At 46.3% G+C, this 288,358-nt stretch overlaps 6 protein-coding genes and 2 long non-coding RNA genes across 17 annotated transcripts; 3 read left to right on the plus strand and 5 right to left on the minus strand.

Annotated features, from left to right (window-relative positions):
- Window positions 1-35,391: 35,391 nt before the first annotated feature.
- Window positions 35,392-47,268, minus strand: LOC135383511 (uncharacterized). Of its 4 annotated transcripts, none has more exons than XM_064612937.1 (11): window positions 47,228-47,268; window positions 42,158-42,355; window positions 41,835-42,095; window positions 40,584-41,620; window positions 40,115-40,207; window positions 39,962-40,048; window positions 39,821-39,898; window positions 39,654-39,743; window positions 39,355-39,572; window positions 38,704-38,863; window positions 35,392-35,989 (listed from the first exon to the last, which is right to left on the minus strand). In XM_064612937.1, exons 4-11 carry the CDS (start codon window positions 40,684-40,686, stop codon window positions 35,838-35,840), a joined length of 981 nt encoding a protein of 326 aa, XP_064469007.1. In that variant the 5' UTR covers window positions 40,687-41,620; window positions 41,835-42,095; window positions 42,158-42,355; window positions 47,228-47,268; the 3' UTR covers window positions 35,392-35,837. The 4 variants fall into 4 exon arrangements, with proteins under 4 accessions (XP_064469007.1, XP_064469006.1, XP_064469009.1 ...); XM_064612936.1 differs by lacking the exon at window positions 47,228-47,268 and adding an exon at window positions 44,833-44,893; XM_064612939.1 differs by lacking the exon at window positions 47,228-47,268 and having other exon boundaries at window positions 40,584-40,676; window positions 41,448-41,620; window positions 42,158-44,509.
- A 39,919-nt stretch (window positions 47,269-87,187) lies between these two features.
- Window positions 87,188-88,655, plus strand: LOC135383512 (uncharacterized). The gene is made up of 6 exons (XR_010419916.1): window positions 87,188-87,299; window positions 87,473-87,563; window positions 87,701-87,784; window positions 87,984-88,013; window positions 88,089-88,168; window positions 88,230-88,655. It is a non-coding gene; the product is annotated as an uncharacterized LOC135383512 (long non-coding RNA).
- A 1,537-nt stretch (window positions 88,656-90,192) lies between these two features.
- On the minus strand, window positions 90,193-223,460 carry LOC135385445 (uncharacterized). Of its 6 annotated transcripts, none has more exons than XM_064614755.1 (15): window positions 223,360-223,460; window positions 222,836-222,997; window positions 222,217-222,377; window positions 195,074-195,166; window positions 170,956-171,085; window positions 157,793-157,846; window positions 157,537-157,676; window positions 156,343-156,414; window positions 154,559-154,689; window positions 141,075-141,124; window positions 118,965-119,076; window positions 118,463-118,600; window positions 99,356-99,494; window positions 99,179-99,280; window positions 90,193-90,355 (listed from the first exon to the last, which is right to left on the minus strand). In XM_064614755.1, the coding sequence occupies exons 2-15, from the start codon at window positions 222,924-222,926 to the stop codon at window positions 90,260-90,262; spliced, it is 1,509 nt and encodes a 502-aa protein (XP_064470825.1). In that variant the 5' UTR covers window positions 222,927-222,997; window positions 223,360-223,460; the 3' UTR covers window positions 90,193-90,259. The 6 variants fall into 6 exon arrangements, with proteins under 6 accessions (XP_064470825.1, XP_064470826.1, XP_064470828.1 ...); XM_064614756.1 differs by lacking the exon at window positions 223,360-223,460 and adding an exon at window positions 223,138-223,198; XM_064614757.1 differs by lacking the exon at window positions 90,193-90,355 and adding an exon at window positions 95,409-96,618.
- On the minus strand, window positions 208,127-210,566 carry LOC135383513 (uncharacterized). The gene is made up of 2 exons (XM_064612940.1): window positions 208,399-210,566; window positions 208,127-208,334 (listed from the first exon to the last, which is right to left on the minus strand). The coding sequence occupies exons 1-2, from the start codon at window positions 210,392-210,394 to the stop codon at window positions 208,315-208,317; spliced, it is 2,016 nt and encodes a 671-aa protein (XP_064469010.1). The 5' UTR covers window positions 210,395-210,566; the 3' UTR covers window positions 208,127-208,314.
- Window positions 210,675-211,992, minus strand: LOC135386420 (uncharacterized). The gene is made up of 3 exons (XM_064616333.1): window positions 211,971-211,992; window positions 210,899-211,911; window positions 210,675-210,689 (listed from the first exon to the last, which is right to left on the minus strand). Coding segments are annotated over exons 1-3 (1,029 nt in total). The 5' UTR covers window positions 211,972-211,992.
- An 11,348-nt stretch (window positions 223,461-234,808) lies between the features above and the next one.
- On the plus strand, window positions 234,809-235,525 carry LOC135384665 (uncharacterized). Its single transcript, XM_064613857.1, has one exon. The coding sequence runs from the start codon at window positions 234,809-234,811 to the stop codon at window positions 235,523-235,525; it is 717 nt and encodes a 238-aa protein (XP_064469927.1).
- A 9,263-nt stretch (window positions 235,526-244,788) lies between these two features.
- LOC135384666 (uncharacterized) lies at window positions 244,789-245,696 on the minus strand. The gene has a single exon (XM_064613858.1). The coding sequence runs from the start codon at window positions 245,694-245,696 to the stop codon at window positions 244,812-244,814; it is 885 nt and encodes a 294-aa protein (XP_064469928.1). The 3' UTR covers window positions 244,789-244,811.
- Window positions 245,697-247,343: 1,647 nt separating this feature from the next.
- LOC135383514 (uncharacterized) lies at window positions 247,344-248,761 on the plus strand. Of its 2 annotated transcripts, none has more exons than XR_010419917.1 (3): window positions 247,344-247,432; window positions 247,570-247,674; window positions 248,659-248,761. It is a non-coding gene; the product is annotated as an uncharacterized LOC135383514 (long non-coding RNA). The 2 variants fall into 2 exon arrangements; XR_010419918.1 differs by having other exon boundaries at window positions 247,347-247,432; window positions 247,556-247,674.
- Window positions 248,762-288,358: the final 39,597 nt, after the last annotated feature.

A 288,358-nucleotide genomic window follows, 5' to 3' on the forward strand; every position in this document is an offset into this window, starting at 1 on the left:
CCTGTGGTAGGTATAGGTCAGCCATATATCGTTATTGTGTGCGAGTGACTGATGCACGGGGAAAGAAGTAGCCTGCGGTAGCAATAGGTTACAGTTAAATCCTTGCTCCATTCGACCCACTGATTTAGCGAAAGGAGGTAGCCTGCGGTAGGTGTGTATGCCAGGCATATATGGTTATTGTGTGCGGGTGACTGATGCAGGCGGAAAGTAGTAGCCTGCGTTAGGTGTATAGGTCAGACATATATCGTTATTGTGTGCGGGTGACTGATGCAGGGGGAAAGAAGTAGCCTGCGGTAGCAATAAGCTACAGTTAAATCTTTGCTGCATTCGACCCACTAATTTAGCGGAAGGAAGTAGCCTGCGGTAGCAATAGGCTACAGTTAAATCATTGCTGCATTCGACCCACTAATTTAGCGGAAGGAAGTAGCCTGTGGTAGGTATAGGTCAGCCATATATCGTTATTGTGTGCGGGTGACTGATGCAGGGGGAAAGAAGTAGCCTGCGGTAGCAATAGGGTACAGTTAAATCTTTGCTGCATTCGACCCACTGATTTAGCGGAAGGAAGTAGCCTGTGGTAGGTATAGGTCAGCCATATATCGTTGTTGTGTGCGAGTGACTGATGCACGGGGAAAGAAGTAGCCTGCGGTAGCAATAGGCTGCAGTTAAATCCTTGCTGCATTCGACCCACTGATTTAGCGGAAGGAAGTAGCCTGTGGTAGGTATAGGTCAGCCATATATCGTTATTGTGTGCGAGTGACTCATGCACGGGGAAAGAAGTAGCCTGCGGTAGCAATAGGCTACAGTTAAATCCTTGCTGCATTCGACCCACTCATTTAGCGAAAGGAAGTAGCCTGCGGTAGGTATAGGTCAGACATATATTGTTATTGTGTGCGGGTGACTGATGCAGGCGGAAAGAAGTAGCCTTCGGTAGCAATAAGCTGCAGTTAAATCTTTGCTGTATTCGACCCACTGATTTAGCGAAAGGAGGTAGCCTGCGGTAGGTGTGTATGCCAGGCATATATGGTTATTGTGTGCGGGTGACTGATGCAGGCGGAAAGTAGTAGCCTGCGTTAGGTGTATAGGTCAGACATATATCGTTATTGTGTGCGGGTGACTGATGAAAGCGGAAAGAAGTAGCCTGCGGTAGCAATAAGCTACAGTTAAATCTTTGCTACATTCGACCCACTGATTTAGCGGAAGCAAGTAGCCTGCGGTAGGAATAGGTAAGGCTTATATCGTTATTGTGTGCGGGTGACTGATGCAGGTGGAAGGAAGTAGCCTGAGGTAGCAATAAGCTACACTTAAATCTTTGCTGCATTCGACCCACTAATTTAGCGGAAGGAAGTAGCCTGCGGTAGCAATAGGCTACAGTTAAATCATTGCTGCATTCGACCCACTAATTTAGCGGAAGGAAGTAGCCTGTGGTAGGTATAGGTCAGCCATATATCGTTATTGTGTGCGGGTGACTGATGCAGGGGGAAAGAAGTAGCCTGCGGTAGCAATAAGCTACAGTTAAATCTTTGCTGCATTCGACCCACTGATTTAGCGGAAGGAAGTAGCCTGTGGTAGGTATAGGTCAGCCATATATCGTTATTGTGTGCGAGTGACTGATGCACGGGGAAAGAAGTAGCCTGCGGTAGCAATAGGTTACAGTTAAATCCTTGCTCCATTCGACCCACTGATTTAGCGAAAGGAGGTAGCCTGCGGTAGGTGTGTATGCCAGGCATATATGGTTATTGTGTGCGGGTGACTGATGCAGGCGGAAAGTAGTAGCCTGCGTTAGGTGTATAGGTCAGACATATATCGTTATTGTGTGCGGGTGACTGATGCAGGGGGAAAGAAGTAGCCTGCGGTAGCAATAAGCTACAGTTAAATCTTTGCTGCATTCGACCCACTAATTTAGCGGAAGGAAGTAGCCTGCGGTAGCAATAGGCTACAGTTAAATCATTGCTGCATTCGACCCACTAATTTAGCGGAAGGAAGTAGCCTGTGGTAGGTATAGGTCAGCCATATATCGTTATTGTGTGCGGGTGACTGATGCAGGGGGAAAGAAGTAGCCTGCGGTAGCAATAGGGTACAGTTAAATCTTTGCTGCATTCGACCCACTGATTTAGCGGAAGGAAGTAGCCTGTGGTAGGTATAGGTCAGCCATATATCGTTGTTGTGTGCGAGTGACTGATGCACGGGGAAAGAAGTAGCCTGCGGTAGCAATAGGCTGCAGTTAAATCCTTGCTGCATTCGACCCACTGATTTAGCGGAAGGAAGTAGCCTGTGGTAGGTATAGGTCAGCCATATATCGTTATTGTGTGCGAGTGACTCATGCACGGGGAAAGAAGTAGCCTGCGGTAGCAATAGGCTACAGTTAAATCCTTGCTGCATTCGACCCACTCATTTAGCGAAAGGAAGTAGCCTGCGGTAGGTATAGGTCAGACATATATTGTTATTGTGTGCGGGTGACTGATGCAGGCGGAAAGAAGTAGCCTTCGGTAGCAATAAGCTGCAGTTAAATCTTTGCTGTATTCGACCCACTGATTTAGCGAAAGGAGGTAGCCTGCGGTAGGTGTGTATGCCAGGCATATATGGTTATTGTGTGCGGGTGACTGATGCAGGCGGAAAGTAGTAGCCTGCGTTAGGTGTATAGGTCAGACATATATCGTTATTGTGTGCGGGTGACTGATGAAAGCGGAAAGAAGTAGCCTGCGGTAGCAATAAGCTACAGTTAAATCTTTGCTACATTCGACCCACTGATTTAGCGGAAGCAAGTAGCCTGCGGTAGGAATAGGTAAGGCTTATATCGTTATTGTGTGCGGGTGACTGATGCAGGTGGAAGGAAGTAGCCTGAGGTAGCAATAAGCTACACTTAAATCTTTGCTGCATTCGACCCACTAATTTAGCGGAAGGAAGTAGCCTGCGGTAGCAATAGGCTACAGTTAAATCATTGCTGCATTCGACCCACTAATTTAGCGGAAGGAAGTAGCCTGTGGTAGGTATAGGTCAGCCATATATCGTTATTGTGTGCGGGTGACTGATGCAGGGGGAAAGAAGTAGCCTGCGGTAGCAATAAGCTACAGTTAAATCTTTGCTGCATTCGACCCACTGATTTAGCGGAAGGAAGTAGCCTGTGGTAGGTATAGGTCAGCCATATATCGTTATTGTGTGCGAGTGACTGATGCACGGGGAAAGAAGTAGCCTGCGGTAGCAATAGGTTACAGTTAAATCCTTGCTCCATTCGACCCACTGATTTAGCGAAAGGAGGTAGCCTGCGGTAGGTGTGTATGCCAGGCATATATGGTTATTGTGTGCGGGTGACTGATGCAGGCGGAAAGTAGTAGCCTGCGTTAGGTGTATAGGTCAGACATATATCGTTATTGTGTGCGGGTGACTGATGAAAGCGGAAAGAAGTAGCCTGCGGTAGCAATAAGCTACAGTTAAATCTTTGCTACATTCGACCCACTGATTTAGCGGAAGCAAGTAGCCTGCGGTAGGAATAGGTAAGGCTTATATCGTTATTGTGTGCGGGTGACTGATGCAGGTGGAAGGAAGTAGCCTGAGGTAGCAATAAGCTACAGTTAAATCTTTGCTGCATTCGACCCACTGATTTAGCGGAAGGAAGCAGCCTGCGGTAGCAATAGGCTACAGTTAAATCATTGCTGCATTCGACCCACTAATTTAGCGGAAGGAAGTAGCCTGTGGTAGGTATAGGTCAGCCATATATCGTTATTGTGTGCGGGTGACTGATGCAGGGGGAAAGAAGTAGCCTGCGGTAGCAATAAGCTACAGTTAAATCTTTGCTGCATTCGACCCACTGATTTAGCGGAAGGAAGTAGCCTGTGGTAGGTATAGGTCAGCCATATATCGTTATTGTGTGCGAGTGACTGATGCACGGGGAAAGAAGTAGCCTGCGGTAGCAATAGGTTACAGTTAAATCCTTGCTCCATTCGACCCACTGATTTAGCGAAAGGAGGTAGCCTGCGGTAGGTGTGTATGCCAGGCATATATGGTTATTGTGTGCGGGTGACTGATGCAGGCGGAAAGTAGTAGCCTGCGTTAGGTGTATAGGTCAGACATATATCGTTATTGTGTGCGGGTGACTGATGAAAGCGGAAAGAAGTAGCCTGCGGTAGCAATAAGCTACAGTTAAATCTTTGCTACATTCGACCCACTGATTTAGCGGAAGCAAGTAGCCTGCGGTAGGAATAGGTAAGGCTTATATCGTTATTGTGTGCGGGTGACTGATGCAGGTGGAAGGAAGTAGCCTGAGGTAGCAATAAGCTACAGTTAAATCTTTGCTGCATTCGACCCACTGATTTAGCGGAAGGAAGCAGCCTGCGGTAGGATTAGGTAAGGCTTATATCGTTATTGTGTGCGGGTGACTGATGTAGGTGGAAAGAAGTAGCCTGAGGTAGCAATAAGCTACAGTTAAATCTTTGCTACATTCGACCCACTGATTTAGCGAAAGGAAGTAGCCTGCGGTAGGTGTATAGGTCAGACATATATCGTTATTGTGTGCGGGTGACTGATGCAGGCGGAAAAAAGTAGCCTGCGGTAGCAATAAGCTACAGTTAAATCTTTGCTACATTCGACCCACTGATTTAGCGGAAGGAAGTAGCCTGCAGCAGCAATAGGCTACAGTTAAATCTTTGCTGCATTCGACCCACTGATTTAGCGGAAGGAAGTAGCCTGCGGTAGGTGTAGGTCAGACATATATCGTTATTGTGTGCGGGTGACTGATGCAGGGGGAAAGAAGTAGCCTGCGGTAGCAATAAGCTACAGTTAAATCTTTGCTGCATTCGACCCACTAATTTAGCGGAAGGAAGTAGCCTGCGGTAGCAATAGGCTACAGTTAAATCATTGCTGCATTCGACCCACTAATTTAGCGGAAGGAAGTAGCCTGTGGTAGGTATAGGTCAGCCATATATCGTTATTGTGTGCGGGTGACTGATGCAGGGGGAAAGAAGTAGCCTGCGGTAGCAATAAGCTACAGTTAAATCTTTGCTGCATTCGACCCACTGAGTTAGCGGAAGGAAGTAGCCTGTGGTAGGTATAGGTCAGCCATATATCGTTATTGTGTGCGAGTGACTGATGCACGGGGAAAGAAGTAGCCTGCGGTAGCAATAGGTTACAGTTAAATCCTTGCTCCATTCGACCCACTGATTTAGCGAAAGGAAGTAGCCTGCGGTAGGTATAGGTCAGACATACAGCGTGCCCCAGAAAACGTGTCATTGAATTATAATAAAAAAACTACACCACCTAGAGTCATGCGGTCAATGGCATTTGTTCTTACTGGGTTTTTGCCACCTCCTCGAGTGAATGTCGTGTAACGTAAATTTAATTATGTACATTTTTGCGAGCTTAAGTCGTAAATTTGCCTAGTAAAGGTTACTTTTTTACCCCACCAATCTGAAGAGCGTGTCTAATTTAGTCAAATTAATGATAATTGACTGGGATATCCAGAAGCTATCCCATCGGAAAAAATAGCCGAACATCATGCTCTACGGAGGTCGCACAGAATAGCGCACGATGAACTTTTCAGCGCAATCTTTGTCAGTCCGACGAAAGGAGGTTGGAAACCCAGCCCTCCGCGACATCGCAGAAAGAGATAAAACAGGCACGGCTTATCACGTCCGACTTTCGCTGGGATAATGCTTTCCCTCTCCCAATTTTAGGAAATGTTACTTTTTCTACTATCACTCTGTGGGCTGGCTTCGGAACCTCCTTTCGTCGCACTGCGAGCGATTGCGCTCAAAAAGTCATCGCGCGCTATGATCCGGTGCTCCGAAAAGCATGATATTCGGCTATTTTTTCCGATGGAATAGCTCGTGAGTATCACTGTGAATTATCACGAATCTGAGTGAATTCGGCACGCTCTTCATGTTGGTGGGGTAAAAAAGTGACCTTTACTTGGCAAATTTCCGAGTTCGGTTCGCAAGTATTTACATAATTAAACTTGGAGTACATGACATTCACATTAGGAGGTGGCAAACACCTAATAAGAACAAATGCTGTTGACCGCATGGTTCTAGGTGGCGTAGTTTTTTTATTATAATTCAATGACACGATTTCTGGAACACCCTGTTTATCGTTATTGTGTGCGAGTGACTGATGCAGGCGGAAAGAAATAGCCTGAGGTAGCAATAAGCTACAGTTAAATCTTTGCTACATTCGACCCACTGATCTAGCGAAAGGAAGTAGCCTGCGGTAGGTGTATAGGTCAGACATATATCGTTATTGTGTGCGGGTGACTGATCCAGGGGGAAAGAAGTTGCCTGCGGTAGCAATAAGCTACAGTTAAATCTTTGCTGTATTCGACCCACTGATTTAGCGGAAGGAAGTAGCCTGAGGTAGCAATAAGCAACAGTTAAATCTTTGCTGCATTCGACCCACTGATTTAGCGAAAGGAAGTAGCCTGCGGTAGCAATAGGCTACAGTTAAATCTTTGCTGTATTCGACCCACTGATTTAGCGGAAGGAAGTAGCCTGAGGTAGCAATAAGCAACAGTTAAATCTCTGCTGCATTCGACCCACTGATTTAGCGAAAGGAAGTAGCCTGCGGTAGCAATAGGCTACAGTTAATTCTTTGCTACATTCGACCCACTGATTTAGCGAAAGGAAGTAGCCTGCGGTAGGTGTATAGGCCAGACATATATCGTTATTGTGTGCTGGTGACTGATGCAGGCGGAAAAAAGTAGCCTGTGGTAGCAATAAGCTACAGTTAAATCTTTGCTACATTCGACCCACTGATTTAGCGGAAGGAAGTAGCCTGCGGCAGCAATAGGCTACAGTTAAATCCTTGCTGCATTCGGCCCACTAATTTAGCGGAAGGAAGTAGCCTGTGGTAGGTATAGGTCAGCCATATATCGTTATTGTGTGCGGGTGACTGATGCAGGGGGAAAGAAGTAGCCTGCGGTAGCAATAAGCTACAGTTAAATCTTTGCTGCATTCGACCCACTGATTTAGCGGAAGGAAGTAGCCTGCGGTAGGTGTAGGTCAGACATATATCGTTATTGTGTGCGGGTGACTGATGCAGGGGGAAAGAAGTAGCCTGCGGTAGCAATAGGCTACAGTTAAATCCTTGCTGCATTCGACCCACTAATTTAGCGGAACGAAGTAGCCTGCGGTAGCAATAAGCTACAGTTAAATCTTTGCTGCATTCGACCCACTGATTTAGCGGAAGGAAGTAGCCTGTGGCAGGTATAGGTCAGCCATATATCGTTATTGTGTGCGAGTGACTGATGCACGGGGAAAGAAGTAGCCTGCGGTAGCAATAGGCTACAGTTAAATCATTGCTGCATTCGACCCACTAATTCTATTGTGTGCGGGTGACTGATGCTGTGGGAAAGAAGTAGCCTGCGGTAGCAATAAGCTACAGTTAAATCTTTGCTGCATTCGACCCACTGATTTAGCGGAAGGAAGTAGCCTGCGGTAGCAATAGGCCACAGTTAAATCCTTGCTGCATTCGACCCACTAATTTAGCGGAAGGAAGTAGCCTGTGGTAAGTATAGGTCAGCCATATATCGTTATTGTGTACGGGTGACTCATGCAGGGGGAAAGAAGTAGCCTGCGGTAGCAATAAGCTACAGTTAAATCTTTGCTGCATTCGACCCACTAATTTAGCGGAAGGAAGTAGCCTGCGGTAGCAAAAGGCTACAGTTAAATCATTGCTGCATTCGACCCACTAATATAGCGGAAGGAAGTAGCCTGTGGTAGGTATAGGTCAGCCATATATCGTTATTGTGTGCGGGTGACTGATGCAGGGGGAAAGAAGTAGCCTGCGGTAGCAATAGGGAACAGTTAAATCTTTGCTGCATTCGACCCACTGATTTAGCGGAAGGAAGTAGCCTGTGGTAGGTATAGGTCAGCCATATATCGTTGTTGTGTGCGAGTGACTGATGCAGGGGGAAAGAAGTAGCCTGCGGTAGCAATAGGCTACAGTTAAATCCTTGCTGCATTCGACCCACTGATTTAGCGGAAGGAAGTAGCCTGTGGTAGGTATAGGTCAGCCATATATCGTTATTGTGTGCGAGTGACTGATGCACGGGGAAAGAAGTAGCCTGCGGTAGCAATAGGCTACAGTTAAATCCTTGGTGCATTCGACCCACTCATTTAGCGAAAGGAAGTAGCCTGTGGTAGGTATAGGTCAGCCATATATCGTTATTGTGTGCGAGTGACTGATGCACGGGGAAAGAAGTAGCCTGCGGTAGCAATAGGTTACAGTTAAATCTTTGCTACATTCGACCCACTGATTTAGCGGAAGCAAGTAGCCTGCGGTAGGAATAGGTAAGGCTTATATCGTTATTGTGTGCGGGTGACTGATGCAGGTGGAAGGAAGTAGCCTGAGGTAGCAATAAGCTACAGTTAAATCTTTGCTGCATTCGACCCACTAATTAGGGGAAGGAAGTAGCCTGCGGTAGCAATAGGCTACAGTTAAATCATTGCTGCATTCGACCCACTAATTTAGCGGAAGGAAGTAGCCTGTGGTAGGTATAGGTCAGCCATATATCGTTATTGTGTGCGGGTGACTGATGCAGGGGGAAAGAAGTAGCCTGCGGTAGCAATAAGCTACAGTTAAATCTTTGCTGCATTCGACCCACTGATTTAGCGGAAGCAAGTAGCCTGTGGTAGGTATAGGTCAGCCATATATCGTTATTGTGTGCGAGTGACTGATGCACGGGGAAAGAAGTAGCCTGCGGTAGCAATAGGTTACAGTTAAATCTTTGCTACATTCGACCCACTGATTTAGCGGAAGCAAGTAGCCTGCGGTAGGAATAGGTAAGGCTTATATCGTTATTGTGTGCGGGTGACTGATGCAGGTGGAAGGAAGTAGCCTGAGGTAGCAATAAGCTACAGTTAAATCTTTGCTGCATTCGACCCACTAATTAGGGGAAGGAAGTAGCCTGCGGTAGCAATAGGCTACAGTTAACTCATTGCTGCATTCGACCCACTAATTTAGCGGAAGGAAGTAGCCTGTGGTAGGTATAGGTCAGCCATATATCGTTATTGTGTGCGGGTGACTGATGCAGGGGGAAAGAAGTAGCCTGCGGTAGCAATAGGTTACAGTTAAATCCTTGCTCCATTCGACCCACTGATTTAGCGAAAGGAGGTAGCCTGCGGTAGGTGTGTATGCCAGGCATATATGGTTATTGTGTGCGGGTGACTGATGCAGGCGGAAAGTAGTAGCCTGCGTTAGGTGTATAGGTGAGACATATATCGTTATTGTGTGCGGGTGACTGATGAAAGCGGAAAGAAGTAGCCTGCGGTAGCAATAAGCTACAGTTAAATCTTTGCTACATTCGACCCACTGATTTAGCGGAAGCAAGTAGCCTGCGTAGGAATAGGTAAGGCTTATATCGTTATTGTGTGCGGGTGACTGATGCAGGTGGAAGGAAGTAGCCTGAGGTAGCAATAAGCTACAGTTAAATCTTTGCTGCATTCGACCCACTGATTTAGCGGAAGGAAGCAGCCTGCGTTAGGATTAGGTAAGGCTTATATCGTTATTGTGTGCGGGTGACTGATGTAGGTGGAAAGAAGTAGCCTGAGGTAGCAATAAGCTACAGTTAAATCTTTGCTACATTCGACCCACTGATTTAGCGAAAGGAAGTAGCCTGCGGTAGGTGTATAGGTCAGACATATATCGTTATTGTGTGCGGGTGACTGATGCAGGCGGAAAAAAGTAGCCTGCGGTAGCAATAAGCTACAGTTAAATCTTTGCTACATTCGACCCACTGATTTAGCGGAAGGAAGTAGCCTGCAGTAGCAATAGGCTACAGTTAAATCTTTGCTGCATTCGACCCACTGATTTAGCGGAAGGAAGTAGCCTGCGGTAGGTGTAGGTCAGACATATATCGTTATTGTGTGCGGGTGACTGATGCAGGGGGAAAGAAGTAGCCTGCGGTAGCAATAAGCTACAGTTAAATCTTTGCTGCATTCGTCCCACTAATTTAGCGGAAGGAAGTAGCCTGTGGTAGGTATAGGTCAGCCATATATCGTTATTGTGTGCGAGTGACTGATGCACGGGGAAAGAAGTAGCCTGCGGTAGCAATAGGCTACAGTTAAATCCTTGCTGCATTCGACCCACTCATTTAGCGAAAGGAAGTAGCCTGTGGTAGGTATAGGTCAGCCATATATCGTTATTGTGTGCGAGTGACTGATGCACGGGGAAAGAAGTAGCCTGCGGTAGCAATAGGTTACAGTTAAATCTTTGCTACATTCGACCCACTGATTTAGCGGAAGCAAGTAGCCTGCGGTAGGAATAGGTAAGGCTTATATCGTTATTGTGTGCGGGTGACTGATGCAGGTGGAAGGAAGTAGCCTGAGGTAGCAATAAGCTACAGTTAAATCTTTGCTGCATTCGACCCACTAATTAGGGGAAGGAAGTTGCCTGCGGTAGCAATAGGCTACAGTTAAATCATTGCTGCATTCGACCCACTAATTTAGCGGAAGGAAGTAGCCTGTGGTAGGTATAGGTCAGCCATATATCGTTATTGTGTGCGGGTGACTGATGCAGGGGGAAAGAAGTAGCCTGCGGTAGCAATAAGCTACAGTTAAATCTTTGCTGCATTCGACCCACTGATTTAGCGGAAGGAAGTAGCCTGTGGTAGGTATAGGTCAGCCATATATCGTTATTGTGTGCGAGTGACTGATGCACGGGGAAAGAAGTAGCCTGCGGTAGCAATAGGTTACAGTTAAATCCTTGCTCCATTCGACCCACTGATTTAGCGAAAGGAGGTAGCCTGCGGTAGGTGTGTATGCCAGGCATATATGGTTATTGTGTGCGGGTGACTGATGCAGGCGGAAAGTAGTAGCCTGCGTTAGGTGTATAGGTCAGACATATATCGTTATTGTGTGCGGGTGACTGATGAAAGCGGAAAGAAGTAGCCTGCGGTAGCAATAAGGTACAGTTAAATCTTTGCTACATTCGACCCACTGATTTAGCGGAAGCAAGTAGCCTGCGTAGGAATAGGTAAGGCTTATATCGTTATTGTGTGCGGGTGACTGATGCAGGTGGAAGGAAGTAGCCTGAGGTAGCAATAAGCTACAGTTAAATCTTTGCTGCATTCGACCCACTGATTTAGCGGAAGGAAGCAGCCTGCGGTAGGATTAGGTAAGGCTTATATCGTTATTGTGTGCGGGTGACTGATGTAGGTGGAAAGAAGTAGCCTGAGGTAGCAATAAGCTACAGTTAAATCTTTGCTGCATTCGACCCACTGATTTAGCGGAAGGAAGTAGCCTGCGGTAGGTGTAGGTCAGACATATATCGGTATTGTGTGCGGGTGACTGATGCAGGGGGAAAGAAGTAGCCTGCGGTAGCAATAAGCTATAGTTAAATCTTTGCTGCATTCGACCCACTAATTTAGCGGAAGGAAGTAGCCTGCGGTAGCAATAGGCTACAGTTAAATCATTGCTGCATTCGACCCACTGATTTAGCGGAAGGAAGTAGCCTGTGGTAGGTATAGGTCAGCCATATATCGTTATTGTGTGCGGGTGACTGATGCAGGGGGAAAGAAGTAGCCTGCGGTAGCAATAAGCTACAGTTAAATCTTTGCTGCATTCGACCCACTGATTTAGCGGAAGGAAGTAGCCTGTGGTAGGTATAGGTCAGCCATATATCGTTATTGTGTGCGAGTGACTGATGCACGGGGAAAGAAGTAGCCTGCGGTAGCAATAGGTTACAGTTAAATCCTTGCTCCATTCGACCCACTGATTTAGCGAAAGGAAGTAGCCTGCGGTAGGTATAGGTCAGACATACAGCGTGCCCCAGAAAACGTGTCATTGAATTATAATAAAAAAACTACACCACCTAGAGTCATGCGGTCAATGGCATTTGTTCTTACTGAGTTTTTGCCACCTCCTCGTGTGAATGTCGTGTAACGTAAATTTAATTATGTAAATTTTTGCGAGCTTAAGTCGTAAATTTGCCTAGTAAAGGTCACTTTTTTACCCCACCAATGTGAAGAGCGTGTCTAATTTAGTCAAATTAATGATAATTGACTGGGATATCCAGAAGCTATCCCATCGGAAAAAATAGCCGAACATCATGCTCTACGGAGGTCGCACAGAATAGCGCACGATGAACTTTTCAGCGCAATCTTTGTCAGTCCGACGAAAGGAGGTTGGAAACCCAGCCCTCCCCGACATCGCAGAAAGAGATAAAACAGGCACGGCTTATCACGTCCGACTTTCGCTGGGATAATGCTTTCCCTCTCCCAATTTTAGGAAATGTTACTTTTTCTACTATCACTCTGTGGGCTGGCTTCGGAACCTCCTTTCGTCGCACTGCGAGCGATTGCGCTCAAAAAGTCATCGCGCGCTATGATCCGGTGCTCCGAAAAGCATGATATTCGGCTATTTTTTCCGATGGAATAGCTCGTGAGTATCACTGTGAATTATCACGAATCTGAGTGAATTCGGCACGCTCTTCATGTTGGTGGGGTAAAAAAGTGACCTTTACTTGGCAAATTTCCGAGTTCGGTTCGCAAGTATTTACATAATTAAACTTGGAGTACATGACATTCACATTAGGAGGTGGCAAACACCTAATAAGAACAAATGCTGTTGACCGCATGGTTCTAGGTGGCGTAGTTTTTTTATTATAATTCAATGACACGATTTCTGGAACACCCTGTTTATCGTTATTGTGTGCGAGTGACTGATGCAGGCGGAAAGAAATAGCCTGAGGTAGCAATAAGCTACAGTTAAATCTTTGCTACATTCGACCCACTGATCTAGCGAAAGGAAGTAGCCTGCGGTAGGTGTATAGGTCAGACATATATCGTTATTGTGTGCGGGTGACTGATGCAGGGGGAAAGAAGTTGCCTGCGGTAGCAATAAGCTACAGTTAAATCTTTGCTGTATTCGACCCACTGATTTAGCGGAAGGAAGTAGCCTGAGGTAGCAATAAGCAACAGTTAAATCTTTGCTGCATTCGACCCACTGATTTAGCGAAAGGAAGTAGCCTGCGGTAGCAATAAGCTACAGTTAAATCTTTGCTGCATTCGACCCACTGATTTAGCGGAAGGAAGCAGCCTGCGGTAGGAATAGGTAAGGCTTATATCGTTATTGTGTGCGGGTGACTGATACAGGTGGAAAGAAGTAGCCTGAGGTAGCAATAAGCTACAGTTAATTCTTTCCTACATTCGACCCACTGATTTAGCGAAAGGAAGTAGCCTGCGGTAGGTGTATAGGCCAGACATATATCGTTATTGTGTGCTGGTGACTGATGCAGGCGGAAAAAAGTAGCCTGTGGTAGCAATAAGCTACAGTTAAATCTTTGCTACATTCGACCCACTGATTTAGCGGAAGGAAGTAGCCTGCGGCAGCAATAGGCTACAGTTAAATCCTTGCTGCATTCGGCCCACTAATTTAGCGGAAGGAAGTAGCCTGTGGTAGGTATAGGTCAGCCATATATCGTTATTGTGTGCGGGTGACTGATGCAGGGGGAAAGAAGTAGCCTGCGGTAGCAATAAGCTACACTTAAATCTTTGCTGCATTCGACCCACTGATTTAGCGGAAGGAAGTAGCCTGCGGTAGCAATAAGCTACAGTTAAATCTTTGCTGCATTCGACCCACTGATTTAGCGGAAGGAAGTAGCCTGTGGCAGGTATAGGTCAGCCATATATCGTTATTGTGTGCGAGTGACTGATGCACGGGGAAAGAAGTAGCCTGCGGTAGCAATAGGCTACAGTTAAATCATTGCTGCATTCGACCCACTAATTCTATTGTGTGCGGGTGACTGATGCTGGGGGAAAGAAGTAGCCTGCGGTAGCAATAAGCTACAGTTAAATCTTTGCTGCATTCGACCCACTGATTTAGCGGAAGGAAGTAGCCTGCGGTAGCAATAGGCCACAGTTAAATCCTTGCTGCATTCGACCCACTAATTTAGCGGAAGGAAGTAGCCTGTGGTAAGTATAGGTCAGCCATATATCGTTATTGTGTACGGGTGACTGATGCAGGGGGAAAGAAGTAGCCTGCGGTAGCAATAGGCTACAGTTAAATCCTTGCTGCATTCGACCCACTAATTTAGCGGAAGGAAGTAGCCTGTGGTAGGTATAGGTCAGCCATATATCGTTATTGTGTGCGGATGACTGATGCAGGCGGAAAGAAGTGGCCAACGGTAGCAATAAATTACAGTTAAATCTTTGCTACATTCGACCCAGTGATTTAGCGGACGGAAGTTGCCCGCGGTAGCAATAGGCTACAGTTAAATCCTTGCTGCATTCGACCCACTAATTTAGCGGAAGGAAGTAGCCTATGGTAGGTACAGGTCAGCCATATATCGTTATTGTGTGTGGGTGACTGATGCAGGGGGAAAAAGTAGCCTGCAGTAGCAATAAGCTACAGTTAAATCTTTGCTGCATTCGACCCACTGATTTAGCGGAAGGAAGTAGACTGCGGTAGCAATAGGCTACAGTTAAATCCTTGCTGCATTCGACCCACTAATTTAGCGGAAGCAAGTAGCCTATGGTAGGTACAGGTCAGCCATATATCGTTATTGTGTGTGGGTGACTGATGCAGGGGGAAAAAGTAGCCTGCAGTAGCAATAAGCTACAGTTAAATCTTTGCTGCATTCGACCCACTAATTTAGCGGAAGGAAGTAGCCTGTGGTAGGTATAGGTCAGACATATATCGTTATTGTGTGCGGGTGACTGATGCAGGGGGAAACAAGTAGCCTGCGGTAGCCATAAGCTACAGTTAAATCTTTGCTGCATTCGACCCACTGATTTAGCGGAAGGAAGTAGCCTGCGGTAGCAATAGGCTACAGTTAAATCCTTGCTGCATTCGACCCACTAATTTAGCGGAAGGAAGTAGCCTGTGGTAGGTATAGGTCAGCCATATATCGTTATTGTGTGCGGGTGACTGATGCAGGGGGAAAGAAGTAGCCTGCGGTAGCAATAAGCTACAGTTAAATCTTTGCTGCATTCGACCCACTGATTTAGCGGAAGGAAGTAGCCTGCGGTAGCAATAGGCTACAGTTAAATCCTTGCTGCATTCGACCCACTAATTTAGCGGAAGGAAGTAGCCTGCGGTAGGTGTAGGTCAGACATATATCGTTATTGTGTGCGGGTGACTGATGCAGGGCGAAAGAAGTAGCCTGCGGTAGCAATGAGCTACAGTTAAATCTTTGCTGCATTCGACCCACTAATTTCGCGGAAGGAAGTAGCCTGCGGTAGCAATAGGCTACAGTTAAATCATTGCTGCATTCGACCCACTAATTTAGCGGAAGGAAGTAGCCTGAGGTAGGTATAGGTCAGCCATATATCGTTATTGTGTGCGGGTGACTGATGTAGGGGGAAAGAAGTAGCCTGCGGTAGCAATAAGCTACAGTTAAATCTTTGCTGCATTCGACCCACTGATTTAGCGGAAGGAAGTAGCCTGTGGTAGGTATAGGTCAGCTATATATCGTTACTGTGTGCGAGTGACTGATGCACAGGGAAAGAAGTAGCCTGCGGTAGCAATAGGCTACAGTTAAATCCTTGCTGCATTCGACCCACTGATTTAGCGAAAGGAAGTAGCCTGCGGTAGGTATAGGTCAGACATATATTGTTATTGTGTGCGGGTGACTGATGCAGGCGGAAAGAAGTAGCCTGCGGTAGCAATAAGCTACAGTTAAATCTTTGCTGTATTCGACCCACTGATTTAGCGAAAGGAGGTAGCCTGCGGTAGGTGTGTATGTCAGGCATAGATCGTTATTGTGTGCGGGTGACTGATGCAGGCGGAAAGAAGTAGCCTGCGGTAGGTGTATAGGTCAGACATATATCGTTATTGTGTGCGGGTGACTGATGCATGCGGGAAGAAGTAGCCTGCGGTAGCAATAAGCTACAGTTAAATCTTTGCTACATTCGACCCACTGATTTAGCGGAAGCAAGTAGCCTGCGGTAGGAATAGGTAAGGCTTATATCGTTATTGTGTGCGGGTGACTGATGGAGGTGGAAGGAAGTAGCCTGAGGTAGCAATAAGCTACAGTTAAATCTTTGCTGCATTCGACCCACTGATTTAGCGAAAGGAAGTAGCCTGCGGTAGGTATAGGTCAGACATATATCGTTATTGTGTGCGAGTGACTGATGCAGGCGGAAAGAAGTAGCCTGCGGTAGCAATAAGCTACAGTTAAATCTTTGCTACATTCGACCCACTGATTTAGCGAAAGGAAGTAGCCTGCAGTAGGTGTAGGTCAGACATATATCGTTATTGTGTGCGGGTGACTGATGCAGGGGGAAAGAAGTAGCCTGCGGTAGCAATAAGCTACAGTTAAATCTTTGCTGCATTCGACCCACTGATTTAGCGGAAGGAAGCAGCCTGCGGTAGGATTAGGTAAGGCTTATATCGTTATTGTGTGCGGGTGACTGATGCAGGTGGAAAGAAGTAGCCTGAGGTAGCAATAAGCTACAGTTAAATCTTTGCTACATTCGACCCACTGATTTAGCGAAAGGAAGTAGCCTGCGGTAGGTGTATAGGTCAGACATATATCGTTATTGTGTGCGGGTGACTGATGCAGGGGGAAAGAAGTAGCCTGCGGTAGCAATAAGCTACAGTTAAATCTTTGCTCCATTCGACCCACTGATTTAGCGAAAGGAAGTAGCGTGCGGTAGGTATAGGTCAGACATATATCGTTATTGTGTGCGGGTGACTGATGCAGGCGGAAAAAAGTAGCCTGCGGTAGCAATAAGCTACAGTTAAATCTTTGCTACATTCGACCCACTGATTTAGCGGAAGGAAGTAGCCTGCGGTAGCAATAGGCAACAGTTAAATCTTTGCTGCATTCGACCCACTGATTTAGCGGAAGGAAGTAGCCTGCGGTAGGTGTAGGTCAGACATATATCGTTATTGTGTGCGGGTGACTGATGCAGGGGGAAAGAAGTAGCCTGCGGTAGCAATAAGCTACAGTTAAATCTTTGCTGCATTCGACCCTTTTTTTTTTCTTTTTTCAAGAAAAATGCACCGCGTTACAACTTCGAAATGCACAGAAAAGGTGGATATTTTCTCACATACGCGTTGACGCTATTCTATCGAAACGCACAAAGCTCGCGTAAAACAGATTGTCAGTTCTGGTATCATTTCGTATTGTGGTAATTTCGCGATCTTTCTGCTGTGAACATCGTCTACGCAAGGCACTATTAGGCAATTACTCACAGCTAATTAATTTGTCCCAAGGAAAAGATAAATGTGAACAAAGCATACTACTTTTCGAAACATTCAACAACTGTTCTTGATATACAACACTTATCGCCTTTTTTTTCTTGTTACATCCTCGTTCCCTCCCTCTCCTCGTTCCATCATATGTGGCTGAGACATACTGTACATCCACAAAACTTTTCGATTTTTCCCTCTCATATTAGAGTTTCAAGGAACAATGTTTCAAGTCAGGTCGCTAGGAAATATTGTGTACAATACTTCAATTCGATAAACTATGCTCCAGAAAATATCACAGTATAACTCTCCTCTGCACTTTTGGCAAGCAACCTTCGAGCAAGCAACCTTCGAGCGGGCTACATTCTAGTCGTTTGAGCATGCGTGAGAACATGACAAGACAGTTTCAAGGCTGCAAATGAACAATTTGAGTGTTATAAGCACTTTAGTATGCAGAGTAAAGTACATACGAATGACAATCTTGCCCCAGATTGAGGGCGCTGAAGTTCTTTTTTGGTTTTCCTTTACTACCCTTGTAGCTGAAGTTCTGTGCCCCATCATCTGACATCAGTTTACAGGATCAGTCTAGTGGTGTCGCTTTCGTCACTGCCGCCGCATCTCAGAAGAACGTGCTCCCGCAACATTAAGGAAAGCCATGAGCTACTCAACTGATCAAAACAGAACTTTACGCACAATATTATCCCAAATACATGTAGACAATGCACGTGGAGTATGCGTGCGATTGTGCAGAACCTACCAATTATAGCCATTGTGATGGTAAAGAGAGACATCGAATCGCAGAAGCTCTTGACGATATTAGAATAGCTCCCTGAACATGTTATTTTCTGCAGGTTCTTCCACTGGTGCCGTTGTTAACTAGGCCAATATGAGGTCAAGCCGCGCGGTGTGGCGCTCCTGAATAAGCTTCATGGTATGCACCATTCTGAGAACTTGAGCTGTAAAGGCTAAAGTAAATGATGTAAATTGCTTTGTGCCCTTTTGCTGGAAGCAAAGAAGCAAAGTGGAGGTATTTACTTCCGATGTGGGAAGATCTCATGAGACAGCCCTCGAGAAGCATAAGACCTAGAAGAAGAAACAACCTACAAAAGATGCAGTCTGCCACAAAATCAAGGAAAACGTTGAAAGCTACATACCTGTGACCGATGTACCAAGCATCTGCTCCGCTGGGCGATATTGTCATCTAAACAGGAGATGACATTTTTTACGTCAAAGCACATGATTGTTTCATGAGTACAGAGTGTTAGAAATGTGTTTACAGATTTGGAAATATGTGCAACATGAATGGAAGGAAAAAGAAGAAAAACTTAGATATAGGCACTCGTTAGGAGCACCAGCTACTTATGCACAATATCTGGGAGAAAGAAAGGAAAAGAAATTAATGACAGAGGAAATCGTATGCTTGGTACAGTACGCGTTCCTTTTTTTTTGTATTTTTTATGATTATGATATGCAATGCAGTTCTAACGTACAGGAAAATTGTCCTACCATGTGCAGGATATAGACTGCAGCAGTACGGGGGAGAGGCCGCTCATCTAGTTGATTTCTGCTTGGGATACGCACGGCTGAAACGGTTTGCTTTGCAGTTAGTTCACCATACAACAGTCAACACATCATAATATCGTTTGGGAGCATCTCTATTGCCATACCATACTGTGAAGTTGCGTCTGGTTGCCTTATTGACTGGGACTGAGACAGCTGGGCTGACTGCCTCACTGGCTGAAGTAGACGCTCATCCATTTCCTTCGTCTGCCACCGCATCGTTGTATACTAGACGGACTGTGTGGGACTCTGTGTGACAATGTCGAAAGCGACATGAAGCGCATAAAGTGTCAAGGTCATCCAGCGGTTCTGAAATTTAGGTTGGATTGGTTTGCCGACGATGCTGAAAGAATGTTCAAAAGCGTTTTGTGTGGCTGGAAATACATAATTCTGCGTACCCCGATGGGAAACTTAGGGCCCGGATGCCCAACTTCATTCACTGCATGATGAATGTCTTAATTTTACCAGAGTTAAGGTACAATACGTTCAACGTAAGGCCACGAAACAGTGGAATGAATCATACGGTCAGAATAAGGTTGCCACCTACGTGGAGGCGTACGGCACATCTTGGATTGGTCTGCGCTTTTTGATGCTGCAGCAGAGACAGCGTGACAGCATTTCTCCTATTTCCAACAAAGAGTGGTCATGTTCTGTAACAATGTCTCACTTGACATACAAGGAAAGAAAAATGTACTCACTCAACGCTTCCCAAATTGTAGTAATAAAGATAAATTTACCTTGAACGGTGCTCAAGTCCATGTATGTAAGTGGAGAACGTCCTTCAGAATTGTACTCTGACTGAACATCTGTACAAGCGTCCATGCACTTTAGTCATCGACACTTTGCGATCGGTAACGCCTGTTCCGTACAAGCGTTGCTCAAATGAGCTATATCTGTACCTTGCTGGTGTAACACATGTACTACTCCTTCTGTACCTTCATCGGAAGCGTCTTGATATCCCTGACAAGCGATATATCTGACATGCGAACCACTTGTTTGAGAATTGCGGGATAGAAACGCGCCGTGTTCCAAGAGCATTGGACCGCTCTTACTCGTATCATCATGCTCTGATTGAGGGTACTGGCTACCCCCGATGCCGTCCTTCCTTCCTTGCATTGTTAGTTTGGCCGCTGTACCATACGGAACGTCTTGCTTGCAGGCCCTCACTTACAGGCAATAGGCAACGTTACGAAATGCAGCCGCAGTTGCGTACCGCGCAAGCGCAGTTGGAGGCGGGGAGGGTTCGCGGCGTCTGCATTCTCGCAGGCAGCTCTCACAGGGATGAATATGGGACGATTTCCTATTGCTCGCTCCTGGAGATCCGGGGGACGACGCATGGATGAACTCATCCCGATGAGGCCGTGAGACGAAAACGGGATGATTTGGGAATCATATGTGTTTGCTGGGATCGAAGCGTGTTGCTCGCCAATTCGTAGCTTCATAAGCCTTCGACTGCGTTGCGTGGAAAGCCGTTGAATGGTCGGGGGCGTGTTCACAGCAGCTCGCAGATTCACAAGTTTGCTTTTACTCCGCCCATCACCATAGTAGCAATTAAGTGGGTGCTGTTGTACGACTCGCGGGGTGAGCACAAAAGCATGCAGTGCTGCCAACTTGGAGGATTACCCTCCAGATCTAGAGGTTTGGTGACGCCGTTTGGAGGGAGGAATTTTGATTTCAAGGCCGGAGTGAAATCTGGGGGCTTCGTTTTCTGTTTGAAAAAAAAAAAAAAAAAAAAAGACACAGGGCCCAGAAGTGTGTGTGGCTGGAACAATCTTACCACAGGAGAACTAGTGACGAAATAAATTACAAGATCATTTCAAAGCATCCCGACTTTTACAGCGTACAAAAAAAAAACAAAAAAAAAACGTGCAGCTTACAAGTGAGGGTACTCGCTCCACGTGCAGCCAACGGGGAGACGCAACTCAAAACGCCCCATTCGTTGATGGTAGTATATTACCAACCGCAACTTCATTGCCTTTCCATTATTAGTGAATATAACCCCCTCACCTGTTTCCCGCAAGTTTGTTGACTTCTGGGGGCACTGTGGAAACGCGAAAACCGGGAAATCCCCAATTCCCAAGTGGGGGTGGTGCCACAGTATCGCCAACAGTTTAGGAAGGACTGGTTGGCTGAAACTCGACGCCTTCAAGGACTGGCTCGAGGAGGTACCTCAGGACCCTTACAAAGCAAGATATAAGCTTCGCGTGCGTTCTGCCACAGTTAGTTAAATTCATGTTTATAAAGCGGCTTGTGAAGAAAATTCAATCGACCGACCGAAGTTTTTGGTTAAATTCAGGAGTTTTTTTTTTATTACTTTATCTGGAGGGACGGCGGCAATTGACTGGACAACACTGTGGCCAGACCCTGAGCCTATTGTCGTTGGCGGCATCGCCGATGACGACGCAGTGCGCAAATACCGAGCTCATAAGGGTGCCTGCAACTCCCATGTTGGGGAACCATGTAGCCGGTAGACACCAAAACATTTTCTATAATTTTTCTTCGTTCAGTGTTTTGCGACACGAAGGAACTGTGGCTAAGAGCGGTATACAGATGGAGAGACGACAGCAGGAAGGAGTAGGGCACAGGGTTTTTTTATGCGTCCTGGGCCGACTTCAGGGCGAACTGTCCCGACATCCGTCGGGAAAGTCTGCCAGAAAACCTAGGGAAAACCTCAGGCAGCACAGTCGGTGTGGGGATTCGAACCAGCCGCACCTCCCAGTCTTGGCTTGGAAAGGGATCATCTTAACCACAATGCCAAGTGAGCTGGTAACATTAGAATACATCGACAGCGTTGCACAAGGTTCTGACATGGGCCTATGATTGCAGCGCGGTTGCATGTCCTCCTCCTAGCAATATTCCACTGAGCACATGGTAGCCACCACTCCGCTTCGTAGAGCGGATTCTATCACGACCGGCTCAACTGGACACTCTCAGGGCACGACTGGACGTCAAGAGAGCCTATGATATCGAAACTATGAAGTTTTGCTGTAAAGAGCGTCAAGAAAGTAGGCGAGTTGGTGATAATTGATCTTCTTCTTCTGGTTCTTTCAAAGATTCTTGGAAGTGCGCAATGCTCACTGACGGCAGTTATCTTTTGCGTGCTGAGCCTTTGAACGAGGTTGATTCATAATACGAAATCAAAGCATATATTTTTGTTGGCTCGTAGTTGTGCGATAACCTTACGTAAGACGTCGAGTTGTGCCTGTTGGTACACTTTAAAAACATAGCTTCACCGCATAGCACGCTCTGCGCCAACCATTGCCACGAATGATAGAGTTATCGCTTCTGATTCGAGGAGAGAGTGGGGCGTACGCCTTTTTGTGGCAATTTGGATATATGGTAATTGCCACAAAAAGGCGTACGCCTCCGTCTCTCCTCGAATCAAAAGCGGTAACCCTATCATTCGCAGCAATCATTGGCGCATAACGTACTATGCGGTGAAGTTCTGTTTTTAGAGTGTAGGACGTCGCGAATTAAGAGCGTTAAAACCAAACACGAGGAAACGAACAAAACACATATGTAGCGCACTAACAACATTTTTTTATGCCACGCGAACGGCACGCTTAGAAGACCTGAGGAATTCCCTTTACGCGCCCGTTTCCCAGCGACCAGCCTTTCCATATACCCCTGTTTACTCACGGTATACATACAGCTGTCGCATCTAAAGATGCTGACTGGGGGCGCTTTGGAACCATCTACAACACTGTTTTTCTCTGTAAAAAAAGGGCCCATTTGAGTTCAGGTTGCTGGTCAAAATTTGTTCCTGTGCTACACAGCGTGCATCAGGGCTTCGGAGAGCAAATACCTTAAAAATCTATCGATGATTTTTTTAAATTTTCTTAAAGTGTTCAAGTAAATAAATAGCAAAACGCTAAGGAAACATTACCGTTGTAAGTTCATAATGTATATTTTCAAATTCGCATTTATTCTCTGGACTGGTGCCTATCTACAAACGTTGTTTAACGGAATGGCTGCGACGAAAGAGGAGCTGTCAACACATATTTTCCTGGAGCACACTCTTCGTGGTCTTTTAATCAACTGCAATTTCGGCCCCTTTAGCGGGAACCGCATACGACGTTTTCTCGACGCAGATACGCCGAGATTTGAGGTCGTGACGTCACTCCCGATGGAGAAACGTCGGGCCCACCCGCAAACGGCGTTTTCTCGGCGCAGCTTAGGAGCCGGCGCAAAGTTTGTACTCGAGGCCCCTGACGGCATTTCTCGTCATGAGTAAGAGATATTATAGGCTGGCATAACATACGCGACAGATATCACTTGAAAAACATGCAGTAGAACTTTGTATAAATACCATATCTGGTAACCAAAGGCAATAACCAAGGCGCGCCGACCATCAACGTGGAAATCTCTTGCTTGTACTTCCGCTTCCGTCCGCTGTTCTCCCGCGTCTCCCAGTATGGAGCAAAAGGCGAAAATTGCTGCTGCTGCTGCTGCTGCAAAAAAAAAAAAAAAAAGAACTACTTCTTCTCTAAAAGCGACAGCTGTTGCGGTAGAAGGATTGAAGAAGACCGTCGAGAACACTCTACTGGGTGCAGCGATATCTAGGTCAGAGGGAAACGACAATCGAACAATGGCTAGCAAGTGCGATGGTATGCGGTTTGTCGCTCCCATGTCCGCATTCATTTTCATTTCCAGCCAGTTGTGCCTGGTCCACTTAGGGTTGCCACCTTTCCTAGTCAAAAGTACCGGCTGAGGGAAAGGAGGAAAGACTCGTGGAAAAGGGAAAGTGGGTGAGGGGTGGACGAGCACACACACACACACATAGAGAGAGAGAGATAATACGAGGAAACACATGTTCCTGTGTGTGGCTGTATCACTGATGCTAGAAATAACAATGATAATAATAATAATAGCAATGAATAATAATAAGAATGACTAACTAAGAAAACGACTGGTGACTACGGAGCTGAGTCTGTGTTCCAGGTTTATTCAAGCCGTAGTGGAATGTTGAAGGGAAAATCTCGTAAAAGCCCTTATGAAAGGTCTTGAGCCATAAATACCGGCAAAAGGCTGCCGGTATCACCTTCCTACCGGAAACCGACAAAGCGCCCAAATAACCGGCCTTGCCGGTATAATACCGGCCTCGTGGCAACCCTAGGTCCACTTCATTCTGTCTTCCACTTGCGCGTACTTCGCGACCACACCGTCTATGCCCACACAGCTAAGCGGCTGTGGAGACGGTCGTTTCCGGCCAAGCATGCGATTGGTCAAGACCGACACGTCACGTCGCTTCCTGCGCTTGCAGCTCCGATCTGTTCACCTCAGATGTCGGCGTCCCCGCTCGACGGCTATTGTTCGTGGAGCTGAACGTAAAAATGCCGAGCGCTCGGCGTTCGTGCGTCGAGAAAACGTCGTATGCGGGTCGCCCTTTTCTCTCTCAAAATTGCTTGGTCCCTGGCCGAACTGAGCCCACCAACGCTCTGCCCTCAAATCTCTTTTGACCTTTTTGGACACCATATGACTCCGGTCCTTATTGTGGAGGGGCTCATTATTTCATTCCCCACATCACCACCAGCAATGGTGTAGAGCTTCGCCCCTGGCGATGAAACTCCCCATTCGTCCTCTAACAATAAAGTTGTAGTTGTTGTGTTCAACACGAATTCCCATCACTTACACCTACACTACGCTTTCTTTGTCTTGAAGTTGTTTTCCTTGCGCACAGCTACGACATGGCGTCTTACATGAGACGAACTTACTTTCTTTCTTTTAGTGTACCACGTTACAAGCTATAGGGAAATTAACTTTTGGGCAGATCAGGCCAGACGCATGTCTGGGAACGACAATCTGGTGCTCACATTAGTCGGCAATAAAATTGATATGGTAAGTAGGCTTTCCAATATTTCTACCTTGAGGTGCCGCTGTGTACAAGGTAACACTGACACATAAACTGGCACACACACAGATACTGACTTGCCTTAACTTGCCGTATAATGCTGTGCTACACGTTTAGATGGAGTTGTAGAGGCTATGAAAGAGACGAGTGACCTCTACGATGTATGACGGTTTAATGACAGGGAATGGCGATGCAGTCGAAAACGAAACCTCGCGCCGCGGGGGCAGGTGCGCAGGAGGTATTGATGGTGATGACTCCTGTGCTGATGACGCGGTGATCGCTACATGGCTCCCCCCCCCCCCCCCCGGAGAGGAGAATCGTTCAGCGCGACGCTTGCTGGACGAGGACTGGGGACCAGCGTACGTGGCGGAGGGATCTCGCCGCGCTAGGAGACTGGGGGGTTGAAACGGAGGGAGGTATTGATGGTGATGACTCGTGTGCTGAAGATGCGGTGATCGCTACAGACTGTAGAAGCTTATAGAAACTCTGCGAACACTGGTAAGAAAGCAAACCGGTAAGGGAATGTGAAGGGTGGTGCCTCAGCACGAGAGCCGTTATATTTCGAACAGCGACTGTTCTTCTTCTGGACACCGTTCTCATCATTGGCATGGTATTTAAAGGGTTAAGGATGAACAATAAATTTATTCCGTGATAACTGGGGAGCTTCATCGCCAGGCGCGATACTCTACCCCATTGCTGGTGGTGATGCGGGGATGAAATAATGAGCCCCTTCACAATATGGATCGAAGCCCTATGGTGTCCAGAAAGGTGAAGAGAGGCTTGAGGGCAGAGCGTTGGTGGGCTGAATGTGGCCAGGGACCAAGCAATTTTGTGGGAGAGAGGGGGCGAGTGTCTAGCTCGTTAAGGGATCGGGAGAGTACGGTTCTGGTTCAAGCTTCATGTTCAAGGTTCGTTCGTGTATAGGTTCATGGGAGTTGTGTGTCAACAACCCTGGGGAAGGAAGGTCCACTCAGTCTTTTACGACCGAAGTGGACGGGCCGCTTTGTTAGAGTGTGGAGGGGATTACGTGAATGAAGGCATATTTGGACCAGACCAGTTGCAAAATGCGAAGTTCCAATGAACTGTACGAACGACGGGACAAAACGGATGACAGGCACGCATGGGCGAACATTCCAAGAAATAAGGAGGTTAATGGTTACGTGGGGAAATACCCAAAGTACACTTTTTTATACATATATATTTGTAACACACAGTTATGGCATGCAATGAAGAAAGTAGTAGCCATGCAAAACATAATAGTGTAGATACGTGACACACACAATGTACGTGCCAATCTACTCCCTATTATTATTTATAACAGTGTTGATAGACTATGAAGAGGATAGAAAAAGGAGGAGGAAAAGTTCTGGTCGTATTTTATTTGTGAAATGTTTCTGGGGTGCCTTGTGATTTGTTAATGACGAACGGGTGAAGAGCGTTCAACTTGTATATGAGATAAGACTCCCTGTCACGTCTGTCGCGTGTGGATCTCAACCCGGTTTCTAGTATATGTAGTTTAATGTTGTCAAAATTGTGTCAAAATTGTTGTCAAAAACTCTGTTTGGCAAGCGCTTATAACTTCAATGCTTCAGATGCGTAATTGCTCGGTTATACATTGAGCAGTTTTTAAAGATTGCTGCGCTAAGCAAAAATTGCAGAGTCCCTCATCTAGCAACGCTGACACCGCTCGTTGCCCCATCTATTGAGACCACACGCAACTACTACTGCCTCACCTAAGCCAGTTCCCCTTTCGCGCATTGTCCCATGGAATTTCGTGATACAAAACTCTCCGTCCCGGTTCGTTCGTCCCCGAACACTGGAACATGGAAGGCGCATTAGAGAGAATCGGCTCTTAATACTGCGCATACAGCAGCGTCAGGAAAGCGGCGTTCACTTTCTGGCCATACATGTCACGCCACACAGAAACAATGGCGGGTGGCTGCCGGGAGCAGACGACACAAAAGAGAGAGGCACACAAAGGGAGCAGACCTTCCTGAAGGCTACAAGGCAACAATTTAATCCAAACTGCTCAAGAGTTGTCATAATTTTGCAAAAACAGTTTAAATGCCTCAGATATGTCATGTAGTGCTTCACTATCACGTGGGACCTGTCCGCCAATCCGCAGTGGCCTCCCGCTGCTGCTCTTAGCCCACGTCTATAGGCCTTGTGCGATAAATATCAACCTTAACAATTGAATGATGTTTAAAGTATGAAGAACTAGAGCACACATTTGTGTTTGTCGTCACAATGACGAATTCAACATGGTGGTTGCATTTCATTTTTGAACTTCCTTTAAAAATGCGTCACATTCTAAACCCCTAAAGGGCTGGGCACACTCTGGACAAATTTGAGTAGGAACCTCGACAACCAACTGTGCAAGATTTGCCCCAGGGATCAGCGGGTGATCTGTCGACAATGTGCAGTGCACTCTGCGCCTCTTTCGTGCAGCAGGGTCTAAATACGTTGGGCAGACTGAAAGATGCATTAATGTCAAACCCCGTGACCATGGTGAGTCGTTGAAAGGGAGCACCCCTTCTGGACATCGTCAGTTACACTGCAGGAGACACCGGCGTACCTCTGATTTTCTTCAAACTTCGGCGAAGGCTGCATTCCGCAGCAAGATTAGCAGGGAGACTTGTAATACCCTAGCAACACGGGAAACTTGATGCATTAAACGGAATGGCAGTAACTTCGCCTCCTAACCAACCATAACATCGAATGACATCGTTCTCTCCCCTAATTTGTTGAAAACAGGAGGCGTACGCCGTTTTACAATTATGTTCGGCATAATTCTCGCAAAAAAGGCCTGCACCTCCTGTTGTGAAGCAACCAGGTTAGAGAACGACATCATTCGAGGAGATGGTTGGTTAGGGGGCGAGGTAAATATTATTCCGTTTAATGCAATAAGTTTGCCGTGTGGCCAGAGTATACAGCCCCTCCAATTACTTGGCAGGGCGATATTTCAGAACTTTTTTACTTATTAATTGGGAACTTTCCGTTGCGTTAGCATGCATTTAATGTTTATAATCGAAGTCATTAATAGCCTGGACTATGTGGTTGCTTTTTTGGATTATCTTCTTGTCTTTAGCTCCTCTCCAGAGCAGCATGATCACCATCGACGGCTCTTCAGCTGTCTGCAGGAGTAGGGCCCTGTTGTAAATGCCAAGAAATGTATTTTTGTATTTTTGAAGGGCGCTACCTTGAATTCCTTGCTCAACACATATCAGCAAAAGGTATCCGGCGTCTGTGCCACAATGTAAAATCGATCACTGATTTTCTGGAGCCAGATATGATCCCTCAGCTTCGGTGGTTTCTTGGCCTTGCTAACTCTCACAGTGGGTTCATTGCAAACTGTGCACACGTCATTAAGCCTCTCACAGACTTACTGGACACTACAGCAAGACCGTCGCCAGTCGTTCAACGGTCAAAGTCTACAGGTGCCGCTTTGACAGCTATCAAACACGCTCTTGTGGACACCGTGATGCTCGTTCATCCGCAACCTGATTCACACAATCGCCTCATGATCGGTTCATCAAGTTCCGCCGTCGGCGCGATGCTCCAGCAGTGTGTCGACGGCGCCTGGTGTCGGTGGCACTCTTTTTGCAGCCCCTAAATGATCGACAACTATACAGATACAGCATTTCCGGCAGGGAACTCCTCGCGATATAGGCAGCGATCCGTCACTTCCGCTACTTCCTGGAAAGACGTACGTTTCACGTTTTAACAAACCACAAATGCCTTGGGTACGTCTCCTGGAATAACCGCAAGGACGACCTCCCATATGAAACCCGATATATCACGTACACATCGAGTTCACAACGAGCATCCGTCATGTCCTCATGTTATATAGAAAAAGAGCAGAAAAGCGGAAAGATAGGCAAAGGTTCACTGATCTCGACGGTAGCGAGAACAGGAACGCAGGATCAAGCTCGAATAACACAAGCACGAGCCCCCGCCCCCACGCTGATCTTAATCTTCCTCAATACTCCTCCACCCGCAGCATCGCCTATCAGACTTCTTGGGGATGCAAACCCGGTAGCTGTCTTCAGGGAACATGACCGTACACGTCCATCACGCCCCACATGAACTTGTTGTACCCAGGCCAATTTCCATAGCATTCTCGGCTGCCGCTCTTCTGCCAAAAGCACAAGTGCATGGGTGTTGCCGCACATGAAGTGGCTTGTGGGCTAAGGTTTCGACACGTGCTCGTTTCGACCACACTCACGTCGGCACCATTAGCCCACCGCCTACACACCAAGGTTTTAAAGAACCTGTCGCAGCCTTCCAGATCGATTCCGAAACTATGGTTCCATGTTACACCTCGTCATCATTCATTACTGACAATACAGCCGAAAACCCGACGCAAATTAGTGAAGCAGTTTCTGTGTCATTTGATTGATATCACAACCTTCTCAAATGTATTAGACAAGATGGAAATCCAACTCCTTTTTTTACATTGTTGACCCAGTTCATCTCCTAAAATGTATCTGCAACAACTGGCTGAACTAAAAGAACGCTGTAAGGTTTTTCTTCTTACCTACCTTCAATGGCATTGGCAAGGAAATCAAGGTTGACGGAGCATGATTTAGTGCACTGTATAATTACTACGCTTGTGAGAGAAACAGCCTAAAAAAAACATGCCCTTGGTCTGACATTCAAAGCCCTCAATCCAGCCAACGCCTCCAACGTTCCAGCAACAATCCAGCCAACGCCGCCAACGCCAACGTTGATCCAGCAAACATTGAGCAACAGAATGTGAAGCTGGCGTTTAAGATTTCCAGCCCTTTTGTAGCCGAAACACGTACGTTTGTTGTCAATGATTTTCTCTGCGGATCAGTAATTCGACAAGTTCTGCATGAGAAAAGAGAACAATCAGAAATTGCTCTCCTAGAATTATCAAAAAGAGACATTCAGCCTGATTGTCCAGTACATTCTGGAGGAAGAAGAAGACAACTCCGGACATATTCGGAAACTCTTGCTTCAACACGTTCGAGCAGGAAACATGCTGTTGCACGACTATGCGAAGCTGCGGAAGATCAGTTGCACAGGAAGAAGCAGCAAGCAATTTCTCAGAAACAAAAAAGATATAACTCTACAAGGTGAATAGTAATCGTGCTGTTAGATCAGAGCGTTCCACGGGTACCATTCATATAACGTAGTCAATGTTGCATCCCAAAACAGATGCACCTGTAATTGCACGCCTTAAAGTACAACTTTTGCATGTATTTCGAAGTATGTTGCGGACCGTTCTAGATCTGTTCTGGACGAAGTATTGAAAGGTACACGAGTCCAAATGAGTAGTAAAGCTGTTCAACTGACCATAGTTTGTGCTTTTGTATAGTCGTAAAAAAAGAAGCTGTAAGCGGCTCGGCTTGCAGCTCTGTACGCAATTATTCCGTAAGTCATGAGCACAAATGCTGCAGTAGAATCCCACCCTTCGAAAGCACACGTTGGTTCGTTGTTTCACATCGAAGGAACGGGTGAATTCGTCTTAGAAATAGCATCTCTGCCGAACACAACCACACGAAGCGGACGCATTGTTGTACTCCCGTCGGTGTGGCGGCGTCACGGAGCTACGGAGAGGCCTTCTCTATCTAGTTGGAGTTGGCAGGGGCTCCTCGCGCCTCGTGACGTCAAGTGGCAGAGCGTTTTTCATTGGCCACCGAGAATCATCTGCTAGCGAGTGCGACCGGTCGAGACGCGGGAAAAACCGGCGCTGCAAAAAAAAAAAAAAAAAAGAAGAAAAAAGAGAAGAAGAAGGCGCTCGTCTTAGTATTGGCGAGGCACACGACGTTGCAGACTGCCAGCCGAGGGAGCAGGTTTTCTGACCCGCGAAACTGAAAGTTCTCTTGCGCTCCAGGATTATGCGCTACACTCGTAGTTTTTGTGCGAATGTGTGTCTCAGGGCGTTTTATCCTAATTTCTAGTTCTCCGGACATATTTGTTCTCGAGTATTTCCGTGTTCATTTCGTGGCACATTTTTGTGTGTAAAAAGAAAATGTGCCGGGCACATTGTCGAAAATTATTGGGTGTAAATTAACTCTTTCGAAATTACAGTCGACCCCCGTTTATCCGGACGGTGCCGTTCCCGGCGAAATCGTCCGGATACCGGGGCATCCGGATAAATGAAGCGACCGAATAGGAACGTCCTACAGAGCAAGGTTTAATTGAAACATAGAAATCTCGTCAATGACAGCTGTTACATAGTAGCGTAGGCACTCGATTCCTGCAAACTTTTGCTAATTCCATAGAGTTGAGCCACGCTGTTGCGCTGCTCGATGAATGTCAGTGCGGTCGCAAAGTGTCGATGTCCGAGCCTTGTTTCTCACTGCGTGATCGGCACCGTCTTGCTGCACATCATCGGAGGCCACAGCAGCAATCACACCGTCATCAGTCATAGCTGCACACGTGTCATCGTCCAACGTCAACGTAATCAGAAACCGCAGCATCATCTACGGCAGTCGCAGTGAGCCTCTGCACCAGGGATCGCAGCTAATCTAGGGGAATGTCTTCATCGGCCAACGGGCCGTAAGCAGCAGGCCCTTGGGTCGGAGTTTTCCCTTCTAGAACCGGACAGTTGCTCGAGATATTTCCAAATGACTCGACTGGTCAACGTGACCCAACGCACACAAATAGAAAAGGGGGTCATCATGCATGGTTGTCTCCCTTACGGAGGAATGTAGGTCCCTGATGTGAGACGGGAATAACCCCAAAACAACGAAAAGGGTGACGAAGCGGGGTCAGCGTCTCCTCTTACTCACGGTAGTCCGGATAACTGAAGCTGGATTACAAGAATTTTCGACTTTCGTTCCCTGGAATTCTTGTCCGAGTCCGGAAGCTGAAGTCCGGATAAACGAGAACAAAATACATGAAGGAAAATCCGTTCCCGTCCTTTTTGTCCGGATACCGCGGGATCCGGATAAATGAAGTCCGGATAAACGGGGGTCGACTGTACTATGGTGTGACTGGACTGAAGGGTGTAACCTGAAACGCGGTTGCAAACATAGCGCTTCTTCAGTGGAGGAAGCTGAAACAGTGAACTGAACCAGGCTCACTAGGTTGGTTATGAGTTCCGTCCCATCTACACGCTGTCTTATGCTGATTGTCTCAGCTCCTTCAGCCTCAAGAAATGCCTTCATGTTCGCAGAGTTACCGGCTTGCACTGTATATGCCCTTATGCTCTGCTGCAGAAAGTGGATATTTCGTATTAGATAATCTTTAAAGTTCAAAAACGGGCAACATGAACAGCTCTGGTAATCGCTACTGATTTGAAGGGGCTTGTCACTGGTTCGGCAATATGTCCTTACAATATGTCGGCTCAAAGTCAATATACAAAAAAAATTTCGCTAGCGCTTCGCGGGATACGTTAAATCTCCACAGGATGCCAGATAGAAGATATGCTGTATACCCACGTCATTCAATTGTGTAATGTTGCGTTTCATTCCCAAGTGTGTTATGTTCGCAACAAATGTAAATATTATTGTTCAGCGAAGCAAAAATTATCATGCGCTTTCACTACGCATATACACCCAGGGTTGTTAAGTAACTGAGTACGTGTAACTAATAACCTGATGCATAAAACATAATTTTCCTTGCGAACAAACGGAACCAAATGGAATTACACAACTGAAATTTATCATAAACGTGCATGTACAGTAACTTTACATATTCTTGTACAACTACAACCCAGCCTCTTTGTTCGTACTGCTCACTGTCACATGGTATTACGCGTTTCGCAAACCATTGAAGAGCACATGGACGCACGAAAAAAAAAAGAAAGGAAAAGAAAACAAATTTAGAAATAAAAGGAGATAGGTTATGCGATACTAGTAGTTAAAATGAAATAAATGATGATGATAATGATGGAAGGTAATTGCATCATTTTCATTACATCCAGTGGGGATTAACTTATGAGGGTAGTTGAAATCGAGCAGGACTGCCCTCCATGTCGTCCTGAATGGCGATATAATTAAATAAATGGGCAGAGAAACTGCTTCGTCGGTGTCGATCTTCTTTCCCCGCTGTGTTTCATATTTTCCATTTCATTGAAAGTAACGGGAGAGAAGAAAGAGTCCGCCGTTGCCCCAATTTGTGGCGAAAATACGTTTTCCGCAAACAATATAAAATGTAGTGGGTCGCTAGTCCGCCACTGAAAAAAGTAGCGAATACGGTAGCCACGCTAGTAGTAGCGCTGCTAGGTACCACAGTGTTATTACGGCATGCACTGCAGTAAGTGTTAGTCCAGGGAGGTCCGCAGCCCGCAAAGAGGGTGGTGTTCGGGAGTTGGCGAAAAACCAACTGGTCGTTGTGCTCTCTCTGGCTGTTGCAAGCAGTGCTGTTGGAAGGCTGCCAAAACCTGCCAAACGGGCCAAAGGTCATAGAGATCCTTGTTCTCGTGAGATTTGAAGGCGAAGATCACAGCACCTTACTACGTCTCACAATAGTTCTTTTTTTTTTTTTTTGGTACTGAACTGCTCGAAGAAATAATATTGTGACGTAGCGACGGGTGTTCTTTTTGTTGGAAACTATAAACTTTCGATTATCACTTAGCTGAAGAAAACCAAAGCAAAGCAGCACACAAGTTCATGAATATGTGCGTATATACGAGTATGTATATCCCGTTTTTCTCACTTACCTTCAGATGCCATCCAGGAAAGTGGCTCCTGGAGACGGAAAAATGTTGGCAAATAAGCTTGGCATGGACTTCTACGAGGCATCATCTCGTGACAAGCTCTCTGTGGATCACGTCTTTTTCAGCATTGCGAGAAAGTGTACTATTGCAAACGTAACAGAGCTCGGTGGAGAAGAATTCTGTGGGCATAGGGACTAGTTCTCATGTTCTGTTAAAGTTAGCAGAAAGCTATTTTTGATTAGATATATGACCAAGGTCACATATGACCATAAGTGAATTAACATTCAGTAATTCAGGTGGCAACGCCGAATGTTTCTCTTGCGCGCTGCTGATGTTATTTTGCTTAACTGTAAGAGGGTTGTGCATGCTACGAACGTCTCTTCAGAGGTTTATTCATTGAAATAGGAACTAACAGCACATGTTAATGTAGATTGTCTTCTGTTTCCTTAACGCATTACGTTTGTTTGCTTTCTGACAGCGTGCAGGTGTCTTCCACGCAATGGAGACAGAGGCAGAACAAACCTTGACACTGTCCGCATCAAACACTGCAAAGGAAGGGCAGGTTCGCCGGCGTAAGAAGTGTTGCTGACAGTGATACACTCCAAAACGTTATCCTGCATTATCATCTCGCACAGCATCGGCATTGATGACGTACCTTCGCCAATCGTCCTGGTCGTTTCCGTGGTACAAGGAGCATCTCGATGAAGGCTACTGAGGGAACTTCACTCGGACTACTGAAAGCCCAGAGCAAGAGTGCTCACCCCCACCCTCTCCTGTACCAACATTGTATTTCCCCCTCACTTTCCTTCTTCTTCGGTGCACCCAGCTGCAATCCCAGAGAAGTCATGCTAACCGCACCTTCCCCCCCCCCCCCCCCATTATATCGCCACATGCTCCCCAGATAACACAAGTCTGTCCCGGGGATTAAAAAGGGACGTCCCTCTTGGGACAATGCGCACGTCCCTGGGACTGCATCAGTACGTTCCGTGCTAGTCCCCATGAGCTCCCAGTGAAACTCCCAAGTATCTTTCCAGGAAGTGCCACGAACGTCCCGTGCGACCATTGAGGGAGCAACTTGGGACTCTCTATGGATCTGCTCTACCTGGATTTATAGCTTGAAATTATTTTACTTATTTTACTAAATTATTCCACCGTTAAAAGTGGAGATCAAATTTGTCAGTTACATGCAGTTTAGAGACAGTGAATGTTCACATATATATTTATTAGAATTTATTTGCAATACTTAATGCCAGAAATGAGTACACGTGTATAACTTCTCATACAGAACGCTAAAAAAATTGCACTTTCCCTGCACTGGATGCACTAACATTTGTTGTCTAAAAATACACTGCCACCCTCCCTCCATCATTGACTAGCATGAATATATGATAAGAATAACTTGTATAAACAAATATTCTGGATACAAAGCTGTATCCAAGAAAAGAAAAAACTGAACAAGAGAGAATGTGAATGCAATTAGAACACAAATTATTTTCCACCGTTGTGCATTTTAAACAACACTATAGGTATAATGTGTGAGGAAAAAATAGATGCTGTATGGCATGCCTTGATGCCTAAAGGAGGTAGATGGTTAGTGAAGCTATGCATATGACGTGTACTACACACAAAACTTAGCGACCATACTGAAGAACTTTAAACACAACATGTGACACTTAAGGTGTTGCACACAATCAATAGCATGTTTTCAAGAGACACTTGCACGTGGTATCACAAAATGCACTAGGCAATAGATAAGCTAATAGCGTCCGCAGCTTTTGCTTCGACTGGTCACAAAGTGTCGCATATATAAAAGACACCACACTCACATATGTATGTATAGGATAGAGAGGCTGATATATCAGATGGCTACTCTGTTGCAAAAAAGCAAAACAAATGAGACATGGAAAACTGATCACAGGGAAGTAAAAAAAACTAGTTTATTTAGTGGCGAATTTAGCACGAAAACTACAACATGCTATGAGACATTTAAAGGCCGTTAACATTTTGGCAGTGGCACTGTCCTCGTCAGAATAGAACTGCTATAAATTTTCTAAATTTCGAACACTTTTGTCCTGACGAAGACAATGCCACTGTCGAAAAGTTAACCACTTTTAAATATCATAGCGTGTTGTAGTTTTCGTGCTAAATTCACCACTAAGTAAACAAATTTTTGTTGACTTCCTTCTGATCAGTTGTCCACGTCTCATTTGTTTTGCTTTTTTGCAACAGAGTAGCCATCTGATATATCAGCCTTTTTACCCACACACGCACACGTACATACATACATATATATATATATATATATAAACTACTAAAAACACTGGAAATAAATGCTGAATTCGAATTTTAACAGTAATCTGCATATATATATACTCCGCAAACGGGCAGCAATGTATGAAAAAACAAACAAAAAGAACTGACGTGTTGGTGTCATAGTATTTTGCACACAGTAATAAAACGTCAAGGGTAATGCACGACAGAAACACAACAGGAAGATTAATATGCAGTCTTAGCAGCACATGGTATCACAAAGTATCACAGATCATGTAGGGTCGAAAACAACATTTGAAACAGTTTTCGCCACAGTTAGAACTCGCAGTATCACAAGGGGCTTCAAATGATGCATGACGAAAAAAATGTTTTCAGTTTGCAAAAAAGTTCTTAGGTTATGGTATCACAAGCTATCTGCGTTTTCCGCAGCTTGTCTTGCCTGCTGCCTTCTGTGAGACTCTGGTGCATGACGCAGCCATGACTGTGTAGCCTTCTCGATTTCTTTAAGGGTTCCCTTGCTTGAAACCTTTGCTTGGTCTTCAGGTGCCAAGGAATCTAGAAAAAGAATTTCGAGAATATCTGTGCATGGTTTACATATAAGTGGAAAAACCAATAAAGCCAAAAGATATGTGCAAAACACTTGGGTGATTCCATCTCAGCTCAGGCAAGGTGGTCCGGACACCATCATCGATTTCCCTTGAAAAAATATATGTTGTACCGCAACACGCATACAAAAATATTCAACAATATTTTGGCTCTATGTGTTGTCGTCCGCTCGAAAAAAATTCCTAAAGAAATTGACTCGGCAACAGAGCTTCCTGACAGAACGACTTTGACATTTTATTCCTCGCCACCAGACGGTCCCAAACTATAGATTTTTTTGTACAATATGTCAGGTACAACGATTTTAGGCGTGCGCGGACAGCACCGGTGAATTCTACTTTGATCTTTAATTAAAAATTGCCAAAGTGGCAACAAGATTCACATTTTGCTCATATTTCTCCCTACGCTGTGCTCCTGCTATATACGCCATCGAGATATATGAGGTACCGCTCTGTAGGTCGAAGCGTGCTCTTTGAATTGATGTCAAATTTACATGTCTGTACCTTGGCCACTTTCGTCAAGGTGGTGTAGAGTACAGATATGTTTTCAAAAATGGGGTTTTTTGGACTCTCGTTCGACCATTCATGTTCATGCTTCGACATACACAGTGGTACTTCATATATCCCGATGGCATATATAGCAGGAGGACAGCGTAAAGACAAATATGAGCAAAATAAGAATTTTGTTGCAACTTTGGCAATTTTTAATTAAAGATAAAAATATAATTTACCGGTGCTGTTTGCGCATGCTGAAAGTCGATATACCTGACATACTGTGCAAACAAAAAATCTATAGTTTGGGAGCATCCGATAGCGAGGAATAAAATGTCAAAGTTGTTCCGTCAGAAAGCTCCGTCGCCGAGTCAATTTCTATGGAATTTTTTTTCGGGCGGACCACAGCATAAAGAGCCAAAATATTTGTTGCTCCTGTGTGTATGCGTGTTGCGGTACAACATACATTTTTTCAAGGGAAATCGGTGATGGTGTCCGGACCACCCTGCCTGAGTTGAGATGGAATCACCCACTTGATAACGCCAGTGCAGTCGAAGCTAGATTATGTTGCTTAGTTACTTCGGGCTTGCTATACACTGTATACAGTTATATTACTTTCTGACCTACATTTCCTCACAAGGCACCAATAATACATTAGAAGTAACTTTTCTGTAAAACTGACTACATGCCTGTTTTTCATGCCCTGGACAACAATCCACAGTCAACACTAGAACAAAGTAGCATTCAGGAGCAAAAATGTATTCGTTGCTACCGATATTCTTTGTATAAAGCAAAACCCACAGACAAGCTGAAGTAGAAGGCACTTAAGCAACATTAAGCTATGAACATGCTATTGATCACTTTGGCCCCATGAATATTGTTAGTTCTTTTTTTTAATTAGGTTAAAAGGAAAAGCAGCACAACATGAAGACATCATGTGTGGGGGACTGAGTGTCCATGCTCGCTTAAAGCCACTATTCGCAGTGTTTTTTGGCTGGATTTCTTCACACCTTCTATAGAAACAAAGCATGGACCAACCACGCTTCTTATTCCTGTGTTATAGCTGCAAATGGTATAATAGATATGACTGTAGTACGGAATGCACGGCCCTCCACATGAAGGAAACCAACCCAATTGATATCAAACTGATGTCAACCATGATTTAGCACACTTGTCTGTGTACCTCTTATATTTTTAATATGTGTATGGTACACTGTCTTACTTGTACCCTGATCCATGTTAGCCTAGATATCCGTTACATTGTTACAGTATGCAATGTGTTTCACCTGAAGTGATAAACAATTCTAACTGGCGATGTACTCGCCGGAGGAATTTGGGACTTTCGGCCATTACCCTCTAGAAAGTTTTGCCACCACTTGCGAAGGCTTTGGACAATTTTTAATTCAAGGAAACTTATTTTTTTCAAAGCAAACCTCACTTTTTTACAAGTCATCCACGGATTACTGCAGACCCAACAAAAACTATGCACAGTATCGCAACAGTAGTCTTTAAAAAATGTGAAAATTACGCTTTAGCCCCGCCTGCTAGATTTTCACAAAGAAATGCGCGCGACATGTGCGTCTAGAGGAGGAAGTGTCCCCGCCTCTTCTTTTACCTTTCTTTCCCACGCTTTGATCTTGATGCTGTTGACTACAGTCTTATCACTAAGAAAACTAAATAACAGTCTTACGACAAGGAAGGCAAAACAAATAAAGGCGGGGACACTTCCTCCTCTAGAGGCTCATGTCGCAAGCCTTTCTTTGTAAAAATTGAGCAGCCGGGGGTAAAGCGTAATTTTCACTCATTCTTACATTATTTCTGTTGCGATACTGTGCATAGTTTTTATTGGGTCTGTGGTTATCTCTGGAGGACTTCATATTTCTGTAAAAAACGTGAGGTTCGCTTGGCAATTTTCAATGTTCAATTGAAAATAATAAATTCCCGCAACTGAAAATTGTTGAAAGCTTTCCCGAGCGGTGATAAAAGTATTCTTGAAGAGTACGTCGCAAGTTAGAATTTTTATCACGCTAGGTGAAACACCCTGTATAGTAGTACAGTAGCAATGCAGCATAAGCTGCAACAATGTCTCTGACACAGTAGCCCTGGAGCTGAATGTTACATTCATGCTGTCCCACCTACTTCTTCAGGCATTATCTCTCACTGCTTGATACCTACAGCACAACACCCTCCAGGTTTGTAGGTCACTGAACTTCAGCTTTCCTTTTGTTCCATGAAGGCTGAACTCCTTACCGACGGCAGGGGACAGCAGTCGTGACAAAATTCTAAATGTACGCTCCCCCACAGTGGCACCACCGACAAACTTCATGAATAGTTTCTGGGATAGAGAAACAATGTATTAAAACAGATACTTGCATCAATGCTGCAGGCAACAAAGATATACATATAGGTTCTATGGTGAGAAGGGGCACTCTGTTCCTAGTCATAAAAAAAGGACATGACACAAGCATTTCAAACCTCGTAGAAGGTAAAGCATATTACGGCATCAGGTTTTCATCGAAATCATGTAAAATGTCCTGTGATCCTGAGAGACTAGAATATTGTGCTGTAGCCATTTACTTTTTAATTCAAGCAAAAAAGGAAAAACTACATTTGCATGGAAATTCTTGGTTCTCTATACTAGACTATAAATTGTCTTCTAAAGAAACTATAGATGTATAGAGTTTAAATTAGACTACGCTAATACAAGACACCTGGATTGGACGCCTGAGCAAACGCATAAGGCAATGTCTTAATTAACTTTCTAATTAGACAAGCTGGCTATCATTTGGCATGTAATGGCTCTGTTATGAAATGCATAGTGCTTACTAGCCGATTCCTCTTCTCAGAGCTTTCTTTCAGTTCCTCCTCAAAACGTAAGAACGCTTCCGTTGTTTTGAAAGGCTCGTCAATGATGTCAGGTTGCACCATTTCAGTGGTAGCAGTCCTGCTACTAAGCTTCTCAAGGACCATCAGCAGGTGCTCAGTGTGCGACTGCAACGTAAGCCTCATCGTGTGTAGGAGCTTTAATATTTCTTGATAGAATCCTGAAAGAAAATTGCGTAGTATAATTAGCGCCCTGATGTTCCCACTCCTAACGATAGAGCTCACAGTAGACACTCACATACCATAATGAGTTCCATCACTTCCATGGCTAGTTCTGCGAACAGGTGTTTGCTCTTGGACTGCACTGGAAGCGTCTTGTCGGCTAGCAAAACCTTAATGAATAATAGAACCAATAAGTAGAAATAAAATTATATATTACACCGCACTAGGTGCAAATGCTTTTACATACTCTGGTGTAGTAATTCATCGTTAGAAGGTGGGTGCCTTATTTCTGCAGGTGACAGCTGTGGCATATGTTGTGTTTCACCTGCATGTGGTGATGTGTCTGTAACAACGTACCGCTCTAACAGAACGGTGAATACAGCCTTACCATAATGATTACCTGACTGAGGAGTTTGAGCCAGCTGTCGTACTTGCACTAAGGGCTCTACCTGCTGGATTTCATGTGCTGCAAAACCTTTTGTAGTACATAAGAAGTAACATAGCGGTTACAACATTTCTTAGATAGCGACTTGTATCATACTCTGATGTGAAAAACTGCAAGCAGCGGAGGATGGGTGCAAAGTTCGTGATGCGGGCTGTTGCTGTGCTACTTCACATCTGCGATGTCGCCGCTCTGAAAAATTTGGTAAATTAATTCTTGCGAAAAAAAAAGCACAGTACACAAAATATAGAATTACGTGACAGTACATAAAATGGCATTGTGGGCGGTGGGTTAGGTGCCTTATCAAACCTACTATTTACTACAGGCAGAAGTGACAGCGCAATGACAAGTTGCTGCATAATTGAATGGCTAAAGAATCTGGGACAAGGAAGGACAAGAAGACCACATGATACAAATATTTTCCTTGTCTCAGGTCCTTTTTGTTCACCGATTTTTACGCCTCTACTTTGAAAAATGGGATATCTAAATGCGTGGCAATAGGGGCAGAGGGGAAGGTTGAAAACCACATGAAACGAATTTGCATGTCATGAGCAAAAACATAGCCTACCTTGCAAATCCTGGTACAGCCTTCCCTGACGTGGGACATACTGGTGGTTTGTTGTCACCTTTGTAGCACTTGGGCCCATCTGTGGATACATACCTACAAACATGGCATGTGAATTTTACTAGAAGATTATTTCATTTTAAAATGAAAGCACCCTCCATGCAAAAGACTATGTCAATTCAGAAGATCCACTATCACGGTACATATAATTGATTATGCATACAGAGTAGTATATCGACAATCAATTATATGCAATATATTATACCGGCCCTTGAAGTACAAAAGACAGGCAGTTCACACAAATGTCAGAAGCCTGGTCAGCAACAGCAGCTTGTAATAAAGCAGAGTAATTTAGTAATCTTCACGTGCCAGAGGAGTGCAATATCCACGAGTTGCACACAAGAGAAAGGCAGGAAATTCAGTCGTGCCCAAAATATGCACAAGAATTAAGTACTCCCAAATAGCTTATGAATTTAGGATTGTGCTGTGTTTTGAAACGTGTTTCGATAATGCTTCTAGCACTGCTGAAAGACAGCTGTTGCAGTGATTCAGCCCTATAGTTTCAACTATGAGAAGCATTTTAAATAACCTCTTGGCTTTATGCTAGAATTCCAGTACTGAGTTTCGCAAATGTAAACCTAAATTATTGTGACTTGCTTTGCTCCCATATTTGGAACTAGAAGGTAGCAGAAAATTCCTTGTCACTTTTTATCCTATTTTGACACGTGCAAATAAAAGGCCTTTTCCTGATGGAAGCATATTAAAAATTCCTGTAACTACAGTCTTGCCTAAGTGAACAAAGACCATTTTAGATTAATCGTACGCACACAAAAAAAATCTTACAACAAATGTGGGTTTTCTCTGCACCTTTTTGAAGTTTGTACTGGCCTGAACTACTACTGTATAATTTTCTGTATCGTGCATTTGAAGACTTGTACTCTGTGACGGAAATGCACCGTCATTGCCGTAGGTGCTGCCAGGGGTCGCAGTGTGTCCGCTGAAATTCCCACTTCCATGCGCAGGTCCTTTGGAGCTTGTAGCTGTTAAAACAATTGGACTACATCCTTTATGCGCGTACAAAACGACATTTCTACTGAGCTATGAGCAGAACAAAGTGTGCCCACTTTTAATAAAAGCATTAAGCGGTACTTTGCAAGTTAGGAGTGGAATATGTTATAATACTGAGGACACTATACTACAAGTTTTATGACGAATCTCATTATTGCGAACGCTATATGCATTTCCAAACTTTACCAAAGAATGCAGAGCGAGGTGGTGTTGGTGGTCTCTGTGGTGGCGTTGGAAGTGAACGTGGTGTTGGCGTACAGACTTCATCCCCAGAGCTGTTGCTCAGTTCATCTGGGTAAAATGCAGGCAATTCGTTGTCTTCTACCTCCTCTTCACTCTGTACTTTGCGCTTTTTCTTTCTTTTCCCTCTACCTAATTCGTTCTCGCTACACAGGTCTGACGTATCCTCTGCTTGTGCCAGCTTTCTTCTTGCGGCATCATATGTGTCTGAGAAATATAGGATGCAATCAACAAATACTAGACAACTGAATACACTTATGGTATCATACCAAAAGCAAAAACCCGAGTGCAGTCATACGTCAACCAGCTGCTCTGTGGCTTCAGGCCTTTCATAGTTATTTGCTGCAGACGTCTTGGGTCCTTCTCATTAGGCCAAGCACATTTGCCATTCTGCATCCAGGTAGCATGTACGATGGCAATAGAATTTCGTTCTTCTGGAAACTTTACGATCCAATATTTGGGTGAACCTATGTGACATACCGATATATCAGTTCATAATTGTGTGTGGTAACATGACGTAGTCCCACTGAAGGCGCACCTTTGATCGGATGCAGACCACTGGTAACTAATTGGTCCAACTCTAGGCACATTCACAGTCACTTGATCAAATGCACTCACAAACACACACACACACATCAACTTGGCTACATCATTGCACAGAATGAACAAGGGGGAAGATGGCATATTGGTTTCGGAATGGTAACCGGATACATTTCTGACGAACATCAGCTAATGGCCAGGAACACAGAGCAGAAAGCGAGCGAGATGTGTATATGCCGAACAGTGAAGAACGGCACGGATGAGTATAGAGATCACCAGTGTTCAAAAACTGCCTCCCAATAACAAGCACATCATTAGTGTTCGAAAGGCGCACAAAGTTCTCAATGCAGATGATTCTGCCATCGTGCAACAAACAGGTGTTATCTCGCTTGTGTGTACGCAGGGTGAACATGCTAGGTACAACAACTTTTTTGAATTGGTCACCACTACAGTTCAACGGCAGAGGACCTGACGTGTGGTTCACAGAACACAGTATTTCTGACTGACTGCTTTGACACTGTTTTGGTAGTTTCCGCCTTTCCATAGTCCGATTATATAGTTGCTCCAGCGGCCTGTCTGGTTTCCGTAGTATACATTTTAAGGTTTGCATGAAGTTTTCGAAAGGAAAGGCACTCCATGTGTCTAACGGGCCGTGTGCACGGGCATCATCAGTCAAATGTATTAAACCGTGGATATTATGGGATACCATGTGCTTACCATAGATCACAGCAAACACTTCAACAAAATGGAGAAGCAACTTCTCTGCATAATCTGCATATACCTGGGACAGTCTGTGGCTGCACAAAATGGTTATAGCTGCATGGAGAACCATAAAATTGGACAGCAGATTGCTTGGAACTCTGGACTGAAAAACAACTGGGCCTGTGTATAATATCAGCATTCTAAATTCTGTTGCCTTCCATCTGTCCATTTCTGTTAGAGTTCTCGGCTTTCTGGAAAAGTCTGAGCATACATGCTGCTGCAGTTTGAGTAAAGAAAGAGAGATTTGGTCTTTCGTGTTATTTCCTAAGCGATAGGCCCTGTTGCCTTTGAACCACAACGTCAGTAGCTTTCGCATAACACCCAAGCAGACCAAATGCATAAAATCGAGAGGGATTTGTCTAATCAAATCTATAGGAAGTTCCTTTAGAATTGTCTCATTCACGTGGTGATGTTCATTCGCACCACTACGAAACTGCTCATCCGTCATAACCTCAGCATTAAGCTCTGGAAAGCACATCCGGCCTTGCTGGTACACACCTTCAGTTGTACACTTTGAGCAACTGAAATAAGCATTGTGGCTTTTGATCCCAAGAATGTAGGCTTTTGCAGGAGCATCACACACCACAGCTGATAGTTTTAGTGCCACTGTTGTGCCATTTACTGAAACCCCACTTTCCAACAGCTCCTTAAGTTCCGATACAAATGGCTCAAGAAACGTGTTCGGGCACACGTTCTTTGATTTTCCGTAATACACTCCAATAGGAAAAGGAGAAGTTTGACCACAATTTGTAACAATACATAAAATGGGCCAAAACTGATCTGCTGTGCTCTTGGAAAGTGGCAGGCCATCAACGTTGACATTGATAGAAATCACATCAGGGACAGTTTGAAGTCCTTGCAGTTCATACTGAAGCCCTGTTGCCAAACCAAAGTGGCAGTATTTGCCATCCCCCATTACCTTAACGCCAGCAGCATATCGTGGTGTTTGGAGCAACGTTCTCGCACACGCAGGTAAAAAGGGCAAAGATTGTTGTTTCTTTAGAAGCTTGAGCAGTGCTGTGAGGTCGGTATGAGTTATCGTGGAATTTAATGCCCATGCTTTGAGTTCTTCAGCAAACGTATTGCTCCTCTCAGAACTTTGGGAAGACTCGTCAACGATGACAGGATTTTCTAGAAATGGAGCATCTCTTTCCGTTGGATATGAGGTGCCCCAGACATTTTGTTGAACCTGTTCTGCTTCCCCCTCATTCGATCCGAGATCATACGCTGCAGCGCCAAGAAAGTGTTGGGCCTCGTTAGCTGTCTGCACATGACACAGCGGCTGAACTATTTCACACTGAGAACTGCGAATTTGGGGGGCCGGCGATGGTTCAACCGAATTCCCCCTGTGAGAGTCTAAACATAGTGTTAAACTTTCATCGACACTTTGCCAGACACGTCTGTGAAGGGTAGATTTTGTCCAGTTTCTTGACATCAGCGCGGTGAAGGATGGCACTGCGAGTGCTGCAATTCACAACGAATACCACACCCCTACAACAGTCCAACACAAAAGAACGGCGCGCAGCACCGACAACAACCTCTAACGACAGAATTGATAGAGCTGCCTAAGCAGAACTATTAATGCTAGCGGTTCATATGTTACAAATATAAGCTATAGCTACTGAAATATGATGTATCTTACCTTCTTCTGCAATATCCATAGTGTACGACTTACATAACGAACGAACGAAGAACAAAGGAACCGTCTGTTTACCCGTAGTTTCCCGCCTAATGGAGACTTGTGTCATTCAGCGGTATTCTCGTACGCGTAAAAAATGTCAGCTCGACATTATCAGTTGCATATATTTTACTGTTATGCCAGTTACGATGAAATACAGTGCTTAATTGAAAAGTTACACTGCGTTTTGAATCGACTTCTGGAATTAATAGGCGTTGCTTCAAACGTCGCCGTTTCGTTCTCTCACCAGGGCGCGCCTTGTGAATATCTTTATGGTGTCGATTTCGATGCTAACGTCCTGTGCTGCTCCGACCCTGGATCCTTTTCGCGACTGTGAAACGTATCCTATACACTTCGTCCGAAGGCTATTACAGGGACTGACGTTTCGGGACAGGGGACATTGGAACTATATTGGGATGTCCCTGGGAAGTTTTGTGTTATCTGGGTCATGACGTATTGAGAAGGCATGCTGGATGCGTCATACAGCAGTGACCTTCTTATCAGTCAATAAATCATAGCAGCCTCAATTCAACCACCGGCCTGGTCAATTATGTTGAATATCTGTTGTAATGTCAACACAGGTTGACTACGTTAAGAAAGAGAGCATCAGAACTTGCTCCAAACCGATTCCCGAATGTTCTTCTCACTCCCTCACCTCTTCTTCTTCTACACCCTGACCTATAGTCATAGTTCGCTACATTCTCCTCAGATTACAGTCTATTCCTCCCTGCATGGTAAGGGATGACGTTTCCAATGGCAGCCCCTAAAGTGGTACCTCCCCAAGCAGCACGCCGATATTGGTCGAATATGGGACCAATATGGGGAGTGCAACCGGGCTCCATATTGAACCAATATGGACTGCCAATATTGGCAAGCCCATTTTGCCCATATTACGTCAATATTTCCGTGGTAACACCAACGGGGAGTCCGTGTAATAATAAAGCATTATCCGGTATAATATCCACCATTCATATTACTTCTCTCTTCTTTTTGCTTTTGCATTTCTACAGATCTTCATACTGATCGTTATCATCGTTATCATACTGACGTTGCAGAGCGTTACAAAAACAACACTGCATCGCCCTAAAAACGACGAACAGGTGCTACGCCCGTCTTGCTGAAAGACCCAGGTAGTCCCACGGAACTGCCAATGCCAGACATCTCACATGTATTGGCATTGGAGTGGAAGACCAGTCACACAGACTGGTTCCCTCTAGCGTTTCACACAGACTAGACTATGCATGTATTGGCATCGAAGCGGAAGTCCAGTCACATGAACTGGCTCCCGTATAACTGTTTCAACAAACTAGGACAAACTAGAACTAGTGCAATACCAACTCCTGATGATGAAAGATGAAAGTCACTGAAAAGGTTAGCCAGCTGTAGGACCCGAACCCACATCTTCTGGATTGCAGGTCCAGGGCTCTACCAAGTGAGCTAAACTAACACACCTTCTCAGTGACTTCCAGGGGGCGTCATCTGAAGGGACAAACCAACCACTCTCTCTCACTCATCCTCCTTTCACTCTTACATTTTTGCTCACTCATACACACATTCATACGACGGGATCGACGCAGGCGGCAACTGTTGAACATGAAAGAACTGATGTTCTGAGGCTGGAACAACATAGAAGGGACAAATACCTACAAAGCCTCAATTTGCCTAAGAAATTAAGGAAAAATTAATTAATTATTACTGAGAAGGGGTGTTAGCTTAGCTCAATTGGTAGAGCCCTCGACCGGCAATCCAGAAGATGTGGGTTCGAGTCCTACAGCTGGATAATCTTTTCAGTGACTTTCATCTTTCATCGTTAATTTCTTAGGCAAATTGAGGCTTTGTATGTATTTGTCCCTTCTATGTTGTTCCAGCCTCAGAACACCAGTTCTTTCATGTTCAACAGTTGCAGCCTGCGTGGATCCCGTCGTATGAATGTGTGTATGAGTGAGCAAAAATGAAAGAGTGAAAGGAGGATGAGTGAGAGAGAGTGGCTGGTTTGTCCCTTCAGATGACGCACCCTGGAAGTCACTGAGAAGGTGTGTTAGCTTAGCTCAATTGGTAGAGCCCTGGACCAGCAATCCAGAAGATGTGTTCGAGACCTACAGCTGGCTAACCCTTTCAGTGACTTTCATCTTCCATCGTTAATTTCTTAGGCAAATTGAGGCTTTGTATGTATTTGTCCCTTCTATGTTGTTCCAGCCTCAGACCACAGTTCTTTCACGACCAACTCCTGGCTGTGAAATCACATCACGTTAAGGATTGCTGTTCGTGCTTGTCGTAGCCATGCAACGGACCAAGTCTGCGGTGAGTTACGTACGGGATAACGGCACGAAGGAAAGTAATGCTTTAGTGGACAACGTACCTTCCATGCGTTTCTTCGAAGCACAGATGAAGATAGCCAGCGTCTTCCGAACTCCACTGCACCAAGAACTGCTCTCTCCCTGCGTAGGACTCTGCGAATACCCGCTCAAACGAGGCTTAGAACGTGTGAGGGTTCCCCGAGCGCGACTGCTGTGTACCGCTATATAGTGCGCTATCCACACTAGGTATGTTACCTCTACGGCTAAAAGAATAAACGGCCGTCTATCCTGGATGGCGTCCGTAAGAGTAGTAGGGAGTGACCACTGGGTGCCGGCAACACACAGGGGATTTGGACACCATTAAATTAGCAATTAATTAGCAATTAGGACCTCCCACAGTAATTGGGACCATCCAGTGAGTCACCACACTAATCGGGGAGCATCTAACTCGTGTCCAGACCACCCTGTGTGTTGCCGGCAACCAGTGGTCATAAAAATAAGATATAGATGAAAATACAGTGGAGAGAAGCAGTTGAATTGAAGATCAACGACACCATCTTGAAGAAAGCGGCCCGGAATGGCTGCTGACCATCCATGGGGCGATGATTACAGAGACAGGTGACTACCTAGTTGCAAAGCATCACACCAGGTGGCGCCACCGCCCTTCTTGTGACCACCGGTTCTGAACGTGGTGGGATGTAAGGTTTGATGGCATGGCATGCCCGGGCAGGTTAGAACAGCTCTGGACAAGCAATGAGAAAAACACTTGTAATCGAGACAGAGGAATGCAAACTGCTGTGAAAGCACGAGTAAAATATCCTAGCAAGGGACACCATCAATAGCTAACAACAAAAAGGACTAGGCACACAACAAATGAGCCCTCCATAACAATAGTCACAAGGAGTGCAGAACGATGCATCCGTTGCATTCAACAGCCAGGCACAGAACTGAAACATTGTTTTTTTCTCCTCAAAAGGTCATGCATCTGCACCCCTAGCGGTTACTTTTTGAATTAATCTCATGACAAAGTTATGAAGAATCATGCCAGCGCTAATCTCGTTCCCGAGGCCAAGGCAGCTTTCGCGAAAGGCAGGAAATGGCGGTGATACACAGATAGGAACAGCAACCAGCACCCGACATGCACGGGCACGTCACTGCTAATCGCAAACAAAGTGGGGACAAAGTTATCACGTCCGTTCCATCCAAGATGCAGGCAGAGAACTGAATCATAATGCTTTTTTCTCCTCTAAAAGCCATGTATCTGTGTCTCTTGCAGTTATTTTCTGAACTAATTTTAACTGGGAAATTATTAAGAATCACTCTAGCGCTACTCCCGTTCAGATCAACGGTGTGGCAGCACTAGCGTCATCGGCAAGACAAGAATAATCAACAAGAATCTTTCTTGTCCAAAAATGAGAGAGATACAGATGCATCAACAAAGCATGTATCATAGGACAGAACAGGTCAGGGCATGTCAGGATGTTGCTCAATGAGCTCTGTCACACGAGGTACATCTGCTTGGCAACAAAATCCACCAGAATTGTCGCACACCACGCACCAGTGACGAGCCACACATCCGTACCCCTTGAGAGGCAAACTGAATCCTACTGAGGCTGTGTAACAGCCACTAACAGCCAACACAACTGCTACGAATAGAATCAATGCGTGCGATCCACCAGTAACATGTCCGTACTGCAAGAGGCCAAGAGAGAAGTGAATCCTTGCGCCCACTGTGGGCCTTGCTCCTTGGTCGTGATGTCATCCCATTGTCTAAAAGCTAAACTGTTTTTTCCACTAATGCCCAACGCAACTGTTACGGCAAAGTCCACCTGAAACAGTAAAGCTGCGGCATGACGTCATCACTCCGTGTCCAAAACATGCAGCTGCATGGTGCAAGGGCGCGTATGGCTGCACTCTAACAGGAGACCTATTAGTTATTGAATCACTATCCCAAGATTACTTCCTTTACTCTACTATAATAACTGCATAAGAAACAGAACAACTATTGCAGAAAAGCGCAAAACACGATGCATGAAAGCTGATCGTAGCAATTAAGCATTTTTATCCCAAAGACTTACTAAATGACTAGATAGTTTTACGAAAATCAAGAAAGAACAAAATATCCTAACAAGAACCACCATCAATGACTACTAACGAGGAACTCAGTGAGGCAGGTCCGTTCCATCCGAGAGCCAGGCAGGCAACCTAATAATAATGTTTATTTCCTGCTTAATTAAAGCCACACATCAATCCCCCTCGCGATTACTTTCTTCACTAATTTAATCGCGAAATTATTAAGAACCATGACAGCTCTACTTCTGTCGAGATCAAGGGGTGTGGCAGCACTAATAGCAAGGGTCGTCATCGTCAAGACACTGCTTCAAGAAAAATCTTTCTTGCCAAAAAAGAAAAAATACTGAACTACATGCGTCAACAAAAGGAAAGCATGCATCATAAGACAGGACATATCTGGACACGTCACAGCATTGCTCGACGAGCACTGTCACAAGAGGAAAAGTCGCACGACTGCTAGCCAAAAAAGGAAAGCAAGCACAGAGAAACACTTGAACAAAGTGGACAACAGACTCTCCAACATCAAACTATTTCTAAACCCACACACACTCCACTTATTCAAAAACAGTCCTCATCGCAAATCCGTCCAGGAAGATGCACACCATCGATCACTGAGCAGCGAACCTCCCATTTTCTGAGGTTACACTTTTTCTCCACTAATGGTCAATGCAATGCTGCAGACACCTGAAACATAGTCACTGCATGACGTCATCACAACCTGTCTGAAGACGCATAGAGCTGCGCTAGAGAGTGGCAACGAGTGTATATGAACACTCCTATTATTTATTGAATCACGATATTATTTCCTTTGTCCTACTCTAAATGGTATTTACTCCTACATTAAAATTCAACAACAACAAAGAAAACAAACACAAAAACACAATGCATGAGGTCTGATCATAGCAATTAAGCATTTTTGCGCCAAAGACTTCTGATAAAGCACCCTTGCTACTTTCAATCATAAGAATCACAACAGCAATAAAGTCCTCACTCATTATGAAAACTGCTACCACTGCTCTCTAAAATAATAAGTGAGGCCCTGGCACACATAACATCATTACAACGCTTATGTAATGTGCGACGTGCAACCATTTTTATGCTCATATTCTCATTCTCTGAGGCTACACCTGCAACGACAACGAGTAAGAGAGCGTATGGACGTCTGGGGGGAAGTTCCATTTGCGAAGAACCGAGAACTAAACAGGATGTCTTTATATGAAGGTTCCAGGAATATGTTGTCTACATCACTATGTAAATTTCTTTATCCTACTCTTAATGATTTTCAATCTTGTGCTGCAGTTTAAAAAATTCTAACAAAAAGCACTTTATACTCTTAATAAGCTCAACCATAATTTTATGAGTCTTAAAATTCTACTCTCTATGGAAACTGCTCTATAATATAATTCACTATTACTTAGATTACAATCAATCAAGCGCTCCAAGTTCTTCTCGCTTCTCTTTCAGCCTACCACGTCCTGTCTTGCAATGAGGCAGAGTCACACCCAAAATAATGAATTAACCAAAGCCACTGAGGCTGACGTGCTTCATAGAAATTTCTATCCTGCGCTTGGATACCAGCATTTCTGCTGAAATACTCATACCTGCAAACAGCTTACTTCATCGACATATTGAGCAAAGTGAATACACAAGCAAACAAACAAAGACACTTCTCCTGATAGAATACTATTCAGCTGTACCAAGCGGCACGAATTTCTTCTGCGCAAAAGCAGTGAAAGAAGTAAAGAGCTGCGAGAAATTGCATGCACTTTTGCTCGATTAGCTATGACTTCAAAAACCGAAGCATACGCTAATAAACTAAGAAAAAGAACCCATTTCTGCTAAAAGAAAATTATTGAATAATGCAACACACACGACTGCATTGTCCCTGCGCAATACAGCACAGAACAAGGATACACAAATTCCCTTAAGCGAGCAGGGAGAATCATTTATATTCTGACATATATTGCATATTATGATATATGATATATGCTGAATTTTTACGGGTGAAAATTGCAATAGGAAAGGCACTGCTAACAAATCAAGACATGCGACAGTGCATACAAGACACGGCGGGGAAAAGACTCAAGACAAAGCGCTCAGGCCTAATCGCAGTGTCACCGCCCATCGCTACGAAACTCAACGGCTAAATCAAGATGACAACAACAAGATAGTAGTGGCTGGTAAAAATTGCAACAAGAAAGGCACTGCTAACTAAGTCAGATATGTGACATCGCATACAAAACACTCCTCATCGGGGAAAAGGCTTAAGCCTGCGACAGAACATCATGGAGTATTGTGGCGGCCCATGGAAGATGATGAAGACGTGCCTGTGCTCGCGCGCGCCACTGCGCCTGCCAGCCAGTTCTACCGGCACCGTCCTAGCGTGAGGCTGCGCACATCTGCCCGCTGGGACATTTCATCATCACCAGTGAGGACTCATATAGAGGAACACCATCTCCTCTACATTTGGTGACCCGAACAACGAACACCATGTTCGGCGTAATTCAGCCCGGTACCATCCCAAATTTCTGCAAGACCACATTCGAAGGCATCCCTGTAGGTCCGGTGCACCGAGCAACCCCTAGGCGACTACGTCAATTCACCGCGGCTCACTCAACGAACTTCATCGCAACGCCCGGCCGCTCAACACCATGGTTCTACCCAGCTCACGTTGCCATGGTCTCGCACCCTGCGTCACGTCGCCACACGCTTCGTGGTGGCACTCCTCGGGCTTCCACCAGCGGCACCTTCCCAAGCATCACGCTCCTGTAGCGGTCACGGTACGCCATTGTTGACGGCACCACCCGCATCTGCTACACCAGCGGTCCAAGAACCCTGCCCGCCCCACCATCCATACAAGACACTGGCAGCTCGTCCAGATGCAGTCAAAAGGCCCCGGGACCAACGTTCCACCGGGGACACGCACGGAGGCGACAGTGAGTTTTACTTCCTGTCTCCCCGTGCTGCACGATGGTCCTCCCTGCAGTCTCCTTGGCAACAACACTACGAGCTCAGTGCTCACGAACCGGTCACATTTCTGTCGCCCCTCTCTGAATTACTTCAACCTAACTGCCTTGAAACCGCCCCTGGAACCCACCCGGTCAGCGCTTACCCGCACCAACCATTCTGCTGCTACTGCGCTTGCTGAACAAGACGCCAAGCACAGTTGTCCCTATTCCAGGTGTCGCCACTCTTTCTCCTCTTCACGTATCGACGCGGACCTCAACAGCTACACCACTCCGCGTCTGAGGGGAGGAGTGATGTGGCGGCGCGTGGAAGACGATGAAGACGTGCCTGTGCTGGCGCGCGCCACTGTCAGCCAGTTCTACCGGCACTGTCCTAGCGTGAGGCCACGATCATCTGGACAATCCATCATCGCAGGTCAGGACTCATGTAGAGGGATATCACCTCCTCTGCAGCATAGACAAGTGCATTTTTCTATTTCACGTAAAATAAACACGGATTGCTATTTCCTGCTTTGGAAAACGACACACAAATTCTCTTAAGTCAGCAGAGAAAATAACTGCTCCTCGGTCCACTCTCTGAATTTCTACAAAGAAACCAACAGGGCAATGGACACATACGGGATGTTTCACGAAAATCCCCCGGCTGAATAATTCGTGAACAGGTGGCGCTATCGAAGAAGTTTCTTTTTAGTAAAGATCCTTGGGACATCGACCATGAACTGAGTAGTGAGTGGCTCATTTGCATACGCTCAGTAATTAGATAGACATCTTAACTTTTAACCTTTACTTCGCACGCTTATTTTACGCATTGGGACCTTCAGCGAAAAATATTGCAAGAAAAAAATCGGATTGCCACTTAGTGATTTTTTCAAGTAATTAACTGGTTTCGGTTTACAAATTTCTTGCACAGAGCAGTGCAGGAATGCGCTCTTTCGCTGAACTATCCTGCTCTAAAATTAGTGTTCATCCGCTCGCATTGGTGGCGGGCGGCGACGTAAGATAAGGAACAGTCGCAAGCGAGGGTTTGATATGGCTTCTCGTTCCCTACCAAACTTGTAAACAGGATTGCAATTGTGTCATTGGATGGGCCAGACAGTGCGCCTTTATCGACATAATTACAATCACTTGCCAATGGAGATAAAACTATTTCGTGCAAGACAAATGTGGGCTGCTGTTTACATGGGTAGCGTTGCCATTGGATGAGGCCTTGTGCACATTTTTTTCTTTTTATGAAAAAGTATGAAAATACATGGATTAGCCTTCATAGTGTGACTTACTCCTCCACTCAATCCTTTCGCAGAACCCAACAGTCCCAAAGAAGGAAGTTCTGGATAGACTAATGAACGAATGCATGACCATTCTACCCAAATAGGGAAGGTACATGTGATGTGAACATTTGAGTTACTGCTTTGTCTCGCTGTAACGAAGCTGTAGAGAAAGCGCAGAACCGTTAAAAGCTATGCACCCATGACAGTGTCGAAACGTTTCACTCATTCTTTCTTGGATTCGTACGCGCGACACCAGGAACGGTATGTGCGTTTTGGAGACGAGATAGTGTGTGTGTAACTCACCCTTTTTGTCAAAAAACTAAGGTTTGCGACGTATGACCCAGGTTTGAGCTGTGTAGGTGTAACGTGAGAAATAATCATGCAGAAGCAGGACGGAGAAGCTTTCAGATAAATATGGGCATCGTTTGCCGCGAAGTCGACCCAGTTCGCACTGTCTCCCATGAGCAGCATGCAGTCACGCTAGAGCGCATTCAGTTACCAAACGGTACAAAGCTACCAAAAGAACGCACTTAATTTAAGTGCTGCGTATCAATGTGTACCCTTTATCTTTTAAATATGGAAACAAGCATTAATCAAGTACCAAGCATGGCGTGCTAAGGAAGAAATGGAGATGCCTAGATCGTTTGTCACATTAGATTTTCAAAAGGGACAGACAGAAGTAAAATGAAAAACGTGGAATTATCTCGGGTAGTATATTTCGCTACATTTTATGCCCAGGATCTCCTTATTTCATAACATGTGATAGATGCAACATCTACTGATTCTTTGGGAACTCTAGTTTAAGAGCTAATTGTCACGTTCAACGAGACTCATGGACTGCTGAAAAAGTTTACATCTGCACCGCATGACGCTTTAAATATGGCAGCCTCAGGTATGTTTGTTAGCGTTAAGCTCAGCAATGGGCCCACCTGGTCTTGAATTTTCAATCGCGGGCTGAATGGTTATTTGTCGCTACGGGTTATCAAACCCGTGTCATGGGCGAGTGAACTGTGAGGAGGATAGTATCATGTCTCGACTTGTGGTTCGTCTTTTGGATGCTACTGGTGTGAGGACTGCCTTGCGATAAATAAGAGTCCCGGAGGCATTTGTACTGTTTCAGTGATGTTGATGGCATCCTATCGCAACGAGGAACGCGCAGAAATGGTGCTTGCCTTTGGGGAGCCACAAAAGAATTCCCACACGGCGGCAAGAATATACGCCGAGAAATTTCCGTCTAGGCGACATCCAGATCACCGAACCATAACATCGTTTTCTTGAACCTTGTTAACTTCGGGAAATTCGACAAGCCGTACAGCATAGCCCCATCTGCACGGACTGAGGACACCTCGTCTGCAGTCCTGGATCATGTGGACGCCAACCCCCACGCCAGTGTACGCTCCACAGCTGATGCAGTCAGTGTTACTCCGTCAACAACGTGGACCATATTGGATAAGGCCGGGCATCATCCCTACTGTCAACATCGCCATCAAGATCTGATAGAGACGGACTATGAGCAAAGAGAAACCTTCACCAATTTGGCAGTTGCCACTATGGAGGATGATCCAAGCTTCCTGTGGAAAACCATCTGGACTGACGAGGCGCGATTTTCTCGCGATGCGAACGTGAACACTCAGAACCAACATTACTGGTCTCCCATAAGCCCGCACTGGATCTTGTCCAATAAACACCAATGGCAATGGTCGTTTAATGTGTGGTGCAGAATACACGGAGACCAGATTCTTGGAAAATACTTCTTCGACGGCCACCTAAGTAGGCCCAGGTATGTGACTGAGGTGCTTGAAAACGTCATGCACGACTACCTCTATGCTATGCCTTTGTCAAATTGATGTAGTACGTGGTATCAGCACGACGGCGCCCCAGCCCACGCATGCCGCCGTTCCTGTTCCTGGCTGGACGCTATGTTTAGCGACAGGTGGATAGGACCCTCGGGGCCCATTTCATGGCCAGCTCGGTCCTCAGACCTGACACCTCTGGATTTTTTTTTTGGGCTACGTTAAGGACAAGGTTTACGAAAGCGACCCCGTGACATCTGAAAACTTGAAGCAGAAGATAGTGGAGTGTTGTGACCAGATAACACCAAAGCAGCTATGAAAGACGACAGAATCGGCGGCATAGCGACTCACCTGTGCCTTGCTGCAGAAGGGAAGCACTTTGAGCACATTTTATAGATTTTCAATAATACGCAATAAACCTGCTTTTCGTATTTCTCACTCGCAAGTTACCATTCAGAGAGCGCATACTAATGTGATTTTATAAAAATAAATTATTGCTACCTAGGTGTCCTTCTGGAGATAGCACACTGTAATGTAATGACTACGGATTGCACATTTCGCTACAAAATGCCATATCCAAGGGAAATGCTACCCACGTTAACAGCAGCCCACTTTTGTTCCGTGTGAAATAGTTTTATCTCCATTGGTAAGTGATTGTCATTATGACGATAAAGGCGCACTGTCTGGCCCATCCAATGACACGACCGCAATCCTGTTTACAAGTTTGGTAGGGAACGAGAAGCTATATCAGACCCTCGCTTGCGGCTGTTCCTTATCTTACGTCTCCCCACGCCACCAATGCGAGTGGATAAACACGAATTTGAGAGCAGGATAGTTCAGGGAAAGAGCGCATTCCTGCACTGCTCTGCACAAGAAATTTGTAAACCGAGACCAGTTAATTACTCGAAAAAAATCACTAAGTGGCAATGCGATTTTTTTCTTGCAATATTTTTCGCTGAAGGTCCCGATGCGTAAAACAGAGATTCTGTAAGCGTGCGAAGTAAAGGTTAAAAGTTAAGATGTTTATCTAATTAGTGAACGCATGCAAATGAGCTGCTCACTACTCAGTTCATGGCTGATGTCCAAAGGATCTTTACCAAAATGAAATTTCTTCGATAGTGCCACCTCTTCACGAATTATTCAGCCGGGGGATTTTCGTGAAACACCCTGTATATGCGACAGCGACAGAATAGAGATGCGGAGCAGGTGTAGTGGATATCATCTGTTGACGTCATATATCAGAAGAGAAAAACAGTGGCTGAGAAATGCAGCTGGAGAAGTGCTTTATAGGAATTTCTAGTCTCTGCTCAGATACCAGCGTTTCAGCTCAAATACCCATAACTGCAAAATTAAGCACTGCTTCCTTCATCAACATATCGAGCAAAGTGAATACTGACACACAACAACATCTAACAAAGAAACAAACCTACTTCTGCTGATAGAACACTATTCAGCTTTACCAAGCGGCACTGATTTCTTCTGTGTAAAAGCAGTGAAAGAAGAAAAGAGCAGTGAGATATCACACGCACTTTTGCTCGAATAGCTGTAAAATGGAAGCACACTCTGATAAACAACCATCAATTCAGACAAACACACCCACTTCTGCTATCATATAATTATTGCATAATGCGACACACACAATTACATTGTCCCTGCGTAAAGAAAGCGCAGAACAAAGGGACACAAATTATCTTAAGCGAGCAGGGAAAGTCACTTCTACTCGGACAGCATAATACGATAAACTCTGAATTTTTACCAAGAAAACTAAGCTTGAACACACCTACGAGCGTGACAGACACACACTAACGAACAACAAACAAACACTCCTATTCACTTCTACTTATAGAATTCGAGCTAGAGGAGTGAACCACTCGATAAAAACAAAGCACACCACTTGAGGAAAGCATATCAAGTGCAGCACAACAGGACCCAGTCAAGAGCTCATAAATAGTCCTTCAAGGACTATTTCCTCCAAGGACTTCACCAGGTTCGCGAGGCAATTCTATTAAAAATCTTCGTCCCATCCTACAGATTGCAATACAAACGCGATAACGCTTATATTTTAAATCAATATTTCACGCAATAGTCCATACGTTTATCACTAGTGTCACATGAAAGGGCAAACACAAAAGAACTTACTTGTCAAGTGGGGTCCCAGCTTCACAAACATGCATGCACACATTTTTTGTGCCCACAACGAGCACAAACCCAATGTCTACTCACAACCACATAAATCCACATTATTCCTCAGGTCAATAATTATCCAACTATCGTCAAAACGCGAAATATGTACTATATGCGAACGTGAAATAATAGGGCTTCGCTCCCGATGTAATACAAGATTGCCAGTCGACCGTCACAAGCCAAAAAAGAAACACAGCAATTCAGGAATGCATGTTGGCTATACATCCAAGAAAAAACGGCGCCGTGCTTTTGCACAGCAATTATAATACAGAAGGGGATTCATTTCTTTTTACTTTATTTGCTTGCACCCATATATTTTGCAAGAATACTACAGAGTGGAATGGGCAAATGAGAACATCATTCGCTACACACTGTAGCTCTCATCATTTTTAAACCAAACCAGGATGCATACATTCATAAGCATACAATCCTTCACTAAATAGGTGAGTCACGAATGACTCAAATAAACTAAAATAAAATAGTCATTCTAACATCATTGACTGCAAGCTTGAGTACCCAACAGAGCAGTTTGCATTGAGGCCCCTTTACACATCACCCCTAACATGAGTCACTAATGACTCAAATAAACTAAAATAAAATAGCCATTCCAACATTGACTGCAAGCTTCAGTACCCAACAGAGCAGTTCGCGTTGAGGCCCCTCTACACGCCTTGGGCTCACTTTACACACACGATACCTTTCTGAATATATCCTGCTTGCACTGGAATAAAAGATTTATCGCAAGGAGAATCACCTGCTGCGCATCGTATTTTTATAAGAGACGTGAAAACAGTATCACTCTCGGCGTGTTACACCACGTAGGGAATGATAACAACAATGGCTGGGTAATTTTTATTATTTATTTTGTCACTTACAAGAGTTCATTACTTTCTGCGAGTCAGCAAAACTTAAAAGTGTATGTTTGCTGATGTTAAACTGATAAAAGACTGCGCTCGAACGGCGTCCTCACGCGAGCCGCATGCAGGCCCATTCTCGCTGTTTGAACGCCAGGCGCGATCACGGAATGACGCGCGCGACCGCGATCCGTTACAGATTCCCCGTGCGAGCGCACTGATTTCTGCAAAGTTTCAATCTGCATAAGCTATAAACGGTGATTCCACATTAATGTAACAGTTAATCAGTTAAACTTCAGCACTGTACACAACGTTAAAGGTTAAGAAGGTGGCGACCAGCAATACCACTTTGTCCTCCATGCAGGATGCCCGACCATGAACCCTTCGGTCAAAACAGAGAATCATGCAGAGTCTTCCAGGTCACCTACAGTGTGGATGATGGTAGGATACATATGGGACTCTCCCAGCTTGTGCAAGTAAAGTACGTTAAGAGCGAAATTATGAAGAGTGCCAGGAAAACAATACCACATTATCAAATAATAATATAATTTCATAAGATATATCTCTTCTGTGGAAAATGCATAGCATAATTCAGGAGTTAAAACTGAGTTGCTTTTCCTGCCGTGAACGAAATAAGGGTAAATGAGGATGTTTCTCATCACCACTGCAGTGATGTGATTGACACAAGCCATTTTAGAGAACGTAGGAAAATCCCCTTTCGAGCAACAAAGCGGTGCTTTTGGGCAGATATGCTACATCATCATGTGCACTCTATATACTTTATTTTTAATATACTTTCAAAAGAGTGACGTACATGTGCTCATCGAAGCCGAATGCCAAAAAAACAGCGGATATCTCAGGACCGAAAACTTACGTCGCTAACGAAGGCAGACAGGACGCAGCCCAGCGCCGACGTCGCCGGATTTGTAAAAAAACATCTCTTCGAGACAGCTCTCACCCATCGAGACAAGTGTGCTGGCGAAACGTCACGGCTTCAACCTTACAACGGCACGACCACCTCTGGCAAAGATGGTCGCAGCTGTCGAAGACGGTATAAGACACCTGGATTCCAGCATTCAAGAACAAGTAAGACTGAAAGCGATTGGAATTATGTCAAAAATCCAAAAACAGCAATGTCACAACATAACCAGGGAAGAGCATAAAGCACTTCGAAGCCTCCAGGAAGACTCGAAGATTGTCATTCTGCCTGCTGACAAGGGAAACTCAACGGTCGTCCTAGACCGGCAGGACTACAATGGCAAAATCCGAGACCTCCTTGACAACAGTACATATGAAAATCTCAAAAAAGACCCGACATCGCAGATTCAGACTAAGCTTAATAAGATACTTGCTGATATATTCAAGAAATACCCAGATGCAAGAGCCCTCTACTTACGACTTATCTGCAGGAACGGTAACGCGCCTGGTTTCTATGGTCTCCCTAAGATCCACAAGCCCGGTATCCCACTTCGCCCCATTGTAGACTTCAGATCGTCCCCTCTTCGGGCGTTATCCTGCTACCTACACAAGGTTTTATCCCCGCTCACCGGAAACACCCCAACTCATGTACGAAACTCTGCCCACTTCGTGGAGCGCGTCTCACCACTCACCATCAGCGCTGACGAGTGCCTCGTTTCGTTTGACGTTGTGTCTCTCTTCACGAACGTGCCGGTCCCACTGGCAGTGGACGCTGCCAGGATGGCACTTGAGAGGGACAACGACCTGGCGACTAGAACCAACCTCAGTGTTCACGAAGTGTGTCGCCTCCTAGATTTCTGCCTCAGCGGAACGTACTTCTCATTCAACGGAGAGTACTACAAGCAGACTACGGGAACAGCAATGGGTGCGTCAATATCTGTAACCGCAGCGAACTTGGTGATGGAATCAATTGAAGAAAAGGCCCTGCAATCCTTTGATATTAAACCGAAAACATTCTTACGGTACGTAGACGATTGCTTCTGCATTTTGAAGAATTCCGATGTTGACGAGTTTTTGGCACGCCTAAACCGCATCGAGCCATCCATCCAGTTTACCGTGGAACCCGAGAGGGACAACGTTTTGCCTTTTCTCGATGTACTCGTAAAGAGAGAAGGAAGTGACCTAAAGTTCACCGTGTACAGGAAGCCCACTCATACGGGACGATATCTAAGGTTTGATTCCAATCACCCTACGTGTCACAAGGCTTCGGTGGTTTCGTCCCTTTTTTCGAGAGCTAAGAAGATTTGTTTGTCGGAGAAAGACAGGAAAAAAGAAGAAGCAGCAATCACTTCCGATTTAAAAAAGAACGGATACACAAGTAGCTTTGTTCAGAGAGTCGCCCGTCGTCAAGCTCGCGGTCTCCGAAACCGACCACGTCCAACTAACGACCAGACCTGTCAGACTAGACGAATCACCATGCCATATGTGAAGGGAATCAGCGAGTCTCTGACACGTATACTAGCGAAGGAAGGGATACGTGTGTCTCACAAACCCGTCTCAACAATCGGACACTATATACCGCGGCCGAAAGATCGCCCACCGAAAGAAAAAGCGCAAGGTGTAGTCTATAAAATTCCATGCAACAAATGCAGCGCATCATATATCGGCGAGACAAAGAACTTCCCCGAAAGGCTATGGCAACATAAGAATGATGTACGGAAGCCGGACATCGAACGAAGCGCTCTCGCTGAACACTGTCAAGTTCGAGACCATCCTATCGACTTTCAAAACGCCTGCATAATCGACCTTGAGGGTAATCAAATCAAAAGAATGTTTGTAGAGTCCTGGCATATACAATCCACACCTGGAAACCTTAACCGATCTGTTGGAGCGTTACCCAGCGTATACGTCAACGGCCTCCGTCACGTGACTGAAAAACAATCCGGCGCATCACGAAATTCGAACCACGGCAAGAACGCTGCTGCCAACGGCCACTACAGTCACCCCTGAGGAAGGAGCCGAACTGGCTCCGAAACGTCGGATATCCCCGTCCTGTAACTTGGTTGGAGATTTTCGTTACTATATCATAGTTCTCACCCAACCAGACACACTTGTGTCGAATATGTTCACTTTCAAGTGATTGTCATGTGCTGCAATCAGCTGAAGTAGGTTACCTGTAATGTCAAAATTTAGACCAGTGTTTCTTTAGACCATTTAGACAATTTAGACCACATTTCTCCACTTCAACAGAGTCAACAGGTTCCGTCCGAATGAGTGCGAGAAGGAAGGAAGGAGGCGCGGTGGAGTCATCGCTGGAGAAAGGCCATAAGGGAGTAATTAGTAGTAAGAACTGACCACATTTATCTGGAAACACACAGCTGGTTTAAACATGATTAAATTAGTAATTAGAGCTAATTGGACCCCCCACAGTAATCAGCACCCTCCAGGGAGTCACCTCACTAATTGGAGAGCATCAAACTCGTGTCCTGACCAGCTGTGTGTTTCCGTATACTCGTGGTCATAAAAAAGAAAAATAGATAGAAATAGAGTGGAGAGAAGCAATTTATTCGAAAATCAACGATGCTGCATCGAAGAAACCGCTCCGGACTGACCAGCGACCGCCATGTTGCTTGTTGACGGCCGGTAGTTGCAGAGATCGGCGACAGGTGGCCACCTAGTTGCCAGGCATCACACCAGATGGCGCCACCATCCTACCTCTATGCAAAAAAATAGAACAACAAAATACTAGCGGCAGGTAAAATTGCGTCACTGCTCAACAAGTCTAAGCATGCGCGAGCACGAGGAAAAGGCCTAACCACTACGGCAAACATGCGACAGCACGGAGAAAGCACTACACATCGGGGAACAGGCTTAAGGCGATCGATTAGGCCTAACCACAGCGTCACCGCACAATGCTACGAAATTCAACGGCTAACACAAGATGACAACCACAAAATGCTAGGCGCACAGCGCTAAACAGCTAAACATCTGGCAACACGGAGAAAAGTCTTAGGACGCTACGGATGTGGAAGTCACTGCTAAACAAGTCTAAACATGCGCAGACAAAACACAGAGAATAAGGCTTAACACGGTAAAAAACGCACAAACATCAGGAAAAACCGCCACGGCAAATCACTCACCTTACGCACCGTGGCGACTGAGCGTCCGACCTCGACGACAGCCAAGCCTCAAGTAACGCGGCGCGGGGACGGCGGAGCGACCGACCACACGTCCTCACTCCACGAGAGCCAGCACACAAGTGACAGGAGCGCATCTCTGCGGCCACTACGCATGCGCGCGCACACTCCTAGAGCCCTCTGCGCTGGCTGGCATTGAGCGGTCATCCTCGCGAGCGCTCCCCATTTCGGCTTTGCTCTCTTCTTCCACTGTACGTGCACACACCTACCGGCAACAGGTTGCTTCTCCGTTTCGGTTTCGCTCTCGTTTCTTTGTGCATGTTTATTTGAAGACGCTGTATAAAGGCAGCACACACTGCGCCCACGTCATCATTCTGACCGATACGGGAAAAACGTCATGTGTGGTTTATTTTCCTGCGTTTCTCGCCAATGAGGAAAGACAAAAAAATGAAGAACTTCGTGAATTTATTTGCGGCATCGTGGAGGAAGCCTTTCAAGTCCATCGCCTGGAATGGTTGCAAGCACATCAAAAAATGTGTCAGGACAAGATGAAGACACTCGACCACATCTTAGCAGTGGACAGACTGACGAAAAAGAAGTCCAACTTTAGCCTGGATAATCTGTGTTGGGAACACAGTTCGGATCTAGAGGACGACGTGTAAAGAAAAGAGCTGCATTTCTTTACAAGTCTCAGTTCTCTTGTTTCTCTTCACGCAACGTTTACACACGCAGCGTGTCTTCCCCTGAACCTTTTCGTTTCCGCCATCCTTTTTGCTGTATTTTATTTACCGTGGATTTACTGCCCCTCCATGTGCGGTAAATCCACGTTCGTTGCGAACGTGCTGAGGAACCTGAATGACATCCTGGGCAAGCTTCCATCATAAATATTCTATGTGCAGAAATATGCTTCGTCGAGCATGCAGGACAAATTTGGGGACTCTGTAAAATTTACCAAGGAGCTACAACGAGAGTGGGACACGTCGCGTGCTACGCTCATCGTCGTAGACGATCACATGAACGACGCAGATTCCTTGAAGTAGGTGACCGATCTTTTCATTCGGGGTTCTCACCACGCCAACGCGTTGATCTTCTTACTCGTTCGAAACATCTTTTTCAACAGTAGCCATTTTAGAACTATATCCTACGATGCCAGTTACGTTGTCCTGTGGCACACCGTACGCAGCATCCACCAGATGCAACATTTCGGCAGCAAACATGCGGGCGTATTTCGGGCATATAAACAAGCGATGTCGTCGCCCAACGCTTATTTACTCGTGGATCTTCACAACTATACGAACGAGCATCACAGGTTGCGTAGCAATATCTTTCCAGGAGAACGTCAATTTATCTACGCTCCGAAATGAATCTCCACCCTCACCTCACTATACTCAAAGTGCTCTCCACTCTACCCCCTCCGCGCCATCGCTCCTTCTTGAGACGTTCTTCCTCGTCCGAAATGAATCATCTGTCCGAAACTTGCCTCAATGTATTGCACAGAAAGGTGGCTCTGGCTCCTGACACGTTCACACGTTTGAAGAAGCACAAACGCTTCTTACGTCGGCTCTCGTAGAAAAAGATCCACAAGAATTTGCAATGTTTGAAGCACTATTTGTCTCAGCAGCGAGGGCACGGCGTCATTTCGTTGGTGGTTCCTCTCTTGCTTTCTGCCTTGTTGAACGTTTTCGCCAATGGCTAAGCGAATTGAAGTGACCGGCTCCATCGGAAACATTCTTTCCTCAAAGGAGAGTGACGACGTAAAAGTGAAACTCATACAGCAAGCACTGTATCACATACTCAAGCAGTACGGATTCGATCCCTACGACAATAAAAACAAGGCGTCCGACGCTACAAATGGGTTTGACTATTCGCTCGTCTCTCCAGAGGTGGACGAAGAGGCAGCGGAAAGGGTCGTCTCGGTTTTAAAGAAGTTTATTTCCTGGGATCACGAGGGTTCTGTCTCAGCGTCGGGCAAGCCCATCAGGCACTCCTCTGTTTACGAACTTGTCAATAATTGTTGCAACGTAAGATGGGAAAGAAACCTTCCTGGTTCCCCAAAGTCTCGAAACTATTGCGCCTGATTTCTATGGCCAAATCTCATGAGCCTCAACAGCAGCAGCAGCAAGTCTCAGTTGCGCAGACGACTTATGGAGGGATATGAGAAACCAGAGGCTGGTTTGGGGGGAGTGGACCACTATAGAAACGCGTCACTTGAGCAAGAAGAAGGCTCTCGCCATTATCAGAAAGCTGGACGCCTACATGCTTCACCATCCGGTGAGAAGAAAGTTTAATAAGAGACGCATCATCGCGCTCAAGATAAACGACGTGTGGGAAATAGATCTCGCCGACTTTTCAAAATACAAGAGGTTCAACGGTGGCTACCGCTACATTCTCGTGGCGATCGATTCCCTCTCCCGTTTTCTGCGCACCCTCCCGCTCAAGACGAAACACCCCACCGAAATGAAAAGGGCCACGATAAGACTTTTTCGGGGAGATAACGTGCCTACATGCATCTTTTGCGATAGAGGAGGGGAATTCTACAACAAGACCGTCAAGGAGTACCTGGCACGAAAGAAGGTCTCCATGTATTCCACCTTCTCTCCTGTAATCAAGGCATCACAGGTACAGATGAATGCGGTGCGGTTGTGAGTACGAATTTTCAAATCCTGCTTTCATCTCTGCTTTACAGGCAGAATGAGTCATAAGTGCGTTGCGTGACAGAATATTCCGTTATTTTATGTTACCGGAAAATAACACGTAGTTTCTGCGCTTCCCAAGATTGTGCGCGACTACAACAACACGAAACACAGGACGTTGGGCATCAGCCCATTCGAAGTCACGCCCGAAAACGAAATTGTGCAATAGAATAAATGGGAAGCTCGTCGTACCCTCTGTGAAAAAGAAGCTCAAAGTAGGGGATAAAGTGGGGGTTCTACTACACAGAAAAGGTTTCCAAAAGAGCTCGGAAGGGAGTTGGTCGCCTCAGATTTTCACCGTTTCCTGCATGAGAGACACCTCCCGTTGTGCACTTGGAAGATTATCGGGGCAAGGAAGTGGACAAATATTTCTACCCGGAGGGTACTCGTCGTAACCCGAGACGTCAGTCAGCCTTGGTTAGTAACGAAAGTGCTAAGAAAGAAGAAAGTGAACGGTCAGAGCTTCTCCTTGGTTCGCTGGTTCGGTTACGACAAAGAACACGACAGTTGGGTTCCGAGCAGCGACGTGGTCAAGATTGGGAAATGACGTCAGGCATCTACGTCCACCTCCTCTCGAATGCCAGCATGGATAAGTTTTCATCAAATAAACTCAATGCCTTCACAGTAGCTTTCTACAGTCTAAAAGGTCTAAAAGGTTAAAGTCGGTCTGATGGATCTCAGCATAAACGATTTTTTAAATATTGGATACGAAAGGCAAGATCCAAAAATCGAGGTTTCTTTCGAGGACACGGTCGAAGCAAGGAGAAGTTTTCGCGTCACCTCGGATCTCGAGAGGGATTTGGGAAAAGCCGTTTCGGAATTTAACGTTTCTTTTGTGCACAATAAATCGCAATGCGACTTCGTCTTACCCGTAGACGTGAAGGCCATGTAATTGGACCCTCGGCTGGCACAGGTGAAGCCTCCCAGATTAAGCGAACGCGAAGTGTCTTATTGGAGCACGCCGCACCCGTCCCTTTTGAGGACGTCATTTTGAATTCGGAAACCACGTCCCGATGTGACACACTCAACAAGTATTTCCAGTCGCACAAGCTGGACGCCTCGCTAGAATTCGCTGATAGCGTCTACTCTCTGAAAACGCCGAAAGAGTTGCACGTTCCAGAGCCCTTTTTAAAGCTGCTACGGCTCACGTTCATCAAGTGACATGAAGCAACTCAACGCATCTCTCTCCCCGTAGCCCGTAAATTTTCTTTCACGATCAAAACGAGAATTCCTCAATCTTTGCAAGTAGGTCTGCCTCCCGGCTATTATGCTACACCCAGTGATGGCCACTAACTACTTCTGCAGTAGTTTAACTACAACTACTACCTACTTTGCAATTAAGTAGTTTAACTAGTAGTTCAACTACTTTTCAGGGGAGTAGTTAAAACTACTTTTTTAACTACCACAACATAATTTAACTATACATCTATAACTACTTAACGTTGTCCATCAGCACCAATCCCTTATAGTGTTCTTGGACACCTAAATATGAATCATAAGCAATGATAAACTTTGGCTCAGGCCATTGCTACGATCGTCAAATACAAAGGTTGCGGCGGGATTCTTTCTGTGCCTACGAGATAAACTGAGCTGCAGAATTATTTCACAGCAAATGAGGCTTCACTAGACAAGCATTAAAAGTGAAGATTTAGTACACATGCATGACACAATTGCTCTGCACCTCCATTCTCATTAAACAAATAGCTCAAGGTAAAAATCGGAAGCACAATCGTGCCCTAAAGCTTGTGGCAAAATCGGAAGTAGTTGGTGCCTTCAGTGACCTAACTACTGTAGTTAACTACATAAAATAGTAGTTTGTAACTAGTGGTTGCCATTACATTTGTGCAAGTAGTTGATAACTACTTTTTAACTACAATGAGGTAGTTTAACTACATGTAGTTAGCTACTGGCCATCACTGGCTACACCTCTAGAACTCCTGGATGCAATAAACCACTGTGTAGGCAAACGCGTGCGCTTCAGCTCCGACGGAACCGAGCAGAAATGTAAAATTCGATTTTCCGAGGGCACTACCACCTTAAGACTTTCCGAGTACCTGGCGGTGCTTTTGGGCTTCGAATCGCGTACCGTGTTCACAGAGAAGGATGCCAAGAGCTCCGTCGAGGTACTCCTGGAACCCCCATTTCACAACATAATCGTCTACACGGATATCATGGAACCCACGTACGTGGGCAGTGGAAAAAAAAACAATATTAAAAATACTGCCCTTTTATTACGAGAAAGACAAGCACGTCATCACTTACACGTTAGATAACATCCAGTATTTTAACCTATCTCAATTCGAAATTCCCTCAATGACGATTGTTCTTGCGGACGAAAAGGGAAGACGTTTACCGTTACGATCCAAAGATAGAACCAATTTAACGTGGCACTTTAAATATGTACCGTAATTCCCCCAAAATAATTCCCGTGTATACAGGACCCCTTTTCCAAGGAGGAGGCGGCATGTTGGGCAACATGTTCAAGTTTATCGTTCCCATCTGGCAACAAATAAAACCGATCGCCAAGAAAACGTTGAAGCGCTTGGTGTGGAATTTGGCCGATGCGAAGGAATATCGGGCGCAGTAGAAAAGACGGCCATAGCAAAGGGGATGAGACGTGCTGGACTCCATGGAGGGCTTGTTAAAGAACAGTGGAAAGAAACATCACAAAAGACATCAAAAGGCGCCTACACACGACACACCTGCAGATATCTTTGGTTCGCCGTGAGTGTCACACATCCGCTGTGCGCTCTGGCTATGATGTCAACGGAAGACAAGAAACAGTCGCAATGGTCACTGCTCTGTCTGACGAGTGACGTGATGATATTCGAACCCCCTTCTGTTCAATACGGCGTGGAACCCCCTTCTGTTCAATACTTCGTACCAACCCTTTTATCTGGTCAACGGGGTAAATAATACAGTGATCCAATTTTCTATTCAAAATTTGCAAAGGGCACACTTGGATCTCTATGGCAGCTGCCTGTCTTTGACCACGCGCATTGTTCGCGATGACGGAGAAGAAATGGACGAGAAAGATGTCGTTTTCCCAATAAACCACCTGTTGAGCGGCATGTTCAAGACGGTCACCGTTTGTGCGAACAACAAGCTCGTCAGTTCCAACGAGTTGTACATCTACAGGAGTATTTTAGACGTCGTGCTTCATTCCACGCCCCTGGCTCAAGAGACCGCACGCGGCTGAACTCTTTGTGGACGACGACGAACATTTAAAAAACGATTACGACGTCTCGTCTCGCGGTATGAAACAACGTTGCGAAGCGACGAAGGGTGGAAAATACTTTAACCTCGTAGGACAGATCAATACCGATCTGTTCCAACAGCTGCGCCTGATGGTACCTGCCGTCAAAATCTGCGTCGTTTTCCTGCTAAACAATGACGAATTTAAACTCATATCGGTTCCCAACGGCAAGAAAACGTACAATTACGAGGTGGACATTCAAGAGATGATGTTACACTTGAAAAAGGTGACGCTGGCACCTTCCCTGTTTTTGGAATATGAGCGGCGGCTTCAGACCACACCGGCCACCTACGTCTTACGCGGATTGGAAACCAAAGTGCAAAGTTTGAGTGCCGTGATCTTGGACGCTCACTTTGAAAATGTTTACCCCGAAAGGGTGCCTTCCAAATTATGCGTCGCCTTGCTCGCCACGTCCGACTTTCTCGGCGACTCGAACCCTACATATTTCGTCATTACGACCTGTTTCATTCAATGCGCTCCGTGGACGGCCAGCAAGTGCGAGCCGAGTACGACTTTAAGAACGACCTCGTCAAAATTCCCTACTTTAACTTCTTGCAAGAACTGGGTGAACAACATTTCAAGTACAGCTATGATCGATTTAAAAGGAACGGATTCCTTCTCTACTTCAACTTGGACGTGGACAAGTGTTCTCCTTAGCATTTGAATGAGTAGCAAAAACGAAACGTACATCTGCAATTACGCTTCGCTAAAGCCCTTCCACACGCGGTCACCGTCCTTTTGATTTCCGAGTGTCCCAAGCTCATGCGCATCGACAAGGACCATACGGTCACCTTCTCATAGAAAAAAGAAAATGTACGAGAGCAAAATCTTGGAACTCGTGTCCCTGAACCCCCTTGCTTCCTCCATGCTGAGAGCCATTTGCGCTTCTGACGATAAGCCTACGTTTTACGCAAACCCGGCTATTTAATCATCAATACGGAAGAGCGAAGAAAGCGCGGCCAGCACACTGGGAGCTCTACCTGAAACACTGCGATGGGACTGCCGTGTTTTCCGACAGTTACGGACTCTCCCCCATTGAAGCAAACCTGCAAAGGACTTTACTAGTGCACGAGTATAACGACAAGTGTATTCAATCGCCTTTTTCGCCTTACTCCGGGCTTTTTTGTATCTACGTACCCACTCTCTCTCTCTCTCTAGAATCGTTTATTATTTCAAAAGGAAATGTACAGCCATGTGGTTTGCCTGCCTAAGTGGCGGCATGGTACACCAACTGTGGGAAGGGGTTGGGGAGAAAAAGGTGGGGGGAGGAAAAAATAAGAGTAAAAAATGAGATATATACAATATGTACAATAAAAGTGGCACGTGTTGGTGAAGGCAGAGTCAGTTGGGTCAGAAAAGCCCTTGACATTGTAGCACAGTAAGTCACAATCGGTCTGCTAGGCCTGTGGCCTTTAAAAAGGCTAGTAGTTCGTACTGGATGAGCCGCCGAACTCGCGTTGTGCCGGTCGGGTAGATAAGATTCACTACACTAACGTCACTGATGCCTGCAGAGTGTAAGCGGGCGTGAAGCAAGGATCGAGCACTGTCGGTGTCCGGGCATGCAGTTAGTAGGTGTGTGACAGTTTCAACAACCCTACAAGTGGGGCACAGGGGACTTGGGACCCTGCCAAGAAGGTGCTCTCGTTGATAGGTGCGGGCGCAGTCGAAGCGGAGTCTCAGGAGGAGCGTTGCCTCGTGTCTCCGGAGCCCGCTTGTTATGCACAGCGGGGGAGCGGTGCCGTGTGCAGTAGGAATGTCCGGGTGGAATGTCTGCAAGTGAGCGCCGATCCTTTTACGTAGTTGTCGTTGTGAGACGGGCGCACAGTGTTCTGGCGTCTCGGTGGTGGCCTGCTTGCAGAGCTGGTCGGCTAATTCGTTCCCTTTGATCCCTTTGTGTGAGGGAATCCATTGCAGTTTGATAGTCGTGCCGGTGGAAATTAGTCGTTGTAGCCTTAGTCTCGCCTTGTACGCAAGTATGCATTTTTCATAGGCGTATTCGATGCGTTGGAGGGCTGAACGTGAGTCAGTGAAAATGACTGCGGCCTTGATCTTCGATATTCCTATCTGGTCGAGGGCCTTGCAAATTGCGAGAAGTTCGCCTTCGGTAGAGGAAGTGGGGCCGATGATAGGTGAAGCCCACGCGAGATCGAGAGCTGGGATACAGTACGAAATGGCACAAGTGAGGATCACAGGTGTGAGGGACGCATCTGTGTAGATGGGAGTGAGTCCTGGGTACTGGTCAGTTAGGCAGTCTTCTGCCGCAATTTGTGCGACGATATCAGGTGTGTCGTGTTTGATGCGGACACCCGGTAGAGTTGTGGCTATGGCGACGTCGTGGTAAGACCAAGGCGCTTGGAGTGTAGGGACCTTGGGCTTGTCTAGGGATAGAAAGGTGTATGTATCCCAGGTGCAATGAAACCGGCTAAGGCTGCGGTCTTGAATTTTACACAGCAAGTCCTGGCCTACGTACCCACGCGCATGTCGAAACGCTACAGCTTGAAAAATTGTGTATCCATGTTTTCCTGTAACCTCGAGGAGAATGATGAAACAATAAAACGTCTCCTCGTGAGCAAACTCGCTTCGTAAAATAGTCTATTTTTTCACGATATACATAAGACGCTTGTGAGACTATCTTCGAACATGCTGTCCCGACGCTCTGTGGCGGTGACCGTGACGTCCAGGGAAGTGTGGAGAAGCCAGTAGCGACGGATGATGGGTCGGTTAAAACCTGCGTTGATGAGACACGGGTGAACTGCCTCTCCTCGTCTGTACTTTTCCAACCGCTCGAGCTTGTAATGTACTAAATGCTTTATTGTGTTTGTAATCTTCCCTCTGGTGGTGAACAAACGTAAGGGTATCGTCTTGAGAATCCAGCGAAAGTCACCCTCGTGGCTATCGCCGTGAATATAATCGCGTAATTGCAGCAAGTCCCGATATTATTCGCGTTTGCACAAAGGTTGCAAACCTCTCCTCGGGTGTCATGACTGAGACGGAACGAGGGTATACACAATCTTTGTTTTATTTATCGTGAGAGGTTACATGAGCTAGCCTCCAGCTTTGCTTTCGTAGCCGGGAAGACAGCCCAAATACGGACGAAGGCTCGAGTCTAACCAATGGCTGGGGTTTCTTGACCAGAGTCCACCACAACGACAGGTGCTCAGCTGATCGCCGATCCACAAAAAGAAGGTCTTCGGAGGAGGCTTGAAGGTTAGGACCAGGGGTAGATCCCCCGTCAGTAGCCATTCGTAATCTCCCTGCTGGAAATAGTCCAATTCAAAATAGCCCAGAAATCTCATTCGGTTTAAGTGGATATCACATTTACAATTCTCATTGAAAATTTCCCATTCCGAATCGACAATTTTGGACAAATACCATATTGAAAACTACTGGAATTTAGTGGGTTTCAAAGAGAAATCACTGTAAATGTCAAGGGGGATGAAGTGGAACCACGCTTAATCACACCCATTGGAGGCCAGTCTAGTTTACCATTGGCCCATGTGCTGTAGCCCAGATTTTCCCATTAAAGTCTCATGGAAATTCTCATTGACGATTCACCTTTTGAATGTGTAATAACATTCGATTCTGCTGCATCGAATGAGCAGAACGCATGTTTTTGCTGTAGAAAGGAGTTACAATAGATGCCGTTTCTGCGTGCACATTTATTTCTTCACACATCACAATACAGTAGATATTAAAATATTACAAGTGGGATATGTAAAGGTGAAAGTTGTTTCAAATGTTCAAAAGTGTGAATATTCACCAATCAGTTAAAAATCGCTAGCAAAACAGTGAACAACAAGAGTAAAAACTCGATTCAGCACTTACATGTTTTGAAAGCATACTGTCCATCACCAACACACACACAAAATAAATCCACAATCAGTAACTTCATAGTGATGTGTCCCCAACGTCCGTACAGCGTCGACGAACAAAACAGAAGGTCTTGAAGCACTCAACCATCATGGTCTTCTGTGCTTCGTAGGTGATTCGCGATGTCCCGTCCAGCTTGCGTTTCATGCGTGAAAACTAATCCCATCCAACTTCGGTAAGATTCCGTTCTGGCCACCTGCTGACAAATGCCTATGCCAGCTGCGTCGCACCAGCATAACCTTCGAGAAACACAATTTTTAAAAGATACAAGAACAGCAGCATGTCAGTGTGAGTGGGTGTCAAATATATTACATACCGTTGCTCACAGCGCGGGAGGTAACACTGACTGCACATTTAGCTCTCCTTCCATCACCGGTTGTAACGCCTACGAACAGGGATAAAAACATGTGAGACTGTGTAGAAAGAACGGGTATGTTTCTAACATCGATTACATACCTTACAAAGGGGAAAAAATCCTCAAAATGACGCCCGAAATACGCCAACTGCTTGTGAACCACGGCGGGACAAGGCGCGCATCCGAACACCTCGGCATTCCGTAACAGACTGACTAATCCGTTGAAGATTTGAGGAAACGCATGGACTTCCGTGCACTGGAATGTTATACGAATGCAGAAACAATAGCTTAAAGTGATAGGTGCGTATGAACTTACCGCGGCACATATGCGTTTGAGTATATGTTCACGAACATTTGAAATAACGTAGCGAACTATTTTTAACACGGACGAGCCACTATGCGGTGCGGCACGGAAATGTGTTACAACGCGCCCGCTTCGGACTCTGCCTCTGCGAGCGGCGACATCGGCGAACGGCTTGCTGAGTTGATTTGTTCGGAATAAATTTTCATTTGCTTCATTAATTAATTTATACTATGTCTGATTGTCGTTCAATTTTCGCTTGCAATATATGTTGATACGGTGCGTATTCTGGAGTTTCATTTGTTTGAATCGGACGCGTTCCTCGAATTAGTTCATGTTCTACACGGACGTACGATGTTCTTCCTAATTATATTATTACTTAATTTGAGAGTGATGACGTACTATTGGTCACCATTACGCTCGTTCCTTCAGCAACTGATTTCTCACTTATTGTACACATTAGCCCAATTCCTCATTCCTTCTATTGGTGCAGACTGTAATGCACAACATGTTGGATCTCATTAAATCAATTGGAAGTCAGAGTTTCTCACTGACGACCATTAAACCATTTCGTTCAATTGGTTCCTTGCTTCGTGACGTGGTCTTCGCCACACAACACGGCAGAGCCCGGTTTCGCGAAGGCAGCTTCCCTGCTTAACTTCGACTTCAGTCAATGAGAAATAGTCGGCTTTTACACGTTGAACGAATTCGCAGTCTGATTTCTCATTGAATCTCATTACAATTGCGGGGAGAAGTCAATGAGATCATGCCGAGTATTTCCAGCAGGGCTGCGTGGAAGGAGCGTGAGAAGCACATGTTTTTATTTTAAACACACACGTACAGTCTTCTTCAGTCACAGTGACACTGATGGTCCATCTTCTCCATCTTCAGTAACGAGTCGAAGTCCTTCGCAACATACGTCGAACGGTACCGACAGCCGAGAAACAGGCGTATCAATCGGTCCGTCCAATGCTTTTGCTCTGAAAAATGTGATCGGTTATAGAACGGATAAAAATAATGAGGAAACGTACCTTTACACCACAGTCCACCGCAGTTGGTGCAGAAGAAGTGGCCGCTGCCAATCTCCCGAAATATGTGAGGCGGGAAAAAAACGAGTTCACACGGCACGAAAGTGTTGTAAACTAAACGAAACTCTTCAAACATTTTGACGATGACGTCATGGGCGTTACTTACGAGGATCCACCAAGCTGAGCATGATGGAGGTGAGAATGACTATCAGACGATCGCTTCGATAGTTATAGTAAAGCTCTTCCTGTCACTCTCTATAACGTCCTTGAACGTGTTTGGACGTGTTTAGACACGCGCAGACGCACAAGCCGTCGAAGTCGTCCCTGGATGCACTAGTTCCTCTCACTCTCTAACATGTTTGAACATGTTTTGACGTGTTCAGACACGAACCCCCGCGATATGAAATCGTCATGCAGCACGAATTAGTCTAGTGGTTAGTGTATCGCGTCCAGTGTAGGAGGTTCCTGGGTTCGAATACCACTCTAGGCCTTCTTGTCGCCATATAAAGTTCGGCCCAGAACATACCAGAGTGTTAGCTAGACATTAGTGTAATGTTTTATTCAACATTGATGGGATCATTGTCATATGCGACATCATAAAGAAAAAAGCCACGGAAGGCGGGGTGAGCAAAGTGCAGACGACACCGTCGCAATGCGAGGAGGTTGAGAGTGGTGTAGCGACTATAAAAGGTGCACTGGTTCTACGACGACTGATCGAAAGCCCATGAGGGGCATCCATCCACGACGTGAGCCGTTTCGTGGAGAAAAATGTAAGTAGTCCAGCTCTGATCTGTGCGAGTGTATTCTATATTTGGTATTGTTTTTCCGGAAACGATAGCCACTGTCACCGTATGACACTAAACACAGAGGGACTCCTCCCAATCAGCAACCTCTCTAATCAGCAACCCGAAGTGTTCCTTAACCGCAAGGAAAAGTGAGCATGTTTCGGTAGGGGGAATCTCGTACTGATTTTATTTGACCGCAGTGCCACGCTGTCTCGTATGTCAGTACGACCCCATCGATGCCATGCTCGTGGCCATAGAAAGAGAGCACGAAGCTAGAATAGAGAATCTCGGTAACAGTCCAGTCATCCTTTCAGACGATGACAACAGAGTCAGTAGTCCACCCTTCGTAGTACCTGAAACGGACGACGACGAACCCCTAGGTGGGCACGACAGTGCAGACGAACTGCTCATGTGGGAAGGGGATCAGTCGTGTGCAGATTTCATTCCTCTGTCTGGTACCCAGCAAACCAGATACATCCAGCAAATATCCGTAAGATATCTCGCCTGGGACGTTTGGATATCCAGTGGAGTTTGGCACAGATCCGTTTTACATCCATGCGATATCCCAGCGACTAGCATTTCTGCCATGTTTGTAGATCCACTGAAAGTCCCTGCGACGTCTGTCACGGATATTTGGATAGATACGGGAGATTACGAATATCGTACATATTTTGCTTTTAACAATTTTGTGCATCACATATTTAGTGTGCGTAGAGACCACTGCAATTGTGTACCAGCAAATAATATTTATTGTGTGTTTTAACCCATTTGATACTATTGGGAACAAAAACATTACCTTAGCCTAACAGGATTCATCACAGTACAGCAACACCGTGGGACACGCCAGCATAAGTGCCGAACTCTGCCCGCCTCACTTGGACCACTTGGGAAAACCCGCAGTAACCTCTATTTGCGAGCTGGATGGAACATATACTGAAATACAAATCGTTACACACACGTTCGTTAGGGATAGCGTGGCGTAAACCATTTGTAACGGTGACGAGGATGTATCTTCGCAATTCCTGTGTTTCTGCATCAACCCACAGTATACCCAACAACATTTCCGACATCCCTTCCTATCAACTACTGTGTTTTTAATTCAGGTTACCGTCTCTATAAGGACAAACAAATATTTCCTGGATCTCCCATAGACATCCCTGGGATCTGCAGGCTGCTTGTCATGGGACATTCAAACATCCAGAGCGCGATATCCTTCCAACATACCAGGGACACCTGTTGTTTACTGGAGGAAGCCCAAAACGCAATGAAATTGTGCGATATCCCATAGATATCCTATGGATGTCGAGATATTCGTGACGTTCGCGACCTTGTAGCGATGTCCCAGGGATAATAATGGTTTGTTGGGTAGGGCTAGAGATGAATCACCAGATGCAAGCCCAGAATTTCGAAGGGATGAGGACCCCATCGAGGGTCGTAGAATCGTTGAATTGAGAGAACAAGTCGTAGGAAATCATCCCTCCGTCACGGAGAGGTGATGCCTTCCTTTCTTTGTCACAGATGAGGCCTTCGACGGGAGGGCTACCAGGTACACGCTTCTCTGTTCCCCGCACGACGAGAACGTTGACGATTTGCGACTCTATCTACCGAGCATAGCTCCAGTAATCACGGGCGTCCTGGAAGCATATCTCATGCCTTTCAAATTTTGTTTGTGGTCGAAAGCGGTCATGATTAAGGACGGAGCCGACGGGTTGACTTCTCATCTCCTTCACGTGAACTTTCACATGAGAGTGGTTCATAACCACCAAGAAATCGAAGGCGCAATAAATGCTGCCGTCTCAGAGTCCTCGCAATGCGTAGAAAACTATGCGAGAGAAGGGCCTGGTTTCACCTCGAACGACGTTTAATGTGTCGACTTAAAACTAACGCGCATTAAAACCGAAGCGGATTGGGTGCACGATCGAGCTTCCCGAAGTTTTTGAAAAGAAAAACAAAGACTCTCACAAACGTCAAACTTCCACCGAATCACGAAAACGAGTGTTTCAAGTATAGCGTGCTGGCACTCTTGCATCCGTTGAGGAGCAAACCAAACCTTCATGTCAGATACCACAAATACATGAACCCTGCGAATCTGGAGACAAGTGTAATGTACTGGCCACCCTGCTTCTCAGTCACTTACAAATACATTACCCTGTGGGAGAGAAAAAACAAAACCTCCATGTACATATACGTGTACACGGAGTTCGATATCTACCAGACGGGTTCCCTGCACGCTCTATAAGGATAAAGTCCATCTGCTCAAGGTTAGAGAGCATTTCTATGGAATCCGAAAATTTAGCATTTTCATTAGACGAGGTGACTACTTTTATTGCGAGAAATGCACGAGCGGTTACGGGACGAGAGAGGCATTGCAGCAGCATGAACGTCTCTATCGAGACGTAAACGAAGTGATTCTCGAAATGCCAATAGCGGGGGAGAGCGTCTTCTTCAACAAGATACAGTACATGCATCCTTATCTTTATTTCGCGGTGCTGAACACGCAGAGCGTTTTGGAAAAGGACGCGCTCGTTAAGGACACCGTGAGTGTGCACTGGGTGATCTCGTACTGCGTCGTTGTAGTGAGAAGTTTCGATGGAAAAATAGTAGGTCTAGATGGCTATTTGGGGCCCAACGCGGCAGAAAAATGCTTGCTCGCGCTCAAGGGTTTTTGCGATCAAATCGATAGGTTGAACCGTTGTCCTTCGCCGTTGGTCATGAGTATGAAAGACCACTTTCGACACGAGAGCGCGACGCACTGCGAATTTTGTGGAATCGAATTTAACTGACATATGCAGAAGGTGTCGCATCACGACCACACCGACTTCTTAGAGACGGGTTCCTCAAATTTTGTCGCGACGCTGTGAGATAAGTGTAACCTTACGTGTCGTAACACCAAAGAACTTGTCCTGTGCATGCACAACCTCCCAAGCAGCACCTAAATATTGGTCCAATATTGGACCCATATGGGCTGCCAAGATTGCTAATATTGGTTCAATATGGGCTGCCAATATTAGACCACTATGGGGAGTGCAACCAGGCTTCATATTGGACCAATATTGCCAATATTTCTGTGATAACACCAATGGAGAGTCCGTGTAATAATAAAGCATTATCCAGTTTAATATCCAGCACTGATATTTCCCTCTTCTTTTTGCTTTTTCGTTGATGCAGATCTCATTGATCCACGTTACATAGAACTACAAAAAACAACATTGCATCGCCGCAAAAACGAAGAACGGGTGCTACGCCCGTCTTGCTGAAGGACACAGGCAGTCCCAGGGAACTGCCAATGCCAAACATCCCTCAGAAGCATTCATTGGGATTGCAACAGTCTATGAACCTAAAATTTCCAACCCGCTCCGAGAGTACAAAGGAGAGAAACTCTTTCGTGATGGTGATGGACATATGCCAGTGCAACTGACACTACTTGCAGCAACTTGAAAGCACCTAACTTTACGCAAGAGCCATCCCTTTCTATCAAACGTTGTGCTGGTGTACACGGGCAATATGGGGCCCAGATTGCCAGGATTGTCCCAATATTGCCCAGTTTCAGCCAATATGGGGAAATCTTGACGAAACGTGCCCCATATTGGGCCCGTATCGCCAATGACCAGCCAATGTTGGCCCAATATTGTGTGCTGCTTGGGATGCAATACGATTTGAGCTCCCTTATATTAGTGGATATTAGTTTCGTGTTCGGAAAAGATAAGATGATTCAACATCGGCGATCTCCATTTCGCGATACCACACAGTTTTTCAACCTGTCCTTGTTTAACCTGGTGGACACGCTCCTCGCCAGCAGCGGCGAGAGTGCGTTTCATTGTACCCGTCAAATGTTTGGTGACCGTTTCCACCGCCTCCTCAGGAAGGGCATTTATCCGTACACCTCCATCAACAGTTTCGAAGCGTACAATTTGTCCGCGCTACCGCCAAATGAAGCTTTCAAAAGTGTCCTGAACGACCAAGAGATCACGGATGAGGACTATCAGTACGCCCTCAACATTTTTGAATTGTTCGAATGTAAGAACCTCAGCGGTCACACGCGTCTCTACGTTAGGCTCGACGCCTGTCAGCTCTGCGATGTAGTGCTGTATTTCAGGAATATTGTGCTAGAGATGGATAGGTTAGATATCCTACGTACCATGTCCCTCGCCAGTTACGCGTAGAGCAGCGCTCTGAAGGTCACCAAAGTCCGACTCGAGCTCATGAGCGATCACGAGATGTACGAAACGATCGAGAAGGGAATCAAGGGAGGCATTTGTAACAGCTTCCACAGATACTGTCGGGCTAATCACGAGGGGTGCAACGATTACCATCCCCAGCAAGAAAAGACTTTCATCCAGTACCTCGACGTGAACAGTTTGTACCCGTACACAATGACTTTTCATTTCCCGACAGGTGGTTTTGAGTGGGTCGATCCTTTGATGTGGAGCGAGATCGATTTTCTCAACAGTCCTCACGATTCGGAAATGGGTTACGTGTATGTGGTAAACTTGTCGTATCCCGAAGAACTGCACGTGCTCACAAGGGATTTTCCCCTGGCACCCGAACACAGGTGCGTGGACGAGAGCGAACTCTCCCCCTACCACGTTCGGTAAGTCGATACAAAATGTGAAACGTTGAAGAGGTATGCTATAGCCTACGACAAAGAAAGCGCACTCCGAAAAGCTAGCTCCGTCGTCAGTCAGCATTTTCACATTCTGAGTGACAAGTGCATCTCATACGAGATGAAACAGCGTCGCATTAAATGCACGCACCTTCTTTACGTGGGCTTTGCCAATTTGGAAATATCCAAAGCCTGAATGTACAGCTTCATCTACAAGTGGCTCTTTTCTCGCTTGACATGCCCAGTGCAATTGATCTATAGCGATATGGACAGCATAATTTTTTCTATCACGTCTGCAAGCCTGGAAGAGCAGCTGATGGAGATCGAGAACGAGTTAGATCTGTCCTCTTATTCACTGGACCACCCGCTTTTCAACGACGAGCACGTGAACCAGATGGGGTACTTCAAAGACGAGACGGAAGATGGTGTTATTCAGGAAGTCGTAGCCATCCGAGCAAAAATGTACAGCATTCTCTTGGCTGGGACACACAAACAGATCGCGAGAGCGAAAGGAGTTAAGAAAACGTGGTGAGGAAACATTGATTGCACGAAGTGTACCGAGATTCTCTGTTCAATGAAAAGACAGTCTCTCAGAAGCAGTGCACCATCCAGAGTATAAAGCAAACGATGTACACTATTTCGAGACTCAAGAAGAGCTTGGTCCCCTACGACAACAAGCACTATCTCGTGGATGCAGTACACTTCTTCCCTTATGGAAGCTGCGAATTCGGTATGCTTTGCGGGTGTTTTGACGGGTATAGGATTACGATAGTACTCTCTCTCTTTGTGCAGCATTGGAAAACCCGGAAGAGAGCCCGAGAGCGTCGTCGTCAGGGATCGAGTGACCGTGGAACAAAGAGCAAGTCCTTCGTGCACGCGCATATAATCGAGAATAAAAGTTCTAGTCCAGATATGCTTCTCTCTCTCGGAGACAGGAGAAGCAGGCCCAGGCAAAAATCTGGAGTGGATTATCGGACAGGAACCACTTGGAATGTGGAACCATTCACTGGCTGGGACCAGTTAAAAGTCGGCCCAGTTTCACGGTGGTGCCACTTGAAGTGGAACCAATGGAATGCATTTAGTGGTCCCCTCTGCTAAGTGGTCTCGGATCCGACCACTTAGCAGATGGGACCACTAAATGCATGACCGAAAGTAATGCGTAGAAAAGCACATACAGTTCAAGTAACTATTGTTTATTCTGCTATGAGCATACACTAAGGATAAAGAAATAATCGATACATCTCTCACGTACTTAGTCGCACACGGGTAATCACTCACTGCGTTCAGACGAGGCATGTGCTTGTGTTGAATTTGCGATGCACTCACGGACAACATGAACAACAGGGAACATGGAGTTTTGTTGACCACCTCACACCTGTATTTTCTCAGAGAAGATGACACCTCCGTCCATGTAGGTCGCGGCATGTACCATTTTCCTCTTCACCAAACGATCCTAATCTTTATACTCGTCTTAACCATGTTTCTCAGGTTCCTCCAGCTCCTGAAATAAAACATATAATCAGTAGTAATCGAAGCACCACGGTAAGCACTTATACCTCTTAACATCGGAAGAAGCATTCTGTGCAGTCCGTTTGGCGTTTCATCGTCCGGTTCTTCTGCGGACGCCGTGTCTTCCTAGCGTCGAAACTTCTCCGAGATATCGCCAATATGCTTCACATGACTCATTGTCATCACGTTGTCTTAGAAAACGCACTAGTGTACAACACAACGTAAATAGTGCACGGGAGATGCCCGATCTCTGCCACGACAACCGAAGAGAAAAAACGACCTCGCACCGACGCGTCCAATGCGCTCTCTCTGCTCCCTCTCGCGGCCAGCCGTTAGAATTTGAATTGAAAGCCTCCCGCCGCACCGGAGCCACCGGAGTGCCCTCATAATTATTGCATCTGCGTTGAGTCAGCCCGTGCAATTACCTCTTTGTTTTTAGTTCTTCTAATTATTTGGCGGAGTGTCATCTTTTGATTGTGCCTTTTGGCATTTTGCTGGTACATTTTATGACATTTGCCTTTAGATGAGAATATGAGCACGAATTGAAGTTACAGCACATATTTTATCGAAGACGTAAACGGATAAGAAACAAGAAATATAGATCATACGTGTGCTAAAATACATCAAAATAATGGCTAAAAAAGCAACAAAAAAAAAAAAAAAACAGAAGGGTATATGGCAAGAGTGGACTCTTCTTCCCCTAACGGATCTCAAAGGGGGAAGCTGCCCAGCTTGGAATCTCAAGTGGTTCAATTGACCATTCTGGGAACAAAATGGTACCTGTGAGGCTCCCACTGTAAGTTCTGGAACCATTTAGGACCAGAGTGGTACCACTGATTTCACCAATGTGGAGCCAGCCACCCCACTTGCGAATCCAGCTGGGACCATCAAGATTCAACTGGAACCATTCCGGGATCATCCACATTCAAATGGAACCAGTCCAGATTCAAATGGAACCATTCTGGAACCAGTCCAGATTTTTGCCTGGGGGGTCATCGTGGCAGTGTGTTAGCAGAATGGGTGTATGAAAAGAATGACCATTCCGTCATCATGCTGATGCCATGACCCGCGCAATGACGACGCTGCTATGAAGATTCTCCGTTCCTTTTCTGGCACGCCTGGTCCTCTCGTAATGTTCTGTTCGTGAGATCAGGCAAGTCAGGGAAGGGTGCAGGCATGTATCGACCAACTCAAGGGACGTCTTTGTATGTATTCAATAAAGATGTTTCCGTGAAACAAACACAAAGTCTCGTCCAAGTTGTTCAGACTGTTTAATGCGTTGAATTTCGATAACCAAACGGTATTTTAATAAATCAGTGACAAAGTTCTCGATGTAGGCTGCTTGCAAATGTTGCTGCTTCCGCAGGGCGTCCTTGATATGAGCAATGGCACGAGCGAGAAGGTCCACAATGTCTGCAGAGCCGTAGTTTAATTCGGCGTTGGACGAGCTCACAAATTCGCTCATCAGTCCCAGGGGTTTGTCCGGAACCGTTATACAGACGTTCTTATAATGGGCGTAGATCCCATGCACCGTCTCCTGCAGTGGCCCCGGAGAGATCTCTCCTATATTGCCAAAGCCCACCATGTCCATCACGTAGCGAAAAGGAGTGATGACGAGCTCGTTACGGGGACTCTCCTTCTTGAAACATTCATTCTCCACTTCTTGCCAAGAAGCGTGGATACAGGGACAATTTTGTAAAGCATGGTAGCTGAACATTTCCACGTACTGGTCATGCAAGCGCAGTGCGTGCTGCCTTTATACAGCGTTTTCAAATAGACACGCAGAAACGGGAGCAAACCCGAAACGGAGAAGCGACCCGTTGTCGCTAGGTGTGCGCGCTCACAGTGGAAGGAGAGAGTGAAGCCGAAACGGGGAGCGCCTGCGAGGAGATGACTGCTCAATGCCGGCCGGCCAGCCGCTGGGGCAACGCAGAGGGCACTAGGAGTGCGTGCGCATGCGTAGCGGCCACAGAGAGGCGCTCCTGTCACTCGCACGCTGGCTCTCGTGGAGTGAGGACGTGTGGTTGGTCGCTCTGCCGTCCCTGCGCCGCGTCAGTTGGGGCTTGGATGTCGTCGGGATCGGACGCTCCGTCGTCACGGGGCGAAGGGTGAGTGATTTGCTGTGGCGGTTTTTCCCGATGTTTGAATGTTAGTTTACCACACTCGTATTAAGGCTTTTCTCGCATGTTTGCCGTAGTGATTGGGCCTTATTCTTTGTGTTTTGTACGTGCATGTTTAGACTTGTTCAGCAGTGACTTCCACGCCCGTAGTGTCCTAAGCCTTTTCTTCGTGTTGTCACATGTTTCGCACTGTGCGCCTAGCATTTTGTGGTTGTCGTCTTGTGTTAGCCGTTGAATTTTGTAGTGTTGTGCGGTGACGCTGTGGTTACGCCTAATCGATCGCCTTAAGCCTTTTCTCCGATGTCTAGTGTTTTCTCCGTGCTGTCGCGTGCTTGCCGTAGCGGTTAGGCCTTTTCCCGGCGCTCTCGCATGCTTAGACTTTTTGAGCAGTGATGCAATTTTACCTTCCGCTAGTATTTTGTTGTTCTATCTTTCTCGCATAGAGCTATGATGGTGGCGCCATCTGGTGTGATGCCTGGCAACTAGGTGGTCACCTGTCTTTCATCTCAGCAACTACCGGCTGTCAACAAGCAACATGGCTGTCGCTGGTCACTCTGGAGCGGTTTCTTCGACGCGGCATCGTTGAGTTCGAATAAATTGCTTCACTCCACTCTATTTCTATCTATTTTTTCTTTTTTATGACCAGGAGTATTCGGAAACACACAGCTGGTCTGGACACGAGTTAGATGCTCCCCAATTAGTGTGGTGACTCCCTGGAGGGTGCTGATTACTGTGGGGGGTCCTAATTAGCTCTAATTGCTCTTTTAATCATGTTTAGATCAACTGTGTGTTTCCCGATAAACGTGGTCGCTACTTACTACTGCAAAACGCGCATTTTACGCCTCACGACTCCCCTTTTTTTCTTAGAGTGTGCCCTCAAGACCGGCTGCCCGCGAAAGAATGCTATTTCGAAACTTTGCCAACCACTCGCGGAGCGCGCAATGCTTTTCGGCCAATGGGTATCAACTATAATATCTTACGCTGTAACACCACGTGACTATGACGTGGAATTATTTGTTTACTGCCCGAATACGGGGAGCTATTGAGGCCTGGCTGAGGTGGTGGGGCGATGTACGAGGGGGAGAGGCTCCATCTTGAGAGTGAAGGGCTCCTCTCCCTCAAACTGACGCGACGCCGCTTCAGCCAGGCTTCAAAACTGCGGTAAAGAAGTGCTACAACATTTAAAGTAAACGTCGCTATTCGTCACGCGCTCTTCACTCACAGTGCCTTCTTCTTCGGTCTTGGTGACTGCGGGCTCTATATTATGTCTGCTGTTTTCGTCCCGGATGGTGTCAAAACTTGATGCATAATATTTGGTCATGATTGTCGGCCATCGCGAAATAGCAGAACAGGGAGAACACATGGTCATAATAGAAGCTTTAGAATAGGTATTCGTGTGCTTTCATGGCCCCAATGAAATAAGGCGTTGTATTACGCATGCCCAGAACCCAATGCGCACACGGGCAGTGACGACAGCTTAGGGAGTTTTAGTAGGGGATGCAACCTTATCGTACCCAGTAAACGGGGCGTACGGCGCGCGTAAACTAAGATAGGGCAAGTAAGTTTTAGAATAGGTTTCTCCCACCGGCAATCCAGAACGCAAGCACCTTGTGCTTGTAGAACCGGCAAGTGGTAACCACATTATTAATTTTGTGCAAGGAATTCATTTAACTACAAAAATAATACATGTTTTGGTCCTAAATATTGTTTTTGAATTTGTGCTGCACTAAGTGCTGTGTGTTTCTTTTACAGCATTTACGTTGTATTAGTTTTCATGTCGCGCTGCGTGAACGCGTGACTCAGGTTCGCTTTGGGGGCAATTTGGGTACCAATCAAGGGCATGCTGCCAACGACCCTCAATTTCGTTGGGGAGCCAAAGCACCTGGGTATCCTATTCTAAAACTGCCTAATAACAAGTGGCTTTTGCCGGGTAACGTGTCATTCAGTATGACGCTTATCTACAACGCAGGCTAGTGGCTCGCGCAATGCAAGCACAGTGATACGTGGTATAGAAATTTTCTATATTTCAAAGTGAATTCAAAGTCAGTGGGCAACCGGTGCAGTGGTTATGAAAAAGGCACAGGCGGGGAAATTTTCTCGGTGTATTGCGAGGGTCGCTAACTGGACGTTAGCTTTCATAGATATAACAGATGTTTCCTTTCTTTTAGAGATGGGGGATGTGTTTGCTAAAAGGGAGGTTAGCCAGGGAAAGTTCCCGCTTGCTGTAAAAAAAAAAAAAACTGCGCTGAGGTATGGTTTTCGTTCATTTGCTTCGTCCACCGCAAGGCGCTGCCAATAGTGATACCAAGGTACTTCTATGCTGTACAACTTGGAAGAGGAATGCTACTGACGCTGAGGCGTCGCGAGTCTCTATCCCAACATGTTTCCTTGGGGGGATGCACGCAAGGCACCGAAACTTTTCTGGTGACACTTCAAGATCCCTGTCTAACAAGGCCACTTGGATTACGTTCAGTGCCACGTCGACTGGGTCGTTAATTTTCTCCGTGTTCATTCCTGCTATGCCTAGGCAGACATCATCAGCACATACGGTTAGTTGTGGAGCACCGTGATTCCCCCTGCAGGCCCCGCACCCCCAACATCTCAGAACCCCATAAAAAAAGAAAACGGCTAGAAATGCCAAAAACACCACAGCAGGTGTGGGCATCGCCCCTATCGGACATCCCCCCCTCTCCACCGGAAATGACAATCCTGGGAATATCCCTGGCGAAGCCTACGGTGCGGGCGGGACTCGTCTGTGGTTTCGAGCCATAAATCAGTTGTTACCGTGAATTACGTTCAAGCAGTGCGCTTTCGGTGCACCTTATATCTGATTTCAGCGAAACTCGCGAAGAAAGCCTTGCGTGACATTTTTTAAAATTACGATAGTGGTATTGTGTAACTTTAAAAGCGTGTATCGATATCGGTATTTCACTGGCTTTTGCTTAACCAACGAGTGTCGGTATCACGTTTGGTTATTTGGGAAACGGGTGCAACACTCTTTCTTTAGATATCCAAAAACTTTCTTGTTTCGTTGACTTTCGCAATTTCACGCAATGGCTTGTTTGTTCGCTTGAGAAAAAAAAGCAGAAGCAAAAGCAATGACTTGTAGAGCACAGGTTTCTGATCATTTGGTGATATGCAAGCATGTGCATACCTTCTATGAGGACGCAGTTGGGAGCCGCAGCAGCTGGTAGCTGGCCATTTGCACGAACTGTAGGCCAAATAACAAGACGGAAGCAAGATGCCAAAGCAGACGACTGCATTACCACATAATGTACACGGGAACAGACACAAACGAAATGGCAGCTCATATACCCTCGCCATGGGAACCTGAAGGCCTTGAGGGATTTGGTGAACTCGACCTTCTTTTCCCTTTTGTTCTTGGGAGTGGTTTTCTTTTTGAACGAGATCTCAGTGGCTGCACAACATAACATCCTACTCTCTGTTCCATGCCGTTGATTCGTCTCTCTCATTCGCTTCCTCGTGTCCTTACGCGACCCTACGCATCCCTTCTTCGCAGCATGCGACTGAACGGGCGTTTACCCCGGTTATGAGGTAGTGCCTTCCCAGGTGAAAATCTGAACTGGAATCTGAAGTGGATCCATTTGCATGCCAAAGTGGTTTAAAGTGGAACAAATTGTTTCCGGTTTAGAGTGAAGTGGTTCCACTTGATTGCCAAGTGGTTTCCAACTGGCTTTACCCAGTCTCCAGTTGAACTGGATGTGCTTCCATCTGGTTCCACTTGACTGCCAAGTGGTTTCCAACTGGTTTAACCCATGCTCCAGTTTAACTGGGTGTGCCTACCATCTAGTTCTAGAGTGCGAAGTGGATGTTGTATTCCACTCCGCTGGCAAGTGAACTTATCCCTGCTGGTCCACTGTAATTTAGACACCTGCTCTAGAAATATTTGCAAACCTTCATCGGGGTGAATTGAAAACGCTCTGCATTCCTTTCAGGTGCATACAGCAGATACGTGCACCGGGTCCATCGGGCGTTTTTGCAACATAAATGATAATCTCCATTTACATTCTATAATATATCAATTGTTTATGGCCCTACCGCAATTCGCCCGAGTCACTTTTTGTCGGTAAATATACCAGAAACATTCTCGCAGAGTACCGAAATCGAACTTTTGCGTAATTTTCACTTGAGTTTGAAACCGAAACTTTAACGGCCTCGTTGTCGACAAGTGGAGCAGACTGAGCGCCATCTGCATCAGTACGTGTTTTGAAATGTCGCGAGCGGTAGGTGGGTGGTAGCAGTTCCCGTCTTTCAACTCTTCAAGACGGGCAAAAAACGTGAATGTCTTTAAATCTCTACAGTCAAGTGCTGCATTTTGCATAGTTTCTTTGTCTCTACAAATTCTGCACCAGCTAAATCACGAAAAACTACGAGCGACGCATGTGACTGCAATTACGATGGTGAGTAGTTTATGATTTGATATTTATGCACGTTTATCTGAATGTGTAGATCAACTCACTGTTATATATATACTGTTATTTAAAATAGCGTAAGTGCACGCTAGCTAGTGGGGGAACTCCAAGAGCCCCTGCGCATGCTTGTAACTGACTTTGTTATGTGTCTTGTCTTTTAGCTGGCAGTTCGTCATAAAAATGGACGACGCTTGCAAGATACTATGAATCGTGCGGAATAAAGGCCAGCGCGACTGAAGTGAGAAACGCTGCGTGAGTGTTGCAGCAAAACATTTACAATTTTATGCATGGCTTTAGGTGTACTTTTGCAACATGTTTTTCCACGGGTTTTTTCATTGAAACTGAATTGTTATTATTATTGTTGTTGTTGTCTTTATTTACTCATGCAGAAATACATGAATACTGGGGGCCTGGCAAAAATCAGCAAAGCTGCTACACAGTTCCCACAGAATTCCCAGTTCACTCACAATTGGGTATGGACAGAAGCACTTTTTACTGGCTATCAGGCGGGTATAATGTTGTGAAGTGCACAAAATAGGATTGTAGATACTAAAGTAGGAATGTTGGGGAACTTGGAGTTGACTATTCATCCCGAAGGAGTAACAGAGGACACGGACGACAAGTGAAAAAGCAGCAGTCCTATTCACTCATTGTTTCTGTCTTGTGTTGCAGCTTTGGGATGGACAGGATTGCTGACAGTTGGTGAGTCTAAGTCATCTTCAGGTGAAGTAGCATTGATGTCTATTAGTACCAATTCGTGACATGTATTTTTTTGAGATGCAAAAAAATCTGTTCAGTGCAGTCTACAGAATGCAAAAAAGAACGCCGCCGAAGCCCATGGGGCACCAAGAACTGATGTAAATTCGTCCATATTTTATATGCTCACGGTATATTTATGTTTGTTCAAGTTGCATCTAGGTGGGAAGAAAAAGACACCACGACAGCGAAGACTTCTCCGAGTCAGACGTTTCGGACTCTGAATGTATTGTGTCAGCTGCTGAAGTAAAGAAGGCTAATGAACAGGCCACATACTGGCAGCAGCTTTGTGAAAAGAAAGAGGAGGAAATATCACATCTTCCTTCCTGGCTTCTGTACATATTCCAGGCTAGCAGCACAGGCTGGCTCTCCTGCAGAGCCGCAACAGCAGTTCAGAATAGAAACCGATGCTGAAACCTGGCTCGGCTTCAATAAACTACTTGCAAGTGGGTTCCGAAGGAACCTCGGAATCGATTCCTAGCTCGGAATCGATTCCTGGTTCCATAACCGCCTTGCAAGTGGATCCATTTGAAAATGGAAACGTGTTTCCAGCTGGAAAGCAATTCCTAGCTGGAATTCATTCCTAGCTGGAATTCATTCCTAGCTGGAAATACATTCCAAGCTAGCAATCAATTCCTGGTTCCATAACCGACTTGCAAGCGGATCCACTTAGGGAATTTTTTCACCTGGGTTGGCCGTACGCCGTCGGTCCTTGGTCCCACATGCAATGTACCCGCTGACCTACACCACCTACTTATGGATTGCCACGTATGCCAGCGGGAATGCGAAATCGTGCACCGCGCGATGCATGCATTTGACCGTCGTCCTTTGGCCGTCGAGTCCCACTCATATGCGTCGAGGTGTCCGTCCGTTTTGGGAGTTTCTGTCATCAATTACATGTCTGTAAGACAGTTAGATCAACTGTCATCTCTATCACCATCTTTCATTCTATATACGATAGACGGCTTCAGAAAATTCCAGTGTTCCTTCCGTACGCGCTGCATCCTGGGAGCTTACTGAATGAACTGTCGTTCACGTTTAGTTTTCGCTAACCTTGACTCCTTGCGGGCCATCGGTGGAGAGGGAAGGAATCGAAACAGCTTGGGGACCTTCTGCTTCTTTGTTACCAGCCAGTTTCCATGGTTCACAGTGGGGTTTTCTGAAGTCGTCTATTGGCACTGGGCCAGCGCACAGCCTGGTGGCCGGCATAAGCCCCATGTCATCATCGTTTGGTTGGTTGGTTGGTGGTTGGTAAAATAACAAATTATATATCTTAATATATGCGTACGTGTATTGCCCATCGCACAGGCTTGCCTATCATGGAGTTTATCCACCAGCTAGCGTGCATCTGTGCCATTCGATCTGGAAGCAGGGTAGAACCCCTTGTACTGGTCAGCGTACATACCAGAACACGCACCCAACCCATGGAAGCATTATGGCAACATTATGCTAAGAGAACAAAGTCGCCAGTGAGTTCACTTAGACAGTCATCCTGACTGATGCATTACTATTGGACCAAGGAACCACCACCTGGGCACAGCCAGGAATCTCGCGCTACTGACCATGCAAATAATCCATATAATTCATACCAGCGATTTATCCAGACCCCACTACACTCCCTAGCACCCCTGAAATGTTTCGCGACCGCCCCCCAACACTATTTTCCATGTGTACCCCTTACATGGGGGCCCGTGTTATTTCATCTACAGATACATGTCGCCAATGATACATTAAGCTACGCAGCGAGCGTAGCGTAAGCGACGTAACTGGAATAACGATTCCCGTCCCCAATTTTCTTCAACCCCCTCCCCCACCGTGATTGCGATTCTGGATAAACCACTGCATAACGGTTCAATGCTTTGCCTTTATGAGATGAAATATTATGTAAACGTGGTGTATTTGAGTATCGTGCCCCAGCTTAAGAAAATAGAAAAGGACGGAAGGCTTCTAGTTGTTGCGGCTTCCGTGCCATGCAGCAAAACATTCTCATATCTTGGTGCAATGTCAACCTGCTAAATCCGCTGACACGGTGGCGTTACGTAAACGCACGGTGGCAGGTAGGTGAGCGGGATAGACGATGCTGTGATTGTGCTTGTGGGAACCCGCAATACATGCACGTATATAATACAGCGCATTCAAAACAAACGTTTATTCGTTCTGAAAATAAGTATGAGAGGCGCTGTCATGTACCCTCAGCGTGGTGGTCGCTGGGACGCTTGAGATGTTGTCGGCGCGTGCTTTCCTGTGTATGAATGCCCATCTCCGCATTTCCCTTTGTAGCAGTAATCCTGTAAGAAGGTCTTGCTGATAAACCACACATCTGTTTCTCGGAAATCGTTAGGTTAATTTCGCAACGCGACACTAGATGAAACTGTATAGAGGTCTGAGCCCCTGTGCTGCAATCACAATGTAAGAACAGTGCACTGCCACACAATATACAGATCAGAATTCCACTGCTAAATTGTACATGTTATGTACCCTGAATGCTCGAAATAGCACAAAGAGCAAGTAGATTGTGGTTAAAATAAACCACTGCTGGCAACATGTTTTACTGGTCATTGTGAAGTTTACAGGCGTTCAGTGCAGCAGTGGCCATATCACTGCTTATCAGTTCTAGAATACCATCAGCTATTCTTACATCGCAGTTTGAGTGTTACAAAAAAGAAGAAGAAGAAAGGAATGGACTAGAATCAGATTCGTCATGCGACGAATTCTGCCACGCCCATTATAATAATAACGTCGCGAGGGTCTGCGGACCCGCCCATAAGCCCATAACGAGCAACCTTCCACAAAAAAGAAAAGGTCACCCTTCCGTAATCCCCCCGCACCCCCTTACGTCCCCCTGAACTGAATCTGACGTATTCGGTCATATTGATTCTAAACAATAGAAACGCGAAGTTCAGGAAATGCTCCCGTGGCTGCATTGTTGCGAAAATGTGTTACAGAGTACGTAGAGAGATAACTTAGTTAAGTAACTAGTCAAATTATTTTTAGATTACATACCAATGATTTGATATACACGGTGTTTCAGCAATCATGTTAACAAAATTTTGTAAGACAACCACGCTACAAAAAATATGCATTAATTTATCTGTAGGGAACTTCAGCCACGTACTGCAAGAAAGTTTATCAAATTTTAATGAGAGGAAAGTTAATTTCTTGGGTTGAACTCCGAAATTGTCAAGTCAACGTAGCGTTCTTTTTGTACTCTTTTTTCCCCAAAAAGAAATCATATATCGCCGTTTACCTCGTTCTATCAAAAATACATTCCCCACCACAATTGCAATGATGTGACCTGACGTTTTGAGTCCCGCAAATTGTGGGTCGCTCCCAGGTTTTCAACAAGAAACGACGTCGACGAGGAGATGCGTTGGAAACGCGGACACATTACGTTATCTTGGCGAGTTTCTGAGTTCAATTCAGAAAAATAGATTTCCTGAATTGAAATTCGATAAAACAAATTGTAGTGGGTGGCAAATTTCCCTATTGATAAATACTGTTGATTGCATATTTCTCTGTAGCATGATTTGCTTCTTAATTTTTATATGGTTACTAAAACATCTTATATGCTGTTCTCCGCAATAAATATGATGTCTCCCCGGAACCATCTTGCATCTAACGCATCACACTGCTGGAATGCACGACAGTTCAGCTCTAAATAAATATTCTTGTGACAGGGACCACTCTGGAACTTCGATATTTGAAATGACTCCCATTTGTCCAGCGATATTAAGTACCGTTAATCGCTCATTATCTGCACAGCGTCATCACCTCAATCGATAAAAAGTTATAACTCGCGACGTACTCGCCGGAGGACTGTGGGACTTTCAGCAATTACCTTCTGGAATCTTTTGCCGCCATTTAGGAAGGCTTTGGACAATTTTAATTGAGGAATTTTTTTTTTCAATCGAACTTTGAAAGGTGCCAAGCGAACCTCACTTTTATGCAGAAATATGAAGTCATCTACAGATAACCGCCAATCCAAGAAAAACTATGCACAGTATCGCAACAGAAATAGCCGAAAAAGAAAGTAAAAATACCGCTTTAGCCCCACCTGCTTGATTGTTGCAAAGAAGCGCGCGCGATATGTGCGTCTAGAGGAAGAAGTGTCCCCCCCCCCCCCCCCCTGTTCATTTGTTTTGCTTTCTTTGTGATAAGACGGTCGTTTCGTTTTCTTTGTGGTAAGACAGTCGTCACCAGCATCACTGTCAAACCAGGGGAATGACAGGCAAAACAATAGGCGGGAACACTTCCTCCTCTCACGTTCCGTGCGAGCTTCGGTGCGACAATCAAGCAGTTTTCGCCAACCCAAGGAGCCAAGTTTTCCGCACTTGCTGTCAATAAATTTTCCTATAACATCAAGCAGGCGGAGCCAAAACGGCATGTTTACCAATTTTTTTCGACTCTTTCTGTTGTTATATACTGTGCATAGTTTTTGCTGGGTCTGCGGTTATATATCCGTGGAGGATTTCATATTTCTGCAAAAAAATCCCACAATCAAGTACGTCGCCAGCTAGAATTTTTTTCAAATTTAGGTGAAACACTCTGTATACATAGTTAATTTGCATCATTTGCACCGTTCGTGTATTAGGTAATGAAGACTTTCGGAACAATTTACAGTTGATCACCATTAACGGACTAAGAATGGAGTTATACAAATGCATTTTAAAACAAAATCTCCGTTTGTAGTAGTGATTATGAGAAAAGCGCTTCATTCTCAAATTACCTAGAGAGCACACCAAATAAATTAGAGGACAAACCAAAAATATGATGTATCCCGTTTTGCCGAATAAATATCGCACTTTCCGGGTGGTCACGAAATGTCATCTATGCAATCACACCATGACTGGGTCAGCGGGACGACCATGCAACTTTGAACTTTGAACCGATCTTTCTTTGTCAAACAATACAATACAATATTACTCGCTCAATAATACACATAGTTAACTGAGTAATAATGCGCATGCATAAATTTCATAATTTGCACTGCTTATATATTTGGTATAAAGTCTTATTAGCTCACGAAAAGTGGGCTGATAATGGAGATGTACAAATAAGTTAAAAAGAAATGTCCATCCGCAACGGAGATTATGAGATCACTGAATTTTGATAGCCAAGGTTTACAAGTAGTAATCAATGCAGCAAATAAAAGGGGACCTAATTTCAAATAATTACTCGTTAGGTTGTCTGTACGATGTGTTATGACAATACGTTGCACCAGATGTATCGTTACTTAGATAATGATTCACAAAGCAGCACTTCGACACAGACATCAACACGGAACTTCAGTGCTGAAGTGCTGCTTTGTCAGTCATGAATGGTTGCAGTTGAAGAAAAGGCACCACCAGTGGCATTTGAACTTACACCTCTCGTCATTTAATTGAAGTATGCAACTGCCTGTTATGAGGCTTATGTTGTGTTTGTCCTTGTATGTTTACTTGCCTCATCCAGTACAATGTTTGTCAGCCGTGTTCTACAAGCTATCCCATACATGACATTAGTGCAACATTACTTCCTGCCAATTACTGCATGTCGGCTACAAATACGTGACTTCCGCTAGATTTCGAATTTTTCTAACAGCATCAACAATATCTTTATTTTGAGATGATGAATGGGGAGTTTCATCGCCGGGGGCGATACGCTACCCCAATGCTGGTCGTGATGTGGGGATGAAATAATGAGCCCCTTCACAATAAGGATCGAAGTCCGGTGGTGTGCAAAAGGGCCAATTTCGCAGCCGTTGATGAGGTTGGATGCGAAAGGCGTCCTCCTTGCACTACGCCTTCGGATAATGTTATGAATGCCGAAGCAGACTTGCCATTTCTGGATACCCCATGTGTACATGCTGCTGAGAAGGTAGAAAACTTCTCCTCTACCAGAGCATAAAAATGAGCTCGAAGGACCTGAGGGCGAACCTGGTCTCTTCGTTCCAGAAAGTTCGGAAGACTTACGAAGGTGGGTGGTAGAGACCAGGGGGCTTCCGGCAGTGTGGCGTCATTATCTACGAAGCCAGTGAGGCTGTGGCGTGTCCTCTGTTCCACTCGATAGAAGTACTGCGATTCTAGAGCTGCCCTGGAATGTCTCGCACATATGGGTCTTCGCAGATCCCTGGCTCCGGTGGTTACAGATATCCCCCAGGAAATTAGCCTTCTACAGACATGTGGTGGTCACGAAATACGAAGTCTTCCGAAATTGTCAACCTGGTTCCTGGACATTGTGTCATCCACGCGAATGATGAAGCGTGCAGGGCGGAGGCAGCCGCTTACGGGTCGCGATCGACCATATCAATTATCCTCTCTAAAGCGTGAAAGTTTACCTTGCCGATATGGCGACGCCCCTGTCCCGTCTACAATGGTGTCACGATGTCCCATCAAGAACCATCATTAGAGATATGGATCCCGATTTATATTTGAACCTGTCTAGTCGGCTGCCTCGCAACTTTTCGTCCGTGAAACACGGTCACGGTCTGCACGGCCTGCAGAAGGTTCAATCAAAGAAGTACGAACGAGGAGACACCACACCTTCCTGTTGACGGAGTGCAGCAATATCATACATTTGCTGTGACAGGAATAGGCTTTGTAGGACCCCTTTACATTGAAGACATTCACAGTCAGCAAAAATAATGTAAAGGTTTATGTCGTGATTTTCACGTGTGCGGTCATAGGAGCTGTGCACTTAGAGGTCTCACGCGATATGTCGATAAATGTCTTCATACACGTGTTGAGAAGATTATTTTCCAGGCGCGGAATAGCCATTGTGATCTACAGCGACAATGTGCCCACATTCAAATGGTCCAACAGGGGGTTTAGTATATCATGGCAACACATACGACACAATGAAGTGATGCACTGGCTTTGAATGAACAGCGTCAGTTGGAAGTTCATTCGTACGAATGCACCATGGTGGGGCCGATTCTATGAAAGGCTGATAAGATCTAAGAAACAGGGAATCAGAAAGACAATCTGCAGAAGAGTATTGTCTCATGAAGATCTAGTGTCACTCGTAACAGACGTAGAAGCCGTTATCAATTCTCGGCCTCTTTCATACGTGTACGACGACCTACGAGAAGTTGTGCCACTGACACCAGCAGAGTTCCTCACAGGGAGACGGCTAACCGTAATCCCACAAGAAGGAACAACGGATAACTTCGACTATATTCATGGCACATGGCAGGAGCGCACAATACTGCTACGGGAGGCATGGCGAAGATGGCAAAAGTTTTACCTCGTGCATCACCGTTCTGCCCATCAGTGTAAGGAGATAAGAAAAACAGTGTGTGTGGGTGACGAAGCTGCGGGGGGTGACTGTCGGCTCTTGTTGGATGCACGGACAAGGCTTTAATCTTCGACAGAAAAAACACCGATGGAGAGCATATTTCAATGATTACCGTCCCCTTATCCCCCGAAGTTCTTGCAAAGCTTCTTGCACGCTGTCTTGCTCACAACAAGGCCACTGCTCCGTGTCCTGAAGCCAAACAGGTCCCTTCTACCACAACGCACAGTCGCGGAGCTGACACCCTTTTATTCCTCTCGTCATCAGATCTGCAGGGTTATCCTGACCCGCGACAATAATACCATCTATCAGGAGATGTAAGTTCCTGTATCTGACGTACACGATATGCCACATACATCTACCATTTGGGCGCCGACCCCTTTATCCTGTACAAGGATGTGAGCGAATCTGTCCAACATACGTAATCGAACTTCGATTCGATTCCAAAGCACGTGATACAAACCAATATAACCTGGCTGCGCTGTGCTTTCGAAACCTTAATGTCAAGGACAATATCTCTGCCTTCGCATCTTGGGCCCATCATGCAGAACCTCATTTAATGACAAGAATCCTGGAGTACTTGAAGAAGCGTGGAAGACAATACGGGCCTTAGCTGCTTCTCCTTCTCGCCCTACGACTGCGCAGTGCCGCATATAGTACTCCGAGTCGAAAAGTGATGCTGCCGTATTAACGCGTTTAGCGTGACCGTTGACAGGATATTCACGAATGCCGTTATCGTATTCGTTTATGACATCCTGATCCCTTAAAAGAATACGCGTGGCGCTACACAAATGTTGCTTAGCCACAACCTTCTTAGTTCCCATCCGAGAAACAAGATCTTCACACCATGGCAGCCGTACGTTGTAGCAGCCATTTTCAAACTCGTCGAACCTTGAAGCTTCTGAATTACTTCATCCCCTGGGATACTTTTCTCTTCAGGAGCCGTTATCCCAAGGTCTTCAAATTCCAAAAGGAACGTAACGCTTCGGAAACTCCCTCATGCTGCATGCTCGACACCTGTACATGTAAGGCGCTGGTGTCATAACCATATTGCGTGCAAGTGGTCCTTGTAGGGTGCATCCAAATGTAGTCTCCAGGCATATAAGATTACCCTGTACACGTATATGTCTGTCTCTGATGCTGATGGCAACTATTCTCGTGAAGTTTGCGGTGCGCTTCTGTAGCTTGACGGGAATGTCCTCTAGACTTCTTGCGTCTCACTCACTGTCGGCAGTTCGGCTGTCGGCTCACAGCATTCGGCTTCCATCTTAAAGGGGCACTGAAATTCAAAAACAACTTGCTCGCAAATGGAAGTCCATGTTTCAATTGGTGTAATACAAGCAAACTTTGTTCATACAGCGCTACCGTTTAGAAGGAAAACACAGTGAAAACAGAGCCGTCTTTGGCAGCAACGAATGGGATCCACAGGATGTGACGATTGGGGGCATCCAATGAGACAGCAGGACAAGCGCGCGCTTACATATCGCGGCCGTGTGGACTTGGAACGGGTCCGATCGTATTGTTCCGTATATGAGCGGCATGATGCACACTGCTTCAGTTTTCAATACCGACCCACTGAAATGAAGCCTACAACATTTCTCGCAAACGTTCCACTGACAACATTTATTTTCACGTCCTTCGGACAGCGACGCCAGTCGGCTTCGCAACGCGCACTATTCACCGGGACGAGCTGAAACGACGTTCACTGCTTAGCGCCGAAGCAAGAAAGAGTCCCGTATATTTTTGATCGTACCTTCGCGACGGAATCAAAGTTTTGAATTTTGATAACAAGTACGAAGTTAACGTAGCGTGGAACGTGATTTGAAGCGAACTTGTTTTTGCATTTTAGTGCCCCATTAATGTATCCCAGCAGCGTCTCTAGCAGGACTTCATTTCTATCTTCTGTCGATGTCAGAAATGCTGAATTACAATCAACTTAAAGTAAAACGTCATAGGAGGGCAGGGCAGGCGCAGTCGGTCTATTCACTCTTCCAACAATAAGAACCAATTATGGTAAATATTCATTTCTTTTCCGCAGCGTGAGCGAATGGAATCGCCTCTTGCCTGAAATAAGAAGCTCTGTAAACTCCAGGACCTCTAAAGCTCGAACAAAAACCTTTCTGTTGGATACCTACCAACCACTACATACGTCACTTTATAAAAATAATCTGTGTATACTTCATCATACTTATAATCCAGTTCTGACTTAATGCTTGTGTATGTGATATGGATTTATTAGTCTATGGGTGTACTGTTTGTGATCTTATGTATGCATTACGGAGGACCCTTTATCAGGGAGTTGTTTCCCCCTGGGTCCTCCACCTGTATATTATGTCCATGTGTACTTTAATTCTACGTGATAATATTCACGATGTTGCAGTGTGAGCATGTTCATCATCGTGGACTTTCCTTTGGAAGCTAAGAATCATGTTCTCAAGAACGGGCTGCTGCAGAACCGGAAACAAGAGAGGGCAAAATGACTTCGATGGTGCGCCCAATGCTTCTAGTCTTCTCATATGTGCTTCCACCATGTTATGTAAACGACTTCATTCTAATACATTTCGTGATGATCGAACTCGTGGCATATTCAACAGTAGTTCCAAATGATACTGGTTCAAGACACCGGGGTTGCCAAACCTTTCTTTGAGCGTATTCACATTTGTATTGTACATATTTCCTGTTAGCTGTAGTCCCGTTATCGAAGTCCACCCTTCCGAAGTCCCGTCCGAAGCCCCTTATTCCTCTCCTGTCAGCACCGCTGACAAGTACGACATTTTTTTTATTATTCGGCAGCGACGCGTTGACGTGAACCAGTGACTCAAATCTTACCCAAAACTCTTGCCAGTGTTCTTGGCTTTCGGCATACTTGAGAAGCTCCAGCATAGGTAACTCAGGTCGGCGTCGTCCGCCCCGTATTTGTCGTCTGACCTACTGTGCTCCATCTGTGGTCTCGATGCGTGGCAAGGCATCACCCAACACCGCTTACGTGACGAGGTGTCTCTTAAGCACACAGATGATTGTGGTTATCCTGTCCTGGTAATCAACAGCTCTCTCCAACTGGGCTCTTCGACTCTTCAAGAGAAAACAGGTTCCAACTTTCCGTCGATCTCTTCCAGACTTCCTGAAGATCTGTTTATCCGTTCGAGTAACACCTCGCAACTCGTGGGAAGATCCGTAGTGACGTCGGGGTTCTGCATGACGTGCTTCACTTCATTCATCACCGTCGTTAACCTTTGTCGGAAAGACTTCCTCTTTTATAAAACTTAACATCTTCGAAGTTGTCTCTGGCGAAGTCCCCGTCATCTTGCTGTCCGGAAAGTCCTTTAATCACAAGTCCCAAGCATAGACTCACGGGTTTCGGCACCAAATTGTTATGTATAGAGGAAGAGCAGACGAGCGGAAACGTACCAGAGGTTTTACTGGCCTCGACGGTAGAAGATCAGGAACGCACGATCGAGCTCGAGTAGCACGAACCCGAGCCCCCCCCCCCCCTCCCCTTGCAAAGGGACGTGTGACGCTCAAAGGACCCTTGACTCATTACATAAAAAACATGTGTGCTAGAGCTGCTACTAGAAAAGAAACAAAGCAAGAAGAGAAACATAAGATAAAACACTTGAAATGCGCGAAAAGTAAGTCAGTAGGGATGGTTTATTTCATGACTTAACCGATTTATTGTGCACTTGCTGGAAGTACGTATTAGAAAATTCAGTCCTGAGCTGGATGTGCGAGTGCTGTAAACGGCTTGATGGCGAAACATGACAGCGGTGTACACTGCGTACGCCAGTGAACTTGCAATGTGTAGTTTGCAAGACACAATCAAGACTGGGAGTGACACTCACGAAGTTGGGACACCTCATCTGATCCGGGGCTTGGCGTAAGACTGTTGTCCTCCTTCCTTCACTACAGCATCTCACGAGACACGATATTAAGTCATCTGTCGTCTTCAGATCAAGAAGTACAGTTTATACCTTACAATGAGGAATTACATCAAGAAAATGTGGAGAAAAAGGTATTACCGAGCACGGATCCAACCGGAAGCTGTAGTACATGTAAAGGTGCTCGCAAAAGGAGGTCATGCTAAGGTCTTTCCCAGGCAGGTGATCCGGCATCTCGTAGTAATTTTGTGACAGGTCCCAGCAGCTTTGACCACGCCGTCTGTGAGCGAGAACATGCACGATACACATGTGTAAATCGGTGAAATACCACTCAAATGGGTTAATCACGCCTGGAACAGTGAACGACTAGGCGATTCGTGCCATGTAGTGATGGATAGAAGGACACAGAAGAAGAGAACGAAAGATCTGTGTGCACCTACGCTTCGTGTACAAGCCGTTTATGTTCTTATGTGTTCGAAATAACAGTGGTAGAAAACTTGCGCGCGTGACTTCCTGGGTGGTTTTCAAGTTGAGAGGTGGCGCTAAGCATGCTGGGTTTTCGAACTTCCGGTCCAAAATTTCGCTCAATTGGAACAAAGCAAAACTTTATCGACTCTGGCTTTAACGACAACCGAGATGAGTTCGCCTGGGAACGTCTCACTTCAACAAATACTTCGCACGTACTTTTCTTATGACAAAGATGAGATTTCATGACACATCGTGCATATTTCGGTTTCGTTTGGCGTGCGCTTTGAAATCGCGATCTTTTGCTGTGCGAAATATTCTGTTTCAACGCGTTCAGATTGACGCTTCAGATAACAAATATAACAACCAACATTTCAGATATGGCACAACAAAATGTACACGCAGTATTTTACGCAGCAATCTTCTCCACTATGAGGATAGTACACATGTAGTCGTTTCCTTTTAATTGGAAACGAAGCTGTGACTTTAGTGATATTCTTTTCACAGTATGGGGGGGGGGTTATACTGTTATCACAGCCACGCACTATTCAACACGATAAGTACACAGCACGGCATTTGGTGACAAGTGCCTACACCCCTTAGTTCAGTTTTCGTTTACGCTGATAACATTTTTCCAAACGCACAGAATCCAAGGGTACGAGATACATTTTATATCTTTCTCCGCGGAATTAGTGCAGTTTAGTGTCGACCATCCGTTTATTTTTACGTTGAAAACACGCTGACGCCATACGACTCCAACAGAAGTTCGGACCGGAAGCGTAAATACACGTGACATTGCAACTTCCCTTACGTCATTTTGACAGGAAGTTGCAAGCCACCCATTGCACCACAGACCTTTAAGAAACTGTTTCGATAGGCTCTCCCGGGTGGCGCCGCTGGCGCGCCGTCATTGAACGTCTTCTAGTTTGGTTTCCACCTATTCCTGCGAAGTGGGTTTCGTGCCGCGCTTCCTAGTTCTATGACTCGCACGCTTACATGTAATGTTGAGAGGTGAATTCAGATCAGGAAGACATGCTCAGCCGTAGGATGCAGCAACTGGCGAAGACGATATCAAAGCGTGAAAGTATTCCGTATGTAATTTGCACGCTCCACTGCTGCACATGGTGTGTCCGTGCCTTGTGCAGTTTTAGATGCACACATTGCCTTCGTATCAAGAAAATAAGAATCTGCGCCAACGGTAGATCCGACACCTTCAGAGAAAGGATTGAAATCCTGGAAAGTCGGCGCGGATATGCTATTCGCAGTTTTTGTCTTGTTCTGGCTGGTAGCACCATCCTGTACCTTGTTAGGTATGCTCGGTTCATTTGCCTCATGACCGGTACACGAAAGCAAATCCGTACCCGACAGTTCGTTTGTCAACACCAGTAAGTAATCTACCAAGGCTTCGTATTGGATTTGGTTGTCCAACTATTCGCCTCGTATTTACTTCGTATTTAAAATACTTATTCGAAACTCGCCTAGTCTCTAACATCGACCCTTCTACTCTCTATATCTTGAAGGTTAGAGCGTGTCATAGCCGCACATGTGCGAAATCCGCTGGAAACACCTTATGAGCCGAGACCCTACGTGCTTTGACTACAAAGTAAATGCTATGGTGGCGTCATGGTCCTGTTCACGAACGGTTATCTTCTACGCAGTTCGTAACGGTGGACGTTATTATGGAGCTGTTTGCCTGCCTTGTTGGCAGCCTCGGGAGGTTAAAGGGACTCTGACCAGAAACTGTGGGAGCTCTTTCGTACCTGTAGTCGATAAAGCACCCAACAAGGACTCTCCATGCGAAAATTCACGCATTAAAACCCCACGGTTTCTCTAAACTCTCGAAATTTTAAACATTCGACTTCATCCGAGTGCAGCACGCCTAGCGTCAAACCGAGAAAACATACGTTTATATAGAATATCTACCCCGGTCCACCATCAAGATGACGTCAACACGGGGGCCACTCGCAACACCCACAATTGGCTCAAACGCGTCACGTGGTCACGCAATATCTGTCAATTTACTTCATGAAATGGCATTTCTACGTTAATGTTTTTGTTACAGAGCCTCAAAAAGAAAAATATACCCTGCATTTATCACCTGCAACAGTTTCTACGATTTTCTTTTCAATCTGTACACGGCGTTCGATATATGCTTCCGTATCCGGTCAGCTGTAATGGATGCCGTATGCCGAGCTTGCGAACTGCGAACTTGTGTGACTCCCGGTTCATCCTCTTTGTTCGGGTCATTGGGTTGGTGTTAGAGTTGGTCACCATATTCTGAACGTTTCACCTATCGTTGCGGTGTACTGTTCTTGATCTGCTGCGAAGCGACGAACCGCAACGGCAGTCACTCGCCTCAGCGAACTTCTGTCTGCTGCATCTCAAAGGAGCATGGGGACCTGATGATACCTTCAACTAAAGAAACCAAATGTGCTCTCGTGTGGTCCTGACGGAAAAGTAGTATCAACAAGGTTAGCACATTTATTTTTCAGTTCCAAGTCTACGTACTGAAAACCATGCAGGTGCAGTCGATCATTCTCGTAGCTGTTGTGTAACGCGTATGCTTTCTTACATATCCCAGAGAACCCTCCACTTTTTCGACCAAGTTATCGTTATGAGATCCTTCTGATGGCTTCTTACTAGGCTATGCCGCTCCGAAGCATTGAGATAACGAAGCGTCGTGGTAGCTGCACCTCTGCCTTCGAAAGATGAATCAGTCATTCCACACTGTGCTTACTGGCTTTGTGTAGAGTCTGGCAAATCCGACAGACTTGGACTGCCTTTTTCAAGAAAGTTTGAAATGTAAGTATGTGTATATTGGTTTCACATATCCACCACATATTGAGCGTGTGTATGATTGTACTTTATATGCTACAGCGTATCAGCGTACATTATTATTCAACACGTAGTGTGGCAAACTCGACATCAGTCACACAAAGCCAACAATTGTCTTTTCTTCAATTGCTTATTTTTATCATATCATGTTTTTGTCTATATCTCAATTTACCAACCAACAAAGTATATTATTTTAGTATAATCGTCTGATATTTAACAAGTCACAGTTTTACCATGGTTTTGGCACACTATAGCCCGAGTTGCTTATGCGTCATTAAATTGAATCATCGTCATCTTCAACTGCCATTATTCAATTGAAGTGCCAGGTGGATATAATGATATGGCAAGATATATTTTTTTGCTGTCATCCTGGAATTGCTCATTTCAGAAGAATAGTCACCGTGAAGTTTGTTTTCGTTTTCAGAAACATTAAGAGGACTAAAACCAAACACTTTTCTTTCAGAGCATCCCTTATGCACCTGCATTTCAATTCCAATCTGTATTACAAGAATGACAGACCACTCAACAGAGATGAACATCTGAAAGTGAAAGAGCTGGAATGAAGATACGTTAATCTGTGTCAAAGGTTCTTAGTATGTGTGCGAGTCGAGGACATAGGTCTCAAGCTTATTCCTGTCTTCAGAAGAGGTGACAACTATGCTCCTTCTATCTATTAACCAGCTCCACTTTTTAGGGTTCCCTGTAAACTAATGGAGCACATCATGTACTACCACGTTGTCAACTAAGTTGACTCTGTCAATTTCTTTTTTTAAATTCCAGCATGGCTTTAGAAAAGGGTATTCAGGCAAAACTAACGTGGTGGAATTCGTTCACAGCATTTCAAACTGTCTTGATTTCTGGGTCCATGTAGATGTAGTATTCTTTTTATTTTGTAAGGGCTTTTGACCAGGGTGTCGAACCGAACCCGAACCCGAACCGAAAACCGTACCCGAACCGTTATTTTTGCCGGAACCGAACCCGAACCCGAACCGAAATTTTCATGACACTGTTGAACCCGAACCGGAGCAGAACCGTAAAAAATAATAGCGGTAACCGGTTCGCAACAAAACGGTTCGGACATAAAAGAAGTCAGCATAAGAGCTCCTCTCTATTCCCGAACGAAGACACATTGGTATCATCATCACGCGCATATATCATGGATTTCAGAAATTTTCACCTAGCAGTCAGACGACGACGTATAGTAAGTATACTTTCAGCATCTTTTTAACATGTTAAAGCGCAGTTGTCCTTGTGAGCGCCGCGGCTATAGCGCCCTACGCACGCGGTGCGGCGTCTACTCTTCAGAGACGAGGTGCCACGCGGACGAATGAAACAGGGACGGAGTAGGCCTGCTATGTAGCTCCACAGGACGAATATGTGATCAAATAAGAGCCCAAGATTTCCCTTTACACGTGAGCAGTAAAAATTAAACAAGTCAGAAACATGAGAAGTAGAGAAGGAGCGTACGCAGAACGGTGACTGTTTGATTGGTCGTGGTTTGAAAAGTAAAGGTGGTTCTGCTTATTGGTAGTGCAGTTGTGTCGTGACACATTGCCTTTGTGTTGTGGATTAACTAGTACACTGCTGTGAGCTCGGACAGAGTAAGGCTGGCAGGCTTATTTTCGACATGCTTCAGTACGGTTTCAGATCGATTCACGCTGCGAAGGCAGTGTGCCGGCAAGTACTGTCGTCTGTGTTACGCTGTCCATCTTATTAGGCTTGCTTTAAGTGTATCTTGCTGGCACTGTGCGTGTGAAAAAAGAGATTTTGGGAACAGAAAGTAGCAGGACTACACCGCTTCATCAGCGTGGACTCTATTTGCAATAAGTGTTCATCAATTTCTCATTTCTCTCGCTAAATGGCTACCTCACCGCTAAAGACGTCAATGCAGACAACAGCAGTAAGCTATTAGCCACGCATTTCCTGATAAAAGCAGTTTTATGGAACATATAAAACGGAAGCGTTGAACCGGTTCGCAAACCGGTTCGGGGCTGCGAACCGGTTTGCGAACCGGTTCGATTTTTGGCGTGACCGAACCGGAACTGAACCGGAACGAAATCAAAACAACGCGAACCCGAACCCGAACCGAACCCGTATTTTTTGCGGTTCGACACCCTGCTTTTGACACTGTGCTCTACGCTCGCGTGTTGGCCAAAGTAGCCTAATTAAAATTTGATCCTGCTACCTGGATATGCAGTTTCTCAACTAACCGTAACTGTGGCGACAACTCGTGAGGAGAACCTATCATATCGCCACCATGCAGCATTTGTTATATTACAATCGCTTCACATTTTAATCTAGTCAAAAGCAAGGCCTTTTGGTGATCGGTCTTGTATAATTACGTGCCCCTCCGTTATGTAACACCACACTGGGTTCTTCAACCTATGAGAGAGAAATAAATATATTGCCAAGTAAATTGTCTACAAGGCTCGTTATTCCATTTCGCCACACTACCACAAGCAATTGTTAGAGTAGTGGCCCAGGGTATGAAGCTCGCCACTAATCATCATTCAAACAAAGTTCATAATGTAAAATGCTTTACTTAGAACACTGGCTTAACACAACAATTAAGAATAAAGAGAGTAAACGTTTCATTGCCTATCCAGGTGGCATCACCCCTCCAACAGAGAACAATCAAAAACAACATCAAAGGAGTCAAATCGGTGGTCCGCATTCCTTTCATCCAATGTATTTCATACGCTATTTGGAGGGCACTGTGCGCATCAGGCATTTTGACTGTGCATATCAAGTTGAGTGCATAGAATCTGATGCAACCTACATTGGCGAGATAGACAAAAGACGTGGGACAAGACTAAAAGAGCCAGTTGCCAGGGCTACTAATGCTTAGCTTAACTAAACAGGACCGAATCAGTCTACCACTGCTGTCCTAAGGGACATATATTTTGATGGTGCAGTAACCTTTGCTCATGACTAGCGATGGGACCCTAGAAAGTTCTTAGAATCCTGCTTTATCAGGCGTGATGCTTCAGCCTGTAATACATACCGTGGCCCCCTATCGGATGTGTAACATTCTCTCTTAGATAGGCTGATGTGCTCATCTTTGGCCTCTGTTGTACTGATGATGCCACCTGGATAGGCGACAAAACGTTTACGCTCTGTTTTTATTCGTTGTGTTGAGCGGTGTTTGCAGTAAAGGACGCTACATTATGAGGTTGTCACCCGGCTTTTGGAATATATTTTCAAATAAAGTTGTTGTTTTACAAAGCTCAATACATTGCAGAAATCATTCTTGTTGCCTATTGTTTTGGGGGTGCCATTCTAGCAGTCACACACTGAAGGGCCAATTTAAAAAGTAAAGGCAGTCTGATTTATGTTCTTGCCGACATGGCACAGCGTATGTACGAGGTAGTTCCATTTCAGAAGCCTGAGAACACTCAAAGCAATTAGTGTGCTAGCATCAGATATGGTGTACAGCATTACATATTTGCTTTTGCTAGGGCAACTAAGAAGGGTGGATAGAAAGGCAGTTACAACCTGTTTCCACAAAAGACACTCAGATTCATTAGCAATTTCCTCTAAGAGAGCCAAGGCTTTTTCTAGATTACTAGAACATGGGTACCTGGTTATAAATAACAAGAATTCATCTACCAGAAGTCAGTGTTTCACACACCCTGCTTTCCATCAACACTATTAAAAGGTGTGACCCCCAAACCTACACAGAATTCCTGGAGAGTCTTTACTGGACACTGTTGCTGTCCCTCTCACCAGGTGCTCTCTACGAACCCGATTCACAGTTCTGGATGCATTGCCTGAACTAACTTCAGCATGCTTTCCCAACACGAATGGTAACTGCTATGAGGAGTGTTGTACTTACTGAAAGCAACATGAAATGCTGTACCTTGACAGGTAACGTTGATATCCTTCTTAAGACCGTAGAGAGATGTTCCTTGCTCCCTTTCTTCCAAATCTTACTATCAGACGCAAGCCCACTTGCCACCAAGCCAATGAGATGTGCCTCACAGTCAGTGCAATCAAGGGAATCAATCACTGAGGCTCAGAAAAGCTGTTTTCCATCGGGATCTGATCCAGCACTGAGCCGTGAGTAGCCCCGTGAAAGTACCAGGGTTTCTTCGAATTTTAGATGTGCCAGCATTTGTTTTCCTCCCCTCCTTCTTTTTATGTAGTAGCTGATTACTTTAGCCTTGTACTGCTTTGGAGATTGTGGAGATGATATAAGAGGTGGAACTAGGCTTTATGCAAAATGAGGCAAAGTGTGACTATGTACAAATCTTCTGAGAATGTCTATGTATCATTCACACAAAGAGAGGATACGTGTTACATCTTTTTCCGGTTTTGATATTTATTTATTTATGAATATGTCTCAAAGGCCATTGCAGGCATTACATGAGGGGGGACATCAACATGGGTCGCTTAACAAATACGGAAGTTACAAGGAACATACATATTTGGAAGACAAGACTCTATTTTTTGTTCGTTCATCAGTCTTGCTCAAGAAATTGTTCACTGTAGCAATGGTACACAATGTCACGAAAGGAGTGCTCATCTATCGTTCCGCAAGACTCATTAAAAAGGACTAGTGTTGTGTTTCAACACAACATGTTGAACTCATGAACCATGCATCATCCTGAGAGCTATAGATCATCCTAAATACAGATGCTGAATTATTTTAAATGTGATAGACGAGCTGTGCGAAGAGGTACCCCCAGTTAGGATCTTGGGTACTTGAAGCCTGTGGCATTTTCTGTGGGAAAGGCTTGCCAGACCCTCTTCACTGCACAGGCTGGGATGACCATGATCTTGTTTTTTCCAAGCTTGTGCCATACTCACCTTGCAAACTGGCGATACGCAGTGTATCTGCATCGTCTACACAGATGTACATAAAATATAGTTTAGGCAAATAGGTAACCGGTTACAGTACAGTGTGTGTGCATTGTCATTTCTACATGTACCTGAGAGTAACTGCAGTTTACCTGCCCACACCTTGTACATTACTACACATGCTGTGTTCTTTTAGAACCCAAAATTGTTTTGCTTTTCACTGAATCGACAATCAAGAACACTCAATATCGCTAAAAACCTACGCTAAAACCTTATGCACAGGGCAATACATAAAAACGTGACTCAGGACACAGCACACTGACAATTACAAAACTGCCTATATTGATTTTCTCCAGTTCAGAGTCGTGTACTGTATAGCCTTTTTTTGTGCTGCGCCCTGTACTGGAGTTTTTAACGACACTATTGCAGGACCAAACCAGTTTTGGGCGCCCAAATTTTAACATCGTTCGACAAGGACACATGTGACTTACTTGTGAATACAGTCGCTCATAGGTTCGCGCTGCCCACGGAGTTCAATATGCGACCTTCAGGACAGTCATATTGAAGAATAGAAGTTGGAAATCTTTGTGGGTTGTAATGCACTCATACTGCAGTCATTCGGCAGTGTTTTCGAGCTCCTTGCAGCACAAGCATTCGATCTCCTTCGGCATTATGACACACCAGCCACACCGGCACCATGAACAGCAAGTGCGCATTAGATATCAGAACACGAAATTTCTGAGAACGTTTACATGTTCGATCACAGTGTGCGTTAAAAAGCTCATCGCTTACCTGAAGACAGTCGACTCATGCTGTTTGCTTCATCTGTAACTGATGTTCGTAGAGCTCTAACTTCGTCTCCCATTCGCGGCATCGGCGACGTTTCGAAAGCCTACCGAGCTGTTCAGCACGCAGAATTTTCTTCTCGATGTCTCGATCGCAGAAAGGTCAGAAAGAAGTTCCGGGCTGGAAGTCTCCGCATTTCTGCCTTCGACGTCCATATTGAAGATCGCTTTCCGGACGGATGCCGGCGCTCTCACAAACTCACTAACAACAGAACTTCCGGTCCGGGCGCCCAATGAAACGTGGCCCTCGTGACTTCGTCACACACACGGAAATTGGCGGATGTCCACTGCAAAGAGGCTAGATTTCGGCCCCGATTGCGCGAGTTGAGGGGGAAAAGCGAAGCCGGTTTTCTGCTCCCTGTTTGGCAAACTTTGCCTCGGCGCACAGCCAAAATATTTCGCGTGTGGCTTGGAGGCATATTATACCTTCGTAATAGATGCAAACGAAATATTTGTCGAACTTCTGGTCAGAGTCCCTTTAAGAATGTGTATCCTGTGCGAACAATATGCAGAATTTTACCAACAATGGTGTTACAGATAGGCAAGACATAAGTCAGCGGAACCTGGAAGATTTCGTCATTGTTCATTTGATCTCACGCATTGGACCAGTATCATGATCTTTGTCGTTTCCACAGCAACAATAAGTGAATAATAATGGTGATGACACGGGATGGTTCACGGTGGTCACAGGCACTTACTACAAGAATTCGAGATAACTCGTTACTGTAACTAAGTTCCTTTTTTGGTAACTTGTAACTTAACTCGGTACCTTTGCGCCGTGGCCACTTTCAAAGGAACTCGTTTCATTTTCAGGTAACTTTGCCAAAATAACTTAAGCTAAGTTCCAAGTTACTTTTATTCGCTTTTCACTCACGTCCACTTATTTTCTTGCTTTCTCTCCGGTTGTTTCCTGGCATTTTATGCCACAGGACGTGATATTCAATCAATGACAGTATTCTGTTCAGGAAGAACCGCTGCCATTCACATGGAGCCGAACCATTGTGCGCGCACAGGGAGTAAGATGCCAAGCGTTCGAATTGTTGGACATAAATGAAAACAATCCAAGCGTGTTGCACTCCTCCGCAGGCAACTCAAGGTCGAACTCAAGTACTCACGAGCACTGTACCTGTGTACTGCTCTTTTGTGTCCGAAGTAACTTGGAACTAACTCGTTCTTTTTTTTTTAAGTAGCTCAGCAACTGCGAGTTACATTTCACGCTGAAGGACTTCGTTATTAACTTAATTCCATTTTTCTCACGGTAACTTTACTCGTAAGGAGTTCTTGTGTGTTTCGCCGTGTTTGCGGCTCGTCGGCCCTGGTTAGCTGCGCATCGTTCGGGATTGGCAAACCAGGGGTCATTCAGCGAGCGATATACACCTGGGAGGGTGACCGAGCACTCCTCAATGCCACAGTGCAAGCCAGTGAATTATAAAGAGGGGGGGGGGGGGGGGAAAGCCATTAAAAAAATAGGTAAATGATGCTAGACGTGTTTGAAATTCAAATTTACAGTTAAGATGGCTTCTATGGCTGCACGTAGAGAAACAGATACTCATTGAACGATGCGACAGCACCAGAGGACACGTGTTTCGCCGTGTTTGCGGCTCGTCGGCCCTGGGTAGCTGCGCATCGTTCGGGATTGGCAAACCAGGGGTCACTCAGCGAGCGATATACACCTGGGAGGGTGACCGAGCACTCCTCAATGCCACAGTGCAAGCCAGTGAATTATAAAGAGGGGGGAAAGCCATTAAAAAAATAGGTAAATGATGCTAGACGTGTTTGAAATTCAAATTTACAGTTAAGATGGCTTCTATGGCTGCACGTAGAGAAACAGATACTCATTGAACGATGCGACAGCACCAGAGGACACGTGTTTCGCCGTGTTTGCGGCTCGTCGGCCCTGGGTAGCTGCGCATCGTTCGGGATTGGCAAACCAGGGGTCACTCAGCGAGCGATATACACCTGGGAGGCTGACCGAGCACTCCTCAATGCCACAGTGCAAGCCAGTGTATTATAAAGAGGGGGGAAAAGCCATTAAAAATAGGTAAATGATGCTAGACGTGTTTGAAATTCAAATTTACAGTTAAGATGGCTTCTATGGCGCAGCTACCCAGGGCCGACGAGCCGCAAACACGGCGAAACACGTGTCCTCTGGTGCTGTCGCATCGTTCAATGAGTATCTGTTTCTCTACGTGCAGCCATAGAAGCCATCTTAACTGTAAATTTGAATTTCAAACACGTCTAGCATCATTTACCTATTTTTTTAATGGCTTTTCCCCCCTCTTTATAATTCACTGGCTTGCACTGTGGCATTCAGGAGTGCTCGGTCACCCTCCCAGGTGTATATCGCTTGCTGAGTGACCCCTGGTTTGCCAATCCCGAACGGTGCGCAGCTACCCAGGGCCGACGAGCCGCAAAGACGGCGAAACACGTGTCCTCTGGTGCTGTCGCATCGTTCAATGAGTATCTGTTTCTCTACGTGCAGCCATAGAAGCCATCTTAACTGTAAATGTGAATTTCAAACACGTCTAGCATCATTTACCTATTTTTTTAATGGCTTTTCCCCCCCCTCTCTCTCTCTCTCTATATATATATACGACGGGCGTTCAAGTCAAACCGGGACTTTTCATTTTTCGCAAAAGTAAAATGAACCTACAGGCGAGAAATTAGTTTTATTTTTCAACGTAATCTCCAGTTGCACTAATGCACTTGGCCCAGCGCTCCAGGATGGCTTGGATGCCAGCAGCGTAGAAATCCTTACCGGCGCGTAGCAGCCATGATCGGACCGCATTTTTGACCTCGTCGTCGCAGCTGAAGTGTCGGCTCCCAAGGAACGCCTTCAGTGGTCCAAAGAGATGAAAATCGCTGGGGGCGAGGTCTGGACTGTAAGGGGGATGTGGCTGCAACTCCCAGCCAAGTTCCTGTAAGGTGCGTGTCGTGAGATGCGCGGTATGCGGGCGTGCATTGTCCTGTAGGAGGAGGACTCCTTTGGCGATGAGGCCTGGCTGCTTTTGCTTCAGCGCATTATGAACATTCCTGAGAACCGGCGGTATTATGCACTATTGATCGCACTATATGCACTATTGATATCGAGACATGTTATCCGTCGGTGCTTGAGGATTAGGCGCTCCACAAGTTGGATGTTCTCACGAACTCTGACACTGGGCTCTGAGCCGCCCCGGCCGGGATCACCCAGCACTGATGTACGGCCGTCTCGCAACCGTTTGCACCACTGAAACGCTTTGCTGCGGCTAAGTGTATCGTGGCCATACTGAGCCTTAAGTTTTCTGTGACTTTCAGATGACTTTACGCCTTCATTCACGAGAAACTTCATGATCATTCGCTGTTCGATGTGCGCGCTCACCTCGTTGTCGGCCATCTTGTCCAGCACGTGTCTTCTGTTTTGCACAAACTTTAGACCACCACGTGGTGAACGCGGAGGCCTGTCGCGTGTGAAAATGACGAAAAAGAAGAAGTGCGAGCATTTGCACACTCAGGAGACCCGGTTTGACTTGAACACCCCTCGTATATATATATATATATATATATATATATATTGGGGAACAATTGGCCGAAGCTCTTTGGCTGCAGGTATAGCATTTGTTTGTAACTGCTGAAACGTCGCCGTTGCATGGCGACGTTTGAGCAGTTACAAATATATATATATATATATAAGTACAGAAAAGGTAAAGAAGGGATTCAGAAGCCTTGAGGGAGAGTTTAAAAAAATTATTACAACTAATTACGGGAGAGAACTACGGTTTATTTACATGTTACAGGGGTCGACGTTTCGGCGACAGCGTCGCCTTCCACAGGACTAAAGGGGATTGTAGTGGGTCATCGCTTATAGAAGGGCGGGAAGAGTTACGAGAGAGGAGGAATCCGCACGTGGAACGGGTGCTGGTCTTGGGGGTTTTTCCAGGAGCTTTGTCCTTGGTCGCCACTGGGGAGTGGGGATCTGTAAAGATAAAAGGAAGAGGCGGCAGAAAGAACGGAAGTGGGTCGATGTGCTCAAACCAGATCATGAGCTGAGGCTGCGGACTGTGGACAATATGCCCGGGTCTTCGTTTATTGTGCATTGGAATTTATGGATTAAATAAGACTCACGTTGTTGTCTGCTACGGTTGGATGTGAAACTTGACTGTAAAATGAATACAGTTATGTCACTGAAGGAATGGCCGGGTTCGCGAAAGTGCGGGAGACCGGGAGATTTGGTTTCTTTGTCACATCTGATTTATGATTGTTGAATCGAATTCTGAAACTTGTTGTAGTTTGGCCAATGTACTGTGCATTACAAAAATTGCACTGTAATAAATATACGACGTTAGAGGAGTTGCAGTCGTGGTCGCCACTTATCTTTATATGGGAATTACAATTTGTATTGTGAACTGTATCCGCGGTCTGCATCAGGTTACAAATTTGACATCTACGTCCCATGCAAGGGTGGCAGCCTTTTGCTGTATGTTTCGGTTTGTTAATCTTAGCGTGTACCAAGTGATCCTGAATGTTCTGCGCACGACGATATGTTATACGGGGCGGTGTAGGGAATATTTCCTTCAGACGTTCCGACTGGGATAGAAGGGGCTGGTGCCGTTGTAAGATATTTTTAAGGTCAGGGATATTACCATTAAAGGTTAGAGTGAGGTTAACACATTCTTCATCTTTAGGTTGCTTTGATTTTTTCAGGAGATCCGTGCGGTTCGTATGGCGGGCTTTACTGAGTGCATTTTTCACTAGGTCTGGCGGGAATTGTCGATTAACTAAAGTTTCTTCAAGGCTGTCAAGGTTAGCATCTAGTTCGTCATCGCGGGAGCATATTCTTCTGTAGCGTATGGCCTGACTGTAAGGGATGGCTAATTTAGTATGTCGGGGATGACAACTGTTGAATGACAGGTACTGCTGGGAGTCTGTTGGTTTACGGTACAAGTTTGTTTCTATGGAGTTGTTACAAATCTTAACATGAACGTCCAGAAAGTTTATGCCTTCTTTACGATGGTAATTTGGGAGGGATATCCTTTAGGAGGAAATCGACCAAGGTGGAAATCTTTTCCGTTGCTGTGCCATTGGATGATATTATGGGGCGTCCGGGATTTCCGGAAAACCCAGCACAACAAGAAGTCCGTTTGCAGCCCCATCCGATTTCACCCCTGATTCTAACCGCGACAAAGCCTGAGATATGTATGTCAAAGCCGTCCAAAGGGATGTCGTGCAGGCATATGAAAATACTAGAGGACGAAAAAGGAAGTCAAACCTCAGTAAAGCCGAAGAAAATAGCCTGTCTGAATTAAAACAACGTAACGACATTGTCATCAAAAGAGCCGACAAAGGAGGAGCAATAGTAGTTATGGACAAAGAATTTTACCTCACAGAAGGCATTCGACAACTTAGCTGCGAAACATTCTATAGAACCATGGATAGCGACCCCACCGTTGATATTCACAGCAAAATTACTAAAACACTAAGGAAACTTAAATCAGAAAAGAAAATTGATGACACCCTGCTCGAATACCTTTCCCCACGGGACCCGAAACCCGGTAGGTTTTACATGCTTCCAAAAATTCATAAACCCGGAAATCCCGGACGCCCCATAATATCATCCAATGGCACAGCAACGGAAAAGATTTCCACCTTCGTCGATTTCCTCCTAAAGGATATCCCTCCCAAATTACCATCGTACATCAAGGATACTAACCACTTCCTTCAAATAATTTCCGATACCAAGGTCCCCGCGGCTTGTCTGTTAGTTACATTGGACGTCACCTCGCTGTACACTAACATTCCACATGATGATGGCACCCGTGCAGTAATAGACGTTTTTAACAAGTTGTCCGATAACCCGCTTCACTCAGCTCTCCTAGAATCTCTGATCTCGCTGATACTTACGTGCAACAATTTTGAATTCGACAACAAGCATTATCTCCAAATTAGTGGTACAGCTATGGGAACGAAAACAGCCCCCAACTATGCTAATATGTTCATGGGCTATCTTGAAGAACGCTTCCTAGAAACATGTTTGCTCAAACCCCTTGTCTAAAAACGCTACCTCGATGACGTATTCATGTTGTGGCCCCATTCTGAGGAAAGCCTTTTGTCGTTCATAGATAATTTTAATAACGTCCACCCGACTATAAAATTTACCCACACTTATTCTAAAGAAGCCATAAACTTTCTGGACGTTCATGTTAAGATTTGTAACAACTCCATAGAAACAAACTTGTACCGTAAACCAACAGACTCCCAGCAGTACCTGTCATTCAACAGTTGTCATCCCCGACATACTAAATTAGCCATCCCTTACAGTCAGGCCATACGCTACAGAAGAATATGCTCCCGCGATGACGAACTAGATGCTAACCTTGACAGCCTTGAAGAAACTTTAGTTAATCGACAATTCCCGCCAGACCTAGTGAAAAATGCACTCAGTAAAGCCCGCCATACGAACCGCACGGATCTCCTGAAAAAATCAAAGCAACCTAAAGATGAAGAATGTGTTAACCTCACTCTAACCTTTAATGGTAATATCCCTGACCTTAAAAATATCTTACAACGGCACCAGCCCCTTCTATCCCAGTCGGAACGTCTGAAGGAAATATTCCCTACACCGCCCCGTATAACATATCGTCGTGCGCAGAACATTCAGGATCACTTGGTACACGCTAAGATTAACAAACCGGAACATACAGCAAAAGGCTGCCACCCTTGCATGGGACGTAGATGTCAAATTTGTAACCTGATGCAGACCGCGGATACAGTTCACAGTACAAATTGTAATTTCCATATAAAGATAAGTGGCGACCACGACTGCAACTCCTCTAACGTCGTATATTTATTACGGTGCAATTTTTGTAATGCACAGTACATTGGCAAAACTACAAAAAGTTTCAGAATTCGATTCAACAATCATAAATCAGATGTGACAAAGAAACCAAATCTCCCGGTCTCCCGCCACTTTCGCGAACCCGGCCATTCCTTCAGTGACATAACTGTATTCATTTTACAGTCAAGTTTCACATCCAACCGTAGCAGACAACAACGTGAGTCTTATTTAATCCATAAATTCCAATGCACAATAAACGAAGACCCGGGCATATTGTCCACAGTCCGCAGCCTCAGCTCATGATCAGGTTTGAGCACATCGACCCACTTCCGTTCTTTCTGCCGCCTCTTCCTTTTATCTTAACAGATCCCCACTCCCCAGTGACGACCAAGGACAAAGCTCCTGGAAAAACCCGTTCCACGTGCGGATTCCTCCTCTCTCGTAACTCTTCCCGCCCTTCTATAAGCGATCACCCACTACAATCCCCTTTAGTCCTGTGGAAGGCGACGCTGTCGCCGAAACGTCGACCCCTGTAACATGTAAATAAACCTTAGTTCTCTCCCGTAATTAGTTGTAATAAATTTTTTAAACTCTCCCTCAAGGCTTCTGAATCCCTTCTTTACCTTTTCTGTACTTATATACTTACGTGTCCATCCGTACCCCCTGAATCATCAGCATATATATATACATAGAGAGGGAGGGAGAGCCAATTCGCCGAAAGAAAAAGCTATTGACCGCATCAATCGGTTACAACTCCCACTGGGCGTCATCTTCGAAAGCAGCGATTTGATCCGGTCATTTCGCCCATATGAATGTTAGTGAGGCAATGCGCAACTTGTTGTTTCACATGAAGCCGGTAATATCACGACAAGGATGCTGTGCCAACTTTATCTGCAGCTGGAGATTGGAGAGGAAGGACAAGGCAACAGATGTAGGTAAGTCACGTAATGTTAGACAGGTCAGTTATGCGGTGCAAATACCATCACATAGAAGGAAAAGAAAAATACGCTATGCCCAAATCCAAGACATCGGGGTACGGGGCGACAGAGATGCCGAAAAACGACGCCAGTGATCCCGTCCGAGTTTACACAAGCGCCGGTGAACAGCCTTCAGCACCCGTTGCGCTTCTTGGCGGTCGTGTGGTAGATGAGTGCGTCGCGCACGTCGTTCAGCGCGGCGAGGAAGGGCGCGGAACCGCTCGTATTCGGCGTCCACAGCAGAAAAATGAAAATGAAATGAAAAAAAGCCGGAATACCCTTGTAGCCTCCTCTCCTACGTTGCATTAGCCACTGCGCGACGGAAGTTCCGCTCATTTCGGAGCCCACCAGTTGAAGACGCAATCTCGATAGCGTCTTGATAGTGTTGCCAGTTTATCCGTCTAATGCAATTTGAGGCAGAGGACTGGCGGACATGCCGTATGATGGTGGTTGCTGATCAAAACCTGTAGTAGGTCACTGCCAGGGGGGTCAGCATCCACGCGCCATAGAGAATGGCGGGCTACTGATGGCGATGCAACGGTGAGGTCAAGCCACGATGAAAGGTACATGGTGTGATTAAACATCGGAGAGCCATCATTTAGAACACATAGTATCCTGTCCGCAAACAGACGCGCAAATCTTTCACCGCTTGCATCACAGCATATGCTGCCCCAAATCACAATGTGGGCGTTGAAGTCCACACAGCGCACAAAAAGCAGGAAGCTCATCTATAAGTGTGCCCAGTTCGTTCAAGTTATAGTTGACCGCCGGCGGGAGAGAGAGAGAGACGATTGTGAGGTCAAGGGAGGCCAAGCGAACTGTGCAGCAGATATATTCATCAAAAATATCAGTCACACGCAGATGGCGTTGGATGACCGGAATATCAAAACGGACAAAAAGCGCCGCACGGCTTGTCCTGCGACAGGGCTCAGAAACGAACGTAAGGTAGTTAGATAGTCGAAAGTCCTTGGTGATACCACATTCTGCGATGCACACCACGGGAAATTTATGCCTCCACACAAATTGGCGAAATTCCGACGTCTTCGGCTTCATGCTCCGCGAGTCCCACTGAAAAATGGCCGTTGTTGGATACTGAACTGTTGCTGTAAGTGGTGCTGCATTATTCCTTGCAGGTTGCAAGGGGACCACTATTACTTAGTAGAGATTCGAGAGCGAGCACGGCTTGAACCGCTAGTAGGTCGGCTGACGCAGGGAGTTGCTGGACGATGGCGCGTACCGTAGCAAATAACATAACAGGTACAGAACCAAAGACGTTGTCTTGTCCCTCCGGTTCACGGCGAGTTTGCTGCTTGAAGCTGGTCATGCGCCGGCCAACTTCCTTAGATGGTAACTCAGATAAAAGAGCTGTTGGCTTTGGTTGCTTGACCGCGGAGGCGAAAGACTTCGACGACCCCTTGCTTTCGCGTGCGGGCTGCTCACTGCTACCCGGGAGATTCGCGAAATGGGCTGCAGAAAGGTCTGCAGAACTCGGATGTGAACGGTTAGCTGTTAGAGGAGCGGGGTGTAGCTTCCCACTCAGAGCTCGCCGCTGGTGAGCGGCAACAGCCTCCTTGGCGACTCTGCATGCACGATATGTCGCAGTATGATGCCCGCCCTCTGTATGCACACTTCGGCTCACGCCGAGCTGTGCATTCCTTGTAGTCATGCGGAAAAGAGCACACTTTGCATCGCTGTGATCCACGACATTCTTGAGCGTAGTGACTAGTGACCGTATTTCTGGCATTTGAAGCACTGAACAGGTGGGTCGACATATTCCGATACAGGGTAATATGTGAAACCAAGTGCAATCTCCGCAGGTAACACGTGCCCAGGTTCAAAAGTCAAGAGGACGCTGGACTTAAACTTAGGTTACATGACATGCACATCAGGAGGTGGCAAAACAACAACAAATACGAACAAATGCATTTGACCGCATCAATCTAGGTGGCGTAGTTTTATTTATTTTTATTAGAATTCAATGACACGTTTTCTGGGACGCCTTGTATAACCAGTGGAGCTGCTTAACATGTTGGCTAACAAATTTTGACCATAGTCCAAATTTTCTCCGAAGCTGTCCTGAGCACGTTTTTCTAATCAAGTAACCTCGGTCGGTAGGAACATGAACTTGGTTTAATGACTAATGGCTGCGACGCGGACGATAATGGCAAAATGGATGTTCGAGTTTGCGAATTGTTCGAGGAGGGTGTTTCCCATTATATCTACAAGTATGAACACATGCTATAGACGATACATTATAGGGACTGGTGAAAGTGTTTGATGTGCGCGGTAGGTATAGCACGTAAGATGAGAAAAAAAAAGAGAGAGGATAAAACAATGGCACAGGGTGTAGGCGACGCAAGAAGAGTTTCATTTGTTGACTGTCAGCACTCCCTTTACCCCGGATGTACAACCTTGTGAGCGAACTAATGTGTGCACAGACACCTACCTCGAAGACGTAGGTTCGAGTCCTACAGCTGGCTAACCTTTTCAGTGACTTTCATCTTTCACCTACCTCAAAATTTCCCGCATCCCAGCTTCAGCACAGTCCGTGAACCTGTAGTCCGTCTTGTGGTTGAACAAAAATTCAGAGGAGTCATTGCACGCTGTCCCATTGGGGTATGTTTTACGAGCTGTGATGTTTGCCCCCAGCCTAATGGAAATTACGGAAATGCGTGGTAAATACCGAAGCGTTAATTAATTTCATTTGCAATGTGCCTGTATGTGACTCAAGAAGAATTGGTGCTTAACAGAAAAATTTACGAAAAACGCTTATGCCTGTGGATAAACAACTATTTGTAGAAATCAACGCCGAACACCGTTGAATATTCTCGAGAACACTTCTGAAACAGTCTTTCATTTACTATCTATTTCTATTGTTTTCTATCAATATGGTTTTAATGTTGTTTTGTTTTCGTAAATGTTTTACTTTTCGAAAGACTGGATCTAGGAAGTGCAAAAACTTTTTACGATTCCCCGTATGGCACACATGTCTAGTAGATTTGGCTCGTACTCACAGTTCAGCCAGCTCGCGCGCCATTGTAACAAATCCGCTGTAGGAACCAGGTCCATCCTCCCCAATAGCAGTATTATTTGGATGGTTGCAGAGCCCGCCTTTAATAGCTTCGCCTAAATGTACAAAAATTATCTATCTAAAGACGTGCAAGGTTTTGTTGGTCATTCTGCTGTACTGTTGGGGACACGGTTAGCTCAAATCGCCTGTCAGTACTTCGACGTCCCATATTACCTCCTTTGCGCTTGAAAGTGTTGTGCCAATGTTGTATATGAAGGCGGACCATATGCCGCACGTGATTATTACTCGAAAGAAATAGTCCTGCAACACCTGGAGATTTGAGATGAGATAAACCGCGAGGTGCTTATTTTAGACAACCGTGTCTCTTACAGTACACGTATGCGAGAAAAATAACAACTTTGTTGCGATGATGATTATGGTTAATCCAGACAAGAACAACAGCGCTGAAATAAGTCTGACTCCCACCGAGAGTGACCAACCCGAGTCTGACCAACAACAACTTTATCGTGAGATAACGAATGGGGTGTTTCATCGCCAGGGGCGATAAAGCGCTTCCCTTCGGCGGAAGGTCGAAAAATTTCTTGCCCTTTCGCGGCAAATGCTTCTTCCCAAGCAGCACAATGTACTGAAAGTCGAGTGCAATGGGGGTGGATGGTATGCGTCTTATCAATATTGTTTAGTTTCACGGGTCTGTTAAAGGCCTTCCACCTACCCGTCCACCCCCATTGCACTCGACTTTCAGTACATTGTGCTGCTTGGGTTGTAAAGAGGTTGCGTAAACACCTCCGTGCTGTGTGATTTCAGTAACTCTGATATGTGTTCCTTTAGCGCAGCACGGTTCTCATTACGCGAACGACATGCATCGTCCTTGATACCGCAAGAGGGCGCATGGTGCCGCAGACATATTATCAACGGCTTATGCAGTGTCCTTCTACTGAGTCTGTAACAGAGGCAACCGTAATATTCCGAAAAGGCGGCAGCAGAGCCCTTTAAAACGTGCGAAACGACTTGTATCACTCCCATTGTATCAATATAGTGTCAAAACATATTATCAGCGACTTATGTTGTGCCTCCTACTGAAGTGGTAACAGAGGCGACTGCAAAAATCGGAAAAGGCAGTGCCCTTTGAAACGAGCCAAACACCTTGCATCATGGTGCCAAAGAGATATTATCAAGGGCTTATGCTGTGCCCTTCCACTGAGACTGTAACGGAGGCGACCGTAATATTCGGAAAAGGCGGCGCAGCAGAGCCCTTTAAAACGTATGAAACGCCTTGGATCGCTCCCCTTGTGTCAATGTGATGTCAAAACATATTATCAACGACTTATGCTATGCCTCCTACTGGGGTTGCAACACAGGCGACTCCAAAAATCGAAAAAGGCGGCAGCAGTGCGCTTTAAAACGAGCGAAACACGGCAGAGACATATTATTAATGGCTTGTACTATGGCCTTCTACTCCATATGGACTTATAAGAGAGACGACCGCAAAATCAGGAAAACATGGCGGCAGAGCCCTTTAGAAAGGACGAAACCACGGCGCCAACGACATATTTCTGACAGCTTAGGATATTGTGAAGAGGAAACGTACAACTCTGCCAACGGTATGCAGGGGTACAGAATGGACGATAATGAATTAGCGTGAGTTTCGTCCACCTCTCTCTGTTTTCGTAACAATACCCTCCCCCCCCCGCGCCAGACAACAACAACAACTTTATTAGAAGATGATGAATGGGGAGTTTTCGTCGCTAGGGGCGATACTCTACCCTTTTGCAGGTGGTGATGCAGGGAATGAAATAATGATCACCCTCACAATAAGGATCGAAGTCCTATGGTATCCAGAAAGGTGAAGAGAGCTTTGAGGACAGAACGTTGATGGACTGGAAGTGGACAGGGACCAAGCAATTTTGTGAGAGAGAGGGGGCTAGAGTCTAGCTTGTTAAGGGATCCGGAGAGTACGGTTCGGGAAGGTTGTAGTGTGGACAATGGAGAACAATGTGCTCTACATCTTCTACACCACCGCAGTGACTGCAGTGGGGAGAGTCAACTTGCCTCAAGTGGTTACGTCACTGCGCTGTAAAAGCCACATCGAGGTGCATTCGATGAACTAACGCGACATCTCTGCGAGAGGTATGTAGAAGCATGCGGAAAGCGAGCGCTTGATCAACTCTGCTCAGCACGGCTGGGGGGAGAATGTCAGTGGTCCGTTGGCGGGTAGACAGAGGAGTCACCAGGCATCGAAGTACGGACCGACGATCTCCTCTGAGCAGCGCAATACGCGTCCGTTTCTGAGACGAGAGAGCTGCTTCTGCAGTGCTGTCGGCCTGTTCATTCCCTTCGACAGCGCAATGGGCTGGAACCCATTCGAGAAACAGCCTGTGCATTGCTTCGTAGACAAGGTTGCAAGCCATTAACACATCCATAACCAACGGAGCGAATGAGCTTCGCATGCCAGAATTTTCAATTGCTTGCAGCGCAGATCAGTCAGTCAGTGAATACGACCCATTCCCGTGGGGTAAAGTGAACGATGTGCTTCAGAAAGAAAACTATAGCATAGAATTCCGCAGCTGTGGATGAGGTTTGATGCGAAAGGCGACGTCCTTCCACTACGCCTTCGAATGGGATGACGAGTGCCGAGGCGGACTTGCCATTTCGAGATGCGCCATCGGTGTATGCTGAGGCAGAGGTAGGAAACTTTGCCTCTACGAGAGCACACAAATCGTCTAGAAGGACTTCACCTGACCTCATCGGTCCTGGAGGTCCGGAAGACGTACGAATGTGGGTGGCACAGGCAGAAACCAGGGGGGCGTCCTGCGGTGTGACGTCCTTAGCTATGAAGCCAGTGAGAGCCTGGCGTGTCATCTGCGCTAAGCGATGGAAATCACTTTCAGGACGGTATCGAATTTTCCTGGGGAGTGGGTGACGGGGAATGTGCGCACGCAAACGTAGGAAGTGTCGAGCCGTTTCACGCTCACGGAGAACCTCCACCGGGAGTTCACCAGCTTCAGCTAGGACTTGCCGTGTTTCAGCATTCTTGGAAATCTAAGACAGCGACGAAGCCTTCGGGAAAACAGGGTCCGAAGGGTATTTGGCGATGTTGTAGAAATCCTCTGCAAGATTGGAAGGCTGTAAACCACAGTCGCCCTCACCATAGCTGCGTGAACGGCTAGAACGCAGCGCTGATCACAGCCCCATCCTATACGTTGATTCCTAAGATGGCCCCTACGTCCCTATATGATCAAAGGAGAGTGGAGCAATAACGAAGACACGGGATGGAGTACAAGACGAGGAAGCGGAAACTGGATTGCCGGATAACGCGTCGTCGTCTAAGTGACGCTTTCCTGACCTATAAAGGACATTTATGTCATATTCCTGCAACTTAAGCACCCAACGATCCAGTCGCCCAGGTGGGTTCGTAAGCTGACCATGATGCTTGCTGACCTTGCTTAAGCAGACCATGATGCTTAAAGCTCAGCTACGCCGATTTTCGAGTGTTACAGAATGGAATGGTACTCACACGATGTGTTCATAAGGGAACACTGATTATGTATGCAAAATAGTTATCCCAAACTCCTCGCGGTTTTCCGAAAAAGTGAATTTTTAGTTTCACTGACATCCCGTCTTGTGGCCCACAAACCCTGTGTCGACGACACATTCGTGGTCTGCCCGTGCTCCGGCTTGGCATGACTTTTGGCTTGGTTCCTTCCGCCAAGCCGGCCAGTTTCTTCTGCCAAGCCGTCTGCTGCGCAGATTCACATTGGGGAAGTGATAAACAGTTCGCTATTAGGGTGCCAGTATATTTCTGGACTTCACTAAACCCACGAGGAACGTGAGTTTTGCTTCCTTCGACTGCAAAGCATTTGCTAGGCCAGTGCAGACTTCCTGGTGTGATTCGCGTTCTGTGCTGCGTGCCGAGAATGCGTGAGCGTTTTGCTCCCGTCTGCAAGAACACTTCAGCATGCAGTTCCAATGTTTCAAACCACAATTTTCCGAAAGGCGAAAGAGAAATATACTGACTGCAACAATCGGTTACAACTCCGACTGGGTGCCACCTTCGAAAGCAGCGATTTGATCTGTTCATCTGGCTCATATGAATGTTACGGAAGCAATGCGCAACTTGTTTCACAAGAAGCCGAAGATGTCTTGTCCGGGATGCTGTGCCAACCTTATCTGTAGGAGGAGATTGCAGGGGCAGGACTATGCAGCAGATAAAGGTAAGACGCGTAATGTTAGACAAGTCAGTCATGCGGTGCAAATTGCATCACGTAGAAGAGAAAAATACGCTATCTGTCAGTTACTGCTCCATCCTTTAGAGATTACGCCTCAGCGGGTGTATTCTCAGTACAGATTTGGAATTGCCTTATTTGTTAAATGATTTCGCAGGCATTCTGGCACCACCGAAAAGCCTGCACTCCACGTCTCAACTATCACCGTCTGGGTTTCAAGCTGAAGGCTGTCACCAGTGCCAACCAGACGCCCCTTCAAAGTTCATCTGTTTTTGTTGACGGAACAGTGACACCTGGTACTGAGACACTTCATTTTCTGATTAATCAAGTGCATTCCATCACTTGTGCTCGACTTCTTGTGTTCGTATACCCTTGCTGTTGCTCGCTAGGTTAGAGCAACCATGCCTGAGGTGCCAGCGCTTTCAGGGTACATTTAAGCAGTATCATCGTATCATATGCACGGCAGCACATCTTGTGTATTTCGAGTAAGGTATAAATTCAATGTTGGCTCAGCTGTTGTATTTTGGTCACAAATATGGTGTCCTTCCAGAGCGCTCAAGGGCAGTTCAAGCAGTTTCATGTGTGCAACAGCACATACTTTTTCTCAGTTTTGACTAAGGTAAATCGAAATCTTCCAGTTGATGTCTTTCGGTCATAAATTATGTTTTTCGAGACATTCAAACAGTATCATGTGTGCAACAGTACATACTTTTTCTCAGGTGAAGTAAGGTAAATCTGTCCGCCGTGGTGTTCTGGCAGTGCAGCAGAAGCTTGTGTTCCATTCAAGTGGTATCATGTATACAAAAACTTGTTTTATGCCTTTCTGTAGCTGCTGTACTAATATTGTGAGTACAGAGACATTCCTGCAGAACATGTCGGAGCATATTGTGTGCTATTGTTTGCATCACCTGCAGCAGTATATTGATAATGTTAATTATTCAATGACTTCAGCTAACATTTACATTCTTACTTACAGGTAAACCTGTCACGCAGATGCCCTATCCCTGGGTATGCATAGTTCAAGATTGTACCGAAACAATCCACCTGGAGCATTATTCTTCAATTGGCAGTGGCATTACTATCACAACACACCACATACTGCATGTCTATGGTGCGTGTACCATGCATCAAACCTATTCTCAGGTACAGGCCAGCTGGTACACAATTACAACATGAAACAACTGACACAGAGACCGTAAAGTCATGCCTTTTCCTCCGCGCCTCGGGTTTCATGTTATTATCCTCACATGCAGCTCAATTCGCCTGTGCTGTGCAGCATGAGCAAAATCATATATTGTTTGTGGTCACATGACACGGAACATAAATACAGTGAAACCTTCCTATGTTGAACACCCGTGGTGCAGCCGAAGCGCCTCTTACTTATAGAGGTGTCCGAGTTACAGAATATGACGGCAACAAAAAATGGAAGAGATCACAGCTGTGAGAAATGTCCCCCTTCTTCATTTTTTTTTTAAATTCTGTGTTAGCGCCGCGAAGCAACTGTGGCTATGAGCGGCGTATAGATGTGGACAGATGAAGAGAGGACAGCAGGAAGGAATGGGGGACAGGGGGGTTAGTACGCGTCCTGGGCCGACTTCAAGGGGAACTGTGCCGACATTCGTCTGGAAAGTCTTCGGAAAACCCAGGGAAAACCTCAGAGAGCACAGCCGATGACAGGATTCGAACCCGTGTCACCTCCCAGTCTCGGCGTGGAAAGCGATCACTCTAACCACTATACCACGGGAGCTGGTCCTTCTTCAATTTAAGGTCCTTAGTGGTACCTGGCGGTGGTACCTGTACCCACTCTTCACTGATAATTATTACTCATTTTAGTATATTCAATTCCGTTCAGATACTACTCAATGACATTACCTCTGGAGCTTTTCGAGCAGCAAGGACTTGTCTCTGAAGCGTCAGCCCACTTTTCATAGCTTTGGTGCAGTGCTCGTTCAAAGGCTCTAGACAAACTGAAGACAAGTGCTCACATAAATAATTACAATGTAGACTGACAGCACTTGTTTTTGGACTCTAAAAACTAAAGCAACAAAATGCTGAGACCAGTATAGGGGAAAAAAAGGGGCAAAAGTCGAGGCCACTGGCTCATTTTGGGTCTTTTTGGTGCAAAGATATGCCGATATTGAGGTAATTTGGCCAGGGTTTTGTCCAACTTTGCAGGGAAAACGCTATCCTACTTCCAAGATGGGAGGTGTCCGACATAGAGAATTTCGTCCCCATGTAGTTTCAATGGGAGCCTGCCCGTGCAATGAAATCATGGGGAGTTGTCCGAGGTAGGGAGGTGTCCGACTTTGGAGGTTTTACTGTACTATAGAGCATTCAAACATCATGTAATCTAACAGTTGTTCACGTTTGGACATTTTAACCATGGAATTTACCCTGCATGCACCATACCATGTCCAAACACGAACAACTACTAGAGAGCAGCATGTACTGTTTCCGTATAGCACTTATGGCTTGCGCCTTGTGATCAGAAACAGTGGTGTCTTTTTTTCTGCTACAGCCAGTAAACTACAGCAAAGATTTAGAAATACTGTTTCATACCATAAAGCACTATGGGAAATGGCAGTTTGAAACACTGGAGAAGACTGTCATTAGAATGGGGGACATGTTCTACGGTGAATTTTTTTACAGTGTGTGCTGTACCACGCAATGCACTGCAGGCCTACCACAGTATGGTAACGCTCTGAATACTGATTTGCTCAAAAAAGGAATGTGTGCGTTTCTTGTACTAACTTCCCCTTATGCAAGGTTGTAAAAAATGTTTTCAGCTAATGGGGAGGGAGAGGACATCATTCTGGAGTCTCGTTGACCTACAATGTGTCGTGTCTGAAGGTCATTTTGAAGAGTGTAGGTGGTACAAGACTGTGTTCCCACATTCTTGGCAGTGCTGACTAATAACCATAATAAAGTAGATACACATTTGTTGCTTCATATATTTGTGTCATCGCAAACTATGTAGAGATACATCTGTCTCAACATGCAGGTGACAAAACTGCTTTTTATGCCTAAACTATGACAAATAGTCGTCTGTTCAGCACCACTAATCGTGTGCCGGCCTCCATGCCATGTCTGTGACATTCCAAAGTGATTAACATGTCCCATAGATGTGTGCAATGCTGAAGATGACTGTGTACCTTCTATGGATTCTTGATTCAAGAAAACTACTGTGTGATTTGCTAACAGCGCCTGGCTGTACCTTCACAATTATACATAAAAATATGTAAAGTTTGCCGAAGGAAACATCATGAAGGTCCATAGTGAAAAACCCTGAGATGAGGGATAGGAAGGGACATACACAATGTCTCAACATAGCGTGTTTATGTCCCTTCTTGTATCTCCTCTTCAGGTCTCGCCATCATGGACACTACCACCAGCTCGCTTCCTGTTGAACCGTTCTTTCAACGATAAGGGTCACTTTCATGGACTGGATGGCAGCCAACATGCTGTCAATAAAAAGAATAATGGAAGGAGCTCAATATGATCCTTAGGCTGTGCGTGGTCATTGCTTTCTGACAAATGGTGACTTAGAATTTCAGGACAGTGCCTGCAGTGGTAGTATTCTTGTGTTCTCACCCTTGACGCCCATTGTGTGTCATCGGTCACCTGTTAGCTAAGTAAGCCACCAAAGCTAAAACAAAGTATGTTTGTATTTCTTTGAATACAGTTGGTACAGCACATTGTTTTTTACATGTTCTTTGGAAAATATAAATAAAAAATACTCTACTCTGCAAGTCTCCTGTCAGCTCTACAGAGCAGCTTCGAATTTCACTAGAAGCCACGTGTGAAACCTAGACCAAACTAGCGGTGAAGGTCCATATAGGTCATAGATAGATACTATTATTATTATTAGATCATAGGTCAGGCTTAGGTCCTGGTTGATAGTAACGCATTTGAATCTTATTATAAATTGGTGCAGGAGGTGACCAACATAACTAAATGCACCAACTGACTCTCACAAATTTTGTGGTGTTTTACTTTTGAAACAACATTAATACGCTGCGGTGGTCTTTTCTCCTTTGTTCCTTTTAACCTAGAAATATTAGGTCTTCGGCATCACCAGCCTTAGTTGCTGAGCATGCAGTTATTTACGTTGAGCACTGCAGTTTCATATTTGTTTCTCTGGACAAGCAAGCCCGCTTCCCCATTTTGATAATAGTCTTTCACCTTTGACAGGGCATTTGTGGACAAGGAAAACATTTGGACTATTGTGTATTTTGCTATGAAGTGCACCGTACAAGGCAGAGGACACCATTTCCACCAAGGTTGTTAAATTTGTGATAAAGTACATATACCTTTTGTCACTGACTAATTTGGTGGCAAAGTTATTTGAGTGGCAGTTGTGCAATTTTAAGCACATGTTTAAAAAAAATAGGACATGAGAAGTGCTGACTGGTTGAAAATGTGGAGTACCCAATATAATAATTGGGGGTTTACGTCGCGAGACAACTGAGTGTGGAATACACAGCACAGTGTAATGTTCCTTATTCTGGCAATGTTAGCATGGTTCAAGAAGTGGGAAATGTTGCACTACCCTTAATAACATCTGTTGGGCCCAGCAAACAGGATACACATACCCTGATCTGAAGACACTATGCCTAACTCAAAAGCAATATGAGATCGACCCGTACGTGTTTATTTGCGAAACTATTATGAATGAAATATGGCCTGTGTGTGCGCACACTCAAGTAAACATGCAAAAAATACGTATAAGGGCTCTCGACCTACATGCCGCGATGCGCTCTACGAGATAAACAACACACTACAAAACTACATCCAACACTTTTTGTGCGAGACAACTCTAATGAGCACTTTCATATAACCGACGAATGCTTCAACGAATGCAGTTTGAGTGGTCACGATGCATTCCTATACGTCGTTCATTGCAGTCGCGCTATGATGCTGCACAATATATGTATCTCAGGTAACAAGCCTGGAATCGCACGATGTGCGTGGGCAGAAGTACGGCCTTCTTTCTTTGAAGACCAGTCCTCTGCAGGCATATGCTCAAACGATCACCACGTCTCACGTTGTTGTTGCTGAATCGCTCCCATTCCTACACTTGTAGTAAAAGCAGCAAACGGGTTGACGTGAATGGCAGCTGAACGGTTGAACTGCGAAGTTCTCGAGCACATGATCACAATTTCACGCCGAAAATTATGTTGAGGTCAGTTCGCGGTTGTTGTTTCCATCGTTCAATAGTTCTCGGGATTACCTCGGACGAAACGCTCATCGTAGCCGGCGGCCATAACTGGATTTCCTCGCAAACGGGAGAAGACGCCAGGGAAGTCAGAGAAAGCCTCAGCTTTCATCCAATCAGACGCACGATTCTCTATCTACGTAGATGGAACAGGTTTATCCCATCTATGTCACAAAAATGGCTGCGCCCATGGCTTGTTTTGGTTTCTTTGATGAATTAATTTTCGTAATAGGAAGACAAAATTGAGAAACGAAGGTGCGTTTCGGGGGCAGTTGGATGTGCTTGTTCTGAATATCACAACCGTTTCAAGACATCGGGAAATAGGCGTAGCTGACCTTTAAGAGTATGATGACCAGTAGGAACCAGCCAAATAATGGCTGACCTCTCTCAACACTTAAAAACAACAACCGTAGGAACTGAGAGTGACCATAAAGATAGGACGACAGCAAGGCACTCTTTCGTAGTTGTATAATTGCGTTTTGCAGGTATTACTGTATGGCTAGCGAGACGCAATGACACGTTTAAACTGTGGAACTCGCTGGGCTAAAACGACGCCAAGACCAATGTCACTCGCGCCCGTGTGTACTTTCGTAGTGTCAGTTTCAGAAAAGTGTCCGAGAACTGGTGGAGACAGGAGCACAGATTGCACAGATTTGAGAGTGGCAAACGCATGTTCTTGGTCCGGGCCCCATGCATAGGTTGCGGGTTCTTTTAGAAGTCGTTGTAAAGGTGCGGCTACACCAGCAAAATCCTGAATAAAACGCCGGAAATAGGAGCAGGGCCACAGAAAGGACCTAACGTTCTTCTTGTTCACGGGACGAGGGAAGTCGAGGACCGCCTGCACTATGTCGGGATCGGGCCGTATTCCGTCTCCCGTGACAACGTCACCCAAAACTTTGATTTGTAAACCGCAAAGGGTACATTATTTAGCTGGAGATCTGCAGCTCAGAAACCACAGGGGTGACATCAATCCGCCATTTTTGTAACTTAGCTCAAGCGGGTGCCCTTTGCAAAACCGCCACCTTGTCCTTGTCGCACGTCACAGAAACCGTCATTTTGAGGTCACGTGACTTTGTTTGCACGTCGTTTTGCCAGTTACCGACATGTTTCCGTCGTCATAAAGCAAAGAGATGAACGTATTTTGCCCGTGTAAACTATGCAGTGCTTCTTGCGCAACATGTTAGCCCGTTTCACCTTATAGTGTAAGTACATCCCATCGGCTCAGTGAGTGACAAAGGCGGTCTTTTCGCGATCGTGCTCGTCGACAGCACTTTGCCAATAGCCAGAGCGGAGGTCTATGGACGAGGAGTACTTTGCTCCATGAAGGCAGTCTAACGTGTTGTCTATGCGCAACAGTGGATATGTGTCCTTAGTGGAGATTTCATTTAGCAGAAGCGCCAACTCCCGTCTTTTTTCCGTACAAGAACAACTGGAGACGACCATGCACTTGAAGATTCCTGAATGATACCCTTGTCTAGCATACCTTTTACATGCTCACGAATGATGCGACGCTCGCTATGTGACACGCAATATGGTCAACTGTGCACTGGTGCAGAACTCTCGCTATGAATACGATGCTGTACGAAGTTACAGCGCCCAAGAGGCTGTCCAGTACAGTCAAATATGTCAGAGAAGCTGCGAAGCAAACTGAAAGTTGTCTTTGTGTTAGAGTGATTAAGATAAGTAGAAATAATCTTCTCGAGTTGTTCGCGCTCAGTCGTGGGAGATACGGGTCCCGAGTCATTTCCACAGTCAAGGGACGGACAAATATACCGGACTTGTGTGGAATGCCAGCTCCCGCAGGCATCACGCGAACTTCCGGTTATATTCAGCAACCATAATGTGGCCTCAGATTTAGTGAGCTTGAGCAATGTATTAGGAGCACAGAGGGAAGAGCGCAGGGTGGTGTCCGGATTCAGCGAAAAAAGTACATCCCCAGATATGGATGTGTCCGCCCTAACAAGAATGCGCAACACGGCATAAGGAGGAATGCGGGTCGTATTCACTACGACAGCCGAAGTATTCCACGGCAGTTCATCCGGAAAATCTGAGAAATCAGAGAGAGGGCCCAGGGGACAGCTTATTGCGCGGACGTTTGATACCTGCATCACAAGCGCGAAGAAAGTAGCATCTGAGAAGAAGGTCTGCAATATGTCTAGACAAGACAACAAACTGTACAACGTACACGTGGCCGCCAACATCGACCCTGCCAGTGCAATATCCTAATGGACGAACCAAACCTGTATGTCCAAAACGAACATGAGTTGTCCCACAAACTGGAGTTTGAACCCCTTGTAACCTAATGCGTAAAGAATCCGACATGCACGACGCTGTAGCTCCTGTGTCAACTAGGCCACAAATGGCGCACCCATCAACACGAAGAAAGGTAGTTCGCTGCAAGAGGAGGACTTTCAGATGAATAGGAGCGTTATCTAGTTTTGCGGTAACGCGGTACCTGAAACGCCAAGATCAAGAGGCGACACCGATCGACGCCTTGCACAAGGCGATGGTGACCGCGACGGTCTGTACTGTCTCCGACCAACTGGCGGAGGCGGCGAGACTCGAAAAGTTCGGTCGCCCTAAGCATCACATTTGGGATTGTCTTCACAGCGCTGCCATTCATTATATTCAGAGGGCGTGTAAAAAAGTGGGCTGCGGCGATACCGGGTACTAGAAATACGCTGCTGGGGAATGTAAGGTCTTGGAGAGTATTGTTGATAGCGTTCACGTCGACAATGTTCCTGACGATGCTGGCAAAATCTGGAGATATGACCAGGGAGTCGACAGTAGTAGCAGATAATCGGCGGTCGATAGTAACTCGGACGTGGTGCGGTTGAGGACCACCCAGACTGAGCTCGCGACTTATCACTAACTGGTGGTGCTACGGCAGCAGGGGTAGGCGCAAACACTCGCGTACGGCTGTTAGAATGGCATCGTGACAGCTGACAGGCTCGTATCTCTAATCACTTAAAAATCAGATCAAAATATCTCTAATCACTCGCTCCTTTACAGGATCGGGCTCAGCATTGGAACTGGGTTTTGCGTTGCTCTTTGTCGCAGAAAGGTCCGAAAGTTCTTCACGATCTATTTTCTTCAGAAGGTGCGTCAGCGTGTGATAGTCAGTCGAACCTGGGTTATCTTCGCAAATACCGATGTGGTGGTGTGAATGCGAGTCATCAAGGATACGTTTCCTTCGGCGTCCCTGCGTCCGGCTACAGTCGTTTGTCAGGTCTATGACGTTGTTGTATTCCTTCGCCGCGACAGAAATATAAAGTGTAGGAGAGAAGCCTTTCAAGAGGTGATCAGCTTTATCTCCCTCCGACATTTGAGAATCGACACGGTGGTATAAGGCAAGGATATCTTCCATGTAGCTGGTAAGTGACTCACCATGAGCTTGTTGCCTAACACTGAGTTTTGAGGAAGCGTTTGACTTCCTTGTCGTCCCTTTGCCGAAGGTCTGCACCAAAAGGGCTTTAAATGATACCCATGATGTAATCTGCTTTTCGTGGTTGTCAAACCACACGTGTGCCGTGCCGTTTAAATATAACACAACCTTCAATAACTTCGTAGCGTCTTCCCAGTTGTTATACGCCCCCACGCGGTCGACTTGAAGACGCCAGTCGTGGACGTCTGTGTCACCAGAGAAGAACGGTGGGCCTCACTGACGTCTCAAGAACCGGGTAGCTCCCGATGTTGACTGAGACGAGGGTGGCAGTTTCTGCGTCGCTCGGGAAGCCATAATTGAGGAGACTGTAAATCCGCTCCGCAGTTCCAGGTCCGACTGTTGGTGGATGGGTATAGAGCACCCCCACCTTGTGAAGAGGAAACGTACAACTCAGCAAGCGGTATGCAGGGGTTTAATCGCAGAATGAACGACAATGAATGAGCGTGAGTTCGTCCTCCTCTCCCTCTTCGTAACAATATGCCCTTCTGCTGGGATTGTAACAGAGGCGAGAGAAAAATTCGAAAAAGGCGGCAGCGGAGCCCTTTAGAACGAGCGAAAAGAGCTGTATCATGGTGTCAGAGGCATATTACCAACGGCTTATGCGATGACTTTCTACTGGAATTGTAACACAGGCGACCGCAAAGTCCGGAAAATGCGGCAGCAAAGCCCTTCAGGACAGGCGAAACCCCTTCTGCCATGACGCAAAAGACATATTCGTGACGGCTTATGCCACCCCCTATGATTTATACATTCTCGTATGGCCCCCTGTGCCTCAGTGTGGGGGTCTGACGTAAAGTCCCACCTATATCCTTACAAGTATTTCAAAATCGAGCTCTAAAATAATTTTGGTATGTCATACCAATCGCATACATCGAATATAATGTTCAGTTCCCGGATACTTATGTGCGGCAGCTGATTTCTTACAGGGTGCACTCGAAGAAAACAAAAAGAGTAAATAAGAGTAAATGGTGTATAACAATGGCTTTTACACTTTACCCTGCTATGGCGACTATGACGTTGCCATACCACGCTGACTACGCAGGTTCTCGTCCGCCGACTACCTGTACTTTCAAGGAACTGTAAAGTGAATTTGACCCCCCTGTTTCTATGTGCGACCTGGTAGTGTTTGCCTGTGTGATGCCTCACATAGAGCCTAAGCACTCAAAGCGCGTTAACTATTACACAGCATAAATTAGGAAAATTAAATCGTACGGTAGGTTGCGCCCCGCAACAGCTAAAGCAGTCATGATGGGAGTACTCCCGTCACGTGATACCTAAGTAATACACAACGAACTTATGACCGGCTACTATCCTCCGATAAACACTATTTTTAGAATCACAAGAATTACTGGGACAATTCTTCAAAATATCGAAGATACAGTATCCCAAAATACTGTCAGCGCGGTAAGCGTCCTCTGTTTGTTCTCCTCGCAACCATATCGCACGGCGACGGCGTTTATTGCGGCCTTGCGAGGTTTGTGTACGCAAAAAAGTTCATTTCCTGCCGAAATTGAACAAAGTTTCACCTGACAGCGATGCCAGGTATCTACTGTAATGTTCGGGGATACACAAAGTGTGCTCTTTCGACAAGGGACGTTGTGTACCACAAGATTCCAAAGGAAAATGCACGGAAACGAAAGTTGTTGCAAGCGCTTGGTCAAGACATTCGTGAGCCACGCCGTATTTGCTCAACTCATTTCTCTGACGAGTCGTACGAAACGGTAGCAGCGGATTGTCGAAAACTTCTCACACAGACCTAAGTCCCGACACCAGTGCTTCACCTTGTGACGCCTGACGATGCGAACATCAGTGCACACGAGGTATGTATTTACCGATACACAGGAATAATACATATATGTGGTTCACTTCAAACTCAAACTGATTTTTCTTATGCTGACGCTGCGTAATGTACCAAACGCAATATTCCCCTTCCCCTAGGAAGCCCTGAGGTCTCGCAGGAGAATATAAGTGCCAAGTAAACTATGTGCTATAGATACTGACCGCATTCTTCATTCACATCAGCGACACAGGCTTCCATCGTGGCTGACAAGAATGTGAAACTCGGAAGTAAAAGCGTGTCAACGCATGATTTACCGTCAACACCTCTCAACCTTTATCCAGTGATGAATTCAACACCTATTGTCCATACACCCTCATGCTCACAGGTGGGTCAAGCTCTTGTTTTGTTTAACATTTTAACTTCTGCATTCCTTGCAGGTGCATGATATGACAATATCAATATCTGCACCATTGGTGGCACCAGCTGTTGCGTCATTCTGGAAATCTGAAGACAACAGTTTTGAATGGCCTGCTGATAAAAGTTTGCAGATACTAAAAGCTATTCTACTTTGCTGTGTTGTGGCTTCTGCTTCATCAGACCAGAAGAAGTACATCAAACAACATGAAACATGAAAACATCATAACATGAAAACATCAGTCTCAGTTGTGGGCACGGCACACAACAAAGCATGGTCTCTGATACACCTTTCCGTTTTGCACTGCAGATGCTGTCCTTAGGCCTGCTCACGTATCACCTTGATTATCTGGTTATCAACAGCCCGCTGTTAGCGACGGCAACCGATTTCGACGGCGTCCCACTTTGGATTCCACAGCCAGTTTCTCCGCTTTAGGTGGACGAAAATTTACAACGCTGCCTCGTGTATATTCCATCGGCTACGTCATCCGCCCACGTGATGCTCCCAAGTCTACTTAACGGATTTCACCTGCGGCATCATCTCAGTTGTGGGCACAGCACGCAAAAAAGCATGGTCTCTGATACACCTTTCCGTTTTGCACTGCAGATGCTGTCCTTAGGCCTGCTCACGTATCACCTTGATTATCTGGTTATCAACAGCCCGCTGTTAGCGACGGCAACCGATTTCGACAGCGTCCCACTTTGGATTCCACAGCCAGTTTCTCCGCTTCAGGTGGACGAAAATTTACAACGCTGCCTCGTGTATATTCCATCGGCTACGTCATCCGCCCACGTGATGCTCCCAAGTCTACTTAACGGATTTCACCTGCGGCATCATCTCAGTTGTGGGCACGGCACGCAAAAAAGCATGGTCTCTGATACACCTTTCCGTTTTGCACTGCAGATGCTGTCCTTAGGCCTGCTCACGTATCACCTTGATTATCTGGTTATCAACAGCCCGCTGTTAGCGACGGCAACCGATTTCGACAGCGTCCCACTTTGGATTCCACAGCTAGTTTCTCCACTTCAGGTGGACGAAAGTTTACAACGCTGCCTCGTGTATATTCCATCGGCTACGTCATCCGCCCACGTGATGCTCCCAAGTCTGCTTAACGGATTTCACCTGCGGCATCATCTCAGTTGTGGGCACGGTACGCAAAAGAGCATGGTCTCTGATACACCTTTCCGTTTTGCACTGCAGATGCTGCCCTTAGGCCTGCTCACGTATCACCTTGATTATCTGGTTATCAACAGCCCGCTGTTAGCGACGGCAACCGATTTCGACAGCGTCCCACTTTGGATTCCACAGCTAGTTTCTCCGCTTCAGGTGGACGAAAATTTACAACGCTGCCTCGTGTATATTCCATCGGCTACGTCATCCGCCCACGTGATGCTCCCAAGTCTACTTAACGGATTTCACCTGCGGCATCATCTCAGTTGTGGGCACGGTACGCAAAAGAGCATGGTCTCTGATACACCTTTCCGTTTTGCACTGCAGATGCTGCCCTTAGGCCTGCTCACGTATCACCTTGATTATCTGGTTATCAACAGCCGGCTGTTAGCGACGGCAACCGATTTCGACAGCGTCCCACTTTGGATTCGACAGCTAGTTTCTCCGCTTCAGGTGGACGAAAATTTACAACGCTGCCTCGTGTATATTCCATCGGCTACGTCATCCGCCCACGTGATGCTCCCAAGTCTACTTAACGCATTTCACCTGCGGCATCATCTCAGTTGTGGGCACGGCACGCAAAAAAGCATGGTCTCTGATACACATTTCCGTTTTGCACTGCAGATGCTGTCCTTAGGCCTGCTCACGTATCACCTTGATTATCTGGTTATCAACAGCCCGCTGTTAGCGACGGCAACCGATTTCGACAGCGTCCCACTTTGGATTCCACAGCCAGTTTCTCCGCTTCAGGTGGACGAAAGTTTACAACGCTGCCTAGTGTATATTCCATCGGCTACGTCATCCGCCCACGTGATGCTCCCAAGTCTACTTAACGGATTTCAACTGCGGCATCAACTCAGTTGTGTGCACGGCACGCAAAAAAGCATGGTCTCTGATACACCTTTCTGTTTTGCACTGCAGATGCTGTCCTTAGGTCTGCTCACGTATCACCTTGATTATCTGGTTATCAACAGCCCGCTGTTAGCGACGGCAACCGATTTCGACAGCGTCCCACTTTGGATTCCACAGCCAGTTTCTCCGCTTCAGGTGGACGAAAGTTTACAACGCTGCCTCGTGTATATTCCATCGGCTACGTCATCCGCCCACGTGATGCTCCCAAGTCTACTTAACGGATTTCAACTGCGGCATCATCTCAGTTGTGGGCACGGCATGCAACAAAGCATGGTCTCTGATACACCTTTCCGTTTTGCACTGCAGGTCAGTCTCAGGAACTCATGTGCTAATTCCTACAAGAGCGATGACCTTTTTCTTGTTGCCCTGCCGTGCCCACAGAGTGTTCTTGCCCTGCCTTTTGCATGCCTTGACATGTTTCTAGATTTACTTATGTTATCTGGGGACGTTGAGAAGAATCCCGGGCCTACTTCGGAACAGATGTTAGCTCAGATACTGGCCAACCAGGATTCCGATAGGAAACTCTTACAATCCATACAGCTTAGCCAGAAACAAACGGAGGCTTCTCTTAGCGATCTTACCAAAAAACTCGAACAGATCGAATCCCAAGTAAAAAGTCTGGAGTTTCCAAAGGCCAGTAATATATTGATGAAAGCGAAAGTTCCAACGATGGGTGGCCCATCGGCAACCAATCCAAAGGCAGTCTTTTCGTGTTTGCGGAAAAAATAAATTCGAAAGGGATGGACTGTTTAAAATATAGCGGAAGTTTCTCCTTCACGGGTAAGAGGTAGCGCAACTAAATGTGGCAATTGAGCACCTAGTTGACATTTCTAAGTAAACAGAGAGCACAAATAAGCAACAGTTTTAGTGTGCGGAAATTACCGAATCACAAATCGTAAACACGTAGAATTTGCTGTAGTGCGCACTTATGTGCATCATAATTCCATCACACGAAATGGTCGTGCTCCTCCGCCCTACATTTACCCTACAAGCAGATGTGACAAGGATTCTTAGGAGGGTAGGAATACATTTCGCGCAATGAAATAGGGGTTATATACTTACTCGAACGCATTAGGAAAATGACGCAAAAGGACGTCCGACGGGTGTTTCTCGCCTTTTTTTGCAAACGTCGAACCCTATTAATTGCATAGTAGCCGCAACATACACTAGAAACAAGTATACTGTCACTCGTCGTCCATCAACGGAGTTGTAAAGCCAGGTTCGCACATGTGGACGCGCAGGATTCGTGCATATCTTCGAATTCCATTTTTTTTCGACACAGTTTCATCGAACTGCATGACGACGTGTTACCCTTCCATATTCATGGTGCATAGTTCATGTAATTAAGAAAGATAGTGTAAGCTGATGTTTCGTCCCTTGACGCTCGTGGCCTGTGCACGCTTCACCCGCAGTTGTTCCCATCGTCATCCGCACAGTCGGTCTCAGTCATCTGCCATTAAACGTTACCTAAAGCCTGATTCCTGCTCCTTTCTAACATTCTGGTGCCGAAACTCGGGAGGCGTCGCCTCATACGGACTACTGACGAAAGGACTCCAGGAACAGAACAGGAACCTGGAACGACTCAAGAAACTTCGAGCCCCAGTTCGTTCATGTATAACGAAGCTTGCGGAGGACATTCATGATGCATTGCGTCGAGCATCTCTGTCCATGGAAGAATTGCAGCTCAAGATTTCTCAGCTCACTTCGAAAGCATCTCTCCTGGCCGACATGGACCGCGAAATGGCAGCCATCGTCGAAGATGACGAGATAGACATGGAAGCGGAGACCTGCGACGAATACCTGGAGATTATAGTCCGAGCTACGCTAAGTGCCAACCGATACCTCTCAAGACACCTGCCAGCGACTCCTAACGGTGACCGAAGAACTTCTGGAACCAGCTACTCACGGGAACACGTAAGCGTTCCTACGCTTCTAAAACTGCATATTGTACCGTCTTCTGAAGAATTGTCGTCACGGCAGTCATTTCGGGATCTCTTAGCGTCCGGAATACATGAGAAAGCAGGATCTGGAAAGAACCAGTTTGAGGAGTTCAAGGCTGCAGAGGCAGGAGTGAACGAACAAGATACATGCGGGACCAAAGAAGCAATAATCGACCAACGCTTGGATCAGACGCTTTCAACAAGCACATGTGCGACTCTGGATGTTACAGACACAACGCAGAATGCAAGGATGGATATTCCGACAAGACATATTAAAACCTGTGCCTCGTCCAAAGATTTCACAGCGACACGGGACTCTGCTCCGTTACAAGGCATGCACCTGTATGACGAACCTATGATAGCAGACACTGTGAGCAGTCTATTCCCATTGCTTACTGGAGCTGTAGCTGAAGGGAACAAAGAGTCAGATCGAGAGGAAGCAGCATTTTCTGATAAGGACATCCGATTGCAAGCTCAAGGACACTGTGCACGTATTGCGAGAGAGCTTCGTGAACTCAAACCATCCCACCACAAGGATGAATTCGCTCTGTTTGTTCCGCCTGACGATGATGTCCACTCTCTTCAGCCTCGTTATCAGAAGCCGTCATCCCGTCAGTATCGTTGCTACTGTCACAAGAAACTTTACCATCTGGCCAACCACAGGCTCCGTCTTACCCATGCGCCGCCCGGAGTGTAAGAAAAAGGAAGCTGATGTTTCGTCCCTTGACGCTCGTGGCCTGTGCACGCTTCACCCGCAGTTGTTCCCATCGTCATCCGCACAGTCGGTCTCAGTCATCTGCCATTAAACGTTACCTAAAGCCTGATTCCTGCTCCTTTCTAACAGATAGGATACTTTAGAATATGATAGAAGTAGAAAAAAACGAAACAAAAACGGAAAGAGCCTCTAGGCCCTCGCTTTCAGTACAGCAGCTGAAAAAAAGTGCAATATTCATTTCACTTGATGAGCGATTGACAAGACCTTTACATGTACACGGAGACGGCGGTTCTCAGTTCGGACGGTCGTCAGCGTAAGGCAGTTGAAGACTTACCGGTAATAACGGTACAAGTGCACTTGCAAAGTTTGTATGTTTTCAGACATTACAGTACAAGGTCTCATATATGATTCTTGCATCAAATCTTGTCACCATAGATAGAAGCATAGTCGCGTAACGTAAGACCCGCGAGAGCTCATATAGAAGCAACCTGACTACAGGTGGCGCTACGTGTAATCGTCATCTGCCTGTTGACACGTTTTCGACACTTTAATCACTAGCCAGATTAAGTACATCGGAAGAACGTTACGAAACGATACGGTAAGGGAGGTTACCAAATCTCAGCTTAGCAACGTGATGTCATTCGCTTGATACTTACGTTACTTTGCTAGGTACGAAAAATCACTGCAGAAAAAAGAAACTGTGGTGTGCCCGGAAGAGTATAGCTCTGTACAAGAGTGGACGCAGAGAAAAAGAAAACTACCTTGGAGCTTGAAAGCGTCCTTGCCAACATAGCACAGAGGGAAAAGAAGATGAAGACATCCCGGGTACCCGTCATAGAGTAGGGGGGGGTATGTTTATTGAGAAAGAAAACACGTGTTTTCTTTGACGTGAAAAAAGAGGACACGTGTTTCGCAAACACGGCGAAACACGTGTCCTCTAGTGCTGTCGGATCGTTCCATGAGTATCTGTTTCTCTGCGTGCGGCCATAGAAGCCATCTTAATCTGTATTTTTGAATTTCAAACACGTCAAGTGTCATTTACTTGTTTCTTTAATGGCTTTTTTCCTCATTATTATTCACTGGCTTGCACTGTGGCATTGAGGAGTGCTCAGTCAGCCTCCCAGGTGTATATCGCTCGCTGAGCGACCCCTGGTTTGCCAATTAGGAACGATGCGCAGCTACCCAGAGCTGACGAGCCGCAAATACGGTGAAACACGTGTCCTCTGTTCCTGTCGCATCGTTCCATGGGTATCTGTTTCTCTGCGTGCAGCCATAGAAGCCATCTTAATCTGTAATTTTGAATTTCAAACACGTCTAGTGTCATTTACTTGTTTCTTTAATGGCCTTTTCCCCCTCATTGTTATTCAATAGCTTGCACTGTGGCTTTGAGGAGTGCTCAGTCACCCTTCCAGGTGTATATCGCTAGCTGAGCGACCCCCGCTTGGCCAATTCCGAACGATGCGCAGCTACCCAGAGCTGACGAGCCGCAAACACGGCGAAACACGTGTCCTCTTGTGCTGTCGCATCGTTCCATGAGTACATATATATAGGTTGAGGTAAAAAGATTATCAAATGGGCCACGAAGTTTTACAGAAGTTGTAGAAGAAGTCGTCGAAAAATATTTTACTGAAGTTACAAACACTAGTTTATTGTGTAGGGAGACGTCAAAAAGTAAAATGGGCAAGGGGTCGACGTTTCGACAGTGGCACTTCACACAGACAGTGGCACTGTCGAAACGTCGACTCCTTGCCCATTTTACTTTTGCACGTGATTCCTTTGTTCTGCTGACGATGACCCAATAACGCGGAAGCAGCTGTCTAGTTCTGGCATGGCGACATTTGAGCACTTAGAAACATATGCTATACGTGCAGCAAAAGAGTTCCGGCTAATTTTTTCTCTTACATACTTCACTGGCTTTGCACTGGGGTTTTAGTGGTGTGTTAGCACAACCTTGACGGGAGGCATCATGTGCTGTGTGACCTTCTGACGGCAGCCGCTCAAACGTTGCCTGCCTGCGTACAGCTGACGATGGCCCAATAAGGCTGAAACAGCTGTCCAACTTCCAAAAAACATTCTTCGAATGCACGGTACGAAGCAGTTTGAATCGGATGGACAAGAGCGGTGTCTTATCGGTGTGTCTGTCATACGACGCCCTTCGTCGGTCAGTGGGTTATCAAATGCTCTCGTTCTCATTTTTCCCTTTTAAAAGTGCGGCACGACATGCAATCCAACAAATTCATCAGAAATATGAAACAGAAACGGAGTGCGAATCTCTCACCGTTCGCAAATATTGAAACGTCCCCTCTGTGCATTCCGACCACGTCATGCCTGCAAAATAACAGAAGGAAAAAGAAGAAGACACACGCGTTAGATTTCTCCATGCACAATACACATACGTGTTCAGACGTTTTCAATAATTTTACCAAGGAAGTTTAGGCTCTTCCCCTTACGCCCCACTTGCTTTGGCTATACCGGGTGTTTTAGTTACATCGCCGCGCTAAATAATTCGGGAACAGGTGCACCAATCGACCAACTTTCTGTTTTTACAAGTATCAGTCCGATACCATCTACAAACTGCGCACGGTGTGAATGAGTGAGAGGCGCTCATTATTTAACTAGAAATTCAAACGAGTTTCGTAAAAAAACCTACCTTCTAAACCAGGGCGCTGTGGGCATTAAAATGGGTACTACTACTTTTTGGACCTTCAGTGGACACCTTTTAGAGGAAAATGTGCCTCCGAAGCGTAATAAATTGGTTTCGGTTTACATATTTTTGTCGCGGCTGGTCGCAAAAGGACGCTCTTACACTCCCTCATCCATCAATGAGTTATGTCCTCACGCCAATGAATTACACCAATGAATACGCCGTCCAGGGCTGTAACAATTATCTAGGGGAGCTCCCCTTTAACATCCAGGCCCTTTGCCTGACGCCGTCCTCTGCGTACACACTGTGAGGCGGATGACCATTTGAACTGAGAAAGAGGATAGCTGGCTAATACGCACAAGCTTTGTCGGTCACTCGTGAATTAGTATGTCGGAGAAATACAGGTAGTCGACGGAAGAGAACCAGCGTATTCAGCATGGTGTGACAACATGATAGTACTGCTACCACCGCAGCCAGCACATCGTAGCCATGCCAAACAGCGACAGTTACTGCGCCTAGAAGAACTCAGAACACATATAATGGAGCAGAGATCTTTCGACAACAGGCTTTGAAGTAAAATGTTTTACGTAGTTGCAATGCAAGCAGCAAAGCGCCACAGTTTTCGCTCAATATGAAACGAACACAGTCTGTTGTACACAAAAATTAGAAATCCAATAAATCACGCGTTTCTAACTGAGTTTTCTACTACAGCAACCATGTTCACTGCGATTTAACAGATACAAACAAATCTTCAAAATGGCAGACTAGAAAAGAGAATCCCGGAAGAGGAAGTTCGGCAATGAGGTGCAAGTGAAGAGTACGAGAATAAAAGTGTAAAAGATCAGACTAACAGTTTCTCTCTCTGCTTCTTTGCGCTCCCCAATAGCATTTACTCTAATCATCCATAATCATCCCAACCATATACGTTGTGGCATATCTGTCTGCCATAATGGCCACGGGGTGGCACCAGGCTATCAGCAATATCAGAGCAAGATAGTCTGATTAGCAAGGGCGAGGTATACACTTAAAGGAGGTAAGAATTGCTATCTGCAGGTATTTAGATACGGCTGCAGTAGGTGGAATATTGTTCTTCTACGCTTCGTAATTCTATTAACAGTTTAGAGTTCAATACCTCTCCTTCATAACGTGTTCAGCGTTACCACAAAAACGCACTTTTTTCGAGTACGGGCGACTAGACGTACCGCCATCCAAATACCTCTATTCATCGTTTCGTCATTTAAAGGACTGTAGCACCCAATCAGACGCCAAGGCGGAGGTACACATAACGTTCGGCCCTGCACTCTTAAAAATGATGGTGGTGGTGGTGGTGGTGGTGAAGAAAACTGCTCGCCGTGGCTGGCCACGCTGAAAGCGGGCAGCGTCACGACAGACGCAGAAAACTACACTACATTATAGGCGTGATACAGGAAGGCGACCAGAGCAGCAGTTCGTCGTCGTTGCTCGCCAGGCGAGTTGCCACCAAAGATGATGTCAGATGTAGAGATGCCCGGGGCAGGGTTGAACAGCTCTCTGCGTGCTTCGTTGTAGGTGGGACAATCAAGCAGGAATGATTTATGGTTTCCGAATTTGAAGAGCACTGTCGACATAGAGGGGTCCATTTAAGTCCGAAGCGATGAAATCAGCTGTGCGTGAAGGCGGATCCCGTGCGGATCCAGTGAAGGACGGTGGCGGTGGTTCTGCTGCAGGTGCACGACAACAGAGTGGTGCGGGCGTGGGATATTGCACGTCTGGCGGCTTGACTTGATGACTGTCTCAGGGATCTGGTGGTGTGCCTGCGGCAGTCTTGCGGGATAGGAAAGGGCTCTGAGGGTAGAGAGTGAGCTGCCTTGGCAAGTTTATCAGCGTGTTCATTGCCTGGGGAGGCCAACGTGTGCAGAAATCTATTGTAGGGTGATGTTTATTCCTTGTTTATGGGCGAGCTCTAACGCACGACAGGTGCTCTTCACTAGTACTGATTGATTCTCAACATCCCATAACTTATGAAGTGCAGCTGAGGAGTCAGTGTGTATGACCACTTGACTGAGTTTATGAAGAGACGACGCGATGGAAGCGTGTAGGATGGCACATAGTTCAGCAGAAGTAGATGAGATGATATAGGAGTCAAGTCTTGAAGACCACTGCAGGCCGATAGGAGCAATAAAGTAGGCGCTGGAGGTCGAGTCTGGGGACACCGAGCCGTCGGTGTAGATTAGACCGTGACAGTTGTAGTGATTAGAAATGTGGTCAAGGGCATCGTGGCGTGAGACGACTGCTGGCGCATGCTTTTTTCCTTCAATGCCCAGTATGGTAGTAACTGTGGTAGGGAAAAAATCTCTCCAGGGCGGTGAAAGCGTGTTTACAGAGTCATGGGGAGGTTGCAATTTGAAATTTTTTTTCTGAGGCAGAACTTGCACAGTTTTCCGATGTTCGTGTTGAAGCAGCTTTTGATGTGATTTATGACAGAAGTGGCTGACTGAGTGAGCCGAAGCCTGTCGAGTACTTCATCAAGGCACCTCTCGGCCTGAATGCGTATTGACCATTCTTCTAGTAAAGTTTGCTCGATGTAAGACACCAGCGGAAGACCCAGGGCGATGCGTAGACCAGTCGTTCTAGGCGCTGCCAGTTGGTGGGAGAGGGGTCAATGAAAGGAAGAGTGTAGTTCATGCGGCTTAAAGAAGAAGAAAAAAGGAAAGGAGGAAAGGTGAGACAGGCCAAGGCCGACTTGATATTGCCAAAAGAGAAAAAAGCAAAAAAGGAAAAGAAAAAGCGGCGGGGGGCGATGGGTGGCTCAAAGGCTGCTGAGCAGCCCAGTGTCCTTCAGGTAGTGCAGGAGGGGCCGGGTGACTGCCCACTGTCTGGAGTGCCGGATAGGTCCCAGCAGCGTCGCCAGGGAAAGTTCCCTGTGGCCTAGGGAAGTGAGACTTGAGGCGAGAACGGCTCCGGGGCCGGCGTACCGCTTGCAGTGCAACAAATGATGGCATATGTCGGCCAGTGCAGCACTGCAGGGACACATCGCGGACGTCCGTCTATCCATCTCAGGGAGGAGCAGCGGGTTCACCACGACAGCACTGTGCAGCACGCTGTCGTGAGCCTCCAGGAATACCGCTCCAGTAAGCCGGCCACCGGATTGAGCTTGTTGCGTACGGGAGACGAGGTCGACGATGTTATCCATGGCAGATCTTCCCTGCCTGAACCCAGCCCGTGTTTCCGGAAAGTACCCCGTGCTTTCTAGGTACCAGTTCAGGCGTGAGAAGAGCATTCGCTCAAGGGTTTTTCCGACGCAGCTGGAGAGGGCAATCGGTCTGAACGAGTCTATGTTGTGCGGTGACTTTCCGGGTTTGAGAATGGAGATCACCATTGCCTGCTTCCACTCCATTGGAAGGGAGCCTGAGAACCAGGACGCGTTGAAGATTGCGAGTAGTGACCGGCGCCCACACAGCGGCAGGTTTCCGAGAGCCGTGTAACAAACTTGGTCCGCACCAGGAGACGTATGCATGGGCGAGTTCGCTAGTGCCAGTTCCAGCTCCACAAGCGAGAAAGGCACATCCAGGGCAGATTCTGCAGAGGCCTCCAGAACGTCCTCCAGGGATATCGCTGGACGCAGCCAGTGCTCCGACAGGTGCAGCGGCCAGACGGCCGCAGTATTCTTCCGCAATCTCTAACTCCGTCCGGTCGGTGGCAAGCGAGAGAGAGCGGAACGGCCGGCGCTGAGTGACGCGTTCGTGGAGTTCTCTGAGCACTGTCCACATTCTTGAGAGTGGTGTGCGGAGAGAGAGGGAGGTGGCAGCTTGCAGAGATGTCTATGTATTGCCTTCTGTATGCGGCGCGCTTCGGACTTGTCGGCGGGTACGCCGAGCACGGCGTTCAGCGCGACGGCGTATGGCTCGCCACCTCTCGTACTCGTACGCGCCCTCTCGTACGCGTCAATAGCAGGAAACTTCAAGGGAACCCGAGCTACTCGTGTGGCGGAGTGCACAGCGGTAATCATAGTCCGGATGAAAGCGCTTCGGCTTGTGGGCGTGGAACCGGAGACAGCATCTTCAATGATGGCTCTGTACGACTGCCAGTCGGTCCCGTTGACGTAATGGCCAGCCGGGCTGCGCTGTGCGTCATGGACGCTGATCAAGATCGGGGAGTGGTTGCTTCCGAGGGTGTCTGCATTGACTTGCCATCTGAAGAGCCGTGCAAGAGAGGCTGACAGAGTAGTGAGATCCAGGCATGATGAGAGCTGAGTCGACTGCACGTATGTCAGGGAACCGTCGTTCAAAATGTAGAGGTCCCGGCTCTCAAAAGAGGGCCGCCAGTCGCACACCTCGGGTGTCGGTGCGTGCACTCCCCCAGATCGTGTTATGGGCGTTGAGATCTCCGCAGACTACGTACGGTGCGGGGATACTGTCCAGTAACGCAGCCAGATCATTCACGTCGTAAGGAACTGCGGGTTTTACGTACAGGGAGACGACAGTGAAAGTAAGGGTGTCCATGCGTACAGTGCAGCAGACGTACTTCCCGGGTCCTGGGCAGTGGACATCCTGCCTGATGGCCGGGATCTCAGAGCGGATGAAGAGCGCGGCGCGGCTTTGTCCTCCCGCGGGCACACGAGGTAAAGGTAACGTAGTTTGACAGGCGAAAGTTATCATCGATTCTGCTTTCCGAGATACATATTAAGGGGAACTTGTGCCTCCAGATAAACTGACGAAAATCGGATACTTTAGATGGAAGGCTTCTCGACTTCCATTGAAAGATGGTCGTTGTGCAGTACTGCAGGCCTGAAGGCAGCGTGTTCGGTCTGAACACTACATAGGGCATGTGGACGATCTGGTGGACTCGCACTGGGTTACTCCCGGTCTCGAGGGGCCAGGATCATGGACGTGATTTGGCTTTCAAGCTTTAGGATCGATTAGGTCTCGGTGAGGGCCGCGCACTCGGGGCAAGCGGCAAGAATAGGTTTGAGCGCTGCGAAGAGCAGCTGTATGTTTACAGCAGCCGTGTCCGCGTTTGGCGTGAGGTCTTGTGAAGCGCGACGGGCTGCCTGAGAGTGCCGGGCTGCCTGCAGCTGTGGAGAAGGGACATTATCTGCTCTTGGGCAATCTTTAGGTGTAGAGCAAGACGGGAAGGAGGGGTTGCCCTGCGAAGGCAACGGCAACGGGGGAAAATCTGAGTTCTCCCAAGCGGCGGGTTGTGACTTTCCCGCCGAGGGTATGGGGGGGCATCGTGACCTACTCTTCCTACGTAGTCTCCTTCGCTTCCTCTGGCGCTGAGTCTTTCGTACCTTCTCCTTTCCCTCCTTATAATTGCTGCCAGAACGGGATCTGACCTTAGCAATACGCTTCTGCTCCTTCATCTTAGGGCAGTCCCTCGACGTAGCGAGGTGGCTGCCATGGCAGTTGACGCATATGGGGTCGCTTCTAGGACACTCCGGGGTGTCGTGGGGCGTTCCGCAGGTGGGGCAGGCTTTCTGTCGGACGCAGCAGGCTGCAACATGTCCATGCCTCAGGCAGTTGGTGCACTGGGGCTCCCGTGGGAGGTAGTTTCTGACCTGCATTGTAAGGAGCTGGAAAGTAACTTGCCTCGGCGGTTTCAACCCGCTGAAGGTAAGTCTAACAGCCACAGCAGCCTTTCTAATCCTCCGTGCCGCGAGGACCGGTGTGTCTGCTTTGACAGCCTCCATTATTTGTGCGGCCGTTAGCGAGGTGTCAATTCCAGAGATGACGCCGTAGCTCGAGGCAGGGGTCGAGGTTCATAGGCGCGGACAGGCACCGCGCATATCTTGTCGATTCGGAAGAGGGATGCTTTGGCGGATGGGGAATTCACATCCACAGCAATGATGTTTTTAGAGTGGTTCGGTCGGATTTCCTTGATGCTACCTGGCAGCTCAGAGCTAAGGAATTGAGATAGCTTCAAATGGTTTAACTTAGCAAGGTTTGACGTGCGGTCGATGGGAACGAAGAGCACCGTAAATCCCCTCCAGAGATCGGGTTCGCACAGCGCCGCAAGAGTTGGCCTTCCGTACTCATTTTACGACATCCTGGAAAGGTTGCTCGTCGGCCGCCATCGTAGAGCAGCCACTTGATTGCTTTCGTGAAAGAACGGTGCCACAGCTAGTTGATGAGTCGGTGTCGAAGCCGCTCATCTCTTCAGTAGAGGACGACTCGTGGTGGGCAGCGTCCGCCCCCTCCATGGCTAGAGGGGCGGTTGCAGGTCCTCGGTGAAGCGTAGCAATGAGTAGCGGCTTTGGGAAAGGCCCAAAAGTGAAAAATAAATTCAAAGAAACCACAAATAGAAAATTCTGGCAAGGGTTAGCAGAACAGTAGAATCGTACGTGTGCGCAATTCAACTTCGTCGTCGCTCGCTTAGTATGAGGGCTTTGTGTAGTGAAAGCATAGACCGAGGATGATTTCCCCAAGACTTGCCACATAGAAGTTTTAGAACATTAAGGAGCGGCTGACAGCTGAGTACCATGTGGTCTACTTGGTGGGCCCATGACAGGTGGGAATCGAAGATGATGCCGAGGTAGCGTGTCTTGTTCACAGGTGGAATGGAGATTCCTTGGAGGGAAAGTGCAGAAAATCTGTTAGGGATATGTTTTCCCTTGGGGGCGCAGACGAGGGCTGCTGATTTTTCCGGTGAGAGACTGAGGCCTTTAGTGGCGGGGGAGTTCGAAATGTGGATTAGTGAAGGTTGAGCAGAAGCTTGTAGGGAGGGCTTGAGCTTGCCATGAAAGAGGATGCAGATGTCGTCTGCATAGATTAGATATTTGGCGGTGTAAAGAGTGTCGGGAGCGTTGAGATGAAGGTCGGGGAGTGCATTATTGAAAAGGATGGGGGAGAGAACTCCGCCTTGTGGAACTCCTCGGGTGAGAACACGTGATGAACTTACTTGCTCTTCGATGGCAACAGCTATTTAAGGCTTTGGAGATATCGTCGTATGAAGGCACCGAGCCTGCCTGTGATGCCAGATTGATGTAGAGGGGCAGTGATGGCTTCATGTGTAACGGTGTCAAAAGCTTTTTTTGACGTCGAGGAACGAGATAAGGGAGGTGCGGTTCTTAGAAAGTGCCTGCTGTATTGCTGCGGTGAGTTGGATGAGAGCATCTGTCGCTCCCCGATGTCGGCGATAGACTTACATGTGGTCAGGAATCATGTGGCGCTGTTCAAGAGCCCATATGAGCCGTCGTTTTACCATACGCTCCATCACTTTACATACGCAGGAAGTGAGTGTAATGGGGCGGAAGTTCTCTAATTTTTGTGGCTGGTTTACCGCGTTTGAGGATGGGAATGACAGTACCGTGTTTCCATGAGTCAGGTAGGTCATCGGAAATCCAGATCGAGTTGTAGAACTACAGTAGCTGCAGAAGAGCAGGCGAGTCTTCTTCTTCTTCATCCTCGGGGAAGTGGCCGTTATCCACTAAGGGCGATTGGCCAGTACCAGATTCTTGAGCATTTGGTATATAATGTAGTCATTTCCGCACGAGCGCCCGCGCTTGCAGCGCTTGAATGCATCTCCGAGTTCAGCTAGACTGAAAAGGTCATCTTCTGGCACACAGTCGGAAGGTGTAGCGGTCTTACTTGAAGGAGAGGATGAAACAGGCACTGAGATCGTAGAAATATAGTCGACGAAGGTGTCAGCAGGGCTGGATCGAGTGCAGTTTGAAGCGAGAGCTAGGGCAGCTAGTGGTCGCTTGGGCGCTTGGGAACCCTGAAGTGATCTGACGATGTTCCAGATAGCAGAGGTGGATGAATGAGCAGTAAGGGAAGCAGTGAAATTATGCCATTGAGTGCGTCGGAGACGGCGGGCATGTCTTCGGAAGGCAGCAGAAATTCATGCAGCTTTTTTATAGGAGATCCAGGAGATTAGAGATTGGCGCATTTCGGTTCGCGTCTTGTACCGTCAGCGGCGGCGTACAGTCAGCATGGGCGTGCGGACCAGAGCACGTTCTGCAGCGAATGGGGCCACGACAGTGTATAGACACATGTCGAAAACGCTGACAGCGAAAACATTGCCTTACTTCGAAGTGTTCGGTAACTTTATGCGTGTAAAATCCAAGTCGACGGTATCAGGAAGTTCCACCTCTGTGGACCCTGTCTGTGGCAATCGTGTTTGTTGTGCCATCGTCAAGACGTACCAAGCCAAGTACTGACAGCGGACAGCGGTAACGCCAGCAGCTGCGATGCAAGCGCCGATCTGCATGGTCATCAGAATAATGCTTCTGAACACCCGCGATTCTGCCGACGTTCCGGGAGTACAAGGAAGGGACCGTGGGAGTGACTTGAACGCCACATAAGTGAGTGACCTGAAGGAGCGATGTGCCAGCTGCCTGACACATCCTTTATAGTGCATGCCCTTATAGGGCATGCCTTATAGGCATGTCTTTATAGTGCGCGTCTAGTGTAAAGGAGCCTACCTCCATAGGTAGCTCTCCTGCTTGATGACAATACGCCAGCTGCCTGGGAACCGACGGTTACAGTCAGGCTGCCATCCCTCCCGAGGCGACGGCTTTTGGTACGCTCTTGAGCTGAGACGAGAATAGCGGTGGCGAGGTCATTTGGATTGACTCAGGAGAGTGACTCGTCCAGTTTGTTGGGGCGGAAGGTGATGGGAATGCCCATTATCCTGTTTTTCTTGTATGACCCTGTCGTGAATGGGGTGTCGTCGTCGATATTATCATTGTTGTCGTTATTGACAACTGTGTTCCGGTCAGGGCTACGGTCCCGGGACAGGCAGCTTGAAGCGACAGATTGGTTACCGTCATCTGTCTGTCATCGGCTCGCCGGCTTAAAAATGAACTTCACCACATCGCCCCTAGCCAACCATCATCCTGGATGACAACGTTCTCGTCCCTGATTTGTTGAAAACGGTAGGCGGCGTCTATTTTGCAGCCATAATGCAGTACATAAGGGATACATAATAGCTAGGCTATTGTCTTCCGTTATCAACAAATGAGGAGCGCGAACGTTGTCATTGGGGAGGATAGTTGGCTAGCAGCATGATATATGTGGCGGAGATTAGGGCCTATCAGGTTCATCTATACAAAAGGCGTCACAGCAAACAAGTTAAAGTCACCTTTTAGAGCAGACAAAGTCGGCGGGCTAGCTTGGCAGAGGTCATAGCCCCTTTAAAAGTCGCATCGGTTGACGCGAGCGGATAACTTGCTGAACAGGCCATCGACTCAAGCTGTTAAGGTGAATACACCTTGATGTTGTTCCATTGATTTAACTTGTAGCGTTTTCCTTTTGCATGCGGAGCGGACGCGCTCAGGCATGACAGCCGTCTGAGGAGAACCCAGGAAAAGCACCAGACAGCGTAGCGAGCGCCGGGATTCGAACCTGTGTACCTTCCAGTGTCGACGTGACATGATTGGCACGTTAATCACTCGGCCAGGCGAGCTGTATTCCTGGACAGGCATTTCATCATCCGGCCGAAGTTGGCGCTGCACCTGCCCAATGGAGGACATGTGTACAGTGCTGTGCAAAAGTTTACTGAACGCGCAAGCGGTGTAGTTTCTTCTCGGCGCGACACCCTAGCGTCGAGCGGAAGCGGGCTCGTTCACTCGTTACTCGTTTAGAGCGGGATGGGAGCGACACTGATTCAAACCACTCAGCGAGCCCATCAAAGCGACACCGACCCACTGCCGCGGCGTGTCACAACCAGCGCTCTCGCCCACACCCATCAACGGGTGAACTCACCCTCTTTCTCTCGCAGCTGGGGTGTCTCGCCGAGGAGGAAGTGCACTGCTCACGCGCTTCGTAAGCTAATAGGGAATTTTAGGAAACCATGAACACCCTCAGATTCCTTTTCCGTATCGTTATCAGCCAATCAGCTATTGCTACGCTGATCGCTGATTGGCTGATACCATTACGGAAGAGGAATCGGAGGGGCTCACGGTTTCCCGAAACTCCATTTTTTTGTCCAGTACTGTACCACGACTCGGAGCCACAGAAATTGTCTAAGGGATTCGTACGCTACTTTCATGACTCGGCATGGCAGGTCACAGCAGCGACAGGAAAACTGATGACAGCTTGCTGTTGCGACATGGCTGGGACTAAGGCAGGATGTAGCAAGTATGTTCGTACTTGTCCGATATGCAAGAGAGCAAAAACCTGATTGTTTAACCCCTGGGCGATTACAGCCTGTTCGGAGCAGTAGGCACTGGTAGATTGTTGCGTGTGATGTGATGGGAACCTTTTCGCCGTGGTCGTAGAGGTAACCCGTATTTCTTTTTGGTTACAGATCGTTTCACAAAGTGGGCTGAGCTGTTTCCTGTCGTGACGCTTGCGCTATCTCAGGCACTGTGCACAAGAAGACCTCCCCATATCGGCCCCAGGCTAACATTACAGAGCGTACGTGTTAATCGAAACCTGATGCTGGTTGCTTTCACTACCCAGCACTGCCGCGATTGGGATCTACGCCTGGCTGAACTGGCGCTCGCTACACGGACGACGGTCAACAAATCTACACGCATCACCTCGCCGTTTCTGAAGTGTGGACGAGAGATCCCTTTTCCAGTGGAGAATGCGGTGGGCCTCCGGGATGGCGCTGCCCAGCCTCGTTATTCAAGGATTGCAGAGGAGCTCCAGAGCCGGCTGGACGTTGTAACTTCGGCGGTTCGGGAGAATCAGGATGTCGAAATTGGACCAGTCGCGCCAGTACAACAGTGGACGACGGAATCTCGCCTACAACGTCGGTGACCATGTCCTTCGTTCGACGGTCTCAACTGCTCAGTGGTGCGTCATGAAGCTTCCCAGCTTTGCTCGCAGATAGGTGGGATGGCCCCTTGGAAGTAAGTGCGTGCCCAGCAAACCATATATATCCAGAAAACGTCTACAGGATATCCTATTTCGGACTTTGGGATATCCCACGGACTTTGCCACAGAGCCCATTTACATCCCCGAGACGTTCTGTGGATTAGCACTTCTTTGTCATTTGTAGATCCTGTGAATATCCCGGGAACGTCTTTTTAGGATATATGGACGTACGTGGGACATCATGCAAGCAGGTCCAAACATGCACTTGCTTTTAGTTGTACATATCTGACATGACAGCACCACTCTGATATGTATGCAAATATATATGTATTTGCATACGTATTATCACAGTGTTAATTTTTACGTGAGTGTGTTGAAATAAATGCCTCGAACATCAACAACAGGTCAAAAATTCAGGGAATGTAGTAAGCCCCGCCAGCGTTCGACCAAACTCTGACGTACGGTCCACCAAGGCTGACCATGCTACCACACGTGCTTCCACCCTAAAAAGAACAGCAGGCTCCCTTTTTGTCCCCTCCACCGCGTCCGCGAATTTGGAGGGAGCATTCACAACGGTTTATGCTGACAGAATGCCCAGAGCTTATACTGAAATAAAGGCCGTTGGGGCAAGTTCGTTACGTATTTGGGCCGTGATACACCTGTAACGGTGAGGAGGTGCTTCTTTGCAATTAACCCGTGAATCTGCAGAGACATGGTATAACCAATAACGTTTCTCACATTCCTTCATGACAGATACTGTGTTTTTAATTCAAGCTATTGTCGAAAATGGGATTAGCTGCTGAGTGGAGCTATAAAAGTGATCAAATTCCACTGTTGCTTGACGATCGTTACGAATATAGATAAATACTTTCACGGCTAGCAGCACGCGAACGATAGAAATATATAACAATTTTGCTTGTTCCCCCCATCCAGTTAACGTTTACAGAAGTTTTTGCTTGCTCTAAGCAGAACAAAAATGTGGCTGTCGGAACAAGATGTCATAAACTTCACGTGTATTAGCATATCTTCAGCCAACGTCCAGGCGACGTTCCTGTGACGTTCAACCAGTGCCCAAAATCTCGTGTACTGGATCTTTCATGGGTATCCAAGGGATCTCCAGGCTTTTCCTCCATTCAAATGTCCAAAGCGCGATATCCTGCAGACGTACCTAGGACATCTGTGATTTACTCGATAAAATAGAAACGCGAATGTCGTTCTGGGACATCCCACAGATATTGCATGGATGTCCAGATTTTCAGGACGTTCACGACCTTGTAAGGATGTCCTAGGGATATTAGTGGTTTACTGGGTGATCTTCCGGCCTCATTTACAGGCTTCGCCGCTGCGACACTGGTGAAGAAACCGGACCAATACTTGTCTCCAACCTGAAGTCTTACCACCTCCGAGACCTCGATGGAGAGAAGATCGATCGGCAACCTTCTTCTCTCCAGAACCTGGATCTGAATCCTGCTCACGGAGCTTCTTCCGGTCGCTACAGTTTGCGCCCGTGCAGGTGGCGCACGTAGCACCCACTATTTCGGTCACTAGGATCTAGTACTTACGGTTTAGTGGTACTGTGTGTCTTTCCGTGTCGTGTCAGACAAGTCTTTCCGCGCGCCACAGGAGCGCATGACTTCGCTGTCGAATCTGACCCGCACAGCATATGATCTGGTCGGCAGATCACCGCGTAATCCAGTCATGCCCAGCGTTCCCAAGTAAGTCGCCGTGGCGCCGTAAGTAAGTGGCGTGGAATGATCGCTATCGTTCCTGCGCTTCCGATCGGCGCGACTTTGGTTTCGGTTCGTATGTGTAAACAACTTCTACAATGAATATTTCAGAGCACGGACGTGTTTCAGGATTTTCTTAGAAGCGGAATGTTTTCATAGGAGGATTATACCCCATTGTGCTGCCTCGTTTTTTGCCCGAAACTCTCTAATTAAAGATTTCATTAACGGATTTTTTGGTTATTAATCATCTTGTAGTAACATACTGTCTTAGAGACGATGGCCACTATATAACTCAACCGCGAGAATGACATCTTGCGGCCGGCCTAGCTTTTCTTTTTTTTTTTTTTTTTGCAAAAAGATCTGCAATGGATAAAAATGAACACTTTGGTCGACTGCCGAGCTCAATTTCTCCGTATTTTTTTAAGATTTACTTATGAACTTATGAAACACTGTCTAGATATTTATGATTATATTATTTCAAACTTAATCGAAAGTTATATCGATATCGATATAAGGATACCGAACTTTGTCGATATGTTTTCACTGTTCCACTCATTGGCGTTGTTTGCGGGTGCCATGAGGGTAAGTTACGAAGGGTAAGGAAGCCATGATATACTGTATGTCGCTTATTTCTTTGTGACATTATTACCCAGTTAGTAGATACACCATGTCAGTTGTGTTCCGTGTCTTCTTCGCCACAAAGTCCCTGAACTTCGTTTCCAGGGTTTCGCGTCCTCTCACATAACTACCATCCATGACAAATATATCCGTGTTGTTATCCTGGAAAACCAAGAAGATTCTGTAACTGGGATGTTAGCTGTAAAGTAGTAGTGGTCGAGGTGACAGAACATAGAACGACGAACGCAACACTTAAAAGGACGGTCATATACGGAAACCCATCTATCAAACCGACACCACTACGTTCGGCATCGGCCGAAAATCTACCCGGCTAACTTTTTTTCGCAAAGTTAGAGTGCGACGTTCAGAGGAGCAAAGGCACCGACCAGACGCCCCATAGCTCTATGAAGCGGCCGCACGGCAGTGACACTCCTTTTCTCATGGTCGCGTCGTCATTTGTTCTTAGGGAGTGACGTTTTCACGTTTTTCTAAAGAGGGAATTCCAGTATCCTCTCAACATCCGTCGTCTGCTCTTGTCATGTATTCCGTCGAATAACGTCCACACTACGCCACTCTTTCGCGTGGTAGTTTCGATACCGTGGTCAGTGATCCACGAGGAATGAAATGACCCTGTAGTCTCTAAATCGACTGAAACCGATGCGACCGTCCCTTAAGCCACCCAAGCAGAGAACGCATACTTCAACGAAGCAATGGGAGTTGATGTAAAGATACTAGCATTCGGCCGAGTGGGCCACCAGCATTACTAGCAGGGTTCGACCCCACCAACTGCGATTTCCGATCAGAGATGTTACCAGGTACACTATGGTAGGACATTCTCAGAGTACAGAGTCACCACAGAGTAAGCGGAGTGTGGACTCGTTCATTAGTTGACTCCTGCTTGTTTTTGTTATGCCTCTTGGTCGTTCTAGGGTTACATTTGTTATGTTTCCTTACTTCATCTTCTATTCACGTGTTCTGGAGAAACCTGTCCGGGCTTTGTCTGGTCCACGTCGCTCTCTATCTCTCTCTCTTATATATATATATATATGTATATATAGATAGGGGAGAAAAGACACCAGAGACTGAAGTAGGGAGTAGGGGAAAGTTATTTATTAAGCTGGCATTTAAACTAAGGGTCTGGGGAAGTCTACGTTTCGGCGGAAGCTCCGCCTTCTTCGGGACTGTATATGTATGTATATATATATATATATATACTCATGGAACGATATGACAGCACCAGAGGACACGTGGTTCGCCGTGTTTGCGGCTCGTCAGCTCTGGGTAGCTGCGCATCGTTCGGGATTGGCAAACCGGGGATCACTCGGCGAGCGATATACACCTGGGAGGGTGATTGCAGCCATAGAAGCCATCTTAATCTGTAATTTTGAATTTGAATTTCAAACACGTCTAGTGTCATTTACTTGTTTCTTTAATGGCTCTTTCCCCTCATTATATATATATTATATATATATTTTACATATTTTAATCAATCGATCGAAGGAAAATAATGTGTTGAGGGTGACTACTTGTCCATTTGTTTGCTAGCGTCACTTAGAGCGTTGGTGAGAAGGTAACTATCTAGTGTGAATAAACAACAAGCATCACAAATCAGAAATCAGATGCTGTCGGCATGGATCGCAGTGCTTGCGTCTTTTCATCTATCGCCATTATTTAACTGATATGTCAGCGGCTCCGTTCCGGGTTCGTCAACATACAAAGAATTGCATGATAACTGTACAGGGGCTTAAGTAAGCCGTACATGTATGATAAATGTAGTTCTAATCTTGTTACATTCTGCCATATAAGGGTACGTACCTCGATCATTGTCACGCCCACAAGGTTGATATGGATTCTAGGTTGTGACATGCTTTCGAAGATTAGGTTTACCTGCAGAAATAACTTCTATCATGCGGACAAAATACTGTTGTGCTCAAGACTGAAGAAATTCACTTCACAAGCAGTACTGTGGTTCTTTCTATGCCTTGGTGCTAAATATGCGCCCAGACAGCGACCTTACTCATATCGCTTTCGGACAATGGCTCAAATACTATCGGCAAGCGCTAAGAAAAATGTGTGCCCAAACCAGGATATAATTGTGGGAAGGGTGTCTCTACCTCGAACATTTTGTTTTCGCTCAGATCACAATAATGATTCGACGGTGGAGTGCACCTAATGCAAACGCGGTGTCAGCTGCACAGTCAACTATCTTGAAGAGTGCAACGACTATCAAGCGTGAATTCGTTCAGACATCACATGGCTTAGATCTGATGTATATCCTTCCCACGCATGTCCTTAGACATTATGGTATATGCCCTTACAAGGCACTGCACCTAGATGTAGTATCACGTACTCTGTGTGAGGCAGTCCCAAATTCGGGGTGTTGTACGCAGTCCAATTTGAATGATCGTATGGAGTCACAAATGTATTTATGGTATTATCATTCATGTGATCAATTCAGTAACATCTCAAACAGTAACCAGCCGTCGAAAGTGCCTACAATCATGAGTGCTTCTACAGCTCCTAAAAGAATATCATGAAATACGACTCACACATTGGGCTTATCTTGGGCTGACGTTTCAAGAACACTGTCGCCATTTTTTCAAGCTACGCTCTCCAAACATCACCTGAGGGCTCGTGAGAGTTGTTTTTGTAGTCCATTTGGATCTCAATCCGGTGCACTCCGTATTTAGTACTACGTATAAAGCAAGTTGTTGATGCTCCTGGCAACGTTTGTACGCGCGCCACTAGGATCAATCCGTCATTGCGCGTCTCCGCTACCTATGTTTGACTGGCTATAGCGCTGGCCGTAGCTGGCTGTGTGTGTTTGCAAGGTTCCTTCGAACGTTGATATGTTATGTAACTGCCGTTTACGTTGCACACGTTACTATGTACTTATTCTGAATGTTTTGTATTTGCATGCGCGATTCCCATCAGACTTCGTTTTCGGCACAGCAAAGATATGAAATTCTATTCGAACAACTTTTCCCATTGGCGCTGCACTTCACTTACTCCATTTAGAAGAAGGCACACGTATTCAATATATGCCACCTTCGTTGTATTCTTGTAGACATCGCGGAATCCTGCCACGTGCTTAGCATCCCCGACAACGTGAAGCTCGGGATTTATTTCAGCAGGAAGCGGAGTGCTGTCTTTAACGAAAGAAAAACATAGGATACAACGAAATACGTGTACACCGAAATACACAGCTGTTGTGAGTAAAGTATGAAGCACTGCACGAAAAGATGAACACTGTAGAGCACCGCACCCTTTTTACCACCGGGTAGTTCTCGCTCCGATCTTGCAGTTAGGTGTATCAACTCTAACGAGAGAGAGAAAAAAGGAACAGTCACATCCCATTCTGTCTAAGCATGGGAAACCTACAATGTTTACAAAATGGTTCAAAGCTAAACAGCGTATGGTTGTTGTATGTTTATGCGCATTTGCTGTACAAATTACCACTGTACAAATTACACTTTTGTAACTATTCTCAGGCAAAAGTGCGGAAGGAAGTCGCTGAAGGTAATTAAGAGTAAGAGGTAAAGTAATTAAATGTAATTAAAGTTGATTATAAAGGTAATGAATGAATATATGCAGTTAAGGGAAAGAGGAAATGTGATAAAAGGTAATTAACGTCAGGTGAAGGGAAGTGAGAGTAATTCAGACAGGTAAACGTAATTAAAAGGATTTAAATGATATTCAAGATACGCGATTAATTAAATGAACGTACATATAGTAACGTACATATAGTAACTGAAAGTGTCGAACCGGAAGTCAAGTATAGACGGCAAGTGGACAAACGGATGTCTACAAACGATTCGAAAGTCCGAACGCCTCGTTTTTCCGATACCCGGTCAACGACAGTCGACAGGTAAGTAATTTGCTATTGCTTGTTGCCTTACAACACCGCATTCACTTCGTGTTTTGTAGCTACCCAGTAAACCACTAATATCCCTAGGATATCCCTACAATGTCGTGAACGTCCTGAATATCTGGACATCCATGTGATATCTGTGTGACATCCCAGGGCAACAATCGCGTTTCGTTTTTACCTAGTATATAACAGATGTCCCAGGTATGCCTGTAGGATATCGCGCTTTGAATGTTTCAAAGTAAGCAGCCTGCAGATCCCAGGGGTATCCGTGCAAGATCCAGTATATACCAAAGTTTGGCCACTGACTGAACGTCAGTGGGATGTCGCTAGGACGTCGCCTGGAGATATACGAGTAAATATGTGATGCTTGACATGTTGTTTCGACGGCAACGTTTTTCTTGTGCTCAGAGCAAGCTAAAACTTCTGTGAACCTTAACCAAGTAAAATCGTTATATATCTATCGTTCGCGTTCTGCCGGCAGTGCACCGTATGCGTAACTCCCGACAAGCAACAGAGGAATTCGATCACTCTTTCACCTCCACTCAGCTGGTAACCACATTATAGACAATAGCCTGAATTGAAAACACAATATTAGATAGGAAGGACTGCAGGAAACGTTATTGGTTATGCCTTGAATCTGCAGATACACGAGTTAATTGCAAAGACGCACCCCTCACCGTTACAAATGACTTACGCCCCAATGTCTTATAATAAACGCGCACAAAATTTCTATTTCAGTATATGCTCCGGCCATTTCGGAAACAGATGCTATTGTGAATGCTCTGGTTTCTCTCCAAATCTGCCTGCGCGGTGGAGGGGCCAAAACGAGAGACCCCAGTAAACCATAAATGTCCCTGAGATGACTGCAAGACATCCTTACCAGGATATGTGGACTACCTGTGGACGTCCACAATCCTCCCGATGATGTCAGAGTTGACATCTTATGGCTGTTAAAACAAGCATCCATATCATGTCACTGGGCTGTCTTTCAGAGACATGGTCTGGTACCTTGTTGAGACGTTTTTTTATGTTATGCTAGGTGTATATACCTTGAGCAATATCATGACGCAAATATGTGGTTCAGCATTTATTGGTGTACTGACTGAGTACAGTAAAACAGCTTTTCATAAAAATACTCTCGACTAGAATGAAACAAAAGTAAGATAGGAAACTACAATAGTACCACAGCAGCTAGGAGCGTATACATATGCTGGGTTTATAAGCATTTTTAGCAGAATGGAGACAAAATATACAGGTTGTGTAGAGAGCAAGGTTAATCCACATTGTACTACATAGCATGTACCCATGTAGCATGTACCCATGTAGCATGTAACCAGAGTAGCAGAGGCACTGCCGTGGTAACATTCGTTTATGGGTGTGTTCCCTATTGACGAGTGATATCAGGTTTGATGTCATTGGGGACATGGCTTGATGCTCATGTTAACACGTGGAGCTGCTCTGATACTAATGTTAACAGAGCTGTTTAGGCTGATGTTAACGCTAGAGCCGCTCTGATGCTGATGCTAACATGAGGGCTGCCTTGATGCTGATGTGGCGCAATAGTTGCATTAATGCTAGTTATGGCAATCTTGACAATGCTGCTAAGTGGCCATCAACGGCAAGCTATTCACCGCCCCTCCCCGTCGCTGTCTACATGTTTTCTGAAATGTTCTGCGAAGTAGGCCGGCTATATCTGGGGGAGATGAGAACCCGCAAAAACCCACGCGAAACAGTAGATGGCAGCAAGAAACCACTTTATTCACCATTCACGAGTAGGTACCTCTGAAAGCATCCCCATTCATCATCAACACACCTGAGCGCTCGTCTCACGCGGGCACAAAATTCGCAATGATCGGACGATGAACAACATTGAAAAAAAAAAAAAGCACATAGGTTGTCACTTCCGGTCCGACTTGTCTTTCTCAAAGTATTTGCAAATCTTGTAATGACTGCATGAGTCTCCGCCACATTGAACACAATGCTTGCGTCTTTCTTCCTGGTGCACGTTGCGCCATACTAGCCTAATCTGCAAGAAATATCTTTTCAGAAAACACGATGACAGCATAGCCATGTGCAGTAGGTGTCAAGACCATATACACACCGTCTGTATAAAGTCGCTCACGGTTTCATCTTGCGTTCCATCTCCCTGCCGTTGTTCAGATTGCCCGCAAATGGAGTAAAATCTACAATGACAATGCATGACACAGCCGAACATATTTCACAGTTCTATTCATTACACACCTGACACGGCAACAATCCTGATGGCGAAGAGCGATTTTGGCTTCAGATCCAGGGCCGCGTCCTCACTTTACATTTCAAACGAGCCAGGGGGCTTAATCGCATCATCGTCGTTACGTTCGTTACAAGTTAACGAGTGGCGGGAAATTCAAAAGGGCGGGCGGGAAATTTAAAAAGGCGGGCATGTGATAAAACACGTGCACGGCGGTCTTCGCGCGATACGTGAAGGCTGTGGTACACGTCACGCGCAATGTGTCACGTGCCCACCTTTTTGAATTTCCCGCCACTCGTTAGCTTGTAACGACCGTAACGACGATGAAGCGATTAAGCCCCCAGGTCTGCTGGGGGTTGGCAGAAACATTTTGCCTTGCGGGCTATTTCTCCGACGGGTTGCTAGAACGACAGCATAAACTGGGAACGACAGTACAAACCCTCTAATAGCTGCAGAATTAGCGGAACAATAATACGCTTGAGATCATGCGTACCACTCGTGGCGATGAGAAACGTCCGTTATAGCCAAAGCGAACCGAACAAAACGCAAAACAGCGCATGCGCGATAGAAGCGCTGGCTGGTGGCAGGGTAAACAGGCAAGGACGCGGGAGTTTGTGTTGGCATGCAGCCAATGCAGCCATCGCGGCTCAAGACGCAAAATAGCAAACTGTACACAATATTTTTTGTCAATTTCAACTGAAAAATCTTGTATCAGGCACGTGCCCGGTATCATGCATATCTAATTCCACTGAAGTGACACTGACCCCCACCTTAGAACCACATTACGTCCAGAGCAGAATGTCAAAATACAATCCTCAAGATATCATGCAATTGACAGCCTTTGTGGCACTACCTATGGATGTCCTGATGATGTTTAAATTGGACGAGGACGTCTGGACCGGATGAGAACATGGTACGGCATGGTAGGAAGCGCACAAAAACACGGACTAGAAGAAGACGACAACACCAGCGCTACTCACAACGCAATTTTAATGTGACCAAAAGACACAATCGCGCACATCGCGACGCCACGTCTACGGAAGCAACAGCCTCAATCAGGGTCATCCCAAACAGAGGTAAGTGGCCTCCATGCGCTGCTATCAAGGAAGAAAATCTCCCTCTCCGATAATGTCACCGACGCCTGACTCACGCACTTAACGCCCATCTTACTGATAGCATAGGCCTCTACTATTTCTCTAGTCAAGGCATTAGATGACACAGCAACAACTACAGTGTCTTTAAAAATCGGGTTGCACCCACACCTACAACATTGCAGCGCAAGATGACCAGAGGATGTGCCACCCAAGGATGAAGCATGGTCTCTGAGCCTTATATTGACGCACCGACCCGTCTGGCCTATATAAAATCGACCACACGAGAGGGGGAAGCTGTAGACCACACCTAGCCTACAGGACACAAATGGCTTAACATGATTGACACCATATAGGCTTCCGTGCAGGAAACTTGACAATCGCCGATAACCTGCTCAGCTAAAAGGGAGCTGAAAACAGCAAATTAACCCCAAAACGTTCCCCCACCTTCTTTAGGTTATGAGACACGGAGTGAACATACGGGACAACAAGGGACTTCTTACGCCTAGACTCTCCCTCCTGGTCAGTACCAGTTTGACCCTTAGACACCCTCAATAACTTGTCACAGACACTCTGGAGCAAAGACACAGGGTACCCGTTCTGAAGAATGCGGTCACACTGCTGAGTGTACGTTTCAGCAACCTTGTGCAAGCATGACTAATTAAGAGCTGCAACAATACAAGACCTAACCGTTCCTCTTTTAGCAATCTTAGAATGCCCTGATTCAAAAGGCAGCAACACCTTTTTCGACCTTGGGGAAAAACCCCAGCACAAGTGATCCTTACTAGAACACAACCTAAGATCTAAAAACCTGAGAACCCCTTCTACAGCAACTTCGCTCGTGAACTTCAGGACAACACCGAAGCGATGAAACACATCAATCACCTGCCGAGCCCTGTCGTCAAAGACGTGCACCTCCCCCAAAGCATCAAGTGGCAAAAGCACCAAATAATCATCCACATACCTGAAGGCCCGTTTTACCCCCACCACTGGGGGCAACACACCCGACACCTGAATGTCAACCTCAGTTAGAAAAACGTCACTCAGTACAGGCGCGACTGAAGACCCGATGCAAATTCCCTTCTTTTGCACATAGAAGCCAGCACCATCCGTAACAATCGTAGACGATAGATAGCATAGCACTTCAACAGCTCCAAGAAACCGTCAACGGTGGTGCCACAGCTGTTTTGGAACTTCACGCTCCCATGTGCCTCAATGCGGTCCCTGGTGACCCTGAAGAGCGGTTCATGAGGTATTGAATAATAAAGATCTTCGATGTCAATAGACATTAGACTCGCTCCTCCTTTTTCAAAGGCCTGTATGCCTTCGATGACCTCACTTGAGCCACGAACCATGAACGGGTCAAGGAGGTCGACCTCCGAGAGATGACGCTGTAAGTACCGGGAGACCACCTCCTGCCAGGTGCTCCTCTCTGACACGATAGACCTCAAAGGGCACCCTGGTTTGTGAGTCTTGGCCGAGAAGAAAATTTCCAGAGACAACTTGGGCCGTTTTTTGATACCATTAGCAAGCGCCTTAAGCTCCATTCCATCGCAAAGGCCGAGCATCCTGGTGCGCATCTTTTTGAGCATTGAAGACTGTACGTCTTAAAAATTGTTCCCAAGCGCCAGAATCTTCCGGTCTTGAAAAGAGGACTCTGATATAACTACGAATCCTCCCTCTTTACCTAATCCTCCCTAGGCGTAAGAAGTTCCTTGTCGTCCCGTACGTTCACTCTGTGTCTCATAACCTAAAGAAGGTGGGGGAACGTTTCGGGGTTAATGTGCTGTTTTCAGCTCCCTTTAAGCTGAGCAGGTAATCGGCGATTGTCAAGTCTCCTGCACGGAAGCCTATATGTGGTGTCAATCATGTTAAGCCATTTGTGTCCTGTAGGGTAGGTGTGGTCTACAGTTTCCCCCTCTCGTGTGGTCGATTTTATATAGGCCAGACGGGTCGGTGCGTCAATATAAGGCTCAGAGAGCATGCTTCACCCTTGGATGACACACCCTCTGGTCACCTTGCGCTGCATTGTAGTAGATGTGGGTGCAACCCGATTTTTCACGACACAGTAGTTGTTGCTGTGTCATCTAATGCCCTGACTAGAGAAATAGTAGAGGCCTATGCTATCAGTAAGATGGGCGTTAAGTGCGTGAGTCAGGCGTGGGTGACATTATCGGAGAGGGAGATTTTCTTCATTGATAGCATGGAGCGCATGGAGGCCACTTATCTCTGTTTGGGATAACCCTGATTGAGGCTGTTGCTTCTGTAGGTAGCGTCGCGATGTGCGCGATTGTGTCTTTTGGTCACATTAAAATTGAGTTGTGAGTAGCGCTAGTGTTGTAGACTTCTTCTAATCCGTGTTTTTGTGCGCTTTCTACCATATCGTATGCTTACCAACTAGCCCAACGTTGTTTGTTATTCGAGATAAGGACGTCCATGGGCTTTTTATGGTTTATGGGGTACTGCTCTTATTTTAGGGTGAGAACACCTTTAAACACCCTTCACATATGTTTGGTAGGTATATCACCGTGTCGTCATCACGTCTGATGTATCAAAGTACTGATGTATTCTGAGTAGGGCGCAAAAGTATGGCGCGGAAACTAGAATAAAATTTATTGCATTTGAAAAGCAATTATAAGTAACGTCCCATATTGGTCCAAAAGTCTTACGGCGACGTCGCGGGGATGTTCCTGGAATCTACAAAAAGTGCCGAAATCGTGGTCTCCTGGATTTCCCCTGGATATCCTAGGGATCTGCAGGGTGCTCCCAGGGATATCCTTATCTCCAAAATGGGATATCTCGCAGATGTCCCTGGGACGTATAGGGTTTACTGGGTAAGTAGCACAGCTGTCACTGTCAATCCCCGACTACGCTGTGACCGACCACGTAGCTTCGCAGTTGTGATGGTAGATTATATTTATTTTCGTAAAACAGTATCATATTCATACTACGATTAAGTAACCGCTCGCGTCGTACTGTCTAAATGCATTACACTACGGTAACTCTCTGATTGCAGGTGATTCAGCTCGATAAGCTTTATCGAACATTGTTAACTTAGTAGCTGTCCTGTAGCTCCAAAGCCAGTTTGTCAGGCATTCAGCTTGGATATATCATTGTGAGGTAGCGCAATAAAAGATTTTTTTTTTGTAATTTGGTCACTCATCCCACCCCATAGCTGCGAGTTTCACACAATCGTTCATAATCGCTCTTTTTCTCGCATTCAATACCAGCTTTCGTCTTTGTGTTTACACTGCATACTTTCATCATTCATAGCTGTATATGTGATCATAATTTTAATCTTGCAGCTTCTGAGCTCCAGCCCCGCGTAGCAGCCTTACAGTCCTTGTCTGAGGCAGTGCGACATCCTCAGGCTTCTTCAAGCAAATTCTGGAGCAATAGTAACGTCATGTAGTCTTCGTTACTGCCAACATGCTGTGTACGTGTCGCTTGCATAAACCTTGCCGCACAATACAATACTTCAGTTGACAAAAACAGGCAACTCCGTTGTTTTTCTGCAACTCCCACTGCATACGAGCAAATGCGAACAAAAAAAAACACAAAGAGAGAAAGAAGAAACAGCAACAAAAGACGAGAAGCAGAACAGAAAAGAAGAAAGAAGAGCGAGAGAAACACATCGCGTCATTCTACGTCATTGTAGACATAATCAAAACAGATAAAAATGGGTGTCTGGTAGACAGTCATTTGTCAAGCGCCGCAGGTCACGTGAGTTTTCCGCTACAATAGGCTTCTTTGGCAGCTCCATACCACCGCTTCCGCAGACGTGCTCCTCTCCGTGACGTCACCCACCGATGCCCGCGTACATTGGCTTGCGCTCCGTGACCTACTTTCCCTTACACTCCCGACATCTGCGTATACGTTGAGGGAACTTGAAGTCGTGAGGCGTATTTAACGCACGTGTCTATCAAGCAGTCCATGAAGTCGTGTATCAAATATATGTTTCCAATTCTATTTCCGTTTGATTATTTTGTCCAGTGCACTCAACCATGATGTTTGCACGTGTATCGCGAACGTGGAAGGGAACTCAAACTTTCAGTTATGACACAAAATAGCACTGGTCACCTTAGCACCGGACATGAGGCGCACATATGTAAACGCGGTCGTCTCGCCTCGCCTTCATTCGAAATGCGGGTTGGATTCGCTTCGCTTCTGTCGCATTCACGTAAACGCAGCTCTTGCATCGAAAATGGTTAAAAATTGGGCTGTTCGGTACAGCATACTTTAAAAGCGATAAAACCCCCGTGCCGGGGAACAAGTCAACAGACGACACAACACACAGGCACAGACTGACGAACAAGGATTTATTATCAAACTTGGTTTATATCCTCTAACCTAACCAACAACACCCTCTTCAGCAAGTTCCCAGTACACCCCCAGCATGCCTAGTGACTTTATCTTTATCAAAAGACTTATCTTGCGTCCCTCCTGTTTGAATCTTCCAAAAACTTCTCGACTGGAGCAGTTATCAGCACTGAAGGCACACTCACGCACCTGGACCCCGCATTTTTTATACTTAAAGCTTCACGATATAATAAAGCACCGCCCTTATTACTCTTATATAAAATTTTTGTCTCATGGAATTTTGCAACACAACCCTGGCACCTTTTTAAATGCTCAACCAAGTTTCCATACCCCCTGCTAACCGAATAACGATGTTCCTTTAACCTAACATTAATGCACCGGGATGTTTGCCCAATATATTCACGCCCGCAACTAAACGGTATGCAATAAACAACCCCAACTATACAGTCCACAAACTGATTTTCATGACTTATAGAGCACCGAGGTAACTGCTCCTGATTTACCTTCCTAATCAGTGATCTTAAGCCGGGTTTTTTACGAAAGACTACTTCAACATTGTACTTGCTAGCTACTTTTTTTATCCTGTGAGAGGCTTTATGGGTATATGTAATTACCCCAAAGTTCCTTCTTTCAGGGCTTTCGGTTTTTTCGCCACTACTTATTTCTCTGATGATTCTGTTTAGGATATCCCTAATGATGTTCTCAGGATATCCTGCTTCTTCTAACCTCTGAATTTGCTCTATACAACCAGCTTTCAGCAAGTGGATGCAGCACCTGCTCAGAGCGTTATTAATGACGCATCTAGCTACACCGTTTTTTACGGTCTTTGAAATACAGGACCCATACGGGGTTAAAGGCTTTTTACATCTTTGTTTGTATTGCCAACAAACACCTGTAGCATGCGCAAAGATAGCAAGGTCAAGAAATTGCAACCTCCCCTGTTCCTGTGTCTCCAGGGTAAACTTCAAACCTTCCCCACTTTTTTCAAAAATTTCCTTGACCTCAACCTCCCTGACTTCATTTGGGGCACATAAGAGAAACTCATCCACATATCTCATGATAGTTAACATGCCTAATTCGCTGCAGCTACCCATAACCTTCCTATCAATTTTTGCCATAACCAAGTCGCTAATAATGGGCGCAATACTTGAGCCTATACAAACCCCTGTCCTCTGTCTGTAAACCTTTCCGTCTACCTCCACCAAGGTTGATTCTAAGTACAGACTAAGTAACTGTAAGAACTGTTGTACAGAGCAACCAGAGGAATTTTGGAATTTTACACCTCCGAACAATTCAATAGCCTCTTCAACGACTTCAAACATTATCTTTTTAGGCAGACTATAATACAAATCAACAACATCTAAAGAAAAGAATTTAACTTCTTGATTCTCTATAGTTTTTAAAAAATCCACAACTTCACAGGCATTTTTTACCCGGAAAGGATCATCAACAGTCAAAAGTTTAAGGTTATCCTGTGAAAATCTGCTAACTACACCCTGCCAGGTATTCTTTTCACAAATTATAGTACGAAAGGGAAAGCCCTTTTTGTGTAATTTTACGGTATGAAAAGCCTCAAGATACTGACTTTGTGCTTTTTTTATCAAACCAGCCACTTTGTCTAAATTATTATCTATGAACCATTGTCTGGCTTTTGTTTTTAGGTTCCTACTAGGTCTGCCCTTAACACTCACGAAATCCTTGGCAATGGCTTCCATCTGCTTATTTTTGTACTCTTCAACCCCCAAAATAACAAAAGAACTAACTTTGTCGACTTCCAAAAGGACGCAGTTGTTCTTCCTTAAATCCTTAACCACATTGGTAGTGGATTTGTCAATTTTCTTTTTCTTCTTCATCTTATCTTCACACCCAGAGACAGCTACTATAGCTTCATCAATGAAATGGCTCCTATCATCTTCTTTCACATTCTTACTAACCTGGTGGACCATATCAATTAAAGTGTCCTTCGATGTTATGGAAGAGGGGGTGTACTTGGGTCCTTTTGCCAGGAGCTGAACGGTTTCTTGCGATGCTCTTGCCTCCCCAATCTTTTCAACAGTTTGCGTAGCCTCCCTTCGAGGTGCCTTCCTTGGCAAGGAACGCAACACCTTTAACCACTTAAAGTTGAGATCTTCATCACTCAACTTCCGAAGATGTTTGAAGGCCCCCTCATTTCTGTATCCAAGACCCCACAGGGTCTCTGCTAGGGCGAGACCAGCTTTCCTAAAGAGCTTGCTTTGATGATAGGCCTCACTTCTGCACATCTTCAACAATCTTCGGCCGTGTGAAGTTGAAAGTTTCAAGGGTCCCAGGCACTCCATAAGGCATTCAGGGAACCCACCTTTTCTTAGGTAGAAGGAAAACATTCTTCCCTTTACCTCCAAATCATTGGTGGTCTGAAGAAGCTTCGCCATGATCAGGACATTTCTCGAGGTCATTTCCCAAACGGGATTGTCAAAACACAAGCTATGGCCCATATAACTAGACAGTACATCGAAAATGGTTAAAAATTGGGCTGTTCGGTACAGCATACTTTAAAAGCGATAAAACCCCCGTGCCGGGGAACAAGTCAACAGACGACACAACACACAGGCACAGACTGACGAACAAGGATTTATTATCAAACTTGGTTTATATCCTCTAACCTAACCAACAACGCCCTCTTCAGCAAGTTCCCTGTGCCTGTGTGTTGTGTCGTCTGTTGACTTGTTCCCCGGCACGGGGGTTTTATCGCTTTTAAAGTAAAGCAGCTCTTGCCTCCTCCAGTAAGTGATATAACCCTCGACGTCGCTGTTTGGATCTTTTTCGTTCACACTTGCAGTGACTATATCTGCACATGTGTCTATATTCTGTTTTGATGAAGGACCAATAAGTGTCCAGCTTGTGTTATGATGTGTATTTCGTAGAATATTCATGTACATCACATTGACTGCAGCGAGAAAGTTTCCGAGAAGAGACCGTCTTTTACTGTCGATGTTTTTGAATCGGAGCTGATGATGGAATTGGCATCTAGATGCTAATTCCACCCGTGTGTGTGGACCTGTGTGTGTGGATCGTGTGGACCAAGGTTAACTGTTGCCATTTCTAGAACGCATGTTTGTTCCTATGATACCAAAGTAACACGGAGTCTAGCAAATGACAGGATTACTCCAGTTGTTGGGGATGTTAATCACGATTCGTCAAAAATATATTGAGATGAGTGTAAATATCCAACAGGCAGTGTGTTGACGACGTATCGATGAAAAGTACGTGCGCACATGGCGACGACACGCTACATGCCGGCTATACGTGCTCGTTTTTCATGTGCGCACGGTATGTTGGTGGCATTGGATTACTGAAAGATCTTCCTATGCATAGGGTGGCAAGTTGCTTCTGGGGGGAACCTGCGTTCTAATACGTGCGTTCGGCTTCGTAACGAAGTCTGACGATATTCGCGTTAGAGCCTCTGAGGAAAACCAGACGAAAATACCCGCACAGCACAGCTGGTACTCGTGCACTCGTCGTAGCGAGCCTCACCTCGCCCACCGCTGTCTAGATCGCTCAAACCGTCAAAAAGTGTAGTGGCGCAGGAGGGAGCGAAGCGAAGGGTTACTTTCCCTAACTGTTTATATATCACAGCCGCAAACACAGAGTCATAAAATGCATAGAGGATACGAGGTGCTGCAAGGTTTCAATGTTGCCACTGTATCGATAATGTTGCGCGAGGGTTAAGGATCCTGGTTTTCTGCTGCGGTAAATTCAAAATTTTGCGGCACCGGCTTGTAAATTCCGCGATTTCCCACTGCTAGCAGTGAACGACTGGTTGAAGTTGGAAACACTTTATTTTCTTAGATAATGTGTGAACAAAAATATTTTAAACGTTACAGGCTGAAAGCACTGTTGTGGCTCAGCATTACATACATGATATCTTGTGTTCTCCTCTGACAACGACAAACTGTCTGTCAATGTCTCTGTCAATGTCTCTGTCAACGGCAAACATTTTATACCTGTTGAAAGATGTTTCAACATCTACAGATTTTATAGGAACTTTATAGTGAGATTATATGAAGGAGCTTACAATACATGCCCTTTGGAAGTTACAGGACAACCTTTCTGTTTCTCCGCTGTAGGCATTATTTTTAGAGTCTTTAAAGCAAACTCCCACACATCAAATCAAAGCCCCCACTGCCACCGCTAAACTGCACACGGGACGGACGCCGCCCCTTCCTCAGGCAAAGTATGCACAATAAACTTGGGCTAACTTGATCTTACGCTAAACTACAATCTGTCTGTACTGGTCCTGCACATGGGCATTTTCGTAAAGCCATCCTCACTTGGTGCAGGCAAGTCCACTTTAGGGAGGTCTCGTTCGTATGCTCCGAATAGTCGGATATTCGGAAAACCAGATATTGGGAGTTCGATTTGCGAATGAAATGTTTCGAGTGATTGATATTTGATTCGAATTCGAGAACTCGAACAGCCGCACAGCCGTAAAAATAAGGGATTCCGTAAAATTCCGTGCCAAACGAAAGATTGCGCGATGAATTCCGGATTCCGCGATATATCGAACACAGAATCGCGGAAAACCTGGGGCCTTAGCGATGGTGAAGACAAGATGTGCATGTTTAGGGAGGGTCGGGATTTCGGGATACCCCTCTCAATGTCTCTCATGACATAGTACTCAAGTGACCCTAAGTAGTGTATATAGCATAACTATCCGAGGCTGAAACCAATCCTTAAAAAAATTCGACATCCGTCCTTGGTAATAACGCTTCTCAAGTTGTATCTTGATTAGCTGTATCCGCAAAATCACTTGAAGCGGATTTCATACGATACAAGGATCTTGTTCCACTCGCTCACTCACGCACGTACGCTCGCACGCGCCAACAAACAACACAAAGATATCACGAAAAAGGAAGGAAAGATGGGACAATATTTACCTTCCATTTCTACTGTTCCTCCTTTATCTGGCTCCGCAAGCTTAAATAGAATGTGTTCTCTTGGACCAACTGATGAACGATCTTGCAGTTGCGAAGGTCGAATAGCGTAGTGTCGGTTGACAATACCTTTCTGTAAAAGAAGAAAACGTTACCCACTTGCAAGATTCATGCCTCTCACTGTTTCGCGTGGAGGACGTCGGTGGACGCAGCGATCACTTAGCTATGAATCTTTGAAACTGAACTGAAACGTAATTACTTTTGCGTGTCATCACAAAACCGAGTCAACATCGTGGTATACAGCAACATGGCGGCTATACTGCGATTTGCAGTCCCTCTAAACGCAATTGCTTAACGTGTAAGGATGTTAGCCGCCATATATCTCGTTCTGTGAATATCCCGCGCCCTCCACGATCCCAAGAGCCTAGCGTGTCTTCAAGGGGGCCCTGAAATAGCTTTGATCGCGTATTGAGCACGTGCTGCTCATGCGCCCCTTATGGCGAAGCGAGACTATGATATTTCAGTGTTTGTTCTTACAGCTATAGCTGTATGGGTCGGTGGCTGAAGGTGGGGTGGGTGGGTGGAATGATGTAGGGGAAGGTGCGGTCAGCCAGCTCTGGAGTGGCGGCTCGGTGCAGGCTAGTTCCATCTCCCATCGAACAATCCGGTACACTTGATGTCTCGAATGAACGGGGAAAAATATATGTTGAAGCCATCGGTGAGTTGGCAGAAATAAACGCTTTCCGAATTCTCTGGGCTGCGCGGTTCGGGAAATAGGAGAGGAGGAAAAAACTGCATCTCAGAAGACGATGTCGTCGCGTGCAGATTTGAGCGTTCCCTACAAAGCTATGTCTTGTCGCATTCTAGTAATTTCTTGATCTGGCTTTAGACCACTTAGGGCACAATAGGATCCTGCGTTGGCAGTGCTGTGTCGGTTTGTGTTTGTCTGAAAAAAAAAATACAAAAGTTCACTCAATGTGCCGAAAAGCACCATATTCACTGCAACTTTGCGGACGATGTACAAAACGGATAGGATTGAGCTTTATGCCGTTTAATCATTCATCGGGCTATCGAATGGTGTATAATTTGTTGCTCTACTCTGTCAGGAACGTAAGCGACACGTCTTTTAGTAGCACCACACCACCGAAAAATTACGAATTTCGGAAGCCTTTATCTAAAAAAAAACACCAAAAACTTGCATCGAAAATTTTATATGTTGTAGGTAGTTCCTTAGACTATGCACAGGAAAAAAAATCAAAATTCGGACTTGATTGGTAGGCGCACTGTGAATTTTTTACAAGCCGTATACGCGGAGCGCATTCAAGCGGTGGCAGCGTGTACCGCGTGTGGCAAAATCGACTTTTCCAAAGGGTCTTTCATCTTCTGTCTTCACATAAACTGTAATTGCTATCATTTGAAACTAGGGGTGTGCGAATATTTCGTTTCGTATAAGTTTCGAATACGATTCGAATAGTTCGCGCTATTCGAATGGTATTCGCAAATGGTTACAACTATTCGATTTTTTCGAATATTTTTCGAATATTACCGGAAATTGCCGTGACTGCCCGTTCGTGAGAGGCCGCAGATAGAATTGTGTACAGAAAACCAAAAATGCGCGTAAAAGAGGCCGGATTCCGCAAAATTGGTACTCCATGCGCGCAGGTATGAGTCCTAGAAGTCCCCTGCACTTCGTTAAGCGTGTTTAGCGCAAACCTAGTGCAACCATATCGCCATCGTCACCGTCCTTCCTTCTCCTCCTCTTCTTCCTGTTGACGCATGCTACTCACGTGCGCGAGTCGAGCTGTAAACCGAAACTTTGGAAGTGCAACTGGTGCCGCAGTCTTCACGCCGCTACGCCGTTCTCCGGCACAATGGAAACGCCTGACGAATGCCCGACGAAGAAAAAGAAGCGCAGTGCAGTGTGGAAGTACTTCGAAGAATCTGCGACAGGCGGGAAGTGCAAGACCTGTGGCGCGTCCCTTCAGACGCCAACGGGGACGACGACGGCTCTTGCTAATCACTTGAGACGACACGTGTTGGTCTTCAAGGAATATCAAAATGAGTGTCAGCAGCTGAAAGACGGTACGCAACGCAAGATAACAGACACGATGAAAAGGCAGGACACCATATCCTCACGAAGGAAGGAGGCTCTTCACGCGAAGGTGGCAAGAATGATTGCCGTCGATCTTCAGCCGTTCTCTATTGTAAACGATCGTGGTTTTCGGGAGCTGATGACAGAGGCTGTCCCGGGCTACACACCACCATCAAGAACGTCTCTTTCACGGACGATCATACCTAAGTTATATGACGACACGAGAAGGAAGGTGCAAGAAGAACTTCGCGCAGCCTTTGAAAACGGTATGGAAAGTATATCATTCACATCGGACATGTGGACTTCATGTGCTAACGAAGCCTACATAAGCCTGACTTGCCACTTTTTGGACTCAGCGTATTGCTTGAAGCACTATCACCTAAATACATCGTATTTCTCGGGAAGGCACACCGCCGCTAAGATCGCGTCAGCCCTAGAGGAACTGGTAGCGGAGTGGAGTATAGACACTCATGCGTGCCCTGTGTATATCGTCACCGATAACGCCCGTAACATGAAGGCAGCCATCAGAGAACTAGGTTGGTGTGAAAGGTCGTGTATGGCGCATACACTGCAGTTAGTCATAAGTGATGCAAAGGACTGCACACGCGGCATTCAAGAACTCTGTAAGAAGGCGAGGGCAGTAGTGGGACACTATAAGCACAGCACTCAAGCTCAGGGACGACTGGACGAATATCGGCGAAAGTCTGGAAAGGCTCCACTCCACGTCAAGCAAGACGTAGAGACTAGATGGAACAGCGAATTTCTGATGCTAGATCGTCTGCTTGAGTTAAAAGAGGCGATATGTGTGGACTTTGCATCTCATGATATGCCTGTGGATGGATTAACGGCCTCCGACTGGAGGCAAATGAAAGAATATGTTGGCACCCTTAAGCCCCTGGCAGATGCAACGACAACTGCAGGAGGGGACAAATACCCAACTTTGTCATCCCAGATACCAATCCTGTATTGTATTTTTGAACACTTGAGGTGTGCCTCAGAGAAAGAAGACTCAGAGTTTGCCCAAAACCTGGTCAAGAGTCTAAAAACGAGGTTTTCTGACTACCAGCTTGATGTGGCCGCCAGTCTAGCAATGTTTATTGATCCCAGGTATAAGACTCTCATCTACAAGAGTGTGCCGGCAAAAGAAGTATGGCTAAGGGATGTCGTATCCAAGGAGCTAGAGAAATTAGGACCAGATGAATGGCCTTCCTCGGTCGAACTGACTCCTCATCAAGAACATCAGTGTCAGTCAGCTAGCACAACACTTTGGGATAGTTTTGACCTGCTTGTCAAGGATCAAGAGTGTTCTGCCTCCCAGCCACAAAAAGAACTGGAGAACTACACTAGTGACAAACCAGTGAGTCGTGATGCTGACCCATGTCAGTGGTGGTACACCACGGGGCAACACAAATTTCCCCACTTGGCAAGACTTGCACGGAGGTACCTACCTATACCGGCAACATCAGTGCCAAGTGAACGTGTTTTTTCTTTGTCCGGCAATGTTGCATGAACACGCAGGGCCCGTCTTACACCACGACATGTGGAACATCTTGCTTTTTTGCATGATAATTTGTAGCCCTTTCATATGTGTGCCACCTTACTTTGAAATGTGAACTTCATCAAGTTTTCTTTGCTTCCAGTCTTGTATTAAAACTGATCACCTCAGATTCCAAAGCTATCGATTGCATCTGAGTAAAGTGCATAATCGTCCACATGTACATGTGCCACACGAAACAAACTCAGGGCTGATTGCAGAAATCAACGTCTTGGCATGCGATGCGGAAGTCTGCATAGATATGATGACAGCCATGATCTTGTCAGGCCACCCATTCTTATGAGTGAGCCAATTATTTGATTTAGTATTTCCAAACTATAAAGGTGAGATATTCGAAAGGTATTCGTTTCGAATGTTCCGTACATATTCGAATTCGACTCGAAATGGTGCCAAATTATTCGACTTCGATTCGCATTGAACATGAAATATTTGAAATCGATTCGACATGGGGATTTTGCTATTCGCACACCTCTATTTGAAACCGTTCTGAGCGATTGCGTTCATAACAGTGTTGTAATCGCTGAATGTAGATTGTGGAGCAACCAGATTTGCTCACATTTTTTTGCGGGATGACATACATGCATTGCAAGTGCTGGGAGCCCGTGAAGAACAGAATGCTTTAGAATAATTTTGCGTATTTATAAGAGGTATATTTGTCCACGGTGATCATATCGAAGCATATTTATAGTACACAGAATAAAAACAACTCAACAGCGAGACAAGGTAACAAAGGTAAGACGGTAACGTAAGTTATGCAGAACATTCCGGGTGGATGAGAGTGCTCGTGTCATGAACTGCTTTAGGCTGTCGTGGGAGCCGCTTTCCTTAATGTTACTTTTGATGGCAGGTTCTTGTCAGACTTTTTTGATAAGCTCTTCTCACGTTACATGCTAACTCGATGCAATAATGGCAGTTACCCCTGGATGTGCCTGGCAAGGCAACACTGAAAGCGGCCTCTATTTACGGCCTGTCCTTCTGCCCATTTCTTCACGTATTTCGGAGTGTTTCCGCAGTGCATATGCCTCCGCAGACTTCCTTCTCGGCTTAAGCGGTGTGACGTTAATGGCTTCAGATGATATACATATACGTATACTCATTGATTTCTTCGACCACGTCGGGCTGGTGCGCAAACGGCTCACTGTGTGAGCTTCCTTCAAATGTGGGCGACATTGCTGCGTGCTGTGATTCAGCCACCTTTGCTGTGAAGTACTTGAAGCAGCTTCTGCATAGCTGGCCCATTTCTGTTACCCCTTCGGCTTGATCTGCTGAAACCAGAGCCTTTATGGCAGCTACGCCGATCTCCGAAGCAAAGCGAAAACCTTTGTCCAAAGCACTTTTTTCTTGTGTATGAGGCGGTAGTCAGCGAAATACACGCGGTCAGCGCTGTAGAACGAAGAGGCCATTGAGGTAGGTGGATGCCAGGACGAAACACTACAGTAATGCAGATGTCTTCGCACACTCTGCATAAGGGCACTCCGTGCACTTCTGTAGTCCGAAGTGAGTGAAGAAGATAGTGCGTCTTCTGTGTGTAGGTGAAACTTTGCGCAAGGTGTGTTCCGGGAGTTTTTTTTTTTTTTATGCTTGTTACGCTACATCGCCTTGCGGCATAGAAGAGCGGGGGTACAAAAACGAAAAATGAACATGAGCATAACATTACAGCAATCACAGCAATATCACACGCGTCAAAGCTGAGAAAACCAAACTAAAACTGATACACTTCACTGCCGAATACAGTTTCCATTAACCCAATCAGTACTCTTTGCATTATTAAAAGTAAAATATGTCTCTTGTATGAGTATGAAAGAGGAGAGAAGTTTAGCCTATGAACTTTCCTGTACACTGTAATTCCAGTCGTATATAGTTTTCGGAAAAAATGAATGCCTAAAAGCGTCTGTTTTGCAATTATAGGGCCTCAACTTCCTGTGGTGGTCTAATCTTGGTGAGATAAACGTAGGAGGGCTCAGATACAAATCCTTTGAAATACCGGTCCTGTCATTTACGATATCACCCAAAAACTTAAGCCGCAGTTGCCTTCTTCTCAACGATAAGGTAGAGTCACTAAATAAGCTTCGCTTCAGAGTATCGACACTGAGGTCCAAGGGAGAGCAGGAGCGCCATCTTGTTTCCGCACCACACCGGTACCATCTCCCGTTGAGGATCAAAGACGACTAACATAATGCTCGCTGTGGCATAGAGAAGCGTGTAAAATTGTTGCGCGATAATCCAAGTATTGTCCACCAGAGCGTCCCGAAGATGTCAAGGTGAGCTCAAGGCCGTCAAATGCTGCCTGTAACGAAAGGAACATTTCATCCGCGCACGATAGATGGCATCGTGCGCTAACGTGCGCAGTGCGCGTGCGCGTGGGAAGCGTGGCGCCGAAACAAGATGGCGCATGGTCGCTCTTGGAACTCAGTGTGGATACTCTGAAGCGTAGCTTATTTAGTGACTCTACGATAAGGTATCCCACCCCAACTTTGCCTTTAATTCAGTCACACTATTTCGGGCACCCATACAGTTAAATACCAATCTTGCAGCAATGTTTTGGACCCTTTCAAGTTTTTGAATCAGTGTAACTTCGTGAGGATCCCATACTGTACAGGCGCATTCTAAAATCGGCCTGATCATTGTAGTATAAGAATCGATTTTAGCCTTGAAATTAGCCTGCCTGATGTTGTGATAAACAAAACGAGGCATTTTTATAGCTTTTGCAGAAACGTAGCTTACATGCGAGATCCATTTGAGGTCATCTCTAAAAATAACACCTAAATACTTATACTCCGAAACTATTTCTAGGTTGGAAGAGCACAACTTATAACAGAACTGAATCTTACTCTTTTTTCTTGTACCATTCATTGCTTTGCATTTGTTTATGTTTAAGTTCATACCCCACTTCTCACACCAAGAAACAATGCCATTTATGTCATCTTGAAGTATTTGCGCATCCGAAGCAGTTTTAATTTCCCTATATAATACGCAGTCATCGGCAAATAACCTAATTTTGTAACTAACAAAGAACGTAATATCAATTGAAATTAAAAATGAAATCGTTGAACTCCGGAAATCACATGAAGTGCTTGAAAAAAGAGTGAGCTTGATTAATGACCGGCTTACACGTTGCGAGAAATCTCTTGAGAGTATAGACAGCGAACATAGGAAGTGCAATGCACTGCAGGAAACAATTAAGCAATTGAAAGAGACAGTCAAGAAACAACAAGAAAGGCTTAACGACATTGAAGACTACAGCAGGCGATCTAACCTCATAGTTCATGGTATACCTGAAGTGACTGGTGAAAGTGTGGACGAGTTAAAAACCAAGGTTATACATGAAGTCTTTAGTGAGAGGTTGGGAGTCCACTGTAAGTCCGTTGCACGTATACATCGCTTAGGTAGACCTGGCAAATTGAGACCCGTAATATTATTCTTTCAAGACTATACTGAGAAAGAGGAAGTACTCAGGAATGCGAAAAAATTGAAAGGTACAAACATCTTTGTGCGAAGTGACCTCTCGCGGGACACTTTGCGTAAAAGAAAATGCCTCTGGGACAATACCGCGGAACAAAGAAAAAATGGGGCACAAGTAAGGCTTATTAATGACAAGGTGAAGATAAATGGTGAAGTATATTACTGGAATGATGATGAAAATGAAATGACCCTACTTAAGACAAAGAATACGGTCGGCAAGTGACACGAGGTAAATAGTGAAGAATTTCGCGTTGTTTGCCTAAATTCACAAAGTATTGTAAATAAAGTTACACAGTTGGAACATGTTCTGTTGTGCTATGACCCGCATGTAGCTATTATCACTGAAACTTGGTTAAAGCCAGAAATACCCAAGATAAGGATGTTTTTCCACCTTCGTACACTGTTTACAGACGGGATAGACAGTCAAGGGGCGGTGGTGTTGCAATCCTGGTCAAAAATGACATACCTAGCATTGCGTTAGATTGTATTGATAATCACGAGAGTGTGTGCTGTAAGATAAAATTCCGGGGACATGCCTTGGTATTGATAGGGGTGTACAGGCCACCAGGGGCAGGGTCTAAATTTTTACAAGATTTGTATGATTACGTCTGTCAACATCAGCATCACAAACTTGTGGTTGCGGGCGATTTTAACATGGGAAACAGACTGGTTATCGTTAACGTCGACTGGTGGTAACGCTTTAGATTCTGAAATCCTTTTTGATATGATGTTTGCTTGTAACTTAAACTGTATCAACTAGTTCAGCATCCTACACGGGTGACTAATACGATATCCTCCATTCTTGACCTCATATTTTGCACTAACGATATAGGTGATTGTTCGGCGAGGGTTTATCCTGGTATATCTGACCATGAATTAGTTCACTCTACTTATCAGTTGCAGCGTTTGGAGACGTCAAATCGAAAGAGATATGTAACTATTAAAGATTATAACAACGCAGATGATATTGCAGTGACACAGTACCTGAATGAAGTGTTTCTCACCTTTACTGACACTGACGTGAATGGCTTATGGAAGAGATTTAAGGAGTCATGTTATTTTTGCTTAGAGAGATTTATACCTAGCAGGAACAAAAGAGTTGGCAGAAACAATCCTTGGATTAGCCGTGAAATAATTCATTTGAAGCGTAAACTGAAACGTCTGAGCCGACGACCAAATTGTGATAGCGACGTCATTAGGCATCTTAAAACGACCCTATACGAAAAGCTTAGCCGTGCTAAGCAGTTCTTTTACTCGAATACCTTACCAAGGTTCGCGAGGGAGTCTCCACAAAAATTTTGGAATTACTTGGCACAAGGAAAGCACTCGGTCAGCGAAATTAAACATGATGGCACGGTAATTACTGACCTTATGAGTATAGCTGAGCATTTTAACCAGTACTTCCAAAGTGTTTTCACGTCGGGGTCGGGAACAGTGTTTGTGCCTGATAAAGAAAATGAAGTTACTGATATTGAGATAACATACCAGGGTGTGCCATCTATGTTATTGAATTTGAATGTAAAAAAATCAGTTGGACCAGATGGAATACCCCTCGCCTTTTTTAGAAGGTACGCGGAGTGCGTGGCAAAATTTTTAACTGAAATCTTCAGAGTATCACTGTCCGGTTGTAACATTCCTGATGAGTGGAGGACTTCGCGTGTTGTTCCAGTTTTTAAAAAGGGTGACCGGTCACTTGTGAGCAACTACCGTCCTATATCGCTGACCTGCATCCCCTGTAAACTTATAGAACATGTAGTGTCCCGAAACTTGATAAGTTTTCTTGAGGCAAATAATATCCTTACGCCATGTCAGCACGGTTTTCGACGGGGCTTGTCTACAATTACTCAATTAGTAATTACTGTTCATGATTTCGCAAAGATTCTAGACAAAGCGGGACAGGTTGACGTGATATATCTAGATTATGCAAAAGCTTTTGATAAGGTGTCTCATGGTAAACTTCTGCTAAAGTTACAGCGTCTTGGTATCCCAGTAAACCTCTTACGCTGGATTGAGGCCTACTTATCTCGTCGTAGACAATATGTAGAAATTGAAAAAAACCGATCCGAAAGATTAGATGTGACTTCAGGGGTCCCACAAGGGTCAGTTTTGGGCCCATTGTTGTTCTTGATTTATATCAATGATCTGGCAGACTTCCTAGGTTCAGAAGTATCGCTGCGCATGTTTGCGGACGATTGTGTCCTATACACTGCAATTGATTCCAGTAGTGATCAACAACGGTTGAACCATGCATTATCTATGGTGAAATCATGGTGTGACACGTGGGACATGATGATTAACATTGACAAAACTGTCTCCATGACCATTACGAGTAAAAAGTATCCCTTGGAGTTCGCATACGCAATTGATGGAACTGTCCTTGCTAAAGTAAATCACTACAAATATCTAGGGGTCACAATTACCAGTGATTTAAAGTGGTCTCGACACATAGACAATATAACTTCGATAGCTCGCCAAAAACTTGGTGTCATTAGAAGGCGTCTGAAGCACACAACTGTGGATTTAAAGCTATTAGCTTATAAGACAATTATTCTTCCATCCCTAGACTATGCTAATATTGTATGGGATCCTTATGTGAAAAAGGATGTGGAGAAACTTGAAAAGGTACAGAAACTAGCGCTTAGATTTATATATAACCGATACGAGAGAGGAGTCTCGGTAACTGATCTCTTGCGTAGGTCTAGACTTCCAGTACTGAAGCACCGACGTAAACTTGCTCGGCTTATGTTTATGCGGTCTCTCTATTTCGGGAGATTAGGCATTAGTCCATCCAGTTATATTTGTGCATTGACCTCGAGGACAACAAGACATTCTCATCAACATTGATTAACACCTATCTTTGCCCGCACTAATAGATATAAATACTCTTTCTTTCCCCGGACTATTGAGGACTGGAACAATTTACCGCCTTGCGCGTTCGCCTCTGATGCGCCTCAACAGCAATCAGTGCTACATTTTAAAAGTTGAATTGCAGAGCCTATATACTGTGTTATGATGTAGTTCGATGTTGCCAATGTATACCTTCAACCTCTTGTATTCACTCCTGCATGGGCCCTTTAAGGCCTGCAGTATTGTTGAAAATAAATAAAAAAATAAATATCATTAATAAAAATAAGAAATAGTAAAGGTCCCAGAACTGAACCCTGTGGTACAGCTTGGGACAAAAGTTTACGGAACACGGCACCGGGATATGCCTTCATCGCAGCGGCCCCCTGCTGGTTATCTGGAGGAGATCGAATATGAAACGGGTGACCGGCTATTCTGTCTATCTCTGAGTATGCGTGTCCGTTCCTGTTTGCTGCTAGGATGTCGCTCCAATGGAGAAATGCGACACCCCAGTGTTCCATAAACTTTTGTTCCAAGCTGTACCCCTGAGCGCACATGACACCTCGAAGACTTTTGGCCTTGGATTACTACGCATTGTGCTCTGTCTTTCAGACAGCCCTTAAGCCACAGGAAAACGTATCTATCAATACCTAAATAAGAAAGTTTGTGCAATATATAAGCGTGCGGTACCATATCAAATGCTTTCTTAAAGTCCACAAAAATAACATCTGTTAGAACAGAGTTATCATAGGACGAAACTAAGTCATGGTAAAATTCTGTTAGTTGCGTGGTACATGAGTAAGCTTGTCGAAAACCATGCTGAGCTTTGAAAAAAATAATCGTGATCACTCAAATGCTTGATAATACTCGAAAAAAATATATGTTCCACTATCTTGGAGGACACAGAAAGAAGAGAAACTGGACGATAGTTAGCAGCATCATGCCTGATGCCAGCCTTAAATATAGGGACAATATTTGCTAATTTCCATTCGCTGGGCATAGCATGGTCACGCAAAGACTTACTATACAAAATGACAAGATATGATGCAATTACGCTCTCACAACGTTTTATAATGACTGGCGATATTTCATCAGGTCCCACTGCTTTTTTAACATCAAGATTTTCTAACAGATGCAGAATTCCCTCATAGCTAAAAGACACTTGTACCATCGTATCGGTAATATTTTCAGTCGTCTCTGGGAGAACGGTTGGGTTATATTGAAACACAGATGAAAAGTAACAATTAAACAGTTCAGCTTTCTCTGCGCTATCTGATGTACACGTGCCTTCATGAAAAAGATCTGGGACTGCTGCCCTATCACTTCTGCTCGACCGCAGAAATTTTTAACATTCCTTCCTTCCGTCCATTCCAGAGCTAATTCGCTGCAAAAATTTCTGTTTTGCTTCATTAGCTTTGGTTTTAAACTGATCACAGAGCTTTTTCGACTTACAAAGATGGAAGTGACTACGGGATTTTCTAAATTTTACATATGCAAGTTTCCTACGCTTAATTAAAGCCCGTAGCTCTGAGTTTAACCAAGGCTTATCGCTTACACGTCTACGATTTAAAGTCCTACTTGGAATATGTGACGCTATACCGTCTTTAATTACGAAGTGAAAACAATGCCACGAAGAATTTATACTAACAACGTTAGACATTTCAATGAACTGGGGAAGAAACATGCAAAGTTGAGCGGACATTGATTCATAATCACCACGATCATAATTATAAACAAGTCGTTCATAGTGGGTGTTACAAACCGGGAACACAGTCGATACATCTGCCGTTACAATATCATGATCACTCAATCCTGGAAGTGTCCTCACACATTTAACATTGGGGTTATTACATAATATTAAATCCAAGATGTTCTGCGTAGTATTCGTGCATCTAGTGGGAACATCTACAAATTGGTGAAAGTCGAAAGACTGGAGAAGGGTAACAAATTCTTCGTGTAATGCGTCACGCGGGAAAGAAGCGGCAACAGCTTCAGACTACTTAATGTCAGGTAGATTAAAATCTCCACACAGTAATAAGTAGTCACTGCTAATTGACACAATAACATCATTTAGAGTCTGCATAACGATGCTATCACTGTTAGGTGGTCTGTAGGAGGACCAATCAGCTAACGTCTTATTTTTTAACTCAATCTGACACCACACAGTTTCAATTTCGTTTTCAATAGTGATAATTTTGAGACTTTTGACCCGCTCATCGATAAGCACAAATACTCCTCCCCCATGCCTGTCCTTACGATATACTGAAAACCCATCTGGAAAAACCTCGCTATCTTTAATGTTTTCGTGGAGCACCGACTCCGTACCAACAATTATCCAATAAATTCAGACACCTTGTTTTTCAGACTGCGACAATTAACAACCAGGACAGACAGGGGCACATTAGGCTTAAAAACATTTCTCCTGGGTAACTGTCAATGTTGCTGTACAACTTCCCTCTCACGTACAGGCGTCGCCGCCCTTAACCGTAGCGCGGGAGCGCGTGGTCTGCTTGCATGCCAGCGCCGCCTTGTGTCGATGATGGGGCGTGCTGGGGTGGAGACTCTGGGGCCTTGGTGCACAAACGCCCCCTCTCGACAGGGGCACGGCAAGCACGCACGGATCGCCTACTCGGTTAGCTGTCTGCAGACACTTCAGCGATAAGAAAATCAGTATACGAGCAAAAATATCAGTGTTTCTTTGGCATATTTGCATCCACACAAACACGTTACCAAATCTTTCCTCAGCACCATGAAACAAAAACAAACAAAAAATATGTGATAACACATATCATAGTGAACGGAACGCTCAGAGGAAACATGGGTGAGCCTACAGTGTTTGCATATGTCTCAAACTTATTGCAGAATATTGTGCCCCTCAAGCTCGCCCTTTGGCAAACCGGCATTTAGATAAAGCGTGCTAGATAACGCACACGCGCGGTTATTGTGCCGGTTTTGCGAGGGCGTAAGGTGACACTATACAGCACGTGATCCATTCGTACCATGCCGATTACCCTGAGCTCAACCGATCGAGAGGGGGCGCTCGTGTACCATGGTCTTAGAGCCTCCACCCCAGCATAGACGCAAGGCGGCGCTGGCATGCAAGCAGGCCACGCGCTCCCGCGCTACGGTTAAGGGTGGCGACGCCTGTACGCTGTACATATATACCTGATTATTTACAAACAGTCTGTTGTAACGCAACTTAAACGGCTTGTTAAATGTCTTTCCATACTCGACTAGTTTTGCTCCCTGATATCGTATATTAGATGAAAAGTCCTCCTTTATCGTGTAAGGTGTCTCAGCCAGTTTCTTGCTGGCAAACAAGGTTTCCTGTTTTTTCTTAAAAGAAGAGAAGTTCGCGATTATGGGTCCCCAAGCAGCACAATGTACTGAAAGTCGAGTGCAATAGGGGTGGACGGGTAGGTGCAAGGCCTTGAACACACTCGTAAAACTAAAGAACATTGATAAGACACATACCGTCCACCCCTATTGCACTCGACTTTCAGTACATTGTGCTGCTTGGGTCGTATCTTGCCCGGTTGATATTTACCGATTCTGTGTGCTCTTTCTATTGCTAACGTGTCCAAAGAGATATCAAGTTTAGGAACACAAACTTCAATTATCAGGCCTTCAGACCGTTCCCAAGTTTCACTGCCCCTATCTTTCGAACCAACAAACAGAAGATTACACCGCCCTGACCTGTTTTCAAGGTCGTCGTTGCGTTGCCTTAATTCGTCCACGAAGCTTTCAAAGTGTTCTACTGTTTTTTTCAGGTCATCCAATTCACTAGCAACAGGTTTAATGTGTGAAAAATCACTCTCAATCTTGGTCAAACGATCGTTTACGTTTTCGTGCCACTTGCGGATCGCGTCAAAATTCATTCAGCATTTTAGCCCGGCCCTCTTCCAAGCGCTTAAACATTTCGGCTATTGACAGCCCCTCCGCACTCTCAGAAGGCTTAGTATATCTAGGACCCGGATTTGTTTCAACATCCCCTCCCAAAAGAATCAATCCACGCAAAATTAACGCAAGACACACTTCAGACACAGCTACTAACTTATCCAGAATGACAGGAGGGCACGACACGCAATTAGATACAAGTTGCTCTACCTACAACACTTAACCTGGTCAAATGAACCAACCTGTAATACGAACAGAGATGAATATGCCATCACAGCCGTGCCGTGCCCAGTTGAAACGCTGTCTTGCAGTCGCTTCTATGTTGTTGGTATGTCCCATTGTTGACAGAGGACGTCGTGCTTCTCAGATGAAAACTTGTTGACTGTTCTTGACGCAGGAAGCATACGGCGCGCTGGTAGTTCCGATGGATAAGGCAGACACGCCGAGCAGATCAAGAGACATTTTATCTGTAATACGAACAGAGATGAATATGCCATCACAGCCGTGCCGTGCCCAGTTGAAACGCTGTCTTGTCGTCGCTTATATGTTGTTGGTATATCCCATTGTTGACAGAGGACGCCGTGCTTCTCAGATGAACACTTGTTGAGTTAATTCGATCAGGGCCTTGCCATGGTCGCAGCATGTCGAACCGAAGACCATATTGGACAGCGGCGCCAGTCCGGCTGTTTCGGTAAGGTTCACAAAAGGCACCATGAATTAGCCTTGAGTGTGTGCGTAAGACCACTACACAACAACACTTTCCTCAGTGCAATTTCCCCCGTCCGAGGTCATGGGGCCGTAAGAAAGGAAATGCTTTAAAGCATATTGGAAGTCACTGCGTCGCTCCTGCCATAATGTGTACAGTAAATATGCTTGTTTAGAATAACCCTGAACAGATATACCTCTTACAAAGATGTAAAATCGTTCTGTTCTTCACGGGCTCCCAGCACATGCAATGCATGTGTGACAACCCGCAAAAAATACGAGCACATCTAGTTGCTCCACAATCTAGATTCAGCGATTACACCACTGTTATGAACGCATACGCTCAGAACGGTTTCAAATGATAGCAATTACTTTTTATGTGAAGACAGAAGTTGAAAGTCCCTTTGGAAAATTCGATTTTGCAACACGCGGGACACGGCGCCACCGCTTGAATGCGCTCCGTGTCTAGGGCTGGCAAAAAATTCACAGTGCGCCTACCGATCAAGTACGAATTTTGATTTTTCTTCTGTGCATAGCGTAAGAACAACAACTTTATTTTCGGTCTTGGAGAGTGGGGAGTTTCATCGCAACAGGCGATACTCTACCCCAGTGCTTGGTGGAATGGGGGGAATAAAATAACGAGCCCCTTTACAATAACGATCGAAGTCCGATGGTGTCCAGAAATGTCAGAAGAGCTTTGAGCGCAGAGCGTTGCTGGGCTGGATTGGGCCAGGGACCAAGCAATTTCGGTAGGGAGAGAGGGCGAGAGTCCAGCTGACGAAGAGACTCGGAGAGTGTGGTTCGGGAAGGTTCGTAGCGAGGGCAATGAAGAAGAATGTGCTCCAGATCCTCAAGAGCACCACAGTGGCAGCAGGTGGGAGAATCAATTTGTCTCAAGCGGTAACGCCACTGAGCTGTAAAGGCCACATCGAGACGCATGCGGTGGATTAATGCAGCATCCTGACGAGATGTGTTTCGTGGCATGCGGAAAGCGAGCGTGGGATCAACTCTGTTCAACATAGAGGGGGGAAGAATGTCGGTTGTCCGTTGGCGGGAAGCCAGGGGTGTCACTAGACGTCGCAGAATTGAACGGCGGTCTCCTCTGAGCAGAACAATACGGGTCCTGTTCCGAGACGAGAGTGCTGCTTCTGCGGCGCTGTCGGCCTGCTCGTTCCCCACAACACCACAATGGGCTGGAACCCACTGGAGAACTAGCCTGTGGCCTGCGGCGTAGATAGTGTGGTAAGCCATTAACACGTCTGTGACTAGGGGTGCGGATGGGCCTCGTATGCCGGAAGTTTCAATTGCTTGAAGTGCAGATTTGGAGTCTGTAAAGACTGCCCATTCCCGGGGTGGAAAATCAGCGATGTGTTGTAGAAAGAAAAGGATGGCATAGAATTCCGCAGCTGTGGAGGAGGTTGGATGTGAAAGGCGTCTTCCGTGCACGACGCCTTCGGATGGAATGACGAAGGCTGAGGCGGACTTGTTGTTTCGGGATGCGCCATCAGTATATGCTGCCGTAAACGTAGAAAACTTCTCGTCTACCAGAGCATGAAAATGGGCTCGGAGGACTTGAGGGGGGACCTGATCTCTTCTTTGCAGAAGGTTTGGGAGGCGTACAAAAGTGGGCGGTACCGGTAGAGACCAGGGGGCTTCCGGCGGTATAGTGTCCTTAGTTATGAAGCCAGTGAGAGTCTGGCGTGTCCTCTGCGCTACTCGATAGAAGTCGCTTCCAGGGCGGTATCGAATTTTCCTGAGTAGCGGGTGGCGGGGAATGTGAGCACGCAAACGGAGGTAGTGCCGAGCCGTTTCCCGTTCACGGAGAACTTCAATCGGGAGCTCACCAGCTTCAGCCAGTACTTGTCGTGTTTCAGGCATTCTTGGAACTCCGAGGCATCGACGAAGGCTTCGAGCAAACAGGGACCGAAGCGTATTTAATGAAGTTGTTGATATCCTGTGCAGAATAGGAAGGCTGTAAAGCACAGTTGCCCTCACCAATGCCACGTGAACCGCGAGCAGGGAACGCTGATCACAGCCCCATCCTGGGCCAGAAAGATGTTGGATTGCGGGGAGCCATCGCTGCACTTTAGTTTCAAGGTGTTTAATGTGCCGAGCCCAGCGCAAGTCCGAGTCGATTACCACGCCAAGGAAGCGGTGAAAGCGTACTGGTTCTAGCTTCTTTAAACCAAGCCAAAGTGGGAAATTGTCCATAGCTTTACGCGTGAAAGGGAGCTCGACACACTTTTCGGGTGAAAGGTCCATCCCGAGGTGCGTCAGGTACGTATGGATATTGTTTAAAGCGAGCTGCAGGCGGCGCTGGAGAGCCGGGCGTGATTTTCCTACTGTCCAAAGGGCGACGTCATCTGCATACACGGAGAACGACACTTTGCGAGGAATTACTGATTGTAGGCCGGCCATCACCACGTTAAAGAGTGTCGGGCTGAGAATGCTTCCTTGGGGGACTCCTTGGGGAACAGGATGCTGAGGGCTTTGGCCTTGGGACATACGGACAGCGACAGTTCGGTCCGTAAGGAAGTCTTGGAGCCAGATGAAGAGCCGACCGGATACTCCAAACGAGCGCAAGGCATGCAGCACACAAATGTGCGAGACGGTATCATAGGCGCGCTTGATGTCGAGGAAGACCGATCGGACGATCCGTCGATGGGCTCGAGCATGTTGAACTGTAGAGATTAGGTCGAGAACTGGATCCATGGAGCTTCGGTGGCGACGAAATCCAGCCATTTCGTGAGGGAACGCACGTCATTTTTCGAGCCACCAGTCGAGGCGATGCAAAACCATTCTCTCCATCAGTTTCCCCACACAGCTTGTCAGGCTCACAGGGCGAAAGGAGGATAGGGCATTTGGGGGCTTGCCTGGTTTCAGGATGGGAACAACCAAGGCCTCCTTCCATGTATGTGGTAAAGATCCTTGTTGCCAAGACGTATTATAGACATGAAGGAGAGCTTGGAGTGACCGCCCGTCAAGGTTTCGTAGGGCGGCATAGGTGATTTTATCGGGCCCAGGGGACGAGCTGGCGTTCACAAGCTTCAACGCTGCCTTTAGCTCCTACAGTAAGGAACTAGTAAGGGACTTTAGTAAGGAACTACCTACAACATATAAAATGTTCGAGGCAAGTTTTTGGTGGGGTTTTTTAGATAAAGGTTTCCGAAATTCGTCATTTTTCGGTGGTATGGTGCTACTAAAAGAGGTGTCGCTTACGTTCCTAACAGAGTAGAGCAACAAATTGTACATCATTCGATAGCACGATGAATGACAAATTAAACGGCATAAAGCTCAATCTTATCCGTTTTGTACATCGTCCGCAAAGTTGCCGTGAATATGGTGCTTTTCGGCACATTGAGTCAATTTTGATATTTTTTTTGCAGACGAACAAAAACCGACACAGCACTGCCAACCCAGGAGCCTATTGTGCCCTATAGGTGGTCTAAAGCCAGATCAAGAAATTACTAGAATGCGACAAGACATAGCCTTGTAAGGAACGCTCAAACCCGCACGCGGCGACATCGTCTTCTGAGATGCAGTTTTTTCCTCCTCTCATATTTCCCGAACCGCGCAGCGCAGAGAATTCCGAAAGCCTTTATTTCTCCCAACTCACCGATGTCTTCAACATATATCTTTTTCCCGTTGATTCGAGACATCAAGTGTGTACCGGATTGTTCGATTTGAGATGGAACTAGCCTGCACCCATTTTTGTCAACGGGGGGGGGGGGTCGAGCTGTCTGCCGCGTTGGTGGACGATCTCCTCATTCTGGAGCTCTAATATTCCAGGGTGCTGCACAACTTTTTCGACATCACGTCTGGCGTCAGATGTAGGAGGCCATACCGTTATAACGTTTTCCTGCGTTTCTGGTTCACGGCATTCGCGTGGTTCCTGACGTCTTATCGGACGCTTGTCGCTATGGGACGGCCACGAAGGGTGCTTACGGCGTCTGCAGGTACAGAGTGCAGGGCTTGGCGCTGCAGAACGTGAACGGTATAACACGCAGAGCGGACAAGCAACCAGACGCGCATTTGCCGAGACCTGCAGGACGACAACATGACCAGCAGGAAGGGAACGGAAAGAGGCTGCAATGAGACGAAGCAGGTAGTGGGTGCAGGGCTCTACGAGGGAGCTCATAGCGGCTGCGCTTAGACGAAGCAGATAGGGAGTGCAGGGCCCGGCGCGCCGCTGCAGAACGCGAACGGTATAACACACCGAGCGGACAAGCAACCAGACGCGCATTTGCCGAGACCTGCAGGACGACAACGTGACCCAGCAGGTAGGGAACACAAACAGGCTGCGATTAGACGAAGCAGATAGTGGGTGCAGGACTCTACGGGGAGCACATAGCGGCTGCGCTTAGACGAAGAATATAGTGGGTGCAGGGCTCCACAAGGGGGTGTATGGCGGCTGCGCTTAGACGAAGTAGATATGGAGTGCAGGGCTCGGCGCGCCGCTTCAGAACGTGAACGGTATAACACGACGAGCGGACAAGCAACCAGACGCGCATTTGCCGAGACCTGCAGGACGACAACATGACCCAGCAGGGAGGGAACGCAAAGATGCTGCGATGAGACGAAGCAGATAGGGAGTGCAAGGCTCGGCTCGCCGCTGCAGAACGCCAACTGCATAACACGCCGAGCGGACAAGCAACCAGACGCGCATTTGCCGAGACTTGCAGGACAACATGACCCAGCAGGAAGGGAACGGAAAGAGGCTGGGATGAGACGAAGCAGATAATGGGTGCAGGACTCTACGAGGGAGTACATGGCGGCTGCGCTTCGACGAAAACAGATAGGGAGTGCAAGGCTCGCCGCGCCGCTGCAGAACGCAAACGGTATAACACACCGAGCGGACAAGCAACCAGACGCGCATTTGCCGAGACCTGCAGGACGACAACATGACCCAGCAGGGAGGGAACGCAAGCAGGCTGCGATGAGACGAAGAATATAGTGGGTGCAGGGCTCCACAAGGGAGTGTATGGCGGCTGCGCTTAGACGAAGTAGATATGGAGTGCAGGGCTCGGCGCGCCGCTGCAGAACGTGAACGGTATAACACGCCGAGCGGACAAGCAACCAGACGCGCATTTGCCGAGACCTGCAGGACGACAACATGACCCAGCAGGGAGGGAACGCAAAGATGCTGCGATGAGACGAAGCAGATAGGGAGTGCAAGGCTCGGCGCGCCGCTGCAGAACGCCAACGGCATAACACGCCGAGCGGACAAGCAACCAGACGCGCATTTGCCGAGACTTGCAGGACAACAACATGACCCAGCAGCAAGGGAACGGAAAGAGGCTGGGATGAGACGAAGCAGATAATGGGTGCAGGACTCTACGAGGGAGTACATGGCGGCTGCGCTTCGACAAAAACAGATAGGGAGTGCAAGGCTCGCCGCGCCGCTGCAGAACGCGAACGGTATAACACACCGAGCGGACAAGCAACCAGACGCGCATTTGCCGAGACCTGCAGGACGACAACGTGACCCAGCAGGGAGGGAACACAAACAGGCTGCGATGAGACGAAGCAGATAGTGGGTGCAGGACTCTACGGGGGAGCACATAGCGGCTGCGCTTAGACGAAGAATATAGTGGGTGCAGGGCTCCACAAGGGAGTGTATGGCGGCTGCGCTTAGACGAAGTAGATGTGGAGTGCAGGGCTCGGCGCGCCGCTGCAGAACGTGAACGGTATAACACGCCGAGCGGACAAGCAACCAGACGCGCATTTGCCGAGACCTGCAGGACGACAACATGACCCAGCAGGGAGGGAACGCAAAGATGCTGCGATGAGACGAAGCAGATAGGGAGTGCAAGGCTCGGCGCGCCGCTGCAGAACGCCAACGGCATAACACGCCGAGCGGACAAGCAACCAGACGCGCATTTGCCGAGACTTGCAGGACAACAACATGACCCAGCAGCAAGGGAACGGAAAGAGGCTGGGATGAGACGAAGCAGATAATGGGTGCAGGACTCTACGAGGGAGTACATGGCGGCTGCGCTTCGACAAAAACAGATAGGGAGTGCAAGGCTCGCCGCGCCGCTGCAGAACGCGAACGGTATAACACACCGAGCGGACAAGCAACCAGACGCGCATTTGCCGAGACCTGCAGGACGACAACGTGACCCAGCAGGGAGGGAACACAAACAGGCTGCGATGAGACGAAGCAGATAGTGGGTGCAGGACTCTACGGGGGAGCACATAGCGGCTGCGCTTAGACGAAGAATATAGTGGGTGCAGGGCTCCACAAGGGAGTGTATGGCGGCTGCGCTTAGACGAAGTAGATATGGAGTGCAGGGCTCGGCGCGCCGCTGCAGAACGTGAACGGTATAACACGCCGAGCGGACAAGCAACCAGACGCGTATTTGCCGAGACCTGCAGGACGACAACATGACCCAGCAGGGAGGGAACGCAAAGATGCTGCGATGAGACGAAGCAGATAGGGAGTGCAAGGCTCGGCGCGCCGCTGCAGAACGCCAACGGCATAACACGCCGAGCGGACAAGCAACCAGACGCGCATTTGCCGAGACTTGCAGGACAACAACATGACCCAGCAGGAAGGGAACGGAAAGAGGCTGGGATGAGACGAAGCAGATAATGGGTGCAGGACTCTACGCGGGAGTACATGGCGGCTGCGCTTCGACGAAACAGATAGGGAGTGCAAGGCTCGCCGCGCCGCTCCAGAACGCGAACGGTATAACACGTTGAGCGGACCAGCAACCAGACGCGCATTTGCCGAGACCTGCAGGACGACAACGTGACCCAGCAGGGAGGGAACACAAACAGGCTGCGCTTAGACGAAGAATATAGTGGGTGCAGGGCTCCACAAGGGAGTGTATGGCGGCTGCGCTTAGACGAAGCAGATAGGGAGTGCAGGGCTCGGCGCGCCGCTGCAGAACGTGAACGGTATAACACGCCGAGCGGACGAGCAACCAGACGCGCATTTGCCGAGACCTGCAGGACGACAACATGACCCAGCAGGAAGGGAACGGAAAGAGGCTGGGATGAGACGAAGCAGATAATGGGTGCAGGACTCTACGAGGGAGTACATGGCGGCTGCGCTTAGACGAAGCAGATAGGGAGTGCAGGGCCCGGCGCGCCGCTGCAGAACGCGAACGGTATAACACACCGAGCGGACAAGCAACCAGACGCGCATTTGCCGAGACCTGCAGGACGACAACATGACCCAGCAGGGAGGGAACGCAAGCAGGCTGCGATGAGACGAAGCAGGTAGTGGGTGCAGGGCTCTACGAGGGAGCGCATAGCGGCTGCGCTTAGACGAAGCAGATAGAGAGTGCAGGGCCCGGCGCGCCGCTGTAGAACGCGAACTGTATAACACACCGAGCGGACAAGCAACCAGACGCGCATTTGCCGAGACCTGCAGGACGACAACGTGACCCAGCAGGGAGGGAACACAAACAGGCTGCGATAAGACGAAGCAGATAGTGGGTGCAGGACTCTACGGGGGAGCACATTGCGGCTGCGCTTAGACGAAGAATATAGTGGGTGCAGGGCTCCACAAGGGAGTGTATGGCGGCTGCGCTTAGACGAAGCAGATAGGGAGTGCAGGGCTCGGCGCGCCGCTGCAGAACGTGAACGGTATAACACGCCGAGCGGACAAGCAACCAGACGCGCATTTGCGAGAGACCTGCAGGACGACAACATGACCCAGCAGGGAGGGAACGCAAAGATGCTGCGATGAGACGAAGCAGATAGGGAGTGCAAGGCTCAGCGCGTCGCTGCAGAACGCCAACGGCATAACACGCCGAGCGGACAAGCAACCAGACGCGCATTTGCCGAGACCTGCAGGACAACAACATGACCCAGCAGGAAGGGAACGGAAAGAGGCTGGGATGAGACGAAGCAGATAATGGGTGCAGGACTCTACGAGGGAGTGCACGGCGGCTGCGCTTCGACGAAACAGATAGGGAGTGCAAGGCTCGCCGCGCCGCTACAGAACGCGAACGGTATAACACGTCGAGCGGACAAGCAACCAGACGCGCATTTGCCGAGACCTGCAGGACGACAACGTGACCCAGCAGGGAGGGAACACAAACAGGCCGCGATGAGACGAAGCAGATAGTGGGTGCAGGACTATACGGGGGAGCACATTGCGGCTGCGCTTAGACGAAGAATATAGTGGGTGCAGGGCTCCACAAGGGAGTGTATGGCGGCTGCGCTTAGACGAAGCAGATAGGGAGTGCAGGGCTCGGCGCGCCGCTGCAGAATGTGAACGGTATAACACTTCGAGTGGACAAGCGACCACACGCACATTTGCCAAGACCTGCAGGACGACAACATGAGCCAGCAGGGAGGGAACGCAAAGAGGCTGCGATGAGGCGAAGCAGATAGTGGGTGCAGGGCTCTACGAGGGAGTGCATGGAGGCTGCGCTTGGACGAAGCAGATAGGGAATGCAGGGCTCGGCGCGCCGCTGCAGAACGCGGACGGTATAACACGTCAAGCGGACAAGCACCCAGACGTGCATTTGCCGACACGTGCATGACGACAACATGTCCCAGCAGGGAGGGAACGCAAAGAGGCTGCGATGAGACCAAGCCAAGAAGACTCGAAAGTTGTGTACGTGTGGTGCGTGCGGAACAGAACCGTGAGCAACATCTAGCCCTTATTGCGTCTGGACGGTAGGTACATTCGGACGTCTGGACGGTAGGTCAATTCTTCATATGTGTCGGCGAAAAACTGCGAGCTTTTTGAAAGACAAACTTTGTTTTCATTTCCTGAAAGTAAAATAAATAATTGTACGCGGGATACGCGTTTCTGGCCGACAAATGACGCGAGTAATTCGGGAGAGCAACAGTGCACATTTATTCTCATTGCCATTGCTCCAAGTGTTGATTGTCGGTTATGGATCTACGTATTTTGTCGGCCACATGTTCGCTTCAAGCAGGCGAGCCTCCAAAGCGCTTTATACTCCCCTGTAGTGTTGATTTGTTTGTGATTGAACGTAGTGCAAAGTTCAAGAGACACGGTAGCAGATGACTAGTCCCACAAAGCCAAACACGTTTACTCCAACGCCAAACATCAATTTTCAGCCGTCAAACTTTCATGAAATATATACGAGCCCACCATACTCTTCACATCACAGCATATGACGTGATCACACACGTAATGAAACGATTATGAGATGGGGCTGATGCCGGCCACCAGGGAGGACGCTGGTCCAGTGCCAATTGCAGAGAATGAGAAATTATGATGGACGTGGTAGTTCAAGCAAGTACAAACGTACATACTTCGCTTGGTACAAACAGGACTATATGTAGCTGACTGAATTTTGAATTCGTGTAGATTGACGTCCTGCTAGAACACCATTGCTACTTATGCTGCTCAAATCGTTCTTGACCACGGCCACGCGCGAGTTGGCTCTTCTGACGATCGGCGTGCCACAGAGTATGAGGCACATAAATGAGGTATGAGCAAGCTCCGATCGGCAGCCGCAGCACAGAACAGCAACAGGCAGAACGCCGTAGAAGACGTATGAAAGATGAAAAGGAGATGCCACGTGATGAAGGTGAGAATCTGAGAAAAGGATATCCCATATTGGAAAACTCACCACCTCGAGACCACTACTGTCTTCTCGCATAACGATGGAGGTACCGTGGGCCGAGTCTTTGTACAGATTGCTCTGAATGATCCTGGCGTCAATCTGTGACGTGAAAACCACAGCATTGTTTTACCGTTATGTAGTATAACGTTAGCATAACGGTATTAATATAACATTGATACATAATAATAACTTAACATCATTAGTAATAATTAATAACATTCTCATTCTATCCGTTAAACCATCTGCATCATGACGTCGTGGTCTCCGTGTCAGTATGTTATTTTGCGGATAGCTATACTACGGTGTTACTTGATCCCTCATAACTATTGCATTATAAGACATCAGGAACTCCTGAATGTGAAACAAGCAACTGAGCGTGACGCCCTTCACCGCTATCATAACGCGTCTAAGACAGAAGTGTGAAAACTTGCTGAGCTTTCGCAACAACGCGCATGTGTGCACAGGGAATAGCTACATATGGCACTACCAACCTTAACGTGTGCTGCAAACACACCCGCATTATCTTCCTATTGTGGGGGAACTGAGTCGCACAACTGCGTCCCTCAAAACGCAGGCTCGAGGAAACATATCAGTCACTAGGTTTTACAGGGTTTCTTATTGCGGTTGCAGAATAACGCAGATGAGATGTTACAAGTTCAGCAGTGTAATTTAAATTTAACTCAACATAACCTGGCGCTTCTCGGACGCAACATTTGTATCCAAGGCCCGCGGTTTCACCAACGCTGGTTAACTTAGAACCGAGATCAAGGGTCATTAAAACTTTAAGTTGCCACTCTTTTTTTTTATAGCGACATTAGTTACAGTGACATGATGGATGTTTCATTGACAATAACAACCTTTGGTGAAGCTGAGTTAAAGGCCTTAAGAGTTAAAGTCAAGTTGACGGACCGCTAATCGGGGTCGGTCATACCAGGCCTAAGTATTCTATTTCATCACAATAAGCTTCATTAGCGCATTTCTTAGATCTTACGAAGTAGCCTGGTTTGTGGGATGCTCAGTGTTTCGAAAAACACAACTTGGTACAAAGTTAACTGTGGAAATGATAGAGCTTCGAGGGCTGGCACTGCACAATTCCAACCTGAACCGCTTTGTTTGCAATACTACTACGGCCACTACAACATAATAAGACGACGATATCATGCATTCACGCATGTGCACACACTCCGAGGATGATCAGTCCTCGTGCCTAGCGCCCCATGACAGGAGGAATACGAGAAGACAGTGTCGTACAAGTGACGAACAAAGCGTGTATATGTATAAGTCAACCTAACATCGCGAGTTCAAACCCGGGCGAGAACTCGAGCAAGTTGGTGGTATGATTACTGTGGTACGAAATGCTTTTCCAGGGCGTCCTCTACGAGGAACGCGATGTGCCGCGCGCTAAAATTTGAGCACCATCAAAGACCATCAGACGGACAAAAGTAGTCAATGAACAGACCACCATGGCGTCCCTCGTCACCACAGTTGTCTCGCGATGTAACCAACGAATTATGTATCAACTATTGACGTCGTCTTGCGATGATGTTCATTATCGTGCCGCTTCAGAGACTGTAATCTCCAGCCTGTGGTGCAATGACTCCTAGCGGCCTAGCAGCTATTGCAAAATGGTTTCCGAGTGGTGTCCTTCCAGCTGCGTGAGCTACACAGCCACACGAAACGTAGAGATATTTGGGTGCCCTTTGCTAGCCATGCCCGCACTGCCTCAACTGTTTTGGCCTCTCCTCGGAAATCAGTTTTTAATGTAGCTCTTTGGTGTGACTCCACCGAGTGGAGATACGTTCCGCCACGGGTTGTAGATTACAAAGAAGTGTATCGCAAGCAGTGCATCCTGTACTACGGATGCGATGAAATTCCGAAGTCGTGCTGTGCAAAGTGAATAGCAATCGACGGCGCCATGTGACGCAGTTTGAAATTCCGCACGCGCAAAACAAGTGTAAAGGAGGCCCCATATGGTGCGTGTTTCTGTGAATATCGCGCTGCGTAAAACTATGTATGCCACGCACCTTGAAATACGCCTGTCAAACCGCATGTGGCGCAAATACCGCTGCTGCGTGCACAGCGGGTTTCGCGTATGTGCTTTACGAAGTTTTGGCAACATTCTGCTCTTCCGAAGTGGTTCTTTAATTGATTTGCATTTGGTAAAATCGACTTTCATGAGCGAAAGTTCTTGTACTTGGAGATGTCCTTATGCAGCTTTTTCGTAAGAGCGGCCGTGTTTAAAAAGGATGTAGGATGCTGGACCGGAACCAGAAGTGACTTGCTGCGCCGTGATTGGTTGCTATGGACGACCGTGAACTGATTGCTGCGTGAAATGATGCAGTGAATCACGCGCTACGAGCAGCTGGGTAATTCCATTTTAAATTGACCAAGGTCCGCTGATGACATTTTTTGATTTCAGTGAAAAAAAAATATATGTTGGAAACGACCTCAGGTGAAGACGAAAGCAGGTTCCCGGAGCTTCCTACGATCAACCAGTCCACAGATAAAGAGGAGGTAAGATGGCGCCGTCTTCGCGACGGGACTTTTTCTCGCGACTTTGCAGCCTTACTGATGCTATTTCATTCGCATCACAGCCCTCATCGCTAGCATACGTAAAGTCTGGGCACCCTAGTATACCAGTACGGAGTGAAAACGGTGTCACTTTAAAGGGACGCTGAAGAAAAAATTCGAAGGTCAGCAGATATGAGAAAAATTGCACGTTTTTTAGCGCTCATATCTCCTCTACGGCAGCTCAGATATCCGTAAATGAAGTATACTTTTAATGTGCAATCTTTCTTCTATCGTTAAATATAAAAAAACTATTCTATCCCGTTTCGTTGCCGAAAGAGATGTCAGTAAAGTTAGGTGAGAGCAGAAAATTTCCGATGTTTGGTATGGTGTACCCAGCCGCTGCAATACTTATTCCAACAATTTTGCGGTTACTGAAAGGCCAACGTATCACCTAAATCCAGCCGTAAAAATATGTTGCACTATTTTAGTAGGGTGAACGCAGCGAATTTTTTTCTGTGCCCATGTCTCGCTGTTGCGGCCTTGCACTCCGACTCCACTTTCGAGTGGCACGGCATCGCGCGTTTCCCATTTCACAGGGCCTTCGGTCTCCCTGATGCTGCACTGATTCCCGCCGCTGTCGGCACTTATTTGTGGACATGTCCACGTCGGCATTCTTATTTAGGTGCAAACCTTTCATATGCCGTTGCGAGACGAACAGATGATGTCTGTCTATTATGCCGCAGCGACTGAGAGTAGAATACTGACTGACAATATGTAGCTCAGTATAGCAACAACTTTTGAAACAGCTTCGTCAATACTGCACATGGTATGCGCTAAAAAAGAAACACTTCTGTACTGAGAGGTGCTACCAAGTGGCTCATTGCAGGAGGTGCCGTCTTTATTACAGCCGCAGGAAGAAGTAACAAAAAACTGTCATTAGCTTAACTTACATTGCAGTAACTTACATTACATAGGTAGCATACGCATCCCCTGAGCCCCGATATTATTTGGTCAATTAGACAGGATTTGGTCAATAAGAGGAAGGCCGCACCACGCCAGACCAGGCAAACCCTTGTCGGTAGAATGCGCCCCTCATTATTTTTTTAAAATTAATATATGTCACAAATAGATGTCAGTAGTATAGATAGGTTGAGAAACGACGACATTGCCGCCAGGGCAGCGCCACCGTCGCGTCTGCGCCGACTTTTTCTGCGATTTTTTCCCGTGCGCGACAGGCGCGCCCAGGTGGAAGGCTGCTCGCGCGCTTACCGGTGGGCGGCGCGTGGCAGGAGGGCTGCGTTCGCGCTTACCCGCGCACATTTTTCAGTCTGGGCCGACTTCTTTCTTCATTTTTCAATCTGCGCAGGCTTCAATCGAAATTTTTTTTCCCGATACAACAGGTGTGCTGTAAGCGGTTTACATGAATGATGATAGCCATACACAAAAGTACAAGTGAAAATATATTTGTTAAAATTATGTGTCGGGAATTATGTTATGACTCTGTGTGAAGGAGAAAAACTTAACCAAAAATCTGATGCAGAAGAAACACAATACACATAAAAAAAAGTTATTACAGGCATGATGCAATAGCATTGAAGGGGTATCATACACCATACACAAAGTTTTTTATTAGTGATGATCATGCAAGTTTTCAATTACGCAGAAGGCGTAGCACATTTTAATCAAAGAAGATATTTTTAATCAATACGATTACAATCAAAATTAAAACTTTTATTATAAAAAGTCTAACATTATTATACGTGAGCATCCCTAGCGGATTTTTAGTTACAAAGTTCCGACAAATGTACGTAACTTCATGCACAACAGCTAATATTCCATTATGACACATTTAATCAACCGACTTCTCTAGCGATTTTTTATTATTTTTTCCAGCGTGCGGTGGGTGGCGCGCAGATGAGGGGCTGTCCGTGCGCTTACCAGCGGGCCGAAGAGCTGAGCATACACTTATGGTTGTGCACCCTGGGCCAACTTCTTTGGCTATTTTTCAGCCTGGGCCGACTTCGCTCGCATTTTTTTTTCATGCGGCACGTGGGCACTTTATATGCAAGTAGGGGCATGCACACTGACAACACCGAGTCGACTTCTTTGGCGTTTTCTCACCCTGGGCCGACTTCGTTCGCAATTTTTTTCAGGTGATGCATGAGTGGTTTACATGGAAGTAGGTGGGTGAGGGGGTGTCCGAGCGTCTACCGGCGAGCCGGAGAGCAGCGCGTGCCCTTATCATTCTCTATTTTGCCACCTGGGCCGACTTCGTTCACAATTTTTTCAGGTGATGCATGAGTGGTTTACATGGAAGTAGGTGGGTGAGGGGGTGTCCGAGCGTCTACCGGCGAGCCGGAGTGCAGCGCGTGCCCTTATCATTCTCTATTTTTCCACCTGGGCCGACTTCGTTCGCATTTTTTCAGGCGGTGCGGAAGTAGGGACAGGCATACTGCCATCCCAGCCAGGCGATGATACCGTCACACCTGGGCCGACTTCTTTCATAATTTTTTCCCACTACAACAGCTATGCGGTGGATAGTTTACATGCAAGTATAGTAAAGCCAAACAGTAGCAGGAATTATGTTGTAACTCTGTGTGAAGGCGAAAAATTCATCCAAAAAACAGAAGGAATGCAATACACATAATAAAGAATATGGGAAGCTAAGTTGAATAACTAAGTGAATAATTAGCTAAGTCGCAACACGACACAATTAATCAATTTCTTATGGTGGGAATAGCACACACGCAAGGAAATAATGAGAAACACGATCAACAACTAATAGAGAACCAAAACCCATCACGTAAACAAGAGGTACACAAAGGATAAATAATTGAAAAACAATCTATCAGAATGAGAAACATGCATGCACTTAACACTGAATAACAGAGAAACACTCTAAACGGCGCATCTGCTAACTTGTAAACAACAGACAGGAAAATAATATCGAACCAAACTATCAAACATTACAAATTTAATAAATTGATATGTAAATAATCTATCTTTGGAAAGCCAAGTTGAGAGAGAAATTCATCCAAAAAGAAAACAGAAGGAATGTAAGACATGTAATAAAGAATATGGAAAGCTAAGTTGATTATTCCAACACGACACAATTATGCTATTTATAATGATGTGAATAGCACACATGCAAGGAAATAATGAGAAACACGATCAACTGCTAATAGAGAGCCAAAATAATGCACAATCCAAACAAGAGGTACAGAAAGAATAATAATTGAAAAACAATCTAAAACGAGAAACATGCATGGATGAACAGCAGAGAAACGCTCTATACAGCGCATCTACCAACATGCAAACAACAGACAGAAAAATATTATTGAAACAAAGGATGAAACATTACAAATTTAATAAATTGAAATGGAAGTAATCTATCTTTTGAACTATCATGAAATCATCCTTGCGACCTAACAATATAGAATTTTCATCCTGCTCAGGCACTATAAACATTACCTTGACGGAGGTATCCAAACACGTAGCACAGCTAAGCTTGACACAGGACAGCCAATCTATGCTACTTGAGCCCAGTGGGGTCACTCTTTCCTTCTATACACCCCAAAAGCAAAGAAACCGCACATCCTTTGTCAATCTATGGGGTGAGGAAACCCTCCCTCTTTTTCACATTCTTTCCTCCAAAAGGAAATATTCTTAGGACTGGTGTACAAAGACGAAATTTTTTATTGATCAACTATAGCAAATAGACATTGGAATTATTTGGTTCTGAAGAACACAATAAGAATTCTATCAACAAGCAAACAATAGCATGCAAAAAGAGAAGTCTAAGAATAGACTTTTATGTCAGTGCAAACTGGTCTTAGAGAAACATTACCTAAGCAAACGAGAAATATTATCGGCGCAAACAATACTCAACAAAAAGGAGAAATGCTGCATTTAATGTATTTCACATATGACACAACTATTATGCATACATTAGTCTCAACTCACAAAATAGCAATCGAGTGAATATCTGAAGCAATACTCATTCAAAAACGAGAATCAAATTTAATTACGTCGTTTTATGATAACTTTGCAATAGCAATTTCTGCACGTAGAAGCTACATACAAACGACTCAATCAAAGCGTTCAACGTATCACAGCGACGTATCAAAGCGTTCAAACTTTAATTAAACACCTACTGATGTGTGACAGTCACCACTGCTCCGGAATGTGATCTGATAAACTTTAGCAATTAATGTACAAACAAATATCTTGTATACAATGTGTGACTATATAGACAGCTTTTTAATCTATATCTTTAAAAAATTTAAGAAAGAGTAGTGGCTCCATTTGTAGTGCCTCATATGCCGTGACATAATGAACAAACTCATAGTTTTTCAGTATGACTAATGAAAAACCTCGGGTGCATTCTGTGAATTGGAACTACGTTTATGTGTGCTGCTTTGGTTAAGTTTGCACAAGGAATATTTACTTATAATTACATATCTTCCATTGTGTTTATGCATAGTGCTCATCTTCATTGTATAGTGGCTAAACATTTCTGGTGATAGTTGTGTGAGTCGATTCTCCCAAAATGTTATTGGAACTGTGTGCCGCATGTTATGATGATTAGAATTGTAGACTCCGCCCGCGTGTCATGCTTGTCCATCACTTGCATCACGTCGTTTGATAATAGATTCCTTTCAATATATATTGTAAACTGTCCAATTGTTTGAGAAAATATATACACTGTGCTATTTAATACATAAAATAAGCTTTCGCAAAATGTTAGTGATCCTCTATGTAAACAAAGATTGATGTAACGTGCCTCTAAATTTCAATTAGCGATTCTTCTACAATTCTTTCCTTCGGATGTCGGTGTTGTATGGAGTGTGGTCGTGTAAAATCCTTTTGATTGCCAGCGCTGATTCCACATGAGGATCCTTGTACATAGTGTGGAATAAATGTCTCCTTAGCAATCTTCAATCTAATCATAAGCTGTTTTCGTTGCGATGTGTTGAATATTACAATTATTATTTCAATTATACACTTGCTTATTTCCATAAATTACAATTCTATTGTAAACACTGAAGTTTTGGTTTGTTGCCTTGATTGATGAATTCCGAAGACATCACATAGTTTATTCTGATTATTGGGCACTTGAATCCAGCGTTGATTAACGCAGGCGATACGTTGTCGCCGTGTTTGTATTGCTTCAACAACTTGCACTTTGTCGCGATGAACTGGCACAGTCTCTTATTGATGTTTCCTTTCTTTGAATAGTGTACAAAAGAGTATTAGATGAAAATCGTCCGATGGTCCACCGCAATTGATATGTTTGTTGAGTTTCAATAAGTGATGATACATCAGACCTTGCACGACAATATTGAACTTCTGTTCATTCGACATCATTCCAAGAACTGATAGAAGAAAATAAATGTGTAAAGGCTCTAGTGGAACATATCACGTGATAAGATTTTTTATGTATCTTCCATTTCAACCGTTAGGTGTAATTTCAACAAATCCGCAATGAATCGCGCGATATAGACTGCTTGTATTTGATAATTTGATCTGATTGCTTTCTTGATTAATGCAACGCCCATTGGGATGATTACAATTACATTTGGTCTCCTGTATTTCACTTCTTCTTTAGCAAACCTCAAAAACTCAGCCATCAATCCCAGTGGTCCTTCCGATGTTAACGTGCAAATATTTTTATAACTATTGTAGATTCGGCATACAAGTTCTTGCACCTTGAATTCCATAATTTGCTCCATATCTCCGAATACGACCATGTCTAGGACGTATTGAAATGCTGTGATAATAGAATCATTTCGCAACTCTTCTTTTTCGAAGCAGCTTTTTATCACGTCCTCCGATGACCTATGGTAACGAGTACAAAATCCGTCCATCTCTTCAATGTATAGCAAATGTCTGTTCTGTTTTGTAGTGTGACTCGACACTTAATTAAATCATATTGGTGCTAATTTTATTTATTAAAAATTTATTATGTTATCATGTTTAGAATAGTATTAATATCCACCTGTCGTGAGAATTATGAAAGTCAATTTACAAAAAAAGGTGATGAGTGAGAAAAGCGCGAGCTTTAAACGCGCTAGAACCCTCAATTCCCGGCTTGAGTTGTTGGAGTCTGTTTATTACTTTCACCACGACCATTGTGGGATCCCCCTACTCCCTGCGGACGTAGCCTTGGCGAAAGTGCATGGGAGCTAAGCTTCCCTCTCTCACTCGTCTTTTTTTTCTTTTTCTTTTTTGTTAATGGGCTCTGAAAGAAAAAGATGTGTTCCTGTAATGTATCGCCCTACTTGTTCGGAAAGTGTTTACCTAAATAAATGACTGCTTTGAGTTTGCTTCAGATGATCGCTCGATGGATATTAATAGAAATATTCTACTAGTTTGGAAAGTATTTTTAAGTTGTGTGCGTTGATTTTCACTGTAGCAAACTTTTACATTAATTTGCATTTCAGATGAGTCGTTTGTATGTAGCTTCTACGTGCAAAAATTGCTATTGCAAAGTTATCATAAAACGGCGTGATTAAATTTGATTCTCGTTTTCGAATGAGTATTGTTTCCATCACTGAATAAATTGGACTTTCTCTCTTTGCTTCAGGTATTCACTCGATTGATATTGTGTGAGTTGTGAATAATGTATGCATAATAGTTGTGTCAGATCTGAAGTACATTAAATGCAGCGTTTCTCCTTTTCGTTGAGTATTGTTTGCGCCGATAATATTTCTCGTTTGCTTAGATAATGTTTATCTAAAACCAGTTTGCACTGACATAAAAGTCTATTCTTAGATTTTTATTTTGCATACTATTGTTTGTTTGTTGATAGAATTCTTATTGTGTTCTTCAGAATCGAATAATTCCAGTGTCTATTTGCGATAGTTGATCAATAAAAAATTTCGTCTCTGTACACCAGTCCTAATAATATTTCCTTTTGGAGGAAAGAATGTGAAAAAGAGAGAGGGTTTCCTCACCCCATAGATTGACAAAGGATGTGCGGTTTCTTTGCTTTTGGGGTGTATAGAGAGAAAGAGTGACCCCACCGGGCTCAAGTAGCATTGATTGGCTGTACTGTGTCAAGCTTAGCTGTGCTACGTGTTTGGATACCTCCGTCAAGGTAATGTTTATAGTGCCTGAGTAGGATGAAAATTCTATATTGTTAGGTCGCAAGGATGATTTCATGATAGTTCAAAAGATAGATTACTTCCATTTCAGTTTATTAAATTTGTAATGTTTCATCCTTTGTTTCAATAATATTTTTCTGTCTGTTGTTTGCATGTTGGTAGATGCGCTGTATAGAGCGTTTCTCTGCTGTTCATCCGTGCATGTTTCTCGTTTTAGATTGTTTTTAAATTATTATTCTTTGTGTACCTCTTGTTTGGATTGTGCATTATTTTGGCTCTCTATTAGCAGTTGATCGTGTTTCTCATTATTTCCTTGCATGTGTGCTATTCACATCATTATAAATAGCATAATTGTGTCGTGTTGGAATAATCAACTTAGCTTTCCATATTCTTTATTACATGTATTACATTCCTGCTGTTTTCTTTTTGGATGAATTTCTCTCTCAACTTGGCTTTCCAAAAGATAGATTATTTGCATATCAATTTATTAAATTTGTAATGTTTGATAGTTTGGTTCGATATTATTTTCCTGTCTGTTGTTTACAAGTTAGCAGATGCGCCGTTTAGAGTGTTTCTCTGTTATTCAGTGTTAAGTGCATGCATGTTTCTCATTCTGATAGATTGTTTTTCAATTATTTATCCTTTGTGTACCTCTTGTTTACGTGATGGGTTTTGGTTCTCTATTAGTTGTTGATCGTGTTTCTCATTATATTCTTGCATGTGTGCTATTCACATCATAAGAAATTGATTAATTGCGTTGTGTTGCGATATTCAACTTATCTTCCCATATTCTTTATTATGTGTATTGCATTCCTTCTGCTTTTGGATGAATTTTTCGCCTTCACGCAGAGTTACAACATAATTCCTGCCACTATTTGGCTGTACTGTACTTGCATGTAAACTATCCACCGCATAGCTGTTGTAGTGGGAAAAAATTATGAAAGGAGTCGGTCCAGGGCGAAAATCGCGAATGAAGTCGGCCTAGGTGTGACGGTATCATCGCCTGGCTGGGATGACAGTATGCATGTCCCTACTTGCGCACCGCCTGAAAAAATTGCGAACAAAGTCGGCCCAGGTGGAAAAGTACAGAATGATAAGGGCACGTGCTGCTCTCCGGCTAGCTCGTAGACGCTTGGACACACCCTCACCCACCTACTTCCATGTAAACCACTCACGCATCACCTGAAAAAAATTGCGAACGAAGTTGGCCCAGGGTGAGAAAACGCTAAAGAAGTCGACCTGGTGTTGTCAGTGTGCATGCCCCTACTTGCATGTAAAGTGTCCACGCGCCACATGAAAAAAAATGCGAGCGAAGTCGGCCCAGGCTGAAAAATAGCCAAAGAAGTCGGCCCAGGGTGCACAACTATAAGTGTACGCTCAGCTCTTCGGCCCGCTGGTAAGCGCACAGACAGCCCCTCACCTGCGCGCCACCCACCACGCGCTGGAAAACTTTAAAAATCGCTAGAGAAGTCGGCCCGGGCAGAAAAATTGCCAAATAAGTCGGCCCAGGCTGCACAACGATAAGGGCGCACTGAACCCGTCGGCACCCTGGTAAGCATTCGGATAGCCCCTCACTTGCGCAGCAGACACCGCGCACTGGAAAAAATAGTAAAGAATCGCTAGAGAAGTCGGTTGATTAAATGTGTCATAATGGAATATTAGCTGTTGTGCATGAAGTTACGTACATTTGTCGGAACTTTGTAACTAAAAATCCGCTAGGGATGCTCACGTATAATAATGTTAGACTTTTTATAATAAAACTTTTAATATTGATTGTAATCGTATTGATTAAAAATATCATCTTTCATTGAAATGTGCTACTCCTTCTGCTTAATTGAAAACATGCGTGATTATCACTAATAAAAAATATTGTGTATGATGTATGATACCCTTTCAATGCTATTGGATCATGCCTGTAATAAGTATAACTTTTTTTACGTGTATTGTGTTTCTTCTGCATCAGATTGTTGGCTAAGTTTTTCTCCTTCACACAGAGTCATAACATAATTCCCGATACATAATTTTAATAAACATATTTTCACTTGTCGCCGCGGATTAAAAAAATGACGAAAGAAGTCGGCCCAGACTGAAAAATGTGCGCGGGTAAGCGCGAACGCAGCCCTCCTGCCACGCGCCGCCCACCGGTAAGCGCACGAGCAGCCCTCCGCCCTTGCGCCGCCTGTCGCGCACGGGAAAAAATCGCAGAAAAAGTCGGCGACAGTGGCGCTGCCCTGGCGGCAATGTCGTCGTTTCTCAACCTATCTATACTACTGATGTCATGATAATTTCCATCTCAGAAAGGCGTGGTACCTACGCAATGTAGGCTGACATTTTTTGTTACTTCTTTTTGCGGCTGTAATAAAGACAGCACCTCCAGCAATCAGCCACTGGTAGCGCTTCCTAGTACATAATTTAATTTAAAAAATTAACACCTCGTGCGGTATTGACAAAAGTTGTTGCTATACTCAGCTACTCCACTCTCAGTCGCTGCGGCGTAAGTAGTATTGATTAATACGGCTTAATAACGGTGCCCGTATAAGAACCATGCGGCATAAGAACCGTGCGCTATAACGACATCCTTTTTCTAATCCAAGATGGCCGATTCTAAGCCAACACAATCCAGTTCTAAGCCAACACAATCCACTTGTAATCCAAGCACGAGCCAAATCCAAAGCCATCTGATTGGCCGCCATTAGCCCCGCCCACTTCACGTTGATTGGCCACCGCGCCCCAACTGATCTTTGAATGGCTGACCGTAGATCCGCTCCTTTATGCTAATTAGTTGGCTTGGCTCCGCCCAGTTCACACTGAGCGGCCCGTGCTAAGCCTTGACTGATCATTGATTGGTTGACTGTAGCTCCGCCCCCCTTATGCTAATTACTCGACTCTGCCCCCACTTCACACGCTGATTGGTGCACGCGTATCGCTGACCACAGCTCCGCCCCTTTATGCTAATTAACCGGCTCCGCTGATTGGTCCATTCTAAGCCTACTGATCACTCTCCCAGCCACCTCTGATTGGCCGCCGCCCGCCGGACGCCCCGCTGCGGCCTCAAACTTACCCGGGCTAGCGGGTGGCCGCCGCCAGATGGTGCGCGGGTCGCTCGCCGGCGGCTCCAGATGGTTCTAACCTATCTCAGATAGCTCTATGAGATCGAACAGACAGGGAAAAAAATACCTTTCAACGTTTATTGAGTACATGTTTGAGGAAAAAGCATGGCAGTCTTGGAGAGGTTGATTCCTTGATGCTGGGCGTGGTTCCACGGAAGTGACGGATCATGTAGACGTCTCCGGGACAGCGGCTGAGAAAAATTTCGTCCTCCGTGAGCTGGCACATCCGCGTGCACTGGATATCTTCGTAGCTGTCGCTCACGTCCAGCGAGTGAAGGCACGTACGCAACGATCCAGTAGCGTTCCTAGTCAGGTTAATACCGGATCGCATAGGTACCACGTGCCACTCTCTGATGGCCAAGATGTCGCCGGGGCATTCGTGCGCGTACGTGTGCTTATCCTTCTCCAGCTTGATGCTCGCAGTACAGTTGCCGGCGTCCAGCGCCAGTGCGCACGAGACGAGCGAGAAGAGAACGAGGTACCACATCCTTCCAGTGACGCAGGTCAAATGACGCTACTCCTACTCATCCTCTGCATTATCTGTGCGGCGGAGGAAAGAATGCCGTGTGAAATCCCGCTATCTACGTCATCCACTCGAGCTTACCATATTCGCAGCTTCCGTACGGGTAGGAGTCCACGTCATTATAGAGGTACCGTTTGTCGTCGTACGCCATCAGACTTCTTTTCACATTTCTGATGGTGTACATGCACTGTTTCTTTCCCACTATTGACACCTGTTCGTGCGATACGCTGTCGTGCTTGAATAGGGTATCGCGGTACGTATCATGGAGGAGGTGTTTGCGCACAATGTTCTTTTTGACCCCTTTAGCTCTTGCAATCTGTTTTCCCCCGGCTAATTTGATAGAATACATTTTAGCTTTCAGGCATATTACTTCCTCAATGGGTACGCTACCCGTTTCACTTTTGAACGCGCCAAGTCTACCGCGATTCCTCTCGCTGTACAGTGGATGATCACGATCGAAGGAAGACAAGTCTAAATGCTCGTCGGCGATCGCACGTAACTGATCTTCGTAGTCCTTGCAGAATAGGCCGAGGATCAGAGAATCCGTGTCAAAGTAGCAGGTAATCACCGGACAAGTGAGCTTACTCAGCAGGGTTTCATAGTAGAACGAGTACATGGTTAACTTACTCAGTTCTAAAATCGTGAAGCCAATCTGCAGGGGGAAATCGCATCGCACTTTTCTTTTGCGCATTTCGTACATGACGCAATCGGGGGACAAAATTTCCATTCGCGCGCATTCCGCCCGACTCCCGAGGCGACTCGCTGTCTCCTCATCGAAGGCTACTCGAATGTCTCGCATATTAAATTTATTTAGCAACGTACGCCCGAAGACCGCATTATTTGAGATTTTATAGAAATTTTTCTCGAACGTCGTGCTCGAGGCGACGCGTCTGGCAACATTGTCCTCGATGTAGGGACGCAGGAATGGTGCCTGACGAAATTTTAGAATTCGGTGAATTTTCGTCACCCGCATGCCCAATCTACAATAGAGCGCGAGCAGCGCGTAATGAACGACGTACCCGACCTTGTCCTTGCACGTGAGCAGCAGCTTTTTGCTGTTCGCCGGTTGATACATTAACTCTTCGAGGAGCCCCCGCTGGAATGGTGAGAGCCATTCCTTCGGAACGACCGCCTTCTCGGGAGCCAGGGGGAAGTACCGCGTCAGCGCGTGGATAGATTTTGGATACTCCAAATCGCACACGTACACGTATCCCACGTCCGAATCCGTGGGATGACGCATAAAATCCACGGAGCTAAAATCCTCGACCCATTCGAAATCGCCGACGGGGAGGTGCTTTATCATACTGAAGCCGTAAAGATTGTTGCAATCTATGTACGATATGTACACCTCCTCTTTATCGGGATCGTAGCCACTGCACAGCGGGTTGTTAGCCCGTAAATGACGCCTGCTCGCCTGACAGAGTCCGCCTCTAACACCCGATTCGATGGTCCGGTACATGTCCTCGTCGATGATCAGCTCCAATTTTGCCCGCGTGTAATTTAGAGCGCATTGCCACGAATAGGATGCCAGCGAAACGCAATGAAGCAATTCCAATCCGCGCGCGTCGTAGCACAGGCGCCGGAAGTGCTGCATTACGTCAGCATGTAACAGGGCATCCGTTTTCAGGTACAATGCATTATAATCCCTCAGATTCGAGCATCCAAAACGTTCAAATACGTGCAGCGCGTACTGATAGTCTTCGTCGCTTATATCCTCCCCCGTCAGATCGTTTCGGAAGGCGGATTTTGCCGGCAGAGCCAATTCGTCGTAGACCGCGAACGAGCTAACGTGGCTGTACGGGAATACACCTTTACGAAGCAAAATTTCGTAGTCGTCTCCAAATACCTGCTTCAGGCATTGGAACGCCTCTGCGCCCCCCATGGATTTGACGGTTTCCACGAGCTCTCCCAGCGACGAATTTAGGTACTGCATGGTATCTCTGAATAGGAAGGTGCCAATTTCGAACGATCGGATTTTTTCCATGGAACTGGCCACGATGAAGGGAGCTCGCTTCCACTCGAGAAGGTGAAATTCCCGCAGTAGTCCGGCCAAATCGTAGGCCAGATTGTGCACCATGATGGGCAGTTTTTCCCGCGTCGTGCACGCCAAGTTACAGGGGTTGCACAGCGTCGCGATGTAATTTGTCTCGCCGGCAGTACAACGCTTGGAATGGTCGTGGTGCCGGACACGGGGTAGATCTTGCGCGAACTCCCGCCCGCAGTACGCGCAGTGGGTGGCAGCTCTGTGCCGCGCTCGTTGCTCGTCATTCAGCACCATTTCGGCGGGGCAAGCGTTCAGGGCGATCATCTCATCTCGCATTTCCATCAGAGCTCTGACGCACTGCCTCGCGGAATCTTCACCGTGGTGCGTCCTGATGCGCATCACCTTCGAGTCGTGGGTGCGCACGAGCACGGCACAGAAGCTCGAGGTGACGTGACGCTGCATGCCAACACCACTGGGCGCGAGTACGCTCTCCGTGTCCAACGCGACGACGTAGTTGTACTGCTGCTTGTACTGAATTTTAGTAAATTCTACAAAGTTTTTGCCCGGTTCGCAAAATTCCAATATGATTTCGTTTACGTCCGCGCACAGGCGACGATGTTTCGCCATGCTCTCTTCCTTCAGGAAAGAGCGCGTGCAACGCTCGCACACGAAACGCCTCTTGTCTCTCATCAGTAACCGCTCGAGAGACTTGATTCCGAAAAAATGTTCATCTACAGCCAATAAGTGAATTTTCTTTTCATACTCGAGTTTTGGAGGTCGCGACACGTGCACTCCCTGATCGACGTACTCGTATACGTACACGGATATCTGGTTTTTGTCTTCAAATTCGTCCAGATCAGAGTAGGAAACGGGGAAGCGACTAGGCCACCAGTACTCCGCGGCATAGTTTTCACATTTTTTCCACGAATTCCTTTCCTGCGGGTGCAGGAGGGCGAGCGTATTGTATTTAAAACACTCACCCTCCTTATGTGCTGGTAAATGAATATTCGTCAGCACGTTCCTGCGTTTAGCCAAATGATCGGGAAGTGCCCCATTGCATCCGAATTTTTTAGTTTTCACCGCAGAAATGCATATTTGAACGTTTTGGACGTCGGTGGACACGAACCCACTCCCTTCCCGCTGATAATTTTCGACGCGTCCCGTGGACTCCTGAATCGCGTCCATCAGGGTATTCGCGACGGCTCCGTCGCTGTGGACTTCGCGAGCAAACGCCATAAAGTGGGCTATGTGCGCGGTTATCTCCCCCCGAGTTTCCTTCACCATTAAGACATCGGAACAAATGCAAAACCTAAAGGGTATTCTTTGCGCTCTCAATATGGCGAGCATATCGTGAAAGTGACTCATTAAATATTGTCGCAAATCCTCTACTCCCTGATCGTGAACAGATGCCAATAGCGTGAATCTTTTGACGATACCTCTAAATGCGGCGTCAGTCTGGAAGAAGGGCAGGAAGGATGTATCCACGTCGGGGTGCGATCGCATCACGTGAGCAGACAGTGTAGGAGGTGCGCCGTCCCGAGAATCGTCGTCGTCGTCCGATTCATCCTCGATATCGTGAGGATCAAAAAAGCAGAACACACACCGAGGCACTGAAAATAAACGCGCATCAGTAAGAAACGTGCAACAAGTAAAGGAGGGAATAACTTACTTGTGAAGCGAGTGAAAGCAGACTGTTCCCCCCCCCTGAGGCGATCGCGCGGCTTATAAACCGGCATCCACGCTGCATGCGCCAACACGTCGGGGCTCGCTTGTTTCCACGCAGTCGTAAATCATGTGGCACCTCGAGGATGAGGCCGCGTTGGGGCCATCTGTTTAATATCAGAACGCGCGCGGCCGCAATGGTGAGCATTCACCGTCGAAGAAAATGTTGCGTCAAGGTAATGTAAATAGGTCTTCTCCGAGAAATTGGGTCACCTTGAGTCGGTTGCATGTTCCAACACGTTGGGGTCGCCTGTTTTATATCAAAATGCGCTTCATGGTCAAAATGAGTTTATACTATAGAACGGTGAGCTTTGTTTTATTCTCGGGGAAGTTGCGTCAAGGTAATGTAACGAGAAATTGGGTCACCTTGAGACAAGCCCCAACACGACGGTGCCATCTGTTTAATATCAAAAACGCACTTCCACCCATCGTGGCGGGCCCTAGTGAAAAAAAAATGTTGCGTCAAGGTGATGTAACGAGAAACTGGGTCACCACGTAAATCATGTTTTCCGAGGCCACGCGTATTAAAACCAAAAGTAAACTGTTGTGCTTGATGAGACAAGTCTATCTGAAGGAAAATATCCCTATGAGCCCACCAGCTCATTGCCGAAACAAGCGCCAAAAACAAAGGGTTCGCTTATGCAGTTTCCAAATGTCCTTCGCGCGCGCATCATATATCACATGCTGTTCCCGTGTGATTGTGTAAACAGAATCGCACCACCCTTGCGCTCCTCCGGAGGTGCTTTATATAAAAGTCGCGATATATACAACTCATTTGAGGTCTGTGAAGCCGTCGGTCGACTCCTCGTGAAGCGCACAACGAGAAAGGTATGTTTCACTATTGTCTTCAAGATGAGGAAAGTTAGGTAATAGTCGTCCTCATTTTCAGTTCATTTGGCGTGCGTAGAAACTTGCACTGAGAGATATGTCATCTATTGTCGAGAAGCTGGATAAACTAAAGAAACCCGGTGATGGAGACATTCAGAAAATGAGCATTGTTCCAAACAACGAAAAGCTCGACGTGTTGGACTTACGCAAAGTGGACACTATCTATGGGGAGTCCGTGTACGTGGAACTCCTGATGGACAACGATAAACGCGTGAAGGTGTACCTACCCAGTCGTTTTAGGCGACTCACGGATGAAGATTTGCAAGAAATGCGAGAATTACCAGATCTGAAACTAGAGAAGAAGGAGAGATTCAGGGATGGTAAAAGAGCCGCATCGCCCGACATCATCTTTACTCACGCGAAGAAGAAGTGACCGCGACGAAAGTCCGCGTCCCATATGTAATCAGCGGGAAAAATAAAAATACATGTATTTCTGATTTTAAATGTTGCGTTGTTGTGATGGATTAGGAAGATAGGCTGATATGATGGGAAGCTCTATTGATAGAATGATATGATAGGGAGCTATAGCGCGTATTCATTGACTAAGCAAGTGTAGTTTGTGGGGAGCTATAGAGAATAAAGGACGCCAGGCGTTTTTAAGCGACAAACAACTTTTCTAGCAGCTTTATTGATTTTAGGTCATTAGCGGCGAGATTATCGGAAAACAGGGATACAATGCTCTTCAGTGATTTCCCTTTCGCCAACAATGTCGCCGCGATACAACAGTACACACCACACATTGGAGAATACAGGCTTTGGATACAGACATCATTATATTCGTCGACGGCTGAGGCGTTTCAACTCGGGTTCGATGGGCGGCAATCCGAAGGAATCAAAGTAGATGAGGTCATCCTTCATTTTCGCGTACAGAATCCAGTGCTCCCCAGCCTGCTGTCGCCGATCGGTGTTCACCACGATTATACCCGGTCTATCCAGTGCGGGCAGACGGTCGTCTCGAGCGTATACACCGCGGAAGAGTGCCGAAGTGTAGTCGTTGTACTTCAGGAGTCTCTCGATATCTTGCTCGAACATTGCTAATCCAGTGTGACGTTCCTGTTCTTATCGATGGACATAATTCGCACACTCTCGGACAGTATCAATACGGTCGTGGGTTCGGCTAAGGCACGTCGGAACTTGAGTTGCAGACGAACGTTTCCACGCCTGATCGGTGACAGGTGGACGGAGGATTGATCCGGATCCAGGTCGTAGTACAGTAGGAACTTGTTTCCAACGTAGTGGTCGTATTCGTAGGAGACGTGCTTCTCACACAGCTGCTCCAGGAGGTTGAAGTAGCTTCGGTGGTTCAGGTTATTGCTGAAGTCGAACGTGTCTATTCGCTGCGTCCCGTTCACGGTGAGCGTCGCCGACTCAATGTCGCAGTTCACGAATCGGTACGGGTCCCGATTGAATGCTCCCTGGTAGGCTAGGGTGGGCACGAATGCGACCACCACCTTAGACGGTATCTTCTCAGGAAATAAATCTTCCAGGCATGCATCCAGGTTGCCAACTGGTAGCGAACGAATACGCGATTCACTTCCGGCCAGTGTGTAGAGAGCCTTGCGCTTCTGCAATTCCGTTTCGTGTCCGAGGAATAGGCTGGGAGACACGGTGATTTTCTTTATGTACAAGGTGGCACTCATGATTTCCACTTTATGCGCGTGCTGCTCCTGATCGGTCTTCATAATGCGGAACGCGTCGGAGCCTTGATAAAAAACAAGCCTAATTTCCACTCCCGATATGAGTAGCTTAGGCTGCAGGAAAATGTCCGAGTTGATCTTGGAAACCAGGTCGATGGTCTTGCCGCCGCGTGTGAGGTTGTATCGTTCGGCCGGTCCACGAGCGCGAATGTTGTTTTCCGTTTGACGCGCTTCTTCTTGCGTGTACAGACCTGCTTTATGCACGGTATTTTGCTCCGTGGTGCTGGCGTGAAGCAAAATATCCAAGTAGCTTCTATAGCTATACAAATCATTATTCGTAATCATGGTCTGATTCAAGAAGACGGCTACGTTCTTGAAAAGCGAGCTGGCGAACGCGTTGACGGGGTAGACCTCGTCGTAGGTCGTCCGATCGCCAGCCTGTGTTTCCGGTAGCGAACCATCGTCACGTACGATGCGGACTTTCGTCACTATGTACGCGGAGTTCAAATCGAGATAGTGGTGCCCCAAATTCGAAAGCTGGAACTCTATGACGGAGGATATGTCAGCGACCGGGTAGAATACCTCATATTCCCCCTTCAGTATATGCCACTGCGTTCCCGGCACGGAAAATAACTGTGTTTCCGACTTATCCAACAGAGGAGTGTCGGGATGTACGACGTTAATCGTGTCCATCTCGCAACTAAATTGTGGCCGCGCAACCAGCGTGATTTATGCCGTCGAAGACGTCCGGTTTTCTCCTCTTTCTTCGCACGCCCGCCCCTCCGAGGTCGCGGAGAATTTCACGGCCCGTATCTTTCGCCGATCTCTTAAGCGCACTTCGGAAAGAGTCTCCCTCCGACAGATTTTTGGCCACGCGCTTAGCGGCCGCAACAGCCGTCTTTTTTAAGTATGGCGATACGCGTTTAAAGAGTGGAATAGCGAAACGCCCGAGCTGAGAAAAGAAATTGCCTCCCCTCTGGTACAGGTGCGACCTGTATACCGTTGGAACGCCAAATCCGTAGATTGGTACCGCTTTAGTGTACATGCTTAAAGTGCAGCGTCAGCGTCGATCTACCGCGATTTTGTAGCGGTAGCTTGCGACCCGTGTCGTCGCGTATAGAGACGGTGATTGAGGAAATTTCGCGCTGCACTAACTTAAAATACTGAACGGGTAGAAAGCTGAAACTCAGTTGTTCTTTCGTTCTATCGTATACGAATGGAATTAATTTCAGTATCGGATGCCGACCGTTTCCCACTACGGAGGGCGTGACGAGATCCGTGTATATCATAATACAGTTAATGGGAAGATCTATGGTCACTTCGTCGACGCCCGTATCGTTTTCCGTAAATACGGTTTTCGCGCCGAAACCCAGTAGGTACGCAAAGTAATCGGATAATGTAAGCGACACGTTTTCCCGCAAGCTCAACGAACACTTCCTCGCCCACGCATCGTACGTGAGGGAAGCCTCCGGCTGCAGACGCTCATGGATGGCGCTCACGAGAGCTTCGGGTGTTTCGTAGTAATTCGGTGGAAGTGAAATGCGCCGACTTTCCGTCTCTTGAGTGTTTATGTGGACGCGGTACGTCTTCACTATGGGATTACATGTGATGCGCTTTCGGGATCCTTCAACATGGATGTGCTTCACCTGAATGAGGTCCAGGAACTCGGTCGACAAGTTGAAATTCGTCGGGAGAGAAAGCGAGTAAGTGTTGTCTTTGTATTCCACCCGTGATTCTGTATCGTTCGTCGCTCTGAAGAATTCGTTGAATGTGTCGGTAATGAGCGATCGGGGTTCTAAAATTAGATCGTTATTGATCACTATCACCCGGCGAACTCGCATCATAACGGCTCTTTCCTCCGCGAGCGGTAACACGTTTGGGACGGCGCGTACTTTACCGCCCTCCGGTGATCTCCATCGATGTCGACGATTCCAAAGGCGAGATGCAGCGGTCTGTCGATTAATTTCACCGAGCGCACGCGCGACGGTAGCTTAAACACGTAGTGATCTTCCTCGTAAGTCCACTCTATCCCATATTCGGGGAATATTTTATTCAATAGCGTGTCCGTGTCTTCGAACGTGAGCTGTTTTGTTTGCCACTTCTCCGTTGATAGCGTTATCAGGTTATCAGGCGCTTGGTTCACGTTCAGGAAGCTGTTGGGAATGGAAAATCCCTCTAGACCGACGACGTACGAATCATCCAGGTGTAGTGGCTTATCTAACGCGATCGTGAAGTCATTCAGCGTGTTGGACGGGTACAGGTCCATGCTGGCGTTCGAGAGCAGATACACGTAAAATTCATTTTCTGACATCGCTGGCGGGCACCCAAGAATCGTGATCTTTGGCGTATCCGAACCAACGAACCAAGTAGTGCAATACCCCGTTAATTTTCTTCTTTCTAATCACCGCGGATATGAGTCGCTTATCGTACGAGGAAAGATGGTGGACGGGCTGCAGCTCCTGCTCGTAGAATGATCCCAGTATTTCTTTTCCCGTCGAATCTTTCACGTACACTACGGGCGGATCGGTCTTTCTCGTTCGCGACACCTCGAACACTTCGGCCGTCCACCTTTGATCGTAGCCTTTGGCGAACACACCGCGATCTAACGCGAGCCTCACCTGGTCCCCTGATTTATACTTGCTCTCGCGCGGGGTCGTCTTACGATTCAATCTGTTGAACAGAGCTACTTCATTTCCGGCGTTCACGTTTTTCGGCTTTTCGCCCGTGACGGAGTGTACCGAGTCGTTATAGTCGGCCACTATCTTCGGCAGCGCGTTGATATAATTAAACTTCCCCGTACTAGTGAAATGCCTGGCTATTCTTTCCCTAATTGTTCTCTGCACGCGTTCACAGGAGGCCGCTTTCATTCCGCTTTGTGTGCTATAGTGATTTAGTAGCGACTGAAAGTACTGACGAACGGGGGAACCCCAAAATTCGCTCCCGCGATCAGTGAGCAAATTCTTCGGAATTCCGTGACGGAAAACTCGTTGGAAGGCTTTCTTTACGTCTTGCGGGCGCTTTGTGCGAATGGGGACCATGTACAGGTACCTCGATAGCGTATCTATGACCGTTAGGATGTACCTGAAGCCCTTGTTAAATTTCTGATATTTGCGCATATCCAGAAGGTCTGCCTGATATAAATCCCGCACGTGAGTTGCGATGATGGAGCGCCGCTTAAATTTTTTCTTCACTGGCTTGTGAAGGGTGTAAGCATCTTCTTTTTTCAGCTGTTCCACGGCTTCTGCGCGCGTGAGCTTGTGATACCGTCGGTACCGATCCACTCCACCTAACCCTTTCTCCTTGATCTTTCTATAGGGCCCCATATTTGCTCCAGCGAGCAATGCGGTGTATTTTCAGAGCGCTTATAATTTTCTATACTTTTTTGTACCAGCGGGGTTTCTTGATGAGCGCGCTACGACGTGCTAAGTAGCTCACGAGAGCCACAATGTTTGAGCGATTGATTCGCTTCCCTCTATATACTAGCACATTATCCGCCTGCCAGGTGAAAACTTTCTTCAATTCTTTTAGCACAGATTTCGCGCGTGCTTTATCAACGCCGGAGGGTAGAAGATTAAAATCGAATGGATTGGGTTCCGGTTCGGGCTCCGAATGGACAGGTTCCAGAGGAGGAGGAGGAGGAGGATGATAGTGAGCTCGCTTCAGCAAGTAATAGAGGGCTTCCAGTATTTTGCCCACTTTTACATCGTCCGAATCGTTAGATTTCAGAACTTCACCTATTTCTATTCTATGAGCCATGACCGATGGCTTTGGATATCGCTCGCCCGGCGACTCCCGCCACGAGACTTGATAGCCCTGAGAGGAGCAGTGGAAGTATGGGAATGAGACCACCTCGTTGTCCCCTAATATATTTCTTCAACTGCCGGGGGCACTTATGAAGTGACTTGTAGGCGAGGAAGCGGAGGATTTTTTTGTGTTTCTTCAGGTTTTTATGAAGTTCCGTCGAAAGTGGGATATTTCCGCGTAGAATATTCAGACAGATTTCCGAAAGGATTCGAATGTCGTCGCAGCTGAGCTCTTTAAGTAACTCTGCGCGGTGCGTCGGTTTGCTGGCGGCCAATACTTTGAGGAGCGTGAGATGTCTTCTAAGATCGGCCGTCATTTCGCGGGCGTAAACAGGAACTGCCGGCCGTGCGGTAAAATACCCGTTCGCAGGCTACGAGAGGGAGGTGTTTGCGCGTGCAGATCCACAACTAAATAACCGTGCGCCTTCTCCGTCGCCTGGTTATATGCGTCGAGAAAATAGGAGAGCCCCTGTTTCCCGAATACCTGACGTCTGAAGGTTTCGATCTGTTGTACGGACCGCGCGTTCCGGAACAATACGATATAACTGGCGTTCAGCGATATCGTTCGAAAAGCGGCATTGTGATAGAACAAGGCATGTGTGATCAGGATCACGGACGCATTCTTATGGTGGCTACCACGTACAAACAGCGACTCTACCTCCGATAGAACCCCCTTTTCCGTGATTTGATCGTCAATAACTATGAGAGTGGGATATCGCTCATCCCAATCTGCGGGTATCCTGTCCATAAACTCCACACCGTCGAAATCCTTTTCCCAGCCGGCTGCATACTTTCGTACGTAGAGTATCTTCTGCGGTGGAATGCTAAATAATTCGGGGTGTCTCATTATATTCTGCGTGAGCACCGTCTTCCCACACATGGACGCGCCGGAGATGAGAATTCGAGCAGGGTGCTGGAACTGCATGCGCATCGTGGAATAACTCGAGCAGACTGTGTACCGAGGTGTGATGCATCTTTATTTTCATCCATAGCTCCTAGAGCGATTGATGATCGTCTCCAGGACTCTTATTTCTTCCTGACATAGTTCCTGAAGCTCGCGCAGTGATTGCTCCCTGTAAGCCGACAAGTGCTCGTCCAAGATTTCGCGTATGATTTCCCGCAACTTGCTTGCGGTGATACGGGAGCGCAATATGTGGCAGCACATCTCGACGAAGTTCTCTCGCTCGTGTGACGCCTCGAAGCGGAACCGCGCGGAGTTGATGCACCTGAGTCGCGCCATCTGGTGGCACGAGGTAAGTTTGGTTGTATGAGATAGAGACATTGGGTTAGAACCATCTGAAGCCGCCGGCGAGCGACCCGCGCACCATCTGGCGGCGGCCACCCGCTAGCCCGGGTAAGTTTGAGGCCGCAGCGGGGCGGGCGGCGGCGGCGGCCAATCAGAGGTGGCTGGGAGAGTGATCAGTAGGCTTAGAATGGACCAATCAGCGGAGCCGGTTAATTAGCATAAAGGGGCGGAGCTGTGGTCAGCGATACGCGTGCACCAATCAGCGTGTGAAGTGGGGGCAGAGCCGAGTAATTAGCATAAGGGGGGCGGAGCCACAGTCAACCAATCAATGATCAGTCAAGGCTTAGCACGGGCCGCTCAGTGTGAACTGGGCGGAGCCAAGTCAACTAATTAGCATAAAGGAGCGGATCTACGGTCAGCCATTCAAAGATCAGTTGGGGCGCGGTGGCCAATCAACGTGAAGTGGGCGGGGCTAATGGCGGCCAATCAGATGGCTTTGGATTTGGCTCGTGCTTGGATTACAAGTGGATTGTGTTGGCTTAGAACTGGATTGTGTTGGCTTAGAATCGGCCATCTTGGATTAGAAAAAGGATGTCGTTATAGCGCACGGTTCTTATGCCGCATGGTTCTTATACGGGCACCGTTATTAAGCCGTATTAATCAATACTACTGGCGTAATAGACAGACGCCATCTGTTGGTGGTCTCGCAAAGGCATATAAAAGGGTTGCTCGTAATTAAGAATGCCGACGTGGACATGTCCACAAACAAGTGCCACCAGCGGGAATCAATACAACATCAGGAAGACTGAAGGCAAGTGCAATTCGAAACGCGGGATGGCGTGCCACTCGAAAGTGCAGTCGGAGTGCAAGGCCGCAACGCCGAAACCTGGACACAGAGAAAAATTCGCTGCGTTCACCCTACTAAACTAGTGCAACATGTTTTTGCAGCTGGATTTAGGGGATACGTTGGCCTTTCAGTAACAGCAAAATTATTGGAATAAGTATTGCAGCGGCTGAGGTATGCCATACCAAGCATCGGCAATTTTCTGCTCTCACCTAACATTACTGACATCTCTTTCGGTAACGAAACAGGTTAGAATGGTTTTCTGTATATTGAACGATAGAGGAAGGATTGCGCATGAAAAGCATACTTCATTTACTGATATTTGACCTGCTGTTGGCGAGCTATGAGCGCTAAAAAATGTTCATTTTTTGTCATATCTGCTGACTTTTGCGTTTTTTCTGCAGCGTCCCTTTAAAGTGACACTAGTGTAACTCCGCACAGGTGTTCTAGAGTGCCCAGACTGTACGTGTGTTAGCTATGAGGGCTGTGATGCAAATGGAATGGCATCAGTAAGGCTGCAAAGTCTCGAGAAAAAAACACGTCGCGAAGACGGCGCCACCTTACCCCCTGTCAATCTGTGGACTGGTTGATCGTAGGAAGCTCCGGGAACCTGCTTTCGTCTTCACTTAAGGTCGTCTCCAACATATATTTTTTGCACTGAAATAAAAAAAATGTCATCGGTGAACCTTGGTCGATTTCAAATGGAATTACCCTGCTGCGACGTACGAAATTTCGCGCTGGACGTGGAAGCTCAGCTTTCACGCAAGAAAAGCGCACCGTGCGCGCCGGCCTCAACAAAGGGATGAGGAAGCACGCGGTCGTGTTCCCTATTGCAGTTATTCGAGGACGTCACTGTACTAGGCAGAATACCACATCGGAATAGTGAAGGGGAACCCGGCTGTTAGAAAGAGGCTAGGATGTAGCGCTTTTCCATCCTCTTCAGTTCATGATTTTTCAGACCTCTTCTGTGGCATTCTGTAGCAACATGCCGCCACGCCGGAAGGCAAACCGCTCAGAAATAGCGCACCACTACCACATTCTGTGGCCTAACACCGGAAGCGGAAGTTTTCTACTTTGAAATATTATAGAAGTGCGGTTGTCCCCTGACCCCGTGTTGACATAGGGCTGGACATTTTCCTGAACTAACACACGTGCCATGCAGGGCAGAACTAATGGGCTTGATAACATACTTCATGCATGGTGCTGTAAAGCGAAATACCGAATGCGCGTAAAGATACCAAGCACTTTCTTCCACATTTTTTTTATTTACTTATCAACTCTCTTCCTCCTTGACTGACAAGGCGAATAATGTATTAAGCGAGAAGGAAATATACATAGCGTGCTAAAGCTATGAGTGTAGCCATAGAGGTTATGTTTTACTTTTTTTGATTGGGTGTTAGTGCCGCGAAGCAACTGTGGCTATGAGCGGCGTACAGATGTGGACAGACGGAGAGAGGATAGCAGGAAGGAGTGGGGGACAGGGGGATTAGTATGCGTCCTGGGCCGTCTTCAAGGGGAACTGTGCCAACATTCGTCTGGAAAGTCTTCGGAAAACCCAGGGAAAACCTCAGACAGCACAGCCGGCGGTAGGATTCGAACCCACCACCTCCCAGTCTTCAGCACGACCTTGGTTACCACCAACGAGGGGACGCCTTAGCCCACTCGGCCATGCCCCTGGTACATTGGTTATGATCGAATGATATTAGCAATCGTCCGTTCCTGTATTCTCGCATACCCCCTTAAGATAAGTGACTGAGAAAATGTGCTTTGCTTACTATGTGCTCCGTCTCAAGGCCATCCTTCAGTACCCTCAGGGACAAATCCTTCGTGAGAACTGACGCAGGCTTCAAATTTAGAACGATGTCGTCGTCGATACGTAGGACTCTATTAGGATCCGAGTTCCTGCCATCCAGTAAGGCAGGATACACAACATACTCTGCATATTAACATGCCACTTTAGTTGCAGGTTGCATACTCTCATCAAAGGTAGATTCAAGAACCAAGACAGACGTTATCGTCTCTTCCTCTACTGAACTGGGGAAAACTCTTCTTGTGCAGCTCCGTGTTTTCTATCATACTGAGAAACAAGATGTCCACGTAATGTGAAGAAACCATGAAATCAATAAAACAAACTCGACTGCTTTTGTGCTCCCAGGTGATGATAATGTCAGTTTTGTGAGTTTCCCGCTGTCCTGTGCCATTGATAGCCTTGCATACACGAATACACACAGTGCTCTTGCCACGGTTCCTACTCGATCTTAGTACTCTGCTTCTTGCAAAAACATTTATACTCATTAATAACGGGAATAATGCTTTCCCCTTACTAATAGTTCAGGTAATTAAAGTTCTAGTCCGGCGCATATTCAGTGCTTCACGAGGGTTATGCTTGCTTACCATCTGGCACGTCGCCTAGACCTATCGTAGACATCAAGCAGACATAGATCGCTGATAACAGCGCTGAGCCTGGACAGTACAATGTCTTCATTGTTGCCGTACAAAAGGAACCCTGAAGCGCCAATCACGAAGATCAAAACAACAGTACAACCAGAAGTAGTTCTGAAAGAGAAATAAAATAAAAAATGCTAAGTCACGTTTTTCCCGAACATATCATGTTTTATATCTGCAGTTTCTTCTGCTTTGGTAACCTTCATATGTGTACGATTTTGAGGAGCTATCACAATTTCGTCGCGACATACTGCATCATAATACCACAGCTGAACGCAGAATAGGATGGCATATACGCAACTAGCTGGTGGACGAACTCCGTCATACTTGAAGCCTGAGTCTGGGCAAACAAACAAAGACACACACAAAGAGATGAGTCTCGTCTGTGTGGTTGTTTGCCCAGACTAATACTCAAGTACGACGGAGCTGAATGCAGAACTTTTCTCGATGAAGCTGATCAAGTGCGAACTTACCTTCAGTTCCTTAACAAAGGAGAAAAACAGCAGTGCTTCAGGGATTAGTCTCTCATCCAGTTTAGCGCATGAAAGAACAGATGTTCTTATTCAGATGACTACCGCCGCTTGGCCTGCTGTACTTACGCCGTTTTCACAGCACCGAAAAGGTCAGTTCAAGAACACTGTTACTTCAGAGCCATGACATTCAAAATTATTCACATCTATTAACATGCTTCTGAATATTTGCTTTCATTTTCTTAACAATCCGAGAAGCACGAATGTTGCGGAAGACTTTTAATTATGTCAAAGATGCAGCAGCTTGCATATGGAATTGTGTTCGAGGAGCTCTCTATCACTCATGACAACTGCATTGTTACACAAGTAAGTACGCGTGGAGGACGTGAGACCTTTGGCAGGTAGGAAATGCAAGTCGCGGAAAAATTATATTTTATGACGCATGCATTGTTTTTCACATGCTTCCTTGTAATTTGTGGAGGCATTTTGAAATAGCTTTAATACAATGGGGAATATGTTCATTAAAAAAGAAAACGAGGAAAGGAAAGGATGCAATGGGGGATATGTTTATTTAAAAAAAACAAAAAGCAAAGGAGAGGTCACCCAAGCGAAGAGCCGGCTTACTATTCCAAAGAAAAACAGAGAAAGGAAAAAACGGAGAGGAGAAATAAAAAGAAAAAAAAACGACAAAGTCACATGAGGCTATAACAACGTGACAAAGTCACATGCAGTTTATTTGTTCAGAGGCCCTGAGGAATCCGAGGAGAGCGACAGTGAGAGCCCACTGGTTGGGGTACAGGACGGGGCCAAGGAGAGCAGCAAAGGAAAAGTCGTAACAGCCAGTGTGGAGCAGACGGCAACAAAGGGTGCTCCGATGGCGAAGGTGCTGTTCACAATATAGGAGTTGGTGTGGTATGTCAGCTTCCACGCCACAGACAGTGCAGTTTCGGGAACTTAACCGGCCGATTTAGAAGAGAAGCGAGGGAGTGCGGACAACATTGAGCCGTACTCGTAGGCGGCGGAGAAGGTATTCCTCTTTACCACTGCAGCGGCAAGCAACGACAAACTCCATCAAGGGCTCGCAGGACTGTAGGAAGGGGTTATACATGGTAGTGTCGTTCCGGAACTGCCGAACACATGTGACACACCGACGGCGAATCTGTAGACGGCATGTGGACGTTGTAAGCGGCAGACGCGCCACGGCCGATGTGTCACGAGACGCAGCGTGTCTCGCTACTGCGTCAGCGCTGCTGTTTCCAGGAATATGTGGTTGTGACCCATTGGAACGTGGTGTCGCGAACAGTTGCTAGAGTTGAGTGAATTTCTGACGCGTTACGGCCTGCAAATCGCATATTATGCTTGGGCGAGGTGTCGTATATCTATTCTAATGATGCCTTTCCCTCGGTAAGAATGACCCACGTTTCATGCCCTGATCCGACAATTTGCTCCATTGCTGCCAGGGTAGCGAATAGTTCTGCTTCCGCAGAGGACACTGTATAGGGTGGCTGGTAAGCATACTCTTGGTCTTCAACCGGTATCTATAAAGCCGCGCTCGAACTACCATCTTTCAGGCAGCGTACCCACACGCGGTAGAGATGCGCAACCGCCGCAACCGTGCGCAACCGCTTGCCGCGCGTTTGCATGCCGCCCCAGCTATACTGCCTCCGCCCGCGGCTCTCCAGAGCGAGAGCTTCTGAGACCGTGTTCGACAAGATGGCGAACGACAGCGAAGTCGAGCTATTGTTTGTAGTGAACGTTTCCGTTCTTACGTCTGAACTTTGAAGCGAAATCAACATCGCAGACGCAAGAAACACAAGCTTTGGGTTCGCTCGCTGTGGCGATAGCGCATTCTTTTCTTGTGAACAATGTTTAGCTTTCAACTTCCTGACACTAGTCAATATCTTGCACCTTAATTACCTGTACTCCCAAATTTTGCTCCAGTGTCGAGACAAAAAGCAAATAGCAAGTTTATTTTAATGCAACGCCCTATAGTCAGCACTAACATTTTATTTCCTTCATAAATTCCCCGGTTGAAAAACGTGAGCATCACTGCGGCATACCTTCCAGTCTACGACGCAGTCGATGCTTTCCGTGCGGGAGGTCGGAAGAAAACAAGAACGCAGGCAACTTCCGTTTACTTCCTGATTGGCCGAGCATGTCCGGATGCCGCTAAAAATCGTGCACTGCGCGACTCCCAAAAAGCGGAAAGCAGAGGCTTTTCCCGCCCAGAGGCAAGAGTTTACCGCGCCGCGTTCGCGTTTCCGCGCAGATTCTCCGCATGTGGATACGCAGCCTCACGGGGCCATCAGTGTATAAGTGTATAAGTGCATCAGTGTATACACAGGGTGTTTCATCTAAAGTGATTCTAGCTGGCGACGTATTCGCCGGAGGATTGTAGGACTGTCAGTAATTACCTTCTGCAAACTTTTGCCACCACTGAAGAAGGCTTTTTCTGATGGCGAAATAGTGCGTGTCGACACCATTCATGATCTCGGTATTGTCTTTTGATGCAAAGCTTCAATTTCATGAGCATGTGAGAGCAATTGGTTCTGCTGCTCTGCGTATGCCTTGTTTGCTCACCTACAGTTGTAAAATGTTTTCTTCTCACACGGTATCCCTTACTCTCTAGAAAGCTTGCGTCCTTCGACGACTTGAGTATGCATTGGTAGTATAGAATGTTTTATGTGACACCGATATCAAACAAAGAGGGCACTTCATATTATTTATTCGGGTTTCTTGCGGAATGTCCCCGCATTTTTATCTTATGACTATGATGACAAGCCTTCAAATTTCCTGCAATTGTTTCTGCTTGTTAACCGCCGCCACATTCATGACATGATGCTTCTTTATAAATGTGTGCACTCCACATTTGATTCCCCTTTTCTGTTACGCCGACTAAATTTTTGTCTCCTACGTGCTACTCTGGGAACCCCCCCCCCCCCCGTTCAATGTCAACCACTGCTGTTCTAATGCTCTCCTTAGACGGTACCAAATTTTGTTCAACTCGCTTCCTTCATCTCCTCATATATTTTTTATGATACTGTATACCATTTAGGCGTCATATCTTTTCTCATTTTTCCGAACTTTCTTTTCTTTGATTTTTCTGATAATTTCCCTTTTGTTGCCGTACGATTGTATGTGTTTCTCACGTTACAATGCGTGTGTGCTCTTTCCTTATCTTCAATTCAAGTCATGAAAATTTTAGTGCATTAGAGCATATTGTTTGTATTTGTATATTGTATTATTGTATTTACACGTACATTTTGTCTATTTGTAGTGCATTGTATTGTATTCGTGTGCGCCAACATTAGGGCCGCCACGACCGTTCTATAGGGCACGAATAAAAAAACGTCATTATTGCTATTATTATTATTTTCACGATATTATGCTCTGTTATGAGATCTTACACAGTTTTCTCGATGCACCATCTTTATTACATCAGCGTCATATCGTCGTACCTGTCAATGTAATCACACACACGAATATATTGTACCTATCCCACCATATGCCTGGAAATCCGATCGTACGTATTCAACAAATGACAAACGCAATTCACCCCTCTGTTGATATCTTTAACTTCCATACAAACGCTTTTAGAGCTCTCCTCTGGATTTCACTCAGTAACATGTGAAAGTGTACAGTTTTTTTTTTCTTCCTCTTTAGTGCTATGTACTGCATATCTCTAAGTCTGTACTGTATGTATCAATGTGAATATCATCCTGTTATGTTCCTGTTCCTGAATATGTTATGTTCTGCCTAATCTGTAGATGTATGTATATAGTATAAGTGTATATATTTGTAAGTACTGCATTGCCTACATGGGCCAACACCAAGGCTTCGGCTGTTCTTGGGCACGTTAGTAAAGCTATTATTATTATTCATTCATTCATTCATTTATTCATTCTATTCCGGCCATTCTGCCGGTACTAGCGGTGATAATGGAAAAATACGTTTCCTCAGTCATGACTGACTTTGCTATCTCCTACAATCTGCTTTCTTTCGATCAGTTTCGGTTTATTGAGAAGGACGTGGCACACAGACACTATTGGAGGACTTTACTGATGTGATTTATGATGCTTTAGGTAGACGGCAGGCTGCTCTAGCCTTATCACTAGATCTTTCCCGAGCATTCGATTCCATAATCCATGATATTCTTTTGAATAGGTTGTATGCATATGGATACCGAGGTCGTTTGTTTTTCTGGTTAAGCAACTTCTTAAGCAATCTCACACAAGTGGATTTTGTCTGTGGCTTATATAGCGATGTAATCCCAGTAAATGTGGGGGTTCCACAAGGTTCTGTACTCGAACCATTGTTATTCAATTTATATGTTAATAATTTGTCCGACGTTGTACAAAACTGTAAAATATTCCAGTATGCAGATGACACCCTCTTGTTGTCAACGCATAGATCACAGTTTGAAGCTATTAGTCTGATAAAACATGATGCACATAATGTATATAAGTGGTTTTCCGATAGTGGTATACAACTTAACTCCGATAAAAGTCAAATTATATGCTTCCACTGTCCTTCGCAGCAAATTAATGACGACTGTTCATTTACTTTGTACGGATCGGAGCCTTTGAAGTATGTCCATAGTTTGAGATATCTTGGGTTATACTTTGACTCAGACATGACGTGGAACTCACATTTGTCATATGTATGTAAACGTTTAAGGTAGACCTCCTGTATTCTTTTTTCACTTCGATGTTTAACTACTCCGAATGTACGTAGGTCTGTCTTGGGTGCTTTGGGGTATAGCGTGCTACGGTATGGAATAACGCTGTTTCGCCATTGTAGTGAATCGTAGAGAACTAAAATGAATTCTGTCTTGCGTAGCTGTCTGAAAAGTGTAGCCTATAAAAACTGCCATGCGGGTCATTCGGGTGATCTATTTCGTGATCTTCAGTTCCCCTCTTTTGCTAACCTTTTTAATTATTGCACTGGCCTTAAGCACTTTCGGCTGTCACACTTCAAATTATCAGCACAGGTTACCCGCCCAACGCGAAAACAACCTTTTAAATTTATTGTACCGTTTTCCTTTACGAAGTACGTATTTTGCCGAAGGATGTGTTATGTTCCACGTCTGTTTAACCAGCTATCTATTTTTTTTTTTCTGGTTAATTCAAGGTTCAGGCTGAAGAAACAATTTCGTAGGCAGTTCTATTGCGAGTAGTGTATGAAATGACTTGTTATCTGTATTGTTTGAGTTGAACTTCCCGTGAATGTCGCTTGACTGCCACAGGTCCAGTGGCACAAGCCTTTCGTCTTAGGCGGGCCTGCGGTACTTTGCTAGTGTGTATCGAATGGGAAAATAAAATGATAATAATAATTGTTATTATAATTATTATTATATTGTACCTATCCCACCATATGCCTGCAAATGCGATCGTACGTATTCAATAAATGACAAACGCAATTCACCCCTCTGTTGATATCTTTAGCTCCCATACACACGTTTTTAAAATTCCCCTCTGGCGTTCACTCAGTAACATGTGAAGTTGTACAGTTTTTCTTCTTATTCCCTTTCTCTATATCTGTTAGTCTGTACTGTATGTATCAATGTGAATATCTTCCTGTTATGTCCCTGTTCCTGAATATGTTATGCTCTGCCTAATCTGTATATATACAGTGAACCCTCGTTAATATGAAGTGTTCTGACGTGCGATTTTCTGCTCCGTAATTTTTCTGGTAATCTAGACAATTCATTCGCTTCTTCCTTGTTTCTGTTCTTGCTTTATCTTATCCAGGCCTGTATTTGAGCAGGCCCTGCCTCGCTGCAAGGCGCGGGACGGCCAGTGCATCCCTCCCGGTAATGGAGGGTGTTCACAGCAGCTGCAGCCCATCGTCCACCGAGGGGGCCGGCGGTAGTGACACTGACTGTTCCAGTTGCAGCACGATCACCCTCCGAAAGCGACTAAGCGACAATGTCATGCTCACGTCTTCGGACGACGACGACGACCGACCGTTCGAGGAAGTCCTCAAAAGGGCGCGGAATACCGCACGGCTGAACTCGGCGCGGCCTGCCCCGCCTGAGGGAAGTACGTCGATCTTTGCTCCACGGGACCCGACTGTGAGCCTTGCCAGACTGAATCACCTGAGACTCTCCGAGTTCCTTACGCCTGACTAACCGGGAAAGATTAAGGAAATACGACCGAACTATACGAAGAACATCATCGCGGTGGAAGCCGTTTCCCCGCTTGCCAAAGGCCCTCTCTTGGGACTCGAGAGGATCTGCTCGATCCCTGTCCGTGCGTATGAACCGCGCCCGGCTGATTCCTGCTATGGCGTTATCACCGGTGTCGACACCTCACTGTCCGACGCCCAGATAAGGCTGGCGATCCAGTGTGACCGCCCGGTCAATGCAGCGAGGCGAATAAAGAAGGATGCCTGTGCTGTGAGGCTCACATTCCTCGGGACTCTCAAGCCGCGAGAGGTCAGCCTTCATCTCCTCACGATGAGAGTTAAGCACTACCTACCGTACACGCCGCAATGCCACAACTGCCTGAGACATAGACATGTTACTGCGTGCTGCCTCCGGAAGAAGGTCTGCGCAAACTGTGGAACGTCCCATGACTGTTCTGACTGCCCACAAGACGACCCCCTGGGCGCGAATTGTCAGGGCAATCATCCAGCAACATCAAGCGACTGCCCCAAGCGGAAACAGCAGTGGCGCATTGCCAGGGAGCGCTCGCGCTCCAATAGCAGTTACCGGGAGGCAAAGGTGAAGGTCCAGAAAGAGGAACGCCGCATGTACCGCACACGGCGGCAGGAGGGAGAAGACTGCAGTCACGACACCGTGCTGCCTCTAGCAATGAGGCTGGTGGGACACCTCCATTGAGCAACAGTGACTTCCCCCCACCTGCCCCACCGTCGCGATGCTCTGCCAACGGCGCATACTCCTGCCCCGAAGCCATCTGCTGTGGCCAGTCGGCTGCCGACCGACTCTCAGAAGCCCCGCCGGCCATAACTGATCCGAGCGAACGACGGCCCTGGTGACATGCAGGTCGTGGTGATCAGGCTGCTCTTCGCGGCATTAAAAGCCATCATCGCCGCTTGTCCTGAGTGCAAGTCACTTGCTGAAATCAGATCGGTCCTACAACTCGAGAACGCCATCGTTCCCACCTTACTATCCGGCCCTAAGCGTAGCAGGCGCTAAGACCAGCTGTGCGCCCTTACCGCTCCGCCACTGGTAGCATGGCTGTTCAGTACCAAACGACAACGATCTTCCAGTGGAACGCGAGGAGCCTGCAGTCGAAGGTGTCCGATTTCCGTCAGTTTTCCTGGAGGCACAAGTTCCCTCTGATGTGCATATTGGAATGCGGAATCCGTGGCGACTTCCGCCTCTCCAACTATATCAACTTCGCCTCCAAGGTGCTAAGAGGTGCTAAGAGTCGAGCCGCTGTTTTTGTTAGGTCGGACATACCCTCTCTGAGCAGGAACATCGGGCCAACCGATAGAGGGGAATGCGCCTGCTGCTCGGTTCGGATGGGCATTACCGATCTCACCGATGTTTCTGTGTATCTGCCCCCAGCCGTCCCCTATGATGTGAACGAATTGGGGAGCATTCTAGACCACCTCCCGCCTCCATATGTACTGTTTGGGGACTTCAACGCGCACCATGTCACCTGGGGCAGCACACGCTCTGACTCGTGAGGGGAACGCCTTGCCAGCGCTGTTTCAAGAAAGAGACCTCCATCTCCTTAACGACGGTTCTCCAACGTTTGTACCGTCGTCTCCTGTCTCGTCATGCTTGGACCTCACGGTTGTATCCGCCTCGATTACCCGGCAGTTCACCTGGCAAGTTAATGCTGACACGCTTGGGAGCAGAGGTGGGCATCCCCACGAGGGCAAATGACGGTGAGGGTGCCCTCACCCTCACATCACCCTCACCTCACGCACATTGAGGTGAGGTGAGGTGAGGAATGACTTCTAAAAGGGAAAATTGAGGTGAGGTGAGGTGAGGAAAACTTCTCAAAAGAGAGATTGAGGTGAGATGAGGGAAATGTTTCAAGAGGGATATTGAGGTGAGGTGAGGTGAGGAAAATTTTTGAGAAGAAGGTTGAGGTGAGGTGAGGAGAAGTTTTTGACAAGAACGTTGAGGTGAGGTGAGTGAGGAAAATTTTCCGAAATTGAGATTGAGATGAGGTGAGGGGAGGTGACGAAAAAATTTTGAGAGGGAGGTTGAGGAGTTGTGGAGCGGCTATTTTCAATTAAGCGATCTCTTAAAAGGGCACCGGGAGCCAGCTTTTTCAATTACCAATGTAGCAGAAATGTTTTTGTACTGTGAGCATAGGCTCTCTACACTAAAATGTGTTCGCTGTAAGCCCGTTAGTTTCGGACTTTCAGTTGAGTCAAATACATGATAGAGGTTTCAGGTCAGATGCACGTACGAGTGAATATAGCTTATGTGTGCTTTATGTATTTAGCTTAGATTTCAATACAATCAAAGTCAGTTGAGTCACATATATGATGTGAGACACATGAACAAGTCAATATAGTTCCGTGTGCATTATGTGTTTAGATTGCAACAAAGCCAAACTAGTCAGTCTGTAAGCAGATGTCTTTCACGTATTATTCGGAACGATAGTGCATGACAACCAATGACCTTATCAGAGACTGATGTAAGAAATGGAAGCAGCAACACGCGCTTTAACTGCAATAAGCGCAAATACTGGCATATATTCCGTATTGCAACAAGTTGAACCATTGAGCATTTAGCACGGCAATGAAGTTAGGTGAAAAGGCACAAGAGGGCTGTGTCTACATAAAGTAATTTAATTAGTAAGGCAATATATAAGTCACTAGTAATCCGTACAGCACGTCTACCTGATTGCTTCAAAACAAGGGTCTTGAAGAAAAGGTCCCCGAATTCCGGCTACAAATGAATACGTCTGCTATTTAAATAATATTGATCGATAATATAAAGTCATAATAGACAAAAATGTACAAGTAATTTGAAGTATAGCTGCATGCCAACCCGAAAACGACTTCCGCAGCCCCATTATCATTCTCGCTCGAGAGATACTCGATAAAGGCCATTCCTGCCTTGCCAGTATGAAAAACAAACAACTCAAAATTGCTCGGTTTGTGCAACTTGTCTACCCTACTCTACGTCCATTTTTTACTGATCGTACATGTAGTGGATACTTGTTGCAAGAAGGACGAGCCAAGCAAGGTAATGAATCTTAGTTGTGGGTACTTGTAACTTGTCAGGAATAAATAAACGAAACGAATCAACCAACGTAAGAAGCCAACTACAACTTATGCACCTACCCGCTGCTAATACTTTTTTTTTAAATTCCGTGTTAGCGCCGCCAAGCAACTGTGGCTATGAGCGACGCAACTCCTAATTGAAAGAGCAATTGTGAAGTGAAAACGGCAAAAATTATACAAAGTGGATATATTTTAGAAAGCAGGTTGAGGTGAGGTGAGGTGAATATTTCAGAAAGCAGGTTGAGGTGAGGTGAGGAAAATTTTTCAGAAACAAATCGAGGTGAGGTGAGGAAAATAATTTTAAAAGGAAGTTGAGGTGAGGTGAGGAATGAAATCCCCCCAAAAATGAGGTGAGGTGAGGTGAGAAAAATAATTTGAAAAAGACGTTGAGGTGAGGTGAGGTGAGGAACGAAATCCACCCAAAAAATGAGGTGAGGTGAGGTGAGGAAAAACATCCGGGATGAAAATTGAGGTGAGGGCAAAGATCGTGAGGGCATTTGCCCACCTCTGCTTGGGAGTGACCACTTGCCGCTGTTGATCAACATCCGTGGAGCGCCTGGGACCCAACTCAAGCGTACCGCCAGGTGGGCGAACTGGCACCGTTATAGGGCTGCTGTTGAATCCGCACTCACGGACTTCGTGCTCCAGCGCGCCAACCACCAGGGCTTCTGCTGTACGGTGGTCGGCGCCACGCGCGCTTGCACAAGCGTCCCCCCCCCCCCCGTTCGCCTCCCTACGAAGTTCTCAGCCATTGCGTGTGTCTGCGCGTCCGCGTGCGATACGCCGGAGAGCGGAAAGGCGCGCTCGTCGAACCCGCCTGACGACAAACGCGAAACACAACGGGTGCAGAAAGCCGTCGATAGGCACCTTCGCAAACTAGCCAGGAACCACTGGAGAAGCTTTGCATCTTCGCTGTCCCCACGCACACCTCCCGTGACAACACAAGAGAACAAGCACAGTCGGAAGGACATCTTAGTGTTGCCACCTTTTTGGATGTCATGAAGGCGTATGATAGCGTTCTGCACAGTGCCGTTGTTGCTACCCTGCAAGAGTCGGGAGTGGGAGCTCGTATGGTTTCTTGGGCCCGTGACTTCCTGTCCGGCCAGACGCTGTTCGTGCGAACTGTGTCAGGAGATACGCAAGCTTTTCCTGTCACCCGTGGAGTGCCACAAGGTAGTGTACTGAGCCCGCTGCTGTTCAATGTGGCTATGGCATCACTCCCGGCGTGCCTCTCTGAGTATGTCCGCATCACAATCTATGCCGACGATATCTGCATATGGACATCCGGAGTCCGACGGGATGCCATTCAACAACGCTTACAAGGCGCTCTCAACAATACCGCGTCTTACCTGACTGACAGAGGACCCCGTGTGTCCCCTAGCAAGACAGTCGCCATGGCATTTACTCGGCGGCCCTTTACCAGCTACCCTCTACATGTTGCCGGAACCCCGCTTCAATTTGTGACGCACTGCAAGTACCTTGGCGTGATCATTGACAGACAGCTCTCGTGGTGTAAGCACATAAAGAACCTCTCCATCAAGACGAGCAGATCAGTGAGCATTCTACGGCGCATCTCCGGAGCGTCTTTGGGCCCCACCTGTCGCGACTTTCACCAAATTCACAGCTCCCTCGTGCTTGGCTTCCTGCGGTACAGCATCCCAGAGCTGCATGGCCTGCGCACGACTCACGAGCGGGAACTCCTGAGCATCCAGTCCCGCAGCCTTCGCGCATGCCTGGGCTTACCAGGACCACGGAAACTCATTCGGTACTTGCAGAGGCAAGGGAACCCCTTGTTACCACCCTGCGAGATAGAGAGACCCTCCGCATTTACACGCGGCTAATGACTCGGCACCCTTTCCACTACCTCAGGACCATCGACCACGACAGCCCCGCGTCTGCCTTTGGTAGCGCAGTGCGCCGTCTGAAGGATGTTGTCCCACCTCCCACATCGCCCGTTTCGTATGCTCGCCCAACGTGGGCTCTCGACCGACCTCTCATATGCACATTCATCCATGGCCTCGAGAAAAAAAGCGACACGCCAACGGCTGTAGTACATCAACTTGCCCTGGAACACATAGCCTAGCTGCACCATGGAAGGCAGACCATCTATACTGATGGATCTGTGATACTTGGTGGAGCAACGGCAGCCTTTTATGTGCCCCATGAAGATTTTGAGAAAGCGTCGAAGCTCCCCAACGAGACGTCCTCAATGGAAGCAGAGCTATTCGCCATCAATATGGCCCTTCAGCACATCTCGTCCTCCCCACCTGCAGAATGGACGATCCTCACCGACAGCAAGGCAGCCCTGGAGATCCTGACTTCACACGCCACCAAAATCATCAGCGACCTCCAAACGGCTAACACCGCAGCATGCGATTCTGTTTGCGCCTCTGGCCACGGTGTGCGGCTACAGTGGGTTCCCAGCCACATGGGCCTTACTGGGAACGCAGGAGGAGACGCCGCCGCGAGGCGTGCCCATCAAGACGTCGGCCCGCCAGCTAGTATACCGCTCACATCGTCCGCCTGCCTTATAAAAATCCGCCAGTGGTGTGCCTCCCAAATGCACCACTCTGCCGAAGACGCTGTACGCGCCAATGCGTATATCCAGTCCATTGACACGACAATGCAATTCACCCCACCCCAGCAGCTCGTCCGCGCAGAAGAAGCGCTGCTCCATCGGCTCCGACTCAACGTCGCATATACACCGCAATACTTGTGCAGGGTCGGAAAGCGTCGCTCAGCTAGCTGCGCCTGTGGCGCAGTAGCAGTCGTAGGGCACCTCCTACTAACCTGCTCGGAGTACCCTGCAGCCCGCGCTGTCCTCGCCGATCGCCTCCAACGCCTGGGACACGGTTTGCTCTCACTGGCCGTGCTTCTCGAATGGCAACTGGCAGCCGTTACAAGGGCCCTCCTGCAATACCTACAGGACACCCAGCTAAGGGTTACGCGGTAACCTGAGAACTGCGGCCCTGGGCGCTCGCCTCCACTGTGACGAAGTCGGCCGTTTCTTTTTTTAGCCGACATCTCCCTGCGTGGACGCCACCTCCTGTTCATTAAACTTATATATACTCCCCCTCGTTAATATGACTACTACCGTTCCCGCAGATTTTGGTCATAAAGCGAATTGTCATACTAACGAGAAACGCACAATCCGCTGACCTCAGAGACCGCTTCGGTGCACAACAACAGCAGCAGCAGCACACTGTGCACAGTGTGCTGCTGCTGTTGAGCACCGAAGCGGTCTCTGAGGTCAGCGGATTGTGCGTTTCTCGTTAGTATGACAATTCACTTTATGACCAAAATCTGCTGTTTTAAGCACTAGTGCTTTGGCAGTCCGAAAAGCGCTATGAGTAACTCCGAGGTCAACAACATCAGGAGTCATCACAAACCTTGGCGCCCTACTTCAACACGTGTCACCCTCTGCCTGAAGTATGTGTATAGCCTCTTTCTGGGGCTACTCTGCGGGTCATGTGCCGTGGTCATAATAACGAGAAGATGATACCTGTGTTTGACCCTACTTGTGACATAAATGTCAGTCATAGTCAGATAATCGGATTGCCATACTAACGAGATGGATTTACATGCGATGGAACGGTTTCCAAGAAAAACGGTCATAAAGTGAGTATGTCATATTATCAGGGGTCATATTAACAAGGGTTCACTGTATGTATATGTGACGTAACGACGAAGTGACCGAACTCACGCTCGTGCATGGGCAGGGATATTCATTAAACTGATATTGCTCGGGACGGATCTTCCAGTGTTCATCACACGAGTCGACAAGATACTGCCTAAGTGTGGAAGCTCATGCCTCTCAAAAACCAAGCCTCTCATCATTCCTAAACATCATGGCGGTGCCGACGACGCACCCATGGGAAAATGGCTCCGCTTGTTCGAGTCCAAGGCAGACACCAGTGGCTGGACAGAGCAGGACAAGATCAACAACTTAAGCGAGTACATCGAAGGCCAAGCGTTCCTCTGGTACCTGACCGAAATTTTCGAGAGCCTGAGGACTTGGAAGGATGTCATGGAACGTATGAGTGTCCGCTTCGAAAGCCCAGTTGCAGACCCATTTCGCTCCTTTATTCACTGCTGACAGAGGAAGGACCAGTCGGTTAGCTCATACTATGAGGAGAAACGAAGACTGGGTGAGTCGGCTAGGCTCAGGCCCAGTCACGCTGTGTCCGGTCTGACGGATGGTCTCCTCCCAAAGTTGGAACTGGCGCTTGCCGGACTTCGGATTGAATCTCCCACCGAATGACTCGCCTCAGTTGAGAGAGTGGAGATCGCTATGAGCAGACAAAGGCAAAGGACCGCCTTCAAACATCAGCAACCACGAAGAACCGACGATGGGAAGTACATGCAAACCCGTCAGCAGGACGACCTTCCGAGGTCTGAGTGTAGACATTGTTCCTCAATCGGTCTGGCGCAGCAGTACCACTACCATAGCACGTGCCCTTTACGGAGTATCTACCTCCGCCCTCACGGATGAGCAGGGAAACGGGCAGTGCGAGCCAAGGCTTCAATAATCCATTTCAAACCTTTCATCAATGGGACTCCTGTTACTGCCTTTCTAGATACAGGATCCACAATTTCATGTATCAGCGAAGACATCTGCAGGAGGCTCCAGCTACAACTCATCAATAATTCAGTCATCACAATTTGACAAGTTACCTCATCAACGCAAACCTTGAGTCGCGTCTCCATTAACCTGAAAATTGGAGAAACAAGGAAGAAGGTGGAAGTTCAGGTTCTGCGAGGAATGAAGGCAGAACTTCTGCTTGGCCTTGATTATGCCTCCGATTACAACCTTGCCCTCGATCTCTCAACCCAGCAGCTCACAACGCTACACCGCACTATCCCTTCCCAACCGATGCCGGCACCACCGCCACCGGGTGCACAAAGCCAGAATTATCCAAACCGTGATTCAGTGACGCCGACACAACAACGGGCACGGGATAAATTACTGGAGAAATATGGTTCAATTTTCTCGACATCCCAGACTGATATTGGATCCATCACGACGGAGCAACATTCAATCACACTGCTGAACAACGTGCCAATTCACAGACCACCGTATTGAGCGTCCCAGGCGGACAGAGTCGAAATCGACAAGCAAGTGTAATCCCTCCTTGGTCAAGGGTTTATCCGTCCGTCTCTGCCCCCATACGCATCCCCCGTAATACTGGCAGAGAAAAAGGGCGAAGGCAGGACACGGATGTGCATTGACTATAGGAGGCTAAACGCTTTAACTGTAGCCGATCATCAACCCATACCACGTATTGACGACGTACTAGACTCCCTAGGCCCATCACGCTACTTCAGTGCACTTGACATCACATCTGGGTATTGGCATGTGCCCGTCAACCCACATGACATTTCTAAGACCGCATTCGTCACTCCTACCGGGCACTACGAATGGCTTGTCATGCCTTTTGGCCTTAAGAACGCCCCTTCTACATTCCAGCGAGCTGTCAAGACCATTATTGCGAAGCATAAACTCCGGAATGTCGTCAATTATTTCGACGACATAGTCGTGCACACACCTACTTTCGAAGCGCACCTGAGGTACCTTGATGCCCTGCTCGGAGCACTGCAAGCTGAAAATGTCAAACTGAAACTAAAAAAATGTCAGTTTGCACGCACCAGCATCGACTACCTGTGCCACACAATTTGCAATAGCGCCACGAGACCGAAAAAAACGAACATCGAACCAATTCAAAACTTTCCACGTCCACACTGTGTCAAGGATCTACAACGCTTTTTGGGTACAGTAAACGTTTACAAACAGTACATCGACCACTTCAGCGACATATGCCTTCCTTTGACAGAATTGTTGAAAAAGGATGCGCCATGGCAATGGTCCAAGGCATGTCATGCTGCTATTCAGACTCTGAGGGATCGCCTCACAGAGGCCCCATTTCTTCGCATATTCGACCCTTCAAGATCGTGTACACTCTTCTGTGACGCTTCTCTCAGTGGGACTGGTGCCTTTCCTCAAACAAACCGGCGATGACGGCAACGAACATCCCGTGGCATACCACTCCCGCAAGCTCCTAAAACACGAGAAAAATTACAGCATAACCGAACTGGAATGTCTGGCCATCATTGAGGCTGTGGACAAATGGCACTGCTATCTCCACGGCAGCGCTTTCACGGTTGTGACTGACCACGCGGCGTTACCGTGGTTAAAGACAATCAAGCGCCCTACCATTATTATTATCCAAGGTGGCGCCCGGTGCCGACACATGTGTCATCTGCGCTCTGCCGTTTTACGGTAAACAGTATACTGTGAAATGTACAAAGTGCGACAAACGGGTGCCTGCTAATATGCATGCATCTTATGTCCGAGGATGCGAAAATTCCGGATGTTGTAAGTCGTTTTCTGTGCCCGCTCTGTGACTCTGTTCCATCACCTTCGGTGACCACTAAGCCTAACGAGCCCAACCTGCCATCGTCTCCGTCTTCCCCATTGGGATTTTCCCTGCCCCGAACGGACGGCCTTAACCTCGACTCCCTACTTCAAGCTTCCTTTCAGTAGATTTCCTTCCTGAACGACGAGGTGGCCACGCTCCGCCGTGATAACGCCCAACTCAGAAAGGAGTTTCACGAATCTTCTTCGGCTATGGTGATACAAATCAACTCTCTGAGAGCTGAACTGCGGAAAGCTTCTCTCCGTAGGGACGCCGCCGGCACTCCGAATTTCTGTGCAAATGTGACGTCTTCGCAACCTGCCTCCCTCCCTACTTTGGCCCCCTCATAAGGATATGACTCGAATGCCGGGAGTCACGTTCGCGACGCAGACCGCTAAACTACCTGTAGGTAACACTCGTTCACCAAGTCCTTCTAACGGTGTGATGTCACCGATTGAAGTATCCAATGTACGTGCACCCCAGCCCGGAGCTTTCTTCGGCACGTCGATTTCAGAAGGCCTCCGTGCCGTGGAACCGCGCCGCGCCAACAAGGCATTATTCGTCACCAAACTCCTTCCTGCGACAACTGTACATGACAGCACTGCATTCGTCGCAAAGAAAGCTGACTCCTCGTCTATCAAGTGCACAAAGTTAAAATCACGTTTCGAAACCTACGCCTCATTCCACATCTCAACTGACGACGCTGCCTTTGACCTCCTTCACGATCCTGCTGTGTGGCCCTCTGCCTGCTTGGTCAAGCAGTTCAGGGGTCGCCTCCATAGCAGCATGATCTACAGTCCCGATCAACATGCTCCCACGGATGGCAGTCAAGAATGAGTGGGCAAGTCTCTACTACCAAAATGTGCGTGGTTTGCATACGAAGAGTTCGAGCTTTTTCTCAGCTGTGTATGAGTGTGAATACGACATAATTTGTCTTTCTGAAACCTGGCTAAATGACTCTATCCCGAACAGCGCTTATTTTCCCGATTGCTATAGTGTGTACCGTTCAGATCGCGTTGTTCCTGGGAAAGCTACTGCACGTGGAGGTGGGTGCCTAATTGCATTGTCTAATGCCTTGAAAGTCATACGTCGCCACGAGTTGGAGCAATACCCTGAGTCGGTATGGATCGAAATTCACCACCTCAATGACCGCAAATTACTGCTGGGTGTTCACTACCTCCCACCATTGTTCAATCCGTCAGAACTCTCACAGAACCTTCTGTCCCTGGAGCTATTACTTGATAGACACTGTGATATCTTGATGTTAGGTGATTTCAATCGAATTTATTTCGTAGCTCAACAACTTTCCCCTGCCTTTTCTCTACCGTATTACGGTTCAAACGGAGTAAACTGTCTTCGTGACTTTGCCGATGTCTTGTCGCTCTCCCAATTTCAGACAATTTCCTGATCTTTGTTTCGTCCGCCCGGCCAATTTCACGTCTGTTAGGCCTGCTTCCCCATTGATTCCGCCGGACAAATATCACCCCCCTTTTGCAGTGTCCGTGCCTACTTCTTTCCGTAATCATCATGAAGCATGAGATATTTTCGATCTTCGTCGAGGTGATTACGTCTGTCTATATCATCATCTCGCAGCTGCTAATTTTGAACCCGTATTCAATGTCATTGATGCTAACAGTGCTGCTGTTATATTTACAGATACTGTTCATTCAGGTACAAGTTCCTTTGTCGCCACTCGGACCATACATAATGTTCATAGATACCATACTTGGTTCTGGAAAGAGACCAGATCTTACCTAAAGAAGAAAAAATTCCATTACCGGCAATTCAAAAAGCATATCTCCATAACACATTACATACTATCTGCTCACTACCGGACACTCTTTAAGCAGGCACAATAACGTGACTATGCTAATCGCATCAAATCCATCGAAATGGATCTCAAGAGTAATTCTAAACAATTTTGGAAACACGTGCAGCTTTCTAAAAACGAAAACAGTCTATATGCTTTAAATGCTAACAATGAGGTATCTTCTAGTCCAATCTCGATGTCTCAGCTTTTCACTACACATTTTTCTTCAGTATATAAACGCAGCAACGCACAGCCACTTTACGAGGACAAGTAGATTCAATTTCTTTCGACATTTGTAAAGCACTTGACATGATGGACCATAGTATTCTACTTCGCAAACTTCATAAAACTGGTCTCGGAAACGCCCTTATTGCTTTCTTCCTTTCGTTTCTGAGTAACAGATGCTGTGTCACAAAGGTTCACGGTGCCTTTTCTTCTCCTTACTTTCCCCCTTCAGGTGTTCCTCAAGGCTTAATTTTGGGGCCGCTCCTTTTCAATGTCTTTAGTAACGAGTTAGCTGGGCATATTCGTCATTCTCATGTCCTTCAGTACGCCGATGACGTGAAGATATTTAAAGTTATCCACGACCCAAATGACGTTCATAAGCTAGAAACTGACGTTTCTTCTGTGGTTGAATGATGCTCTAAAATGGGATGGCTACTAATCCAATGAAGACGAAACATGTCCAGAAAACCTAACATAATATGCAATACATATGTTGGGAGCTCTAAATAACGACAACCTGTTCGGTTAGTGGCGAGAGCCCAACTGATGCTTTAATGATTGTGCTCGTGAGATGGTGCCTCGCACCAGTAGCGATGTGGATGAAGGTGCTGCACTGCTACATGGCCCTCCCCTAAGCGAAGCGGTCGACAGTCATGGGCAAGCGGTGGCAAGGGGAAGGGCCCAGCGGACGTGGCGAGGTGAGCGGGTAGTAACTGAGGTGGCGGGCCTGGGAGACGGTGAGCAGGGAAGCTCGACGGGGGAAACCACTTCTGAGGTGGTTGCAGAAACCGACGCGGAAGAGGAAGGGGAATCTCCGGGCTGATCCAAGAATGCCGGCTTCAAACGGTCGATGGACACTGTGTCCTGACGGTTTCCGAGCTGAAGCGTGAAGTGCTTCTGAGAGCGCTTGATGACACGGAATGGTCCATCATAGGGATGTTGCAGAGGCTTGCGGGTGCCATCATGCCGGACAAATACATGGGTGGCGGACTCAAGAAGTGGATGCTGGAAGGAGGGTCGTGTGCAAGGTCGCGAAGGTTGAGGGCGAAGTTGGGCCATGGTGTTGCGCAAGCGGTCGACGTGGGAGGTCAGGTCAGTGAGGGGAGGATTGGCTGGAGTCGGGAAAAAGTCACCGGGAATACGAAGCGTGGCGCCGTAAACCATTTCCGCCGGCGTGCAGCCCAAATCTTCTTTAACGGTCGCACGAAGCGACAGGAGCACGAGAGGCAGCACTTCGGTCCAGCACGAACTGCCATTGGCCTTGAGGGCGGTCTTGAGGCGACGATGAAATCGCTCTACCATGCCGTTCGCCGCAGGATGGTAAGCGGTAGTTCGAGCGCGGTGAGAGCCGAGTATGGTGGTAAGGCGGGCGAAGAGGCCGGACTCGAACTGCCTACCGCGGTCGGTCGTTATGGTAGCCGGGACGCCAAAGCGGGCGACCCACGTCTGGACGAAGGCTGCAGCTACAGATGAGGCTGTGATGTCAGGAAGCGGGGCGACTTCAGGCCAGCGGGTGAATCTGTCTATGATGGTGAGCAGATAGCGAAAGGCTTGCGAGGGTGGAAGTGGCCCGACGATATCTATGTGAATATGAGCGAAGCGAGAGTCCGGTGCCGGGAACTTTTCAAGTGGAGATGACGTGTGCCGGGATATTTTGGAGCGCTGGCACGGCAGACAGGATTGGACCCAGCGCTTGACGTCGCGGTGCATGTTGGGCCAGACGTAGCGAGCCGATACCAGCTTATGTGTAGCCCGGACGCCGGGATGGGCCGCGCCGTGGAGTTGGTCGAAAACAGCACGGCGGATCGTTTGCGGGAGAAAAGGGCGGGGAGTGCCGGTAGACACGTCACACCAGACGGTTGACGAAGCTCCAGGCAGCGCGACGCTCCTGAGGTCAAGACGTGTTGGCGAGGAGCGGTAAGAGGCCAACTCGGGATCCTGAAGCTGCAGATCGGCGATGACGTCGAGTGACAAGGCAGGGGTGGTAACGGCAGCGATGTCTACGCGACTGAGAGCGTCGGCAACGGAATTTTGTAGGCCGGAGAGATGGCGTATATCGGTCGAGAACTCCGACACAAAGGCAAGGTGGCGTTGCTCTCGCGTGGTGTAGTTGGCACCGGACGAACGGAAGGCATAGATGAGGGGTTTATGGTCCGTGAAGATGGTAAAGACACGGCCTTCGACAAAGTGCCGGAAGTGTTTGACGCTGAGGTATATTGCGAGCAGTTCGCGTCCAAACGTACTGTAGCGTGTTTCCGCAGGGCGCAATTTGCGTGAAAAGAAACCGATGGGAGTCCAATCATCCGAGTCGTCAGACATCTTCTGCTGGAGCACGGCGCCCACGGCAGTAGCCGAAGCGTCTACCATCATGCAAGTTGGGGCATCTGGGCGAGGATGGGCAAGGAGGGTGGCGTTTGCCAAAGCCTCCTTGATTCTGGCGAATGCAGTGATGGAGTCGGCAGTCCAGGCCAGTGGTTGGGACGCTGGAGACTTGGTGGTGAGGAACTGCTCCAATGGGCGAAGGATCTGAGCGCAATGCGGGATGAAGCGGCGGTAAAAATTCGCTAATCCCAGGAATTTGCGGAGCTGGCTTAGAGATGTTGGCCGGGGAAACTCGGCGATTGCCTTGACTTTTGATGGGAGTGGTGTGAGGCCATCCGCAGAAATCCTATGACCCAGAAAGTCCAAGGAGGAGACGCCAAATTCGCTCTTGCTGGCGTTAATAATAATTCCGTGCTCGGAGAGACGAGAGAAAAGCTTGTGCAGATGGATGATGTGCTCCTCTTCGGAGTGACTGGCCACGAGGATGTCATCGATGTATGCAAAAACAAATGGCAAACCTCTGGTGACGGAATCTATGAAGCGCTGGAATGATTGGGCGGCATTCCGTAGCCCGAAGGGCATCCGTGGGAATTCAAACAAGCCAAACGGTGTTGTTATGGCTGTTTTTGGGATGTCGGCTTCCGCAACGGGTATCTGGTGGTAAGCGCGCACCAAATCAAGCTTCGAGAAAATCGTCGCGCCGTGAAGGAATGCCGTGAAATCATGGACATGAGGGATGGGATACTGATCGGGGATGGTAACCCGATTAAGCGCTGTATAGTCCCCACATGGCCGCCAGTCACCGGTTTTCTTTGGGACCATGTGGAGAGCAGAGGCCCAGCTGCTTGATGATGGACGAATAATGCCCATTTCCAACATGTGGTCAAATTCATCCTTCGCAATTTTCAGCTTCTCCGGCGGTAGTCTACGGGGGCGGCAGAAGACGGGAGGACCTTTTGTCTCGATGTGGTGAACCACACTGTGCGGGACAGGCTTCGACCAATCTGGTGGGCGCGTGAGTTGAGGGAACTCCTTGAGGACGGCAAGGTAGGGATTACCGTCAGCTTGGAAGACTGACACGCCCAGAGACTGATGGGACGATCGTATGCCGGAGACAGCGAGGCTGGTGGCAGAGTCAATGAGTCGGTGGTTGCGCATATCGACGAGCAGCTGATGGTTATTAAGAAAGTCTGCGTCAAGAATGGGGTGAGAGACAGCCGCAACCAGGAAGAGCCAACGGAACACACGGCAGAGACCCAGGTTCAACGTGAGGGAGCGTTGACCGTACACGGGGATCTTAGATCCGTTAACAGCGGTGAGGTGGAAGAGAGGTGGCTGTCGGCGTTCGTTTCCGCTCGCTGGCAATACGCTCACCTCCGCGCCGGTGTCCACAAGGAAGCGGCGGGCTGATGTTTTGTCTCGTATATAGAATAGGCGACTGGACTGGGAGGATGGACCATTGGTCGCCATCAATGGCCCGCGGGCGGGTTTCCCTGCTGCCAAGAACATGGTAGTAGGCAATGACGGGGCTCGGCGCCAAACTTGCGATGGTACCAGCAAATCGTCGTCGCCGGGCTTACGTCGCGGTCTCTGCTATTCGAGCGGCTGGGAGAATAGCGCCGTGGACTCCGACTGAAACGGCGGCGACGGTAGGGTTGACGAGTTTGCTGCGGTGGAGCGTGTGATGCTGCAATTAGAGAGGCAAGCGCGCGGAACTCGCGGCAAAGCTCTTCTAATTGCGGAGAGCCAGAAGGGCTTGCCGCTGCAGACGGTGTTGGAAGAACGGGGTGTTGTGGTGCAGCGGTGGCAGCGATGGACGGGGTGGCGACCTCAACAACCGCATCTGCGAGCGTAGCCAGCTGGTCGAGTGACATGTTCGCTGCTGTTGCCAGAACCATTTGGACGTTCTGTGGCAGACGTTGTAAAAATAGCTCACGGAGAAGAACGTCGTCCATGGTAGCGGAATTGTCGCCAAGCAGCTGCCGCATTCGGCGAAGTAGCTGTGTGGGGCGGCGGTCTCCCAGCTCTTCAGCGGGTAGCAGCTGTTGAAGGCGGGACCGGCTGGACGAGGTGGTGCGTTGCAGGAGTGCTTGCTTGAGCTGGTCGTAAGGTGTGGTTGGCGAGGGGTTGGCGAGGACGTCGTACACCTCATCGCCCGCAGTTGGGGTGATGGCGGAGGTGACGTGGTAAAATTTCGTCATTTGTGATGTTACGCCTGCGAGATGAAATTTCGCCTCCGCTTGGATAAACCACACGGCCGGGTTGCGGTAAAAAAATTGTGGTAACTTGACAGCCACTGCAGATAAGGATGGGTTCGATGGAGGCGGCGGGTGGGCTTGATGGTCGACGGACATGGCGGTTAAGGACGATGTTCGATCCTTACGTTCGACGTCCGGGTCACCAATGTTGGGAGCTCTAAATAACGACAACCTGTTCGGTTAGTGGCGAGAGCCCAACTGATGCTTTAATGATTGTGCTCGTGAGATGGTGCCTCGCACCAGTAGCGATGTGGATGAAGGTGCTGCACTGCTACACATACATGTGTTCCGATGCCATTAAGCATATCGACGTACTAAAGGATTTGGGGGTTATTTTCGACTCCCAGCTGCGTTTTCATGATTATGTTTCCTACGTACGCTCTTCAGCTCTCAAAATTCTTCGCTTGCTCACATATACATGCAAAATCTTTTCCGCACACTCTGTATTTCTTCACCTGTATCATTCCTTAATTTTAACGGGACTGGAATACGCGTCTCCAGTGTGGAACTCTCTTTCCTACACTGACTCGTCACGGATTGAATCTGTCCAGAAAAAAATTCTACACATTGTACATAGCGTATTTTTGAGAAAGAGCCCTGACTTTAGAATGTATGTCTAGAGAGAGATAATGTCATTTCTTAACCTCGAACCACTCTCAACGCGACGCCGTTTTCATGATATCATGCCCTGTTACAAGATCTAACACAGTTTTCTCGATACACCATCTTTATTACATGAGCTTCATATCGTCGTTCTTGTCAATGTAACTAGACACACGAATACATTGTACATATCCCACCATATGCCTGCAAATCCGATCGCACGTATTCAACAAGTGACAAACGCAGTTCAGCCCTCTCTTGATATCTTTAAAGGTCAGATATGCCGATTTTGAAGTGCCGCAGAACTGAGCGATACTCGCGCTGTGTGTTCATTACTGAACACTGAATATGTGTGCGAAATATCTTGCTCCAACTGTTCGTAGTTTTTTAGAAAACAGTTTTTTTAGTTCCCACGTCCGGCCGTCGGACCGTCGGCAAACCCTGCGCACGGGCGCACCGACGTCACTGCTCTCGGTTTATCTGTCTTTGGCTTGGCATGGACTCTTGGCTTGGCCGCTTGGCTTCTTTCGTTTCGTCCTCTGTGCAGCGTACATAAGCGAACAGCTGTTATGTTGTTGCTAAGCCAGAAACAAAGCATGTGAATATTTTTTTTTTTTTTTTTTTTTGGCACGGCATCGTTTGGAAAGTGCACTTCCTTGTTCTGACCTTGCCTTTTATGGGCTGGAGCGATATGATACGTAATATGCCACGGCGAAGTTGTCGAAGGTACGACGGTGCTACGCTGTTAGAACAATTCATCGGAGCATTCAAGTGTTACCTATTATAAGCTGCCAAAAGTGCGAAGCTCTTGACTGACAGTGGTGCCTGCTAATTTCCACCGCAAGGATTTCGTCCACGAACGTTATCATAGGTTACGCGCGTCTCCAGAGGCACTTTGGAATCTCGGCACGAAATCGTCTGATGAAAATCTCAGGTGCCCGACGCACAACGTTTTGAACGTGTCACGGAGGATCAAGGCAAAAAACTAGAGCAAAAAAGGTAAGTCGAGGTTCAGATATAAAAAATAGCAAGCTTAATGAATCGATTGTGCAGCTGTCCGACTGCGCTTACTCTGATATAACCACGATTAGCAACACAATAGTATTGATAATCTAACTTCCGAATTACCACAGGTGCACGCTGAAGGCGGAAATGAAGCATGATCTGGCTTGTATCTGGTGCATGAAGAAATGGCTGACACGTTAGTTGCAGTCTACCTCCACCAATAGGTATGACAATGTGATGTTATAATTTGAGTATTCACCTATGTTCAACTTTTCATGTGCGCTTGCATGCAGACATCTTGACACCACTTTTAAATCTGCCCTCAAAGTTACAACCTGTGCTTTCAGGGTGGAAAACAAAGGTCGCCATCCCGATTAGCTGCTATCTCCCAGTTCAAGCACTTTTGCTGTCTGGACACTGGTTCCTGTGGACGGGGTGTTACAAGCTTCACTGTCTGATATAGAAGGTACGTTACATTAGTTCAGTTAATTTGTCTTTTGCACATTTTTGTTACTGTTAGCTGGATTACTGTTGGACATACAATCCTTTGGCACACCGAAGCTGATGTCGCCTCTGATAACGTTTTAGAATTTTCAGTGTCATCAACGTCCATTGAGGAAAGTGCCTTTACTATCTGTGAATCTTTAATTGAAGAATAGCCCAGAATTCATGTTAACATTGTCTACTCTTATTAATTCACTGTCTGTGTTCTGAGAGCTAAGAAAAATGGAAACTATTTATTTGTCACAACTTCACACTGGATGTGGTACTGGCTTGACATGTAAGCTAAAATACCTGGATTCTACAATAATCGTGTTCAACTTGGTGCATTACCGTGGGCAATGCCACATTCACTACATTTTAGTGGGTCCGGTGCACAAATACTGTGTGCATACTGCATACATACATACTGTTCGATAGGCAAAAATACCTGAGCAGTGTTGTGTAGTCTTTTTACCCAAAGTCCATACTCTTACTGCAAAGTCACAGTACGTAGAACAGCAATGTGCAGGTATGCTGCGATAGAGATTCACAACAGAAAGAAGACTGTTGAGAGCATCTAAACTTTAATGAGACGAGACGTTCGTGCACAAGGCTGCTCTCGTTAATGTCTAACATGAAGTTACAAAATCCCGGAATATATAAAACATGTTGTAATGTAGAGAGCGAGGGTTGGTACAGACATAAAAATAATTATACAATCATATATAATAAAATAAAAAGGGGGTACAACTCCCCCCTCAACTCGACTCGACAACTCAATAACTCTACTTATTCTCTACCTTACAACATGTCATATATTCTGGAATTTTGTAACTTGATGTTAGACCTGAAGAAGCACAGCCTTCTGTGCGAAAGTCTTTTTTCTGTTGTGCACAATCATTATACAGTAAATACGAATATCCATTTCTTGTCATTAAATGCTTTTTTTTTCTTTTTTTTTTTGCAGTGATGAGCATCCATAAGGACACATGCCAGAAAGGGAGTCTCTTCGGGATGACAAACCCTCATCACCTCATGAGGATACAATGGTTGACGAATGGTTCTCAAGCACATCGAAACTTGAACAAATAATTCATGAAAAAGCCAGTCAGTGCTAGCACCAGGAATTGAACATGGACCGTCCTGCTACCAGTCAGAGATGTTACATTTCAGGCGCTCATTGACTTTTGGTGAATTACTTGTTGACTTTGTCCCAAGGTGGAGCTCGCCACAGCTCATTTGCCTATCTGTTAATGTTGTGGCGTGTGTTGCGATTTTCTCTTTATGTGTTCCCGACTCAGAACGGTTAATTTGAATCAGGTCAGGTACGTTTCATTTAGACATGAAAAACATAAAGTGGTGTCTCTCAACACAACTTAGCAGTGGCCTTCATGCATTACTGCTACGGCCATTAAGCGTGAATGGAAAGCTGCACATTATGCATGATGTAAAACCCCCAAGACTAGGGAACACGAAGGGACAGACACAGACACGTCCCTTTGTGTTCCCTAGTCTCGGGGGTTTTACATGTGCATCATCTTCACCAGCTCGCTTGCTTCCTAGCCATTTTTTCTGCACATTATGTTCACTCTACTTTTATCGTGTGCTATATAATCTTGTTCAAGGTCTGTGAAACGACGTGTAATGCTATAAAGAAATTCAGTACACTGCTTATGTGGGTTGAATGGTAGCGCATGAATGCAGGAAGGAAACTGTCATGTTATGGCAAGTGTTTACGTATTGTACAGTTAACTACTAATTTTATTGGTTAGCTTTTGCCGGCGTATCATGTCAAGCCATGTTATATTAATTTGGAACATGTTCCTCTTAGTAGCCAGAGCAGCTGATACACAGTGAGAACACAGCCCATGTGTGTTTGTCTTTTCCACCGCAGCCCTTGGGTTTCCTCCCTGATGGCTACACATGTCAGGGATAGGTTTCAGAACCGGTAGTTCCCGCCAAGTGTGAATTGCTTTTCAGGGGATCATCACGCTGGCAGATGAACCATATGGTTTAAATTATTTGCAGGACAGGAATTGCGTAGCTTCACACAAATAGTACTACTACGACGTAAGAGTGGTTTCAAATCTAGCTTTTTTGTGTTCCTGACATTATCGCACAAGATGTAGTATCCACTATGATCCTTTATATGGGGGGTATGTACAGTGCAATCAACAGATGCTATTTACAAATCTGTGTTTTCTACTGTGTTGAAATGGGGTAGTTTGTATCTCAGAGCCATAGTGAAACACGGGCAGCCAAGGACAGACTTTTGATGCCCTCGAGAAACATGGCAACACATTGCAGGGACTCTGGATGCTGCCTAAATTTCCAGAACACACAGCTCAAGGCAGCGGTTAAATAACAAATGGTTTGAGAAATCCAAGACAGTTGCATGTGTAAGCAGTCCACTGTTGGATTAGCTTCTCTCCGAGATACGTTATCTCAAAGGGAACGCACGGGCACACTCAGAATGATACTAGGGCTGCCTGTGAAATAGAATGAGGAGAGGGGGAGATATATAACCCTTTTTTTCCTTGTCTGTTATTCTATTGGTTAAATTGTCATTTGCTTAACAGCATATATGTGTATATTCCATATTCTGCTAATAAATATATCAGTTTAGAGCTAGCAGTCGCACTATAGATGTCTCATCCTGTCCTTGGCTGCTTGTGTTTCACTATGGCCATGCTTGCTATTGCAAAAACAGAAAACGAAAAAGACAATAGAAAAACACGAAAAGAACGACCTAAAAAGCTGCCTGTTCTAGTGCTCACATGGAGGAAATGCAATGAGGTAACATGTTCCATTCATAAACTGTGCATAGTAGTACATATCACAACGGCAACTGATTATTCAGATTTTTCTTGAAGTACTTTGTTTTTTGGAGCTTTGTTTGCACAGTCTACTATTGGAGCTTTATGTGATTCCCCTCTTGAGATACTTTAAGATTGCTGATGCTGTGCAGTTTGTTAATTTTGAAACTGTGCTGTGCTGAGGTACAAAAACATAATTGTCATATCTACATTTGAGCACATAGGAATAATTTGTAAGTACTTTCCTTGTTGACATTAATATTTGCACCAGGTCACAACATTGTTGATTGATGGAAAATGTAAATAAATATATTTATTTCCTTGCCAAACAATGCACAAATGTCTTCTTTTCTAGTGAGATATTCCCTGTTTACCAGACATAAATGCGGAAAAGTTAAAGGTGCACAATGATGGTAGAGTCTAGCGTTGCTTTTTGCCACTTCACATATATTCACTGTTATTCGTGTGCACATGTAGGAATAGGAAGGTAGAGCATGTGCTTAAAAAATTTCGTATGCAGCCACACATATGGTTCAGAAGATTAATTAGATGATGTCCAAGCATATATAATTGTACTTTATGTGCAGTGGGTATGCTAACGGATTGCTTCCATGAAGCCCTTTCAGTTATTTTTATGTTTTATTTTTTATTTCATATAAATTTTATATTACTTATTGTATACTTATTTTTTTATAAATCTTATAAATTAAAAAATCAAGTTACGCGGACCCTGTAGGAGTACCCTTTGCAAATGGTTTGGTAACGTGTCTCTAACTGTAAAGGTAAGAGGCAATCGAGAATGCTGCAGACAAGGTTGCAACTTACATATTGCTTATGATGTCCTACATACAAAGCGATTTGTAGAATAATTCCTGAGCACGGAATTGATTCCAAGGCTGGCCAGTGATGTCACCCAGGACGACAAGTCACATAATTGCCTCTAACACTTTTACACCCCATGGGCTGCATTGTGAATTGAAAGAGCACTCTACAGAAGGATAAGGTGCACCTGATTTCTAGGATTTATGCTATGCCTTTTCAGACACCACATTTCTAAAAACACCATTTCTAAGAGGCAATATGTGCTCTGGTACTTCTTTTGCGTCTGCATAGTGTGCAACCACATGGCTACTGGAGCTTTCGTGTGCATGTTTTTGTGCGACGGTGCTCATTACAAACAATATCCAGATGTTAGACATAAAATGCAGTAGTTTGTAGCGTGCCACACAACGCAGCGTGACATGGGAGTATGTGATTCAAAGAAAGCTTCTGGAAAATGCACAGAATCTCACAAAAAGTTTAAAATGTGATTTGTATTTTGTTTTACGTCTCTCATCGTTACATACCATCGTCGACGCTGTTGCACATTGATAAATCGTACGTAAAACTTGTGCCATAGCAGTATGCGGTTTCTCAAATACATAGCACAATTTTTTCCTGCACGAATAAAATGCTGTCGGCATTTTCTTGCTAACACGGCTGTCGAAACGTCAGTCTCTACAATGGGCAAGTGCTGTAAAGGGGCTAACGCAGACGCGACTTGATACAAATTGTACGTGCTCACAAAACACAAACGACGAATTCCAGTCACAACATCGCACAGAGGTTGGTTCGCGAATGAGTTCGCTGCTGCTGCACTGTTTACTTATCGCGGAACGGTGGAACCCGGCTGTCCGCCATCTTCAAGCACAGATACGTGAAGCCGTGAGAAGCCGTAGCTGAAATCCACTGACAAGTACGAAGGCGCGTACACGTCACAATGCCCGTTCGGGTGCATCTACGTCATAAAAATGGCTGCGCCCGTGTGTGTTTCGGAATGATTTATCTATTTTTTTGACATGGTACTGTACCCAACTGAGAGAATGAAGGTGCATTTTGGGGAGAGCTGGATGTGGGCTTTCAGAATATCACAACCGTTTCGACTATTTGGGATATCGGCATAGCTGACCTTTAACCGCCGTACAAACGTTTTCAAAACTCTCCTCTGGCGTTCACTCAGTAACATGTGAAGTTGTACAGTTTTTCCCCCTTCCCTTTTAGTGCCATGTACTGTATATCCGTATGTCTGTACTGTATGTATGTATGTACTGTATGTATCAATGTGAATATCAGGTGACGGAAGAGATCAGATGTTCTCATTGGAACAACTCCGTAGCTTTTATATTTAAAAAGTTAATTATTGAAAGGTAACTAAGACATTGCCTTACGAGTCTGCTAATGCCCTCCTAGGGAGTGCCGTTCAGCATATGCCATAATGCAATTGATTTCATGTCGGAAAAAGTGATATATATATTTTTTAAAAATATGTTCGCACTTAGCTGGGACACCCTGTATATATATGTGTATATATGTTATATGTTGTAAGTACGGCATTGTCTACGTGCGCCAATACCAAGGCTTTGTCTGTTCTTGGGCACGTTAATAAAGGTATTGTTATTATTACTATTAAAAGCAGCACGTGAGCTGCGAAGAAAAACATAGAAACAAGCACGGAGCCTCCAATACGTCGCGCGAGAATCGTGTCGGCCGTCAGCGGCTGCTTCTATGCGACTGTTTTTTTTTTTTTTTTTTGTAAATTTGATTGCATCGCTATAATTTACCGCAGAGCTAAAATATTTTTCATGGCGACTCCTGGTGGACAGCTTTACATATGAAGTATGATTTACGACGTTAAATGTCACCTCATTGCTCCTTTAAAATGATTGCAACACCTCGACAGATATGATTTATTAGATCATTCACGCACTTTACTGCACGCAGAGTCGTATTTTGTGATACAAACTGATGAGTAAACTTCGGCATGTATACCTGACGTCAGAGATTCGTGCAACGTGAGGCATTCCTGTTGGTGCTTGCCAGAACGTGACGTCACCTGCGGCGGTGTCACTGCTGGAGATGCATGCCATGCTTATGAGAGTTGGTATTCGCGATGCTAATTTTCTACGTCTTTATTCTCCCCTCTGGGGGAAACCTTACAGATTTTCATGCTAATGAGGTATAACTTGAGGTAAACTGTCACTCACAACCCCGTTTAATCTGTTCATCTACTATTACACCTGTCACAGATGTGACGATATGCGTTTTTGTGTGTAGTGCCATACAGCCTCTTCTGTTAAATAGAAGCGGTGAAAGCTTGTATTAGCAGCACGTTTACCATCTCTCTTCAGCAAAGACCGCAGCTGAAACAGTTGAAAAACTAAACACACATTTTAATTTTAAGTACAATTCATTTTGCGAAATACACTGATGATCATCTAGTAATATTATTCAATTCGTTTCATCGCATAAATAGTGGCTTATCAATTGTATGCCGAAACCAAGTGCTAGTAAACAGCAGTACGCGGTAAATCCATTCTATTCCGGATAACAAACTGCAATTTCAACTTGTATTCATGTATAATTATATCACATAATCATTATAAAACATGTAGTTCTACTAGACGTAATATGCAGTTCCTTTTTTTTTTCTCGTCATGACATGTTACCTGACCCTGTAGAGCGCCACACACGGCCTTCCATGTGTGCATATGGAATATGCTACATTTCCCAATAATGAGTTTGGAATTTCGCTTGAAACTATCCGTGTTTCATCGATTGATATATGGGAAGATTTATTAAAAATAACGATAACAAAAATTTGACTTGTACATGCTCTACGTACATTTTTCCTCTTTTAGCTTGTCCCGTGAGCAAGTTCTGCATTGATGCCATATGTTTTATTGTGAATTTGCTCGAATAAATTTTGTGCAATCCTCGCCTTAGATTCCCACGTTCAATGATCCTGTACATGCCCTTATTTCGATTACTTACACAGGTAGTCTTCAATCCTGTTGCCCAACATCGAGATAGCCACCCTTTCATAATAATCGTGGTTGGTTGGTTGGTGATTGGTAAAATAACAAGGGGAGGTTGAATTCGCACAAGCTAATTCTGCTACCCCCGAAAAAAGGAAACGGTACGATTGCACCACAGAAGGTGCGAGCGCACCGCAAAAGTTCACCGGAGCGAGCGTCTCGACCGCGACCACGCAGGACCGAGCGCGCCGTTCACATCAAGGATGATAGTAATGTCCATGCACCGTCTAGTATGGGGTTTCTAGTCCAGATTTCACAATGAAATTGACAAGAGCATTGAAGGCCGCGTCCGTGTGCTTAGCGTCCCATACGCCTAAGACTTTCTCTATGCTGAAGTCCCTGCTGTCGAGATGGCCAAGGCTCTGCCTCAAGATGCCTCTTTGTGCAGCATGTTTTGGACAATGCATGATGATAAGTTCATTGTTTTCCGCTGTCCCGCGCAGTAAACAGTTGGGCGAGTTCACCTTGCCCACTTTATGAGAAAACTGGCGACCATAGGGAACATTTAGGCGTAGACGGTGCAGGAGAGTTTCTATGTGTCTGGGTGTTTTTGAAGGTATGGTAAAACTCAGCTCCGGGTCTAGCGTGCGCAGCAGTGACGGACCACTGTCGGCTTGGTGCCATTTTGACCCGCGAAGGTGACAAAAAAGTTTTGAGGAGGAGGCTGAGGAGATGTGGAGCGGCTATTTTCGATTGCACGATCTCTTAAGGATACGGTCTCACGGTAGCCATCTTGAATTTACTTACGGACTTCCTACGGCGGGCCGCCACCGTCGCGGTTTCCGTGGATGACCCCGTTAGGGAGAATCGCGCGTGGGACAGCGGTCCCACGCGCGATTCTCCCGACTGGACCCTTTGACCTTGAGTCTCTTCTGTATGCCATTGTACCCGGTGTTTATGCGTGTGTAGAAGGGAGGATTGTCTCGTAATAGTCTTCTGAAACTGTCGTGCAAGACGGCGAGTTGATTTTCGTGCTTTCGTGGTTTGACTAGCACGGGGGTAGCTGCCGCGCGCGTAGCGTGTGGCGAAGACTGTGCAAAATATAATATATTTGAGATATATAAAAATATATATCTCAAATGCAAAATGGTCAAACAACCGTCATAAAAAATGGACGCAAATAGTAAATAATTGCAGTCAGCTGTGAAGAGTCTGTTCACGTGCCGATCGGTAGCAGTTTTATCTCAATACAGCTTACAGAAACATGATTTGTTGAAATGAAGTATGAAATTACCACTTCTGTTGAAACTAGAAGTTCAACTCACAGTACGCACACAAAATGATAAGAATCAAAGGAATGGCATAACCGAAGTAAAACAGGGAAGTCGACAATTATACGCTATGTAACCTGTCCGTATTCCGCATAGTAGCGGCTGTGACTAGTAGGTGAAGATAACTTCTTTTTTTTTTTTTTTTCAATTTGGTTGCGATTCGTGTTATCGGTTTGTGAGATGACGAGAGGTGTGATCTTTCGCCACGAAATGTGGTCATTTCACTAGTTTATTTCAGTCGTCTCCATCGCATTAGGCGCTGCTGATTACCCACAGTTTGCCGTGAGACGATCGTTGTATTTGCGAGTAAACGGAGGATCCGTCTACAGATTTCAGAGTTCAATCCAAGAAATTGCATTTGCATTGCAAGATAGTTATCGTGCGACAAAAATTCCTCGTAGCAAAATGGATGCCACAGCACTCCTTCCCCTTGCCTACATAATAAACATTTACCGTGGTGCCCCCTCCTTCCATGCTCCGGTTCTTCGTTCAGTTCCCCCACATGTAGAAAACAAAGAAACTAGTTGGAAAGAAAAAGAAACGAGACAAAGACGCGCTGGAACCCCATCTGTATATTATGATTTGTACCACCTGCAATAACAATAAAGGCTTTACAAACAAACAAAAAAATTCCACGAAATGTCCCATGAAATCGGAAGGACAATGCCGCACATACCACAGGTGTCATTTTGATGTCCATCTTCGCCATCCTCCCAATCGAGGTCGCAGTAGCACTACAAAGAGGACTGGATGCACTTGCCGTTGTTGCACCGGAACTGCATGGTCACCATTGCAGGGTTTCAGTGTGGGCAAACGAAGAGCACTCATAGAACCACGTACAAAGTTGCGCGTAGTATGTTTTTTCTTCGCGCGCGTCTTGGCACGGACGCTGATTTCTACAGCTCCCGTCAAGACTAGGCTTAGTTCGTGAAGCTATATCTTTCGTAACTCAGCTACCGCCTTGGACCAAGTTGTACGTCTGGGCGCCTTCCTGCCTGCCTATGGAAGGCGAGGATGGGGCCCCGGGCGTTATGGCAAGGCCGGCGTGCCTTCCAGCCCCACAGACCCGGCCCCCCCTTGTCCTGGCTGGATAGGAGTTGGTCACCTGTGGACCGCTGAGCAACTGATGAAGCTCCTGTGGATTGTCACATGTCGGAGACAACTGTATCTCCTCCCCCTCAGTCGCTGCACTGTGACTGGTCACAAGCTACGGTGACGTACGACCCCGATAGGGGCCCTGAAGATGACGACGAAGCGGACCGCTTCGCACTGGTGACATATCGAAAGAACCGGCCAAAAGGAATTGCCAACCCTAATGGAATCAACCCCAATGTTGTGGCTCGGGACATATGCGCTGTGGTGCAGGAGTCAATTTCTTAACACCGCATTACGAAGGATGGCAGCTTGTGCGTCTTCGTCAAATCTCAAGGAGCTGTTTCCGACCACTCGGCGCTTGAACTCGTGGCGGGTATGGCTGTTTCCGCTTCAATCCCGTCATCATACGTGAACAACATAGCAAAGATGAATGACGTGCCGCTTGACTATGACAACAGTGATCTTGTCTCGTACCTGGCGCAGGAAGGCGTCACAGCTGCACGCCGCCAAGTTCCTCACGTCTATCATGAAGGCGGTATGGACGGCTTCACCCCTCTTCGTAGTGTCATCCTCACGTTCAAGCCCACCCTGAAGCTCCCTGAGAAGGTGCACTTGGGCTTCTGCACACACGATCTTCACGAGTATGTGGAACGTCCAACCCAGTGTTATAACTGCCAGCGTTTCGGGCATCCCTCGCGCAAATGTCGTTGGCCCATACGGTGCAAGATTTGATCGGGACCGCACTCCGTCAAAGAGTGCACTGCGCGGCGGCAACGAAGATGCTCAAACTGTGGGGGTCCACATGCGGCTTCCCACTCTCTGTGTCCGCGCAAGCGGTCGGCGATACAACCCCAGCGAACCATTAATATCCATGGGACATCCCTACAAGGTCGCGAACGTCCTGAATATCTCGACATCCATAGGATATCTATGGGATATCGCACAATTTCATTACGTTTTGGGCTTACTCCAGTAAACAACAGATGTCCCTGGTATGTTGGAAGGATATCGCGCTCTGGATGTTTGAATGTCCCATGACAAGCAGCCTGCAGATCCTAGGGATGTCTATGGCAGATCCAGGAAATATTTTTTGTCCTTATAGAGACGGTAACCTGAATTAAAAACACAGTAGTTGATAGGAAGGGATGTCAGAAATGTTGTTGGGTATACTGTGGGTTGATGCAGAAACACAGGAATTGCGAATATACATCCTCGTCACCGTTACAAATGGTTTACGCCACGCTACCCCTAACGAACGTGTGTGTAACGATTTGTATTTCAGTATATGTTCCATCCAGCTCGCAAATAGAGGTGTGGCGGCCCGTGGAAGACGACGAGGACGCGCCTCTGCTGCCACGCGCTACGGCGCTGGCATGGCAGTTCTACCGGCACCGTCTTAGCGTGAGGCCACGCACATCTGCCCGCTGGGACATTCCATCATCGCCGGTCAGGACTCATGTAGAGGAACACCACCTCCTCTACATTTGGTGACCCGAACAACGAACACCATGTTCGGCGTAATTCGGCCATGCAACATCCTAAATTTTTCGTCGGCAAACCAGCAGCGAACCATCCTCTAGCAGGCAAGGCGCACCGGGACCACTGTTCCACCGGGGACCCGCAGGGAGACCACAGTAAGCTGAGGTTCTGGCCTCCACCTGCTTCACGATGGTCCTCCCCGGCACTTCTCTGGCGACAAACAGCGTCCACGCTTACGTACCGGTCGCGGTACTGTCGCCCACTCAGCATCCCACTCACCCAACAACAATCAGCTCTCAGCAACGCCACACAACGCACTCAAGCACCCAACCACTCAGCACTCACAACTCATCTCTGGAACCCGCCCGGACCGCAGCGCCCTTGTTCCCGCCATCCCGCTGCTGCATCATCAGCCACAATCGCAAGCCGTATCTCCAATCGTCCACCATCCACGAGTCGTCCTCATTCTCCTCTTCATGGTATCGACGCGGACCTCAACCGCATGCACCGCTCCGCGTCTGAGGGGGGGAGTGATGTGGCGGCCCGCGGAAGACGACGAGGACGCGCCTCTGCTGCCACGCGCTACGGCGCTGGCATGGCAGTTCTACCGGCACCGTCTTAGCGTGAGGCCACGCACATCTGCCCGCTGGGACATTCCATCATCGCCGGTCAGGACTCATGTAGAGGAACACCACCTCCTCTACAGAGGTTACTGCGGGTTTTTCCAAGTGGTCCCAGTGAGGCGGGCAGGGTTCGGCACTTATGCTGGCGTGTCCCACGGTGTTGCTGTACTGTGATGAATCCTGTTAGGCTAAGGTAATGTTTTTGTTTCCAATAGTATCAAATGGGTTAAAACACACGATAAATATTATTTGCTGGAACACAGTTGCAAGGGTCTCTACGCACTCTACAAACACTAAATATCTGATGCACAAAATTGTTAGAAGCAAACAACAACAACAACTGTGATGTGACAACAACAAGATGTGAGACGGACCTGCGTCCATCGCCATCGTCGTGTTCTTCTTCCCACGCTCTCGCTGGATGCGCCTGCTCCATTCGCTCCGTGCAGAATAAATAGTTTCTTACACAGAAACACAAACCGTTCTCCTGCTCACATCTTGTTAGAAGCAAAATATGTACGATATTCGTAATCTCCCGTATATATCCAAATATCCGTGACAGACGTCGCAGGGACTTTCAGTGGATCTACAAACATGGCAGAAATGCTAGTCGCAGGGATATCGCATGGATGTAAAACGGATCTGTGGCAAACTCCACTGACATACTGTAAAACCTTTACTGCTCCGACTTGCACAACAATTAAAACAACACAACAGTAGACGTTTCGCCGCCTATCCAGGCAGCATCCTCAGTACAAATGGGCAAACCAAGGGGCACATCACTCACTTATCAAAGAGGGCGGCATACACATCCGGCAGAGGGCCACGGTTTTTGTTGCACGCTGACTCCGCATGTCTGATAAACCACGATTCCAACAACTTTCGCGGGCCCCATCTTATCTCCCGTGCCAAGGTTTCCGCGTTATCAAAATCAAATACATGTTCAGTGGCCCAACAGTGATCAACCAACTCGGTTTTCAATCGCGTGGCATTCGTAGCATTGGCCACATCACTTTTATGCTCTTTCAAACGTGTTATTCGTTTCCTGCCTGTCTCACCGATGTAGATCCTATCACAACCCCCGCATTGGATTTTGTACACAACACCGCTTTGTTCATGCGGTGCGGTGCGATCTTTAGGTTTTCCAAAAGTGGCGGCCAAAGTACATATCGGTTTGAAAACCGTTCTTACACCTAGTGGGCGTAAAGCCCTACGAATCGCATACGACACACCTTGAACAAAAGGGATGCACACCACAGATTTGACGTTGTCGGTCCTAGTTACCCTATCTTTGACACGTCGTCTTGTGTTGCTAAGGAAAGTACCTGGATAGCCCCGTTTCCGCAGAGAGGTAGCTATGTTAGTTAACTCCTGTAACCGTACATACTCATTAGACGACAGCGCGTCACATCGGGACAAAAGGGTATGCGCCACAGCTTGTTTGTGTTCAAATGGGTGGTGTGAATAAAAAGATAACAGACCCCCACTGTCGCAGGGTTTGCGGTAAACAGAAGTCCCAAGGAAGCCCTCTCGGTCCCGTCTCACCAACACATCCAGAAAAGGGAGTGAGCCGTCACTTTCCGTTTCACAAGTAAACTGAACAGCGGGGTGTACACTGTTCAGAGCCTGGTGGAACGCATACAAGCTACTCCTTTCCAGCACAACAAACGTATCGTCAACATACCTACAATACATCTTCACCGGAAAGAGAAATGACATCACCTCACTCTCCACATGCTCCATTACTATGTTGGCGACAGTTACCGACACTGGGCTTCCCATAGGGCAGCCCTCAACCTGATGGTACACAACACCAGCAAAGGTAAAAAACGTCTGCTTTAGACAAAATCTAAGTAAAACCATGATATCATTGACCAGTAATGACGTGCGATTTTCTAGCGTACAATCTTCTTTCAAACGTTTCTCAATGATGCTTAAAGCCACCACAACGGGAACGTTCGTAAACAACGAAACCACATCAAAGGAAACCATTAACATGTGCCCCTTGGTTTGCCCATTTGTACTGAGGATGCTGCCTGGATAGGCGGCGAAACGTCTACTGTTGTGTTGTTTTAATTGTTGTGCAAGTCGGAGCAGTAAAGGTTTTACAGTATGTCTTCATCACCCGGCTTTTGGAGTATTTTCTCACAAACTCCACTGGATATCCAAACGTCCCGGGCGAGATATCTTACGGATATTTGCTGGATGTATCTGGTTTGCTGGGACGGCTTCATGTGGAGGTACTCCCCAGCATCGTGGGCCCGGTGGTCAGCAGAACCAACGACCCTCGTAATCGGCACGCCACCAACGTGGTGCCGCCGCCCCCCCCCCCCTCCCAGCGTGCGCCGCCTCCAAAGCGAGCTCCAAAGCGCACGAGAGTGTCCACGAGAAAGTCAACGGTTAGCCTGGATACTCAGCACCCCCTGACGTCTTCGCCTCCCTTGCGCCAGACCTATACGGATGTTGTCAAGAGGGCCGCTGCGGTTCCACAAATTGGTGCACAAACAAGCATACCTCTCCTCCACGCCTGAGGCAGTCTGAGCGACAAGTGAGCGGTGGTGCCCCGGCAGCTGTGCTGGTCGCCCTGATTCTAGCCATCCACAAGGCCATCTTAGAGGCGTACCCGGACGTCGCTGGACTCCAGGAGGTCGAGGCCTTCCTCGCTGCTGAAAAGTTTCTGTATAAGCGGGTTACTATCCTCCAGTGGAATGCGCGTGGTCTGCATACAAAGCTACCGGATCTCAAGTTGTTTTTATTGAAGTACCGGCAAGTACAACTGTGGTTTCCCGGCAACAATCCGACACATTATAGAAGACTGTAGCCAGTACTTATGAGCGCGATGGCCTTTAAATGTCAACTTGAACTGCTGGATCAGTGGCCATTCAACATCTGCAAGGTTCTCGGCCCATGGAGTAACCCTGCACATCAGTGCCGTGCACGTCGCACTTTTCTTTCCTTTCTGAGGGCCACCTGCCTCCTTCAAGAACTGTTAGGGGTTTCTTTTGTTTTCCTTCCCTCGTCATCCTTTCATGCTAACCTTTTTGGAATGGGTATAAGAGTCCTGCACTCAACGCAGGGAAACATCCCACATCACCATCCATTCATCGATGTTGTTCTTGTTGCGCGTAGTATGGTAGAGCAGGTGCCATCGCACCTGTCGCACACGAACAAGTAGGCGAGTGAGCATGGCATACGATGACTACTGCAAGAAAGAATGTAGGCCCTGAAAGAGCGATGTATCTATTCTTGAAGCGGTATGTCTGGTGGTGTGCTCATACAACGCCACCTAGAAGGCCTCTCCGTGACGTCGCTCCATCCCGTCCGACGGGAATGCAACATGTCGTCCGCTTGTTGTGGTTGTGTTCGGCAGAGATGCAATTTGGGAGACGAATTCATCCGTTTTCTCTATGTGAGACAGCGAACCAACGTGTGCTGTCGAAGAATGGGATTCTGGCGCAGTGTTTGTGCTCATAACTTACGGAATAATGGCGTATGTAAGAAATGCTAGGAAGACTCTGACTCGCAGACTGGTGATGAAGACATGTTACTGGGCAAGCGATGAACATGGAATGAAAAGAAAGCTCATGCGCAGGTGAATGCTTGCGCACACGGAGTTGAACGTACAATATCCACTTCGCGCTTTACTTTCCGCAACAGCGTGCACAGCGGCAAGCCGAGGAACTTACAGCAATCCCCAACTTCGTACACTTGTGAACTTACAGCTTCCTTCGTTACGAGTATACGAAAGGACGAACTAAGGTGAGTTAAACAGCTTTACCACTTGTTTGGACTCGTGTAGCTTTTAATACTTCGTCCACAACAGTTCTAGAACCGTCTCTCAGCAGCATACTTCAAAATACGTGCAGGTCTTGTACATTGAGGGTACAATTACAGGTACATATGTTTGTAGATGCAACGTTGACTACGTTATGAATGGCGCCCCTAGAATGATCTGATCAAATGGCACGATTAGTATTCGCCTTGTAGAGATTTATCTTTTGTTTCTGAAAAGTTGTTTGCTGCTTATTCTTGAGCAACTGATCTTCCGCAGCTTGGTGTTGTTCAACTGCATGTTTACAGCTAGAAGCTGTGGGCGTATAGTACTGTGGCGTATTTATTGTAGCCGGAATTCGGGGACCTTTTCTTCAAAACCCGTTCAGACAAAAGTTTATTGAGCAACGACGCTGAATATCCCTTTTTGATTATTCTAGTAGTTGAATTTCTAATTGTTCTCTTTTGGTCATGCACAACTTGTCGAATTACGATTCAGAGTGAGCAGCAATGACAACAAGCGTATGTGTTTCGGCTACAAAGAGGCTGGAAATCTTAAACGCTAGCTTCACATTCTGTCATTTTGTTAGAATAGAATAGAAGTAGAAAGAAAAAAATGGATAAGTAGGTGGCACTGTGTGCGACCAGCTGTTCCAGGACGCTTGACGTGTGAAAGCACTCAAATATTTAAAAGATTATTTCAGCACGTATGTCCTTGAGGTAGTTCGTCACTGCGCACAGCGCAGGTTGCTGGTGCTGCCTTGGACAGCTCCCCATTAGATTCTCAACGCTAAAAGGTCGGTTTTCAAGTTTGCGAGGGCATTCTTCAGTGTTCGCCGACTACAGTCAAAGCGTCGGCAGGAGACCAGCAGGTGCTCAGTGTTCTCCACAGTTCCGCAAGTTGAACAGTACGGCGATCCAACGAGACCTATCTTATGAAGGAATGCTGCCGCGAACGGGACGTTGAGTCGCAGGCGATGGATGACGGACTCTAACGGCCTTGGCATCTTCGATGGGAGGCGGTTGGTGCAGCTGTGGTCGATTCGCGTGAAGGACGAGTGATTCATGACGTTGCCTGTACATGTGGTTTTAGAGAGGCTATAACGTAAGGAGGCGAGCAATTACGTTGCATCGAATTGCGTGAAGTAGATTTTAGGAGTAGTTCTTTTATAGTGAGCTCTTCGAGCAGCCTGGTCCGCCTTCTCATTTCCACTGACACCGCAGTGCCCTGGGATCCACTGGATGATCATGTTGTGACCCTTTGTTTCGGCAGTGTTGTAGGCTGCGATAACACCTGTAGACGACCGGCGCAAATGAGGATGTCGTCGAACCCTCCATTGCTTTGAGGCCAGATTTTGAGTCAGAGGAAATAACCCATGAAGTCGGGGTTTCTTTTGACCAGGGTTGCGGAATGGGATCACCCATTCCATTCCAACTCCATTCCGAGGAATGAAGATTTGTGATAATTCCATTCCTTTCAATTCCTCGGAATGAAAAGGGATGGTCAATTCCCACTCCTGAAATGGCTTGGCAGCCCCATTCCATTCGTTTAATTCCAACAGTAAAAGGATTAGGACCGGTAACCGTCCAAGCTAGCCCAGCAGTGCTATAGAGGAGATTGACATTACCTAGCACGGGAAAAGCACAAAGAGAAGGTATTTCGCCCTCCTCCTCTCCTCCTTCCCCTCTTCATTGACTTCATAATTACAGGAGTTTGCCACTAAAGTAACAGGTGCAATTCATTTGGGGTTGCGGGCTTCATACTAGTGAAGCCAAAATCTCCATTTTACTTTTTTCTTAAAACCAAACCAAACCAAACCATCGCCCTTGACCGTGTGGCACCCATACCATTACATTCCAATTGCATTCCGGGCTCTGATAAATGTGGAATGATTCCGGAATCGTTCCAACCCCGGAGTGGCAACTCCGCAACCCTGCTTTTGACGCTATGCGTAGGAGAGCTTCCTCGATGGCGTAGAGCTCTGCGCAGTTGAGGACGTCCTGTGAGACAGACGGATCGCACGGTGCTCTCCCGAGGACGGAATGACGAACGCGCACGTCGACGACTCTTGTGATGTGGACGCATCTGTAAATATCTCATGAAGTTCGGAGTACTGAGCAACCATATCCCGTGCGAGCTGTATTACATCAGGCCCTGGAGTGTCCTTCTTTTACTTGAGGCCTGGCACCTCTGGTGACACTGTATGGAGCTTCAGTAGCCAGAAGGGAATGGAAGCTGCATGCAGAGGCTTGAACCGAAGTATTTCTTGGAAGTAGGGCGCCAGAGCTTGGTGAATGCTCGACCTTGTTCGTGTACGAATCCAGCGGCTCAACGGGTGCTTGACATGTCGATACACCAAACGTGTATAATGCTTGAGCGATTCGGTCACTCGCAAAACAGATATAGGTGGCTTTCTAGCTTCAGCAATAGCTTCGCGGTTGGAGGTTACCCGCCGGACGCCTAGGTCGAGCCTAGCACTTTTTGCTAGTGCACGTTGCAACGAAGTCTCCGATGTGGGACATATACCATGAAGGACAGGTACGTGGCATGCAAGCATTTGCCGCACCAGAGAGGAATGAGGCCCAAGCATAGAGTGCCATTCTGTTGTCTATTGCTTGCTTCGTTCACTTCGCGGGACGCGTATTTCGAAACCCTGACCGATACAGAAGAGCGGCGGCGGCGGCGGCGGAAAACCCTGAAAACCCGATGCGTCGCGTTGACGGCGGCGCAGGACGCTGCTGACATGATGGCGGCTGTAGGCGGTGTTACGTTTTGTGGTGTTGGGACAGATGGGATGAGTGAAAAGAAACGAATTGATTTGGCTTGCTGGTTGACGTGCCTTGAGATTACGCGTTAAGTAACGCGCAAGTTCTTCCAACATTTATGCTCCTTGTGTTTGAAAGCGTGAGTCCGCAGAGAGCCGGTGTTTTCAGCGTATGAGAGCGATGTGCTGCTATCTGGGTGGTCGTTTCCATTAATACACGGCATGGAAGTTGAAAATGTTCGAATGTAAAAGTGGGACAGAAACTGAAAATGGGTCCTTGCGGCGTGTAGAGAAGTTTGAAGTGAATCTGCAAAAGCAAAGGCGCCCTACTGAAGTCTGTGCGTAGTGCGTGCACAAAGACTATGTGTGTGGTTCCGACTAGAGTCACTAATAGTGACTAGTTCTGACGTTTTCAGGTTATATTCCTTTTGTTTTTGTTTTTTTCTCTCGTAGAGAAAGTTGCATGTAGTGGTCTTGAGCGTCAAATCCAAATAATGTGCATCCTAGTTTAGTTCATGATTGAAACGTGATTGAATTCAGGGCGATACTTGGTTTAACACGAACTCTTCAGACTCTGGGGTGGAATCGGGTATAACATGTAATCAGGCTGTATTTATGGTGCATTTCACTGCACTTCACATATCTTTCTGACCAATATTTATACGCTTTTATGACCATAGTGTTCATACAGCTTACTTTTGTGGTTACATGTTGGCAAAAAGTCGATTACACTTGCCTTTCATTACTAAATGTTGTGGATAAATGTACAGTGTGACAAAGAATGTACACAGGATTTATATTGCTATATTTTGTCTTTTATTCAGTGTTTCTAACTGCTAACAGGGAACTGTGGCCTGAACTTGAGAAAACATTATGCATAATATACACATGCATACCTAAAGGTAGCAAGTGCACCAAAATAGCAAGACTAAAACGAATGAAAAGCAGACTTCTACAAAAGCTACCAGTAAAAGCAAAAACAATAATGAAGTCAGTATCACTGCATTGGCCATCTTATGATGAGGAATGGCATTCACATTGTTTGTTTTCTGGAGAGAGAAGGGATGCTTTGACGAGTTGGAACATTTAGGTATAGCTACATGTGTCTCACTTGAAATCATCCAACCAGAACTGACCAATTTTGTGGCACATTTATTCCTGAAATATTTGTTTTCCCATTTGAACTGCACGAACTGAACGCAAGTATTAGTTACGTTACTTGTTTTAGATTAGTTCATTACTACGCAGCTCAGCAAGACATTACTTTGGTAACTTTGTGACTTAGCAAATGCCCACATTGCATGTTCCATGAGGAATATTGAAATCGCCATTTGTGGTGTAAATTATATTATCTGATTTTATTTTTCACTCTGTATCCCATGGCTATGATAGTCTCTGTGTCTCGTGGTCAACTCTCATCTCTGCTCATGACTGTGATGGTAATGGACAAAGAGACAAAGTGGTTATCACCTCAGGATGAAAGATCATCAGTTTCACCTGTCACCTGTTTATGCAATACCTCATGCACATACCAGATTCACCACGGAATTGTTCATTGGAGACAACCATTCACCATTACCAGTCATAACTAGAATTGTAGCTCCAGAAAAACATGTCTAAGTTAATTTGGTTAGGAATTGTGACAAGATGTATTTGACATGGTCATGAGATGCCTACAACTTGCTTTTCATGTTTGGCTGGGGCCACTGCTGGTTGGGTATTACTCGGAGCCCTCTGTTTTGGCAACTAACACATGACACGTTGCTCTTGTTTTTATTATTTAGGAAAGCTGTCATACAAATGGTTTCTACAAGGGGCATCTAGCAAACTTAGAAACTTGTTAACTTATCAAACCAAGATGGGAAGGTGTCTAGGTTCACATGTTTACAGACCAAGGCAAGGGAGTGGGTTAACTAAAAAAAAATACAGTGCCAGTGTTTGCACCCACTTGGCCCAATCTTGATCATACCCACACCATGACATGCTGTATGTATGTATGCACATAAATTAAGCTTTAAGTACAACATGTTGCTCACAAATGCAAAGGCACTGCAGCTCTGTAAAACAGTAACATGCACTGCCAGGTTATGAAACAAAAAAGGCTCGACTAGACAGCAGTGTCTTCAATATAGTGAAGGTCTTGGGACGTTGGGCACCGAACACCAGGGATGCTGCCTTGGCGGCACTTGTGTTCAGAGCTGTGGGTTGGATACAACCTTTTAGGATTCTCTGTGCATGATCCTGGGATAATTGTGAATAGTGGACTTCTAGTGAACATGTGGATAGCGGACTGGTAGTGAACATATGACTAGTGGACTTCTGAACAGCGAACATGTGCATCGTGAATAGCAAACTTGCGAGCAGAGCACATGAGCAGTATTCTTAGGGAGTGGGGGGGGGGGGATGAGAATTTATGTTAAGAGCAGCAAAACAAGTCGGGAGACAAGTTCAATTTCTCCTCGTTTTTTCATTACAAGCAAACAAAAGGGATTATTTATTCATGTCACTAGAGTAATACTTGCAATGTCACACAGCAATGTCGTTTCCATGAAACCCCCACATGTTGCAGGATAAATTACTTGCTTGGGCTTCATGCATGTCATTGCAGTTGTACGGCATCAGTGAAGTCCGTAATTCCGTGTAATACAAAAACATTACAACTGTATTCCCCATGTTTTGCCACTAATAATGGCCTTTTAATATTTCAGTTTGCTGTGCACAAACAACATAAAAATTATGGTAGCACCATATCGCTAGAGTTACAACTTTTTGGTTTTCCTATAGGCTGTGTAAACGCCTGCCAGAAAGCTTTAAAACGATAAGATTTTTTTCCAAAAGTGCTCATTTTTCTGTGCTTAAGAGCATGGTTTTGATGAATTCTGGTCCCACTCACTGCTATAACGTTCAGATTGTAGGGGGAAACTCGAAGAACACACAGCCTCAACAACACAAAGACATGTATTGGTTAGTCGTATAAGGTCACCAGGGGGGGGGGGGGTATTTTTATTATGTAAAAAAATAGGAGGGAAAGGTTAGCTTGCGCCATGGCGGGTTGCTATTCCCAGCAAAGAAAGGCAAAAAAAGAAAAACAAACCACCAAGGGCAATGCGATGAACATGTACAGTACTATGGCTATCAGGTAACAGTTGTGTTAGTGAGCTTCATGACATGTCTTTAAGCGGGCCATCGTTGCACAAGAAAGAGTAAATATATTGCGTTTTATGATGTCTAGAGCTAATGCCATACAAGCACAGCCCAGGCAAGTTCACGGCAGTTAATAAGATAGACCTCAAACAACCGACAAAAACTTGTCTGGTACCTGCTACATTTTAATGTAGGTGTTCTCTCATTACCTCGAGCTACGATAATTCATACTTTTGCATACTTCAGACAAACTTCATGCCACCTCATGGCACAGTTTTCAGTGTATTGAAAAGCTTATTATCTGAACGGCATTTTTGCCTAATCAACATTTTTCATTCCCTTGTGAAACCCTCCTACTGGCAGAAGATGGCTTCCGCGTGTTGCTGACGCCACCTCTTGAGACACCCTCCTTTGAACATAATGCTCACCTCCAGATGCCTGTCTCCTAAAGAAGGCACGCTTACTGCTTGGGCTTTAGCTGACATCAGGCATATAGTTTTGAGGACTGACGTGTTAAGCTAGTAACCATCGACATGCTTCTTTTGAATATCTCTGCAGTTATTAACTTGTGCCTGCTTTATTGTGTCCCCACTCATAATAGCACTTCTTTAGAGGAAAGGCTAAAAAACGTGAGCTGCAACATATATTTGGAGTAATTTATGACAATTTGAACAAAAATATGTAATGACCTGGGGTTTGGATTAATGAGTCTACTGTAATTTGGTGTTCTACACAACGTCTTGCAATTATGCCCATATGAAAAAGTTGCATGCAGGGCCAGTCCATTCGTTTTGCTTCGTTATGCTGCTTCCTTCTCATTTGTTTATTTATGCCCTCAGGGCAGAGCAATGTGATGTTTGATGAACTTTGGCAATTGCTTTTGTACTGCACCATTTTTTGAAACCTGCAAACCTGTATTTGTTGAGTGAAATGATCAAGCCCACACATGTTCTGTTATATTTGTTGTTTATTATTATACTATTATTGTTAAACTAATACTAATAATATAGCTCATTATATACTATTATTATGTATTATTATTATACTGCATAGTCTTATACGTGGTTGCAGATACCCGCGCAGGTCTCATCCATTATACAGGCTACAAAGCACACTTTTCGTAAAAGCAAGGGGTAGTGGTGTGTGTGTGTGGGGGGGGGGATATGTTTATTATATTAAAAAATAGTAGGGAAAGGTTAGCCTGTGCTATCGCAGCTTCCTTTTTCCCAGAAAAGAAAGAAAAGGGAAAGACAAACAAAAGAAAAACAAGTAGTGTAAGGTTTTTAACAAAAGCTCTGTCATTTCAATGCAGTCAACTTTTGATCAAACACAAGCATGCTTGATGACAATGAAAACATCATAACCACCAGGTCTATCAACACATCCCCTTTGTTTACATTGATATAATGTATGTCTGTATGTATGCAGGTGTTGGAAGGTGGGTGCAGGAGAAGGCTTTCCTCTTGATCTCAGGGCTTTGGGGGAACGACCCCCTTTTCATACATAAGGATTAGACAGGGCACCTGATATTCTTTCATAAGGCATATTTTTACAGGATTTACATGCATTTTGATTACTACAGGTAGCGTCTATTAAATGAGAAGTATCTGTTATGTGTCGTCAATATGTTTATTAATAGAATCACTACCCCTCTGATACCAAACATACCTAAATATGGCCTCACATCATGTGAGTCCTACCAGAAGTCTGCTTACCACAGTTTACAATATTGCAGATTAGATTTCAAAAACTGCAGCTGCTACATGGAATAAACTGCCAAAGTGTAAACACCCCATTTAATTGTTACTCCTTTTGTTGTCCACGTCCCATTTCTTTTGAACTTCTTTCGTGAAGGTCCCCAGTCTGAATAATTCATAAACAGTTGGTGCTATTGGAGAGCTTTCTTATCGCTAAAGATGAGTTGTGCACTGAGCGGCTTATTTGCATATGCTCACTAATTAAATAAATATCTTAACTTTTGAATTTTACTTTGGACACTTTTGGGTAAGTACCTGGGCCTGCTTGCACTAGACTTCTGCTAGGGTCCTGACCTTGAGGAATTCCCTTTGGCGCAGCCTTGCTAGTGCTTGTGTCACATGCTACTGACATAAACTTTCCTATAAGCGAAATGCAGTGCCTGAGCTGTGTCAAACGAAATGCCTCGAGGTTAGCATCCTAGCAGAAGTTTCGTGCAAGTGGGCCAGTACCTCCAGCAAAAAATATTCTGAGAACGAACTGCATTGACACTCAGTGACTTTTTCGAGTTATTAGTTGGATTCTGTTTTTATATTTCTTGCGTGAAGCATTGTACAAATGTGCTCTTTGGCTGCTGTCAGTTGTGTGGTCATCTGCGTGGTTCACACAGAGGGGGCAGAAATTAAGGGTCACATGGAAGATACACTTCGCTTTTCATTCGTCTTCTCTACCGAACTGGTGCACAGCACTCGTGTCGTCTCATGATGCAAACGTGCTGTCTCACCTGCGGAATGACATCATAGCCATTGCTGTTTACAAGTCAGGTAGAGAAGGATTCCAAAGCATGCCTTATGGCTGTTCCTTAAGCAGTATTCACACAGACCAACAGACCAACTTCGAGGCGGTGCCATCTGCGTATACACAAGTACCAACTAGGCAGCTCCGCAGACAATCTCACGTCATCTTATTTCACCAAGAGAACAACATTCTCTTAAGAAATGCCAACTAGGACGCGGCTTTACGCGACCTTCTGCGGCTTTGACCTTTTAAGAACTATTATTTTTCAGCTACACCTGCACAATTCGTAGCCAATGCAATCTAATAATAGTAGTACGGCACCATGACACAAATAAAATTGCATCACCGTTGGAAGTGAGGGCATAAGTCATGTGACAATGCTCCGCACGCTCACTTGCCAATGCACAACCAATTTCTGAAGGTTTCGTTCGGTGACAGATTCCCTCCAATTTGAGTCGGTCATGAATGTGCAGTTGGTGCAGAAAGTTGGCCTGTGTGAACGCTGTCTTATCCTTTGTCACTCCTGTTTGTGACAGACAAATGAACATGCGATAGATACGTCAAGTGAGCTGAGTAAGAGAGCTTTGGACACTGCTCTGTCCAAAAAATGTGTAAACTGCAACCAACTGATAACTTGAAAAAATCACCAATTGCCAATATAGTTTTTTTAAAATATTTGTCACTGAAGGTTCCGATGCGTAAAACAGACATTCCAAAAGTGTCACAAGTAAAATTTAAATGGTAGAACTTTCATTTAATTAGCGAGCATATACAAATGAGCCATTGCCTGCACAGTCCATGGCACCGCATTCTCAAGTTTACGGAGGTCTAATCTGCATTAGTGCAACCCAGCTTAAGACATACATAATTAATTTGCCAGTTTCGATTGAAATACATGTGTCAAGTGTGAACAACACACACTTGTTTCCTGACTGTAGGTCCTCTATGCCCACTCCGAAGAAGAGCTCGATGCAGCGACAGCCAACCCTCAAAGTCAGTCTCACCCATGCAAGTGTCAAAGCAATGCTGCTCGATTACAATCTCTGTCTCTTTATTACAAATATATCCAATCATTACATTATTCTTCATTTGACACAATATCATTTTCCTTCAATACAAGTCAGGCCACATCTGTCGTTCGATTGACTCGCCTGCAAGTTTGTTGCTGTTGTTGATGTTGCAAAATATAATGAAATTTACAAAAATTTCCTAGAGTATAATAACTATTGGGACCTGTCTACTACTGTGTGTTGCAGATACGTTTGTCTCCTTGTTTTAACAGCCCTTCGTCCCGTCTCAGTGCTGCATTGTAGCGACATTTGTAAGTACTTATTATCTGTATGGAGATATAAGTACAACGTGGTCTTCACTTTTGCATTGAAATACAGATAGCCTGTTTGTGTTCCTGCCTTCAGTGTATGTCTCAGCCTTAGCATTACACACTCTACAGTAACACATAGCATGACACAGCGTATTGACAGTTCAGTACAGTGGATCAATTCTACGCACCCTGTTTACTCACAGCATATGAATTATCAGTGGAGGCTCCTAAATGACAACAGTTTTGACGCAAGAGACTGTTTTGATGTGCTTCGAATGTGGGTCGAGGCACATACTAAATCAGACAGGGAAAGAACGACATTGACATTAACAGTGCGACTGGACATACTGTTCCTTGTGTGACAGTTTCCGAACGTTCAAATTAACAGTTGTTGCCCTCCTGCTTTATATGGCGTAACGCATTCTCCGAATATCTGTCTGGCTTTAACTATAACTTCGTAACGTTCCGTCTCATCTACAGTCCAAGGGGTACTCAAATTTGACCCACCCTTGCTTGTAATCCAAACACATAGTAAAGAACTTCAAAATTACGTGCGTGTTCCAACCTAACCTTGTTCTCCAGCACATTTCACCACCCTCTGCCCTGCCCTGTGGGCGATGCGTACAATTTATAAATAGCCGCCGTCGGCGTCGGCGTCCGTACAGCAAACGCATCGGGTTTTCGGGGTTTTCTGCCGCCGCCGCCGCTCTTCTGTATCGGTCAGGGTTTCGAAATACGCTCACGGGACAGGGAACCATGGAGAGGCCTTGTCTATCTAGGTGGTGTTGGCTCAGACCTTCCACTGCCTTATAGTATAGACGCTGCACGCGGAAGAAGACATTGACGTCAAGCATCCTGACTTTATGCTGACTTTATTATATCTTATGTAATCCTCTACCTGCTGTAATCGTAACCCTGCCCCTGACTTAGTCACTTTGCTCTTTGGAATGGCATCGGTATTGTACTACCTATGGATAAATGTTTGTTCTGTGTTTGAAAGTACAACTAAGAGACTCAGAGCTCGAAGTGTATTTTACCCTGTATTTACGATTTAGTATCAGCATTTTGGAAGTCGTTGCTTCTCTCATTCAAAGCAAGCGAAATTAATTGTGTAAATTTCCAGGAATACCATAATGTAATTTATCGGGAAACATACGCAATGGAAGAAGTTCCATGCTTTTAAGGAACGCAAAACGATACTGCTTATTTATTTATTTATCATTGTGTTCGAGCTACGCAGAGCAGATGTAACACAACCGAGGGCGATAACTAGAAACTGGATTATAAAATAACATACATATCACGCAGCGGTTGCGCAATAACACTTGTACAATATCCACACACAGATGCACATCGAAGATTGAACCGACGAAAAACACAAAACTGTAATTGGAATCCAACAAAACACGGAGAGCTTGACAAACAACATCAACAAAAAAGAGCACAGTGTAGACCACAGTAACAATTACGAAAAGACCACGGAAAGTCAGGACAGTGCACTCTCCTGACTGCATTGCACTGTCCATGGGTATCATGATACCCATGGACAGCACAATAACAGATCGCTTGTGCACTTGGTCGGTGATAAGGGCAACTTCACGAGCAAGGTCTTCCAATGTCATGTTTTGCGAGGAATGAACGATGAAAAAAGGAGTTGATCCCACTGGTTTGACATTGATAGCATGATACATCACTTGAGACAGGTAAGGAAGGGGCTGGAGGTCGATAACCGCAAAAAAAAAAGAAAAAAAAACGTTGTAAAAAATTTGGTGGGAGAAGTTTGAGCCAGAAACGTTCGACGATTCAGGGCTAACATGCGTATATCCAGCTCGTACTTTTTTTTCAGTTATTGACATTGACATTGACAGTTATGGTGCTATTATGATGGAAATTGTTAATAAAGTGGAGCTGACCGTTTACGAACGGTTTATGGCGCATTATGATCTTTGTTGTCAATGCGCCATTAAACTCCCAATCATCATCATCATCATCGTTTACGAACGCGCTCAAACGAATTAGAATGAGAAGCCTGGTAGGGGTCCAGATGGCTGCAGCATGTTCAAGCTTGGGTCTCACAAAGGTTGTGTATACTAAAAATTTTAACGGAGGATGGAGAAAGCTTCAAGGTACTACGTAGGAAACTCGATGTGCGATTACCTTAGTCTATCATTTGAGAAATGTGATATGGTCCAACAAAAATTGCCAGTTACTTAGTATGACACTGAGGTGTTTATATAAGATGTAGGGGGCTCAAGGGTGAAAAACCAAGGCCGTACTAAGTGGACGAGAGTGGTTTCACCAATAGGTTAATAGGCCCGGTTTCACCAATGCTGGTTACCCATGTAGCACATGATGGGATAATAGACGTCTAACCCAGGGATAAGTTCAGGCTTTAGGGCTAGGTCTAAAAGTAGACGTCTACTAGACCTCTACGGGGTTAGATGTTTAGTGAATGTCTGCATCAAGATGTCTACTAGACCTCGACGGGGTTATACATTTAGTAGACATCTCAATTTGGAAGTCTACTAGACCACCACAGTTTTGGATGTTATTTAAACATGTACGAAAAATGACTCGACTCACGAGACACCACCGACGCGTTCCTGGCTAAAAATCTCCCTTTCGCGTCGTATAGCAGCTCGTACGAATTGTGGACCACACTTGAAGACTCCCAATGTCGTGCCTTTTTCTTTGCGTGTGCAGGGGGGATATGTAGAGGTAAAATACGCGCAATGGTTGCCAGGTTGGTGAGACTAACGAGGACCTGCTGATCCGCATTCGTTTGCTGAGGCTGCAGGCAGGGTCGGTGAGAGGGGGGGGGCAGCCGGGGATGGGGCCCGCAGAATCAAGGCCTGTCGTAATCATACAAAGAAGAAGTACTGAACTGTGTTATCACGACGGTATCGTGAGGAGGGGGTCGACCCGGGCATGACCCATCCCCAGGGCCTGTAATTTCGCTCGCCGTCCCTGGTTGCAGGCAGTGCACACTGAAATACGTGGTCACTGGGACACTGGAGTAGTCACAGGCAAAGAGTGACAGTCAACGTCGAGCCCAGCCTCTGTCTGGCAGAAATCGTTGCAGGGCGTCTGCCGCACAGCGTTAGGATGGTGGATTGTTCCATAGCCCTAAAAGAGCTTTCATATACTTTCGTATGCGGGTACTATTTCGTATTTGGAATTAACGTTGAAATTGTTCTACTCTGTCTGGCTACTTCTGTCTCCTAGCTACTGCACTGATCCCACGGGTGATTCCCTTTCTTTTTTTCCTTTTTTCTGCCAATAAATTCCCCTCCACGGGTGATGGAGTTAGCAGACAAGCTCGACCAGAGCCGTGTATGAGCCTGATTTTTTGCAGCCCTTGTAGAGGAGGTGGAGTTCCTCCACGCGAGTCCCGACCGACGGTGATGGTATGCCACGGAGAGTCGATGACGGTGGCCTATCTCCATGGCCGCGCCGGTGGAACTGAGAAGCGGGTGCTCCACGCGCGTGGCCATCGTTGTCGTCGTTGTCGTCGTCCAGCGTCCGCTACAGGGGTCCCCCGGCCGTCAGATGCGTTGCGGACGCATCGCAAGAGCTGGAGTCCAGGTAACGCGTCTGGGGAAAGCTGCAGTTGAGGGCGACCGTGGTAGACGTGCAGACGTGGTGACGTGTGGTCGAACAGGGGCACGGCACACGTTGGCGGCATTTCACAGAGGATGAAGACGGGAACAGCGATCCGTCGATCCCTTTTGAATTTGGAAGTCTGTGCACGCGGTTTTCGCGCTGAGAGTCACCTCGTTCACGTTGGAAAAAGTCCGCGTGATTTCAAATGTTTGTGAGCAATTCTTTCATGGTACAGGTGTTGTTGTAACTTCATACTGAAGCTCTTACTTCTAGCTATTGTTTTTGCAATCTGTGCAACATTGTACTGCATATACGTGACAGCGTTTCAGGCCAGTCACCGGCGGTTTAATCTGTTTAATCTGTCGGTTGTGGAACGTCGAAGTTCGCGGTTGTCTTGGATGCTAGTTCCGAATCTGAAGCTATTCCCGGGTCCGTTAACAGGATTTCAGCCATTTTTCAGGTAAGTAGACTATGTATCGGATATACTTTTGTGGATGACAGGCATTCCCGTTCTTTTTTCTGCTTTTACCTCTTCTTGCAGGCATTGTGAGCGCCGATACGGAGATCGCAAGATGCAATGCGGTGTGACTGCTACTAACCGCTCTCTGTGCAAACGGTATGTTACATATTTTCATGACTCCTTCGCACTGACATGCAGTTCTAGCAATGTATTTTGAAATGGTCTTTCTTGCAGGTTTACGAAGCAGCAGGCAAGGGATGGAGTCGTCGTGAGCTGGTAATGAAACTTGTTCTCCCCGACGTTGGATCAAAAAGGCAAACTGGACGGGAAATCACGAGTCCCCAAGTCTACGATAAGACAGAAGAACACCAGCCGAGGAGATTACTGCTTGAAGTAAAATGTTTAGTCGTCGTTATTCCTTGGTTGGACATTGCGGATACGTGCCCCATGAGTTTAAGCTTTTTTGATTACGGCGTGTGTGTTGATCCCTGCTGGAAATAGTCCAATTCAAAATAGTCCAGAAATCTCATTCGGTTTAAGTAGATATCACATTCACAATTCTCATTGAAAGTGACCAAAATTTCTCATTCCGAATTGACAATTTTGGACAAATACCATATTGAAAACAACAGGAATTTAGTGGGTTCCAATGAGAAATCATTGTAAATGTCAATGTGAACGAAGTGGAACCGCACTCAGCCGTACCCATTGGAGGCTAGCCTAGCTTCCCATTGGCCAAATGTACAGCAGCAAGGACTTTCCCATTAAAGTCACATTGAAAGTCTCTTTGCCGATGCACTTTTTGAATGTGCAGTGACTATTCTGTTGCATCAGAAAGCATGTTTTCGCTGTAAAAATGAATTACAGAAAATACCGTTCATGCTTGAACATTTATTCTTACATATATAAAAATACAGTAGATGTGAAAATATTGCAAGTGGCAGATACAAAGGTAAAAGTTATTTGTGATGGTTTTTATCACAGCGAATATTCACCAAACGGTTGAAAATCGCTAGAAAGACACAGTAAACACCAATAATGGAAACCTAAATGAGTACTTACATGTTGTGAAAGCATTCTGTCCATCATCAACAAACACGACATAAATCCACAATGAATAAGTTAATGGAGATGTATCCATATGTCCAAACAGTGCCGACACACAAAAAGATGACATAATGCTCTTCTGTGCTTCCTGGGAGATTTCTAAGCCTGTTCGGCTTGACATTCTTCCGTGAAAATTAAGGCCATCCAACTTCGTTGAGATTCCGTTTTGACAACCTGATCACAAATGCCGACGCCCCTATGCCAGCTGCGTCGTACGAGGGTAACCTTCAAGTAATAACATTTCGAAAGATAAAGCAAAATGTCCTGGAACAGCAGCATGTAAATGTAAGTCAGCATCAAAATATATTACATACCGATGCACACAGCGCGGGTGGCAACACATTGACTGCATTATCCTCCGATCAACGGCAGTAGTGCCTGCGAACAGGGATAAAAACATGCAAAGCGGCATTGAAAAAAACGGGAATGCTTGACAAATCGACTACTGACCTTAGACACGAATAAAGTCCTCGAAATCAAGCACGAATGACGCCGAATGCTTGTGAGCGAACGCACGCATCCTAACGCTCCAACCCAGGCAGCACAAACCCTCCGGAAAAGAATGGGAACGCAATGGGGGCTTCGGCTCCTGAACGGGCGATAGTGCTGACTGGTTCCCAGCGGTGTGGGAACTGAGGAGGTAGAACGTAAGAGAAGATAAGGTAGTCCCCCGACGGTGCCCTGATCATTTCCCGCTCTGGTCTCCTTTTGGTCATGTAAACAATAACATAAGATCGCTCCCCGATGCTGGTCTCATCATTTCCCGGTCTGGACTGACCTTGGTCATATGACCAAAATATAGGATCGCTCCCCGATGCTGATCTGATCACTTCACGATAATCAGTCACATGACCGGGGTGCAGCAACGGATTTCTCTTCCCAGACTGTCAGGCGCCGAGTGATGCAATCACGTAACCGACAGTTTCGAATCTGACCAATGATGTTCCTCGATCATCCAGCCGTGTTTGCACTGTCGGAGTCCCCGTCGCTCTCGCTGCGAGAAACGAATGTATCCGGCCGTGCTCCCGAAATTTCGAGGAATTCCAACATTTTTAAGCGATTCATCGAGTGGTAAGTGCTATTTCTTTTCGTGGTATTCCTCGCAATGATAAACGTTACTCATAGATGCTTTTCAACAGGAGTGACACCGTTCTAGAAGGCTTCTCTCGAAACTTGGCATCGCAGCATCGTATAGTTTCGATTTCAGTGATCCATTGTGGTTTATGCGTTGCTTTTAGGATAATGGACCGCATTTTGGTGAAAATATGGTTCAGTAAAGTGTGGAATCGTATGTATTGTGTATTTGACGTCAAACGAAATATAATCATTTCTCAGGACGACTGCGTGCTGCAGCTGTGCTTTCCATCGTGCGTGCATCATTCCTGCGTGCGTACAAAACTGGAATGCTGGAGGACTTCAGCTCAAGGTTCGTTTTTGTAGTCATTCTAAATGAAAAGAAAAGAAAAAAAGCAACTTCCGAAGGAATAAATTATTCCACTTTAATCCGTTTGCGTAATGTGATCGTCGCATGATATATCAATTTGTTTGAAACTGTGAGTGAATGAAAGCTATCCTGATCTTTCATTCAGAATGTCACGCTGGGCCACTACCAGAGCGTGCTTTCCTTGATGAAGGTATCACCGAGGTGCCCACCACGAGATCTCTACCTCAGAGCCAGTGATGATGGTCAAGATTTTTCTAGCGGATCTTGTCATGTCATGCTGAAAACTGTAAGTTTAGCCATTTGGTCTGTATTCAATAACGTGTGCATCTTGTGGTGTGGTGTACTTTTCTCAGTGTAACCCTGACATCAAGCTATCTTCCATTTTCAGAATCCACCCCGCACTTCGGTTGCAACACTATGAACCTATCGCGCTGTGATGCTTGCTTGAAAGGAATACAATCTGGTATGCTGTGTTGTTTTTCTTTTAAAAGGACCTCAGGTGTCCATAATAAGATGTCTTCGTAGCAAGAAAGCCATAAGAAAAGGCATCTTCTTGATACATTAATATTTCTCATAAAGACAAAGGTACGAGGCACACTACACGTGCCATACTGCACTCTCAGAGAAAAGGGTGGAGCAATTAGACCTTCTAAGAGGCAATAGTTGTCGCATATGTTGTGCCTAAAAGGTTGCAAAGTTCTACCTGCAACCTCACTCTCTGCCACGAATAATAGGCTTCTGATAGGCAATAGGCGCTTCTGATTCGGTGAGCGAGAGGGGCGTACACCTTTTTGTTGTAATTTGGATGGATGATAATTTCTTTTACCACCTTTTTACACCGTTTATGAGACGCTATGTTGGCTTAGGAGGTAACTAAGGCAGTTACCAGCTTCTCACGCCTTTTTTCTTAGATTGTGATTCCCAAATTGTGTGTATGTTGCCCTCGTATTAGCAAAGGTGCGCAAATATTTCTTCTATTTTCTGAAAGAAGGTATAGAACGATCATGACACATGTAGTACGGATTCTCAAGTTGTTCACGTGTTCCATGTTGTTGGGCTAACTCGATACTGTAACTAGGGTACTCGGCTTAGCTATTTTTGGTAACTTTTTGCATAGGTCTTTGCTTTTGAGCTCCAGTAACTTCTTGAGGAGCTCGTTCCTTTCCCTTTTTCTTTTGTTTCAGGGGTGGGATGTTAAGTTTGTCAAAGTAACTTGAAGAAAGTTCAAAGTTCCTTATGTTCGATTCTGGTCTACAAACATCGCAGGCTGAGTCCTCCCCCCATGACTTGAGATGAAAGCTGGCACGTGCACGGCGCGTCTAACTCCCGTTGTTACACGGTGAATGTTACAAATTATGTTTTAGCCGAGCATTAGGAAGCTCAGGTATCGCGCATCTGATCGATAAGCAGTGTATTGATAATGATAGAGGGCATTGAGTAGCAGGATTAAAACTTTGTACGGTTCTACGATATGTATGTAGGGGACAACTCGTAGAGCACAAACTTGCTTTGTGCTCCTTTTTTATGTGCCTTATTACGAGATCAAAATCATCAAATCCCTCCCTAAAGAAGCCTATAAATGCCCAGAAGAAGAACAGTCTTTGTTCGAAATATCGGCGGCTTCTGTCCTGAGGCAACTCCCTTCCTATAAATGTAACTCCTCCCTTCTTTTGTTGTATCAGATATTGATATCATTTTTGTATATCAACACTATTTTGAAACGTCTCGAATTGCCCATTGTGACAGCAAGGTCTGAATTAACCATATAGACAGGTCAAGAGCTGAAAAGTATATATATTGAGTAGAAAATAACTTGAAGGTAACCTATTACATTTCTGAAGTAGCTTAGAAACTTCACGTCAATTTTCATTACGTTTTATTACGTGTAACTGCGTTTGAAATTTAGTTACGGGCCGGTTTCACGTCAGTTCAGGCAGGGAGGTCCCATCGACCTCCTGGGTCTTCAGTATTTTTTATATTTACTTGTTTATTTACTTGTTATATTTAAAAGCTCGCGTATATTATGATCAACATTTTTGCTGAGTAGCTTTCGTGCAAAAAAATCGAGAAAATCCGGCCCTGAATTCGGATGTTTCAGTTTTGCCGTGTTCGCACGCGTATACCTCTCGAGTGTTAAGAGATATTGTTGTGAAATTTTTTGATGCTGCTTTATTATGCCTACAGACCAGCTGTTAGAGAGCAAATTTTAGCGCGCAGGTGCAACGCTGTGTGCTATAGAAAATGGCGAACATGCCCTCTCGCGCACTTTTGTCCTAATTTCGACACCTGATATCTCTGGCTATAGATGTCCCTGATCGCAATACTTGGTACCGGCTCACTCAGCTTTTAATGCTCTTTCATCTGATATATCTATCCTGCATATATTTCCTAGCGGCATGTGCTGAAATAGGCAAATGTTTAGGCATATTTGGAAATAAACATGGATTTTGCGCGTGTATTTCTCAAAAAGGTCCCACTTGATTTCGTATATATTTTGCCAGGATATGGCCCGATGTTAGTCCTTTCATCTAACGCAAAAACTTCTTCTCCAAAGGCGTATACTGCTGATTAGCGCGTTAAAACGCGGATCTACTGCGTACGAACGTGTCGGAGATATCTACAGCCACAGCAAGAAGCGTCGAAGTTTGAACAAAACTGCGCGATAGAGCATGTTCGCCGCTTTTTATACGATACAGTGTTGCACCTGTGCGCCTAAATTTGCGCTCGGAGTGCTGGCAGGTAGGTATACTAAAGCACAAAAAAAAAAATGCACTACGATATCTTTTAAAACTCGGGGTGTATACACGTGGAATCACCGCAAAATTGCAGCAATCGAATTCAGGGCTGGATTTCTCGATTTTTCGCACGGAAAGTATTCGAATGATTAGTTTTACCAATGTTGATCATCATCTGCGACGAGCGTCTAAATGTATATAAAAAATCATGAAAATTCAGGAGGTCCATGGGACCTCCCTGTCTGAGCTAACGTGGAGCCGGCCTACAATTATGTTCTGGCTAACCTTTCCAGTGACTTCCATCTTTCAACAGTCTAACTTAACTGGCAACGAGTTCCAACATCTATCTCTCTTCCATATAACCTGTGTTAAGTGAATATTTGTGAAGTAAATAGTACATATGCGGGACTGGTGGTTATATACTTTCAATGTAACACTAATTTTTTTTCATTGCTGGCTAAGTGATGCATTAAAGAACCCATGTATCTTGTGACTATGATGCAATAAAGAGTTTTCTACAATGACATATTGATTTTGTTTTTAAAAATCGCGCAAATTAACTCTTGTTTGGGGGGTAGGAGGTACCCGTAAGTGTGCATTGGCTGCACCTCGGGAAATCGTTGGGGTACGATACAGGCTGCCGATAACGGACCCTTAACATCCCCGTGTTGCAAACCGTATGCCGGACCATGGTTGGGAGCCGACCCGGTCGGGTCGGTCGCCGCCGGCGCACCGACGTTGGGTCGTCGCGCTGTGCTGCCTGGGAACATTTTGAGAGAGACTGGTTAATGCGTGACCGTTGACGGAGAACGCGTCCACATACATCCACTGAATCTTGTACGGAATGCATTAAAATAGCTAACAGTACGAGGTGTAATACCAAGGTACCACGGCACATGTACTTCTGAGCATAATATGTTCACAAATATTTGAAATAACGCGCACTATTTTCAGCTTGCACGAGCCACTAAGTGGTGCGGCAGGGAAATGTATTACGACGCGCCCTCTTGGCGACATCGCGGCCGACGGTCCGTTCGCCTCCTCAGTCGATTTGTTCAGAATAGATTTTAATTTCAAATTTTTATTCAAATTTCACTTGTAATATTTTTGATGCGGTTCGTGTCCTGGAATTTCATTTGTTTGAATTTCTTCGAATTAGTTCATCCTCAACACGAACGTACAGCGTTCTTCCCAATCAAATCTTATTACTTAATTTGAGAATGATGATGTACCGTTGGTCACCATTACGCTCGTTCCGTTAGCAACTGATTTCATTATTGTAGTGGCGGTAACGCAACATGTTGGATCCCATTAATTCAATTGGAAAGCGTTTTCTCATTGATTCACACTCGGCCAGTTCCTCATTCCTTCTATTGGCGCAGTCTGTAATACACAACACGTCGGATCCCATTAAGTCAATTGGAAATCGACATTTCTCATTGACGCCCACTAAACCAATTCGTTGATTTGGTTCCTTGCTTCGTTGATGTGGCCTTCGCAACACAAAACGGTTGAGCCGGGTTCCACGAAGGCAACTTCCCTGCTTAACTTCCAATTCAGTCAATGAGAAAGAGTCGGCTTTCACACGTTGAACGAATTGTTAGTCTGATTTCTCATTGAATCTCATTAAAATTTCGTGAAGAAATGAATGTGATCGTGCCTACTATTTCCAGCAGGGATGATCAACGGTACGCTTTCAAAGACATGTAAGTGCTGAATCAAGTGTGTGTTGTAATTGGTTACTGTTTCGTGTGGTTTCTTTTAAGCGATCCCCATCTCGATGATCAATGCTCACGCTTGATAATAACAGCCATGTAAATAACAGTTGTGTGATTTGAGGCTGTTTTGATACTGCTACTAATTTGAGGACAGCGCCAGAGGCGCAGTGCAAACGAATGAATTTAGACCTTGCTGCCTGTGTGGGGTTACCCTAGTGTCTGGGGTAACTCCAGTCGCAGGAAAGCTCATCGCTCATCGTTCAGTATGTCACGCGAACTAGTTGGCTTCAAGAATGAAATCTACTCTGCTGCCTCCGACGGGTTGGATTTGAACATGCACTTTCGTGAAGAGAGGGTGAGCTGCTTCATGTTGGTTCACAAGAGAAACAAAGTATACACATCTTTGACAGAAAAAAATATCAATTCAAAGTTTACTCTCGGATCCGTTTCAACGGCTTGTGTTAGCACTCCCATTTCAAGCCCCACAGATCCGTGTTTCAAAACAGAGTGGATTCCTGGCAAGCCTTTTAGGGTATCCGCACAAACAATCCCTAGGCAAATTTAAGGCAGTCACCGAAATTCTTAATACCCCTGTCACACGGGCATTTCGATCCTTCTCGAATCCGATCTGCATCGAACTTCCCGAGCCCGCTCGAGTTTTGACGCTGCTACACGGCCACTTTCAATGCGCATTGAATGGTTGACCTGTGGCGCGAGAGGCGGCGCAACCGTCGCCGTCTGAGTAGGTACCCGATTAGCTGTTCCGGCTGTTGTCGCGCGGTGTCGAGAATATAGGCAAATGAATAAACGGAACTCATTAATTTCGCGTGTCCTATATAACAGCGATATTAGTAGTAATTTATCGTATACCGATGTAAGCATCATTTGTAGCTTCGCGCGCATGTCCGTCTTAAGTTATGACAGTTCACCGGGGTCGAGGATGCAAATGGCGTCCGTCGAGCCGTCTTGAAATTCTCAATCCTGTTATGGGAACTGTCTTGAGTCAAGCAGGATCAAAGTTCGATCCTGCTTGGAAGCGGCCGTGTAGCACCATCCGATCTGCATTGGGTTCAAGCAGGTTCGGTCGAGCAGGATCGAAAATGCCCGTGTGACAGGGGTATTAGATGCGTCCAGCAGGCCCATACGGACGGGTCCTGAGGTATCATCAGAATTTCAAAGGATAACACAGCAAACCTTCGGCTTTTTCTAAGGCTACCCCAGAAGTTCTAAATGCAACGCCAGATGCTCTTGTAGTAACCCCAGGATTTCTTGAGGTAACCTCAGAAGGTCCTGGGGTTACCCCAGAAGCTCTTGAGGTAACCCCACAATTGTCCTGGGGTTACCTCAGCATTACCCCAAGAAGTCCTGGGGAAACCTCAAAGACCCCAGGATTGTCTGGGGTTACCCCAGACGTTTTTTCAATAGGGCTTGCAACGTGATATTTTGCGTTTGAGGAGTTACAGAGTCAGCCTGATCAGGGAACATAAGTAACGGCAGTTTAATATTTCAGTATTATTTCTAGAAGTTCGACACCTAGAAGTTCAACCTAGAAGTTTAACAATATGTATTGTGATATTATGGACATTACTATCTAGTCATTGTCTGGTTGATAAGCGCTTGTGCCATTATTGGCTTGTCCCAATGCTGCGCGATCGTAAAGTGCATACGCTGGTCACTTTTGCAGTGTTTTAATAGGTTTACTTAAAATAAAGTTTTGTCAAAATGTACTTCATATGTGAGCTACTGCATGTCACTTTCACACACATTCCTGAAACGGTATACACACGTACAGGGAAGCTTTTAGGTGTGGTCTAAGTAAAGGCTAATGAAGGTATAATCCTATACATTATGGCTAATTAAGGGCTAGTACAGGGCTAGGAGCCGCCTCAGTGTGGTATATAAAAGGTCTAAAGTTGTGCTAGGGGTAGACGTTGGATGGCTAAGTTGAGACGCCTAGGTGGCGTAACCTTAGCTATTCTAGAGGAAGGCTAGAGGAACTCCCCTAGACGTTAAGGCTATTGAGATACATCTACTAGACCTGCCAGTCGTCCAAATTTAGACATCGATTAGACATTTATTACCTCACCTTTGGCTACATGGGTAACTTTGAATCGATATCAAAGGTTGCTAAACTTAAGGTTAGTAGTAGGGAGTGACCACTGACTGCCAGCAACACACAGGGGATATGGACACCATTAAATTAGCAATTATTCAGCAACTAGGATCCCACACATAATTGGGACCATCCAGTGAGTCACCACACTAATTGGGGAGCATCTAACTCGTGTCCAGACAACCCTGTGTGTTGCCAGCAACCATTGGTCATAAAAAATAGAAAATAATATGTAGAAATAGAGTAGAGATAAACAGTTTATTTCAAAATCAACGATTCTGTGTCGAGGAAATCGCTACGGAATGGCCGAGTGACCAGTGACAGCTGTGTTCCTTGTTGACGGCTGGTAGTTCACACAGAAAGCACAAATCTTCACCTACATTTGGCGTTGCGGCGTACGTCTGGTTCCCACTGCGGGGAGAAAAGACTTTCACGAGATCTCTAAATCGAACATTTTGAGGCGATGTTGGCGACTCACCGTATCTATCCCATTCACATGGCAGTCACCCATTGATCTCTGGGAACATCTGACATCACACACTCCTCAGATTCTCTCGCAATGCTTTGTGACAGCGGGCGCGCTCTATGGACGATTGTGTTGTGCGGGCTCGTAATCGTCAAAAATATGCCTATCGGTACACCGTACTCACAAAATACTGGTGGCACCATAATTCTACATGTGATATACACCTGCTTCAGACCCTTTCTTTCAGTTGACAAATTTCGCTTCCGTTGTCCTTTAAGCGCATTCTCACTTGTGGACCGATCAACCAGGTGGCCAGACGTGGTTTCTTTTGTTGAAATTTTCGCTCCAACCGTCATAGCAACCTTCGTTGGCACAAGAAAAGCTAGATTTCAATGTCCGTCAAAGATAACAACGGACAAGGGTCAGTAGATTCAGTGTGCTCTTCTCACATCACTAACAACCCTCCTCGGAGACCGGCATATACAAACTACGGCCTATCACCCAGCAGCGAATGGGCTAGTTGGGTGCGTTGGGTGCGTTAGTGGTGATGGGGTTTGCCGTAAAACAAGACATCCGATAAGTTCCGTGGAGGCATCCTAATACAACTGGCGTAGGTTCTTCGCTGCGCCTTCTGGGAATTTCTTCACCTCAAGCACCGACCTATGAATCCCACGAGTCGCGGAAACCTACGGCATTTGTTTTGCAGTGTGACCTCAGTCGCACATCACATGCCAACGTGACGTACAGTCACCATTAGCTCAGACCTGACAACGCAACCCATCTATTCATCACTGCAGACCGTGTGATACCACACCTCACACCCCGTTACATAGTGTCGTATCCATAGCACCATCTCGATCGGCGAAGACAGTCGGCATTAACATCAACGATGTTAGTGAGTTTTAGTGCATATAATGCTATGGCCTTTGTGTACCTAAGGGATACCTGTGTGGGTCTGCACACTCGCAACACACAGAGCTTTGCACTGTGCGCGGAACCATCATCCCTTACGCACACAAAATCGATAGCCATACGATACACAAACACTCACTATTGTTACATTCACTATTATCACGGTTGAAGGCAACAAGCCTGCATAAATCTAATCCCACCCTTCCCTTTTTACTCTCCTTGATCTCCACACTCATTCTTCAACACGAGCGCTTAGCAAGCATGTCATCTGGTCATCCTGGAAGTCGACCGTCTATCCTCCTACTAGGGTGTATAGAGAGGAGCCACGTTGCACCCTCTGTGGCACGCAGACCGTCATGCAAATAAAGACGCATTGGTCACCACGTCTGTTCTGGTCTGCTAGTTAGGTGCACCACAAGGTAGCTCCGCAAACATCGAAAGGACGTGAACAATTTCAGGCAACGAAAACGTATTCTGCTTTTATCAAGGATAAATAATTGAAAGTAGATTTATATGTAAGATGGGGGGGAGTCAGCCTACTTGTTTCGCGACATGGTGCAGCATGGTAGGGCTGTAGATAATTTCAACAACCTATAGTTTTTTTTACGTGCGCCAGAAACATCCGACATGCAGTACTGGAAGCAATGTTTACCTCCCCCACATTGCTACCGTCGGCACATGTCGACGGCAACTTTAATTTCTCTTCAGCGGTGGCGAATGGCTATTGAGGAAGCATGTTGAACATTGTCATCGCGATAAAGGCCAGCATATTCAAGCAAAGTTTCAAGTAATTCATTCTGGCCACTTTGAAGGAAGCGGTATCAAATTGTAGAAGACATCGCCGTGGAAGGAGACAAGTAGTACATGCCTGCTCCTTGTTTTTATGGCGAAGGCAGTACTACATTTTACAGATGTGATGTGGGTAGGCATTGCGCCTCTAACATCCTACCGTTCGCAATTCAGACCAGACAGGAGAACGAGTAGGTATGAACTGCCCCGTTTCACTAACACTGGTTAACTTTGAACCTTGATCAAGGGTTTAGATCCTGAAAAGAAGGGAATGTGCTGAGAACAGAGATCACGTGAGAGGGGCTCTGGAAACGTCGATACGTCGTCTGGAAACAAAAATTATAAAATACCAATAATATAGCTTCACCTCTCCTGTGATGCAGCACTTCGATTGCATCATATATACAGGGTGTCCCAGCTAACTGCGAACATATTTTTAAAAAAGATATATGACACTTTTTCCAAGATGAAATCAATTGCAATATAGCATATGCTGAAGGGCACTCCTTAGGAGAGCATTAGCAAAGTCCAAAGGCAATGTCTTAAGTAACTTTCATTAATTAACTTTAATTATAGAAGCTACGAAGTTGTCCCAATGAGAACATATGTTCCTTTCGGTCACCTGATATCGTAGCCGTTTTCAGAACAAACGTCCGTTCGATAGATCGACCACAAAAAATTCGTGAAG

This window comes from Ornithodoros turicata, chromosome 2, assembly GCF_037126465.1.
Source record: "Ornithodoros turicata isolate Travis chromosome 2, ASM3712646v1, whole genome shotgun sequence".
NCBI classification, from domain to species: domain Eukaryota; kingdom Metazoa; phylum Arthropoda; class Arachnida; order Ixodida; family Argasidae; genus Ornithodoros; species Ornithodoros turicata.

Bases quoted from the DNA above. Each gene is read 5' to 3' on its own strand.
- LOC135384665 (XM_064613857.1), top strand. From the start codon at position 234,809: ATGGCCCTTCAGCACATCTCGTCCTCCCCACCTGCAGAATGGACGATC.
- LOC135383513 (XM_064612940.1), bottom strand. From the start codon at position 210,394: ATGGTGCACAATCTGGCCTACGATTTGGCCGGACTACTGCGGGAATTT. The intron at 208,335-208,398 runs GTAAGCTCGAGT...TCCGCCGCACAG, and splicing joins GTACGGAAGCTGCGAATATG to ATAATGCAGAGGATGAGTAG.
- LOC135384666 (XM_064613858.1), bottom strand. From the start codon at position 245,696: ATGTCCGTCGACCATCAAGCCCACCCGCCGCCTCCATCGAACCCATCC.
- LOC135383511 (XM_064612937.1), bottom strand. From the start codon at position 40,686: ATGTTTGTAGGTATGTATCCACAGATGGGCCCAAGTGCTACAAAGGTG. The intron at 38,864-39,354 runs GTAAGCACTATG...TCTCTATCCCAG, and splicing joins CTGAGAAGAGGAATCGGCTA to AAACTATTCATGAAGTTTGT. The intron at 35,990-38,703 runs GTAGGTATCAAG...TTCTTTTTCTAG, and splicing joins AACCTGGAGGGTGTTGTGCT to ATTCCTTGGCACCTGAAGAC.
- LOC135385445 (XM_064614755.1), bottom strand. From the start codon at position 222,926: ATGAAGACATTGTACTGTCCAGGCTCAGCGCTGTTATCAGCGATCTAT. The intron at 171,086-195,073 runs GTGAGTTTTCCA...CTTCTTTTACAG, and splicing joins ACAGTAGTGGTCTCGAGGTG to AAAGGTATTGTCAACCGACA. The intron at 157,677-157,792 runs GTGCGGTGCTCT...CTTTCGTTAAAG, and splicing joins ACTACCCGGTGGTAAAAAGG to ACAGCACTCCGCTTCCTGCT.